Source organism: Antechinus flavipes, chromosome 3, assembly GCF_016432865.1.
Source record: "Antechinus flavipes isolate AdamAnt ecotype Samford, QLD, Australia chromosome 3, AdamAnt_v2, whole genome shotgun sequence".
Lineage (NCBI taxonomy): Eukaryota > Metazoa > Chordata > Mammalia > Dasyuromorphia > Dasyuridae > Antechinus > Antechinus flavipes.
The window spans coordinates 239,038,673-239,327,030 of record NC_067400.1 but is presented as its reverse complement, the minus strand read 5'-3'; the positions used below and the strand labels follow the sequence as shown (position 1 = coordinate 239,327,030).

The 288,358-nt window shown below is 32.9% G+C and overlaps 3 protein-coding genes across 3 annotated transcripts; 2 read left to right on the top strand and 1 right to left on the bottom strand.

Moving 5' to 3' along the window:
• The first annotated feature begins 56,169 nt into the window (after window positions 1–56,169).
• On the top strand, window positions 56,170–78,649 carry HSPA13 (heat shock protein family A (Hsp70) member 13). The gene is made up of 5 exons (XM_051984745.1): window positions 56,170–57,234; window positions 59,680–60,020; window positions 66,351–66,564; window positions 72,873–73,040; window positions 74,417–78,649. Exons 1-5 carry the CDS (start codon window positions 57,210–57,212, stop codon window positions 75,094–75,096), a joined length of 1,428 nt encoding a protein of 475 aa, XP_051840705.1. The 5' UTR covers window positions 56,170–57,209; the 3' UTR covers window positions 75,097–78,649.
• Window positions 78,650–89,684: 11,035 nt separating this feature from the next.
• On the bottom strand, window positions 89,685–179,701 carry LOC127557134 (multidrug resistance-associated protein 1-like). The gene is made up of 28 exons (XM_051990572.1): window positions 179,609–179,701; window positions 178,256–178,317; window positions 173,023–173,164; window positions 172,058–172,188; window positions 169,001–169,178; window positions 162,863–163,117; window positions 160,006–160,071; window positions 158,469–158,606; window positions 156,789–156,935; window positions 156,045–156,129; window positions 155,876–155,942; window positions 152,127–152,253; window positions 150,284–150,460; window positions 138,552–138,719; window positions 134,156–134,318; window positions 130,648–130,720; window positions 111,650–111,710; window positions 111,113–111,332; window positions 109,460–109,614; window positions 106,619–106,774; window positions 105,036–105,235; window positions 99,762–99,888; window positions 96,892–96,993; window positions 95,420–95,563; window positions 93,949–94,107; window positions 91,033–91,199; window positions 90,405–90,599; window positions 89,685–90,228 (listed from the first exon to the last, which is right to left on the bottom strand). Exons 1-28 carry the CDS (start codon window positions 179,699–179,701, stop codon window positions 90,120–90,122), a joined length of 3,867 nt encoding a protein of 1,288 aa, XP_051846532.1. The 3' UTR covers window positions 89,685–90,119.
• Window positions 179,702–233,551: 53,850 nt separating this feature from the next.
• On the top strand, window positions 233,552–284,350 carry LOC127557133 (lipase member I-like). Its single transcript, XM_051990571.1, has 9 exons — window positions 233,552–233,968; window positions 239,572–239,680; window positions 261,681–261,782; window positions 263,042–263,131; window positions 267,649–267,816; window positions 268,394–268,489; window positions 272,712–272,823; window positions 282,360–282,539; window positions 283,926–284,350. The coding sequence occupies exons 1-9, from the start codon at window positions 233,552–233,554 to the stop codon at window positions 284,002–284,004; spliced, it is 1,353 nt and encodes a 450-aa protein (XP_051846531.1). The 3' UTR covers window positions 284,005–284,350.
• Window positions 284,351–288,358: the final 4,008 nt, after the last annotated feature.

Here is a 288,358-nt window from a genome sequence, read left to right as displayed (position 1 = left end):
ACTTCAGCGTATTGTGGAAAACAAAATAATAAGTTTATGTACACAGATGAATTATCTCTATGTCCTTCAATAATTTTTGAAAAGTAGAAAATAAATGTTAGTGAATAAAAATATCTTTTATTATAGATTTTTGAGAACTTCAAAAATAATAATTTAAATGACATTATTCTCAAAAAATATTCATTGAATGTCAGCTATAAATGTGGTACCATGTATACTAAACTGCTTCTGAGATATTGTCACCAGAGTGCTCCACCAACATTGTAAACTCAACATGTTCAAAATAGAATGTTTATTTTTTCCTCTAAACCCACTTGGCTCCTAAGTTTCCCATTTCTTTCAAAGGTAATATCATCTTTACAGTCACCCAGAAACTAGTATAGAAAATAGTATCCTCCTTATGCCTTTTCACTCCTAATTTCCAATTAGTTGTCAAGCTTTATTGATGCAATTTTTTGAATATCTCTCACTCATACCTACCTCCTTTCTCTATTCACACCAAAGCCATTAATGTTCAGGTCTTCTTCACCTCTTACCCTCATCAGTCAACAAGTGCAACAAATGCAATAATCTCCTAATGTCAATTAATACCGATCTCGGCCCTCCAACCCATTCTCCACACAATGCTGCTAAATTGATAAGTACAGATCTGATTGTATCAGTGGTTCCCACTTCCTCCAGGACAAAATACGAATTCTTCTGTCTGGCCTTTAAATTCCTTGACAATCTAGTTCCAGCCTTTTAAATAAGCGGATTACTAGGTAGGAATTTTCTTACAACACCACTCTAGGAATCAGTCAATTTTGTTTATTGCTATTTATCATAAAGGATATGCTATGTTCTCTTCACACCTTTACAATAAGTTGTCCCCAAATATGTGAAGCTTCTCCTTATCTTTACTGCTTAAAACTCTTGGTTCCATTTACAATTCAGTTCTACCCCCTTTAAAAGTTCTTTCCTAATTCCTCTAGTTGTTAGACTTATCCCAAAATTAATGTGTTGTTTTATAATTTATATTTACTTATCTATGAACATATCATATGCCCTAGTAGAATGCAAGTCCTTTAGAGAAATGACTCCTTTGATTTTGCATTTTTATCACTGGCACCTGGATATATAATGGGATGTTTAATAAATATTTTAATAAAATAATTAAAAATTGATTGGTTGATTGATGCTATAATACTGAATGTACAATATCCCTTTCTTTAAGGAGCTTATCCATATGGAATACCAATACATAATAATATTGTATATGAAAAATGATTATCAATAAATAATACAGAATATAAGTTTTAGAATTAAAAATATTTGCTATCTATTAAAAGGTCTCCTCTACACCCAAGATTTTATAAGAATTCCAGTTTTTTTAAACATGAGTTTAAAAAGACATTAGTTTTCTGGTTCAAGACTTCCAAGACATCAACGAGGTTCACTGCATAGAATTTGGCTTAGGAGTATCATAATAATACCATCATTAATATAATGATTAATATAAATGATAAACTTCTCAGACCCCACTCTTTTCCCATTGTGGAAGACCTTAACTTTTACTAATGGGAGGACATTTTACTGGGACTGTTATCTTGTCAGCATGATTAAGACTTGCTCAACCCACGGAATCAATAAAGACCCTGTAGATAAGGGACTCTTCCCTCCCCTGAGCAGGCACATTAGGACATACTCTTGCCTGAAAAGTAACCTTTGTGAGGAAAGCACCTTCACTGGCCTGCATTAGCATAGTGTCATCATGCAGTTGCTGATGTAGACATAGCATACACTAGTTTGCTCTCAACCAGAATCCCTTCTCTAACTCTCCAGACCCAGCCCTCACTTCCCCTTTTCCTTCCTGCCTCATATCTTTAAGTACACTCACACTAGATCACCCTCATCAGCCCATATGTCCTTTTGACAAAATAAAGGACTCCATGGACCTCTTCACATTCTGAACTACTCTCTGCATAACTTATGCCTCATCAATAACAGCTCACATAATTCTTTAAAGTTTGTAAAATATTTAACATACAGAACTTTATTTCATCCTCACAAATAATGTTGTGAAATAACCAGTATCATTCTATTTTATAGTTGAAGAAAATTAATCTCAAAGAGTTTTAAGTGACTTGCTAAAGGACAGAGACAGGGTTTAAAAATAGGTCTTTCTGGTTCTGAGATCAACACACCACTTATGAAACAATAACGTACTCAAGGAAGAGATCATATCTTCTACTTCCTTCTCAATTCTCCATGTACAGGTAATAAATGATTCTGCTTTAAAAAATGATACTGTATGAAAAAAGGAGTTCATCAATAAAGAGAAAAAGTCTTCATCCTCCTATTTCTTACATCCTTACTGATCTATCTCATCTTGGAAATATCTTTGGCAAGTGGGACCTCCATGCCCTGTGGTCTTTTCATCTTGGAATATTGCTCAACCAGGCCAATTCCTTTCTCCCAGAACTGGTGAATTCCTCCCACTACCACTCTTTTGTGGAGAAATCCAGACCAAATCATTTTCACTCCCCTTTGAGTTCTGCTTCTGACTTTTGGACTTCAAAAACATCCTCCATCACTTATCCCCAAACACACTCTTCCCCACTTTTTAGCTTCCTTTTGTGTCTTTCTCCTGCTAAAAGTTATATTGACTAGATTATCCGTTGTTTCCACCTCTACATAGCAATCAACTTTGGGAAAGGCTTTGACGGGGAAGGACATACTAAATATGGAATTTTTTTTTTTTAAATACATGGTCTTTGTTATGTACCCTTATCTGTAAATTATCATATTCTTGTTGCATTGGGGAGGAATTGAGATGCAAGGGCCCAACTTCTTTTGCCAAAATGGACCTATCTGAATTGTCTTAAAGTTACCTATAAAAACTGTTCCCACCCTGAAGCCCTACTGATCTTCTATGATCAACAGGTCAATGTCAATATGTTGTTGCCTTGATGTGTTTATAATAAAATCCTTTAATTCTTTTGTCCTTATTTTTGCCTTGGGGTGAAAGTCCAAATAAAGAATTTTCCTTTCACCCCCTTGTTAGAAGGTGAGCCTCTTGAGAGCAGGAATTCTTTTTTTTTCTAGTTTTTATTTATATCCCCAACACAACACAATAACTAGAACATGGTAAAGTTTAATAAATATATTTTTTTATTTAAGACAAAAATATATTGACTGGTATTCTGGAACTGACTCTCAAGAGCCAATTGATAAATTTTCAGTATGAGCACTTATACCTCAGAATTCATTAAAAATGATACCTAGATTTATTGATTTTCTAAACTTAAGAAAATGATTGGGAGAATATTAATAATAATGCAGATTGCACTTAAAATGTGCATAAATTTTTTCAGAGCAGAATTATAAGACTTGTTTGAAGTTGTAAAGAGAAGAAATCAATCCTAATGAATTTTATATTTACAAATAAATATATAAAATAAGATGTGTAAAAATAATATGTGCAGTATGAATATTTGGTCCTCAATAATGCTTGATGAGATTTGGCATTCATTGAATGCCAGTTATGTACAAGCACTATGCATATTGAACTGTCTGCTGGACATAAAGTGCTGGACCTGGAATCAGGCCTGAGGTTGAATCGACCCCAGCCATTTCCTAGCCATGTGATCCTGGGCAAATTACTTAACCACTATGTCTCAAATTCCTCATCTTTATATGGGTATAGCAATAACACTTATTTTCCAGACATGTGATGAGAATTAAATGATAAAATATTTGAAAAGTGCTCTGCAAACCTTAAAGAGCTAAATATTGCTAGCTAGTATTATTATTATAGGGAATAATACTTTGCGATCATGCCTATTATTTTCATTTTATCAGTCATTTAGGGAAAAGATATTACTTACTATAACATTTTGAACATAATTGGAGTCTTGTGAAACAACATTTTGATTGGAAAGTGAAAATGAATCATGAGTGTTGGTTTCAGGCTGTGCCAGTTTTATGCAAATCATGATTAATTGGTTAAGAAGAGATAAAAATAAAATAGCAAGATTCATTCTAGAAAAAAGCATTGTTTTATAATCATATATGTAGATTCTCACATAGGGTCTGTGCCTCCTTTTTCATCAGCTGCAGATGATAATTACAAATGGAAGGCTTTAAATAAAAGTAGATCTACTGTGGGTACGAGAACCACCTTACTGTAAACTGCTCAGGAAAGATTTGTTTGCCTATTAACTGGCACAGTAGGTCTTATAATTGGCACAGTAATAATTTCTACTTGAAATCTTCCTATGATATGCCTTGATAGAGTAATTCAGCTAATTGGAGATGCTGGTCATAGGAGCAAGAATCTTTCATAATGTTAATACAATTCCTGACTCACGGTGAAAATGGTCCAAAACCAAACTGCTGAATGCTGCAAAGTATCCCCTTCCTAAACAAGTGGTGTTCCCAAGAGGACACACAATCCAGGGACACTTAAGAATCTGCCATTCTAACCAAAATTGCTAACAAACAATATATTTGGGTAGATTGCCGTCATGAAAAAGGCAAAATTTCCCCATAATGCAAATGGCAAAAAAAAAAAAAAAATGTTTCTCAACCCTTAATTTTTAACCACCAGATGGGTCTAAATAAAATTTGAAAAGTATTTTGAAATTTTTTTTCAAAAGTAACTCATTCTTTAAAATGTATAACATAAGGTACTTTTTTGGAGAAGGAAAAAAGATGTGAAAATCAAACAATAATTGGACAAAGGAGGAAGAAGAAAAGAGAATATGAGAATTGAACAGGATCTTTTTTTCTCTTTTGCTTGGCCTTACCAAAAATTCAATCACAAGAAGAAAAATAGGATTTATTTCATAGATTAATAAAATCATTTGAAATGTGACTTCTTGAGAACTATGTGAGTAAAGATTGGAGGACCTGAGTTGTTTGCTATATCATACTTAATTTTCCTTAATATTTAAACCACAAATTTCTTAAACACTTCTTTTGGTAGTAAACATTGGTATAATATTAGGCCTTATATAGCAGAATGAACTACAGACCAAGGCTCTATTAGCGCACTTAGTTTTTCTGTAAGTTGAGATTTTTTTTTTTTTTTTGGTGAGGGGAGGGGAGAATTCTTTGGGTTGTTTGCATAAGTAGCATAAAATAAGTATGCAATTACAAAATATAGAAAAAATATCTTCTGAAACTATTAGACACTAAATTATTTTTTTCTAAAATCATATTACTAATAAGTAATGGCACCATACATAATACATTATATTTAATACTGTACCCCTTAAGCACCTGGGAGGATCAGGGTGTTCATATGGGAGGTATGAGTTTGTCTGAACTTGAAGGAAACTAGGGATTCTAGGGAGTAATTATGAAGAAGGAAGATATTCCAGGCATGGGGTTTAGGTAATTTGTGTAGTTATAGAGATGGAAGATAACATATCCTGTATGAGGAATAAAAAATGGGCTGATTTGTCTGGAAGGCAAAGTATATGAAAGTAAATAATATGTAATAAGCTTGGAAAAGTAGGTTGGAAACATATGATGAAAGGGTTTGGATTTTTTCCATCTTTTAAAAAAATTATTTTTAATTAATGAAATAAAATAAGCATTTCCATAACATAGTATGATAAAAAAAAAAAAAGATTGCACATGAAACTACAAATCTACTATGCTTAACTTGCTATTACTTTCAAATATACAACAAAATTATCATGTAAATTTCTTTTTTCTATCTTTTTTTCTTCTCTTCCCATCTGCCCTAGATATCACTAACATTAGACACAAATAGGTATATGTGTGTGTGTGTGTGTGTGTGTGTGTGTGTGTGTGTATAAATTTATTTTATACATACTTCTATTCACAAGTTCTTTCTCTGGATGTCAATAATATTTTTCTCTATATGTCCTTTACAATTAATTTGGGTATTTATTATAGTCAAAATAATCTTTTCACTCAAAATTATTCTTAAAACAATATTGCTATTACTATATACAATGTTCTCTTTTTCTGTTCATTTTATTCTTTTTTAGTTCATGCAATTTTTCCATGTTTTTTCCCTAAAATCATCGAGTTCATCATTTCTTTTAATTCAGTGGTATTTCATCACAATCATATATCACTATTTCTTCATTCATTCTCCAATTGATGAACATCCCTGCAGTTTCTAGTTTTTTCCCCACAAAAAGAAAGAGAGCTGTTATAAACATTTTAGAGCATACAGATACTTTTCTCTCCCCTCCTCCCCCCAATTATCTTCAGAAATAGATCAAGTAGTGGTATTGCTGGTTCAAACAATATAGGTAGTTTAATAACTCTTTGAGTATAATTCTACAAATTGGGTATAATACTCTCAAAAATGGTAGGGTGAATTTACAATTCTACCAAAAATTAATTAATGTCCCAATTTTTGTATATCCTCTTCAACATTTGTCACTTTCCCCTTTTATCATTTTAGCCAATCTGTTGGGTATAAAATAATATCTAAACATTGTTTTAATTTGCATTTATCTAATCAACAATAATTTAGAATGTTTTCAAATGACCATAAATTATTTATATTTCTTCATTGGAAAACTTCCTGTTTATATACTTTGACCCTTTATCAATTGGGGAATGATTTGCATTCTTATAGATTTAACAAAGTTCTTTATATCTCTTAGATATGAGATCTTTAGCTGATAAACTGCCTATAGTATATTTTTTCTCAATTTTCTGCTTTCATTTTAACATTAACTACACTTATTTCATTCACACAATCCCCTTTTAATGTAATTTGATCAAAATTATATATTTTATATCTGTCTTTTGTTCATTCATAAATTGTTTACCTGTCTATAAGTCTGATCATATGTTCCATGTTCTAATTTTCTTGTAAAAATCTCTCTTTACATATAATTTATGTATCCAATTTGACTTTATTTTGGTAAATGCTGTAAGATATTGGTCTATATTCAGTTTTTGATATATTGCTTTCCAGTTTTTCCAGCAATTTTTATCAAATAATGAATTCAAAATCTTAATTCTTTAAACATGTCAAATACAAGACTATAAATTGTATATCTAATCTATTCCATTATTCTACCTTTCTATTTCTTAGCCAGTACCAGATAGCTTTGCTACTACTGCCTTATAATAATGTTTAAGATCTGGTATTACTAACCCTCCTTCATTTACACTTTTCCCCATTACTTCCTTTGATATTCTTGACATTTTGTCTTTCCAAATGAATTTTATTGTTCTTTTAAAAATTCACACTCAAAGTTATAATTACTATTTGTGAATTTCCCTCCATCTTATTTTTACTATTTTCCTTCCCACTCTCTTTTCATCCTGTTGCCCAATCTTGTCTTATCTTCTTATTACTTATTTTTGTTACCCCTCTAGAAGTCCCTTCCTTGTCTATTCATGCCACCCTCCTAATCTTAATCAGAGATATACTTCTAAAAGTCTAGAAACAATTATTAATCACTGAAAATTCTAGAGAAGAGAAATGACATGGTCAACTATACTTTAGGGGATATCAAATTGGAAACTGGGTCGATGTGAAGTTAGACTGGAGAAAATGAAGGGAAGATCATTTAGGAAGCTATTATAATAGTTCATTAAGAAGCATTTATTTGTTCTTTCCCAACTATTCTCATCTATCACCAACAGGTTTTGGTATGTGAAATTCTCACTTCTTTGGCTTAGGAGATTATTGCCAAAACCCCACGTCAAAAATGAAAATATGTTACTTAGATGGAGCAGGATATTAACATATTTGTCCCCTGTAATGCATTAGAAAGATAAATTTTTTTTGGCAGAATGCAAATCTCTGACATAATGGCATATAGAACAGTTAAATTTTGACAGAGTATATAAGAGATATTTATCTAGAGCACTGGAGATAAAATGGTTATCATAAGATCGTGAATTTAAAGCTACAAGGGGAATTAAAGGTTTTCAACTACAATCCTTCATTTAACAGAATAGGAAAGAAAAGTGCAGAAGAGTTAAATTAAAGATTATATTATTAATCTATAGTCTTAATGAATAAATAACAATGGCAGAATGAATACTAGGTCCTCTGATTTTACATTTAGATTTTCAAGTTTTTACCTAGGAAGTGTAAAGAAGTGGGAAAAGCGCTAGATTCCAAATCTAGTGACTATTTCCAGGGGTCCTCAAACTATGGCCCGCGGGCCAGATGTGACAGTTTAGGATAATTATCCCCCTCACCCAGGGCTATGAAGGTTCTTTATTTAAAGGCCCACAAAACAAAGTTTTTGTTTTTACTATAGTCCGGCCCTCCGACAGTCTGAAGGACAGTGAACTGGCCCCCTATTTAAAAAGTTTGATGACCTCTATAATCACTTGTTTACTATATGATTTTTGCATAGTCATATAATCTCTTAGACCCTCATTTTTCTCAAAATTCACAATATTCATTTTTTTAATCTTCCATAGTTTTTGTGAGGGTCAAGTAAGTTAATGTATATCTAGCCATTTTGAAAAGAGTAAAATGATAGTACTGGGTCTGTATCCCAAAGAGATCATAAAAAAGGGAAAACTTGGCAATGTGCAAACTTGTTTGTAGCAGCCCTTTTTGTAGCAGCAAGGATTGGAAATGCTCATCAGCTAAGGAGGCCAAATAAGTTATGATATATGAATGTGATAGAATATTATTGTTCTATAAGAAATGATGCACAGGCTGATTTCAGAAAAGCCTCGAAAGATTTGCATGAACTAATGCTTAGTGAAGTAAGCAGAATCAAGAGAACATTGTACTCAATAATAACAAGATTATGTTGTGATCAATTGTAATAGGCTTGGATTTCTCAGCAATGAGTTGATTCAAAGCAATTCCAGTAGGCTTAGGCTGGAAAATGCAATCTGCATCCAGAGAGAGAAAGAGAGAGAGAGCTATGGAGACTGAATGTGAATCAAAGTATAGTATTTTTACCTTTTGTTATTTGCTAGCTTTTTTTTTCTTACATTTTTTTCCTTTTAGTCTGATTTTTCTTGTACAACACAACAAATATGAAAATATGTTTAAAAGAATTGTACATATTTAATCTAATTCAGATTGCTTGCTGTTTTGGGGAGTGTTATGGACCAGAACTTTGTACTTAAAACAAGGATTCTTAAAAGGTGCTAATTCATTGGAATTGATGAGGCAACGGTTATCTAGTTTAGTGTGGTGATTAATAGTTCTCTAAATTCAGTATGATTGATTTAATCTTACAACAAATAATGGTTTCCTAGTGATATAATGATTGGTTTATACTTAAAATAGAGCATATAAAGCTGTGACAAACTTAGCCAGAGTCAGAGACAGATACAGACTCAGAAGGGCCAGACACAGACTCAAAAGGTACCCAGAGACAGATTCAGAAGGTACCCAGAGACAGATTCATTCCCTCCTCCACCTTTGTGGTGGCTAGAGGCTGAAGCACAAGCCCTTGGACTCAAAAGAGATTCATTCCCTCCATCTCACACCACCGTGGTGGCAGACCTGTCTTACTTAGCTTCTTCACTGAAACCCAGACTCTGGAAGGCCTTTAAGAAAGCTAGCTCGGGCCCCAGGCAAGGAAAGTAGATTGTGAAGGAGATAATAAAGGATTTGGACTTTAACACCTGGCTATTCTTGTGGTGATTACTTTGCTGAAAGGAAGGCTGCTCCAGAGACCTCCAGAAAACCACCAAGAACATACAGGGGAGGGAGGTAGCAAGTGAGGGAGGGAGAAAAATTGGGAACACAAAAAATGAATGTTAAAAACTATCTTTACATGTATTTGGAAAAATAAAATACTATTAAAAATAAAAAAGATTAACTTAAATAAATACAAAGTTATTATTATATAAACACATTTAGACCTTGTTATAAACCTAATTATTTTGATCTGGCAGATGTTACTCTGAATAAGGTCATTTTGAATTATCTTGGATGGAATTATAAGACAATATAACTAGATAATATTCTCTAATTCTATTGTAAGTCATAGGGATAAAATATTTGCTATAACATACTTTATGACTATTCTGCAGTATCTAATGGAATCTGGTTTAGACTGTTTGGTATTGAATGTCATGGTCTTACCCTTTTGGATTCTTATAACCAAGACAAATAGGTGGAATTAAGGAAATCAAAATACATCAGAATGATTGTTAGTTTGGTGCTGACTTTCTTCCTGGATGAGGTGGGAAGGAAATAGTGGTGATAACAAAACATCCCCAGTTGCTGAATCATTAATCTACTCATACAATACATCAGAAAGTTGCCAGTCTATAGGCTATCCATGACATTTAATTGGTAATTAAAATGTCTTGACTCTTCTCAACACCTGTTTTAGAGTAAATTGGGGGTCTCAGAAATACCTATAAAGGGAAAATGATCAAATGTTTTTGTCCATAATATCTGCATTTAGGGGCAATTTGCTTCTAAGTGTATGGTTTGTGATTAAAAAAAAAAAAAAAAGAACATATTCAGAAGGGAATGACCTACAAAATTTATTGAAACAATCTTTGTAATCAATCGAGGCACCTAGAGGACTAAAGTTGAAATTAGACATTCTTCATGTCTTTGTCTTTGGGTCAACTTTCCAGGCAATGCAGAAGTCTGTGGTCTTCTATCAGTTGGGGGAAAGAAGGGATAGGGAAGGTAATGTAACTTTTTAAATGACTACGAGGAAATTGTGGCAGACTCAGATATGATTATCTGTCACATAACTGAACTGAGCTTCAGATCACCTAGTGAGGTGTGGCAACTCCCAGATTTCTCATTGGATCTTGTGTGGCACCAAAGATGTGATAAAGGACCAACTAGGGCTGACTATGTTTTTTTCTTTTCTTTTTTTAATTAAAAAAAGTCCTATCTCTGACATTTATCATTATCTGACATTTGCTTCAGTTTTCTAGTTCCCAGAAAATTTAGAGTCTGGCTTGATAGAATGGCATGGCAAACAGAAGATTAGAAGGTTCATCTTTCTTATTTCTACTTAGGACGCAAAAATCCATTATATAAATCTACAACTAGCTAAGAAATAGAATGGTTGATCAGTGAAATAGATTAGGTACAAATTACATTACAGTAAATGACAATGGTAATCTAGTATATGATAAACCTAAAAACCTAAGCTTTTGGAAGAAAAATTCATTTTTTGACAAGAACTGCTGGGAAAACTAGAAAACATTATGGCAGAAACTAGATATAGACTAACATTTGGCATTGGATAGAAAGATAAAGTCAAAATGGGTACATGATTTAAACATAAAGGGAAATACCATAAGCAAATTAAGAGAGCGTGGAATAGTTTATTTGGCAGATCTATGAATAAGGGAAGAATTTGGACCAAAAAAGGCATACAAAGCATTACAAAATTTACAACAGATCATTTTGACTACATAAAACTTAAAAGTTTTTGCATAAACAAAGCCAATGCAACAAAAATTACAAGGAAATCAGATAAATGAGGAGAAAAATTTTATAAGTATCTTGAATAAAGGCCTCATTTCTCAAATATATAGAGAACTAGGAATTTATAAAAATATGCCATTAACCAATTAATAAATAGTCAAAGATATGAACAGGCAGTTTTCAGGCAAAGAAATCAAAATTATCTATAATAACATGAAAAAATGCTCAGATGAGCACCAGATATAGTAATGATGAGAAATCTAAGGAAAATCACAATGGGTTATCTTCCAATGACAAGAACACAGTTTTGCCCCACAGTCAAGTGACTAGCATAGGAACTGTGGGATAAGAGTTGAATTGGTCTAAATTATTGGACCCACATCTCAATAGTGAAAGAAGACTGCAGGTATTGCTGTTCTAAACCAGAAAGTATCAAGGAGCTATGCCCCAAAAGCAGAATAGAAAAATCAGAGAGAAAGGATCTCTGATCTCTGAGTATCATAGTATCTTTGTTATTATGGGCAAGACATTCAACCTCCCTATTTTTCAGTTTCCTTAGCTGTAAAATAAAAATAATTCTATTTGTAGTACAGAATTATCTTGAAACTTAAATTAGACAATTTATGTAAAGTGCTTTGTTAATCTTAAAGCTGTGTGTCAGCTAGCCTTACTAATTTTCCCTTGTCTATCTTGCCAAGCTTTCACACCTATCAACTTTATGAAGTTTAACAATTTGTAAACAATTATTTAACAACAACAACAAAAAATCTATGAATTGCTAAAACAGATGGAACCTGAAGTCCAAAAAGGGGATCTGAAATAAACCAGAGTCCAGTCACAATTTATAAAGATTATAATTGCATTTATTGTGTGAAAAGAAGCTTGCAAACTGGAATAAAGAGACAATGTTCTCATCTGCTCAGAGCAGAGTGAGTGAGAAAGGGCAAGGCATTTGTACATATTTGAGGTATTTGGGTGTTTTTGAGATATTTATGGCTAAGTTAAAGAGGAAACACAATAAAATGGGAAATCAGGTAGGAAGTGGGATTTTAGGGACAAAATATCTGGAAAAACAATAAATCAGAAAACAAGATGTTTGCCCCTGTACCTAAATCAGTAACTAAGATATTTGCTTTTCTCTCTGAGCTAATCTAGACTAGTTTTAGCAATGGCAGGAATCTCTGAGTTCAGTTAAAGATTACTTTGGAAAGGATCATTGATATGTCAGGCAGTACTGAGCATCAGAAATTCTCCTAATTGGTTAGTTATTGTGCTACTTCATTGTCTGGTTCCCTTGTAAAAAAGAGAAGCTCTATTTAATCAGTTAGAACAAACATTACAGAGCCTATGTTCACAGGCTTTTTGTTCCTTTTTCTTTTGTTTTTGTGACATTTGTATAAAGTTTTCCACTTTTGTACTTTCTTGTCATTTGGTCTCTTTATCTTCTTTCTAAAGTCATCTAAAATTTTCCTTATGCTCTTGAACTTCTCATCTATCATTTACCCTAGTTCTTTCAACATTCTTGGTTAATCTTCCTTTTTTCATGATCGTTTATACTGTCGAAATTATGTAGTACTTATTTCTTCTGAAGAAGGTGTCTCCTCAGTTTCCTAAGTTTCTTAATGCATTTTTTCCTACTATTTTTTTCAGTGCCATCCCTCTCTTATCTATTTATCTCTGTTGACTATATATGCATTGCCTCACATTACAATATGAGATCTTTTAGGGCAAGGACTGCATTTTTCATTCTTTCTATCCCTAGCACTTAGCACTATGTCTGGAACATTGCTGTTGTTCAGCTACAACTCTGGAATGAGATTTTCTTGGCAAAAATACTGGAGTTGTTTTCCATTTCTTTCTCCAGTAAATTAATGAAAATGGAGGCTAAATGGCTTGCTCAGGGTCACACAGTTAGCATGGGGATTTGAAGCTGCTTTTGAACTCAGGTCTTCTTGACTCCAGGCCCAGTACTCAATCCACCAAGCCATCTATTTAGCTGCTTCACTTGGTACATAGTAAGGATTTGTAAATGCTTGTTAAATAACTACTGCAGAATCTGCATACTTTAGCAAAAGTTTTCAAAAGAAGCAGGAAACAAGATCCTAACCCACAAACAGTCTACAATCTGATAAGATAAAGTTTAAATACATGCAATAACTTTAAAACTACCAGAGGAAACTTTGGTTCAAATGCAGTGGTGTGGTACAGAACATAACTGACATAGAAATGTATCATTAGAGTTGGAATTAGGAAGTTTCAGATCAAGATCCCTAGAAAAGTCACACGGCTGTCTATATTTCAGTTTTCATATCTGCAAAATGAGGATAATAATAGCACTTACCTCCCAGAGTTGTTGTGAGGATAAGATGAGATAATATTTGTAAAGTTCTTTGTAAGCCTTGAAGTACCATATAAATGTCAGGATGATTGATGATGATGTCAAGCTCTTAGAGGACACTCTGCTTTTAAAAACTAAGGTCCAGTGGACAAACTGTGCCCTGAGATTGGCATAACAACAATCCCTAGTACTCACCTTCTGGATGATCTCACCCCCTGGAAAAATCACATAATTATTGTATTGCTTTGATCACCACCAGGTGTTCTCTGAGCTTGGATGAATACCAGACAAGTACTCATATTTGGATCATGAAGGTCTCTTATGAATCAAACTCGTTTCATTGTTGCTGTTCCCTTTCATTGCCAGGGCTCCAGATTACTGTATAGCCATTGTTATAAGTATTGCAGTTTCCCCTCCCTGCTTCAGGTCCCCCTCCTAAGGGATGGGGCCCTGACGTATATTTTTAGATCCTCTATTTGCAAGCAAACCATTCCTCTCACTTTGAAATTCAATTTTTATTTGATTCCTAAATCTCCTATCTTTAGCCAACTCTGTTAGGTTCCAGGCATCCACAGATACAAGCCAGTTTGGTCTAGTTGATATTGATGATATGATGATGATGTTGTAGAAGAAGAAGGAGAAGAAGAAGGAGAAGGAGAAGAAGAAGAAGAAGAGAAGAAGAAGAAGAAGAGAAGAGAAGAAGAAGAAGAAGAAGAAGAAGAAGAAGAAGAAGAAGAAGAAGAGAAGAAGAAGAAGAGAAGGAGAAGAGAAGAGAAGAGAAGGAGAAGGAGAAGGAGAAGGAGAAGGAGAAGGAGAAGGAGAAGGAGAAGAAGAAGGAGAAGAAGAAGAAGGAGAAGAGAAGGAGGAGAAGAAGAAGAAGGAGAAGGAGGAAAAGGAGAAGAAGGAAGAGAAGAAGAAGAAATAGAAGAAGAAGAAGAAGAAGAAGAAGAAGAAGAAGAAGAAGAAGAAAAAGAACAACAACAACAACAACAACAACAAGGAAAAGGAGGAGGAGGAAGAGGAGGAGCAGGAGGAAGAGGAGGAGAAGGAGGAGGAGGAGGAGGAGGAGGAGAAGAAGAAGAAGAAGAAGAAGAAGAAGAAGAAGAAGAAGAAGAGAAGAAGAAGAAGAATTATATATACAATATATACAATATTATATACAAAAAGCAGTCAAACAACCACAAAAAGGTGAAAATATTATGTTGTGATCCACATTCAGTTGACACATCCTCTCTTTGGATGCATATGACTCTCTCCATCAGAAGTCTATTGGAATTGGCCTGAATCAGCTCATTTTTTTAAAAGAGCCACGTCCATCAGAATTGATCATCACATAATCTTGTTGTTGCTGTGTACAGTGTTCTCTTGACTCTACTCACTTCACTTAACATCAGTTCATGGAAGTCTTTTCAGACTTTTCTAAAATCATCTTGCTGATCGTTTCTTATAGAACAACAATATTCCATAATATTCATATGCCATAATTTATTCAGCCATTCTCCAACTAATGGACATCCACTCAGTTTCCAGTTCCTTGACACTACAAAAAGGGCTGCTACAGACATTTTGTACATGTGGGTCCTTTTTACTTTTTTATGATTTCTTTGGAATACAGGCCCAGTAGAGACACTGCTGGATCAAAGTTTGCTAGCCTTTTGGGTATAGTTCCAGATTGCTCTCCAGAATAATTGGATCATTTCACAACTCCACCAACAATGCATTAGTGTCAGTTTTCCCACATCCTCTGCCACATTCATCATTATTTTTTCCTGTCATCTTAGCCAATCTGAGAGGTATATAGTGGTACCTTAGAGTTGTCTTAATTTGCATTTCTCTGAAGATGTCAACTTTTCAGAAAAGTCTTCTGCATAAAACATCTCTGTTCTCTTGGTTAGAGAATAACATATTCTCCTTGATTTTCCATTCCTTGTTATCCTTTTGTTAATACAATCAGCATTGGTTTATGGCATTCCATTCTCTTTGATGAAAAGAGCAGATTCTAATACTGAATCAACTAAAAGAAGAGAGCATAAATAAATAAATAAAATGATGACTCAATATTTATTCTTAATACATTTAGGCAAGGAGATATATACATAGCATTGTGATATAAAGAATTCTGATTAGAGTTTATAAGCCATTCCCTTCCTAGTTTGCAAATGTGTGCTTTTCCTTTAGTTAATAGTCAAAATAATTAACACATTTTACATGTCCAAGAAAAATATTATGTAAAGAAAAAAGAAAAAAATGTACAAATTGCATGCCCTGTAGTTTGTTGCCAGAAGTAGATCTATGTGCATCAGTTTGATTGGAAATATTGCTTTTCTCAAACAGAAATAAAGAAGACTATCAAAGTAGCAAAAAGTAAGGTCTTTAATGGAGGCAAGGGAATTGTAATTAGTGCAAGAATATTGTAAGAAGAACAAGAATAAATACATTTCACCAGGGAAGGAGTTTCCTGGGAGTCACAGCCTTCAGCAGCTGTTACATGAGTTGCACTGTATAACAAACTGAAAATCCATAGAAAAAGTTGTAGAAGGAGAGGTGACATGTTTTTAGAACACCAGGTTCAGGCTCCAGGTAAATCAATGTAGAAACTAGTTTCGGCCTGTGGTCAATCCTGAATGTGTGTTGTGATTAAATTCAAGTAGACCATTCTGATGTCTGCATTCAATGTTATTTTAAAATTGGTTTCTATCATCCTCTTTTCCTGGTTTCAAAAGTCTTCAGAAAATTTGTAGCTCTAGAATATGGCTAAGTCTCTAGCTTCATCCAACATTTTGTTGAGTAAAGATGTCTGAAACTGTATAATCTGTTTGAAGTTTACATATTACTATATAACTATGCAAGCTTTTTATAACTTATCAGAAAAAGAGTACAGGAGTACTTGTTTTATTCCCTGCTTCTTCTCCCACTTTCTAAAAAAAAAATATCCTTCACAAAAACACAACAAAACAAAACAAACAAAAACACTGTTAAAGCATTTGAAGATCATTAAAAACAGAGCCAAAAGATTTATCCTCTAATTTAATATTGAAAATTCTTTCTGAATTCAAATATTTTGATGTTAACTGGTTTGTTTTTTTTTTTGCTATTATTGCTGCTTTTTTAGAAGATTAAATTACTTGGTATAAGATGCTCATTTAAAAGATAATCAAGGTAAGCCTTAGAGAGGTTAAATGATTTTTCCCAGGAGTGCACAGCTACTATCAGATCTGGAAATCACATCTCTAAACTTTGTCTTGTGTTTTTCCACAATGACATGATTCAGACAAATCCAGTTATTCCTAGTATAATATCAGAAATGAGAGCACTCCTTTTAAAAAATTAGTCATTTTTTTAATAGAAAGCTTTTTATTTTCAAAACCTATGTACGTATAATTTGACATTGACCTTTGCATAGCCTTGTGTTTCAGATTTTTTCATCCTTCCCTCCACCCTGTCCCCTAGATGGCAAGCAATTCAATATATGTTAAACATGTTAAAATATATGTTAAATTCAATACGTATAAATGCATTTATACAATTCTATTGCTGCACAATAGAAATCGGATCAAAATAAGAAAGTAAATGAATAAGAATACAAAATGCAATAACAACAAAAAGGGTGAGAATGTTATATTGTGATCCACATTTAGTTCCCATAGTCTTCTCTCTGGGTATAGATGGTTCTCTTTATCACAGGATCATTGGAACTAGCATTAGTCATCTCATTGTTGGAAAGAGTCATGTTCATCAGAATTGATCATCGTGTAATATTGATGTTGCCATGTACATTGATCTCCTAGTTCTGCTCATTTCACTTAGCCTCAGTTCATGTAAGTCTCTCCAGAACTCTCTAAAATGATCCTCCTGATCATTTCTTATAGAAAAATAATATTCCATAACATTCATATACCATAACTTATTCAGCCATTCTCCAACTAACGTACATCCATTCAGTTTCCAGTTTTTTGCCACTATGAAAAGGGCTGCCACAAACATTTTTATTGGATCTTCCTTCCTTTTGGATCCTTTTCCTTCTTTTAAGATGTTTGGGATATAGGCTGAATAGAAACACTGGTGGGTCAAAGAGTATGCATAGTTTGATAACTTTTTGAACATAATTCCAAATTGCTCTCCAGAATGGCTGGATGTGTTCACAATTCCACCAACAATGTATCAGTGTCACAATTTTCCCATATCCCCTCCAATATCCTTGTCTTTTCCTGTCATCTTAGCTAATCTGAAAGGTGTGTAGTGGTATCTCAGAGTTATCTTAATTTGTATTTCTCTGATCAATAGTGATTTAGAGCACCTTCTCATCTGATTAAAAATAGTTTTAATTTTTTCATCTGAAAATTGTCTGTTCATATCCTTTGACTATTTATCGATTGGAGAATGACTTGGATTGTTATAAATTTTAGTCTCTCTGTATTTTAGAAATGAGGCCTTTATCAGAACCCTTAAATGTAAAAATGATTTGCCAATTTATTGCTTCCCTTCTGATCTTGTTTGCACTAGTTTTGTTTGTACAAAACCTTTTTTTACTTAATATAATCAAAATTATCTATCTGATGTTCAGTTATGAGTTCCAGTTCTTCTTTGGACACAAATTCCTTCCTTCTCCACAGATCTGAGAGGTAAACTATTCTATGTTCCTCTAATTTGCTTATAATATTCTTTATGTCTAAATCTTATCTTGGGATGTGGTGTTAGGTGTGTGTTGAGCCCTAATTTCTTCCATACTAGTTTCCAATTTTCCCAGCAGTTTTTGTCAAATAGTGAGTTCTTATGCCCAAGACCTTTGGGAACTTTGGGTTTGTCAAACACCAGATTGCTATAGTCATTCCCTATTTTGTCCTGTGATCCTAATCTATTCCACTGATCAATTGCTCTATTTCTTAACCAGTACCAAATGATTTTGGATATCGCTCCTGATGATGAACACATCAACTGTGTTCTCCAAAAAGAGTCAACCTCTCTCCTAAAAATAATTTTCCTTTCCAGGGTAGGAAGCACTTGGAAAAGGTTTTTTTTGGTTTTTTTTTTTTTAATGTATAGTAGTTAAAGCCTTTATATTTATATTAGGGAAGAATACATCTCATTAGATTCATTCAATCACTGTTATGAAACTACATATGAACAAAGACTCTATACCTCCATTGAATTCATCCAACAATCAATCAAGGACATTACTAAGTATGACTAGTAATCTACTTCTGGTTGGTTGAAGGGTTTGGTCTCTCATTGCTTTGTTGGATTTCTAAAACTGAGAATAGAAAATTTGAATTTCTGTCGGTATGATGGTAGAAGTCTCCCACTTAAGACACTCAGAGGAATCACTTATAATAAAAGAAGTTCCCCAGACAGGTCTTCATCTTCCCATTGATCAGAGGAGAACTTTGTGAACTTGGGAGGATAGAAGGAATTTGCATTTTCCATAGGCAACTAATACAAACATCAGCCAACAACCATGGGTACCCTTTTTATATCTTATGCTCTTAAGTTCAAACCAATTTTCTCTCTGTGGGAAAGCCCATCAGACTTTTGGAGAGAAGTTTTATACCAACTTCTTTTATATTATCCCAGAAAATATGAAATACTAAATACTAATCATTTGGCTAGCTGGACTCTTCTCTCTTTTTCTAAGAGAGCCTTTAATTTCTGTCAGGAGGAGAAGCAAGAGTTTAGGGCCAGAAACTTAGCCACTCAACTTTCTTCAAAGAGATGAGGTACTAGACTAGAATTATATCTATTTGACCTTTAAAAATTATTTATCTAGGGAATATGCTTATTCAGGTTCAAGCTAAATTCTGATTATTGTTTACTGATGTAGGGAAGCAGGAACCCAAATATTCAAAGCTTGATATCCTAATAATTCTACAATGAATACATATACTAATTAGCATAGAAACCCATTTATCCAAGTCAGGGGTCCTCAAACTTTTTAAATAGGGGGCCAGTTCACTGTCCCTCAGACTGTTGGAGGGCTGGACTATAGTAAAAACAAAAACTTTGTTTTGTGGGCCTTTAAATAAAGAAACTTCATAGCCTTGGGTGAGGGGCTTAAATGTCCTCAGATGCTGCATCTGGCCCGTGGGCCATAGTTTGAGGACCCCTGAATTTATTTCAAGTCAATAGCAAAACAGAAAACAGAGAAAGTATAAATGTGTCAATATAAAACAGAAAATCCAGAGTGAAGGAGTCATCCCACTGGGAAGCAAGATAACTTAATTCAACTGAGAATCCTAGATCTTACTTAACACAAAGTTTCTCAAATTTTCTAACATGCCATATTGGAGGTAGGGACATAACAGAGAATGTTAGGTATTCTAATGTGGGCTTCTTCCCAAAGTCTTATTTTCCCTTCAGCAATTTGAAGTGAGGTTGGCATTGTCCATCTTTTCTCTCAAATGGGAAAACAGAAGCACTATAATATGCCACAAAGATTGAATACTCTGAAGAGAGTCCAAGCAATCCTAAAAGAAACCATAGCTCTCCTTTCCTGACCTCTCCAATTCTGTCTTGACTCTTATGCAAACATGAAGTATTGATCTCTACCATTGAGGAGAAAGTTACATACTAATGGGCTTTGGAATCACATTATATAAGTAGAATTAAAAAGCCCTGTTTAAAAATAAAAATAATAATTAATAATAATAATAGGATTAGTCCTATGGAGATGGCTAAAATTTTTCCCCTCAAAATATTCTTATGCTATAACTTCATAATCAATAGTATTCCTTTTGTAGGCATCCATTTACTTTTCTTACAACCCACCTCGTTTCTCTCATGCACTTGGGTTTTATTTTTATATAGGCATGTCTTAAAGGCTGCAGCAGAGTAAAAGAAACAGATGACCTAGTAACAAATGTTTATAAATCCAGGGGCTTGCTTTTAAATTGAACTTGAGCATGATAGACTAAAAGAAGTCCTTGAATAGCTCAAAATAGTATTAAACTTTGTGGGGAAAAAAAGGGAGGAGGCAGAACAACTAAGTCACATAAGTGTACATTTAGACAGCTGAAAAAATAGAAAAGAACACAGTGCTCATGCTGGGGTTCTGCCCTATTATGGGGTACAAGTAGTTCCAGGAAAGTCCAATTAGATTAATATCACAAATTAGTGTTTTATAAGAAATTGAAAAACAAAATAAAATCCCCACAAATAAGGAGAACTCTTCCTACTCATGTTTCACATTTATGTGGCATTTGTTGCTGCTTGAATTTAGAATTTTTTTATCTGAATCATTTTATTATATTTATGTATGTATATTTATTAATTATTCTGAAATTTTCCCCTACAATTTTCCCCTTTGTTACCACCCTTTGCATTAACTCAAAATGTTGATATTCTAATGGGAAAATTTTGCTATGTTTGGATAGTCAACAGCCTGCAATGATAGGTTTTTTTTCCCTTTGTCTTAAGATCTAGAGAGAGACAGATTCAGATAGTAATACAGAAATAGAAAGACAGACACAGAAAGAAAGAGACAAAAATATGGAGACAGACACAGATCAACAGATAAGATAGACACAGAGACAGAGAAACAATGACTCTTTTTCAGGTTACTTGATGACTCATTAAGGAGTCAGAACTGAAAAAAAAAAAAAAGAAGAAAACATATTTATATTTTTATGAAGACAGTGTGGATCTGGCCTAACTTTTGGTGAAAGGGAAGCTTAGAATTTGTATTATAGATAACGGTCTCAAGTACTTTATCTTTCCTTTTTTTTTTTCCCATCATGGAAGATTTGAAAGGAAAAATCATCCTAACCTTCTAGGGGAGAGCTTAGAAAATCAACAAAAGAGAAAGCTGCAGGAAGGGGGGAACTGAGCTATCCAAATGAAAGTATATGCCAGTAAGAGGAAATAACTTGCCTTCCTCTCAGCTGATTAATATAGCAATATACACAGCCAGGTGCTAAATTTGTAAAATTACTTGCTACACAGAAAATAATTATATATATAAAACAGAAAATGTTATAAGATTACTTTGTGTAAGAAGATTTAGAGAAAGGGTGGGACTTGAATTAGGTCTATAAAGATGAGTAGGGTTTGAATAGTTTGCGTGAAGTAGGTGGGCTCCACAGGCAGGAGAGATAAAATGAGCAAAAGTGTATGATCAATATTGAGCAAGGACAACAAGGAACTTTGCAGGGTTATTTAGCATAAATTGAAGGGATCAGTTCCAAAATAATATGAGGAACATTTAAGTACCTTTTTATGTTCCTCTGAAATCTTCATCCTTCCTGCAATGTCTATGAGCAGAGAGAATTAGGCTAATAAATAATAAAAATTATAATAGCCAATAAAAAGTTATATGATTTCAGATACTTGTAACTTTCTAGAATAGTCATATTTTCACAAATCCTATTTTCTATCTGCACATTATCAAAAATACATACAATGTCAGCACTACAAGTTGCTATTTTGACATATGCTTTTGCTAGTGTGTATTGCCTTAGACTTCAACCTTTTTTAGAATGGGGTAACTTGTAATTTTACTAAATTTTTAAGACTGCATGGGATTGGGGGTGGCAATTGTTGATAGAAAATGGTGTTGAGATGGGGTGGAGTGGAATGAAAGACAGAAGGATGGTATTGTTGACATATATTGAATGTTAGGAAAGTAGATGGTTTCTGAGGGCAGCTAACTGGTACAGTGAATAGAGCACTGGTCCTTGAGTCAGGAGAAAAGTAGATGTTGGGACTGTTAAAATTATCTGGAGAAAGGAGCAGGCAGGAGACACTATTGATAGTCCCTCACTGGTCATGTATTATTATAGTCTAGTTGGAAAGTCGCATTAGGTTGATAAGTTTTATTACTTTACATACAAGAAAAATCAGCAAAAACCAATTACAAATCAATACGTAATCAAAATGAATGGTTAACTGTCATATGCCATGTATATATATATAGAATTTTAAATTAAAAGTCATTTTCTTTTAATGAATCTATCATTTTCTTTGTATACAGAAGAGTTCAGGTAGAGAAAGTAGCTCAAGATCAAATCACGAAAATGCCAGAGACAATTTTTGTACTTAGAAAATATACAAAGAGAATTTTTCTTTTGTAGTCATCCCAACAGCAGCTGTGCTGAACAATAGATCATTTCACCATTGGGACTTGACTACAACATAGCGCACATCCAATTTTCCTATCTGGCATGGAAATAATCATTGTTATTATGACCAGTAATGAAAAATAGAAAGATTATCTTTAAAGATCCCTGGCTTAGTGATCAATGTATATTAATCACAGAAATGGTAGAAAGAAAAGTGATCACTTCAAGGTGCAAAATTTTAGCAGCTACCAAAACCCTAGAAAACTTACTCTGGTATACCACCTTAGGACAAAAGTCTTTACTCTGAATCTTTTATTTAAAACAGGGGAGCTGGTGACAAAGCTCCCCCAGATGACATTTATTCCCATCTTGTGTCTGATTATGTGTTGAAATCTTTACAAACTGCTAACTCATTAGAGTTGATGTTTTGGGCCAGAACCTGAAACAAGGTACTAAGTAGAAGTAATTAATATAATGGTTGCGTGAACACCTTTAGTCATTGGAATTCACAAGTATGGGAGATTCACAAAATAAATTTTGTAACTTTGTGAATTCATACCTCTCTTGAAGCTCTTAGGGCCAGAGAGCACTATGGGAGAAAACCCATAATCCCATTCTCTTAGAAGAGTCATATATAAGCCCAGTGAAGAGAGATTCATTGCAATATTTTCCACTTGGCTGGCTGGTGGTGGAAGAGAGTTCAGCTGGATTGGAGAGGAGCACTCTGGTGCAGACACAGAGCACTCTGGGAGATTGAGAGCCAGAAGCCCTCTCTCGGAGGCAAGACAAATTCAACTTGGAGCTGGATCGGAGGCTGAAGAAAGCAGAGGCAGAAGCAAAGGACAAAGCCTTCTCTCCGAGGCAAGAGAGATCCATTTCATTTTCCACTTGGTTGGCTGGAGGACTGAAGGACAAACCTTTGGATTTGGAGACATTTTGAGGGAGCTCTTGGAACCAAGCAGAAAGATAGGCCTCTAAGGTAACTGTGCTATATTGGAGACAATAAAAGATCTGAACTTTTATCACCTGGATGCATTTGGGGTAATTATTGATCTGAACTGATACTAAGGCTGCCTCCAGAAAATCTCCTCAAGAAACCTTCTCTTGCAGAGAGAACTATTATTATAAAGAAGAAAATCACCACAATTATGGATCTGGAACTCCTTCTTGCCCTATTGCACAGCCTCTCTGATGGAGTCTCACTGCCCATAGAACTCTAACTGAAAAAGTTGCTAGTGTTGTAACGCATAGACCTCTGAGCCTGAAGCCAGAAGGACCTGATTTCAAATCTAGCCTCAGTCACTTCTTATGTGACATAGAAGACACTGGCACAGGACCATCCAGCATGGTGTGCCCTCCTCAGAGAAGGTGTTGTGCTCTATGAGAAAAGCAGAATTGAATTAGCCCAGAAGAAACATGAGATGTGCAAAATTAGAGAAGCTACCTCAAAAGTTCATAGAGACTATTTGTGTCCTACCTGTGTCAGAGCATTCCAAGGTCATTTTGGTCTGATCATCCACACAGTCAGACATACTGTAACTTGACTTTAACACAGCAATATCATTTTGGTCCTCTGAAAATGAAGGACAACTAACCAACCAGTTATGTGACCCTGGGCAGCTCACTTAAACTCTTTTACAGTTTCTTTATCTTCAAACTAAGGATAATAACAATACTTATTGGACAGAGTTGTTAAATAAGAATTAAAGTAAATATTTGTAAAACAAAAACTCTCCATTATACCTGCTTTTCTCCCCCAGTACTGTCACTACCTTGCTATGGGTCCTGATCTCCTCATGCTTGGTCTACAACAATAGATGAGATTATCTGTTATGTCCACTCCAGTCCATCTTCCATTCAGCCACCCAAATGATTTTCCTAAAGTTCAGGTATGACTATACTCCTATTTAATTAACTCTAGTTGTATACATTCAGCTCCAGAATCAAACATAAAAAGACCATCTGTTTGGTGTTCAAAGCCTAACCCATAACAACTTAACTTATACCCACTGTCTTTCCAGTTTTCTTAAACGTTATATGCCTTCTATGTGGATAGTCAATCACACACTATGCTAAATGTGGAAGATACAAATATGGAAAAAAAAAAAAAAAGACAGCCTCTAATGTCAAGGACCTTGAATCTAATGAGTCAAGATAACACACATGTGAAGAAGCTGAAAGGGAGGTTCCTGGCAAAGCAGTGAGTTGTAAAAGTCTAAAGGAGTTCGGTGGAGTGGAAAGAGATAGTTCCCCTAGGCACCCTGCCTCCAAACAGAGGTTTTGGGAGGAGTCCTAGCTCTAACATCCAAACAGAGTTGAAGAGGGTTTTAAAGAGGTATAATAATGTACCAAAATAAGGTAGATTCATGAGTTTCTCTATGATGAGTTTCCTGAGGGTCATCCTGGAGAAGTCCAAAGGATTACAACTAGATGGGAAATGAAGAGATGTCTGTTTAGGCAGCACTACCTGTAAGTTGTCTCTGATCTAGTGACATTGTCCTTTTTGCTGTTCCTCAAACAATACTTCTTAACTCTGGGCATTTTCATCAGTTTCCCTCATTCCTGGAAAGTTCTCCTTCCTCATCTCTTCCTCCTGCCTTCTTTAGTTTCTTTTAAGTTTCATTTAAAATTATATCTTTTTTGGGAATCCTTTCCCTATCCTTCTAAAAATTGTAGTCTTCTTTCTTCTGCTGAGGAGGGAATTATTTATTTGTACTATTAGTCCTCTACATAAATTGTTTGTTTAAAGTAGTTTACATGTGTTTTCTCCTTAAAGGCAGGGACTTTCACTCACCATTCTTTGTATATCCATTGCTTAGCCCAGTGTTTGACATATAGTTGGCTACTGACTCACTGATTTACATGACAATGCCCTAAGAGATCCTGGAGTCCAACATATGGCAAACAGCTTAGTACAGTGGAACGAGTACTATACTTGTTAAAATATACTTGTTGAACCTGAGTTCAAATCCCAAATCCCTAGGCAAAGTATGAATCAATAAACTTTGATTCAGCATCATTATATACTAGGCAGTGTGTTAGGCCCTAGAAAATACACAGACAAAAATGAACCAGTTCCTGACTTCTAGAAACTTTCATTCTATCCAGAAAAAGACCATGTACATAAAGAGTTGCCTACATGCAATAAATTCAAGGCAATTGAAATGAGGAAATGGCAAAGTCAGGGGTCATTAAAAGCTGAAGAAAATGGTGTTTCACCAGAATTCTAAGAAATATTAGATATTCTCAGAGGGCAAATTACTTAAATTCTATATCTGTGAGGCTTCTTTTCCTCCAGATCCATCTGATACTATGATACAATGATCTAATGAGAATCATTAAAAAAATCCCAACCTCATATACAATCGAACTATTTGAATTTTAAAACTATCAGAATCCTTCAAAGTTCTTTCTCCTAAAATAAATAAAAAAAACACCTTTTCTCTATTGTGCTTCTCTCCTAAAAATAGGTCTGTTATTGTTGCTTTTCAGTTTTCATGATACAAATGAGTAGAGTGGGTAATATAAACAGTTCACTATAATATTCCAGGGTTAAATCACAATGAATAGTACTGTGACAGATCCTTTGGTAAGTATAATTATAAAGGTATCATAATCCTCTGAACAGAAAACAGAGCAAAGTTCCCTAGAAAACTGATAAAACTTTCTGCGTCATCTGTATTTCCATTTTCCTGATTTTCAATGATTTCTTTTCAAAAAAAAATTTAAGCCACTGCTAATTGGTTATTTTCTTCAATATTCCTCTGGAGTGAATCAATACTATTCTCCTTAGCACACTTCAATGTCAGAAATCCTATAATTTTTCATCAATTTGTTAATCTAATTAGGTTATTAGAACTGCATTGCTATCATATTTCAGTATCACAGCTCTCAATTCAATCCTGCAGGTGGATTAAAAAGACTTTGAAGGTTCAGGAATTTCTACAAACTGATAGCACAATCTCCAGCACATCCCATGACAGGATAAGAGCAAGAATATATCTTATGGTAGGTGTTTCAAGTTCAATAACATTAGGAATATTCAACACCATCTATGAGGTTTAAGGACACCTTCAGTGATCAATAAACCAATGATCACTGCTTAATTTAATATTAATGTTAAAGGAACATCCCTTGGACAAAGGCATAATGTTAATGTTCACTGTTTTCACAAAATTCTTTCTTCCATAGTTAGAGATGTATGTGACTTTAATATGAATAAAGGCCCAAAGTGGTTAAATAACTTACTATATAGTTTGAACAGGTAGTTCATGATAGAGCTCTAAATGGCTCTGTGAAGCCAAAGGAACCATATCCCCACTGCATGATTAGAGGTACTTATACTATACTTTACTTATTAAAAAAAAAAAATGAACCAGCAAAGAAGAAAGAAGCCCAGCATGGAAAACTTACTATGAGAATAGAGAAAAACCAGGTTCATCTTGAAAGGAGGACACAGATGTTAAAAGAGTAACAAAATGACTCCCTGCCCAGAGAAAGTTTATAGAAGAACTAAAAAAAAAATTAAAAATCAATGAGAGATATTGAGGAAAAACTAGAAAAATAAAAACTATCCAAGAAAAACAAGAATATTTTTAAAAGTTAACCAACTAGTAAAGGAGAAACAGAGTCTCAAAGATAAAAATAACGCTTTGAAAATTATAATTGGGCAAAGGGAAGCCAGTGAAGCTATGAGAGACTAAGAAATAACAGAACAAATTTTTTAAAATGGAAAAAAAAAAAAACAGATGTGAAACATCTTATTAAAAAAAAGGACAGTCTGAAGAATAGACCCACTAAGAAAAAATATAAGAATAAGCAGACTGCCTGAATATTGTGACCAAAAACAAGGATCTTGACACAATACTGTAAGAAATAATCCAAGAAAATAGTCCTGGAGTGATAGAACATGAGAGGAAAGTAGAATTAGAAAAAATCCATCAACCATCACCTCAACAAGATCTTTTGTGGAAAACACATAGGAATATTATTGCCAGATTTTGAAATCCCCAGATCAAAGAGACAATTTTACAAGAAAAAAGAAAAAAGAAAAGCAAATAAACTGGAATTACAATGAGAATTATACAAGACTTATCAGCAAGCACAATAAAGACTGCAGGTCCTAGAATCATATGTACTAACAATCAAAAGAACTAGGCCTGCAGTCAAAAATATCATTACCAGCAAAATTATCTATAATACTGAATGAAAGAAAATGGACATTCAATGATTTTTGCAGATTTTTAGGACTTTCTATCAATCAAACCCAAACAATAGAAAATTTAACATATAAGAGCCAATATCAAATACCAATTTTAACAACATGGACAAATTGTTTAATTTTTTGCATAAGAAATGTATGCCATATATTTAAAATTGTCATCAATAATAAGGTAGCTCAGAAAAAAGATTGGGATAGAGTTAAGGTTAAAATAGTAATTAGGTTATACAAATGAGTTGGAGAAAAATAATAGACATAGAGGCAATAGAGAACTAATAGGTATGGCAAATCTACTCAAATCAGATGGGAATGGGTTAAATAGGCAACCCTACATATATGCCATGAAGGGTATAGCACCATCCAAAATCTATAAAGAACAAGTAGAAAGGAGGGGGAAAAAGGAAGCAAAGGGTAAGGGATGAAAACAAGGGAGGGATCTGTGAGTGGGGGGTAGTTAAGTAATATCAAGGCAATTTAAAGAGCAGAATTAAAACAAAGAGTCAGAAGGCATAGGAAAGATATGTGTATGGAGGAAAGGGACAGTGTGTGTGTGTGTGTGTGTGTGTGTGTGTGTGTGTGTGTGTTTCTACATATGTATACATAAATATATCCCTCGGGGGGATGAAAGGGAGGGGAAAGTAAAAAAAAAAATGTGCTGCAGAAAACAAAAGAACAATTTACAAGGAAGTAAAGATAGACACTTATGAATATGATTTTTTCTACTAATATATATATACTTTCTTGAACTGGTAAATTGTTGTTATATATTTTGCATCCTCCCTGATATTCTGCTGGGTACATGACAATGTTCTCTTTTGTTTTATTTTGTTTTGTATTTTTTCTTTTTTCTGTTTTCCTTTTGTTTTTTTTTTTTTTTTAATAAAATAAATTTTAAAAAAAGAAATATAGTGAATCAAGGTTTGGTGAAAGGGAATGGAAAATAAATAGTAAAAGTAATTGCAATTCACATTTACTTACATAGTACTTTTCATCTTGTAAGGAATTGCCTGGTTTAAAAAAAAAGTCCTCTATAATAGATAGTGCAAATATCATCATTCCTATTGGATAGATGAGAAAACTCAGTTGAGTTATGTGACACAGGCAAATTATTTGTCTTCTTCCTCATTTGGAAAAAGATCATTTAGACCAGATGATTTCCAAATTCATTTATAGTGCTAATCTTTTATGAGTCTGTGAGATTAAGTGACTTGCTAAAGTTATTCAATTAATTAGTATCTAAACCAGAACACAAACTTGACTTTTTTCAAAAATCAGTGCTGATTCCCATAATAAGTAGAAAGTACTCTAAGAGTAAGGCTCTGGATTAGCTTTATTTCACATTACCTTACCTTTTCTTATGCTCATACAATATCAAAGGCCTGTTCATAGTTCTTTCCATTTCTTTCAGCGCTTGAGAGAAGCAGGTGGCAAAAAGTTAAATAAATATTAGACATCTTGGGAGTGTGTTTTCCCAGCTTCCATGTTTCTGGCCTTTTGCCAAAATAGAATGTCAGGATTAGGAACCTTGAGAAAGGAGCTTAATAAAATGTAACTGAATTATTAGTATTCTAAAATGAGGATTTCTAATTAAGGTATGATATTATGAGTTGAAATTATGTCCACATATATGTCCTAATCTTTAGGAGTAAGGATTATTTAATGTCACTGCTTCAGAGGATAAGGAGAAATGAAGCAAAAATAAATCCAACAGGAATCTCTTTATGTCCACATGTATCCTACCTTAGGTTTCTTAAGAGATTCTCTGTTACACTCCTTTAAAATCTAGAAATTACACAAATAAAATTTAGTTTTACCTTTCTTCCTGAGTTTATGGATTTCTTAGTTTAAAATTAAATTTACTCTGGACTTGCAACATCATAGAACAGGTTTTTTTTTTAATCAAACATCCTATGACAAAAGATTTAGAGTCAAAAATTAGAAAAATCTTACATTTAAAAGAGTTAATTGAAATCTCCATTTAGGAAACAGAGGGTGAATCCTTTTCTTTTAAGTTCTGTGATTCACTATAAATGAATAGCACTTGTCCTCATGCTAGAGGAAGAGTAACACTATTATAGTATATTAAAAACATACAGAGGTATTCTTGATCAATTAGATAAGCTTACAGGTGATCAAGTCTTTTGTGGGACTTTTGAGTCCTGTGAAGAAAAGAAATGTGTTCCTGGACATTTCATAAAAATTACCCTCGGTAAGTGGAAATGAGTTAATTATTTCCCACTGTTACATTATTGGACTATTGTGAAAGGAGACATCTTTGTAATAGCCTATGAAAGGGGAATATACAATTGCAACCTGGGACTTTTTCCTTTTTTCCATTAAATACTTATGAAATTTGTTAACACAAACATTGTAGACTGTCAAGATATTTTTTGATCCAGAGTCTTTTCAACTTGTTAACTACTGCTCCTAGATATTTTTCATTTGTATATTTGATAATTTAACTCTGTTAAAGTTATTGTTTAACATAAAATAGAACTGAGCAAGCAAATATTCCTGGGCACTATACTAGAGACTGCTTCAAGTTGACAGTGAACCCTGATTACTAACTCTGCTTCTTGAATCCAACCACTAATCAGTCCTAAATTCGCCTTAATGTATTTAGACATAATTAATAGATACTCATGAATCTTTCAGAAAGTTGATCTAATTTTCTATTTTCTTTTGGTTATAGAGACCTGGTCCCTGCAACCAAATTAAAGCTGCCATCCACTATCAAAATTAATTATAAATTAGGAAAAGTAGTAAAAGGAATACTGGAATGATATGAATAACTATAGAAAGGTTTCTCTAGGCTTGTATTATAACAACACCCAAGATTCTGACCAAACTTTAAAATGAAAATTAGTGCCTTTTTTTACTCACAAAATGGAACAATCAGTAAGAAAATTAGGAGATGCAGATAAGAAATTTGTGTATCCCCTATGTAAAATGTTATGTTATATTCAAGGTATTTCTTAGGATAATAACCATATATTGGTTAATTTTATAGTTTTTGTTGAATAATTAAAATTTTTAAAATCAGTAACATTATATTTTCAAAAAGAATATTAGATAACCACTGACTTGAGGAGAAGGGAAAATAAAAGGATTTTAAAAATGGTGTAGGAGGACTCTACCTGGAGGAAATTAAGAAGTGTTAACCTAAGGAGAAACATTTGAAGATGAGGAAGTAGAGCAGGAGAAAGAAAAGGAAGTTAGTAAGACAATTGAAAAAAAGTTGGTTATATCTCTCAGGGTGCTAAAGAGATAAGACAGTACTAAAAAGATGATGAGAATGACTATTGGAGAGTGAAACCAGTTTGTCATGGCATTTCTACATCGGGGAGTTGGCCACATGAACTACAAGCAAATCTATCTAGTCCATGACCTAGGTCCTCCCAAAAACTTTTTCTAGGCCTAGACATTTTCCTTTAGCAGTTCCCAGACTGTGATGATGCCGTTTTCTACTATTATCTTCATGACAATTCAGACAATTATCTCAGTAACCAAAGCTCAAAACAATAGTAAATTACAATCCCAGGAATATTCACCTTCAATAATAAAATTTCACAAACCACAACTTAAAGCTCGTATGTCTTTCTTGCTTCTCTAACAATTCACATTTCACTTAATCTATTCTTAAAAATTAAAAATACCTGTATTCAGAGACTCCAGACATATAGCAAATACTTGATAGTTGACTCATCACTGATATATCGAAGTATCAGCTTAACACCATCTTATACAAGAATTTTCAAATGAAAATCCACTATTGTAGTAAACATTATTACTTATTATTATCTGTTTTATAACAAAATATACCTCATTAAATATTTACCAGTTTTCAAATATCCATTTTTATCACATCCTTTAAAAAAAACCCTATTCATGTGTAATAGCATGTAGATTAAAAAAGGTGTTTTTTCTAACAGCATTTCTCTTCATAAATGTTCACAATGTAAGAGAATTTAGAAATATAATATTAACATAAACAATGTCATGTAAATGTGAAACAAAACTTCAGATGACATCAATTCAACTAATTGCATTTCCAAATTATCACATATAAGAGGCATTGATCTTATTACCATTGGTATCTTAAAAACCACTTAAGAGTTATTAGTCATGGAACAATCCAATTCAATTGAAGGAATAACAATAATAATATAGTGGTCAGTGTATGCCATTAACTATTTTAAGCCCTTAAAAATCACTATAATATTTTGATCTCACAACAACTCTGAGAAGTGGGTACCATTATTATTTTTCTTTTTACAGATCAGGAAACTGGAGACAAGATAATTCATCTCTGCCCAAGATTATACTATTAATAAGTTTCTACAATTAGAACAGAAAAAGCTAGCAGGTTCCCCCACCTCATACTGCCATGCAGATGATACCAGAGGCATCAGGATTTTTCTAAGCAGCAGCTGACCAGGGCTTGCCAAGGGCTAGATCTGCACTGGAAAAACTGACTGAGTTTTAGGAGATGAAGGGAAGGATGCTGACTACAGTCTAGATTCTAGAGTGACTGGTAACAAAACTTTCCCATAGGTGGTAGTTCTCAGTGGCAGGACAAAACAGGTACTAACTATGGGACCAGTCAATACTGGGCTTATAAAGGATGCTCAATCCCAATGAGGAAAGATGTGTTGTACCTCTCCCCACTGCTACCCAAGTAGGGCAGAATATAATTCAATTTTCCTACATTTTTTCAGCATTTTTTCAACACTTTAATTTGGGAATCTGATCTGAGAAGAGACTGGTTAACAAAAAGAGGGAAATACTTATAGGAAAGGGGAACATTTTCAGAGGCAAGGCCTTGGGACATGGGCTGCAATGGTCTTGTTAGCAATCTCCACAACTGAGGTATGCTCAAGATTCCAAGAAAAGAGTGTAGGGAAACTATAGGAGTTTAAAACTGAGGGTGTGGCATCAGTGTCAACAAGGGCAGATACTTCTTTCTCCTGAATTAATAAGGGGACATCTCCAATAAGAGTCATGGAGAAGGTAAGTATGATCTGAATATCCTCCTTCTTGTACCATTCCTCCTTTTGCCATCCCTCTTTGTACCCATGAGTGATAAGAGTTGTAGGGAGGGTCCTTCAATACTTTAAAAATGCTTTTCCTTTTCAGCATCTCTGAATTTTTCTTACTAATTTTATCCTTCTCTTTTAGAGTGACTGCTACCTGTGCTGCATTCTTGAGGAGGAATCCAATGTCAGAATATTGGTGATCAGAAACAATCAGCTTAATTTTTTTTATTATTATAGCTTTTTATTTACAAAATATATGCATAGGTAATTTTTCAACATTGACCCTTGCAAAACCTTGTGTTTCAAATTTTCCCCTCCTTCCCCCCACCCTCTCCCCTAAATAGCAAGTAGTCCAATATATTTTAAATATATATACATATTTATATAGTTATACTGCTGCACAAGAAAAATCAGATCTAGAAAGAAAGAAAAAAACCTGAGAAGGAAGACAAAAATGCAAGCAAACAATAACAGAACGAGTGAAAATGCTATGTTGTGGTCCACACTAATTTCCCATAGTTCTCTCTCTGGGTGTAGATGACTGTCTTCATTACTAAATAATTGGAACTGGTCTGAAACATTTCATTGTTAAAGAGAGTCATGTCCATCAGAATTGATCATCGTATAGTATTCTTGTTGCCGTGCATAATAATCTCCTGGTTCTGCTCATTTCACTTAGCATCAGTTCATGTAAGTCTTCCCAAGCCTCTCTGAAATCATCCTGCTAGTCATTTCTTACAGAACAATAATATTCCATAACATTCATATACCAAAATTTATTCAGCCATTCCCAATCCACAAGGAACATCTGCAAAGGCTGCTTTGCAACTCCTTCAAGTTTATGATTCCCAGCTGTGGAGGCTCTCAGAGAATTGACCTGCCCCTTCATTTAGGCATGGTCCTGAACAATTCCTTGTTTTTTTCCTTAAGGATGAGATTATTTAGTTTCCAATTATTTTTTCCTCTATTTTCCCCTGGCTTTTTATTGAATGTAATTTGTATTGCATCATGATCTGGAAAAAAAAAAAAAAGTGTTTACTATTTCTGCCTTTCTGCATTTGAATTTGAAGTCTTTATGTCCTAATAAATGGTCAATATTTGTATTGGTTCCATGGACTGCTGAGAAAAAAATGTACTCCTTCCTGTCTCCATTCAATTTTCTCCAACTTTTCTAATTTTTCTGGTTTTCTATTTATCTATTTAACTTCTTTCTTATTTATTTTGTGGTTTGATTTATCTACTTCTATTTCTTCTTGCAGCTCTCTTAACTTCTCCTTTAGGAATTTCCATGCCATACTACTTGGTGCATATATGTTTAGTATTGATATTGCTTCATTATCTATGGTACACTTTAGCAAGATACAGTTTCCTTCCTTATCTCTTTTAATTAGATCAATTTTTGCTTTTGCTTAATCTGAAATCAGATTGGCTACCCCTGCTTTTTTAACTTCACCTGAAGCAAAATAGATTCTGCTCCAGCCTTTTACCTTTACTCTGCTTTAAATGTGTTTCTTGTAAAAACATGTTGTAGAATTCTGGCTTTTAATCCAGTCTACTATCAGCTCCTGCTTTATGGGAGAGTTCACCCCATTCACATTTATGATTAAAACTACAAATTCTGTATTTTCTGCCATCTTATTATCCCCAGATTATACTTTTCTTTTTCCTTTCCCCATTAGCCCCCTCCCCAGTATTTAACTTATGAGCACCACTTGCCTTAAGCAGCCTTCCCCCTTTAGAATCCCTCCCCCTTTAGAGTCCCTCCCCTTCTCTTATAATTTTTCCCTACTATTTTTGTATTCCCTTCTATTTAGCCCTTTTCCCTTGTATTCCCTTTTCACCTTTCCCCTCCCACTTTTTAATAATATGAAAGAAATGTCTCTGTAAACCAAATATATCTAATATTTTCTCTTTGAGCCAAATTTGATGAGAGTAAGATTCACACAATGTGCATCCCCCTCCCCACTTTCCCTCAAATATGATAACTTTCCTTTGGCTCATTGTTAAAGATAGCCACGTCCATCAGAATACATCCTCAAACAGTATCGTTGTTGAAGTATATAATGATGTCCTGGTCCTGCTCATTTCCCTCAGCGTCAGTTCATGTAAGTCTCTCCAGGCCTCTCTGAAATCATCCTGCTGGTCATTTCTTACCCAACAATAATATTCTATAACATTCATATACCACAATTTACTCAGCCATTCTCCAATTGATGGGCATCTACTCAGTTTCCAGTTTCTGCCCATTACAATGAGGGCTGCCACAAACATTCTTGCACATACAGGTCCCTATCCCTTCTTTAGTATCTCTTTGGGATATAAGCCCAGTAGTAACACTTCTGGATCAAAGGGTATGCACAGTTTGATAACTTGTTTAGCATAATTCCAGATTGCTCTCCAGAATGGCTAGATGTATTCACAATTCCACCAACAATGCACCAGTGTCCCAGTTTTCCCACATCCCCTCCAACATTCATCATTATCTTTCCTGTCATCTTAGCCAACCTGACAGGTGTGTAGTGGTATCTCAGAATTGTCTTAATTTGCATTTCTCTGATTAATAATGACTTGGAGCATTGTGGTGTTCTCTTCTTTTTGTAAAATATAATGATTCTCTGGGAGCAGGTTTCTTGGGGAGGTTTTCTGGAGGCAGCCTTAGTTTCAGTTCAGAATAATCACTTCAAATGCAGCCAACTGATAAAATCCAAACGTTTATTTTCTCCTTCCTTGATTCCAAGAACTCTTGCAGTTGTTCTTTGCCTCTGCTTTCTTCAGCCTCCAGCCAGCACAAAGGTGGAAGATGGAATGAATCTGTCTCCACCTCCAACAGTGGGCTTCTGTGCCTCCCAGAGTCCTCCTGTGTCTGTCCCAGAGTGCTCTGTGGCCCTAAGAGCTTCTTGCTTATATGCGCTTTCTAAAGGTGTGAACAAAAGCATTGTTTCTATCAGTTCCACTTAGTACCAAGTTCTGGTCTATAACATCTCCTTGTAAGATCAGATCAATCATACTGAACCATGCTAAATTAGATAATTATTGTCTCTATCAACTCTAATGAGTTAACACTTTGTAAGGATCCCAATAGAGCATCTTTTCATATGGCTAAAAATAGTTTCCATTTCATCATCTGAGAATTGTCTGTTCATATCCTTTGACCATTTATCAATTGGAGAATAGCTTGATTTCTTATAAATTAGAGTCAATTCTATATATAGTTTGGAAATGAAGCCTTTATCAGAACCTTTCAATGTAAAAATGTTTTTCCAGTTTATTGTTTCCCTTCTAATCTTGTCTGCATTAGTTTGGTTTATACAAGAGCTTTTTAATTTGATATAATCAAAATTTTCTATTTTGTGATCAATAATGATCTCTAGTTCTTCTTTGGTCACAAATTCCTTCCCCTCCCACAGGTCTGAGAGGTAAACTATCTTAAGTTCTTCTAATGTATTTATAATCTCATTCTTTATGCCTAGATCATGAATCTATTTTGACCTTTTCTTAGTATACGGTGTTAAGTGTGGTTCAATGACTAGTTTCTGCCAAACTAATTTCCAATTTTCCCAGCAGTTTTTGTGAAAGAGTGAATTCTTATCCCCAAAGCTGGGGTCTTTGGGTTTGTCAAACACTAGATTATTAAAGTTATTGACTATTTTGTCCTGTGAACCTAACCTATTCCACTGATCAACTAGTCTATTTCTTAGACAATCCCAAATGGTTTTGGTAACTGCTGTTTTATAATATAGTTTTAGATGTAGTACAGCTAGGCCACCTTCATTTCATTTTTTTTTTTTTTTCATTAGTTCCCTTGAAAGTCTTGACCTTTTGTTCTTCTAGAAGAATTTTGTTGTTATTTTTCCTAGGTCATTAAAATAAGTGTTTTGGGAATCTGATTGGTATAGCACTACATAAATAGATCAGTTTTATCATCTTTATTATATTTGCTTAACCTATCCAAGAGCACTTAATATTTTTCCAATTGGTTAGATCTGAGAAAGACGTATATTTTATGGACTATATTTTTGGCTCAAAAGTTGGATTGTTCAGCTCACTGGAAAAGCATGAACCCCTAAAGTTTTGCAGAGAAATATATTGAAATAAGATGAGATGGCTATTGGAAGGAGATAAATAATAGAAAGGGCAGGGATAGCAGGGTAGGTAATAATGTGGCCAGTGTATTCCTATTCCATTTCTCAAATAAATTCCAGAATGTAAGAGGGCTAAACACCACACACATCTATTAATTATAGAATAACACAATCTTGTGATTCTGTGAAATAAGGGAGTTAGTTGAGGAATCAAAGAATAAAATTTCAGAATATATTGAAAGAAGAAAATAATGAAAAAGATAAAGAAAAATATCTATAGAAAAAGGCATAGTAAAGATACAACAAACATAAGAATGAGAAGAGAAGTGACATTTCAAAATAAACAACTGGTAGGAAAAAAAAGAAGAGATACAAGAGAGAAGTAAAAAATCTGTATCCTTCTATGTTCCAGGTTCAATGTCAAAGCTGAGAAGACCTAGTCCTTATGTTTTATGCAATTGGTATGCATTGCTTGATAAATCGATACTCTTAGAAGCTCAAAACTTTGTTTCCTAAGTCATTTCATCTTTCATCCCCACACTTGGGTGTCCCTAGCCTCTGGCTAGACACTATATGCAAGCCAGGATATTTTTAACTCTCTACTTCCTCTTTACATGGTTAGGCACTGTTAGTATCTGCCATTTGTGGTTAAATAGGCGAGTACAGAAAGGAAGCAGAATGTGCTGTCAGAATTTCTACAGCAAAGAAAGACCAAAATGGGATGCAACACAAGTATATTAATACACTTTGCTTTCTTGCTGAGCTCATAGAGGGTAATGGGATAGAAGTTCTGAATGTTTTAAGAATTAAAACTCTCTGACATTAATTCATAAAGATTTACCTCATTAAACTTTTATCTTCTTTTTCCTGTGGCTTGAGCTGTGATCATTCTGCATCTAGTATATATGTGTGTACACATGTGTCTGTGTGTAATTGTGTGTGTGTGTATGTAGTGTGTATGTGTGTGTGTGAGTGTGTAGGTTTAAAGAGTTAAAACAGTACAGAGAGAATTTCTACTTTATCCTCTGGCTGGTCACAGGATCAGGAAATCCTTTAATTTGTCTTTGAGAAGGGAACATATCTTTCAATTTGAACATAGGTAACCATTATTTTGCCATTACAAGACATGCATATTCTTTACAAATGAAAGAAAAACCTTACTTTTCTCTATACTTGCTGGAAGCAAGATCCTCAGTCTTTTTTTTAAGACCTTAAATCTGTTTTTAATAATAATGTAGTCAGTGCACTACTCATTTTCAAATAAATTTTAGAATGTAAGAGGGCCAAACATCATACACACCAGTGAAAATTGCTCAGCACAGCTCCAGAAAGACAAGACAAGTTTAGAAGCTACAGGCATGTATCTCTTATACACATAAAAACCTTGTTCCTTAGTCTAAGTGAGAGGGTCAATATGGCAATACCTAATTCAGAATAAACCTGTGACAAATCCAAAATGGCCAGTCTCTTTGGCAAAAGATAGATTTATTTAGGGAAAGAGATTGAAGACAAAATGAAGGAATACAAAAGACACGAGGAATAGTAAATAACGAAATAGAGTTCAGAGGGCATATAGTTAGACTAACCAGAATTAGTCAGATTAAGGAGAAAGACACCATTAGAGGGAAGGCACTATAAAAGAGGGAAAGAGAGAATAACCTCAGAATGGACTTAGTCCAGAAAATGATTCTTCATCATAACTAGGTGTTTTATAGGGGAAATATAACCTCAGGGTTTCCCATGCAAAATAAATAGAAAGTATAAACAGATAACTGTGTCTAGTAACCTGGTCATATTTTCATTAGCTTTCTAACCTGTGCACATCAAAATGAACACATACTGAAAGAACATTACTGCATATATATAGAAGTATTTTCTCACCTCATTATGGTTTTGTGTAAGTAGCACACATGACTTAATAACTGCCATGATGCTTCATCATAAAAGACTTTATATTAGTCCTTTACTCCTGTTATTATGAGGTACAGAGATTCTGAAATTTTACTGTTTGGATAAATAGATGTGGTAGTTTCATCAGAAAACAAATATTCTGGGGATAACAAGTTCTACTTTTACGATCAAAATTGGTAGTAAGTAATCAATAATTAATAACACTTTATGGAAAAATCCATCAAAATGATTGTCTATTCAAAAAATGTTTTCTTTAAATAAAAGGATTCAGTTCTATGAAATTACCAAATGCAATGATCTTTTACAGCATGAAAATCTGAAGTTGATACAAATGGGCAATTTCATCTAGTAGAAAACTCCCATTGGTAGAAAATACTTTTATTGGGGCAGCTAGTTGGTACAGTGGATAGAGCATCAGCCCTGAAGTCAGGTAGACCTGAATTCAAATCTGATCATGCTGGCCCATGCAAAAAGGCACATATTTAAGAGGAAGGCTCAAAGACAGAAGAACCAGGGAGCTTTAAGGCAGGGGATTCAAGAAGCCATAAGGAATGTACCTGGCAGACTAGGTCCCAGCCCAGTCTAAAGATATGCTAATCAATATCTCCAAAGGTTGTTTAAAGATCTCCAGAGGTTGAGGGATAGACAATAGGGGTTGATAAAGAGTTCCTGCTCAGATAGTCTGGGAATTATCTGATAATAGCTTCCTACTAACAAAAAAAAAGAGGGTAAGTAACAGCATAAGCTTGTTCTTGGATCAACAAGAATACACCAACATTTTCCTGAGAGAGAAAGTTCTTCAATTCTGAGAAGCTCCCCACCACAAAACAGAGAAGTTAAAAAAAAAAAAAATTATTAATTATTAATTATTAATTAAAACCTAAAAGCATATAACAAGATTTTTTTCAAAACATAAAAGAACACTGGGTTGGGAAGAGAGGAGTTTTCTACTGGTATCATTGCCTTTACTTCATGGACTTATCTAAGATCCCTATCAGAAAAGAAATGGGGCTAAGCAATTTTGTCTTAAATTGATGAGTTAAAAGCAGGGAGAAAAAAGTAAAATGTTCTGTAGAATAGAGATATAGCTGGGAAAAGAGAAAGGGAGGGAGAGAGGAAGAGAGGGAGAAAGGAAGGAAGGAAAGAAGGAAGGGAAGGAGAGAGGAAGGAAGGGGGAAGAAGGGGAGTGAGAAAGAAAGGAAGGAAGGAAGGAAGGAAGGAAGGAAGGATGGAAGAAAGGGAGGAAGGGAGGAAGAGAGGAAGAGAGACAGATACTGTCATGCTCCTGATTCATACAGTAACAACCTTCTCTCTAGAATAAGATTCTAAAGAACATACATCTTCAAACAAGAAGATCTATACTCAAATTTTATTCTGTGATGCCTGTTGTTTCTTTCTCTTGGTTATGAGAAGCAAGTCAGCATCACTGTGTGATGTATCACAGTGTGATGATTGTCACAAATGTTCCTATCCATTTTACAGGTGTTTGGTAAATGTTTAATAACTAGTTCTCCAGGGAGGGGGGAGATGTTATGCATGACATACTTTTAAGTTTAATTTGAATTATCAACATTTCTGTATTACTTTTTCTTTTAAATCTAAAAAAATCAAGCAAACAATGAACCAACCCCTGATTTGTAGCATTTGATTTCTGAGGTGTAAAAATGCAGTGACCAAGCATTCATAGACTTAAAGATAAAACATGTTATCCATCTCCTGACAGAGAGATGGGTGACTAAAGAGAATGATTTGTACATGTGGCAATTGGGTAACTTATAGCTCTTCTCTGCTGGAAGTCCTTTCCTTACATTTGTAAACTGCTCAAGAAGTTTCTGCTAAGCATGCTGAGTATGCATTCATTTCTCCTTGGCTCTTGATGCAGACACTGCAGTCAGCTGTACTTGGATATATGGCTAAGAGATGGGAGATTCCAAAACTGCTGGTTCCTGATAAGGGTCCTCTAGTTAAAATGGAGTAGGAGCAGAATTGTTCAAGTTTAAAAGCAAGACTTCTTTTCTTTCTGCTTACTTTCCTCTTTCTATCAAGGGATACTTCTAAGGGATATGCCACAGGACTCAATTTCTGAAAAATCAACACCTTATCAGTTAAAGTACAGTGGAATTGTCATAAATCAATCAGCCCTTTTTCTTACAAAGGCATTGCAGTTGGACAGCCAGTGTTTTAATAATGTCCTAATGCTGTTAGGAGAAAGTAAGGATGATAAAGACCCCCAACAAATTGAATGGGCCCCCATGGTATACTTTAAATAATTTTAAATGGAAAATTAAATTAATATTTTTTGAAATGACTAAATAAATTATTGTTTATTAATATTATGGATGATCTAATTATAATATATAATTTAAATGCAACATACTAAAACATGATGTAATTGTAATGAACATAAGAATTTTAATATAATTGTTCCATATGAAATACTTTCAGAGGAAAATAGGAAGACCTCTCTAAAGTGGTATAAAGAGAAATAAACATAATCAGGATAAACAGTTATATAACAAATATATTATAGAGAAAATAACTTTAAAAGACTTTAGAATTCCAAACAATACAATGATAAATTATGATTCCAAAAGAAAAAAAATGAAATATGACAATATAGAGAGGAATGAAAATCAATTATCATTTTTATTATTAATTTAGTTAAATTATTTTAAAATGAATATAATATTATTCTACTTGAATGTGTGATGAGTAGAGAATGTGGAGTCTCTCCTGTTTTCTAAGAAATTAAAAAATATATTATAAAGCATTTTTTCTGGGTCCCAGCATCCTGTCATTTGTCCTGCCTCCTTTGTTGCAGCCTTTGAATTGGGCATTAACCATGCTCTGGAGGAGCAAAGGCAACTTCTGACGTGAAACCATATTTTTTATTTTTGAGAGTCCTCTAAAACTGGCCAGTCCCAGATCCAGCCATGTTTTATCCCAGGCTTCCTACAAGAAATCTACTTTGTACCTCTTGCTCTGAGAATGGAAATTAAATAAAAATTACCATTGCTTCTAGTATGAGAGCATTGATTCACCACAATATTGCTACAATCACTAAATTTGTAACTTCTGAGACCAAAACACCTCTTCTTGGCTGTAACTACTTCATATATTTTGTATTCTCCTAACAAAATGCAAGCTTTTTAATCACAGGAGGTGTTCTGCTTTTGTATTTGAATTCCTAGTTTTTTACACGAATGTGTGTTTTTTAATTCAAATATTTTCATTCTGCAGAGTATTTCAAAAATGTATGGAGATAAATAATTTATGGTGTGATCTTTTATATTCAGGATGCATATCCATTTTAAGTTTATTGTGGTATATTTTATAAAGTATTGCTCTCAACCTAATTTCTGCCAAACTACTTTCCAATTTTCCCCATAAGTTCTTGTCAAATGGAGAGTTCTTTTCCAAATAATCTTTTTCCTGGAACACTGGGTTATTAAGTTTGATTGCTTCTGATTCTTCTGGATTTGAACTGCTCATAGTTTAATTCATACTACAATAATCCTCTGCATTCAGGAACTAACTGCTATTATTTCCTGTCTCCCAAAGAGGGAAAAACTGAAATATGAAAAATACAATAAGAAAATCACTTATATTTTCTAATTTCTCTATGCAGTAATATACCCCATATCAATTACTAATCAAGCTTTTTCAAACTATGACAAGCACTCTTGAGTACACAAGCACACAGAGAGACAGGGAAACCGAGTACAGCTTTCCCTTTTTGTTTGCTTGTTTTACAGGACAGAGGCCAAAGAATTACATAGATAAAGTAATGAAAGGAAGAACAGCAAACATTTTAGGAGATGAATAGCCAATGAGAACAGAAAGTGGTTAGTGTGGGTGAAGTCAGTATAATAGAAATACAACTAAAGAATCCTTTGGGATTCTGTATTTCTAGTCTTTAAATGATTTGAAATTCCACTGCAACTAGTTTGAAGAAAACGTCTCTAAATGACAGCACTTTAACATTCTAGGCAAAGTGTAAGCAAAAGTTTTCAGAAACAAAAAATTTACAGAAAAAAATGTAAGCTATTTATTAGCTTGTAATGACTAATTTAGTCATTTGGCAACCATATATTACAGATCTATTATATGCAAAGTACTGTCCTAGACATTTGGGAAGCTATGATATCTCTGATCTGATGGATTTTATAATCTAACAGGGATATACATCATCATTTCAATAATTCTAATTGGCTTACAATGTTTTCTCTTTCCTCTTTACCCATTTTCATAGATTAAATCAACACCTAAACTATCATAGTGAACTACTGAATTATGTGATTCACAAAGGATCTAATTTAATCTCAAAATAAAAGCAATCTCAAATTAAATATGACCTTTTAAAGAAAAATTTGAAAGATATTAGTAAAAAAAAAAATAAGGATGCTTGCGATTTTTCTATTTGACACTAAGTGGTTGATTGGGAGTGATGCAGTAGAGAAAACCCTGGATTTGGGGTCAGAACTTGAAAAGCTTACCAGCTATGTGACATTGAGTAAGTCATTCTACTTCTATCTGCCTCATTTTCTGCATCAATCAAATGAAGATAATCATAGCACTTAGCTCTCAGAATTGTTGTGAGGATAAGAGGAAATACTGTTTACATTTGCTTTAATCTGCATTATCTTCCTACTTCACTAAGAAAAAAAAAGCAAAATTCATTACAAACATGGATAATCAAGGAAATCATATAGAGCTACACAAATGTTAGCTATTATTATTGTTAATAATAAATAAGACTAATGTTATTTATTTATAGTCCCTTACTAAAATAAGGAATTCTATCTAAGTTCCTATTAGAAAAACAACAAAGTAGGATTCTAACTTTTCATTACTCTAAGAAGCATGAAACATCTTGTTTTTGTAAAGAAAATATATGTAGTTGTTAGGGTCATAATGAATCATTTGAGAGTACTTCTTCATATATGGATTTAAATTCAATTAAAGAAGCATTTATTAAGTGTCCAAAATAGGAATTTTGCCAAGTGCTGGTGATACAAAGACAAAAATGAAACAGTTCCTGTTCTCAACTGTACATTCCTACACTTCCATGTTTTTTTTTTTTTTCTTTTTATATTGTTCAAAGATATTTGATTCCCTCCTCCCAGTTACATGTCAAAAAAATTTTAGCATACAATTTTTTAAGTTGAAAAACCTTTATTTCATTTCAATGGCATTAACTATTCCTTACAAGGATGTTATACAGAGCATTCAATAGGTTTGCCTTCTCCCTCTTAAAGTAATACTAAATTAAAATATCTTATCAGGTATCATCTAAGTATATTAATAATGGGCTTGGTGTGAGAAATATTAAATTGATCTTGAATACACATATTATTGAATGTTTTTAAAAAACATTTAAAGAAAGCAGCAATTCAATGGATTTAATTAACTAATTTACATAATGTGACACTTATCTGAAAATCACTTATATAATCATTACCACACATATAGGATATTGGATAAGTTATTTAACCTCTTAGGGATAAACTAGATAGCACCTAGTTCATCATCTGAGATTCCAGCTCTTTATTATTTGATGATTCTAAATTATACATATCCATTATAGAAAAGAGTCAAGAAGATAACAAAAAAAAAAATCTGGTGGTAACAAAAAAAGAAAGAAAACACCACTCATGATTCCCATTTATTCAAATTCATAGGATAGCACCTCAGTCCATTAGAAACTATTGGCTCTTGGTTTATATAAGATTATAGTATTCTCATTTATATAGGTTTACATCTTCTGCATATTCAAAACAGAAGCTAAGAAATGACATGTTTCCAGGAAAAAAAAAAGACAAAAACAAACAAAAAACCTATGTGTATGTGTGTTTGTCTATATAACATATACACATACAGATGGATAGACAGATAAATACACATATAAACAAGTTTTTTTTTTTTTTTTTTAAATAATGCAATCTGGGATTATTTAATGTAGAGATATACCATAATAGTAGCTTCAAAATTTCACTGAATTACAGAAAAATGCAGTGATTGATTTTCATAATAGCACACATTTTTACAAGATTTTGAGTTCCAATTTTTCTTCCTCCCTCTATCATCTCCCCTTTTTCAAAGTTTGATAGGCACTTTAATATAATTTATATATGTGTTATCATGTAAATCATGTTATCATGTAAAACATATTCACATATTAAGAAAAAACTCAAGAAATAGTAAATTGAAAACAATATGCTTCAATCTACACTCAGGATCCATCAGTTCTTTATCTGGTTATGAATAGCATTTTCCTTTGCGAGTTCTTTAGATTTGTTTTAGATCATTGTCTTGCTGAGAAGAGCTGTCAATTATAAATGATCATCATATAATGTTGCTAATTATATGTATGTCCTGATTGTTAATTTCACTTTGCATTACTTCATGCAAGTCTTTCCTTGTTTTTCTGAAATCTATATATTCAGGATTTTCTATTCATCATCACTTATTTCTTAATAATAATCCATTATGTTTATATACTATTCATATATATTCTTGCTTATTTATTGGTTGGATTTATCAAGTTCTGAGAGGGGACAGCTGAAGTCCCCCAAACAGTATAGTTTTGCTGTCAATTTCTTCTTGTAATTCACTCAACTTCTCTAAGAATTTGGTGCATATATGTTTAGTATTGATATTGCTTTATTGTCTATGATGCCTTTTAACAAGATGTAGTTTGCTTCTGATTTTGCTTTCACTTTGATATCAGGATTGCTCTCTTTGGTTTTTCTTTTTTTGTTTTTTATTTCAGCTGAAGCATAACAGATTCTGCTCTAGCCCCTTATCTGTGTGTGTGTCTCTGTTTCAAGTGTGTTTTTTGTTATTTTCTCATCTTTTGGGGGGTATGAGAAAAGCACCCCTCTTTTTTGTTCTTTTAAATTTGAGTTCTGCTCCCAAACTGGAAGGAGTACTGACTCAGGCTCTTTTGCCAGGAGCTACAAGCTCTGACTGTTTACCTGGTGCTGCCTTAATGTGTGAATGTATTTGGTGCTCCAGCTTCCTAAGGATGCTCATCTTTCTAGTCTGTGCCCAACTATGTGGTGGTATGGCCATTGTACGATATCAGCCTGAGGCTACACTGAAATACATGCTGCTTCCTGGAGCTGGAATCTGTCAGTTCCCCTGATTTAGACCAAAGTACATGTGGGGTCCTGATATGGTGAGACAGATTGAAAGAAATAAGGGAAGAAAGCTTCTGAGTGAATAAAGTGATAGGGAACAAATTGTGGCAATTTTATTTTTTGAAATGTGAATACATTTAGAAATCCATATGCTAGATTATAGAATTAATATTCTAAAATATGAAACAAAGCTCTCAATTGAGAGGATATGGGGAGAAAGAACCATAAGAAGCTTGCGAAGAGATGGAATGGTTTGGAAGAACTGCTGCGGAGAGTGAGATACTGAGTTGCTAAGTGAATTATAGAAAAATTGCCTACTAGCAATGATATCTCAATTGAAATTGTAAAAAAGAAATTTGTAGTGAACCTAGTCAAAATGATTGTATGGTTTTCTCCACCTTAATTTAGTAATTCATATGTAGAAGAGAAAATGAAAGTGATTGAAGGCTGAGACTTGACCAGGTTGTAATTAAAATATGATGGGCAGACTAGGGATTCAAAAATAGGACATTGTAGAGTTGAAATGATTCAACAAGAGGTCGAGATGGGGAAAAGAGAAGAAATAGTGCAAGGAAGATAATTGAAGGTCAAAGGACTCAGATCATGAAGTAAGGTTTTATAAGGTAGAGGTGAAAAGTCAAAAGATAATGGTCAAATAAAGGGATTTCAGAATTATTGAACAGAGAGGTGGTACACTTGTGGGTGATGACATTAACAAAGATGTGACCATCTTTACATGTGTTTGTGTGTTGAGATGGGATGGAAGAATAGCTCATGAGAAGTAAGTAGGTAGAAGAAATAAGTGATTAGGGCATTTTAGGAATTTTATATTTTATATAAGAATCAAACAGAAGTGTAATATTCTTGTTTGGTTTTCTGGAGGTCTCCAGACTAGCCTTTGTTTCAGTTGAGTAATCACCACCAGAATAGCCAGGTGAAGAGTATGACTCATCACTGAAAGGAGAGTGCCAGTCCTTCCCAAAGAGTTTGGAGGTCAGAGGCAAATTTAGTATAAGACAGAAAGCATTAGATCAGATGGACCGCCCTCTTTCACTACTCTTCTTTCTTCCAAAGGGAGAAGATTGATAGGAAAAATGGCACAGTAGGATATGGAAGTCTAAATGACATAGGAGGAGAGAGAAGTCCCTTTCCCCCCTAACTTTCCTCTTCTTCTACCATAGGACAATTGCAACAGAAAAGGGAAGGGCTGAAGTTAAAGTTTGCTCCTTTTTGCACCAAAGGCTGACCAAACTCATTTGGAGATTAGGCTGATGGCTGGAGGTTAAAATTGCTTTGCTTTGGTACAAATAAAGTCATTGTTTCGGAGCAGATAGAAAATGACTCATCTAGCCCTTTGCAGCCATCTCTCAGGCAACATACTGCACCCAGCAGGAAGCCGAAGTCATTTAGCTGGGTCAAAGGAAAATTTGGCTCCTCTTCTCACCTAGTGATGAGATGGTATCAGGAAGTGAGAAAGTCCCTACACATGAGAAATCAGAAAAGATCTCATGAATGAGGTTAGCTTTGAAGTAAACCAGGAATTTGATTTCAAATTCTTAATAGGAATTTAGGTACTTTAAATCACACTTATTAACAACTTTTGAAAATCCAGTTCTATGTATCATTTAGAATATTATTGTCTCAGAAACAGCAATATTGTAATGATGATTAACTGTGATTTAGATATGCTGATAAAGAAAATGATCCAGGATAAATCTGAAGGAAGAAGCTCTCCATCTCCAGAGAGATAACTGATAAACTCTGAATGCAGATTGAAGCATACTTGTTTCACTTCATTTTTCTTGGTGTTTTTTTTGCATATGTGTTTTCTTTTGAAACATGACTAATAAGGAAATATATATTTGTATGACTTCATATATTGAAATCCTATTGCTTGTCCTTTCAAGGAGTAAAGGATGAAGTGGATAGGCAGGAGGGAATTTGGAACTCAATTTTTAAAAGTGAATGCTATTTTAAAAAATGTAATTTGAAAATATTTAATGAAAAATGTATTTTTAAACATTGAACTTCAGTATCAGAAGATGCTATTAAAAACAAGCTATTGAGAAAGAATTAAGAGGTAGAGCTTATGGGAAGAATATTAAAAGAAGTATTTCAAAGAAGAATATTTAAAGAATAGGCAAGTATGGAAATATAGTGAAGGTTAATGATTTCTTAAAGTGGAGGGGGAAAAGAAATATTAAATGGAACAGAAGAAATTTTAGTTAGATGTGAAATAAGTAAATGAGCAGAAAAACTTAAAATTATAGGTATCCTATATAACAGAGACACCTACTGGTCATTTAATCTCACTCATCTTACTTAAAATCTTATAAATATAGAACTCTATTACTCATTTTATCCAGATCCCCTGATCAATTAAGCATTCAATTCATGAATATGATGCATGACATGCCAACAATTTAGTGAAGTGCATTTTGTTCTTTGAGTCTGGAAGAAAACTATCCTACAATGTCAATTTTGCTAGTCATTTTAATAGATTTTTAAATTAAACTTTTTGGTGCTTAATCTGCTATTAAGGTATTACTTTAAAACCCACTAAACAAGTCTACTAAAGAGAAACAATGAATTGCTTTCTGCTTTTAAAGTACAAAATAATGCTGATGGCCCAAATCGAAAGACAAGTTATTCAATAGCATAGTCATTCCTCAACAAAATGATAAGCTCCTTGGCATCAAGGATCATGTCTTATCCTATCTCTGCATCCCCTGAAGTGCCTATTATAGTATTGAGCAGAGCAAGGACTCAATAAGTTCTTATATGTGGTTTTATGTTGATTTAATGATTATGGTAAATGTATTTTCATAGGTTTCCCTATCATGATTATAATATGATATGTATAATTCATTTATATTTTATGTAACTGAAAATCCTAATTTTTTTAAACGGATTTTCACTTTAATTTGATGGATTGCAGTTTTAAAGTTTTAAAAGAAAATACATGCTGTAGTTATCAACATCTTAATTAATATATATGTATATGTATATAATTTAAAACAAAGATTACATTACCACTAATCTTCTATTCCCTTAAGGGAAGGTTCAATAAATGGTCAATTAGAATTAACCTATCAATTTTCAAATTCGATCTCATTAATCTCATTGCTAACAGACAGTAACTGAAAAGCATGTGAACAAGATTTCTAAAACTTAGTTCACCTTTTCCAAATGTTCTAATCATAAAACAAGTTCACAGTTACTCTTCAACATTTGTCCATTTAACTTTGAAAATTTCAAGCACCTTTTAAGCAATCTAATTTTCACCTTCACATTTCATGACTATGCAGAGGCGCAATGCACACAAGTTTGTAGAGCAGAAGGTATCCTCCTAGGTGCTTCTCTGGTCTTGTTCTTTCTACCATTGCAAAAAGAACTCCCCATGCATTTCCTGAATATTTTCATTGTCCGCCTTTAAACTCAAGTTTGGTGTTGAAATTAAGCCCTCGCCCCCTCCAAATATAGTATACATCCTTTGGGCTCTAAACCTAAGCATGCAAAGTTAGTGATTCAGTTTAGTGAGAAAATAAAGCTAAATCATGCTGGAATGTCTGCATGTTGTCAACTGCAAAAGATTTATAGGGTTTTGGTGGTCATGGGAACCTATTTCTCTATTTCCCATGAATTTAATCTATCAACATTCACATCTTTTAATTTCATAACATTTTCTAGGAATGTTATCCTCTTGCAAATATGTCAAAATAAACATTGCATTCTCATTCTAAGACAAAGATTTCCATTTAATGTACTGGCATGATTATACCCCTGAACAGCTTCTCCATGTTGACATTTTTATCATTAGTTTCCTTTTCTAGCTTTTAATTAAACAATGCTTTAATAATATATTATGGATTTTTGTCTAAGAATTGAAATCAAGCCTACTGGACTATGGTGGGAAGGTTACATTTTCTTGTCTTTTTAGAAAATTGAAACATTTATCTTTTTTCTACAGTGCTGCTATTTTCCTCTAAGATCTTTCAAATATAATTGAGTGATTCAGCAATCATGCCAAGTTCCTTCCATACCCAAAGATGTAATTTACCTGGTTAAAGTGACCTGCTTCATCAATGGCAACTAAGTGCTTTCTATCATCTTACTTAATTTTATATATCAATTCCCTATTAGCTAGTTTTGTGCAGTTATTTTAAGATGAAGGAAATAGAAATTAAGGTTCTGCTGTCTTTCTGTTATTAGCACCATGTAGTGCTGTGGTAAGGGATGTATACAAGGGAACTACTTCTCTCTGCCAAGGCATGTGAGCTCTAAAATACCATCCTCTACCCCCCAAAGAGATGGGCTTCTAATTGAGACTGCAAACTGAGAATATCAGAAGAGAACCATTACCATCTGTTGGAGAACTACAGGCAAAGTGATGCTGCACAAGCCAGAAGAGGTTCGATAAGAGCAAACTGATTCCACCATCTGCTAGGAATGAAAGAATAGAGATAGAATAATGAATTGTACTATGCCAGAGGAACTATGGAAGAGAATGTGTGGAGCTTCAGAAGAAAAATTTATAAGTTGCCACATAAGACACAGAACCTACCAGGAAATGGCTAGGGATTTATAGGCCTTAGGAAAAGATTGATCATAGAAGACATAATTATTTCCTCAGTTTTGTATGAGTCCTATTTGTTTCCTTCAATCTGCAGATATATTTGTTCATTCTTTGAGACTTTTGAGTTGGGTGTGCAAGGAAAATTGGCAAAAACAGTACAGATAGTAATGTTCTCATATACTTTTAGAGTACAGAATGAGTCAGAAAAAAGAAAAATCCTCCAAAGCATAACCAGTTCTATCAGAAGGTCTAAGATTCAGGCACTAAAGATATTGCAAAGTTTTTAACAGAAGGGTCATTATGTTCATGATTTTTATGGTTAGGGAGAAAGAGAGGAGTTGATTAGGACACCAATTAACAATTAATTCTCCCACCTTACCCCTAGTCCATTTGATAAAAAAAAAATCACAGAAAGAAAAGTTAATAGAGACAAGGCATTAATATGTTAGTCTAAATGTGGAGAAAATGTAAAGAATTTCTTTGGGGGAATTACAGACACTTAGCTATTGCTTGTTCAATGCTGTTCTAGTCATTTTTCTACATGCATGCATGAGTGCATATAGTTCTAGAGTTCAAAGAAACAGTCTTTTTTTTTTTTTTTTTTTTTTACTAAAACCATATTCCAATATTAATCAGGTAGAAGACATTTCTAAGATTAAGAAGATTGAAATAGATTTAAAACTGCTGTCAATGAAGTTACTTGGGGGCGGGAAATTTCTGCAAAAGTCCTAAATCTGGCATTATATTTTCATAAAGGGCCTGCAGCTGTATCCCAAATAAATTCACCTGGGGACAAAATTAATACAAACTATTCCCAAACAATACCACAAGTTCCTTGCTTACTCTGGCCCAACTGGTATTAAGAAGACGTTAGAGACTAACTCATATTTTTCTAGTATCACCAATGCCCCAGTCCGAATGTAGTCATCCCCCTGAATGCCTTTAAAATAAAAAACACAAACGTACACACTCAGTTGGCTGGAGAAATCTATTTTACCTTACAGGAAAACAGAGAAGAAAAAGATAAGAGAAGGGAGTGGAGAGGTGATAGAAGGGAGGGCAGATTGGGAGAGGTAAAAGTCAGAAGCAAAACACTTGAGAATGAATAGGGTAAAAGGAAAAAGAAAGTAGGATAAATAGGGGGCAAAAAGGATGGAAGAATTTATACAATTGGTAATCATTACTGTGTAAAACAGTTGTTACAGAGTTTCTCTGATAAAGACTTTATTTCTCAAACATATAGAAAACTGAATCAATTTTATGATTATAAGAGCTATTCCTTCATTGATAAGTGGTCAAAGGAAATGAACAGGCAGTTTTCAGACAAAGTAATCAGAGCAATCTGTGGGTCATATGCAGAGGTGTTCTGGATCATTATTGATTAGAGAGGTGCAAATTAAAACATCCAGGGCCATCTCTAGTCCTCCTGATAAATATTTGGCCATTGGACCCAGATGGTTCTGCAGGGGAAAATGTGGCAGGCAACCTTGCACAGACTCCCTCCCTTAAATCCAATTCACTTGCATGTCTCGGCATCACCTTCCCAATATCATGGTCCTCTTTAAGAACTAAGGACAAACAACATACAATAGCAAATTAAAATAACTCAGGGCTATCTCTCAGATTGGTCAACAAGACAGAAAAAGAAAATAACAAATGTTGAAAGGGATGTGGGAAAATTAAAATATGAGTGCATTGCTGGTGAGGTTGTATATTGATTCAATCATTCTGGAGTGCACTTTGGAACTTTGCTCAAAGGGCTATAAAACCATGCATATGCTTTTACCAAGTAATATCACCACTGTACCCCAAAAGTCTATATCCCCAAAAGACCACTTTTAGTGGGGACAAAATAATTAGAAATGGAAATTGAGAGGATGTCAATCAATTGGTAGATAGCTGAACAATTTGTTATATATAATGATGATGGATTACTTTTGTGCTTTAAAAAATGATTAGCAGGCTGCTCTCAAAACAACCTGGAGTTACATGAATTGATGCAAAGTGAAATGAGCAGAACAAGAACACTGTACATAGTAACAGCAATATTTTAGGTGAATTACTGTGAATGTTTTAATTATTCTCTGCTATAAAATGATTCAAAACAATTTTGAAGGACCTATAATGAAAGGTGATGTTCATCTTGAGAGAGAGAACTGAGAGTCTGAATGCAGACCAAAGATAACTTTTTTTTTTTTAACTTCATTTTGTTTTGTTTTGTTTTGTTTTTTGGTCTGTTTTCTTTCACTGAAGACTTACATGGAATGTGTTTTGTGTGACTATACATGCATTATCTATGTAAAATTACTTGCCTTCTCAATGAGGGAGAAAGAAGAAAATTTGAAACAAAATTTAAAAGAAAAAAATAATGTTAAAATTGTTCATACATACGATGGGGAGGGGGGGGGGAAATTAAATTAAGGACACAGAGACCAACCTTGGAATAAAGTAATCCTGAGTTTAAATCCAGTCTTATACACATGATACTTAATAGCTAAGTGACTCTGGACAAATCACTTAATCCCAATTCCCCACTAAAGGAAAAAAAAAAAAAAAGGAAGATATTCTCTATAAAGATACTAAGGGAGGAAAATCCAAGGATGTTTTGTCAGCAAAGAAGAAATTTAGAGCTGGCAATCAGGAGTCAAGAGGAACAGTCAAGAAAATAAATGATATGACAAAGGGGAAACAGTGTGATGAAAGAGAAAGATAAGAGTTAAAAAAAAAAAAAAGGACTTAGAGCAAAATATATTATGTTTCAGCTAAAAACAAAACCAAATTTAAAAAAAAAGTAAAATGAGCAATCATGATTTCAAATGAGACAATGGCAAAAAGACAATTTTCAATGATAAACACAAAAGTGACATATTGTTCAAAAGTACCACGAATAATAAATTAATTCCAGTAGATAACACATATATACCAAGTGGGATAGCTTCTAAATTCTCAAAAGAAAATCAAATTAACTATAAGGAGAAATGACAAAACTATAACTATAATCTTATCTATCCCTTTTAAATCTAAATAAATCTAAGAGAAAAATAAAGAAAAATATGAAAGATTTGAATAGAATTATAGAAAAAATTAGATTATGATACATCTCAATTATTGAATGGAAGTGAGTATTCAATTCAATTCACTCGAGTCACTGAATGAAAGATGGGCTAGAGTAAGAAAAACTCAAGGCTAGCTCTTTTGCTGATAGGTTCTTAGGTTATCTCATTATCATTCTCTTTTTACAAATCATTTATTGTTTTTATGACTTGTTCTTTAACCCACTTATTCTTTAAGATTAGGTTATTTTGTCTCCAATTAATTTTTATTGTTTACATTGGCCTTTATAAATGCAATTTATATGATTTGAAAAGGATGAATTTAATATCTACTTTTCTGAATTTAACTATCAAGTTTTTGGCATAAAATATGGTTAATTTTTGTAAAGATGTCATTACCGCCAAGAGAAAGGCTTATTCTCTCTAAATAGCTATCATATTTAGTTAATCTAGGATTCTATCCATCTCCTTTAGTTCTTTCTTATTTATTTTTTGATTCCATTCTGAGAAGGGAAGGTTGAAATCTCCCACTGTTATAATTTTTATAGCTATCTATAATTCTTTTTTTTTGTTGTTTAAAAATCTAAATGCTGAAAACAGACAGATACAAACACCTGGACCTGCCACCTGCTTCAGTGTATCTAGAAATAAAAAGACAGGAGCCATGACAAGGACCTTGCCATGGGCTTTAGCTCACACCAGTCATCCCAGATTGGGAACAGATCAGTTATCAGGTAAGCTGCCAGACTCCTACATCCTCCAGATGTGCCAGTCACTCACCATCTTAGTCTCTAAAACTGAACCAGATGCAAAAGTGTCTCATGGACCGCAGAGCAATACCAGTCCAGCACCAGGTAAATAACCAAAGCCAAAAATGCCTGGAGCAAGAAGCATCGGACAGTGCTCCTTCCTCCCCAGGAACAGAACTTAAATTTAAAAGAGAAAAAGCTAGAAATTATGAGTACAAAAATAATTTAAAAATCAGATCATAGAGAGTTATTATAGTGACAAATAAGATCTAGACACAAAGCCAGAAGATAACAATAATGTCAAAATACTTATGGGCAAAGCCCCAAAGAAAAATGGATATAGGTCTTAAGCCCAGAAGAGCTCAAAGAGGAGCTTAAAAATCAATTAAGAGGTAAAAATGACGAATGATGTAAGAGAATTATGAAAAAAGTCTTAGAAAAAAGCTTAGAAAAAGAGGAACAATAACAATTTGATTGTTATCACCCTTTAAATGTCTATCAGGGGTCCTCACACTATGGCCCCCAGGCCAGATGCAATAGCTGAGGATGATTATCCCCCTCACCCAGGGCTATGAAGTTTCTTTATTTAAAGGCCCATAAAACAAAGTTTTTGTTTTTACTATAGTCCAGCCCTCCAACAGTCTGAGGGACAGTGAACTGGCCCCCTATTTTAAAAGTTAGAGGACCCCTGAGTCATGCACCCATTTTGTTCTTATTTTGGTATACAGTGTGAGATGTTGGTCTATCCCTAGTTTGTGTCTTGCACATAAAATAATGAATGTGGTTTCTTGAATGAAGCTCTATCTATAATAAAAATTGGATGTATACGTTATTGTTGTGGCTAACACAATACAGATGGATTAGTGGAGTTTGAAAATAAGGAGATGGGGTTACTGATATTTCAACAGAGCCATTTATTAAGAGATATCATACTGCTTATAAATCTTAAAACCATATGTTATTATGAAAAGCATTGTTCTGTGGCCAACCCTGGTTTCTGTTTTCAATGATCTAATTCTCTGAAGCATGTAGTTATTTTCTGGCGAAAAGTTCACAATGCTCCAGTAAATGTGCCAGGACCTTATGTTTTGTCATGATTTCAAGCTTAAATGCATCCTTGATTAATCTTAGGAGGAAGGGAACATCCCAGTTACTGAAGTATCCAACTTCTGGGAATTCGCTACATCTTCCCCTTTTTTTGTTTATTGGTGCTCTCAAGTCTTGAAGTCTGAGATCCTGCCTATGGACATTATCCGTAATTCTTTTAACAATAGTCAGAAAACAGCTTACCAGAGTAGGTCCAAAGATACAGATACATATAAGTAAAATTACAGTAAAATGCTATGAAAAATTTCATACCCAATGGCACTGCGTATTCCCAGTGCTTTCTTAATTCAATCAGCAATTGTTGGGCAGTCTGGTCCATATTGTCCCACACATTTCCATTAAAATATTTCTGATAATTTATTTGATATTTTATTGAAAACGATTGTTTTCAAAACTGAGTTCCAGATTACCTCCCTGTTTCCCCCCACACCAATGAGAAGACACTTGTGAAGTTATATAAAACATTTCCATCAAAGTATTGTTGGGAAAGAAAACATAGATCGCCCCCCCCCCCCCCAAAAAAAAAAAAAAAAACAAAGAAAAATAAAGTTTAAAAAAAAAAAAGTATGATTCAGTTTATATTCAGACACAATCAGTTCTTTCTCTGGATATAGATAACATTTTTCATCATTAAGTCCTTCAAAGTAGTCTTGGATTATTCTATTGATGAGAATGGCAAAGTCATTCACAGCTGATCATCCCACAGCTTTGCTTTCCCTTCCTACTTTCAGTATTATTTTATTGCATAAAATATATATATATATTCCGAAAAGGAGTCCACAGGTTTTATTTATTTATTTTTAACAACTATTAAAGAAAACCAAGTCTCCAGTTTCCCAAGTATAAGCTCTTTAAAATTACCCTAAGAATGGATTCTTCAAAAGAGCATTGCTTCAGTCTTTCCCTAAAGAACCGTCTTACATCCTTCACCTTCTTGGTCCACCGGATACAGATGCACGCTAGAGAATAAGGACGTAGGGCACCTGGGGTTGGGGACTGGAGCAAAGTAGAAAAGAGAGGACGAGGATGGTAAAGTCGGGTAAAAATTACTCCCGACAGTCTCACGGGGGTAGTGTCCGGAACACAGATGCCTTAGCCCCGAAGGCCTCTCCAGGCTCACTAGCGCTGGCGAAATTGGGGAAAAGGAGCAGAGGAAATACATCTCCTGGAATGCCTAGCGGTAAAAGGTCCGACAAGTTTTATCAGTTTCCAGAATTAAAAACAAAAAACAAGAACGAAAACAAAAACAGAAAAAGCAGCTCTTAACTCCACACTCTTTTCCGGATAGGTACACGCGTACATTGTTTATGGCCTCATTGGCGGTGTGTGAAGTTGTAGTCACGGGTCCTTCCGCCCCGCTGTGTGACGGGAGATGTAGTCCCCACTCCTCCCGGCACAGTCTTTCAGGATGTAGCTGAGGACGGGGGTAGGGACGGTGGGGGCGTGGAGGAGGAATAAGAACTGCCTACCTTTCCCAGAGGGAACCGCGTTGCCGGCGGGTAGGCCATCCTTTGGTGACGTTACAGTTTGTGCTAAGATACAGTCAGCATCTGGCTTCCCGGCAAGCGGCATAACCATGGCGGGGGAGATGACAATTCTAGGTGAGTGACCCCGACCCCCTTTTTTTCAGAAGGAAGGGGGGAAGTGAGTTTTGTCAGGGTGGTGGATGTCGCTGAGCGTCCCTTCCACCAGGTGTCCCTGGAATGGGCCCGAGGAAGGTGGATGGAGGAAGGGAAAGAACGCTACCTGCTCTTCTGGAGGGAAGGAGACCCTTCTGGCGCTGGAGTGGAGGGAAAGGGGGCGGTATCAACCCAGTGACTAAGTGCAGCTGATGTTTGTGTGAGAGCTGCGAGAATCTTCCCAGGCTGTGCCCAGGTAGAGGGAGGTACGAACGAACTGTATTTTAGCTTCTTCCGTGAGCGAAGCACCTGTCTGTGCTACTAGGAGTGATGCCAGATTTAGGCAAGAACTAGCCTCCGTCTTTCGGGGGCCGGAACAGCCTCAATCGGAGATGATCCGCAGGCAAATTGAGGTGACCACAGCACGTGCTGCCATGTATTAAGAGTGAAACAGAAGTACTCTGTGAGCTCTGAGCTACTAAGTTGTCTACTCCGGGAGCATCAGGAAAGGCTTCCGTGTTGGTGATGATCTTAAAGGAATGTCTGGCGGAAGATAGCCAGTCCTCTCTACAGAGTGACCTGCTTCTGAAGCAAAAAGACCTAGTGTCAAACAGCCTGCCTCTCTGACTTGTGCCAAGTTGTGAGCTTTGTGTCTCACTGTGGATCTGGAAAAGTCACTCACTTCTTGGTGGCTTAAGGGAAATTCTGAGGAATATAATTCTCAGAGCAAGTGGGATCTACATTGGTTGAAGGAGTTTCCATACTGGGACTTTCCTATTCAACATAATTGCAGGTCTCTTTAAAAGGGTAGAAGTATTAACAGTGGGGATTCAGCAGAAACCAGATCCTGTAGAAATATCTTTTTACTCACCCCCAGTTGCTAGCTGAGAACATTTTAGATTTTGGGGAAAGAAGTTGTAGATGAAAGGAAGAAATATCACATTTCATGTGTGGGCTTCTTGTGTGTTGAATTACTCCTAAATAATTCTGAAAAGATTTGTTCATCAGCTTCTTTATTTAAAGTACCATAAACGTAATGAAGACTGAATATGTGCTCTCCAAAATCTAGTGAATGGTATTTGTTTTGCTCTTAGGTAGGAATTAATATTGCTAGCTTCAAAGGTGATGAAATGTGTCTGAAACTTGGCCCTAAGGAAGTAGGGAAAAGAAAAAAAAATTAGATTGTCTGATGGCATGATATCTCAGAACAAGTTGTTAATTACTTGCTCATTTGGATGGAGGTGAATTGAGGCCTTGCAGGTTATTACAATTAAAAAAAAAAAAAAACCCACAAATCCTGGGAGAACCAGAGGCACAGAATTTAAGAGCTGGAAGATACATTGGTTATCCATTCTAACTTATAACTGAAAAGAATCACTTGTGAATCAAGTGTGGCCATTTAGAACTATAGGCACTACCTTCTACCATTGCTTCTAATTCAACATTGTAGGATTTTTCTTCCACTTGGCATCTTCTAAAAAACTTGACAACTATCCTATCCCTACCCTTTCTTTATTCAGACTAAACATCCTCATTTCAACCCATCTTTCCATGATTATCTTGGCCATCAACATTATGGTTGCTTCTGGACATTTTCTTGCTTATCAGTGTCATTTGTAACCTTTGAGCTCCGAATGGAACAGATCATTCCAATGTAGTCTGATCAAGGAATTTATGCTATCACCTCTTTATTTTGGAAGGATGCCTCAATGCAGCAGAAGATGACCTTAGTTTTTTGTTTTTTGTTTTTTTTTTAATTATTAAGCACACAAAGTAACTTTTTTTTTTTCCAATATTTAAATGGATTGTTTGTATCACACTCTCACATTGTTCCTGATGTGTTGGAACTATCCATCTTAGGTGGATTTTGACATCCTAAATTATAAATTATTTGGGGATAGGGATAATGATCCCTTTTTTCTTTTGACCTTTCTGTCACCCAAATTCTACTTAGTGTTAGTGCAGGCTTTTGTTGTTGATCAGTAATGTCTGACTCTCTGTGACTCCCATTTTGGGGTTTGCTTGGTAAAGATACTAGAGTGGTTTGCCATTTCACTTTATAAATGAGGAACTGAGGCAAACAGGATTAAGTGATTTGCCCAAGATCACTTACCTAATGTTAGTAAGGTAGGATCAGAACTCATGATGTCTTCCTGATTATAAATCCAGTGCTCTTATCACTGTACCATCAAAGCTGACTCATTAGTTTGAGCAGTAGATGTTTAATAAATATTTATTAAATAAATGAAATAAGTACATATGCAAAAAAAAGTGTTGAGCGTTTGATTTTAGTATTGATCAGGTTCAGTGAAGTGTAAAAAAATTTGTTTTAAATGATCTTTATTTTAAGAACTTAAAATATTGGTGAACTTTGGTATATTATATTGATGTGTTACAATTACATATTCTAATTTGGTTATATTTCAGGTTCAGCTGTCCTAACTCTTCTTTTGGCCGGCTATTGGGCACAGCAGTATTTGCCTCTGCCTACTCCTAAAGTGATAGGCATTGACCTTGGGACCACCTACTGTTCAGTTGGGGCATTTCTTCCTGGTACAGGAAAAGTGAAGGTCATTCCAGATGAAAGTGGTCATAATAGCATACCCAGCATGGTATCTTTTACTGAAACTGATGTTCATGTAGGATATGATGGATTGGAGCTGGCAGATTCAAATCCACAAAACACAATATATGATGCCAAACGATTCATAGGAAAGATTTTCACCCAAGAAGAGCTGGAGACAGAAAGTAGTAGATATCCATTTAAGGTAAGAGATTATCTAATAAGTCTGATAGATCCTTTACCTCCCTTGACTCTTGAGATGAAGAAAAAATGTGTATGGTTATTAATTCTGTGTGTATATATCTTTCTGATTCCTAAACTATAATTGATTTATGGACAACTGCTTATTTAGCATCTACTCCAGACACTGCTAAGTCGTAGGGATATATAAGTTGTACATAAGAGAGGACAACCTAGGTGTTAGGAACAACTAGTTCAAAAGTAAAGAAATGATACAAGGGATATTATGTATAAGAAATAGTAAGAAGCCAACTTGGCTGAATTGTAGGATATGTAAAGGGAGTAATTTGTAATAAGGAGAGAAAGGTAGATTGGAAAGGGATGACAAAAAGGGAAGAATTTATATTTGATCTTTACGCAGAGAAGAGCCAGTGGAGTTTACTGAATAGAGGAATTACAAATAGGAGAAAAATTTATACTTTAGGGAAATCATATCATCTGCCTGGTGGATGAATTGGAATTAGAGATTTAAGGCAGGGAGATTAGGTAGGAGGCCATTAGAGTAGTTCAAGTGAGAAATGATGGAGACTCAAACTAGGGTTATAGCTGTATGAGTGTAGAGAATAGCTGTAAGAGTGCAAGAGATATTTAATGGGATGGAGGACTTTCAAGTATTCTTAATTAAAAGACCAGAACTAAATTAAAAAAAAAAAAGTTCTTTAAATATAACATTCAAGAAACATAAAAGGGCCAAAAAAGAGAGAGAGAGAACATAAGAATTCAATAAGGTTAAACTATTTATATTTCTATATTGCAAGGTGACATTTGTAACTTTTATGAACTTTTATCATTATAAAGACAAGTAAATGTAGTGTGTGTGTGTGTGTGTGTGTGTGTGTGTGTGTGTGTATGTGTGTGTATGTGTATAGACACAGATGTAGGTGTGAGCTGATTATAATGAAGAATGATAACTAAAAAAAAAAAATTAAGTAGTGAGGAAGAAGCTGGCACTGGGAAAAGAAGGAGATAGAATAGGGCAAATTATCTCTTATAAAAAGAAGTGTTAAAAAGAGTTGTTATAATAGAGAAAATTTTTTTGGGGGGGAGAGGGAAGTTGGTGGGCAATGCTTAAACCTTACTGTCATCAGAATTGACTCAAAAAAGGGATACATACACATGGAAGAAAAAAATGATGATTGGGAGTAGAAGGGGACTGATAAAAGAGAGGGCATATTGGGGGGTGGCATTGATCAGAAGTAAAACACTTAGAAGGGACTGGGTGGAGGTGAAATTAAAATAAGATGGAGGGAAATAAAGTTATTTTAACTGTAAATGTGAATGATTTGAACTCACCCATAAAACAAATAGATAGCAGAAGAGATTAAAAACTAAAATCCTACCATATGTTCTTTACAAGAAACACATTGGAAGCACAAAGATAGACATTCATAGGGGCCAGAGCAGAATCTATTATGCTTCAGCTAAAGTAAAAAAAGATAGGTTAGTAATCATGATCTCAGGCAAAAACAAAAGCAAAAATAGATCTAATTAAAAGAGGTAAAGAACACTGACTGGGATAGCATCTAAATTTATAAAGGAGAAGTTAAATGGATTACAGGAAGAAATAAATAGTAGACCACTGCACCACCTAGTTGCCCCGAGATCTATATTTCAAGATATAGATAAGTCCCTGCTCGGAGCTCACCTTCTAATGGAGGAGACAACACATGTCAGTTTTCAGCTTCATCAGATGCAAAGAGCCCTTGGTCGTCAAGGTGCAGTTGTGTGAAGTTAGTAATTCCTCTTTTTTAATGTTATTTCCACTGATAAAATTATTTCAGTTTTTGATGTTGAACCACTTGACAGAGTCAACTTCAGTAGATATGACAATAACTGCCTACTTCTATAGGAAACGCTGAATTTCCACAATGCTGTTCCAAAAGCAGTTGGATTCAGATCCTGTGCTGTCACTATCAGGATCCAAAGGGTTAAAATTATGGTCAAGATTAGTGGTTCAATTTGCCTGGCATTTTCTACCTCCCATTTCTCCTTCTGTTTGTCCTGCTACTTCAACTGGAGAGATATTAAAGGGGTTTAATCAGGGAAATGAGGACCTGAATTATATTGGCAACTGTGAGAGTAGATATATGTGAGAGATACTGTTGAGATAGAAATGACTCACTGGATATGAGAAAGTATTAAGGTAGCTATAGGGACATTCATTCATTTAAAAATGTCCAATAAGTAGTATATAATGTGGAACTGAAGTTCAAGAACCTTGGATTTGATACATAGATCTGTTAATATTAGAGTTCATTACTAAACAAATATGAACTGATGAGGTCACTAAAAGAGAGAAAATGATGTATGACAGAGCTTTGGAAAGTGTACCATTAGGAAATAAGAATGATGATTGTGAAAGACTAAAGCAGAAAAAAGAGAAGAAGGGAAACCCGAAGAAAAGGATATAACAAGAAAGAAAGTATTATCTAATGCTGCAAAGAAGTCAAGAAAGATAAAGATTAGATCTGACAAGTAAAAACTGGAGTCAGAAAACATGGATTTATAGTTTGGTTTCAGCAATTTTAGGACAGCTGAGGGAGCTATTGTTTATTGAAAAAAGTAATAAATTTTGAGGAAGACCTCCCTGTTTGAAGCTGAACTCTGCTTTTTATTTCCTAAATGACTTGGGCAATCTATTCTTTTTGAAAATCAGTTTCATCACTTGTAAAATGGGAAAAATAATGCTTGTTTTGCCTATGTCAGAAGATAGTCATATGAGAATCAAATAAGTGCTATATCAGCTGCTACCAAGGCTGGTAGCACAATAAGGCCATCCTCTGTTTATCAGGCATCTTCACTGTTTATTTCTCATAGCTTTTTAGTTTAGTGGGATCAGTAGAAGAGGCATAAAAGTTGTCAGAGGATGCAGTCTGGGAGACTCAGAACAATGCTTTGACATGAAATCATATGACATTGCTACCCAACTGAAATTAGGACATCTGAGAGACCGAGCACCAAGTCTTGAGAGACATCTTTGGGAACTCAAGACAGTGACATTGACTATCTGTTTTTTTTCAGAAAAACATAGTTTCTTTTTCTTTGGCATAAACAGATCAAATAGATCTTTTCTTATTTCCAACCAGGAAAACATTTTTATGTTTATGTAGACTGTGATTAATATATAGAACATAAAGCAGCAAAATAAGTGGAAAAATAGTTTGAGCACATTTTTTGTGTAGATACATTTTTTTTTACACTACAGATGTCAATTAATTATTTGGAGTTTTATTTTTCTGTAAAATAGGACTGTCCTATTCTCAGGGTTGTCATAACATAAGTACTTTGTAAAACTTGAATGGGGTGTTTATGTCCATTTTAGGATTTAGCCTGACAATTAAGGACATGCCCTAATCTCATGGTGTATTTCTTTTCTCCTGGTAAATGACAAGTTCACTAGGGAACTTGCCCCTTCCATCATTAATTATTAAAACCCCTTTGTATGCTCTTACACATCTATTTCATATTTACCATTCCTAATGACGATTATATCCCTTCATTTTGTCTGTGACCTCTTTCCTAAATAAATCTACATTCTGCCAAAAAACAAAACAAAAAACTTTTAAGTGAATATGAGTTTATTATTCTCGAAAGACAACAGAGGACATGAATTTTGGCTGTCAAGTAGTCATTTAAGAGAATTAGCAACAGAATTAAAGTAGAATGGTCATTCTAATTGTCAGAAGACAATCTGCTTTCTGCTTGAAAGCAAAGGATGCACAGCATCTTAATTGGTTATGTTATCTACCATGGAAAGTGAAAGAATATAAATTAATTAATTTTGTATTTGGAGGAAATTTGTGTTTGAGATAGGAAGTTTTGGGAAAGGGAAAGATAAAGAATTATCTACCAGACTCCATATTACTTAAATTTGTTAGATATTTTCCCCTTGATTTATTTTAGATAATGATTTCTGCCCATTTTTTGTCTTATATTTCTCCATTACCAAGTGCAGAGTACATACTAATAAATGCTTGTTGATGGATTATTGATTATATTGTGAAAAGTGAGTGAAACAGGGAGAAAAAGAAATGCACATTCTAGTGAAAGTTTATCTTAAATTTTTTTTTAATTTTTGATGTCCTTTGTTTTTATACCACCTTTGTTTCTGAATATATCTCTGTTTCCCCTACTCACTAATCCACACCTTTTAACAAAGAATAAACAAGAAAAAGTACAATGAAGCAAAAAAAGAAACTAACCAGTACATCAATCATACTGACAGAATGGACAGTGTTTTAATTGTTAGTCATTCATCTCTTCAAGGAAGGAAAGGAGTATTTTCTCATCTCTTTTTTGGGGACAAGTTTGGTCACTATTTATAGTGTTTGGTTTCAGAATATTTGTTGTCCTTTCTGTTTACATTGTTATAGTTAACTATGTTAAAAAATTCCTTTTTTTCATCATATCTGAAAGAATCCAGATGTTAAGCCATGACATTTACGTCTAAATGACTTTAATAAACCTTTTTACCACATTATTCATAGAAATACAAATAATATATGCAAAATTCTTTCATCCTTTACATAAAATATAGAATTATAAAAAAAAGAAATACATTAAAGAAAACATCTAATTTTTTGGAACTATATTGATATCTTCTCTAATTCATAGAACTGTTTTACTGAGGTATTTTAGTTAAAAACTTGGAAAGAAAAATTTTAAAAAATATATATTCAAGAAATTTTTATCTTATTTAACAACTTTAGAAGGTGAGCTTTACTTGCTAAATAAAATACAAAGGTTATCTCTGAATTAATATTTTTGCTATTAGTATACTACAGCAAATAATAAGTAATTGACTTAGTTTTAAAAAATATATTTAATATAAACAGTTGGACATTCTAGGCAGTGTTGGTTTATGATAGTGATCAGAAATCCTTGTATTATTTTACTGATTTTAAAAAATTATATGTTATATTATGAAAACTGAATAAAATTAGCAAACTTCTTGGACTACCTTATAATGCTTGGAGCATGCTACTGGCATTACCATATAATGGTAATGGTTGGTGTAAGCAGAGACAGTAGTCTGCTTCTCAACTACGGTCCCTCTTAGTTGAACCTATTTATAAAGGATAATAATATGCCTAATCGGCACAGTATAATGTGGAAAGAAGGCCAGCCTTGGAGTTGGAAACCATATCTAGCTTCAGCTACAGATTAGCTTAATTCTGATGGCCAGAACATGTAACCATTCTCTCAATGCCTTAGGCAACTTCCTAACTTGAATTATAGGTGAGATGTTAGGCCTGCTTAATAAAAGTTTTGTTTGTTTTTGCTGGAGCAATTGGGATTAAGTGACTTGCCCAGGGTCACACAGCTAGGAAGTGTCTGAGGCCAGATTTGAATTCTAGTGGTCCTGACTTCAGGACTAGTGCTCAAAAGTATTTTCTATCAGTGGGAGTTTTCTACCAGATGAAATTGCACATTTGTATCAACTTCAGATTTTCATACTGTAAAAGACTATTGCATTTGGTAATTTCATAGAACTGAATCCTTTTATTTAAAGAAAACATTTTTTGAATAGGCAATCATTTTGATGGATTTTTCCATGAAGTGTTATTATTGATTGCTTAATGCCAATTCTGATTGTAAAAGTAGAACCTGCTATCCCCAGAATATTTGTTTTCTGGTGAAACTGCCACATCTGTTTATCTAGATAATCAGATTTCAGAATCTTTGTACTTCATAGTAGTAGGAGTAAAGGACTAATATAAAGTCTTTTATGATGAGGCATCATGGCAGTTATTAAGTCATGTGTTCTACTTACAAAAAACCATAATGAGGTGAGAAACTATTTCTATATATATGCAGTAATGTTAGTATGTGTTCATTTTGATGTGTACATGTTAGAAAGTTAATGAAAATATGACCAGGTTACTAGACACATTCAGCTGTTTATACTTTCTATAGCTCATGTCTGATTTTCTCAGAGAACAAAAAATATTCATCTTAGCATATATTAAAATATAAGTTGGCTATTGGTTAGTTTAATTGCTAATTACACAGCTAGGTAGCACAGTAGATGCAATAATGGACTTTGAGTCCGGAAGATAGGAGTTCCATTCCTTTTCAAATATTCACTGGCCCTCTTTCCTCATCTGTCAAATGATAGGATTGGATTTGATGGCTTATGAGATCCCTTCCAGCTTGAAATGTGAATGAAATGAAATGAAAAATGAAGAATCTATGACATTAGCACATGATATAAAACTAAACAGTTTTGCACAGTTGCTTTTTTATTTAATAAGACCTCAATTTCTTCTTGGTGGCTTATGATATGTATTCACAGGTGTTAAACAACAATGGAACTGCTGAATTTTCTGTGACAAGCAATGGAACTATCACTGTTTCTCCAGAATATATTGGCACCCAACTGCTTTTGAAGCTGAAGAAAATGGCAGAAGACTACTTCGGGATGCCAGTGTCCAATGCTGTTATTTCTGTGCCAGCAGAATTTGATCTAAGGCAGAGAAATTGCACTATTCAGGCTGCTAATCTCGCAGGTAATACTTCAGTTGTTATGATTTGGTTACCTTGTCAAGTACATTATATACCTTACAGTTATGCCACATGGCTCTACCACTTATTCAGAGATCATTAAAAAATCCATCAATTCTTACATATATTTAAGTTAGTTCATGGAAAATTCAGGAATTGTTTTTGTTTTGAGGAGGAAACATTTTTCTTTATTAATATTATTCAGTGTTGTAGGGATAGTGCATGGCCAAATAAATATTAAGGTAGTTCTTTATTCAAAGCAAATTTTATTTCCAAAAATCTCAGCAACAGCATTTGAAAACAAAATGCATTTTTGTTTCCAAATCAGCAGACTGGATTTTTCCTAATTCTTGAGGTATCTAAAGTACTCACAGCATGTACCTTGATAGCTAGAATCCTGTTCCTTAAATAAAGATTCCTGGATGGAACTCAGACCATCAGTCCAATCTATACCTAGTTGTCCCCCTATATTGGCTTGATACAGTAGTTTGAAAATTTTTCATTACAACCTAAAACTTCTTCTTTTTATCCTTCTTAATATAAATTTTAGTTTTGTCCTTTGAGTTCAAGCAGAAGCAACCTAATCTTTTAAATACATAAAAGCTAATAGCATTTGTTATAGCAGTGTTCCACACTTTGCTGAAGACACAAGACTAGTTTGTTTATCTGCCTACCTTTGACAGTTGGAAGTTTACTGCCAAGGAGTTTGCAGTGGCGAACAGCAGCAAGAGCACAGGTGATATATATGAGGGGAGACATTACAGTAGTTACCAACTACTTTCTTCTACCTTTTCTCCTCACCTGCGTCAGCATTTTTGAAAGATTTAGAAGTCTCTTCTAGTCTTTGCTTTCTCTGCAATTTGTTCTCACACACTCTTGCACTGCAGTCTTCTTTGGGTTATTGGGAGGAAAGTGTTTTTGTCAACCATGAAGAGCTGTTTAAATGAGCTGTTAGGAATTAATTTGGAATTGGCAACATATTTGGAAGTACTACATGCTCTCCTTCAGTGACAATGGGGGCAGTAAAAAGGGGGAAGAAGATACCAAAAATATCCTATAACCTATCTACTAATATTAACTAAGCTGTTAGTAAGACCTACCCTCTATCTCTTCATCATCCCTCCCCCAGCTAATTTTGAAGGCAGAGACAGGAGTTAAACAGGGTTAGAGGGAATAGTATATATTGACTGATATCTGAATCTTTGGTTGCCATACTCACATGATCTCACATAAGTATTATTAATCAAGTCTTAAAGGACTTGTTGTCATTTAATTTTTTCAGTCTTGTCTGACTCTTTGTGACCCCTTTTGGAGTTTTCTTGGCAACGGTACTGTCATACTTTGCTATTTCCTTCTCCAGCTCATTTTACATATGAGAGAACTGAGGAAAACAGGGTTAAGTAACTTGTCTAGGGTCACACAGCTAGTAGGTGTTTGAAGCTTAGCTACTGCTCCACTAGCTGCCCTTGAAATTGGGTGGGACTAAGTTACAGATAGGCCCAAGGATGATAGAGCAACAATAGGAAATTTTAGTACTTCACTGATACCAAAAAATTCTTAAGTGCCAAAAGATACTTGATGTTTTTAGTGTGACTGTTTTCATATCACTTTAAAGGATGATTTTCAGATGTATTACCTCTAACATATTATATATATAACACTTTTATATTTTAACTTCATTTGACTTATTGGCATTTCCCACCATATCCATTAACAAAATGTTAGTTCGTGTTTAAAAGTTTATCATCTGTTATCAAAAGACCTGGTGGAACTCAGCAGGATTTAGAAGTAAGCCTGAGACGAGTAAGTGCTGCTGTGCCAACTTCCCCAGTTGCAAGCTAGTCCAGGAGTAGTATTACAACCACCATTCTTTTAGAGTGAGAGAAGAATCCTTTATTCATTTCTCATGAGAAGCAGATGCGCTACCTGGTGAGAGAGATAAATCGAGTACAGAAGTGGGAGCAAGCTTTATACCGTGAGTTCAGTTCATTACCCTTCCCTTCAAGGTTCAGATTTGTCGGATTTACAGTCTGAGTTCCAATTGGTCAGATTTACAATCTCCTTTATTTGCCCATTCCATGTGTCAAAAAGTTTGTGCTCTGTCATTGACCACAGCTGGGCCCCTTTGTCAGGAACTTTCCTGTTTAGCCAGTTCCTTGAGCATGTTGCTTGGAGATATCTTAAGATATTTCATCCCTCCTTTCATCCTCTTTTCCCAATACATGTGAAAACCTAACTTCTCATACTGCTCACATTATAGATCTACTTGAATCTCTAATTCTTACCTAAACTTCCATCCTCTTTTTAGTCTTTATATGTTCTCTCTATCTGTCTACTGTCTCCATCTTGCTCTCCCCACCCCACATCCACTCACTTCCTTCCCCCTAGTACAGAGTATCAATTCCTGCAGGTTGCATATTGACTTAGAAAAAATTTACATGGCTATTATTTGTGTTGGATGATATTTATATTTATTTTATTAAACATTTCCCAATTACATTTTAATCTGGTTTGGGCTACACTAGAGAGTTTGGCTGCCTGGATTAAAAATCTTGCCTCTTGTATATCAAGCTCAAGAATGTTGAAAAGTGAATAATTCATTTTATCCTAGAATCTCCTTCCTATCCCAAATTTCCATTGATGGTATTTCCATGTCCATAATCTTTTATTCTAGAAATCTAGTTGCCAAGTAGACTACCTTGGGAAGTAGTAGATTCTCTTTTACTGGTATTCTTAAAGTAGAGGCTCACCATTTTGGAAGAGAATCCCATTGAGATAGATGTTGTATGAGTTCTGAGGCCCTTTCTATCTCTGAGATTTTCTACTTCAAGTTTTGTCTATTATTTCTTTGCAGTATTCCTACTGTCTTTCTACTCCTTATCCTTCCCACTGCTACAATATTAATTAGGCCTTCATTAACTTCTGCCTGGTGAAGGTGCTTTGCAGCAGGTCTCCCTACATATAATTTTGTCCCTGCTTAGTCTGTCTTGCATATTTCTATCATATTGTTATCCTTCCATGTGTTCACATGTATGCAACATATCATTCCAATTCTCAAAAACTTTCAGTAACTCTCCCAAGTCCATCATGGTAGTACAGGGGATAGAGCACTGGACCTAGAGTCAGGAAGCCTTGAGTTTAGGTCCTTCAGATCCTTCCTAAGACAATTATTAGCTGTGTGATTCTGGGCAAGTTACTTAATTTTTGCCTGCCTCAGTTTTTGTAACTGTAAAGTGGGAAGAATAATAGCATCTACCTCACAAGATTGTTGTGATTAATTAATCAGTAAACATTTATTAATGTGCCAGGCACTCTGCTAAAAGTTGGGGATACAAAAAGAGGCAAAACTTAGACCCTGCCTTCAAGAAGCTTATAATGGGGGAGAGAACATGCAAGCAAATAGGTACAAAACAAGTTCTATACAGAAAAAGTAGGAAATAGTTAACAGAGGGAAGGCACTGGAGTTAAGAGGGGCTGGAAAGACTTTGTGTAGAAGATGAGATTTTATTTGGGATTTAAAAGGAAGTCAAGGAAATCTGTAGTCAGAGTGAAGAAAGAAGAGCATACCAGTCATGGGAAACAGCCCAGTGAGAATGCCAAGAGCCTAGAGATGGAGCATCTTGTGCATGGACTGGCCAGGAGGCCAGTGTCATTGGATTAAAGAATTGAGGTTAAAAAGTGTCAGGAAATAAAATTTAAGAAAACTAGGAATGTAGAAGGTGGTTTGCTTATAAAAGGCTTTGAATCCTAAATAGAGCAATAGAAAACCACTGGGATTTATTGAATTGGGAGAGGAGAGGTGATATGATTAGACCTGTGATTTAGGAAAATCACCTTTGTGGCTGAATGGGGAATAGCTTGGAATTGAAGTAGACAAACCCACTAGCAGGCTCTAACGATAATCCAAGTTTGAGATAATGAGGACCTTCACTAAGTGAAAGCAGAAAAGGAGATATATTCAAGAGGTGTTGCAGAGGTGAAGTTAACGGTTTGGTGTTATGACTTGGATATGGGGACTAAGAGACAGTAAGGAATTTAGGATGATTCATAAAAGTTGCATGACTGTGGGATTTGAAGATGGCATTGCCTTCTATTGTGAGGATGGTTGGGAAAATGGGAGTATGGAAAGTTTGCAGGAAAGAATGAGTTAAGTAGTTGTGGAAGAAGAAGGGAAGAGGGCCCAAGTCAGAATTCTGGGGGATACCTATAGTTAGACATGATCTGAAAGAGAAAGAGGAGGAGTGATTACATAGCTAGGAGGAGAATTTGGAGAAATTGGTGTTTTGAAAACCTGGGGAAAAGAGACTATCAAGTTGGGGAGAGTATGATTAGCAGTGTCCAAGGTTACAGAGAAGTCAAGAAGAAGGAGAGTTAAGAAAAAACCATTGGATGTGGCAACTAAGAGGTCATTAGTAACTTTGGAAAGAGCAGTTTGGGTGGAATGATAAACCAGAACCTAGAGGGATTAAGAAGAGAATGAGAAGAAAGTGGAGACACCTATTGTAGACAGCCTTTTTGAGGAGTTTAGCTAAAGTGAAAGTGTAGGGGCAACAGAAGGAGCAGCCTGTTAGAGGATATGAGAAGGAATTATCTGAAGGAGAAGGGTTAACTTTGGGAAGAAGTAATACCACTTTATCATGTGAGACAGGAGTGAAGGAGAAAGTGGCAGAAGGTATCTGAGCAGTGGGAGAGGAAGAGGAAGGCATGTGAAGGAAATCACAGGGAATAGCCTCATTTTTTTTTTTTTTCCTGTAAAAATATAAGGCAAGGTTCTCAATTGAGATGGGGGAAAGGGAAGATGGGAGATTTGAGGAGGAATGAAAAGGCTTTGAATCTCTATGAAGAGTGAAATAGTGAGTTGATAAAGAGATACAGTAGGATTGCCTAGCAGCAGGTAGGAGCTAGTTGAGATTATGTAACGTTAATTTGTAATGAATCCAGTCAAAATGGTTGCTTGATTTTCTCCACCTTCATTCATTCATTCTCCTATGTAAGAATAGTGGGAGTGATTAAAGCTTGGCTGGGTATAATCAGTAATATGACAAGGGTGCTAATCATTAAAGGGAGGAGGATAGTATAAAATTAAGTTGATTCACCAGCAAGTCAAGATGGGGGGGGTGGAGTGGGGGGAGTGGAGGGAAAGAGGAAAGAGTGATTAATATAGGCTAGATGGCCTGAGAGAATTAAGTGGTCAAGGGATTGGAGGTGTGCAAGAAAAGTGGGGCTGGATGAGGGAAGATAGGTAAAAGGCCAATAGATTATGATCAGATAATTGAACTGTGGGTCACAACAAGATGGAGAAAGGTATGACGATCTTGTGTTCCTGAGTCATCAGGTAGAAGAGTAGTTTATGGGGTGTGAATGGTTTGAGGAACTATGTGGTAAGTTAGGTATAGAACTTAATGAGGAAAGAAGAGTAACCTGGAGACTTGTGAACAGTAGCTACTAGGATATTTATTGGGTGGTTGACGTGAATAGCGTGAACCTCAAAGGAAGAGTGAAAGAAAGGAGAGAATCTGAGTATTCTAACTACTCCAGCTTGATCAGAGTGAGTCAAGGAAAATGAGTGCAGATGAAGACAGTCTGGAAAAAGTGGCCGGAGAAGCTGTATCATTGATACTTAATAATTGCTTGTTCCCTTGACTTCATGTTTCATGTTGCAAACCAAATTCATGGCGGGAATTCAGGGCCCTCCCACATCTGATTTCACTTTAACTCTCCAGTCTTCGTTCCTAGTATTCTGCCTTAATTACTGAATGGTTGTTGCTTCAGTCAAACTAAACCTGAAAAAGACAACTTAAAAAAGCCAAGGTCTCCTATTGCATCCAGAGCCATCTCCAGTCATTCTGATCCTTATTTTGCCACTGAACCTAGATGATGCAGAGGACAGAATGAGGCTGACAACTTTGCAAGTCATGGCATCACTTTCCTGTAGTCTTGCTCCTCTTCTAGAATGAAGGATCAACTACAATAAACATTTGTATTTTCCAACCAAATAAGTTACTGAATGCTCTCCTCTACCCTTCCCAAACAGGTCCAATTATCTTTTGCTTTTTTATTCAAATGTAAGCTTTTTAAACTTAGTCATTACTTCATTCTTTCTATTCTCAGCACCTGGTAAATAGTAGGCACTTAATAAATGACTGCTAATTGGTTTTATTAGCTTCTTGTTCCCTAGTCTTTAATAGCTCCCTTTCTTTGTTTATCTTTAAAGTTCAGCTCCACTGTCACCTCCTTAGTGAAGTCTTCCTTGATTCTTTCATCTATAAATAATTTTCCCCTCATTAACTGTTTTTTCTTTTTCATCTTCTAGGATTAAAAATCTTAAGAGTAATTAATGAACCCACAGCTGCAGCTATGGCTTATGGACTTCACAAGGCAGATGTTTTTAATGTCTTGGTGGTAGATTTGGGTGGAGGAACACTAGATGTTTCCTTACTCAACAAACAAGGAGGAATGTTTTTAACCCGAGCCATGGCAGGTAAGGAGAGTTTATGGAGGTCCAATTCATAATGCCTTTCTAGTGAACAGAGCGATTATTTTACATTCTGTGTCTGTTTTGGTAATATGCATAATTTATACTATCCTACATAAGTTTAAAATTAAATTATATCAATAAAAGTTCTGAGTTGCTTTTTGAAACAGTGTGTTCTGACACAATCTAAAATATAGTCTAAATATATAAGGTGTGTAGTCTATTGTTGCTCATTAATAAACCTAAATTACTTTTGGACATAAATATTTTAAAGGGGGCAAATTTCTGAAAAAATTAATAGAATTGATTTCTTAATTTTGACAAACTGACTGAATATTTTATACTATCTTCTACTCTTAAATAACTTGCTCTCTTCTTATTGCTTACCCCTAAATCTCAACCCTGGAATAAATCCCATCATCTACTTCCTTCATTCCTATGGACATATTGCTAATTGGAGCTGGAGGAAATCATGAAAATTATATTGATTTATGTTATTTAATCTCAACCTTGTCTTTATTAAAGCACAGCAAACATTTTATTCCTACCTAAATCTGTTCACTATCTCATACCATAACAGCTGTTTTAGACCTCAGTTTTTGCAAGCTGCTTCTACCTTCTCAGCAGAGGAACTCATTTCATACTTCACTGAAAAAGGTCAAAGCTATTCAACAAAAGCTTCCTCTTTTCCCCTCCTCATTTTATATCACTTAGACATCTTTCCCCACTATTTTCTCTTTCTTTTGAGTTTCAGATGAAGAGTTAAGTCTTCTTTTTGCTAATGCTACCTCTTCTATTTGAACCTTTGATGCCATCCTCTCCATATTTCTCCAGCAAGTAACCCATACTACTCTCTCTACTCTCCAGTCTCTCCATATATACAGGCTTCTTCTCTGCTGCCTACAAGCACTCCCATTTTTTCCCCCATCTTTAATAAATCTTTACTTGATCTTACTATAACTATCAATTTTTAAAAATACTCTTAGTTCAAGTCCTTATCACACAATGTGTTTTAATTCTTTGTCACAAGACCTAATTCTAGTCCATCCTTCACTTAACCACTAGATGAGTTTTTTAAAACTATAGGTTAGTATGATAATGTCATTCCCCCCACTGCTGCTTCAGTGAGATCTGATGGTTGTTGTTATCTCCCAAAAAATATGAAGTCACCTTTTTCACATTTAAAGTCTTCATAACTTGACTCCATCTATATTTTCAGTCTTATACTTTCCTTTTCTTCATACAGTCTGTGATGTTTAAAAAGTCATTTCTTTCAAAGTAGACAGAGGGGGAAAAAATCTGTTAGTTAAAACAAAATAAAACAAAATTGTATTGATGCCAAAGATTATTTAAATTCTCATATTCTTTTTTTTTTAACTTAGGAAATAATAAACTTGGAGGTCAAGATTTCAATCAGAGATTGCTTCAATACTTATACAAGCAGATCTATCAAACCTATGGGTCCCTACCTTTCAGGAAAGAAGAAATCCATCGATTAAGACAGGCTGTGGAAATGGTCAAGTTAAATCTGACTCTTCATCATTCTGCCTGGATTTCAGTGTCACTCACTTTAGAGAAAACTAAAGACTTAAAAGATTCTGCACAAAATAAGGAACATAAAAGTAAACCTTCAGAGGACAAATTGTCTCCAGAAAGTTCCCATAATGAGAATATTATGTTCAGAGTTAATTCTTCTGAAAGAGATGGAAAACTGAGTGAGGTTCTTTTTGAAACAGAAATCTCAAGGAAACTGTTTGATACATTGAATGAGGATCTCTTTCAGAAAATTCTTGTACCAATTCAGCAAGTGCTGAAAGAAGGAAATCTGCAGAAGACTGAGATTGATGAAGTGGTTTTGGTAGGGGGTTCTACTCGTATTCCTCGAATACGCCAACTGATTCAAGAGTTCTTTGGGAAGAGTCCCAACACATCTGTAGACCCTGACCTGGCTGTTGTGATGGGAGTAGCTATTCAAGCAGGTATTGATGGTGGATCTTGGCCTCTTCAAGTCAGTGCTATAGAAATTCCCAATAGACATTTAAGAAAGACCAACTTCAGTTGAATTAATTCATCTCACCTAGTAACCATTTTCTCTTTATTATACCTCTTTAATACAACAAATGGCAAAAATTAAGCCAAGATACTTTAATGAAGACAATTCTCAAATTTACCAGGAAATAGCAACATCTAGATGTTGGTGAATTTCACATAACACTTAATTTAAGATTAACTGTCTCCCCAGGCTCCTTCCTCCCCTCAATAGTCATTCTTTTGAATAGATCTTTTTCCATAGGAAAGATATATTCAAAAGTGATGCATGTTAAATGAATTCTTATATGGCGGTCATCTAGAATACAGGACATGTAGGACAGAAAAGATTATAAGCATTATTTATAATTGCATTTTGTAAAAATAGAATAGTGCCATTTGTGAGATGTAGTTTCCTACCAAATTTTATTAATGGAAGTTGTTAGATTGTTTGTAACTAGTACTTTGAAATATCTGTCCTGAAAGTGTTGCTATGACACCTGGCTCCAGCTCCAGGTATTTATAGTGAATAGAAAATAAAGCTTAGCAGTATTAATACTGACAACATCTATAATGCTCACCATTACCTTATCCAAACTATTCTTCTTAAATTGATGTAAAATTGACCCTCAAAAATCAAAATGTCATATAATACTTGTTGATAATGTTTTGCTTTAAAGAACTACTGGAAAAATGCCAAAGATGAATTAAATTATGGGAGAAATTATGTTTTCTTGTACTTTTGAAACTTTTAGGTTTTGAAATTTCAGATACTCTTTTTCAAGGTGCTTAAAAGTTTCCTAATGTTCAAATTTCCATACTATTTAGATTTTAAGCCCAAAAGTAAATGTCAATTTTATCTAATATATTTGCATTGGTTTTCATAAAACACTTTAAAAATTTTGAACATTCAAAAAATGATTTTTCCCATAATTTAAAAATGTTTTAGAAAAAGAAAAGAGTAGTGTAGGTCCTTTGGGTAATGACTTTGTGTCCTTCATTACATTTGAACCTTTAAGAAAAGTGAAGTCTAAACACAAGTTTTGTTGATGGGTAAGAAATGTAATTTTTAACTTTTTAAACTCTAAAAGTGTTTAATTAGTTCTACAGTGTAAGTATGAACAGCAGAAATAATAGTCTTCACATTCCAAAAATAATATCCATTTTCTATGGATTTTCTCCCATTTTCTACCTCTCAACGTGTTAGTGTAGTCCAGGAAGGGAACTTGTGCCCTCCAAATTCCCCCATGCAAACTGGGGTAGCCTTACAAAATTTTGGAGGCACTGAGCAGTAACTATTCATAGCTATCTCAGCTATTGGATCGGGTTTATATGAGAAAAATAGTATGACATCTGTGTGGGATAATTTATATGTAAATGTTTTTTTCCCTTTTAAGGACATAATTCATTTTGGATGTATATGTAGCTTATAGTTTGTAGTATACAGTATTTTTTTTTTTTTAGCAAGGTCCTTATCTAGTTGCAGAAACAGAATGAATTATTTATTTTTTATCAGAGGGAAGTCTTGGTACTGTATTTTCGCTCAGACCACTGAATTAGCAACAGGTTTTGAGTTTAACGAATTGTAAATAACAGATATGAAGATTTTTTTCATGTGTGTAAATGATTGATAAATCTCAGTGAAGTAACACTTTCAGTTTCTTTTTAAAATTGTGCACTTTATTCTCCATTTTGTACCATTCAGCTAAACCACTGTTTGGCAACCTGGTACAGATTGGAATGTATAGAAGATGGGAATAGTAGATTTTGGGAATGAAGTTGAAGCAGCACTTATGGTCATTGGTAAAGCCATGAAATTCATTTCTCAGTATGTAGAATTCTAATAAGCCTTAGTGCTTATACTCAAGCTTTTCTTCCCATTCTTGAAACTATAGTCTGAATAAAAAGCAAACATTATAAAAATGTTGCCATAACCAAAGTAGGTAATTCCTAATTATATATTAAAACCCAAAATAATATAGTACTAAAAAGTAGAACAAGAGAGTGAAAACTTTAATTTCTTAGTAAAGTACTGTATTAATATTTGGAATAATTCAATTAAATTGTGTTTTAATAAATTTTGTTAATGTGCCCTTTTAAAACTGAGTACTTTCCAATAAAAATTACAAATTATTTTCAATAATACAATTTGTTTCTGAATGTCTGTTTTCTTCTTAGCTAATTTATTATCCTTGCAAATTAGGAATATTTATGGCTTTAAGGATACCACAGTCTAAATAAGAGTTTACAACTTTTAAGTTTATTATCATTTAGCCTTCCTTGGCATAACAATGTGGTTCTCTATGATACCCATGTTTATGAGGTCATTTCTAAATCACTTTGGAAAAGGTCTAGCAATTGTTAGGTTTTAAATAAAATTTACATTTATATCTTTTATTTTTAATTTGTTTTTTAATACCACTGAGATATCTCTGCCAATATCTTTCCTCCTGCCACCTGCCAGAGCACCATCCTATATAACAAATATTTTGAAATAAATAAATAAAAATTTAAAAATTAGCAAAACAGATCAATACTGAAAAAGTGAAAATATATTCAGTGTCTAATGTCCATAGTCCTCTCCTACCTCTATAGAGTAGTAGGGTGGAGGTTTCTTCTCGTTATTCTTTCTTGGTTCCATACTTGTTCTTTGTAATTTTCCAGCATTCACTTTTGGCTATTTTCCAATTATTCCTTCTGTTGACATATTCATTTTCATTGTTTCAGTGTTTTTTCTACTCTGCTTCAGAGCATGTAAATCTTTCCATGCTTCTATGTATTCATGATATTCATCATTTCTCTTAGCACCTTGACATTCCATGATAGTCATGTATCACACAATTTATTAGGACATTCTCCAGTTAGTGGGCATCTACTTTGCTTTCAATTCTTTGCCACCACAAAAAATGCTGCTATAAATATTTTGGTGTATAGAGGGACTTTTTTTTTTTTTTATCACTAATGATCCCTTTGGGTTAAAACATAAATATTTAAGAACTGATTCTCTGGAGAAGAAATGTACACATGATATGTTTTTTAAGTTCAGTTTATTAAGACTTTCTCCATTTTTCTTAATTTTTAACAATCAACAAAATCACATCTCAAGCCCTGCTTTTTTTTTTGTTGTTGTTGTTTGCTGATTTTTGAGGTGTAATTGCTCACTTTGAAAATTTTAACATATCAGTTCTCATGAACCAGCTCAAGCTGGCTTCAGCACATCCCTGATTATAAAAAGTCTTATAATAGGAATATTTGGGTCAAATGGGTACATAGGGTATATTTTGATGACTTTGTATAAGCTCAGGATGCTTTACAACAATACGAGTTTGTATTGATTCATACCTATAACTACAATGTACTCAATCTCTCCAAAAAATTCCCATCTTTGCTAAGCTTTGCTAATATACTATATTTTATGTGAACTTTGAGGATCGTTTTTGTATTTCTCTTACTACTATTGATTTTGAAGCATTGTTTTCATATGGTTGTTAAACAGTTTGCAATTCTTTTGAGAAATGTTGGTTTGTATCTTTTGACCACAAATATTATAATAACTTCTGGATATATGTGTGCATTTTATATATAAATATCTTGTGTGTGCATTTTTTCTTGAATAACAATTTTTTTAAAATACCTTTTTACTTACAAGTTATATGTATGGGTAATTTTACAGCATTGACAATTGCCAAACCCCTCCTTCCCCCCACCTCCTCCCCTAGATGGCAGAATGACCAGTAGATGTTAAATATATTAAAGTATAAATTAGATACACAATAAGTATACATGACCAAACTCTTATTTTGCTGTACAAAAAGAATCGGATTCTGAAATATTGTACAATTAAGCCTGTGAAGGAAATCCAAAATGCAGGCAGGCAAAAATAGAGGGATTGGGAATTCAATGTAATGGTTCTTACTCATCTCCCAGAGTTCTTTCGCTGGGTGTAGCTGGTTCAGTTCATTACTGCTCCATTGGAACTAATTTGATTCATCTCATTGCTGAAGATGGCCAGGTCCATCAGAATTGATCATCATATAGTATTGTTGTTTAATTTATAATGATCTCCTGGCCCTGCTCATTTCACTCAGCATCACTTCGTATAAGTCTCTCCAGGCCTTTCTGAAATCATCCTGTTGGTCATTTCTTACCGAACAATAATATTCCGTAATATTCATATACCACAATTTATTCAGCCATTCTCCAGTTGATGGGCATCTTATCAGTTTCCATTTCTGGCCACTACAAAGAGGGCTGCCACAAACTGAATAACAAATTGTTATATGAGAGATATGAAACAAGGATTTTCATTTCCCATTTTTACTTCCTCTCTTACCTTAGAAATTAAATTTCTGCAGAAGCTTTTCAAAGATTTATGTTATCAGAGGTATTGTTTTATCTTTTGCAATTGCCTCTATCATTAATTTGATTAAGAACAGTTTTCCTTCCATACTTGGGAAAATAATTGTTTTAATAGCATGATTTTTAGTATTAAGGTCACATCCATTTATTATAGAATATGGTATAAGTTATTCATCTAAGTTTAATTTCCATCAGACTTTTCCAGTTTTCCTGTATTTTTTTAATCAAATACAAAATTCTTTTTTAAAGTATTTTCTATCTTTGGGTTATTAAACACTGGGTTAAGACTTTATCTCCTTTTCCAGTTAGTTAACTTTTTTCCATAATCTTGTTTTTCTTGGATGGTTTTGGTTTTTATTTTTGTTTTTCCTCAATGTCTTTCATTTGATTGTAAAATTCTTTTCTGAGTTTTTCTATAAATTTCCTCTTGACAAGGAGCCATTTAATGTTAATGTTAACATTTAATGTTTTGAAGTAGAAACTTTTTTTTTTTACACTTCATGTTCTTTACTGTTTATATCCTCGTCTTCTCTATTCCCATTGTAAGTTTCTAAGGTTGGGTTCTTTTTTTATGGTTCATTTTTCAAGGCAAAGTATAAGTGCAAGCACCTCTAATGGGGGGGGGGGGGGAGGAGGAAAAAGATGGTGCTTCTAGCTTCACTTCAGGAATCCCAGGCTCAGACATACAACTCGGGGTGAGAAGGAACCAGAACACCTGGTGAGTTCAGAGGCACCTGCAGGAGGTGAAAACTTTTGTTCTGCTTATTATTTCTGCTATGGATGCTTAAAGGTTGTTTCAATGATTCTTATTTCTTTCCCAAATTATTTATTCCTGATCAGCAGAGATTTCCTCAATTTTCTCAGACTCAGATGCCAGACTCTGCTTGCAGTCCAGGAGGTGAAAGTTCCTCTGGTTCTTGCTGAGGCTCCAGTCAAACTCAGGTAGCCCCAGGCTTCCCTACTTGGTGTTTCTGTGGAGCTAGCCTGGAGATAATTCATATTCATCACTGGTTAATCTTCAGCCTGGTATTGGTACCATTTCAGATCTTTGGGGTTATGCTAAAAGGACTCTTGTACTACCCCAAGTCTTCTTGATTTTTCATTGGTTTGCCCTGAGGTGCAAATTTATTCTATTTCTGGGGGAAATCTAGAGAACTTGAAATTTACTGACCTATTCTGCCATCTTTCCAGAATCTTCCATGGCTCTTAATTAAAAAAAAATTATCTCAGTTCCCTAAATATTTGAGAACTTGCTGTAAATATTTTTTTCATTTGCTGTTTTCCTTCTAATTTTGTCTACATTAATTTGTGTGTATTATATCTAAAAGCCTTTTAATTTCCATGTAATCAAAATTATTCATTTTACTTCCCATGATGCTCTCTAGCTCTTATTTGGCCATATATCTCTTCTTCATATATCCAACAGGTATTTTTTTCCCATGCTCCCCTGTTGTTCATCCTTCATCTTTGAAGAGCATCAAAGATGTCATGATGTTGGGGTAAAATAGTGGATGATGAACTTGCTCATAAATTGGATTTAAATGAGGCAAGAGTTGCAAAATGTCATCAATCTTCCTCTTCCTTACGCATCAAAGCCCAGTGGCTTAATTTTGTCCTCCCAGGACATTTGGAAAAGGCAATATACTTATTAATAGCATCATATTAGTAAGCTTCATAATGATGTGTGAGAAGAAAGAGGAAGAGAAGGGAGAGGATAATGGAAATCTCACTAGAGGGCATGGGAGTTAAGTGAATGTAAAGAATGTGATTCTCACTCTCACTGCCCAGCTTCAACTCCACCTACACCTGAGCACTATCTTGACCTCCCCCCTTACCCTCCCTCAAATTCACCTTCCTGGGTAGAGGGAGGAGGAGGAGTGGGAGGGGCAGTGATATAACTAATACCTCCCCCCCAGCAATCACTCTCTCCTATGACTCAATTGCAAAAGGCACTACTTAAAACCAAAGAGGAAGGGCAGAATACAGCTGATATGAGAATAGAAATGTATCCTGTGATTGAACAGCTTAACTCTTCAGGTCAAGAAAGGAGAAGATAAACTCCTTTTAATTTAGAAATTATCAAAGACCTGAAAAAGGCTTGCACTCTTTATGGAACTACATCATCTTATGTTAAGATGTTATTACAGAATTTGGTTTATGAAATTTTAATCCCTAGTGACTAGAAATCTATAGAAAGGACATGCTTAGAACCTGGACAAAACTTCTTGTGGCTCTCTGAATATAATGAACTCTGTAGGATACAAGCCCAACAAAAAGACAATCACCTGTGACCAACTAACAGATTTAGGTTCTCATGTAGACACTTCAGCACAGATTAATTACCCCATAGCAGCATATAGGCAAATTGCTTCTGCTGCTATCAAAGCATGGGGCACCCTTCCAGGAAAACAAGATAGAGGGAAAAGATATGCCTTTTCAGTGCCCAGCGTTAACTTAGCTGAGGCTTATAAAAGATATGAAGATAAGTTTTGCCACAGGGAATGAAAAATAGCCCTACTATGTGTCAAATGTATGTTGCTGCTGCTCTTACTCCAATAAAAAAAAACATTTCCAAAAGTAATATTATTATATTACATGGATGCTATATTGGGATGTGCACCCAAGGAGCAAATGTTAGAAGCATGTCTATATTAATGAAAATAGAGCAAGGTCCAAATGAACCCTTTGCTGATTTCGTGGGACACCTGCAGACAACTGTCACAAGAACCATTGGGAAAAATGCAGCAACAGAAATTATGATAAGGCAACTTGCTAAAGAAAATGCTAATGAGGTTTGTAGAAGAATTATACTAGGACTATGCAAGGATACTCCTTTAGAGGAGATCAGAAGACGCCGTGCCACAGTGGACACAAATACCTTTTACAGCCAGGCTATGATGCAGACTCCTCCAGATCCGAATATGGGAAGACAGGGTCCCTTTTGGCAAGGGATCTCCAGAGAGACTCATAGATGCTTTCAGTGTGGTAAAGTAGGGCATCTGAAAGCTCAATGTTGGCATAAAGACAGAGTGAGAAAACAGGGTGGGAGAACAAGACCCAATATCCCATGTCAAAATGCAACAGAGGCTTCCATTGGGCATCAGAATGTAGACTGATTCAGGGAAACAGGATGAGAGACCCAGCCCCAGGGCCCAAGACAAAAAATACTTGGGGCATGATAGCAGCCAATGCTACACTCAAAGGGTCTTTAGAAATTCAGTACTCAGACATGACCAATCAGCCAAGAAGCAACTTGATGAGAGAAAGGGATTACATAATCAATCAGCCAGGAAGGGATTACAATTGGGGAGAATAAAGTTGTATGCAACTGGGACAACTGAGATATACCCCCTGGAGAGGTGAAATCTGTCCCTGTCCGGCCTATGGATCCTTTGCCTTTAGGCACTGTAGGCTTCACCATTTCACCTCCTGAGAGTGCTTACAAAACAGTTTCCACCCACACACTGATGTGGGAAACTGGGGAATGTGTAGCTAATATCCCAGTCACTAATACAGGTAGACAATGTGTGACTTACCAACCAGGAGAAGTAGTAGCTTCAGGTTTACTGATACAGACTCCTCATAAACAATCTGGTGATAGTGTCCCAGATTCTGACTCCAAGCAACAAAATCCAGGAATATACTGGACAGCAGCTGTGACAGCTGACCATCCTATGCTCATGATCTATATCAATGGCCTACCATTAGAAGGATTGGTAGACACTGGTGCAGATCATACAGTCATTAGAGGTGCCAACTGGCCCAGTTACTGGCCAAAGATTAACGCAGACACTACATGTCTGTCGTAGGAGGATCCAATAGCAGCTGAAATTAGTGCTACCCCTTTGAGATGGATATTTGAAGGTGAAACAGGAGTTTTTACTTCTTTTATAGTTGAAAAAATCCCCATCAATCTGTGGGGAAGAGACGTTTTACAACAATTAGGGTTAAAAATGAGTACCTCAGTTTTTTAGGCAGGGCTGCTGTTGAAGGCCTGCCAACACTCTCACCTGTTCCTATCCAATGGAAAACTGATACACCAGGGTGGACAGAAAAGTGGCCCTTAGGTAGCAATAAAATTCAGGCCTTATTAGATATAGTACAGGAGCAGCTTGAACAAGGGCACTTACAATCCTCTCTAAGTCCTTAGAATTTCTCAGTATTTGTTGTAAGAAAGAAATCTGGAAAATGGAGGATATTGACAGAGTTAAGAAAAGTAAATGAACAGATGGAAACTATGGGAACTCTTCAGCCTGGGCTTCCATCTCCTACTCAATTAACTAGACAATGGCCTCTTTGGGTCATAGATATTAAGGATTGTTTCTATTCTATCCCTCTGGATAAGGAGGATATGAAAAGATTTACCTTTTCAGTGCCCAGTGTTAACTTAGCTGAGCCTTACAAAAGATATGAATGGACAGTTTTTCCCAGGGAATGAAAAAATAGTCCTACTATGTGTCAAATGTATGTTGCTGCTGCTCTTACTCCAGTAACAAAAGCATTTCCAAAAGTAATATTACATTACATGGATGATATATTGGGATGTGCACCCAAGGAGCAAATGTTAGAAGCATGTCTACAAAAGACCACAGAAACACTAAGGAGCTACAAATTGCATATAACTCCAGAAAAAATTCAAAGACATGCTCCTTTTCAATATTTAGGATATGAATATGCCATAAGGTGCTTACAGTACAAAAACTTTGCTTAAGAACAGAAAGCTAAATACCTTAAATGACTTTCAGAAATTGATAGGAGATATCCAATGGATGCATCCAATGTTAGGCTTGACTACCTATCAATTGCAACCATTATATGACATTTTAAGGGGAGACAGTGCTTTAAATTCACCACACCAGCTTACAAAAGAAGCTCAAGAGGCTTTGAGAGAAGTTGAACTGGCTTTATCCAATGTGGTTGAGTCACTCAAAAACTCTTGCAAATATCAGTTTTTGTTACAAAAGAAGCACCCACAGCAGTCCTTCACCAAAGAGACAGTGGGATAGAGTGGGTGAACCTCCCGGCACAACCAGAACAAAGCCTTACTCCTTACCCAGTGCTTGTGGCTAGAATTTTATTAAAGGCCATTAAAGGAGCAGTACAATTATCTGGGATAAGACCTGACAAGATATACACCTTTTATACTAATGCACAAAATAATGTGTGCTGTGAAATACATTCGTCTCCATTAAAGATAACCAGACTGTTACATAATTGGTGATGGATTCTTGAAGAAAAGGTTTCTAAAGTTCCTCTTAAAGGACCAACTATCTTTACAGATGCATCCAAACATAACATTTGTGCTGTATACTCTCATGACTTAACTATAAAGAGAGTAGTTAGAACTCCTTTTCAGGTCCACTCAGCAGAATGAATTGTATGCAATCACTCTAGCTCTTACTTATCCAGGAGATGTAAATATAATATCTGATTCAGCCTATTCAGTAGGTGTGGTACAAAGAATTGCCACAGCCCAAATAAAATTTGTGCCTTCCAATATATATCAGCTCTTCAAGGAACTTCAAGAGCAAGTGAGAAAATATACAGGATATTTTGTATGTCCACTCTCATAGTGGATTTCCAGGTCCTATTTTTGATGGAAATTCAAAGGCAGATAGCCTTCTAACCATGTTGGCCAACAGTCCTTTATTTCAGGAAGCCCAAAAATCTCATTCTAAATATTATCAGGCTGCTCGATCTTTATGTCTGCAATTTGGAATAACAAGAGAGGAAGCTAGGAGCATAGTTAAAGCTTGTACAGCTTGTCTTCTTTTGCAGTCTCCTATACTCCCTCCAGGGAAGAACCATTGTGGTTTGAGACCCAATGAAATTTGGCAAATGGATGTGACCCATTATAAATCTTTTGGTCGTTTGTCTTTTATCCACGTTGTGGTAGACACCTTTTCAGAATTCACTTTTGCAATACCAGCAGCAAGAGAGACAGTCTGAGTGGTCACTGAATTCCTTATACAAGCATTGGCAATTATGGGTGTGCCCACAAGCAATAAAAACAGATAATGAACCTGTATATACTTGTAAACATTTTAAACACTTTTGTACATAGTATAAGATTTTACACACCACTGGCATGCCTTTTAATCCTCAAGGATAGGCAATAGTAGAGAGGAGAAACAGACATTAAGACGCTCCTCCAAAAACAAAAGAAAGAGGGAGACACAGGTAACCCTAGAGAACTTCTAAATCTAGCTCTTTATACTATTAACTTCTTGATTTTTGACAAAGATGGACTGGCTCCGGCAGACAGGTTTTATAACCCACCAGAAGGGCAGTGTCCAATGTGAGCAGCTCCACTATCTTTAGATAATCATCAGGTGATGTGGAGAGACCCAGAAAGTAGTGAATGGAAGGGACCAGATAGGCTAAATGCCTGGGGGAGAGGGTTTGCTTGTATCTCCACAGGTGGAGAAGGAATCAGATGGGTGCCAATGAGCCTTATTTGCCTTATCCATTGCAGAGAGTGGAGCAGACCTTTGAAATGAGGAAGAAGACCCAAGACATATTGGGTGTTTCTGTACCCACCACTGTACCCACTGTACCCACCACTGAAAGAGCATGGCAGTTATGGCGTTTGACTCATAGACAACAAAAATGGTTGGACTTCAACCCTCAGGAATCATTAGATTCTCTGAGACTGTTACAAGACTGTTGTAAGACTTGAAAACCCTCAGGAACCATTGGATTTTCTGAGAAATGATAAGACTGTTGCAGGACTTCAAAATCTGCAGGAATCATTGGATTCTCTAACACATAAAAAGACTGTTGCAAGACTTCAAAAACTTGGGGGGAATCATTGGATTCCCTGACACGTGAAGCAAAGGACAATAGATTGGTTTTGGATGATTTCTTGGTTGTTGAAGAAGGCGTATGTGTGACTGCTATTTACATACCCTCCTTCTAGGACTTCTTGGAAATCTTTTACAACATCATGTTGATTCATATTGTGTGTTATATCACTACTTGCACGTACAATTCATGTTTGTTATACCACATCGAGCCTGCACTGACTGTGGGGAGAGTCATCACTAATAGCCTGTGCGTTATTGCTATGTGCTCAGGTAATACCTCCCATGCTGATGGATTTGTGCATAGCTGTTTCTAATAAGATCCTTTAGCCCAGAAATCCACTAGCAATCCCCACTTCCCTTTGGTGCTTTTCATCTCCCTTCCTGAGATGTCAGGAAGGGCATGACCACCTATGTTCTAAAACAAAAGAAAGTGGGAGATGTAAAGGGTTGAAACTCCAAAAAGGCATACTTGAATCAAACAACCAAGCACTTAAGGCTAATTACCTATTCAATGTGAGACAATGACTCTATTACCATATGTTTGGATAAATGACTCTTCTCACTGTAGATGCTGGCTCAATGTTTGGTGTTGAGATAATCATAGGCAAGGAATGGAGGGTGGAGGGAGAGGGGCCAGAGTCACTTTGCAGTAAAACAAGTAAGAGAGAAGTTGGTGACTTTGGACTTGAGAATCCAGGATACATCTTTGGCGAGCCTCATGGCAGTTTGTCTGCCTTCTTCATTTCTCTCCCTAAAGACCAAGGACTTTAATTTATCCTGACTCTGGCTCACCCCAAGGCCCTCCAAGGAACTGGCCCATATCTTACAACCAGCAGGATGGTTTCAGAGAGGCCGGGAAAGACTTATGTGAACTGATGCTAAGTGAAATGAACAGAACCAAGAGATCATTGTACACAGCAACATCAATATTATACAATGATCAATTCTGATGGATGTGGCTCTTTTCAACAGTTATATGATTCAGGCCAGTTCCAATGATCTTGTGATGAAGAGAGCCATCTACACCCAGAGAAAGGACTGTGGGAACTCAGTGTGGGTCACAATATAGCATTTGCACTCTTTTTGTTGTTTGCTTGCATTTTATTTTCTTTTTAATTTTTTTCCAGTTTGATCTGATTTTTCTTGTGCAGCAAGATAACTGTATAAATATGTATAGATGTATAAATATTGGATTTAACATGTATTTCTACTATGTTTAACATATATTGGACTACTTGCCATCTAGGGAGAGGGTTGGGGAATGGGGGAAAATTGGAACAAAACGTTTTGCAAGAGCTGATATTAAAGAATTATCCATGAATATGTTCTGAAAATAAAAGCTTTAATAAAAAAAAAGAAAAAGGAAACACTTTACAAAACAGAATAGGCCAAATGGAAAAAAATTCACTGAAGACAAGAACTCCTTAAAAAGCAGAAGTGATCAAATGGAAAAGGAGGTGCAAAGACTCACTGAAGGAAAAAAATCTTTAAACATAAGAATTTGGCAAATGAAAGCTAATGGCTTTCTGAGACATTGAGAAACAAGAAAACAAAATTAAAAGAATGGACAAATAGAAGAAAATATAAAATTCCATTGGGAAAAAAATAAAAATAAATGAAATTCAGATTTTGGAAAGATAATTTAAAAATCATTGGACTACCTGAAAAGTATGATAAAAAAAAGCCTATACATCACCTTTCAATAAATTATCAAGGAATATTTCCATGAAAATCTAGAACTAGAGGGTAAAATATAAATGGACAGAAACCACTCATCATATCCTAAAATGAAAATTACCAGGAATATTAGAGCCAAGTTCCAGAGCTCCCAGATTAAAGAGAAAATATTGCAAGCAGCCAATAAGAAGCCATAATCAGGGTGACACAAGATTCAGGAGTTTGTATATTAAATGACATGAGGGATTGAAATATGATAATCTAAAGATCAAAAGAGCTAAGATTACAACCAAGAATCACCTAGCCAGAAAGACTGAGTATAATCCTTCAGGGGTTGATGAAATAAAGAACTTTCAAGAATTCCTGATAAAAAGACCAGAAATGAATTAGGCTTTAAAAAACAAGATTTAAAAGTAGCATATAAAGGTAAATAGGAAATAAAAATCAATAGGTATAGGAAAATGATACTTATAACTTCTAAAAACTTTTTCATTATTAGGAATTGGTCAGAAGAAGTATATAGAGAGAATATGGGTATGAGTTAAATATAATGGTAAGATTATAAAAAAAAATTAAGGGGTGAGAAAGAAGAATGCAATGAGAGAAGGGGAAAGTAAAATAAGGCAAATTATATGACAAATAAGAGTGCCACAAAAGATTTCAGAGTGGAAGGTATGATTGGGGCTTGGGGGAGGGGATTGCATGAACTTTTCTCTTTTGTGCTTAAGAAATGAGAAGCAGGATGCTCTTTGAAAAATCTGGAAAGATTTACATGAAGTGATGCAAAGTGAAATGAGCAAAACCAGGAGAACATAGTATATAATAACAGTAGTATTGATGTACTACAAATAATTTAACTGTTCTCAACAATACAATGATTTAAGACTATTCTAAAGGATTTTTGATGAAATGTAGTGTCCCCAGAGAGGGAAAAATAATTGATAGAATAACTTGAATACAAATGAAAAATAATTGTTTATTTTTCTTGGGGATTTTTTATCTGTGTTTTCGTTTACTTCAAGACTTAAATGGAAATGTGTTTTGTATGGCTGCATATAAATAAAATCTAGATCAAATTGCATGCCTTCTCAATGAGGGGAAGAGGAGAAGAAAAAGAATTTAGAACTCAAAAAGTGAATGTTAAAACTATTTTACATGGAATTGGGAAAAATAAAATGTAAAATCATATCCATCACATTAACCCTGATTAATGGATGGTACTCATTATTTACTAAAAATGAAATTCTCCCACAACTAGTAGAATATGTTGACTCTTGGTATTCTAAAACACCATCTTTCAAAGGCATTTTTAAAGCCTTTGCTTTAGTCACTTGAAAACTGAGGGAGTTATTCAAAAAAGCTAAATGATACTACATCAACCTATTCAACATATAAAGGACTGCTTGCCATCTGGGGGAGTGGGTGGAGAGAGGAAAGGGAAAAATCAGAACAGAAGTGAATGCAAGGGATAATGCTGTAAAATATTACCCTGGCATGGGTTCTATCAATAAAAAGTTATTTAAAAAAATAAAAAATAAATGATACTACATCTTCCCTGGATATCCTTGCTTTTATTAAGCAAAGTAAATTTCCTTCGTTCAGTTACTTATTGAGTGCCTTATTTTGTCCTGACACCAAACCTCAATTAAGAGAATACTGGGTCAAAGTCACAACTACACTAATAGTGTCAAACTTAAATAGAAATGGGGCCATGTTACCATATGGAAGAATCTAGAAACCATATATAAGGATCCCTGTATGTCACATATAACTTAAAAAACACATTTATATATTTCTTTATTAACATATCAACACATTAAAATCAGATAGAAATGCCATTTTAATCTGGTTTGGACAGCATGTGAGTGACACCACTGGTCTGGATTTTAGAAAATGTTAATAATGTACAATATTAAACTGAAAAATATGGGTGCATGCTCCCTTCCAAAGCCTTGTAATTTACCAGCATATTTCATATATTGGGTATGATCCAATTAACATACTAGTTTATATACATACACTCAAGGTTCCAAGTAACATAGCATTATATATCATATGTATGTGTGTGTGTGTCTAAGTAATGTATAATATATTAGATGGAACTATGTTGCATTTCTCTAATTTACTATTCAATAGGAAATAATGTAGTTTAAAAATATTTTTTTCATAAGAAATGATCAATAAAATCAAATTATTTATGTTCTAGATCCATATCTTATAAAATTCCAGATTCTTTTACTATTTCAGAAAAAAGTCCTTTTTGACGAATCAAATTCTGAGGTGTTTCAAATTCTATAATTCTTCCAGAATCTAGCACAAGTATTCTGTAACAAGAAGAAATAATAATGAGTAAATAGATCATCAATTATTATCTGCTTTCAGTCTTATGAATATAAAAATATTCATTTGAAATAAACATTATTTATCTCAGTTTAAAAATCCAAAATTGTATTAATTAGCTTGAGTAAGTTACATTGACTTTAAAGAAAATGAAACATACCTTTCTGAATCCATGATACTATGCAATCTATGGGCTATGGTCAATATGGTGCAGTCAGCAAATTCCTTCTGGATTGTGGACTGCACTAGGTTATCTGTCTCATAATCCACAGAAGCTGTTGATTCATCTAAGACAAGAATTTTTGTTTTCCGAAGCAATGCACGAGCAAGACATACAAGCTGCCTTTGTCCAACACTGTGACAATAAATTTAGTTGTCATTTTGATGCTTTGATAGATATCCTAGATCTTGGTAATCCCTTTTAACCTTCAAAATTTTGTAATCTGACTTTTTAAAAAAACTTCCTTCATTTTTACTTCCCTTTACTTTGAGAAAGAAATAAAAGATATACTTGCTTTCCTTTTCATATGAAGGAATTTCCTTTTATCCTGATACTAAATGCAAACTTGCTTACTGTTTTTGATGATACTAGTATTATGCATCCTTAAATGCTCACAGTTTTAAGAAAAGATAGAGAAAAAAATCATAAGCGATGATAAGTGTTTATCTACTCAAACTGTTTAGGCCGTGGCTGCTATTTTGCATCTTGGATTTCTTTATTAGTGGGGTGCTATTGACAGTTCATATGAACTTGCAGCAATATCAACTCAGCCCTTTTTTATTCCTACCTGAGGTTCTCACCACCTTCAGAAATCTCATGCAGCAGCCTCTTGGGAAGAGATTGCACAAAGTCCTTTAAGTGACATAGTTCTAGTGCGTCCCAAAGTTCATTATCTGAATATTTTTCAAGTGGGTCCAGGTTCATTTGGAGTGTGCCAGAAAACAAGACAGGATCCTTTGAATAATACAATATAATTGTTATCAGAGTAAGGAAATCTTAAAAAGAACAATGAAAATCTAAAATAAAGATAACAATTTTCAAGCTCATGTTATATGAGAAAACAAATGGGCGAATGAGGGTAGATTTAAACTACAAATGTAAATTTAAATTTGTTACACATATAAACTAACATTATATAATGCAATATAATGCATTATATATATAATATATAAACTATAAAGTTAAAGGATTTGTTATGGAAAATTGTAATTTGGCCTAATTAGAAAATCAGTTCTCAGCAAAATATTCCTTTCAAGAGTTACAAGTGTTAATCAAATTAGCTTGGCAGGAAATTCCCAAGCACAGAGATATAAAGCTATTGACACAATGACAGTAATTATACTTAAAATTATTTTGACTGGTGGTGATATTATAAAGGCATGCCTCAATTAATATTATCCAGGCAACTTCCTCTAGTGCTATAAGTAATTTGTTTGACTTTGTAGTCACTTTTTAAACTTGTTAATGATCAACTTCCTTTGACTGTGTAGACAACGAAGTAAGGTAAGGATCGAGAAAATCAAATATTGATTTTGTATTTTATATTTGCTTCCATTCTATAATTGATTCTATTCTGTAGCTGACTGAGCTATGTTTCTTTGTTTCTGAATAAAGTTCAGAAATTCACAAGTCCAGAAGTTCAATTTTCCTTTCTTAGTTAAGTTTAAAAGTTGTTTCCCTATAAATCACTTTAATTGCAAAAAACCCACTTACTTCTATAGAGCTTTGCATAACCATGGACAATTAAAGGAGATCTGTTACCTTACTAACAAGAGGTATTATTTCTGTTCAACTAATAAGTAGATGAATTCTATCTAGCGAATCAGTCTTTCCAGATAACAGGACAGAAGGAGGAGCTATTGCCAGTCCCAAATGTCCAACCAATTATATTATTTTTGTCACCTTTAATCCTTCAGATTGTGTAACCAATCATTATTTTCCATCTTTGATAGTTAACGTTCTTTGTTCTCTTGTATTTCCCAAAAGTATATGAAAATTACTAAGTCCTACTTTATGGTCTTTTTGCTGACTGAGGAGTCAGGGGACGACTTTGATAGATAATTGCTCAACTTACCAATAAATTAAATGTGCTTGGAACTTTGTGCGTCGTTTTACTTTAATTTTCAAATATAGTAGGCCTTGAAAAATTCAGAAGTGAATAATTCTACTTAAGAGATATCCTAATACCATATTAGACTACCAAATATAATTTAAGTTAAAATGCATTCCTATTTTTTTCTTTGTTGTCTCTACTTCTGAATTTTTAAAGTCAAAGGATTCCATATGCAATATGTAGATCAAGTATTTTAAGTATCAAAGGTGTATATATGTTTACAAATATTTATATAAATGAGAAAATTCTTACAAATGCATTAATTGATCTGCCCAGGGTCACACAGCTAGTAAGTGTTTGAGACCAGAGTTGATCTCAGGAAGATGAGTCTTGTAGACTCCAGGTCTTGCACACTATCTACTATCCTACTCAGCTGTTATGTGGCTTCCTTTATGTCCCAACTAAAATCCCTCTTTCAAACGGAAGCCTTCCCAACCCTTCTTATTTTCCTATATAGTTTGCTTGTAAATAATAATTTTCATGTTTTCTCCCCCATTAAACTGTAAGCTTTTTGAATGCAAGCACTGTGTTTTGCATCTTTTTGAATACCCAGAACTTAACACAATGCCTAGCACATAGTATAATGTTGATTGAATTTTAGATAACATTTCTGGAGCTTGTATAAGTATAGATCTTCAATATTTTCAGAGTCTTTAGCTTTTCTTTCCTTAGACTTTAGTAACTTAATTTCTGCTCTTATTTAATTTAATCTGAATTATAGGAATGAAAGTGGAGTGTTGTGTGTGTGTGCCTTTGAATATTGGAGGGAAAATGAAGAAGTTATGGAAAGCCCTTTGTAAGATTGAGGGACCACTTTGTTGAGAGCAGTTATTAACATTAAAATTACTATAAATCAAGTCAAGTGGTATGAGGTATTCTCTTGGTACCTACATGCAAGCTAGAGGAAAAAAGGAGGGAGAATTCTCATGTAAAACATCAATAACATAACCAAAAAGGTAATACATAGAAATTCACTTCCTTGGCCCACATGAAGTGATTCACAAATTCATTCTACTAAATATAGGGGTTTTTGTTTCAGTTTAGGTTATCACTATCTCCCTGCTTAAAATCACTCCTGTTTATCCATGAGCTGATATGGGAATGCTTTTAAAAAGTGTTTCCAACATGTTTCTTATCATCCCCATATGATTTCATTTATTTAGGGAATTCTACAAGTGGAAATCCCATCTGCATTTTAGGTAATCAGTTATAGTTTCAAGTTTTAGTTGAAGAAAAGATTTGTCCATAGTTGCAAAATAATGTGTCAAGAATCATTTAAACTTGGGATTTTAGGACTTGAAGGTCAGTTTTCTGTGCACAATCACTAGATCTCCTAAAAGACCCAGACAACTTCTCACCAGCCAACCCATTAAAGACACCTCCCCATATCAAATCAGAATGATTCTTCCTATTTCCATGCACTATCTCCTCTTTAAACATTCGATTCATGAAATTATCTTTACATATTTATTAACACAAAGTTAGGAATACTTATGACAAAGAGAAAATATGAGCATAAACACTTTTACAGTACTGAGTTCTTATGCTTAGAAGTACATCCCATAGTAAACCCCGTACTATACGTTTTACCTGTGGAATAATATTAAGTTTGCCACGTAGGTCATGAAGTCCAATAGTTGATATGTCAATTCCATCAATAATAATTTTGCCACTTGATTTCTCTACAATTCTAAATAAGCAATTTGTCAACGTTGATTTACCAGCCCCAGTTCTTCCTACAATTCCAATCTGTAATGGAATAAATAGGTTATTAAGAACTGCTCACGTTTTTATTTTTTGAAAGAAAATTCTTTCCATTAAAAATTAATCAAAATTGCTTTCAGGTCACTAGAATCCTATGTTTGTGCATTGCAATCATAATCTATTAAATATGGGACTACAAAGGCATCACATAGTTAACACTTCTTCCCCAAATGACTATCATAACCAGATAATAATTTATCTATCTGAAAGGTTATGATTATAGCTTTCTAATTATTCTTATTTCTTATTTTTAAATCTCCCCCAATTTTCGGTATGGACTTTTGGTTGTTATACCAAAAAAATCCTTACATAACAGATTCCTAAGTATGTGCCTTCCAAGAGACTCCCTCTTTGTCAAAAAAATTTAACCCTGTCCACCTTTACCCCTCGTAGACACTCCAATACTTTAGTGCTGCATGTTTGTGTAATTCTCTTGACCCAAATTGTAGTTCTCTTGTCTCAATTAAAGATCCTTGTTTTTGTTACTGTAGGAGTCTTCTTTATTTCAAGTTGACACAGTTTTATCCCTTGTCTCTCAAGCAGGCACCCAATATCCAGTAAATTTTCCAATAAAAAGGAGAGTCTTATGAAAATGTGTTTGAGTCCTCAGTTATATTAAAGTTATAACAAGACTAACATCTACCAGATACCACTCTTCCTCCTTCTTCCTCCCATTATAGGTTAAAAAGTAGAATAAAGTCAGAACTTGATTCCAGATTGTATGGCAAGGCTCAAATTTTGCTTTCTTTGACAGAGTTTTCCAGTTACTTCTGATTATGCTGACAAGACTTTTTGATTACCTATGGACACAAAAAGTCCTACTCATGTCAGATCAGGACATCTTCTACATGGTGGATGTCTAAAAATCACTCACCATATGCTGGCCTACTAAACAAACTGCGGGGAAATGACAGGGATTGTATCTTTCATTGTCATTCTGTCTTTCATATCCTCTCTAAGTAAACAGTTCAGTATCATTCAAGTGCATCATTTCTTCCCAACACTTGAACCTGAAGAAGAGGTACCAGGTTTATCTTGAATACAAATGAATCTTTTCAGAGAATTAAGGTAGAATAGAGCATGTACTTCAAAGAGTAATTTAATTTAAAAGACTTTGAGTTGTACAAAGAAGGAAAAATAGATTAGGTTATTTATGAAGAATGAACAATCAAGACACATTTTAAAATGTATTTTCATGATATAAGAATCAGAGGAAGATGATTTCATATTTAAGACCATTTTATATTTGAGTCATTGCAAACTTAGTGATTGAAAAAAAGAAATATAAACATATTACCTTTTCTTCACTGTGAGTTTGGAAAGTAACATCCTGCAAAGCTAGACCAAGATCTGGGCGATAACGAGCTTCATAATTTACAAATTCTACTATCCCTTTATCAGGCCATTGTGATGGGGGCCTTTTAGTCTTTACCCATGGTGCCTAAAAACAATGAAAGATAATTAAATATATATTAACGACAATTTAAAAATGACCCACTCTTCCCAAATGCCTTTTTAAAAAAACACTTTAGTAAATTTTGAAACCAGATATCTCTTATTATTATGTTTTGCTAGAGTTTTAGCTTTCAATCCAGGTATATACATTACTGTCCATATGTGTTTAGACAGATCCTCCAAATTAATGTTTAACAAGTATGAAATTTTCTTACTTTCTAAGAAATATCAAGGAGATATTTTCTACCATAATGGAATGGAATAAGTTTCCCTCTCATATTGAAGTTCATACTATGTACTCTATTCCACCAATGTTTTGAAATCAAAGACATACTTGATAATCCTTTTAGATTCTTTTAATTTAGTCGGGTATTTTAGTATTTTCCTGAGCTAATTTAGTGATAGGAATATTAATATCTGATTAGCACAGGGCTTGATAATTAGTAGATACTTAATAAATTCTTATTGATTCACTATGAGAGGATTTAATATTACTCTATTACATATATAGATATAATTAGCAAAATAATAATTTTTTGAGATTTGAAAGAACTATGAAAAATAGAAATGGAAAAATGGAAAAACTATTATTCTAAGAAATGATGGACAGGGAAGAATACTTTAATTCAAATAGAGATGATATAGACAAAGAATCGCTACACAAAGAAAGATGCCTGGATTTCTTTTAATATAACTGTTATCAGTGATTGCTGTATCTGAAGATTTTTGATGGAGAACCTGGAATGTGGTGACTTCAAAATAGAGACTTATAATGATTTGGTTTCTTCTCCCCCACTATATATATTTTTTTCCTATGTATACATTTTGTGATTTCTATCTTGCTCTGGGCTTGGATAAATGGCTTCATATTTAGGTTCATTATGAACTCATATTTGGTGGGGAAGAAGTCAAGCCTTGAATAAAACAGGATATTGCTTACCCTTATTAATAAAACAATAATCAGAAGTCATTTTGAATCTAAAAACTACAACCCCTAGACTAATAATATTTAAGGAAATAGATAGATATAATTATAGCCTTTTATTCCTCTCTTTAAGGAGAGCAATGACCAAACTTCCAGCTCTAATATACTTCCCGTCCTGGCAGGAATGCAGTTCTTTCTTGAATAAAGGTGGGAAGAGAAACAGTCTAGAAATGTCTATTCTGTTTCCCACTGAGTCATACAGGACTACTCTTATGAAATATTTAAGAGATAATTTTGCTACATTTTGATAAATTATTTTTTATTCCTCCAAATCCAATGAGACATATCTGTGTTGTTATATTGCTTGATAAAGTATTTGGAATGCTCACCTCTTTCTTGATGTTTGTATATTCAAAAACTCTTTCAATGGAAATTGCATTGGTTTCAATTTCACATGATTTTCGAACCCAAAAGTTCAAAGATTGAGTAATCTGAAAAAAATTATTTTTTTTAGTTTGTTTGACATGTATACATAAATTGTCTTTAAATATCAGATGATACAAATAATGGATTTCAGAGGGAAAAAAGAATAAAAGACCATAATAAACTAATAGTAAGAGCTGCCATTATTACATAGCACTTTATGGAATATAAAATATTTTACTTCCTATTTAATACTTATAGAATTCTTTACAAAATGGATAGCAAGATATTATTACTGATAAATATTGAGTATTTTCTCTGTACAAGCTATTTTTAGATAGCTGCTATGGAAGCTATAAAGATGTGTAAACTGTGGTTCTTGTATTAAAGGAATTTATAAACTAATGGTGGGAAATGGTAATTACACAATATACAATATAGAGCAACCGATATTACTAAGAGGAAGTAGTACAGTAATAATAAATAAATGAGTACTTTAAACTATAAGGAAAGACTTCATAAAGGAGGTAGCATTTGAGTAGAGCTCACAAAAGATTGGTAGGAGATGAGAGAAAGGAACTTTTAAGCAGCTTTTCTTGGTTTAGAATCTATTCCCTCAATAAGGGATTTCCATATTTCTTCATGATAATTTACTTCCAATTCAGTTAGGTATTCCCAATTCCTACTGAGGTTTTATGCAGATAAGTGTCTGGTGGTGTTGGTATGATTGAAGTTTGTGACCTAGAGGCAAATCAATTGTTTCTATTGGCCTTTCTTTATGTAGTTGTAAAATAGTTTTTCCCTTTCAAAGGTATGAAGAGCTTTATTTTCACTAGAAAGCTCTTCACCTTTAGATTTTAATTTCTCTCTTTTTTGTGCCTTTCCAACTTCACTAATTTTAAAATGAATGCAGCCTTATTTGTTTAAAGAAATAGTAGGAGATTATCTGTGGCCAAATTTTGATGAATTTAGGATGCTAGGTTATGGAACTTGGGTTTTATAAATGTTGTAAAAATTGTATATTTAAATTGTATATATAAATTGTAAAAATTGTATAAATTGTATAAATATTGTATATTTTTATCAAGTAAAATATTGGTAAACAATTGAAAAATTTTGAGTAGAGCACAATAGAATAGAGATGTGCCTTTGGAAGATTAATTGGGTAGGGATTTGACCAGTAATTGGGGTCAACAAACCCACACAAAACAAAGAGAATAGTTAGGAAGCTATTTCATTAGTATAGAAAAAAGGTAATTAGGGCAGTAATAAATGGAAAGGAAGGGATAAATATAGTTCCTTTCCTCAAAATCTTGGGAAGTAAATGCAGTCTTTCTCTCTATAAAAGCTGAATATAGGCAGAATTGTCAAAATGAAGTCCTGGGTACTGACTTGCAACAATAATGCTGACTAATGTTGCTGGGTTTTTAAAATTACATTTATGCAAAAAAAATTTAGGAAATTACATAAACAAGCTCCCTAAGAAAAAATCTCCAGGGTCAGATGGATTTACAAGTGAATTCTACCAAACATTTAAAGAAGAATTAATTCTAATACAATTTAAACTATTTGGAAAAATAGGTAAAAAAGGAATCCTGTCAAATTCCTGCTATGATACAAATATAGTACTGACACTTAAACCAGGAAGAGCCAAAAACAGGGAAAGTAAATTATAGACCAATCTCTCTAATGAATATTGATGTGAAAATTTTAAATAAAATGTTAGCAAAGAGATCACAGCAACTTATCAGCAGTATAAGACACTATGACCAAGTGAGATTTATGCCAGGAATGCAGGGCTGAGTTCAACAGCAGCAAAACTATTATCATAATTAGTCACATCAATAATAAAACCAACAGAAATCATATAATAATCTTAATAGATGAAGAGAAAGCCTTTGACAAAATGCAGCACCTATTCCTATTAAAAACACTAGAGAACACAGAAATAAAGGGAGCTTTCCTTAAAATAATAAGCAGTGTCTATATGTAATCAAAAGTAAGCATTATTTGTAATGGAGAGAAGCTGAACACATGCCCAATAAGACTGGGATGAAAAACGGATGCCCATTATCACCACTATTATTCAACATTGTACTAGAAATGTTGGTTTTAGCAATAAAAAAGAAAATCAAATTGAATTAAAATAGGCAATGAGGAAATAAAATTATCACTCTTTGCAGAGGAAATAAGGCTATATATAGAGAATCCTAGAAAATCTTCTGAAAATCTACTTGAAACAGCTTTAGCAAGGTTGTAGGAAATAAAATAAACCCACACAAATCATCAGCATTTTTATATATTATTGATAACGTCCATTAGCAAGAGATCAAAAGAGAAATTCCATTTAAAATAACTATAAACAAAATAAAATATTTGGCTGTCTACCTGCCAAGAGAAACCCAAGGACAATATGAACACATTTACAAAACATTTCTCACACAAATGAAGTCAGATCTAAATAATTGAGATAACATCAATTGCTCATGGGTAGGCTGAGTTAATATAATAAAAAGGACGATTCTGCCTAAATTGGTCTACTTGTTCAGTGCCAAACCAATCAAACTGCCAAAAAAAATGTTTTCATAGAATTAGAAAAAAATAGCAAAAAAAGAAATTAGGGAATTAGAACTATTCTTTGATAAATTATCTCAAAATAAACCTAGAAATTGATATCAAAGTTATATAGAATTGCTAATACTTAATTTTACCTAAAATTTGACTTAAATTTCTTGAACTAGTTGGATAGACAAATCAAAGAAAATCCTGTTTTAGTCAATCATCTATATTTGCTCTTTAGAAAACTTCAAACTGCCAAAATACTATCATTACTGACATTTAATGCATAAGATATGATCAAACCAACTGTTGCTGAGTCCATTGCATCTCCTGCCAGCACAGCAAGTAATGCAGCAAAGAAAACCAGTAAATTGCCAAGGAATTCAAGTCTGACAGAGAGCCACCTGCAAAGAAAATGGTAGTCATCAATGGCAATAAATTTAGAAGAGTATTAAAAAAATGCTACTACAGCTCATATGATATCTGACATTTGACAGAGTAGGAAGCATTAATTTTATTTTGGATCCAATTCATTAAAAAGAAAGAAAATTAAAATCTATTTTTGTTTAGATTTTCTTTATGAATTTAAGAACATCAACAAACATGGATGCTTCAGTGTAAGATGAAAGAAAAAAATAGCGTTCTTTGAAACTAAGACCTTCTGTTATATGTGATTTGGGTTATTTTCTTTTATGCAGCTTTTTTCTTTACAAATACAATTTTGAAGTTATTTTTTAAACTTCAAATAGAAATTGAGCATGATAATTCCAACACTGCCTGACTTATAGCTCACTGATCTTTCATTTTCTCTTTTCTTCTTTCTCTTCCCCTTCTCTCCTCACTTCTTTCTTCTTTCCTTTTCTGTCCTCTTCTTTTCCATTTCTTTTATTCCCTCCCTTTAAAAGTACCACTTATGAAAATTGCTTCCCACTTCTCTCTTCTTTCCTCTCCGAGCCCTTACCCATCATCACAAAAGAAAAGCAAACGTCCTCCCTAATAACAAATAAATATAATCATGTAAAATTAATTCACATGTTGGCATGTCTGGAAATGTTTTCACTTTGATTCTCCATTTTTGTGCCCCAAAATGGGAAGCACTATTGATCTCTGTCTTCTGAAGTTGTAATTGGTCTCTGTTTTGATCATAATTCCCAAGTATTTCAGAGTTTTTCTTCACAACATTATAGTCCTTATATAAAATGTCCTCCTAGTTCTACTTATTCATCATGTATTCACGCCTAAAAGTTCTCAGAATTTTTTCTGATTCTATTCCTTGTTCATTTTTTTAATGAGTAAAAAATATTTCAATGCATCTATACATAATAGTTTGTTCAATCATTCCCTGTTTTGTTTTTTTTTTTTTTCTTTGCTATGGCAAAAAAGTGCTGGTATAAATATTTATGTACACACAGGACCTTTCCAGTGGTATGACAGTATATGTCAATTTGTGAGAGCTGATTGTTTAATTTTTAGTGTGGGCATGTACATCTTAGAAATGGCCAAATATTAAAGATTGTGGGTTAATTTATTAATTTTTATTTTCTAGACTTTAGAAGAAGTTGGAGAAAATGTTAATAATGAAGATTAAATTTAAAAGTGTATTATGTATGCACTTTCCTCTTAGACAGCTACTTGTTAAACATTTACCAGCAGGATGGATATTTTCTCTCTTTTTGGGGGGTCTCTTTGAGATTTAAGATTAGTAATAGTAACATTAGGTCAAAGGATCTTCAAAATTTTGTGACTTTGGTGGTGATGACAGGAGGGGGAGAGGAACATAACTCTAAATTGCTTTCTAACAGTACATTTGTGTTCTTGTTTTCCAGCAATCCCTCTAAAATTGTCATTTTCCTTTTTTTGTCACCTTTACCAAGTTGGTACACATAAAGTATAAGTTCAAAGTTGTTTTAATTTATATTTCTCTTATTATTAGTGGCATCACATTTTCTATATATTTCTTAGTTACTTATTTTCTTTTGAGAACTGAAAATTCACATCCTTCGACTGCATATTAGGGCATGCTTTTGTTATAAATCTCTGTCAGTTCCTTAAATATCTTTGATATCAAAAGTTTATTTGAGAAATTTGTTGCAAAGGTTTATTCCCAGTTGGCTGTTTCCCATCTTATTCTAACTGTGGTGATTTTGTTTGTGCAGAAATTTTTCAATTTTATGAAATCAAAACTATTTTCTCTCTTATGATCCTTTTTATCCTTTATTTGATCAAGAAGTCTTCCCTTTAGACAAAGTTAGGGTATATCCTCCCCTGCTTTAATTTGTTTATGACATTTCTTTTTATTTTTTATACATGGAACTTATTGTGAAAAATGATATGAAATGTTTGTCAAAACTTAATTTGTGACATACTATTGGCATTTTTGTCAAATAATAAAGTTTTTGTCTAGAAGTTGTAGACCAGTCCTTGTTTTAAAACACAGACACACACAGACACACACAGACACACACAGACACACACACACACACGCACACAATGTTGCCGTCTTTGACTAATTCTAGATTTTGTAATCCAAGGATACTCATTTTTTAAAATCATGTACTAATTTGGCTGTCTGAAAAAAACCTGTACACTCTTTCTCAGAGTGTTTATTGCCTACATTCATAATTGTAATAAATGCTAATTTTCAATTACATTTTATTGAAAATAAAAATTTTTTCTTATCCAATTTCATATGCCACTTAAAATCTATTTATAGACCTCTTATCTGATCTATTCTCCTGATCAACTTTTGTATTTTTTAATCAGTACCAAATTTTAGTTTTGATTATTTACTACTTTATATTATCTTTTGTGACCTAGTATTGTTAGATTTTCTTATTTCTCATGCTTTTTCATTTTCCTTTGAGATTCTTGCTCTTTAATTCTTATACTTTGGAATTATGGAAACCATATTGATTGCATATTGTGACTCAGCTCTGCATCTAGCTTAGTTTGCTTTAAATTAAATTATGGTTCCAGTGACAAGAGGAGAAGGCCTGATTCTAATTTATTATGTAATTGGCATGTATTGCTTAATAAGTCTATAAGAGCAGAAGTTTCATCCTTTGTTTCCTCAGTTATTTCAGATGTTATCCCTCATCACAGTCACTGAAGATATAAATTTTTGTAGAAAGCATCATTACTTTTATTGTCTACCTTTATTTAGGTACTTCCAGTAATTTTCTATCTCCTGTGATTATTTTTCTGTAACTAATAGATTTTGTTGATAATATAAAGTGATGTTGATGGTTTGTGAACTTATATTGTATTATTTACCATTTTTACTTCCTCAATTTCTTTTGCTTGCTTTATAATTTTTCAACAAAAAGCATTTTGTATTTTATTTTTTTTCTTTATATTCTGATATAATTAAGAATTTCAAATTATTTTGTACTAAGCATAGGCTATTGTTTGTTTTCTTGATAATGAAACAACATTGCATTCCTCCCATAAATTAATCTTAGTTATAATATATAATCTATTTAAATTTTATTATAATCTCTTGGCTAATATTTTAATATTTATGTTTGTTATGGATATGAGATTTAAAATTCTCTGTCTCTTTCTAAGTTAGGTATCAAGGATCCATAAAAACAGTCATGTAATATTGGAATTAATTATTCTTTAAATGTTTGATAGAATTCAGTTGGAATTCTACCTCTTTGCATCTCTCATTCCATTTTAAGAACTTCTGTTAGGGCTATTCATTTCTATCCCTGAGATTAGGTTATTCTCTTGTTTTTGTTTATAAAATTTTATAAAATTTTTTATAAAATTTTCCCTAAGTATGGATTTGGCTACACCCTAAAAGTTTTAATATATTGTCTTACTTCTATTATTTTCTTTAATGAAGCTATTTCATTTCCTTTTTTCCTTTGACCCATCAATTCTTTATCATTAAATCATTTAATCTCCATTCATGTTTGAATTCTTTCTTTAAAAGCCCTTCAATAACGATAATTTTTATAATGTGATCAATAAAATGTTTTTACTTTTCTGCATTTGTTTATGCTCTAGTACATAGTCAGTTTTTGTAAAAGTCTTATTCAAAACTGAATGTTTCCATTCAATAATTGTCAGCAATCTAATTTTCCAAAATTCTATTCTAGTCCTTAATTTCTAATTTTTTATTTCTTTTATTTTTATTCTTTCTTTTTTTCCTGTTAGATTATTTGGAAAAGACTAAGAGAGACAGACTGTAGTTCCCAAACATAACAACTAGATACCATTTTCTCTTACAGTACAGTTATTTTTAAAGCACTTAAATACTATGCAATTTAGTGTATATATTTGTCAAATATTGATATTATTTCAAGACCTAAAAGTTTGATCATTATATAGTTTTCTTGCTTATATCTTTTTAAGTGTGAATATTTTAATGTTTCTTTGTCTTAGATCACAACTATTATCCCAACTTTTTCTTTATTCATCTGGAGCAGGAATCAACAAACAACTGCAGAGGGTCAAATTGAGCTTTTGAATTAAAAAGGATTTTTACACTTTTAAATATAATAAAATTCCATTTAAAAATATAAAACCAAAACAAAACCATTCTTGAAATTCATATAAAAACAGGTGGCCTAAAGACTATAATGTGCCAATTATCAATGTAAAGTATAACCAGTTCTGCTATAGCTGTTCAGTTAAGTTAATGTGAATTTTTTTTACTGTGTTTTTATAAACAACAAATTGTTAGATTCTACTTTCTAATTCATTCCTTTTACTTTCTCCATTTTATGGCATCTAGGTGATGTAATACATAGAATTTGGAATCAGGAAGGTGAATTTTAATACTTTCTCAAACACTAGCTCTTGTGTGCTACAAAGTTCCAATGAGCAACAAAACACAACTGAGGCAGGGATCTAAGCTGTAATTGATTTCTTAGGGAAACTGATGGTTCTAAAGCAATCAGGTCTAAGATCTTCCTCATGGCCTAGGATCCAGTTGCTTAGGGCCAAGGAATTATATCCTCTTAAAAAAATACCTCTAATTTATATTTATATTATATATATGTTATTGAGATGAGAACAGGAAATAAAGATGAAGAATGTCTCAAAGTACTGTAAAATTGCTCATTTTGTTATTCTTAATGTGAGTTTAACATTAAATGAGGTTTATTATCCTTTTTATTTTGTATTCTAGAATCTGACTAATAAGTCTAAAATATACTATAGAACATCATTGGTTTTATTAATGACATTAAATTTATTTTATCCTTTGATTACAGTCTGATCTATATTGTTTTTTTTTCCTACATAATAGGAAGTAAATACATTTTTTGGTATTTCACATAGTGTTTATGTATAGTCTACTAAATATCTCCATAGTATTTTATATATTATATATAGAAAATAATACAGAATGAAGTAAATGTTTTTATTAATTGTGCAATTTCAAAAATCTAGAAATAATTAGGGCTCTAATATTTAATATTATTTAAACATATTATATAAAGAATAATTTTTTTCTATTCTTTCAGAAGTTGGTAGAAAATATGACAAACAGGAAAGTGATTTGCAATAGATTTCGGTGGATGTGATTGTCCATCCTTACCTGTTTGAAATGATATTGTTGTAGAAGCAAACCAAATTTTCATTGACAACATCTCTGTGCTGGCTGATGAATCTCTGTTGGTGTCCAAAAGCTCTTATTGTTGATGCTCCTGACAAAGTTTCACTGAAGTGTGATATAATAGGAGAACGGGATGCTCCTGCTAATCTCCGGATTTGTCGAGAACTTGGGATATAGTATCTCTTATCAAAATCCACAAAGTGGAGGTTAACAAATTAACAAAAACAAAAATTTTTTGTGTTAAAAAAGAAACAACTGAAAGAATTCATTTGAATATTAGTTTTGCTGAAAGGTTCATTTTTAAGCTAGGTATTATTTCTATACTCCCAACAACACATTTATTGTGCTTGCTATTCAGAGGATCATGTGAAAAGTGCCATGTTATTTTTAAATACTTCTTACAAAAACCTTAAGGCTTATTTAGTTTAAATCTCTTAATTTTACTAATTCATAAAATGAGACCCAGAGATATTAAATAATTTATGAAAGACTACACAAGGACAGTTAGTGGAGAAGCCAGGACCAGATCCAATTCTGAAGGGCTCTCCTATATATACTGCATTGTCTTCTCTAACAAGACATAGTTTCTAGATCTCATCATCATAGTTCCTTTTTTTCTGGTTGATTTGTGAGTACCCTCCATCTATATTATAAACAGCTCCCCTCTTTTCATTCCTCTTATCAAGAGACACAGCAAGTGTCTTTTGTCACTAGTTGCTTTACTGTGCTTTCTCCCCCAATCCAAGTATTTTTAAAGGTTTGTAGCAAAATAATAATTATTCTTGTTCTGTTTGATTTCCAAGTTCAGAGCTGGAGCTCTGATGTCAAGAAACTCTTTCTAATAATTAGTAGCCTTCCCCTCACTTGAGGTCTTCAAAATGAGGTTAATGCAATGGATTCTTACATTAAATATGTATTGAATTAGCTAGTTCTTGAAACTGCTGTCAATGCAGAGGTTCTGCAATTCTGACCCACTACCCCAAAGATGTTAATTTAATCAACTTTAATTGTATGTATATCCCATTATACTGAAGCATAGGTTACCTAATTACATCTATTGGAGGACAAATGAAGACATATTTAATCCAGAACTAGCCATTGGCAAAATTTCAAAAGATTGAAGCATACATTTAACATCCCCATCTTTCATCAGTTACATTCCATAGTTTATTGAAAAAGCATAAGTATTGGAGATATATGGTGAATTGTTGGTAATTGTGTGAGGCAAGCAAATATTTTCCACTTTGGAGGATTGGAAAAAGTATTGTCCAAAATAACCCTAACATAACTTTATCACTCTCATTCCCTTCATCTATGACTTTGTTTTGAAACAATTAAAACATAAAATTTTTGCATTATATTTAGCCTTACATTATTCTCCCTATATATTTTAAGATCCAAGATTTGTTATACTGTTATTCCAACTAGAATTCTAGTAGACAAAGTAGACACCTTTCTGCTCTTTGCCAAGTTCTAAAAGAATCAGAGACTAAGAGGGATTTTAATATGCTAAAGTAAATTGTGTATTAGTGAGATTACAGAAAGCTAAAAATTAATCTACTTACTTGTATAGTGAAATATATGAATACAAGAGGGATCATTACAATAATGAAGAGTGGCAAAGCACCCACAATCACTAAGATTGTTCCAAGAACATCCAGTGTACAGTTTATCCAGGTCCGTAAGTAATAATGGAAACGCATATCAATGATAAATATGTCCTAAAAAGTCAGGATATATATTGATTTATCTCTCTCAGTTTTTAAATTAAATATAAAGCAGAAACATTAATGTAATAAAAATATTTTTATATACAATTTTGTTGATGATTGACTCCATTTCCCCTGTTCCCTTTTGTATCTTTTTTATTACCTTCTGCCCCACTTCACTCCTACCATTACAAAATAATAGGCAAATGATCATAATTAGACAGCTTGTAATTTTAAGGTATATTATGTCATTCCAGTTTTAATAATCATAATCTGGCAATCTCCACAAAAATAGTTAAAAACTTCCACAATGAGTTTCCAAAATAATAGTTTACCTAATTAGCACACATGAACTAGTAGGCTTACTTGCTCACTACTAGATGTTACATGATGGCTAAAAGGCATCATTTACTAGATTTGGATCAATTGATAATTGTGAATGAAGTTGGATGTGGTTAATCATATAATTAAATTCAGATGCCTTAAACACTGGAAAAAAAGTTTTTACTCTCTCCTTTGCTATTGAGTGTATCGAGTAATAATAACTAACATTTATATAGAGCTTTAAGATTTACAAAGCTCTTTACAAATATTTCATTTTATAATTCTAACAACCCTGAGAGTTGGGTGTTTTATGATCCTAATTTCATACATAAATTAATTTGAGGCAGACAGAGATTAAGTGACTTTCTCTGAGTCACACACCAATTGTCAATCAAGTGCTACTTAGAGCAGGTCAGATAGGCTAGCTGAAGCAGCAAGATATACTGGGAGAGAAAAAATATAGAGCACAGGTAGGGACCCTGCCACCACTTTAACCACCATCTCCTTTCTCTAAGACTTTAATGGAAATAGTGCAGGAATCTGAACTTGATGCCTTTGTAATAAAAATTCATCCAGTCAGTACCTTCAGCTATCATTCTGGGAAGCTATCTTTATGATACAAAAACAAAAACTGATATGATTTTATCAGTAGAAATTACATTAAAGAAGAAGCATTACATTTGTTTCATCACTGTACCCTACAGACAATGGGAATTTTTTCTCTGACTTATAGTTGAATCTGCTTCTTATGCATATTGTCTTGCTTCTTAGGATGTGAGTTTCTTGCAAATAGAAACTGCTTTACTTTTTAATTTGTGCTCCCACAGTGTTTTATGAATACTTAACAAATGCTTTATTAATTCACTGAAGTGTTGGAATCTGGGCCATAAAAAGTCTACAATATTATGAAGTATTACTCTTCTTATCAATTGACCAAATGATTACTTGGATGCCCACTTTTTGAACTTTGTAATATGGAAACTACCCTGTACAAAGGGCACTAATTAGTTATAATTTAAATACACTTAATACACATGGAGACAAAGCAGACATCTTTCCCAAGTAGACTGGGGGTGGTGATGGAAGCTAACATTATAATACATGGATAAATAAAATTTTGCTATGATTTAATAAATGAATACGGAGAATATTGAAAAGTTTTATGTGAATGATTACAAAGTGAGGTATATAATGGCTACAACAGCATAAATGGAAATAATACCAACAAAATCAAAACTGAATTCTATGCAAGTGTGTGTGATGAGTAACCTTACTACCCAAAGAAAAAATGTAGCTCTTTCATTTCTTGGCAAAGATAGAAGAAATTATGAGTATAGAATACAAAATAATACTTTTCAACTTGTTTGATAAATTGCTTAACTTTTAAAAATATTTTCTTTAAAAAAATTTTTGGTTTAAAAATACGACCCTCTATTACAAGGAGAAGAAATAGGTAGAGAAATAAAGATGATATAAAAGCAAAATGTTATTAATAAAATATATCTAATATACTTATTGAGCAGAGAAGGTACTTTGTTAGACCAAGGATATAGACAAAAATTTTTCATTCTCTTACCCAAAGGACTAAAATTCTACTTGCCATCAATAATACATTCTTTTGGATATGTTACACTTTTAGTGCTTTTATTTTTTATAAAATTGTCTATTCTATACTACATGATTCCTAATGTACTTTATTTTAACATTTACTTTAAAAAAATTTGAGTTCCAAATTCTCTCTGTCCCTCCATACCCTCCCTCATTTATTGAGAAAGTAAGCAATATAATATGTGTATTTTTAAAAGAAGTGTCATTAAAATATCCTCAACTGAGTATAAACAAAGATCCTCCTATGTTACTTTTCTTTGAAGGTGTACCTGAGTACAAACTCAGGTTTTGTAAGACCATATTATAAGAGTCTGGCAGCTTCTACAAAACTAGCATGACTTCAGTTACAGTTGCAGTGGTAGACCAAATCTGCTAAACAAGAATCAGCTCAGTACTTGCATATGTAGCAGTTCATCATTAGTAGGATGACCATTAGGTAAAGAATTCTTATGGCAGCTCAAGAAACAAATTAAAATACAAAGTGATCCTCAGTCCTATATGGCCTCCTTTTGCTTGTCATTGTGGTGGAAAAGAGACACAGGATGCTTAGAATCATATTCTTCTGAGACTACATTTAAATATCAGTGTAACCATTGGATCTATTAATCTGTCCAATAACTGAGTCATTAGTTTTCTTTCAGCTATTACAAGATCCAGAACTTGGAATATTATGGCTCTCTACTGCTAGCTAATAGAAATTTCCAAATGCATCAACTTCAGATAAATTGGCTTTTCCTGTAAGAAATGTTTTGTGATATAACTCACCTTAGTAAATCGGTTGATAATCTGGCCAATGGGATTGATTTCAAAAAACTGTAATGGAAGATGCATCACACTGTCCAGCATCTGATGATGTAATGTTTTAGAAGCAGCAAAGGCTCCATTGTTTATGATATATGATCCAAAACAGACAAAAAAACCTATTAAATAATTTGTTAGAGGAAATCTCTTCATCTGTCCAGGAAATATCACACATCTGCACTTAGATAGAAGTAATTTTGTATGCAAAGTTTCAAAAGAAATGTTTCAAAGAAATGTTAAACAGTTTTTATTTAGGCTAGGCACCCAACAGTCATTTGCTTAAGGTATATATATTTGGGTAAAACAAAATAAAAAGTGATTGGTAAAAGATATATTAGAAACAATACTTTGTTGTTCATAATTTAAAATTTTTATTTATTCAGTATTTTATTTTCTTTCAATTACCTGCAAATATTTTTTTAACATTTGTTTTTAAAATTCTGAATTCCAAATTCTTTCCATTCCTTCCTCTTCACCCCCCCCCCATTGAGAAGGCAAGTAGTTTGAAATAGATTATACATGTGTACTTATGCAAAATATATTTCATTATTAGTCATATTTTAAAAATATGAGCTCCAAACCCTCAACTAAAATACTTGTTTTTTTTAAGTTTCTATATTCAAACACCACCAGTTCTTTCTCTGGGGATGGATAATAGTTTTTATGATAAGTCCTTCAGAGTTTTCTTAGATCATTGTATTGCTGAGAATAGCTGTCAGTTACAGAGGATCATCTCACAATATTGCTATAACTTTGTACAATTATAGATGAAGAAGTAAGGGCAGAGAGAATCAGTACCTTGCCCATAGTGACACAGTTGCTACATAGTATCTGAAGTAGGATTTTTATCCAGGTTTTCTTGACTCCAAGTCTAGCCCTTTAAATTCAAATAAAATACTGCTTTTTATATTATACCAGTAATTGCCTTACAGAAGATATGCACTCTTTCTAATTTCTGGAAATAACTCTGTCAACCTGAAGTAGGACTCAACTGATTTTTTCTGACTATCGTCTTTTGGCTCACCATCAAGTTTTCTTACTTGGTTCCATTCCTTTACTTCAACAGTTTAAAAACTCTGGGTTTCTTCTATTTTACTCTCCTACTTTAAAACCTTCATTTGAACTTTTCTCAGGACTATATACAGAGGGGCTTATCTCACTATCTTCTGCATGCTTTGCTCTTGGTATAATGATTTGTTCTTGGTCCAGACACCTGATTATGGCAGATTTCCCCAAAACCCAAAATCATGACTTATAGCCTTTCCAGCTTCTGAGAATTTCACTAGATGCCCAAATTATTAATCACATTATCAAATAAATCAACTTGACTCATGATAATGACTCTTCATGATCTTCATGATAAGGTTAGAAGAACTTATATGGCCTGAATGGTAGTCACAATGAGAAAGGAGAAACAAAGATCTGTATGCATTTCTTTCATCTATTAAATTGCATATTCTCTTTCCATCATATAAAATAGATGCATGTGAATATCAGAAAATACATGAAAACTATTGGAGCATTTTTCATTCAGATAGTATAACAGGAAATCCTTATACTTCATAAAAGCAAGAAGAAGAGCTAAGTGAAAAGGAAACCATTTCCACATGTTCCTACCTTGTATCAATCCTAGTAACCCATAGATGTTAAGTTTACTGTTTCTTAATTGTTTCCATTCCATGGTATCTTTAACATGCTTGGCTTCTTTAATCCAAGTGCTTAGCCATAGATTTTGTCCTATGCTTACTAAGTTCTGACCTAGGTAAGCAGTAACACAGAGCCACACCCAGAGCCAGCCAAAAGCTTGTAGGTATTTCACAATGCTGGAAAATTTTACCTAAATGCAAAGTATCCACAAAAGAGTAGTTATTAAAAGAAGATTTCAAGTTAGTGGACTACTAATGTTAAATTATGAATTAGTATAAATGTATAAATTATGTATAAATGAGTAGTATAAATGAGAAATTAAAAAAATAATTCAATAACATGTAATTTTTCAAAATACTATGAAAATATCTAAAATTCAATATCAATTGATTTCATTTGAATGATTACAGCAAAATTGTTCTAGAGGTTTGTGAGAACTCTATAAAGCTTTTTAAAAATGCATAATCCTATAAATGGCTAATTTAATAAAAATGTAGCAGTACTTACATCACTAGTTGGAATTTTTTCTTTCTTCATAGAGAAACATTTTTCTTCATCTAAAGCAAAGCTGGAAAAGAAAATTAAATTTATCTTTAGTTTTCATATTATATATATATGTATATATTATACTTGATATTTCATAATACAATATCACCAAGAAAGTACTCTTCTGTGTTTGAATACCAGCTTTAAGCCAGTAACCACTAAAACAGTAGGAATGAAGAATAGAGACAAAAACAATAACCAGAAACACAAACTTAAATTTAAGTCTACACAAAAATATACTTAAAAGTTTTTCTGTGACACTTCATTGTGGGATAAAGATAATCTTGAAGATTATGCCAGTGGAACACAACAGCTTCATATATGACTTTTGTGACATAGAATATCTGTTTTCTGAAAACTAATTGAGCTAAGTATGAAAATAATTTTTATTCTAAAGTTGACTAAAAGGTGATAAATTTTACTAGCCATAGAACACATGGAACACACACACATATACTTATAAATGATCTTAATAGTTACATACTTTTTAGACTGTCTACAGGCATTAGTTTAATTATTGATATTCTCAGTATGTTATCTTTGTCCAATGAATACTCATTTGACATACTACCAAAGGAACATAATTTTGTATATTGATATTCTTGGTAGAAAAGAAGACAGAAAAAACAAAAAGTTCAAAGCTAAATGAGAGATAGCTATCAAATTTTCAGAGAGAGAAATTAGCAGAGTTGGATTTATTGCACAGAAAGTAGAAAAAAGAAACAGTACATTATAAACTGTTTGAAAGTGGTGACTATGTATGTTTTAATCCATGAAAAAAGTAATTAGAAAATATCGATAATTATTACATTGTGTCTTTTTTCTAATCACAAAATCTTTATAAAAATAATTTACACATGTATCAAAGGTACCATTGCTTAGTAAATAAAGTTCTAGGTTTTGAATCAAGAAGATCCAAATTCAAGTGTTATCTTTGATACTTATTAGTGATACTTATGGCTAAGAGAATCACAACTTCAATGTGCCTCAGGCAACTCGCTGGACTGATCTAATAAATCATAGTGAAATTGTGATAGACAATGAAAAATAAATGAATTTAAAAAGTATATATTAAGCATTCACTATGTGTCAAGCACAAATAAAAATGTAACATTCTCTCCTCTTGAGGAGTTCAGATTCTAATAAAGGAAAATAGTACAGTCAACTCCAGGGTGGATGGCAAAGTCCAATGGTCCTTAGCATTTAAGGTCAGGACAATAGGAATAGGTAGAGAAAGTTCTTAGAGTGAAAGTTTCCCCTGCAAAAATCCTGAATCTTTCAGATTTTTGCATATGAAAGGCAAACCTGATGAAGTTAAGGGTTCAAAAGCAGGCAACTTTCTATAGCACTCAGTTGATTGAAAACTTTTGAGCATACAAAATCTCATTCTGCTTATTGCTTTATTGTTTAATGACCCTAATAAAAGTATATCAATAGAAATGACTTTGTTAGACGATTTTATGATTATTTCTATCTTGAGGCATAATATGAATTCATGGATGTGACTCTCTTCAACAATGAAATGATTCAAACCAATTTCAACTGTTTTATAATGAAGAGAATCAGCAACACCCAAAAAGAGAACTATGGGAAATGAGTATGGACCACAACATAGCATTTCCACTCTTTCTATTATTGCTTGCTTGCATTTTTATTTTCCTTTTTGGTTTTTTTTTAACCTTCTTTCTAAATCCGATTTTTCTTGTGCAGCAAGATAACTGTATAAATATGTGTGTGTGTGTGTGTGTGTGTGTGTGTGTGTGTGTGTGTATAGTATATACTTTAACATATTTAACATGTATTGGACTAGGGGAGGAGGTGGGGGGAAGCAGGGGAAAAGTTGGAATAAAAAGTTTTGCAAAGGTCAATGTTGAAAAATTACCCATGCATATGTTTGTAAATAAAAAGCTATAATAAAAATATGAATCCATGGAATGCTGCTACTATTCCTTTGAAAAATAAGTGTTACTGGTTATCAGTACAGTAGTTAACTATTTTATTGTAAATAATACATTAATTGTATTGTTAGGAATTTTAATGTACTAGTCATACAATGCTGATATTGTTTTGCTGTCTTTCATTTAAAATCATATTTGTAGCACATCTACTAAATCATAAGCTGAATTTCAAGTAATCAGTCAAGAAGCAATTATAATTGAGTGACCATATAATTACATTGAATATATTTTTGAATAATCAGGACATATATAGTAAATAAGTATTCTTTTCCAGAATCTCTCTTTAAAAGTACATTTTCTTTCTGGAGATTAAGACTGCCCCTAGACAATTATAATGTTTGATTTTCATGTAGTGTTTCTCTTTACTTTATTGTCAAGAGTCCTAGTAATTTATAAATAAGTATAAAAGTTGAAATATGAATAATATTACAATGTAATAAAATTGTATTGAATAAGGCACCATGGAAACACATTTACAATTAATTGGATACCCAATTGATAAAGGATCAAAGAATATGAAGAGATATGTTTCAGATGAAGAAATTAAGCTATTTATATTCGTATGATAAAATTCTGTAAATCATTATTGATTAGAGATGTGCAAGTTAAAACAGCTCTGAGGGAATGCTTCACACCTATCATCAGACTGACTACTATGACAGAAAAAGAAAATGATAAATGTTGGAGAATATGTGGGAAAATTAGAATACTAGTGCATTGCTGATGGAGTTGTGAACTGATTGAATCCTTCTGGAGAGCATTTTGGAAGCAATTAAACTATGTACAACTTTTGCTACAGCAATACCACTACAAAGTCTATATTGGAAAGAGATCATGAAAAAAGACAAAAGGATCCACCTGTACAAAAATATTTATATTGGCTTTTTTTGTGGTAGTAAAGAAATGGAAATGGACAGATTGTCCATCATTCAAGGAATGACAGAACAAATTGTGGTATATGAATGTAATGGAATATTGTTCCAAAAGAAATAATGAGCATGTGGATTTCAGAAAAACTTAGAAAGACTTACACAACCTGATGTTGAGTGGAGTGAGCAGAATTAGGAGAACATTATACACAGCAACAGCAACATTGTGTGATGATAACAAAGATGAACTTAGCTCTTCTCAGGAATACAATGATCCAAGATAATGCCAAAAAATTCATGAATGAAAAAATATATCCACATCCAGAGAAAAAACAATGTAGTCTTAATGCAGATGAAAGCATACCATTTTCATTTTTTATGGTTTTTCCATTGTGTTAAAAAAAAGGGGAGCAATGTGGAAATATGTTTAACATGATTCCACATGTATAACCTATATCAAATTGCTTGCTGTCTTGGAGAAGAAAGAGAAGAATCGGGAAAAAAAGATTTGGAACTCAAAATCTTATAAAAATGAATGCTGAAAAGTTTTTATGCATAATTTTTTAATCTATTAAAAATTCAAGGTGAAAAAAGCACTATCCTGTCCCTGGCAAGTCACTGCACTACTTCCGAAGTATCCTTACTTTCTTTTTGTTCATTATTATTATACACAAATTCCATTTGCTATCATTTAGAATAAAAAAATAGACAATTGTTTATTTAACTGTTGTTTAAATTAAAATATAATAGGAGAAAATTTGATTATGTATTAAAACTCATTTTGCTTAAAAACTATTTAAAGAATTAACCTAAAGTTAAAGAATAAGTGGATGAAATAACAAATTATAGAAACAATCAATAATTTCATTAAAGTGAATGACAATAATGAAATAATATATTGAAATCTATGGGATTCAGCAAAGGTGATAATCAGAAAAGAATTTCTATTTTTAAATGCTTATATCAACGAAATAGGATAAGAGCAAACCAATGAATTAGGTATGCATTTTTTTAAAGTCAGAAAAGGACAAACTAAAAATCCACAATTAAACACTAAATTGGAAATTCTAAAAATTAAAAGGGAAATTAATAAAATTGAATGTAAAAGCATTGAATTAATAAATAAAACTAAGAATTGGTTTTATGAAAATCAATAAAACAGGTAAACTATTGTTAATATGATTTAAAAGGAGGAAAAAATAAACCCAAATTATTTAAATGAAAAGGGTGAATATATTAATAAAGAAAAATCAAAGCAACTATAAAGAACTCATTCACCAAATTATATGCCAGTAATTTGGCAAAATATTTGCAAAATTTTAAGCTTCCTAAATTTGCAGAAGAGCAAATAGAATATCAGAATAGATCTTTTTTAGAAAAAGAAATTGTATAAATGAGTTTCCTAAGAAAAAAGCACCAGAAGCAGAGGAATTTATAAGTGAATTTTATCAACCAAAACAAATTAATTCCAATATAAAATTATTTGGAAAAATAGGCAATGAATGGGTCCTACCAAGCTGCTTTTATGAAACAAATATAATGCTGACATAAAGAAGAGTAAAAATGAAGAAAGAAAATTACAGGTCAATTTCATTAATGAATATGAGTGCAAAAATCTTTAAAAAGCAAAAAGATTGCAATAATAGCTTATATTATACATTACAAAGATTATACATTATGACCAAATAGTCTTTATACCAGTAATGCAGAGATAGTTTAACATAAGGAAAATTATTATCTCAATAATAAAAATAACAAAATTATATGAGTTTAGTAATAGATGCAGAAATGTTTTTATATAGTACAACATTCACTTGTATTGAAAAACATCGAAAAAAATCACCAGCAAGTATTATTTTTAATGGGGAAAACCTAGAAGCTTTCCCAGTGAGATCAGGTATGAAACTAGAATACCCATTACATCACTATTATTTGATGTTGTACTAGAAATACTAGCCATAGCAATAAGAGAAGAAAAAGAAAAAAAATACTGATGTTTTGCTTTTCTCATTATGAATATGGATATAAAAATCTTAAATAATAGCAAAAATCACAATAATGAATTACAAAGATTATACATTATTATAATAATGTTGGCAATACTGGGTGTCCTAATTTCACACCTGATCATTTTGGAAATCCTAGTGAAAGCAATAAAAAAAAAAAAAAACAGAAGGAACCATAATAGGAAATGAGGTGATAAAACTATCTCTTGTTGCAAATAACATAATAATACACTTGGAAAATCCTAAAGACTTAATCAACAATAATAAAAATAACAGTTTTACCTAAACAAATTTAGATAGTCAATGTCATCACAATTAAATTACTAAGAAAATCAATTTTCTGAGTCAGAAAAAATAGAAAAATTCATTTGGAAGAACAAAAATTTAAGAATATTAAAGGAACTAAAAAAAAACAATTAAAGAAAGACAGTTTAGCAATACCAGATCTTAAACTATACATAGTAATTATCAAAATTGTATTGGCTAAGAAATAGAAAGATTAGTGGAACAGAGTAGACAATTTACAGTGAATAACTATAGCAACCTTGTGTTTGACATGTATAAAGACTTAAGTTTTGGGAGGAAAAAATTCACTATTTGGTAAAAATTTTTTTGAAAAACATAGAAAGCAGTCTGGCAGAAATTAGTCTATCTTATACCATTTATCAAAAGAAGTTCCAAATGGAATATAAAGAGAGGTAACACAAGAAAACTTGAAGAACATGGACTGTATTACCTATCTGAAATGATTAGGTAACAATTTATAAATAAACAAGAGATAGAACAGTGTAAGATGTAAATGGATATTTTTTTTTTTACATTAAGTTAAAAGTTAAGTTAAAACAAATGTAGTTAAGATCAGAAGGAAATAAGAAAATTGAGAGAAAATTTATAGACAATTTTTCAGATAAAGGTCTCATATCCCAAATATATAAAGAACTTAACCAAATTTTAAAGAATATGAGTCATTCCTCCAACTGCTAAATATTCAAAGGATGTGAAGAAGCAGTTTTCTAATAAAGAAATCAAAACAATTTATATGTTTTGATAAACATATGCTCTAAAAATCTCTAATGCTCTAAGTCATCATTGATTAAAGAATTAAGAGTCTTGAGATATAATTTTATATCTATCAGATTAGCTAAAGTGATTGAAAGAGAAGATAAGAAATGTTATAGGGAATATGGAAAAATGGGAACACTAATTTACTGTTGCTGAAACTATGCACTAATCCAAGTATTCTGGAAAATATTTTGTAATTATACTCAAGATATTATACTGCTTACACCTTTTGACCTAACAATACCACTATTCTGTCTGTTTTCAAAGATGATTAAGGAAAAAAAGGAAAAGAAGCTCTATGTTCTAAAATATTTATAGCAACTTCCTGAGGCAACAAAAAACAAATATTGCAGAGATGCCTGTCAGTTGGGAAATGAATGGACAAATTTTGCTACATGACTGTGATAGAAGACTGCTGTGCTGTGAGAAACGATGAGCTCAATTATCTTAGAAAAATGTGAATAGACTTGCATAATTAAGAATAAAATGAACAAAACCAAGAGAATGTTGTATACAATAACAGCAATATTATTTTAAGAACAATTTTGAGTGATTAAGGCAATTTTAATTATTATAACTACCCAAATTAACTGCAAAGGACCTATGAAGGAAGATGTTATCCGAATCCAGAGAAAGAACTGATAAATAAAAATATGTACACAATGATTTTACACACACACACACATTTTCATCTAGTGATAGCCATTTCTTGGATGGGGTAGGGAAAGGAAGAAAAAAGAAAGTTACATTATGTTATATATTTAAAAGGAACAGTAAATTATACATATCTGAGTTCAATTTCATGTGTAATGATTTTTCCCCCATTCTACTAATATGGAAATGCTCATTTTATTTTTTAAGTTCAGAATAAATTGAACATTTTTTTAAATTGTTCAAAAATAAATAAAAGAAAAAAAATATAGGAAAAATTTAGTAGAAAAGGAGTGGCAATCTTCAGAGATTTAATGCAAAACACTGCATTTACTCATCTGGGCCAGAACATTCTCAAACATTGACTGGTTTGATGAAAATGATGAGGAAATTCATAAGCTGTTAAATGAAAAGTGAGAACTCCACAGGGTGATACAATAGGATAGTTCATCTGCTTCGAAGAAGACAGCGTTTAGCTCTATCAAAAGTGAAGTGCAGATAAAGTTTAGAAAGATGCAAAATAATCTTTTATTACTTTAAAGAGTCCTGTGCCTAGGTTGTCCTGATTTGAGCACTGCCACCCCAAGATTGGTCATTGTTATTTCTGTTGATTCCCTAGGGATGCTATTGGCTTTTGATGCCCTTGGGCTTTTGGAGGAAGGAGGAGCCCTCTGTTCTCACTGCCTTCAGATAAGTTTGGATAGATAAAGTCCAAGGTGACTGCAAAAATATATTTAGCCATTGCAAAAGATTTATCTTTTAGGGGAAGTATGGATGTTATATGCCAATTGAATATTTCCGTTTTCTACATTTGTTCATCCATGTCTTTTGTATCTTATACAATTTGTGTAGAAAACACAAAACTATTTATCTACATCTGATACTCATATTATAGACTAAGTTCCTGTTTTAAAGAGTATGCTTTACCCACATTTTGGGAATATCCTAGAGATAAGCCATATTTTAGCTTTGCTTTAAAGGTTTTGTTGGTGGGTTTCCAGGGGTAGACTGAGATAGTGGAGTAAAAGCAAGAAGCCACTTGAGCTTTCCTAGTTTCCTTTCAAAACCACATGAAACCAAGCCTCTGAACATTGTTTGGTGGAATGAAACTACTCTCCAGCTCTGGAAAAACTTCAAGAAAGATTTATCCCAGTTCAGATAGACTCTGAGAAAGCCAGTGAGAGAACATTAATCAAAGCAAATCAACAAGTAAGACCTTCAATTGTCACTTAGTAGAGGAGAAAATCAAGAGGCAGAATCCAGTCCCAAACCAGAAGATAAAATCTGGGAAATCAGGCTATTTCCTAAAAAGAACAGGTAAAATTACTCACTGAAAACACAAGGGACCCCTGTGCTCAAAGCCAAAGCTCAGAAAAGCACAGGGCCCTTGGGACAGCACTCCCTTTACCCTAGGAGCAGAGTTCAACCATAAAAATAAAAAAAAAATAAAAACTACAATTTCAAGGAAAAAATACTGCAGGTTGCCAGACCAAAAAATTCAAATATCAAGAATCAACAATCAGGATTACCCAGGATCTGTCAGCAGCTAAAATGAAGGATTGGAGGTGCTAGAATACCATATTCTGGAATGCAAAGGTTCTACAATAAAGAACTGATTACTCAGTGAGACTCAGCATCATCTTTCAAGAGAGGCAATGGAGCTTCAATGAATTAAGAGACTTTCTATCATTTCTATTGAAAAAACAGAACTAAATAGAAAAATTAATTTACAAACACAGGACTCAAGAGAAACATAGAAAGGTGCATAGGGGAAATCTATCTATCTATCTATCTATCTATCTATCTATAATTTAAAGATTAAACTGTTTATATCCCTAGATGGGAAAATAATATTTGTAACTTTTGAGAGCTATATCTGTCAATGGGGTAGATAGAGGAGGGTATCACATAAACTGAGAGTGGTTGTGAATGTATTCTGATGCGATGCCATCAAAGAAAAAACATTAAGGGTAGGAAAAGGTCTGCATTGGAAAAAAGAGGAAAAGCAAGATATAATGGGACAATTAGTTCAAATGAACAAGTGTAAAAAAAACCTATTATAATCAAGGAAGAGAAGGGAGGGGGTTGAGTATTGTCTGAAACTTGATCTCATCAATTTTGGCTCTAAGTGGGAATAACTTAATCATTTAGTTAGGTTAGAAATTTATTTAACCCTATAAAGAAGCAGAAGGAGAAAGAGGAAAGAAAAAGGAGGGACAGGATACAAAGGAATAAGGGGAAAAGAAAAGAGAAGGAGGGAAAGGGTGATAGAAGATAAGATAATGAGTACAATGGGTTAAAAAAGAGTACTAAGAGAAAGGGGAGGGGTAATATGAGAGAAGATAGATAAAGATAGATAAAAAATTAGATAAAACACAACTAAGGACAGGGTGGAAAGAAAGAACAAAAGTACATACAAGAGAAAAAATAGGATGGAGGGGAATACAGAGCTGGTAATCATAAATGTAAATGTGAATGGGATGAACTCTCCCACAAAACAGAAACAAATAGCAGAGTGGATTAAAAAAGATTCCTACAATATGTTACAAGAAGCACATTTGACAAAGAGAGACACATACAGAGTAAAAGTAAAAGAATGGAACAGAATGTATTATGTTTCAGCTGAAATAATAAAAAAAGCAGGGGTAGCAATTCTGATCTCAGATAAAGCAAAAGTAAAAATAGATCTTATTAAAAGAGATAGGAAGGAAAGTACACCTTAATAAAGGAAATAGTAAATAATGAAATAGAAATGATGCTAAATATGTATGCACCAAGTGATAGAGCAGCCACATTCCCAGAGAAGATATTAAGCCAGTTATAGGAAGAAATAGATATCAAAACTATACCAGTGAGGAACCTCAACCATCCCATCTCAGAATCAGACAAAACTAACCACAAAATAAACAAAAAAGAAACCAGAAAGGTTAATAGAATCCTAGAAAATCTACATATGATAAACCTCTGGAGGAAATGCAATAGAGACAAAAAGGAATACACCTTTTTCTGGGCAGTACATGGCACCCACATGAAAACTGACCATGTATTAATGCATAAAAACCTCAAAAACAAAGCAAAAAGGCAGAAATAGTCAATGTTTCCTTTTCAAACCACAGTGCAATAAAAACTGTTTTCCATAAGGGGCAGGGAAAGATAGATTAAAAACCAAATGGAATTAAATAATCTAATTCTAAAAAATTATTGGATCAAACAATAAATCACAGAAACAATCCATAATTTCATCCAAGAGAATAACAATAATGAGATAACATACCAAAACCTATGGGATGTAGCCAAAACAGTTCTTAGGTGAAAATTTTATGTCTCTAAATAGCTATTTGAATAAAATAGAGAAAGAGGATATCAATGAATTGGACATGCTACTAAAAAAGCTAGGGAAAAAAATTAAAATCCCTCAATTCAAGATCAAATTACAAAATCTGAAACTCAAAGCAGAGATTAATAAAATTGAAACTAAGAAAACTATTGAACAAATAAGCAAGACTAAGAGTTGGTTTCATGAAAAAAAAAAAGAAATAAATCTTTGTTTAATTTGATTAGAAAAAGGAAAGGAAAAAAAAATCAACAGCATCAAAAATGAAAAGGGTGAACTTACCACCAAGTAAAAAAAAACAATGAAAGCAAAAATTAGGAGCTATTTTGCCCAACTGAATGGCAGCAAATCCAATGATCTAACCAAAATGGATGAACATTTTAAAAATATAATTGCCCAGATTAATAGAAGAGAAAATAAATTATTTAAACAGTCCCATTTTAGAAAAAGAAATTGAACAAGTCATTAATGAACTCCCAAAGGAAAAAAAAATCCAGGGCCAGATGTGATTCTCAAGTGAATTCTACCAAACATTTAATGAACAATTAATTCCAATACTATATAAACTATTTGGAAATATAGGTAAAGAAGGAGTACTGCCAATTTTTTTCTGTGACACAAATATGGTACTGATACTTAAATCAGGGAGAGCCAAAACAGAGAAAGAAAATTATACACCAATCTTCCTAAGGAATTGTAAAGTCTGGGCTAGCTCCCTAAAGGTCCAGGAACAGCTGGAGTCAGCATAAGTAAAAGTTCTTGGTCTTTAGAGGGAGAAGTGAAGGAGACAGACAAACTGCCACAAGGCTGGCCACCAACTTCTCTTCCCCTCATCTTGCCACAAAGTGAAGTCTGGCTTGTTCCACCCCATCCTCTAATCCTTGCCTAAAGTTATCTGTATATACCAAACATTGAATATGCACCAATGGTGAGAAGGGGCCATTTTCCCAAACATATGCTAATAGAGTCATTGTCAAATGGATAATTAACCTTGGTGCTCCGTTGTCTGATTCAAGAACACTTTTTAAGAGTTTCAGCCCTTTACATCTCCCCCTTTCTTTTGTTTTAGAATACAGGTGGTAAAGCCATCCCTGACTTCTCAGGGAGGTGAAAACCCCACAAAGAAGGTGATCATCCACCCCTCACTTCTCAGGAAAGGAGGTGAAAACACCAAAAAGGAGATGATCATGCCCCTCCTGACTTTTCAGGAAGAGAGATGAAAAACACCGAATGGAAGTGGGGAGTCAAGAGCCAGATATTGGTAGCAGGTTTCTGAACTGAAGGATCTTACTAGAAACAGATATGCACAAACCCATCAGCATGGGAGGTATTACACAAGCATATAGCAATAAAGCACAGGCTAGCAGTGATGATTCTCCCCACAGCCAGTGCAGGCTCAATGTGGTGTAACAAACATGAATTGTCATGCAAGTAATGATACAACAAACTATATATATCAAAATGGTGTTGTAAAAGATTTCCAGAAATCCTAGAAGAAGGGTAGATAAATAATAACCACACATATGTCTCCTTTTGCAACCAAGAGATAGTCCAAAACCAATCTATTGTCCATTACTTCATATACCAGGGGATCCAATGATCCCTGCAAGTTTTTGAAGACTTGCAACAGTCTTTTTATGTGTTAGGCAATCCAATGATTCCTGCAGATTTTGAAGTCCTGGATGCTTTCTCATTTGCTCTTGAAGTTCCTTGAAGAAGAGCTGATATATATTGGAAGCTACAAATTTTATTTGGGCTGTGGCAATTCTTTGTACCACACTTACTGAATAGGCCGAATTAGATATTATATCTTTTGGATAATAAGAAAGAGCTAGAGTGATTGCATACAATTCATTCTGCTGAGTGGACTGAAAAGGAGTTCTGACTACTCTCTTTATAGTTAAGTCACGAGAGTATACAGCACAAATGTTATGTTTGGATGCATCTGTAAAGATAGTTGGTCCTTTAAGAGGAACTTTAGAAACTTTTTCTTCAAGAATCCATCGCCAATTATGTAATAGTCTGGTTATCTTTAATGGAGACCCGTGTGTAAAATTTGGAGCCATGGTCAATAAAATTTGCCACATCTGGGATGGGGAACCATGCTGGGTTTCACAGCATACATTAATTTGTGCATTAGTATAAAAGGTGTATATCTTGTCAAGTCTTATCCCAAATAATTTTACTGTTCCCTTAATAAAATTCAATTTAATAAAATTCTAGCCACAAGCACTGGGTAAGGAGTAAGGCTTTGTTCTGGTTGTGCTGGGAGGTTCATCCATTCTCACACTGTCTCCTTGATGAAGGACTGCTGTGCTTGCCTCTTTTGTAGCAAAAACTGATATTTGCAAAGATTTTTGAGTGACTCTTTCAACCACATTGGATAAAGCCAGTTCAATTTCTCTCAAAGTCTCTTAAACTTCTTTTGTAAACTGACAAGGTGAGTTTAAAGCACTGTCTACCCTTAAAATGTCATATAATGTTTGCAATTTATAGGTCATATAGGTTGCAAAATATAATGGTTGCAAGCCTAACACTCATCGCATCCATTGGATATCTCCTATCAATTTCTGAAAGTAATTTAAGGTGTTTAGCTTCTCTGTTGTTAAGGAAAGTTTTTGTACCATAAGCACCTTAAGATATATTTCATATTCTTTATATTGAAAAGGAGCATGTCTTTGAATTTTTTTTTGGAGCTATATGCAATTTGTAGTACCTTAGTGTTTCTTTTTTTTTTTTAATTTTAAATTTTATTTTATTTAATAATAACTTTGTATTGACAGAATCCATGCCAGGATAATTTTTTTACAACATTATTCCTTGCACTCGCTTATGTTTCGTTTTTTCCCCTCCCTCCCTCCACCCCCCCACCTCAAGATGGCAGTCCTATATATGTTAAATATGTAGCAGTATATCCTAGATACAATACATATTTGCAGAACCGAACAGTTCTCCTGCTGCACAGGGAGAATTGGATTCAGAAGGTAAAAATAACTAGGGAAGAAAATCAAAAATGCAAATAGTTCACATTCATTTCCCAGTGTTCCTTCTTTGGGTGTAGCTGTTTCTGTCCATCATTTATCCATTGAAACTCAGTTAGGTCTCTTTGTCATAGAAATCCACTTCCATCAGAATATATCCTCATACAATATCGTTGTCGAAGTGTATAATGATCTCCTGGTTCTGCTCATCTCACTTAGCATCAGTCCATGGAGGTCTCTCCAAGCCTCTCTGTATTCATCCTGCTGGTCATTCCTTACAGAGCAATAATATTCCATAACATTTGTATACCACAATTTACCCAGCCATTCTCCAATTAATGGGCATCCATTCATTTTCCAGTTTCTAGCCACTACAAACAGGGCTGCTACAAACATTTTGGCACATACAGGTCCCTTTCCCTTTTTTAGTATCTCTTTGGGGTATAAGCCCAATAGAAACACTGTTGGATCAAAGGGTATGCACAGTTTGATAACTTTTTGGGCATAATTCCAGATTGCTCTCCAGAATGGCTGGATTCGTTCACAACTCCACCAACAATGCATCAGTGTCCCCGTTTTCCCGCATCCCCTCCAACATTCATCATTATTTTTTCCTGTCATCTTAGCCAATCTGACAGGTGTGTAGTGATATCTCAGAGTTGTCTTAATTTGCATTTCTCTGATCAATAGTGATTTGGAACACTCTTTCATGTGAGTGGTAATAGTTTCAATTTCTTCATCTGAAAATTGTCTGTTCATATCCTTTGACCATTTATCAATTGGAGAATGGCTTGATTTTTTATAAATTTGAGTCAGTTCTCTATATATTTTGGAAATGAGGCCTTTATCAGAACCTTTAATTGTAAGATGTTTTCCCAGTTTGTTGCTTCCCTACTAATTTTGTTTGCATTCGTTCTGTTTGTACAAAGGCTTTTTAATTTGATATAATCAAAATTTTCTATTTTGTGATCGGTAATGGTCTCTAGTTCATCTTTGGTCACAAATTTCTTTCTCCTCCACAAGTCTGAGAGATAAACTATCCTATGTTCCTCTAATTTATTTATAATCTCGTTCTTTATGCCTAGGTCATGGACCCATTTTGATCTTATCTTGGTATATGGTGTTAAGTGTGGGTCCTTGTCTAATTTCTGCCATACTAATTTCCAGTTATCCCAGCAGTTTTTATCAAATAATGAAATCTTATCCCAAAAGTTAGAATCTTTGGGTTTGTCAAACACTAGACTGCTATAGTTGACTATTCTGTCCTGTGAACCTAACCTTTTCCACTGATCAACTAATTTATTTCTTAGCCAATACCAAATGGTTTTGGTGACTGCTGCTTTATAATATAATTTTAGATCAGGTACAGCTAGACCACCTTCATTTGATTTTTTTTTCATTAATTCCCTTGAGATTCTCGACTTTTTATTGTTCCATATGAATTTTGTTGTTATTTTTTCTAAATCATTAAAATATTTTCTTGGAAGTCTGATTGGTATAGCACTAAATAAATAGATTAGTTTAGGGAGTATTGTCATCTTTATTATATTCGCTCGGCCTATCCAAGAGCACTTAATATTTTTCCAATTATTTAAGTCTGACTTTATTTGTGTGGAAACTTTTTTGTAATTTTGCTCAAATAATTCCTGACTTTCCTTTGGTAGGTAAATTCCCAAATATTTTATGCTATCAACAGTTATTTTGAATGGAATTTCTCTTTGTATCTCTTGCTCTTGGATTTTGTTGGTGGTGTATAAGAATGCTGAGGATTTATGGGGATTTATTTTGTATCCTGCTACTTTGCTAAAATTATGAATTATTTCTAATAGCTTTTTAGTAGAATCTCTGGGGTTTTCTAGTACCTTAGTGTTTCTATGGTCTTTTGTAGACATGCTTCTAATATTTGTTCCTCAGGTACACATCCCCAATATATCATCCATGTAATGTAATAACATTACTTTTGGAAATGTTTTTCTTACTGGAGTAAGAGCAGCATAGATTTGACACATAGGAGGACTATTTTTCATTCCCTGTGGTAAAACTGTCCATTCATATCTTTTATAAGGCTCAGCTAAGTTAACACTGGTCACTGAAAAGGCAAATCCTTTTATATCCTCCTTATCCAGAGGGATAGAATAGAACAATCCTTAATGTCTATAACCCAAAGAGGCCATTCTCTAGGTAACTGAGTAGGAGATGGAAGTCCAGGTGGAAGAGTTCCCATAGTTTCCATCTTTTCATTTACTTTTCTTAAATCAGTCAACATCCTCCATTTTCCAGATTTCTTTCTTACAACAAATACAAGGGAATTCCAAAGACTTAGAGAAGGTTGTAAGTGTCCTTGGTCAAGTTGTTCCTGTACTATATCTAATAAGGCCTGAATTTTATCACTACCTAAGGGCCACTGTTCTATCCACACTGGTGTATCAGTATATATCAGTTTTCCATTGAATAGGAACAGGTGAGAACGTTGGCAGGCCTTCAACAGCAGCCCTGCCTAAAAAACCGAAGTACTCATTTGTAATCCTAACTGTTGTAAAATGTCTCTTCCCCACAGATTGATGGGGATTTTTTTCAACTATAAAAGGATTAAAAATTCCTGTTTTGCCTTCAAAAGTAAATTTTTCCTGGTATTATGAATTGGAAGCAAAGCAGAGAAAAAATGGAAAAGCTATTTGCTGACACCCAAGCTCTTCCATGAGGTTTTCCAAGTTTCTGGGCTAACAATTAGCTATTTAATCTTGGCATTTAAGATGATGTTTACTTAATTCTTGGGAATAATTGAACTCTAAAGCAAAATTATAAATCAAGATTATATACATTTAGAGCTAGAAGGAAGCTGAGAAGACATTGGCTCTAACCTTTTCAGTTTACAGACAAGGAAATAGAATGACATTAAAGTCACACTAATAGATTAAAAATATTTTAAATTACCTTCCTTGAAGAAAAATCTATCTATGGCTTATATGTTTATTTAAGAACAAAGAAATAGAGAAGAGACAGAGACACACAAAGAGAGACAGAGATAGAGAGACAGAGACACAGACATGGAGATAGAGAGATAAAGAGACAGAGAAAGGAGAGAGAGGGAGGAGAGAGACAGAGAGGCAGGGTGATTCTTTCCTAGACATTCTGAAGCAAAGGATAAACACTCATCTGTCCATGATCAAGAAGTGAAACTATACAGAAGGCAGAGAGATAGATTGTATGACCTTTGGACAAACTTTACATGCCTATTATTCTCAATGATTTTGTGATTAGCAATGTAAAGCCTAAAGGATTATTAATGTTACTTCTACCTAATTATAGGAAGTTGCTCCATCCTCTCCCCAAATTACCTTAATGAAAAATATTTTATCAATCTTTCTAGTCTCTCTTTACAATCTAACTTTAAATTTTCTTTTGTTACATACCTAAATATATATGTGTGTGTGTGTGTGTGTGTGTGTATATGCATGCATAGTTTTATACATATATACCATTGAAATTTAACTTTTAAAATGTGGAGAATTTAGGCCAGAGCTACCTAGAAGATACACACATACACATGTAAAATTTCAAAAGAGTTTTGCCTGTCCATTCAAATAGAAAAAAACAAGTGCATGAAGAATGCCTTGGCTCATATTTCCACAGGCATTTGTTTGGGTACTACATATATTTTTCTAATAGTAAAAAAAAAAGTGTGTGTGTGTGTATATATATATATATATATATATATATATATATATATATATATATGTATATAAATGTATATATATGAATATATATTCAACACGCATCATTCACTTAGATATGTATATATAAGAGTATAATTGGGTCTGGAACTGAAAACGAGTATGGGAAACTGAATTATTTTATTTTCCCTAATCTTTGTATGAAAGTAAAGGGCCTGTCTTTTCAATACTAACATTTTACCAAAGTTGTTATATAGCAGCAAGACATAAAATATTATTTTAACTGAAGAACAAAAAATAATCTTCACATAGAGGGCAATGGAGAAATGAGCAGGTTGTAACAACTGACTAATGAGGTGGTGTGAAGAACAATAGAAGTAAAAGACATTATTAGGGAAGAATAAAATGGTAGAAGAAAAGATACACACATGCACTCATATGCATATATGTATACCTACATATATATGCACATACAATTCATATTCCAAAATCTAATCATAATTTCACAATACAATTTATATTGTGTTCTCAGGTAGGAGGAATAGGGAAAAGTTCAAATGCCAAGTTTTGATTAAACTTAGGACTACCTATCAAAATTTAGTCTTTATTTTCATCAGGTAACAGAACTAGTTATACAGCTCAAGGAATTAAGTAATATTTTCTTCCATAATTTACTCTTAAATTAGGTGCTATTATTAGATTTTTCCCACCAGATTAATCAGTTGACTTATATCACAGAATATGAGACCTGCAAGGGCTCTGATACCAGGTAATGAATCTAATTCCTGTACAACTAGTCTCATCAATAGGCTTAACAGGTAATCATCCAGTCTCTGCTGCTTTGACTATTATCAATGAAATGGAGCTGACTATATACTGAAGCAGTCTATTTTACTTTCACATGGCTATTTTGTTAGAAAGATTTTTTTGTTTGTTGTTGTTGTTTTTTTCCTTTGGAAGTAGCTTATATCCGACTCTTTGTAATTCCTACTCAGTTGTTCTTAGTTTTATCCAGCAGGAGTAAAGCAGAATGAATTTTTATCTCTTCCATGTTAACCCCCCCTATTGCTCTCTCTACCAGTCTTCACTCATCTAGGGTAAACTTTACTAGTTCCATCAATCAAACCTTAACTGATATGATTTCATATTTCTCACAAATATCCTTTGAATACTTTTTAGTTTATGTTCTTCTTAAAATATGGCACCTAGCCTTACACAATATGTGAAGTCTTACTAGAGCAGATTCTACTGGGACTATCACTTCTCTAGTCCAGTCTTGAAATCATTCAGTCCTCCTTTATTGTATTTTTTATTAACTCCATTCTAGATCAAAGTTGAATTATACAGAGGTACCTAAACCAGAATCTAAATCTTTACATTCAAGATGGAGAAAAGTAGAACAGATATTAACGTGAATTAATTATTATGTGAATTAGCTATTTGACTAGACTTATTCAAACATAGTAGCTAGACCAGCATCTTAACTATTATGTTGGAGGTTAAGTCTTTGACTTTAAAATATTCAGAATCTGGATGTCAGTAATCTGGATGAAGACACAGAAATTATGCTTATGAAAACTGTGGTTGACACAGAAGTAAAAGGCATAATTAATATGGTAGTTGACAAAATAAAGATTTAAAAATCTAGGGTGGAGCAATGAGTTGAAACCAAAAAAAAATTAATAAAGATAAATCCAAAGTTTTTTAAATGAATTAATTAAATATATGCTAAGTGAATGATGGCTAGGAAAACATTTAATTGATGGTTCATTGTGAATCTGGCCAATAGTGTGACACAACTATGAAAAAAACCTTATTAGATTATACTTATTTAAAAAAGCATGCCTTCTAGGAATAAAAAAATAGTTTTATACTTTCTGGGCACACATTTTGAGAAACATTGCTGAATGTGTCCAGAGGATGATGACAATTGTAGCAAAATGAATGAAAACATTGTTAGAATTGGGTGTTATTTTGCATGCAAGAGGGAAAACTTAGAGGGAATATAACAGCTGTTTTCAAATGTTTCAAGAATTGTCATGTTAAAAAAGGTTAGAATTCAGAAGTTTGAGCTAGGACCAAAGAATGGAAATTAGAAGGAGAAATATGTAGGTTCATCATGAGAAAAGGATTTCTAGGAATTAGAATATTCCAAAAGAGAAATAAGATGTATTATACAGACATTCTCTTATTATTACTACGAATGTTTATGAAGAAGCTGAATGATGTCACAGATATTGTAGAGATTTCTGCATTGTATGGAAAATAATTTTCAATTGTTTCAACTCTATGATTCTATAATTAGAAACAATAATATCAGCTCTTTTGATAATATGTAGTTGTTTCACCTTTTTTAGGTTGCCGCATAATTAAACAATTAAGAATTAAGTTTTGTTCTGAGTGTTAAATTATTTCAGTGCTTACCTAGCTTGTTCCATTATTTTGTCTTTAGATATTGTTCTGAAATTTCTTTGATTGATTTCTTTTGAAGGGCAAACTGTAGGGAAAAATTATAAATATACAAATTATTTCAATTATAATAATAAAATTAGCTGAAGGTCATTAGTTGAAATTGTCCTGGATTCATAGATTAGAATAAAAAGCAGAAAATAAACATTGCAAAACATAAAAATAATGGAAAAATGCTGTTGAATTTCATAATGTTAAAAGACAAGTTAGGCTGAAGAATATGAAGATGAGTTCCTAGTTGTTAACTTTTGATATTCTAAATCTGCAGGGGTCTCAGGATAATTTTATTTATTGATGATGTCCTACCTTGATTTTCTTTTTTTTTTTTCCTCTCTTTTTTAAAGCTTTTTATTTTCAAAACATATGCATGGATAATTTTTTCAGCACTAACCCTTGCATAGCCTTGTGTTTCAATTTTTCCCCTTCTTCCCCCCATTCCCTCCCCTAGATGGCAAGCAATCCAATATATATTGTATATGTTAAAATATATGTTAGATCCAATATGTGTAAACATATTTGTACAATTCTCTTGCTGTATAAGAAAAATCAGATCAAAAAGGAAAGTAAATGAGTAAGAAAACAAAATGCAAGTGAACAGCATTAAATAGAGCAAGACTATAATGTTGTAATCTACACTCAGTTCCCACAGTCCTCTCTCTGGGTGTAGATGGGTCTTTTCTTTTTTCTTTTTTCTTTTTAAATTTTTATTTAATAATGACTTTATATTGACACTCGTTTCTGTTCCGATTTTTTTCCCCTCCCTCCCTCCACCCCCTCCCCTAGATGGCAAGCAGTCCTTTATATGTTGGATATGTTGCAGTATATCCTAGATACAATATATGTTTGCAGAACCGAACAGTTCTCTTGTTGCATAGGGAGAATTGGATTCAGAAGGTATAAATAACCCGGGAAGAAAAACAAAAATGCAAATAGTTCACATTCGTTTCCCAGTGTTCTTTCTTTGGGTGTAGCTGCTTTTGTCCATCGTTTATCAATTGAAACTCAGGTCTCTTTGTCAAAGAAGTCCACTTCCATCAAAATATGTCCTCATACAATATCGTTGTCGAAGTGTATAATGATCTCCTGGTTCTGCTCATTTCACTTAGCATCAGTTCATGTAAGTCTCGCCAGTCCTCTCTGTATTCATCCTGCTGGTCATTCCTTACAGAACAATAATATTCCATAACATTCATATACCACAATTTACCCAGCCATTCTCCAATTGGTGGGTATCCATTCATTTTCCAGTTTCTAGCCACTACAAACAGGGCTGCTACAAACATTTTGGCACATACAGGTCCCTTTCCCTTCTTTAGTATTTCTTTGGGATATAAGCCCAATAGAAACACTGCTGGATCAAAGGGTATGCACAATTTGATAATTTTTTGGGCATAATTCCAGATTGCTCTCCAGAATGGTTGGATTCGTTCACAGCTCCACCAACAATGCATTAGTGTCCCAGTTTTCCCACATCCCCTCCAACATTCATCATTATTTTTTCCTGTCATCTTAGCCAATCTGACAGGTGTATAGTGGTATCTCAGAGTTGTCTTAACTTGCATTTCTCTGATCAATAATGATTTGGAACACTCTTTCATATGAGTGGTAATAGTTTCAATTTCATCCTCTGAAAATTGTCTGTTCATATCCTTTGACCATTTATCATTTGGAGAATGGCTTGATTTCTTATAAATTTGAGTCAGTTCTCTATATATTTTGGAAATGAGGCCTTTATCAGAACCTTTAACTGTGAAGATGTTTTCCCAGTTTGTTGCTTCCCTTCTAATCTTGTTTGCATTAGTTTTATTTGTACAAAGGCTTTTTAATTTGATGTAATCAAAATTTTCTATTTTGTGATCAGTAATGGTCTCTAGTTCATCTTTGGTCACAAATTTCTTTTTCCTCCACAAGTCTGAGAGATAAACTATTCTATGTTCCTCTAATTTATTTATAATCTCGTTCTTTATGCCTAGGTCATGGACCCATTTTGATCTTATCTTGGTATATGGTGTTAAGTGTGGGTCCATGCTACCTTGATTTTCTACATAAATTTGAAATTTTCAACTTTATATACAGAAGTTCTGTAATAGAAATAGAGCAAAGAAGGATTTTTCTATTTTTCTATGGATCAAATGCTAACTAAACTTTCTGGAGTATTTGTGATTATTAACCTTAGTCAAACTGTTGCTAACTTATAAATTAATGTAGGGCAGGTCAAAGTCTTTTCTGTTTGTTTGTTTTTGTTGAGGCAGTTGGTGTTAAATGACTTACCCAGGGTCTCACAGCTAGGAAGTGAGGTCAGATTTGAACTCAGATTCTCCTGATTTCAGGACTGGCACTCTATACTTTACATCACCTAGCTGCCCCAAGTCAAAGTCTTTAAAAAATATTTTTTTAAATTCAAAGTTTTGATAAACCTGTTGATAGTTGTGTATACATAAAATTTGGAATAAATACTTAAAGGTTAACAAAAATAGCTTTATGCCATTTCCATCTAACCTTTTCTGTTCTTGCTTTCCCATTCATTTACATAAGAGATCTAGAGAACCTTGTGGCTTAATGGGAAAAAATGGCATCTTAGATCCCAAAACCAACTGATTTTCTTTGGTAGGTTCTCATTCCACTCCCAAATAGAACTGAGAACAAAGGATCTCCATATAATTCTAAATAAATTAGAAAGAATTCTAATTGAAGGAGGATTTTGAAAAGATGATGGGATAGGTCAAAAAATTCCAAACTTCATATTTCCCCCACAGACAAAACAAAATTACTCCTCATGATAAACATAGACTGGCAAAAAACAAATAAGACTTGGGCAGAATAGGGGTCCCAAAATAGGGTTTAATCCTGTCAAGTATATACTTGATCTACTTGATATCATCAGGCTATCTCCACAGAAACAGCAAGCCAGGAGCTTTGGGACTATTTGGTTTTAGAGGAAGTCTCAGCCTGAATCACAGGAACTTTCACTTCCTGGACGAGTTTGTGTAGTAGAAAGTCTGAATGCAGGAAAACTGAGGGACTCTCTGCTGTTTAGGAACATCAGGTCCAGCTGTGCTGCAAAGCTGCTGCCCTGGATGAGAAGGAATCCGCACAGAGTTGGTGAGTGCAAAAGCAGTGGTACAGGGTCACTGCTAGCTGCAAACGCTTGGAGAAGGAGGAGCTTTTGGTTTGGAGTTCCAAGTCAGATGGGAAAGCTGAAGTGAAGCCAGAAGCTTCTCTAATTCCCATTTAATATTTCTTATTTTCTAAAATCAACATATTAAAATCATAGACACAACTTAAATCAATTTTACTTGTACAATCTGATTCCCAGCCCACCTTCACTTTAACCAATGTTCTAATTTAGGGTTTTAAAAAATAATAAAAAACATATAGGCATTCATATACATACAAAGCTAACGATTGGAAAAACACACACAAATACAATGAACTATGTAATAATTTTTCGTCATGTCTTTACCTTTCTCTGAAACGCTGGAAATCTGAAGCAAGTTGGTAAAATCTGTTACTTTAAGCAGCAGTTCTTGGTAACTTCCAATTTGTGCAACTCTGCCACTTTCCATTACAAGTATAAGGTCTGTCTGAGGCAGAAGTGCAAGGTTGTGTGTCACTAAAATGCGTGTCTGAAATAAAGAATGTTTCATTTCCTAGTAAATGACCATATTTTGTAGAAATAATACAATTTTTAAAGATTCAATTAATCAGTGTTTCAGTGTGTCCAAGATAAAACCTATATTTCTTTTGGTCTTTTTTTCCCCTGAGGCAATTGGGGTTAAGTGACTTGCCCAGGGTCACACAGATAGGAAGTGTTAAGTGTCTGAGGCCAGATTTGAACCCAGGCCCTCCTGACTTCAAGGCTGGTGCTCTATCTACTACACCAACTAGTTGCCCCACCAATTTAAATTTCTCATGTAATTTTGCAAAAACTTCTCATTTGCTCTCACCTAGCTGCCCCTATTTCTTTTTTTAAATTTTATTTTAATTGCATATTTTTTTCCCAATTACATATAAAGATAGTTTTCAACTTTCATTTTTGTAAGATTTTGAGCTCCAAATTTTTTTCTCCCTTTCTTTGTACCTCTTCCCTCCCTATACTAGTAAGCAATCTGATATAGGCTATATGTATACAATCATTTTTAACATATTTCCATATGAGTCATGTTGGTAAAGAAAAATCAGAACAAAAGGGAAAAACCACAAGAAAGAAAAAAAAGATGAAAATAGTATCTGCATTCATTCTCCATAATTCTCTTTCTTTGGGTGCAGATGGCATTTTTCATCCAAAGTTTACTGGAATTGTCTTGAATTACTGAATTGTTGAGAAGAGCTAAATCTATCATAGTTGATCAGCATACAATCTTGCTGTTGGTATTTATAATGTTTCCTGGTTGTATACTTCACTCAATATCAGTTCATGTAAGTCTTCCTAGACTTTTCTGAAATCAGTGGGTTCCTCCTTTCTTATAGAACAATAATATTCCATGACATTCATATTCTGTAACTTGTTCAGCCATTCTCCAACTGATGGACATCCACTCAGTTTCCAGTTCCTTGCCACTACAAAAAGGACTGCTACAAACACTTTTGAACATGTGAGTCATTTTCCCTCTTTTATGATCTCTTTGGGATACAGACCCAGTAGAAACGCTGCTGGATCAAAGGGTATGCACAGCTGATAAAATCTCTCTCTCTCTCTCTCTCTCTCTCTCTCTCTCTCTCTCTCTCTCTGTTAAGCAATTAGAATTAAGTGATTTGCCCAGGGTCACACAACTAGTAAATATTAACTTTCTGAGGCTGAATTTGAATTCAGGATCTTCTGACGTCAAGGCCAATGCTCTGTCCACTACACTCTCTAGATGCCCCAGTAAAACTTATATTTCAAGATGAATTACAAAGTATCTCAATAAAAATAAGCTGAAACAGTAAATGAATAACAACTTTTAAAATAAGAATTGTCATTTAGTCATTGAATTTGAATCAAGCTTAAAACTAATATACATAATACATATATACTTATATATTGTTTACAAAAATAATACAGTATAGTAACTACTGTTATTTAGAAAACATATTATTTGATTAATATGTTAGCTGCTATAGTTCTCCAAGTATTATATTTATTAAAAGTATTAAATTTTATTTCAAATGCTTTCTGATGTTATCACCAACTTGAAAATCCTTTTGAATAAGAAATATTTGCCCCAGATTTATTTTATAAAGGCCCTTTGAGTAATATCCTGGGGGTGATTTATTGTGGCCATAGAGAAGAACATCACAAAATAATGAACCATAGAAAGATGGGTTTTAATTTGCACCACAGGAGGGAGATCATGGACATCAAAATATATTTCATATTAATTCTATATAATTCATATAATTATATATATTAATATAATTCATATATAATTCTATATAGAATTCATATAATTCTATACTTTCAAAATCTTCTGCATTGGCATAACACCACTACACAGTTTATCTTAGAAAACTGCATTATGCATTTTAAATAGTATTTAACTTAAAGACATCTAGTATGCTACATAATCACTTTTACAATCTTCTTTAAACATATATTTCCCAGCAAAAATATAAGTAGCCTGATATATGTGAAAATTCTATGGTTTGAACCAATATGGAATAAAAGTATAGAAATCTTACTACCTCTTCTACTGTCCCAACCTTTAGAATGTGTGGCTTTTTTGTCCACTGCTCTTTTCTTCCCAGTATTTGTAACCTGCTCTTTCATCAGTGACATCAGCTCTATACCCAAGAGAAAAATATCTTTGCATGTAGTATGAAGAAAAGAATGAATAAGCTAGTGGGACCTGGCAAAATAATGTAACTTCACCACAAGACAGCCACTGCTATTTGAAGCTTTTTGGTAAAAAGATCCAGATCCCTGCTCCATTATAGGAAGTTAATAGAAATATGTAATCAATATCACTAAAACTATCTTTCATACAATTCTTCAGTCCTCAACTCTTTCCATACTGGAAATTTTCTAAGATCTTATCTCTAACATGCCAGTTATTCTTTACCAATTGTTCACAAAGGCAAACAAATGAAATTATAATTGATAGAATTATTATCTAAACCAGCCATGATACACAAAAAATTCAGATGAATTTTAAACAAGATAACTTTGGAATCAACATTTGCCTTGTGGGACAGAAAGAGGGATATGGGAGACAGTTAAATGTTTCATTTTCTCTGCTCATTGTGATCAGTTCTGCCTTTCATTTCAGCCCTAGAACTTCAATCTACATTAGTAGGGAACTATGTAGGAAGCATGGCTGTTACCTCTAAGACTCATTCCTGGATAATTTCTATTATAGACTCTCAGAATAGCATCATTCAAAAAACCTAATTTTTTCCTTCATTCAAATCCTCAATTCAAAAGGGCAAATCATACTGGGAACTGTCCATATTTCTCCACTTAAACCAAATTCAAAATTACCTCCCACACTCTTCAGGATGAGAAACTACAGACTTTCATGGGACAGTGACAGCCTTTCTGATTGCAGAGAAATGCATATATGAGTACTGAAGATTTTGCTTCTACTGTACAAATTGTTCTCCTAATGTCCTTTTATGGATAAATTAACTTATGATGAACTGAGGGAAACTTTGTAAATTATTTATTCAAAGTTTTCATTAGAAAATCATTTCTATTTTTTCATGAAACTTTAAACCATAAAAGTTCATTTCTTATAACAAAATAAATTTGCTGAGGAATATGGATTAGAAAAGATGCTATTATACCACTTAAAGTAGGAATCTCATCCCCATTCCCTCTGACAGATTATATTTGGAATCTTAAACCTCCTTTCTTAGAATCTACTGATAATGAGGAACACTAACTTCTCTGCACTAAATCACTCCATCTTTCTTAAAAAACAATGTTTTAGTGCTATTACTGTTAATCACCCTGAGAAGTAGGGATCAAGCATGCAGCAATAGATTCTTACTTATGGAATTCAAAATTACTCTGAAAATACATATTATGTGAGAAAATAAGATCTGTGTAATCATCAAGTTTCTTTCTACGTTAAAAGTCCTCTACCCTTATGTTCCATTAGCTCTAGTCTCTGAGAAAGAGACAGATCTTTCTCCTTGTCTAAAATAATATTTTTATAGTTGCCTCGCCCTTTTGGAACAGGGAGCTTGTTCATTCAAATACTTTCTGTCTCTATTTTTTCCATCTCCCTGTCTTTAAAAAAATTTCTCTATTTTTTTTCTTAACAACTAAAATGCTGCCCTCCTATATAGGCCTTTTATTGATTTGTACACTTTCAATCCCATCACCCCCATTTTCACTCCCTAGTACCTTTCCACCAAATTTGCTTACAACTTTCATTTTCTGAACATGTCAAAAATCTTCAGTGGCTACCTAAGGCCTATAAAATTAAATACAAAGTCAGCTTGGCATTTAAATCTCTTCATAATATAGCTTCTATTTTCAAATGTTTTGTATAACTCCCTTTCACCAAAAAAAAAAATTTCCAACCAAATTACTTAAATAATTGTTCCTCCAACTTGTAAATTGTTTGCCCACTTTTAAAAAGAATTCTCTCTCACCCTTAGACAGCAATTACTCATCTCTACTCCTTAAATAAAATTTCTATAAAAGTTTAGTCAAATTATTATTTCCTAATTTTAATTTTCTCTCATTTAAAAAATTACTTTTTATTTTGTAAACATGTTTTAAACACCCTTATCCTTAGCAAAATAAGCTTTTTGAGAGCAGAGATTGTTTTATTTTTGCTTTGAAACCCTGCTACCAGAAATAATGTTGATTTACTTAAAAAGATCTTTCAAAGGTCAAGGGAAACAAGATATGTTCCTGCTATATATACCTTGTTTTTCAAAAGTCCTGAGGATCCTATAACTTTTTCAAAAAGGTGCTTCCCAACATGGACATCAACTGCTGATAAGGGATCATCAAGGAGATAGATATCAGCATCATTGTAAACAGCCCTGGCCAGGCTTACACGTTGTTTTTGACCTCCACTTATATTCACACCCTGTAAGGGAAATAAAGAAAAAGCATGACTATGTCAGATTTTCACTAAAATCCAAAGCATATGTACTTAACTCAACTCAAAAGTGTATGTAAAAAGGACTATGTACATAAAAATATTTATAGCATCTCTTTTTTGCAGTATCAAAGAATTGAAAATTGAGGGGTCAACTGGGGAATGACTGAACAAGTTGTGATATGTGATTATGATGAAATATTATAAGAAATGGTGAACAAAGAGATTTCAGAAAAACCCAGAAAAGCTTATCTGAACTGATGCAAAGTGAAATGATCAGGAGAACATTGTACACAGAACAACAATATTGTAAAAAGATTAATTCTGAATGAATTAGCTGTTCTCAACAATGCAATGATATAGTACAATTCTAAAGGACTTATATAGAAAAAATGTTGTCTACCTCCAGAGAAAGAACTGATGGAATCTGAAAACAAATTGAAGCACACTTTTTAAACTATCTTTATTATTCTTGGGTATTTTTTCTGACATTTTTTTCAACATGGTTAATACAGAAATGTTTGCATGACTACACATGTACAATCTACATCAAACTGCTTGCCTTCTCAAGTTGATGGAAAACGAGGAAAGGAGGTAAAAAATTTGGAGCTCAAAATTTTTAAAAATGAATATTAACAATTTGTGTTTATATGTAATTGAAAAAATCATATTAAATAAGTGTAATGTTAACAATGATAATTCACATTTATATAGCACTTCCAGTTTTATGAAATTCTGTCTTTACACTAAGAATTAGCTAATTTGAGAATTACCCCATCCATTTTGCAGCTAAGAAAAGGAAGGCTTAGGGGGAGCCAACATGACAGAGTTGCCTGAGCTTTCCCCCATTCTTCCAAATCCCTTTAACAAATTCTAGAGCAGCAAAACCCACCAAAAGTTGACGAGAAAAATTTTCCAGCCCAAGACAACTTAGAAGCTTGGCAGGAAAGATCTGTTGAACTAGAAGAAGAGTGAATCACAGTCCAGTGCAGATCATAATCAATCAATGTAGATGAAGCCCCAGCAAACCAAGAGCAGTCTTAGGAGCCACTGATTTAGAAGCAGTAGCAACAACTTTCAGAACTCTCAACCCTCAAATGGCAAAGGGAATCAAACACTAATCAGAATGAGATTAAAAGGTCTCTTTGTTAGCACTGATAGAAGATGATGCTTTGTCCGCATTTGGATGTGGGTCATAGTCTTGGGTGGCAGGCCCAGGGTGAGGAGGAGTACCACTAGCACACCAGAGCTTGTAAATATGGTGGAGTGGAGACCCTTCTCACAATTCCAGGACAGAAAAGAGTGCTTCTGGTCATTATCAGAACAATACATATGACAGGAAAGTAGTAAACACACCTTTCCTTAAATCATAACACCTTAGAAAAATTAAAAACTTACAGTACCCTAAAAGCATTTCAGAAAATAGCTGTACCAAAAAATTAAGTCTCAGGGGAGTTAAAAAGATTTCAATGTCACTCATATAATAAATGAAGGACCTGGATTTTATTAATTATGGAAGCATGGAAAAAAGTCTTAAAATAATCCTTAGTCTTATACAAGAATTTTAATGTCTTCTTGTTGCTACAAAACATTTTCCCACAGCTAGCACAATAATGATGATTGATTAAAGAAAATACTGGGACTCCCCTTTTCACTTAATGAACTAGTATAGAGCTTATTCAAAAGTCTAATCCTACTCTGATTGGCATAGGAGTTTGACCTGTTCTGTTTCCATCCTGGGTCATTTTGTCCCTTCTTAGGCAATCTAGTAGTTCTCCATTTTTACAAGTTCATCACATTAATGCTAAACTGTGCATGTACCAGGTTGATTTAGCCCACTGAAATTAAAAACTTGAGCTCAAGAGATCTGCCAGCCTCTATTTCCTGGGACCTGAGATTATAGATATTTACTACCATGAAGGCAACATGATTAACATCCCAATATTTTATGTTTCTTTGATTTTAAATTCATTTTATTTATTTTACTAAATGTTTTCCAATACATTCATACACATACATATGCATACACACACACATACATACATACATATATATAAATTAACTTGATACATCTCTAAAACAACAATCTGGCCATGTCAGTCCCTTACTTAATAAACTCCAGGTGGTTCCCTATTACATGTAGGATCATATATTAACTTGACTATTTCACCCTTTACAATCCATCTCTGACCTACTTTTCTTCTTTTTATTTTTTTCTATAAATAAATTTTCACATTCATTTAAAAATATCAAATTCCAATTTTTCTTCTGTTTTTGCTCAACTCCACCCTTTCTAAAATAGATCAATAAAAGTCATATATGTCCAAACAAATAAAACATATTTCCATATTAGTCATATCATGAAAGAAAGAACAGACAGGAGAAAAAAATAAAAGCAGTATGCTTCAATTCGCATTCAGATTCCATCAATTCTTTCCCTAGATGTGAATAGCAAATTTTCTTCATGAGTCCTTTAGAATTGTATTGAATCATTGTATTGGTGGGGATAGCTAAGTCATTCACAATTCACCATGCTAAAGTGTTGTTACTGTGTACAATGTTGTCCTAGTTCTGCTGACTTTCCTTTGTATCAGTTCCTATAAACCTTTCCAATTTTTCTGAAATCCGTTTGCTCATCATTTCTTATAGCTCAATAGTGCATTACATTCATACATCACAACTTGTTCAGCTATTCTCTAATTGATGGTAATTCCCTCAATTTATAGTTCTTTGATACTACAAAAAAGAGCTGCTATAAATATTTTTACACAAGCATTTCTTTCCCCCTAACCCCTTTTTGTTATCTATTTGGGATACACAACTAATAGTGGTATTTCTGGTAAAAAGGGCATTGCTTTTTGGTTATAGTTCCAAATGGCTTTTAAAATTGTTGGATCAGTCCACAACTCCACCAAAAGTACATCATTGTTCTAATTTTCTACATCTCCAATTTTTTTGATTATTTTCCTTTTCCAATTTGATAGATGTGACTTATAAATTAAGTACCATTTTGACTTTACTTTGAGATACAGTCTAAGTTTTTTGTCTATATCTAGTTTCTGTCATACTGTTTTCCAATTTTCCTAGTAGTTTTTGTCAAAAAGTGAATTTTTATCCCAGAAACTAGAGTCTTTGAGTTTATCTAACAGTAGATTACTATGGTCATTTATTAATATGTCTGGTGTATTTAATCTATTCTGTTGATTCCCTACTCTATTTTTAAGCCAGTACCAAATGGCTTTGATGACTACTGTTTTATAATATATTTTAAGTGGGAAGACTTATGAAAGCTACCTGCTATTCCATCTTCTTTAGCATTTTTTCTTATTTTATTTCATTTCTATTAATATTCTTTTTTGTTCTGGAAAGTTTTTTGATTTTTAAATTATTTTGTCTAGCTCCAAAATAATTTTGGCAGGTTGATTGGTGCAACACAATAAATACATTAAATTAAGCAGAATTTCTTGGCCTATATATAAACAATTGATAATTTTCCAGTTGTTTAAATCTGACTTTACTGGTGTGAAAAGTGCTTTATAATTGTGTTCATTTAGTTATTGGTTTTGTCTTGGCAGGTAGACTCCCAAGTACTTTATATAGTCTATAGTTAATTTAAATGAAATTTCTCTTTTTATCTCTTGCTGTTGGGTTTTGTTGATAACGTATAGAAATGCTCATGATTTATGTGGGTATAGACATTCTTTTAGTTATGACAGCATTTTATTTTCAAAATATGCAAAGATTTTCAACATTCACCCTTGCAAAAATGTTGTGTTCCAAATTTTTCTTTTACTTATCATTTTAAGGCAAGCTCTATTTATTTCTATGCTCTCAAGTGTTTTAAATAAGGATACATGTTGTACTGTGTCAAAGGGTTTTTTCTATATCTATTGAGAAAATAATATCATTTCTGTTAATTTTGCTACTAATTTTGCCTATAATTGTTCTAATATTGAACCAATCCTATATTACTGTTATAAATTCCATTTGATCATAGTGAGTTTTGGTATTTTTCTGTAATTTTTGTTAGTATTTTATTTAAATTTTTTATTATTATTAAAGCTTATTATTTACAAAGCATATGCATGGGTAATTTTTCCAACATTGACCCTTGCATAACCTTTTGTTCCAAATTTTCTCCTCCTTCCCCCAGCCCCCTCCTCTAGCTGTCAGATAGTCCAATATATGTTAAATATGTTGAAATACATGTCAGATCTACTATATGTATACATATTTATACAGTTATTGTTGCAGAAGAAAAATTAGATCAAGAAGAAAGAAAAAGAAAGACAGAGAAAGAAAACAAAATGCAAGCAAATAACAACCGAGAGAGTGAGAATGCTATGTTGTGTTCCATATTCTGTTTCCATAGTTCTCTCTCTGGTTGTAAATGGTTCTCTTTATCGCTGCACAAGTAGAACTAGTTTGAATCATCTCAGTGTTGAAGAGAGCCACATCCATCAGAACTGACTGTCGTATACTCTTGTTGTTGCCGTGTATAATGTTCTCCTGGTTCTGCTCATTTCACTCAGCATCAGTTCATATAAGTCTCTCCAAACCTCTCTGAAATCATTCTGCTGGTCGATTTTTACAAAACAATAGTATTCCATAACATTCATATACCACAGTTTATTCAGCCATTCTCCAATTGATGGTCATCCACTCAGCTTCCAGTTTCTAGCCACTACAATGAGAACTGTCACAAACATTTTTGCACATGTGGGTCCCTTTCCCTTCTTCAATATCTCTTTGGGATATAAGCCCAGTAGAAACACTGATAGATCAAAGGATATGCACAGTTTGATAACTTTTTGATCATAGTTCCAAATTGCTCCCTAGAATGGTTGGATCCATTCACACTTGCACCAGCAATGTATCAGTGTCCTAGTTTTCCCACATAATCATTTATCATTATCTTTTCCTGTCACCTTAGCCAACCTGAGAGGTGTTTTGTGGTAGCTCAGAGTTGTCTTAATTTGCATTTCTCTGATCTATAGTGATTTGGAGCACCTTTTCATGTGACTGCAAATAGTTTCAATTTCTTCATCTGGAAATTTTCTGTTCATATCCTTCAACCATTTATTAATTGGAGAATGGCTTGAACTATTATAAATTTGAGTTCTCTATATATTTAGAAATGAGGCCTTTATTAGATCCTTTTAATGTAAAAAAATGTTTCCTAGTTTGTTGCTTCCCTTCAAATTTTGTCTTCAATAGTTTTGTTTATACAAAAACTTTTTAACTTAATATAATCAAAATTATCTATTTTATGATCAACAATGATATTTAATTCTTCTTTGGTCAAAAATTCCTTTCTCCTTTACAAATTTGAGAGGTAAATTATCTTATGTTCTTCTCATTTGTTTATAGTATCATTCTTGATGTATAGAGTATGAACCCATTTCAACCTTATCTTGGTATACGGTGTTAAGTATGGAGCTATGCCTACTTTCTGCCATACTAGTTTCCAATTTTCCCAGCAGTTTTTGTCAAATAGTGAATTCTTATCCCAAAAGGTGGGGTCTTTGGGTTTGTCAAATACTAAATTTGTCATTTACTATTTTGTTCTGTGAACCTAACCTATTGTATTGATTGACTTCTCTATTTCTTAACCAATACCAAATGGTTTTGATGACCATTGCTTTATAATATAGTTTTAGGTCTGGTATAGCTAGGCCACCTTCATTTGCTTTTCTCTTTATTAATTCCTTTTAAATTCTTGATCTTTTGTTATTCCAAATGAATTTTGTTGTTATTTTTTTCTAGTTCAGTAAAATATTTCTTGAGAGTTTGATTGGTATAGCATTAAATAAGTAGATTAGTTTAGGGAGTATGGATTGTCCTCTTTATTATATTCACTTAACCTGTCCAGGAGCACTTGATATTTTTCCAATTGCCTAAATCTGACTTGATTTGTGTGGAAAGTGTTTTGTAGTTGTGCTTATGTAGTTCCTGACTTTCCCTTGGCAGATAAATTCCCAAATATTTTATATTATCAACAGTTATCTTAAATGGACTTTTTCTTTGCAACTCTTGCTATTGGATTTTGTTAGTGATGTATAAGAATCCTGATGATTTATGTGCATTTATTTTTGTATCCTGCAACTTTGCTAAAGTTGTGGATTATTTCTAATAGCTTTTTAGTTGAATCTCTGAGGTTCTCTAAGTATACCATCATATCATCTGCAAAGAGTGATAATTTAGTTTCCTCCTTATCTACTCTAATTTCTTTAATCTCTTTTTCTTCTCTTATTGCCAAGGCTAGCATTTTGAATACAATATTGAGTAGCACTGGTGATAGTGGGCAACCTTGTTTCACCCCTGATCTTACTGGGAATGGTTCTAGTTGATCCTCATTACATATGATGCTTGCTGATGGTTTTAAATAGATAGTACTGACTATTTCAAGGAAAAGTTCATTTATTCCTATACTCTCTAATGTTTTTTAATAGGAGTAGGTGTTGAATCCTTTTTCTGCATCTATTGAGATAATCATATAGTTTTTGTTAATTTGGTTATTAAAGTAGTCAATTATGCTAATAGTTTTCCTAATATTGAACCAGCCCTCCACAAGTAGCAGGTATAAATGCTACTTGGTCATGGTGTAAGATCCTGGGCATGATTGTCTGTAATCTCTTTGCTAATATTTTATTTAAGATTTTGGAATCAATATTCATTAGGGAGATTGGTCTATAATTTTCTTTCTCTGTTTTCATCTTACCTGGTTTAGGTATCAGTACCATGTCTGTGTCATAAAAGGAATTTGGCAGGAGTCCTTCATTTCCTATTTTTTAAAAATAGTTTATATAGCACTGGATTTAATTGTTCTTTAAATATTTTGTAGAATTCATATGTAAATCCATCTGCTCCTGGGGATTTTTTCTTAGGGAGTTGATTAATAGCTTGTTCTATTTCTTTTTCTAAAATGTGACTATTTAAGTAATTTATTTCCTGTTCTGTTAATCTGAGCAATCAACATTTTTGTAGGTATTCATCCATTTCATTTAGGTTGTCAAATTTATTGGCATAAAGTCGGGCAAAGCAACTCCTGATAATTACTCTCGTTTCCACTTCATTGGTGGATAGTTCTCCCTTTTTCATTTTTGAGACTAACAATTTGGTTTTCCTCTTTCCTTCTTCTTTCTTTCCTTAGTTAATCAAATTAACTAAAGTGTATCTATTTTGTTGTTTTTTTCATAAAACCAACTCTTAGTTTTATTTATTAATTCAATAGTTTTTTTTTTTTTTTTTAGTTTCTCAGTGAAACCAAATACATCTAATATTATTTCTTTGGGCCAAATCTAATGAGATTAAGATTCACACAACATTCATCACCTTCCCTTTTTTCCCTCAATTATAACATGTTTTCTTTGCCTCTTCCTGAGATGTAACTTCCCTCATTTTACCTCCACTCCCCTTCTTTTTTTCTGTTACCAGCCCTTTTACATCTCTAGTTTCTTTTTTATATTATAACAGTAAAATCAGATTATACATGTACTTTCAATGAATACCCATAACAAAGATATAATTCTCAAGAGTTTTTTTTTCTTTTTACCTTTTTATGCTTCTCTTGAGTTCTATAATTGGAGGTTAATTTTTTTGTTTAGCTCTGATCTTTTCATCAAAAATAAAATGGAATTCATCAGTTTCACTGAATGTCCATCTTCTTCCCTGAAAGAAAATGTTCAGTTCAGCAGATTTATTCTTGGCTGAATTCCAAGTTCCTTCGCTTTTCAGAATATCAGATTCCAGACCCTTCAATCCCTTTAAAGTGGAAGCTGCTAGGTCCTGAGTAATCCTTATTGTGACTCCTTGGTATTTGAATTGTTGCTTCCTGGCTGCTTGTAATATTTTTCCTTGGTCTGATAGTTCTCAAATTTAGCCACAATATTCCTTGGGGTTTTAAGTTTGAGGTCTCTTTCAGGAGGCATTTTGTGAATTCTTTCAATGGTCATTTTACCTTTTGATTCTATGACATCTGGGCAGTTCTCTTTGATGGTTTCCTGAAAGATAGTGTCTAGATTTTTTTTTTAATGAGGCATTTAAGGGAGTCCAATAATCCTTATATATTCACTCCTAGATCTATTTTCCAGGTCGGTTGTTTTCCCAGTTAGGTATTTTACATTTTTTTCTATTTTTTCATTTTTTGGTTTTGCTTGACTGATTCGTGTTGTATCATTGAGTCATTCATCTCCATTTGTTCAATTCTGAATTTTAGTGAATTATTTTCTTCATTTACTTGTTTTACTTCTTTTTGTATTTGTCCAATTGAATTTTTAAATGAGTTGTTTTGTTCTATGGATTTTTTTTCCCATTTCACAAGTTCTGTTTTTTAAGGAGTTATTTTCTTTTTCTGTTTCAGAAATTCCATTTTTCTGGGAGTTGCTTTCCTTTTCCATTTTATCAAATCTATCTTTTAATGAGTTATATGTTTTTTCCATTTCATTAAGTCTATTTTGTAGTACATTTTCTTCAGATAGTTTCTGTGTTGCTTTTCCCAAATCCTATTGCAAATTTTTCATTTCCTTTTCCCATTTTTCTTCTAGCTCTCTTTTAAGAACCTTTTTAATTTCTTCTAGGAGAGCCTTGTGTGATGGGGAATAAAAGGAATTTGATTGGACTTCTTTACCTAGTTTTCAAAATAGTTTGTATAGTTTTGGCATTAATTATCCTTTAAATTTGGTAGAAAGTGCTTACAAACACAATCCCTAAGAATTTTTTCTTGGAGAATTAGTTAATAGTTAAGTTTCCTTTTCTAAGATATGATGATTCTTCTGGTATTCTGAGCAAGTTATATTTTTTGTAAATATTCATATACTTCACTTAGATTGGCAAATTTATTGGCATATAACTCACAAAATAGTCCCTAATAATTGTCTTAATTTCCTTTTCATTGGTGATGAATTTTACCTTTTTATTTTTTTGATACTGATAATTTGTTTTTATTCTTTCTCTCTTAATCAAATTAAGCAGTGATTTCTCTATCTTGTTTTTTGTTTGTTTTTGGTTTTGTTTTTATAAAATTTAAGTCCTGGTTTTATATATTAGCTCAATAACATGTATTAGTTCAATATTTTTTTTCCCCAAAGACAATGGGAGGGAGAGTAAATTTGATGCATATATACTTAGTAGTGAAATTCCTTTAATACCTTTCAGCAAGATGTAGTTTTTTGTTTAATTATTTTAATGCAATATACTTTTACTTTTGTTTTGTCTCTGATCATGACAGCTATCTCTGCTTTTTTTTTTTTATTACTGCAACTCAAGCATAATCAATTCTGTTCCAGAATTTTGTTCTTTGTTCTCTGTGTGTTTCCCTACTTCAGGTGTGTTTCTTATAAGGAACATTTTGTAGGATTCTGTTTTTAATTCTCTCTTCTATTTTCCTGTTTCCATTTTATAGCTGAATTAATTCCAATCCCATTCACAGTTGTTATTAATTGTGTGTTTCCCTCCATCCCATTTTTCTTCTTATTTATCCTTTTTTCTCTCTCCTTTCACTTTTCCCCTCCACATTAGTGTTTTGCTTCATCACCTCTTCCAATCTTCCCTCTTTTCTGTTATTCTCTCACTCATGTTCTTGTCCCCCTGTCCTCCTACTTCCCTATATAGCAAGATCGATTTCTATAATCAACTGATGAGTATGTTATTCCCTCTATGAGCCATTTCTAATGAAAGCAACATTCAAGTAATGTTCACTATACCCCACTTCCATCTTTCCCTGCACTGTTTTAGATACCTCTTTATGTGAGATAATTTACCCCATATTATCTCTCCCTTACTTTTATTTGCAGTATAATCCTCTTTCTCACCTCTTAAGGCTTTTTTGTTTGTTTGTTTGTTTTTAGGCTATCATCTCATTAAAGTCACCTTATATCCACACTCTCTGTCCCTGTATTCTTCTTTTAATTGTACTAATAGTGATACAGTTCTTAATTACAAGTATTATCTTCCTAAGTAGAAATGCAAACAATTTAGCCTTAGGGAATCCCTAATTTTTCTCTCAATTCTTGTGATTGAAGATCAAGTTTTTGTTTCAGTTTTATTCTTTTTCATCAAGAAAGCTTAATAGCCCTCTATTTAATTATATGATCATTTCTTCCCCCTGAAGGATTAGCCTCTCTTTCCCTGGGTATGGGATTCTTGGGTATAGTTCTAGCTCCTTTGCCTTTCAGAATATCATATTCCAAGATCTCATGTTTTTTAGAGTAGAGGTGAACTTAGGGCAGTTCAGGTGTTTTACTACTTACTTTGCCCTCTTGACTCCCAGAAATCCAATGTCCCAATTCTTTATTCCTGTTCACTTTATGAAAAAGGCACTACTGAATAGAATCATAGATTTAAAACTAGAAGGAACTTAACAGGTGACCATAACCAAAATGATATCTAAGGTTACAAGGTAATTGATAAAGATAAAAGTTGAACTCAGGTCTCCAAAGAACTTTTCCAAGCATCTTGTTTTGGGGCTTCAGGTCTTGTCTGCTTGCTTGGCATTGCACCTGACTGTGGAGTGCCCAACTATTTTCTTGACTCTCTTGCTGAAGCCCCTAGAAAAAGTGGGGTTTTGCTGCACTCATGGGAAAGTTCCCCCTCCCCAGGAACAGAGATCCACTTTAAAAGAAATGAAATAGTCTGGAAAAACAAGCAAAAAAAAAAAAAAGGATTTGACCAAAGAAAGTTAGTATAGGGACAAGGAAGATCAAAACAAACTCAGAAGAGAATAACAATGTAAAAATGCCAATATTCAAAGACTCAAAGAAAAATGAAAATAGTTTCAGAACAAACCAAAAACAACTCATGAAAGAGCTCAAAAGGATTTTAAAACTTTTCTCACAACCTCTTTAGTTTTTATGAATGTAGTATATTATTATTCCATTTTAAATAAGGAAAAATGAAGCCTTAGAGATGACTTGCTCACAATAATAGCTTAATAGTCAAGCTTGAAGAACATAGGCCTTTTAAGTTTAGGATTCTCTCAATAATATCTTGTCTCTTAATATGTAATATAAGTAATATATTTGTAAGATGTATTTAAGAATTAAAGCTAACACATATACACATTTACAAATACACACATATTCATGAGCATAATATTTGTAATTTGAATGTTATTCTCCTGTCAGGTACATGAATAGTGCCCTTGACATGAAGATATTATACAAATCCTATTTCTGTGCATTTGGAAACCCAGAGATGAACAAAACTATAATTTATATTGGATAGGAAATATTGACTGTACTGTTGAATCAGAATAGAGTTCTTATGTAATAATTATTATTTTTTGCTGCCATCTTCTTTAAACCTTTATCTTTAAATCTTGAATGCTGATTATAAAGCTTACATGGATATGTTTCAGACAGTTATAAACCTGAAACACTTTTTTGATCCTTTAGCTACACAATGATTATACCTCCTATCACACTAGTACATTGGGAACTGTTTTAACTTTTTTAAACAATAATTGTATAAATCTCTGAGACAATGTGATGAAAATTTTTGCAAGTAAAAGTGAATTGAAATTTACACTGTATATTGATGGAATATATTCTTACTCTTTCTCCAATTTCAGTTTGGTCTCCATTTGGGAATTGCTCCAAATCTGGTAGCAGAGCACAAGCTTCCAATACTCTTTCATAGTACTGCTTCTGCATAACTGAGCCAAAGAGAATGTTTTCTTGTAATTTGGAATTCTGGATCCAAGCATGCTGGGAGACATAAGCCACTGAACCCTAAAATAAAGGGAAAAAAAGATAGTCTTTCTTAAGGTAAGTGGATGAATTAGATGACACATTTATTAACATATGTAACTTTCAATTTTTCCTATTTACTTTCCCATCTAGCTCTTAAAATTCATTTCAAAAATGAATTTTTCTGAATTATAAGAAAGCTAATATAACAGTTTTGAAATAGATTCAGGTTTGTTTAAATGGCTCCTTCAAAAACTCGTAATTATTTTGTCTTTCACATTCATCTTCAATGAAGTTTCTGTAAAGAATTTTATGTCCCCCTAGTTTTGTTTCTTTTGTTTTGGGTCACAATTGATTCTACAAATTGGCTCCTAATTTTATAGGAAGCTATTGCACAGACTAGAGCTGGTAAGTGGTGCAATGGATAGAGCTCTAGTAGTGGAATTAAGAAGGCTCATCTTCCCAAGTTCAAATCTAGACACAAATACTGCTCCATGACCTTGGACAAATTGCTTAACTCTGCCAAGTTTCCTCATCTATAAAATGAGCTGGAAAAGGAAATGATAAGCCACTACAGTATCCTTGCCAAGAAAATTCCAAATAAGATAATGAAGAATCGGACATGGCTTACCACTACCATCAATACTGCACAAATTATAGTTTTTTTACATACCCTTTTTGTAAAACACACATTTTTATATAGATTAGAAAATATTTATTATTTTTTCTCTACCTTGGAAAATGCCCTTGTGATTTTTTGGGATAATTTCTTTAGCAACTGTGTTAGAAAAATTCCAGGAAAGATAAATTACTTCTGAATGATATTCATACATAGATACACACATATGTTTACATATAATATCTGTATATTTCATATATGTATATATGTAATTATTATCGTATGTCTCTTTAAACAAGACCATTGAAACAGTATAACTTAAACTTTATATATATATATATATATATATATATATATATATATATATATATATATATATATAAAGCCTAGAGCTTTATAAATACTATATTTGTAAAAATCCAGCTGAACAGCATACCTGGATACATAGGCCTGCATTAAGAAGGCTCTGACAGACTCTATGCTAACAACTAAAATCTATATTATGAAGAGAGGAAAGCAAAATCAGGACCAGACAATGGTTTGAGAAAAAAAAAGAAAAGAGAAATAAAGATTGGAATTAAAAATAAAACAGGAAAATGTACTTCTAGTCTCTATGAAGTGTGATTAGAAATAGAGACATATATGCTAGCTATAAATTTGATTAAATGGTGAAGCAGGCTACCAAAGGACATTGGGCAATTCCCATTCAAAAAGACTTCTTCCTGAATACATACTGACATGAATTCATCTACCTAGATTATGGAGTTGGATTATATTTTACAAATGAGCAGTTATAAAGTCATTTAATAAAGAAATTACCACAAATATTTAAGAAATCTTGTAATAGATGACTATTAGAAGCCTAATGAAATTAAATTTCTAATTTTATTAATTTGCATTTACACATAAATCACTTAAATATAATTAATGATTATTAAATATATTATACAAATATTTGTTCAAAACATCCAGTTGACAGAATAATATTGCAAGCCTACCCATGGTTAATCAAAATTTTATAAATAACAATATGTAAAATGTTTGAATCTTTGATAAGAGAACCTAAAAAAAATGAATAATTGACTTTACTTTTCTTTGGATTGTTCCTTTAAGTTTCTCCATTTCTCCTAGAATGGCAGAGAGCACAGATGATTTTCCTGACCCAACTTGTCCTATAATTGCCATTAATGTTCCCTCTGGAATCTTTATGTTCAAACTGAAAAAAATGAGGAATGATATATGAACAAGTCAATATTCATTACTTCTTTATATTTTCAGACAAGTTATTACTTCCAGAGATGAGAATCATTGATAACTGTTGATCCCCCATTTCTCAAAGTTCAATCTTCCCCCCTAAAAAAATAATAGAAAAATTTAGAACATGGAGAGAAAGAGCTTGAAATAAGAGCATAAGAGGAAAGAACATGAAAGATTTAAAAAGAATAATAAAATTAGAAGAGATGCTTTGCATAACTTACATAAATTTAGATCTCTTTAAGAACTTATATCCTCTTTATTTAACAAAGTCTCTTAGATTTGCTTCATAGATACAAATTATGGAATACCATATCTAAAGAATCAGAAAACAAAGTAATTCAAAAGGAAACGATATGCAAATGGTAGATAGAAGTAGGCTTCAGCATGTTATAAACGATAATTAATGCATGAGAGAATATTATTGAGGATATAATTCACAGTAAAAGGGGGCAGCAAGAATGAATAGCACACTGGTAATCAAATGTTAAAACCACCAACAAAAACAACACATACACACACACAAGAACAAAACAAAACAAACAAACAGAAAAAGACTTATATCATGTTTATGGATCCTCCTTCAAGGCCTTGAAGAAAAAACAGGTAAATACAGTCCAAAATGAGAAGACAGAAAAGGATTACAAACTGAAATTGTGAAGGACTACCCACACTAGTGATCCAAGTAAAAATTCTTATAATATACATTAAAGCTTCTTAGTTTCAAAACATATGCATAGATAATTTTCAGCATTACTCTTGTAAATATGTGTGATCCAAAATTTTTCCCTTCCCCAGATGGCAAGTAATACAATATATGTTAAACATGTGCAATTCTTCTATATATATTCTGCAATTATGCTGCATAGATCAAAAAGGGAAAAAATGAGAAATAAAACAAATGCAAAAAAACAACAACAAAAAGAGTGAAAACAACTATGTTGTGATCCACACTCAATTCCCACAGTCCTTTCTCTGGGTGCAGATGGCTCTCTCCATCACAAGGTCATTGGAACTGACTTGAATCATTTCATTGTTGAAAAGAACCACAATCCTTAGAGTTGATCAACATATAATCTTGTTGCCATCTTTTGGTTCTACGCACTTCATTTTGCATCAGTTCATGTCTCTCCATGCCTTTCTGAAATCATCCTGCTGATCATTTCTTATAGAACAATAATATTCATCGATAACATTCATATACCATAACTTAGCCATTCTCCAATTGATGAACATTCACTTAGTTTCTAGTTTCTTGCCACTAAAAAAAAGTACTGCCACAAACATTTTTATACATGTGGGTCCTTTTCCCTTTCTTATGATGTCTTTGGGATACAGACACAATAGAAACATTGCCAGATCAAAGGGTATGCACAGTTTGATAGCCCTTTGAGACATAGTTCCAAATTGCTCTCCAGAATGATTGGATCAGTTAACCACTCCATTAACAATGTATCAGTAGTATAGTAGTACTTCAGAGTTTGGCTTAATTTGCATTTCTCTGATCAATAGTAATTTAGAGCATTTTTTCAAATGACTATAAATGGTTTTAATTTATTTGAAAATTGTTCATAACCTTTGACCATTTATCAATTGAAGAATGGCTTGAATTCTTATAAATTTGTGTCAATTCCCTATTTATTTTAGAAATAAGGCCTTTATCAGAACTCTTGGATATAATTCCCCCCCTTCTAATTGCTTCCCTTCTAATTTTGTCTGCATTAGTTTTATTTGTACAAAAACGTGTTAACTTAATATACTCAAAATTGCCCATTTTGCATTTCACAATGTATCTTAGTTCTTCTTTAAACATAAATTCCTTCTTTTTCCACAGATCTGAAAGGTAGACTATCCTTTGTTCTTCTAATTTGCTAATGGCATTATTCTTTATGTCTAAATTGTGAATCAATTTTGACCTTATTTTGGTATTGGGTGTTAAGTGTGGATCTATATCTAGTTTCTGCCACACTAATTTCCACTTTTCCTAGCAATTTTGTCAAATACTAAGTTTTTATCCCAAAAGCTGGAGTCTTTGAATTTATCAAACACTAGATTACTATTATCATTGACTATTGTGTCTTGTGAACTTAACATATTCTACTTATCAACTACTCTATTTCTTAGCCAGTACCTAATGATTTTGATAACCCCTGCTTCATAATATAGGTCTGGTACAGGTAGGCCACCTTCATTTGTATTTTTTTTCATTAATTCCTTGAAATTCTTGACTTTTTGTTTTTGTGGATGAAATTTGTTATTATTTTTTCTATCTCTGCAAAATAATTTTTAAAGAGTTTGACTGGTATGACATTGAATAAGTAGATTAATTTAGGTAATATTGTCATTTTTATTATATTCACTCAGCCTACCCATGAGCACTTGATATTTTTCCAAGAGATTAGATCTGAGTTTATATGTGTGGAAAGTATTTTATAGTTGGGTTCATATAGTTCCTGGCTTTGCCTTGGCAGATAGACTCCCAAATATTTTATATTATTGACAGTTATTTTAAATGGACTTTCTCTTTCTCTTGCTGTTGGACTTCATTGGTAATATATAAAAATACTGATGATTTATGTGAATTTATTTTGTATACTGCAACTTTCTTAAAGTTGGGAATTGTTTCCAGTAGTTTTTTAGTTGATTCTCTAGGAATCTGTAAGAATCCCAACATATCATTTGCAAAGAGTGATAATTTGTTTTCCTCATTACCTACTTAATTTCTTTAATTCATTTTTCTTCTCTTATTGCTAAATCTAATATTTTTAATACAATATCGAATAGTAATGGTGATAGTGGGCAACCTTCTTTCACTCCTGATCTTATTGAAAATGTTTCTAGTTTGTCCCCATTACATATGATGCTGACTGATGGTTTTAAACAGATGCTATCAATCATTTTAAGAAAAAGTCATTTGTTCCTATACTCTCTAGTGTTTTTTAATAGGAATGGGTGTTGAATTTTGTCAAATGCTTTTTCTGCATCTGTTGATATAATCATTTGATTTTTGTTAGTTTGGTTATTAATATAGTCAATTATGCTGTTTTCCTAATATTGAACCAGCCCTGCATTCCTGGTATAAATCCTACTTGGTATGGTGTAATTCTCTTGGGGATAACTTGCTGAAATCTCTTTGCTAATATTTTACTTAAGATTTTTGCATCAATATTCATTAGGGAAATTAGTCTATAATTTTCTTTCTCTGTTTTGACTCTACCTAGTTTAGGTATCAACACCATATCTGTGTCATAAAAGGAATTTAGTAGGATTCCTTTCCCTATTTTTTTCCAAATAGTTTGCATAGTATTGCAATTAATTATTCTTTAAATGTTTGGTAGAATTCACATGTAAATACATCTGGTCCTAGAGATTTTTTCTTAAGGAGATGATTAATAGCTTTTTCAATTTCTTTTTCTAAAATGGGACTACTTAAGAAATTTATTTCCTCCTTGTTAATCTGAGCAATCTATATTTTTGTAAGATTTCATTTACTTTATCATATTTATTGGCATAGAATTGGGCAAAATATCTCTTAATTAATAGATACAGTCTTACAAAATATCACGACAAAGGCAATGACTTACTCGTTTAAGATTGGAGGCTGACCATTTTCCCAGGTGAAGGATGCATCCATAAACTCTACAGCATAATCTAGAGGTAATAACCAAAATAAAAAACAATAGGAAATTGTAGAAATAATGAATTTCAACCTTGGAGTAATACAAATTTTAAAAAATTAAAAAAGTGACTTACTTCTAGAAAAGTGACTTTCAATGTTTTCAGGATTGAGCTCCTCAGCATGAAGAAAATCTTGCAAACGACCCAGAGATATTTTTGTCTATTAAGACAAATATGTTTGTTTCATTTATTTTGTGTTGAAACTAATATATTTCCTTAATAATAAAAGCATATTTCAATTTAGGGGGTAACTCATACAACATTTACATACGCCAATATTGTTACCTATTTTTTTCATTCTGAACCTATTCAATATCAACAAATATGAGCATTTTAATATGCACAGAAATACAAAAAAAAAAGAGTATATACATGAACTTTTGTTTATATTTTCTCCTAAGTACCAAATATTTTAGGGAATACACATTTTCAAAGTTTCCATATTTAAAAATAAACTTAATTAAAAAAAAAAAACTAGCAAGATATATCTTCTTCTGGTAGTGATTTTTACCACACTAAACTAATATAGTGAAACTGCAGTAGAAAACAGGTTTCAATTGAAAATATATATATATATATATATATATATATATATATATATAGCAGGTAGCAGGATGTCACGGTAGATAGAACACTGGCTCCAAAGTAAGAGGACATGAGTTCAATTTCAGACTCAAACACTTAACCCTTACTAGCTGTGTGACCCAGGACATGTTATTTAACCCCAATTATCTCATCAAAAATAGTATGAGAATGAAAAAAAAAAAGCAACCCTGAAGAGAAACAATAAAATCATAAACTGCAGTTATGCAACAGTACCTGGACTACAGAAGAAATCACCATTGGTAAATCAAACAAAGGAAGCCTCAAAATATTAAACAAAGATATAGATGTAAAAACTGTATTGGCGGTTAAAATATTCCCATCATCCAGAAGAAAATATACTCCAAAAGTGGCAAGGGACACCTAAAATAAAGAGTTATTTTATTTTCTTTAAATACTTTTTTATTTTTCCTCACTTATTTTTTTAGGTAGTGCTATCAAAAAGTTATACTATACACACAAACATATAAATATGTATATATTTAAATACAGACATGTATTTATGTACATATATGTTTATATTGGTCAACTTGAACTTAAATTTTCAGCCAATTAATGAACTGAAATATATAAAAGACACATTCAAATCATGTTATTCTGCTACTCAAACCATCATAATGAACTTTTGTTGTTGAGTAAACTTCAAGTGTCTTAACTTCTATGTTATTTCACAATATGGTCCTACTCTACTACTTTTTAATCATATCTTACATCTCAAATTTCATGTACTACATGACAAAGCCAAATTGGATTTCTTGTTGTTCAACTAAAACATGCTTCTTCTGTGCCTTATAACTATTCTTCTTAGTTTTTTTATTTATTACTCTAATCATTTTTCCTCTCTGTTACTATATGCTAGATATTCTGCTAAGTACTTTACAAACATCTCATTCTCCCTTCCTCTTGCTCAAAACTGTCTTGAAGAGTGCTATTATTATCTTCCCCATTTCACAGCTAAGGAATCTGAGGTAAACTGAAGTTAAATAACCTGCTTAATAGAGATTAAATTTGAATTTAGGCCATTCTGACTGGAATCCTAGCCCTCTAACTATAATACTAACAGAATTTAGCAATTTTGTGCAGTTGGCAACAAAATACATCCCAAAAAGCAAGAAAGCAAAATAGCTGTCTGATGTGGTTTTACAAATAGCTGATGAAGGAAGGAAAAAGAAAAGTAAAGAGAAAGAGAAACCTAACTGAAAACAAAATTCTAGAGATTAAGCAAGAACAGATAAGAAGGTGAACAGTGCAAAGAAACAGAAGAAAACAATAGAAGGAGAAATTCAAGGATGTCTTCAAGAAATTTAGAGGTGGCAAGGGAACATTTCATGAAAAATGGACACAATAAAAGATAAAAATGATAGCACTTAATAGAAGTAGAAGAGATTTAAAAATGACAAGAATACACAGAACATACTAATTTGCAAAATACTTTTTGTCCTTAAAATTGTGTTACCCCTGAGTCCTTTGGGTGACTGAGGCCACATTTCTAGTTACTAACTATTGCATTAAAAATGCAACACTCATATTTCACAGCAGCTTTTTTTTTACTTCCAATATATGCAAAACTAAAACAGGAAAGTAGTTAAACATTCAACCATCTCAAAGGAACTGGTGAGACTGAAGTTTAGACAAATAAAAAAAAATAAGTTTTCTCTAGGTAAACCCTATAAAACTAGAATACTTAAGCACGAAAATAGTCACTATGGAAAAAATGTATATGGTCTTTTACTTTTTTTTCCTTACAGACTTCAGCACTTAAAACATTATGCAACAATTCTTTAAATAAAAAAAAGGAATAAAATTTCATCGTAGATACTCCATTCTAAATAACTTGGTGTGGATCCCATTTAATCAGTTTTGAAAAATGAAATATAAATCATTAATCAAACTCACCAAGAAGGGAATGCAAGTCAGTGTGAGCATAGAGAATACTGTAAGATACCCAGCTGATTTTTGAATTTCTAATTCATGTTCTCTAATTTCAATGATCTTTTTTTGATAGGAAGGTTCCCATGCATAAAGTTTGAGAATCTACATAACAGTTAATTCAGAAAAAAATTAGTATATACAGCATTACTAGAAATCAAAGTTTATATTCCAGAATAAATAGAAAGTACAATTTTCTTATGCAATTTACTTGTCAATATTACACCTCTCACAAATATGTAATACCTATTTTTCTCCATAAGGTTTCTCCATTAGTTAATTTATTTATTCATATGGATATAAGGGCAATAAAGCTATTTTAGTCCATTCCTTTGAAGCACAAATTTAAATTATCTTGGAATTTCTTATGGAAAAAAATTCAGAGAATATTTATTTCCTAGTCTTAATCTACAAATGTTTTTAAATTATGAAAGAAATGACTAGCTATCTTATACTAAAATGTTTTGAATACAACAACTTCCCTACTTGTCACAAAAGTGTTTCATAATTTTGTTTTTTAAGTTCATAAACTGTCTACATAGGACAGTTCATCAGCGAGATTATTGATTTTCAAGTGACCTGTGAATTGTAACTCATTAAACTATCTGTCCCCTGGGAAAAAAAGTAGTAGTAGTACTGCTGAAGGAAACAGGAAACACTTTGCTACTTTTATAGCTAAATTTCCTCATGAAAATCTGGTGATGCAAGATTTTCTCAGAATTTCTATACATAGGACTCAATTGTGATATGGTACAGACTTTTCTTTTTAACTAGACACAAAATTATATCCCCATATTGGGGGTAGTTTTTCTGAAGTGAAACCCATTGATAAGAGATAATTTCCTTTGGATGATAATAGTTATTAGATAAAACATTATCAAATGAAAACTTCTCCCATAGTGATTTTATAAGTTTCTTCATTGACCACATAAGTAGGAATAGGGATGTTTTCATTGATGTGGAGAACTATTGACAAAGAAACGTCTTTTATTAATTCAGATCTAGGCTTTCTATGCAGCTTATAGTTTCAAAGAGTTACTTACTTACAATACAGAGAAGTTAAACAACTTGTCCAGAGACACAAAGCCAAAATGTATCCGAGTTGAGACTGGACTTAGGTTTCCTGGATTTAACAGCAGCTCTTAATTTATTATAATTATCTCTTTTGGTGGTGGGGAGAGGAAGGCATAACACCATAATCCTAAAACATATTTGTTTATGCATATTTATTTTTCTTGCTATTGTGCTATGTTGCTAAAGAAATACTAGATAACATTGGATCATTCACTTTGATAGAATTTCTTTTTATGTACTCCTGTGAATAATAATATTCCTCTTTTTGATTAGCCCACTTGGAATTGAATCCCTAAACTAGTCTAAAGTTACTTAGGTTGTTACTTTTAAGATATAAATGAAGTGATATGATTCCTCATGTATCATAATATATAGACTTTTTATTATTATTTCATTTTAAAATATGGCAGCATATTATATTTTATTTTACCTTAATTCCATGCAAAATTTCATTGAGTAGTTTTATCTGTTGATCTTTGTTCTTCATTTGACTTTTCTATTTAATGGGCATAAAATTCCAAAAGCATGTTAAAATATTTGACAGAAGTTAAACTATTTTATTATATTTTCAATATCACCTTCAATAGCACTGAAATAGTATAATGTTTTACATACCTTCTTTTATAACTCACAGCAGTTTGATCATATATTTCATACTATAGCTTTCAGGTGAGAAAAATCACTTAAAAGTTTAATTTAATTCACTACTTCTTTGAAAGTTGCCACTTCCAAATAGATTGAACAACACAATACTCCACTAACATTCTATATTTTATTATAATGGAATTAATTTGTGAAAACTTTCAACCACTTTTAAACTGTTTTCCAGAATAAGTTTAATATAATAGTGAAAAGTTAGTTCTTTATAAAGTAATCACATTTTTCAGCATTATGTATTACTGAAGATAACATTACTGGAATCTGTATTTCATCTTGAAGTTTTTAAAAATAAAATATAAAGTGACTTCATATTTCAAATATTTAAGAATCATCATTTTTTACTCTATACTTCTGGGAATGTATACTTCCCAATGCTTCTGGGAATCTCTAATAACTCTGTGACATTAGGAACAGTATAGTAGTATGGGAACAGTAGTCAAAAGATCAAATAACTACTCTGGGTTGTACCATTTTAAAAACAGTGTGTTAATTTATCAGAATCTCAGTTCCTCATTTATAAAACAGAAACATTAAAACTATCGTGACTCCCTTACAGAGGTTTTTTTTTTTGTTGTTGTTGTTGTTGTTGTTTGTTTTGTTTTTGTCTTTGTGTCCAGACCTATGATTTCATTTGTAAAGATTCCATTTGTAAAGATTCCTCTCAGTAAGGAATTCCCTCTACCAATGCAGATTGACTGATATTCTGCAGTTAAATCCTAAAGGATTGTCTGAAGCATTGAAAGTCTAAGTAACTTCCCTGATTTCACCCAGCCAGTATATTTCAGAGCTAAGAATTGAACTCAGATCTTCCTTATTCTGAAGCAGGTTTTCTGTTCATTATTTCTCATTCTCTCTGAGGGTTTTTATGAGAGTTTGTAAAAGGCAACATATAAGAGAGAAGTGGAGAAATGGTAAAATATCATATGTTAACATATTATCCATTACCAAAGTATCCATTTGTAAACCTGAAAAATAGATAATATATAGGATCCATTTACAATTTAATACTCAATATTCAAAACTCAACTAGGTGGGCCAGTGCATAGAACTCTGGGCTGAAGCCAGAAAGAACTGAATTCAAATATAGCCTCAGACATTTAGTAGCTGTGTGAACCTGGGCAAGTCACTTTATCCTGTTTTTTGCTTCAGTGTCTTCATCTGTAGGAGACAGAAAAGAAAATGGCAAACCATATCTAGTATCTAGATTTAGAGATCACCAAGGGGTTTTCTGAGATGATTGAACACCAAATCTTGGTTTTGTGATTTAAAGCTTCATTTTTTTTTTTCCTGAGGCAATTGGGGTTAAGTGACTTGCTCAGGGTCACACAGCTGGGAAATGTTAAGTGTCTGAGGCCTAATTTGAACTCAGGTCCTCCTGATTTCAGGGCTGGTGCTTAAAGCTTCATTTTACAATGTTTGTATCTAACACTAACTTTCCTTTTAATTTTGTAGAACTTTAGATTGTTATTTAAAGGCTTATAAGAAAATATGCCTTATTGATGCACTGTTAGTACATCTATAAATCAATACTATGTTTTGGAAAGTAATTGAAAATTGTAAACAGGAAGTTTCTAAACAGTAAATACCCTTTTATTTTGAGTATATCACTATATATATATTGATATACCAGATACATCACTACTTGGCAGATACTCAAAAGAGATAAAAGAAAGAGAAAAGGGTACTAAATATACGAAAATATATATAGTATATTTTTTTGGTGGCAAAAACCTCTAAACAAAGAGAAGTTCAACAAATGAGGTTTTGCTGAATAAGTCATGTCATGTGATTATGATAGAGTATTATTATGCTCTAAGAAATAAGGAAATAACTGATTTCAAAAGTACATAGAAAGATTTCTATGAATTGATGCAGAATGAATTAAACAGAACAAGAACAATTTACACTCTAGCATCAATATTATGAACAATTTTGAGGACTTTTTACAAAAAAAATTAATCACAATAATAGCATCACCATAAAAATAATTTAGAAAATAGAGAAGGGATGCTATGTGTGATATATTGCATGTACTTTCAAATAAGTTCACTGTATTTCCATTTAGTTTTCTTTGTTATAAAAGTCCTTTCATAAAGGGAGAATAATTTAGAAATGTTTAGAACATAAAAACAAAACACCAATAAAACTTTTTAAAAATAATTTACAAAAAATGTTTTTCCTTAAAATTTTTTTTGCTTGACATTTTTAATTGATATGATTTCCAAAACTGTTTTAGGGGAAATATATTCCATACAGCCAAAAAATTAGCAAGGAAGTGAATCAGGAATTCATATTTAGAAAATACTTTCTGGTATTCCTTTTCTTTTGGGGGAGAAATACATTTTAATTTCTTGGAAAACACTTATCTTCCATTCACTTAAAAGGGATTTCTAAGATCTTAAAGATCAAGAAATTTACTTCTTAATTAAATCATTGAAATTAATTTATTTGTATCTATAAGAAAGGGAAATAACATTTGAAATTATGTAGAATTTCATGTTTCACTAAGTTCCACTAAGAGAAAAATAGATTTAACATGAAATAATTCCAGTTTTATCATCTCTAGTTGGATAATCCAGTCTTCTATTATTTGACATTTTGTGTAGACATGCCATGAAATGTCCTACCTTTAACACTTTTATTCTGTTAGCAGCTAAGGCATTTATAGGTATCACCAGCACAAGTATAACAACACCTGCAAACACAGATGGGCCCAGCTCTTGCCAAAGTAATAAAATAGCCATCAAGATCTGCAGAGGTGCAGACCAGAGTATGTTAAGATTTACTGTCAAGTCCATGAGTTGTTGGGCATCTGCAGACATCAAGTTAATAATTTCACCAGATGAAAATTTTTTTCGGGAAGAATTAGATAAATTTAAGGCCTGAAAAAAGAGAAATATAAAATTAAGAATTCAATTTAATTAAGAATCTGTATGCATGATCCTTATCTTCCTAACAAAGGAAATAACATATAAATACTATCTATGGAAACTTCTAGTGAAACCATGAATAAAAATAATTCAGACTGATTTCCTTACCATAACCTAATGAAACAGGTAGAATAATACAGTTATCCCTATTATGTATGTGAGGAAAGTGAGAACAGTGACAGTAACTTGCTCAGTCACCCAATTAGTAAATCTTAGAGTTAGAATTAGAACCTGCCTTAACTAATTCTATTTTACCACACTATTATTTTATATATATATATATATATATATATATATATATATATATGGGACTGCTGAAATCTGTTGTTCTATTTCCTTTTCAGAAGCAACTTAACTTTTATATTACTTTTATAGCATAACATGACCATAAATGTTAAAAGAATTCTTAGAGATAAGAAACAAACTATAGAGATATGTTTAATGAATAAAGTTAGATTAACTTTGTTTTTGATAAATACACTTTTGAAAATAGTCAACTTGCAGAATAATCCTAAACCTGTTTTCCCCCCCAAAAAATGCTAATTTCTTTTATGCAGTAGTTATACTAAGAAAAAATAGATGAAATTAGTATTGTATAGGAATTTGAGATTTCATATTAAATCTAATATTTTGAAATGCTTTAGGGCTTCCAGTGCCAAGATGGCCGAGTGAGAAAGGAACTTTCTGAAGCCCTCTCAAATTCTCCTCCAAACAACTAGAAAGCCATCTCAGAAGTGATCTAAGAACAGGAGAGCTGCTTACTAGCACAGCAGAAAAAATCTGTCTCACTGGGATGGGAGAGAAGAGAGGTCCAATAGCAACAGCAGAAGTAGCCAGTCTTAAAGCAGGGAGCTTATAACAGGGATACAAACCTGGTACAATCCACTAGTGATACCACACTCTCCTGCAAACCAGCAGCCCCTTAGGGAAATTAGCAGTTTTTGCAAGGCAGCCAGTACAAGCCACCAGTAAATTTTGACTCCATTGCTAACCAGTAGTGAAGCCCTGCCCCAGGGTTGACCAGTAGCAAAACCCTACTGTTAGAGCCTACCAGCAAAGAGATCCTATCCCCATAACAATCCAGCAGCAAGACCCCAACTGTGGAGCAGAACAGTAACTAAACTTAGCACAGAGGGGAAGTCAGTACAAGTCTGAAGGGAGAAAAGCTTACTCTTCAGAAAAAAAAAAGTAAGTAGCTTACCCAATGAAATTCTGGAGTAAGATCCAGAGCCCCATCACAATTAGACTGGCACAATACCAAGCCCAGAGCCCAACACTCACATAAAATTCCCAATTCACAGAAAAGGCAGAAAAAACAAGTAAAATACAAGAACAAAAAGAGTTTCTCTTGAAAGTAACTATGGCAATAGGAAGGATCAAAGAATAAACTTAGAAGAATTTCAAAAATGGCTACATGTGAAGTCTCAAAGAAAGATATAATTTGGTCTCAGCCTGAAAAATAAATTCCTGGAGGAGCTTATAAAGTATTTTTAAAAAGCAAATTAGAATAGTAGAAAAACTGGGAAAAGAAATCAGAGTGATGCGAAAGAATCATGAAAAAAAAAGTCAATACCACGGAGAAAGTTTACCAAAATTTACCAAAATTACAAAAATTTACCAAAGGAAAAAATCCCTAAAAAACAGACCTGGCAAAATGACAAATGTAGTACAAAAGCTCATTGACTTCCCTAAAATTTGGATTTGAACAAGGAGAAAGCAATGACTCTTTGAGACATCACAATACAATGAAACAAAATAAAAGAAAGTAAAAAAAAAATTGAAGAAAAATATGACATTTCTCATTGGAAAAACAACTGCCCTAGAAAATAAATTCAGGAGACATAATATAAGAGTTATTGGACTACCTGAAAGCCATGATCAAAAATATTAATCTTGGATAATATCTTTCAAGAAATTCTTGAAGACAAATAACCAACTTCAAGAGATACTAAAGAAAAAAACAAATTATTAGTATAAAAATGGAAGGGGTGAACTTATCACCAATAAAGAGAAAATTAATACAATTGCTAGGAACTATTTTGCCCAATTATATGTCAATAAATTTGACAATTTAAATTAAATGAATGAGTTTTTATAGAAATATAAATTACCCAGATTAATTGAAGAAGAAATAGTTAACCCAATCTTAGGAAAAGAAATTGAATAAGTCATCAATGAACTTCCTAAGGAAAAAAACCCAGAGCCAAACAGGATAACTATTGAATTGTATAAACATTTAAGGAACAAATTGTACAATATTGTACAAACTATTTGAAAAAATGGCAAAAAAGGAGTCATATCAAATTCCATTTATGATACAGATATAGTGCTAATGTTCAAACCAGGAAGTGGCAAAGCAGGTAAAGAAAATTATAGATCAATTTCTGTAATGGATATTGATGCAAAGTTTTTTAATATAAAATACTAGCAAAGAGATTACAGAAATATATAATGAGGATCATAAACTTGGTTATATGTTATAACCAAGTAAATTATGACCAAGTGAGATTTATATTAGGAACACAGGGCAGATCCAATATTAGGAAAACTATCAGTATAATTGACCATATAAATAATAATACCGACAAAAAATCTTATATTTATCTCAATAAATGCAGAAAAAAAACCTTTGGTGCCCATTCCTACAAAAAAAAAAACCTACAGAACATAGGAATAAATGGAGCTTACCTTGAAATGGTAAGTAACATTAAAATAAAATGATCACCCTGTTCATTCTTTTCTTTAGATCAAGACTTCAGAAAAGCTCAACAAATAGAAATTAATAGTCAAGTACTAAATATAGGTTTCATTAATTAAAGGGAGGTATTTCTAGACCTCTCTTCTTTTATTGTGATCCAGGGAATAAACCTGTGATTTTTATTGGTATTCAAGATTCTCAGAGAGGGAATTCCCTCTGTTAATTCTGATCAGTTACTTCTTTGTAATTTCCAGTTTTAGACAGCTGCCCAGAATTCTGAGAATTAAGTGACAATTTTGAATGATAATTGAAATTTGAACTATGGTCTTCATGACTTCAAGGCCAAGATTTTTATCCACTATGTCATTTTTCCTCTTAATGCCACCCAAGAACCATAGAACCAGAGAATTAAGAGAATTCGATTATTGAGTTGATTACAGATTATTTAATCCAACACTTTCATTTTAAAGATGTAACAGGTCTGGTGAATACTTAAATTTTCTCTTCCTGTTTTGATATATTGCCTGGATATTCTCAAGAAACCATAAGATAACTTACCAAGAAGCCTGTTTCTGATCACATATGACTGAGGTATTAATACTATTCATTGACAGAGTCTTTTAATTATCTGTCAAGTTGCACAAATTGAAGATTCAAGGCTGCTGAACTGAAATGGAGTGCTTTTACAAACTGTACAACTTGCCTTTTGATAACTTATTCCTTTGCTGGTGAGAGAAGGAAGGACTATTTTGAGCTGTTCCTAATATCAAAGCAAGGTGGAAAGACGCCATGGCTGCTCTGTCCAAATGACCATCTATCTTTCTTTGTATTTGTCCTTTTCTGCTTTTAAGTGAATGAGCATTCTGAGATGGAAGTTCCTGAGTGATTTTGAGAATTAGAGAGATCTAAAAGACTCATGAGAAGTCCCATTGGCATTTATAGCTGATTTGTGTAATAGCAATGGTTACAAGAGATGTAGTGGCTGATGGCAGTAAAAGTGTCTACAATGGGAATAGAGACATATACTGAAGATCTACAGATTCTAAAACACAGTCATCCAAGGAGTGGAAGCTTCAAAGAGCTCAAAAAAAAAGCATGGATCTTGAAAAACCAACAGGCCACTTTCCCAAAAGAAGACACAACTTAAGGGGAACTTCATGAAAACTTCAAAAGAGAGAAAAAAGATTCCAGAACCAGGATTTACCACTAAAATGTGCATTCCTCTTTAGAATGTACGCTTCCTTAGAGAAAGAACTGTGGGTTTTGCCTTTATTTCTTTAGAATTTAGCTCCAATGTCTTTTTCTTCTTGTTCATTTGTTCAGTTATATTTGACTTTTTGTGACCCCAAGGACCACAGTACATCAGGCCCTTCTATCCTTCACTATCTCTCAATGTTTGTCCAAGTTCATATATATTGTTTCCATGATACTGTCTATCCATTTCACCCTTTGCCATTCCTTTCTCCTTTTTCTTTCAATCTTTCACAGGATCAGGACCTTTCCCAGTGAATCCTGTCTTCTCATTGTGTATGGAGTCTCAAAAGTCTTCTTCAGCACCACAACTCAAAAACATAATTCTGAAACACTCAGCTTTCATTATAGTCTAACTCTCACAGTTATACATTGCTATTAGAAAAGCCATAGCTTAGACTATACAGATCACTATGACAAACTTTGTAAGTAGTGGGTAGAATCATGTGCATGCACAAGTTGTGACTTTATGAGAGACTAAAGTTCTTAGTCCCAGGTTCAAAGTCCCCATTGGTTGACTTCTGAGAATCACTATTTCATCTAGTTCACTGATAGATTCATTTGCTGAAAAGAAATATAAGCAACTAACACTTTTTGGCAGCTCTCTATATGGTAATAGGAGATGGAGAGCCTAGCAAATCTTACCTGTGAGCTGCATAACTGGTAGGTGAGACAGCCTTGATAATAGGATGGATAAGATAATTTATGCTGATTTCTGAGTGATGGGTTTAACAAAGTGGAATAAAGCTCAGAGAAAAAAGAATTGGACAATTAAAGACTCTTAGAATCTTGCTAAAGCCCCTACTGACATGTATATTGTGAAGTGTGTCAGTTAAAAGAGAGGGAAACAGTTGCAGCACAGTATGGAATAATAATAATAAAAAAAAGGTACATTCTAAAACTTAAGAGACCTAGATTCTTATTCTGAATATTGCTAAATAGCTGTGTCACTTTAAGTGGGTCAGTTACTTCTCAAGGCCTCAGATTCTTTGTCTCTAAAATTGTCATTATCATTAAGGTACTTTTCATATGCATCCCATATGCAGAAGAAAAACTTATCTTTTTTTCTCAATAGTATTTTATTTTCTGAAATACATGTAAAGATAGTTTTCAATATTCATTTTTATAAGACTTTGTGAAGAACAACTTATCTTTTAAAAAGTATATAATTTGGATTGATTTAGAGAAAAATATAGATATCCATTAGAAGGTTTCAATTTATTTTACTTCCAGGAGAATAAGTAATAAGGACCAGAGATTAATTAATCAGTCAGAGGACTTTCCACAATGGGACACAAACCAAGGAAAAAATTTACCAAATTTTTACATTAAAACAATACTATATACACAAACAGGTGGTATATGTTTTTATGTAGAATGTATGTATATACTTTTCCATTATAATTATATATCTCCAAATTTGCATATATGTAAATATATGTGTATTTATACATACATAAATATATAAATTTATCCTGGTGAAGTTAAAAAGGAAAATGAAAAATATTGGCATTACTATATTAAAAAGTCACATTAATACATTGTTGATGAAGCTGTTAATTATTATAGCTATTCTAGAAAGCAATTTGGAACTATACCTCAATATAAAACTGCATAACATTTGACCCAGAAATACTAGACTTATGCCCTAAAAAAATCAGACACAGAGGAGGAAAAGGACCCATATATACAAAATATTTATAGCAATTCTTTTTGTGATGGTAAAAAAAATAAAAATCAAGAAAGTGTCCATCAATTAGATAATGGTTGGACAAATTATGAATTATGAATATAATAGAATATTATTATTCCACAAGCAATGCTATAGTGATTTTTAAAAATATGTTAATGAATCTTTCAAAGGATATACTTCCTTACATGATTACCTTTTTGTAGAGTAGTCCAATTACAGCTGTTTTAATTTTTGCTGAGTTGAGCATATTAAAACGGTGATATAGCTGGTAGACCAAAGTTTGCAAAATGGTCACAACAAAAAGGGCAACTGCATATCCATAGCCATTCCAAACCAAATTATGGCGGTTTTCACAGAAAAGGATCATATGCCTGAATTGAGAGGTAGAGGGGAAAGAGTGAGATATTAGACATTAGCAGTTGTTAAGTTGCAAGAATTCGGTACTTACGTGTGGCAGTTTAATTGGTAGTTGGTTGTTGTCCTTTGTTCATGAACAGGATGAAAATGACATCACTATGTTAGAAATGAATTACAGTGAGCCCCACTGGCTGATCAGATCAGTATGACCTTAAGATGCTCTGTTACAGGTCAAAAACAAAAAGTCTCTATGGACACTTAGGGTGGATTCTCTTACTTTGAGCATCTTGCATTTCTTCTGAACTAATTTAATTCTGCTTTACTTATAGAGCACAGCACCTTCTCTGATGAGAGTATGGTGGGCAGTCCTGTGTCCATGATATGGGTCTCTCATGTCATGCAATCAATTATAAAACTCTTAAGATAGAGTGTACTTGTATTATTTTTTTCTGACTACCTTTTGACCACACTTGCCCTGTGTGATTTCTTCATAAAATAAGTAAGTGTACATTTGGTATTCGAATAATGTTTGCCAGCACAACAGAGTTGTCCTCTCTGCACTAGAGTTGGAATGGTTAGTGGTTTAGTTTGAGAAAGGACCAGTGTCTAGTATCCTGTTCTGCCAAGTGATCTTCAGAATCTTCCTAAGACAATCAACCCATCCAAAACAGCACTGGCTGGGGATAGGAGAAAGTAGGGAAAATACCTTAAACACTGAATTTCCTTTTTGTTGTTTCACTCCAAAAATTAATTAGAACTAAAAATCATGCTGCCTAATATCTAGTATTAACAATATTAGTTGGCCTCATATCCCTCAACTGTGTTGGTGGAAATATAAATTATAAAAACATATTTATAAACCCACACAGACAGAATAGGCCCCCTTTCTTATTCAGATGCTATGAATCAATACATCAAGTAGGGATGGGGATCTGTAAAATAAATCATAATTAGTACTATATTTTACAAAATAAAAACTTCATGTTTTAGTTATTTTCTTATTTTTTATATTAAAAATATGCTTTCCCATTTTGTTTTTTGAAACTTGTCTTTAGTCTTATGGGCCCTTTAATATAAGCAGTTTCTTTTTTTGAAATGATAAGAAAATGACCTTTCAGAACTGTTTAACTTATTACTGGACACTGAAAAATAAAATATATAATTGCCCAAGCGATTTACAAGACATACTGCTAAAGAGGTCAACCTCATTAAAGATCATGCTAACAATAAAATTGACCTTTTAGGGTTTGTGGGGGAGATTATGTTACCCTATCTAATGCAAGCTTGAAGTACAGTGGCTGTTCACAGGTCTTGTCCCTCCTGCTCACTAACAAAGTTGCTATGTGTTATATCTGCTCCCTTCATTACCTAGACCTAGCCTTAAAACTGATACTTGACTTAGTACAGACACTAGATTGGCTTAAATCACCACAAATGAGAACTTTCAGACTCAAGTGATCCCTCAATTTTCTATATAATAAAGGCTACAAGATTGTACCACCATACCCAAGTTGTTCTTCCTAAATTATATGTAACATCTGGATAGAAACAAAAACAATCCAGGCAGTATTTATATGTTGCTGACTTGGTTTTATAAATGAAATATTTAGAAAGGAAAGAATCATGAAACACATTTTATAGAAGTATAGTAATAATAGGCTTTTGCCTTTCCTGTGAATTTGGAAACAAAATGAATCTGTTAACAATGAATTCTGACTGCTACTACACTCAACGACAAAAAAGGGTAATTAATTAGTACTAAATATCATAAGCCTTTTAAGAATTCTGTTGGTTGACAATATTTTTAGGTACATAAAAACAGAATAATTAATGAAAATAGCAAAAATCTGAAATAAGTTAATGAAAGCTTTATTTTTGCTGCCTGGGTATTACACATGTTAATAAACAATGTAAATATCTATATTAACTCCTGAAGTTTTCTCATTTCTATTAATTTATAAAATCTTCTTTGCACAAATAAAGCCTTAAACATTTATGCCTGTAAAGTCCAAGGTCTCGTGATCTTTTTGATAGATCACAGCATGTACTTCATGAAAAAAAGGCTTATATTTTTATAAAAAGATCATCAATTATTTCAGCCATATTGGATCAATGATCTTTGGGATAAGTATAAATCTACTTAACCCATATTTTGAAAGGCCACAGCCATTTCTTTTTCTTTTTTTTTTTTTATGGTTAACATTAGGATAAGCATAGAAAGAAAGAGTCTAGGATAACAGGCACTCAGTAGACTATAAAGTAGGAATGACTAGCTCCTAATTTATTATGCATTTTTGTTCAGTTATTTTCAATCCTGTTAATCTTGGGGATTCTTTGTGACCCTCTGAGAGGTTTTCTTCACAAAGGTATTGGAATGGTTTGCCATTTCCATTTCATTTTATAGATGATCTAACTAAAGCAAAAAGAATTAAGTGATTTGCTGTGTTTTGTTTCAATTCAAAATCTTTTCATGATTTTTTTGGGAAGATTATTATTTGGGTTAAATATGCCAGAGAAAGTGAGATAAATTTACAGAGATTAGAATTTTATGACTATTGGTAAAAGGTCTATGCAAGAATTTATCACTGAAATGTAGTTGCTCTTCTCATGGAATATTTTCTTACAATATTTGTAGGTAAACATTAACATTAATGCAAAGTAAATATAAATGATTTATCTAGACTTTGTTTTAAACATTTTCCAAAGTTCATTTTCCAAAGTATGTAATTATACAATTACAGACATTTGATAAAATATTTTTTATAGAAATAATAATAACAATAATCAATTTTTTCAGCTAAGATATTTTATCATAGAATATTTATACTTTGTTTTCATTATCAACATATTGAAGAACATATTATCTACCTATTGAAGAAAGCTTGCAACTTACTTCATTATGAGTGGGCTAATAAAGGATAAAATGTCAGCAAATATTTTGAACAAAGCAACCTGTATCAGTAAAAACTTAAAAGTGTCCCACAGTGCATGAAGTAAAGATGGTTTCTTGGTCTTTGCTTCTTTCTGAAAGGAAAACAAAATGATGACAAAAAAGAAACAAGCAAATACCAAGTCATAATTAGTTCACACAGATAAAAATAATGGAAAACCTACATAAAATAACTATAAAAATTAGAGTGAACATACATATACCCAAAAGTACAAGAAATAGCCAATATGAAATTATGATAAAAAATTTTAAATATGGCCCTTAACACTGCTATGGATAGAACACCATTTATTTCCATTAGAAACTTTTTATAACTGATACCATATGTCTTGAAGATACTAGTGAAAGACAAGTATAGTGGGCTAATAGAATGACTCAGGTTTTAACTCTTTTTACACATGTAATAATATGATGGTCATGTTTTCAAGTCAGCATTTCTTTTTGTGGTGGGAGGAAGAGAAGGAATGAGGTGCAATGCAGTTATGTACTTATATCTTTCTGGAATTTCAACATAGAAATTGCAATTATGTGGTTAGAATGTCCTTCTAACCTTTATCAAGGATTACAGCTATCTCAATGGTAGAGAATACTTTGTAAAATAACCCATATCCCTGGTTGAAAACATTCATCATAATAATGATACCTCATATTTGTTAAGCATTTTATTTTTTGAAAAATGCTTCTCCTAATTCTTCACTTGCTTTCAATAGTTAATTAGGCATGTAAGGCAGTTTTGTGGACATTTCATACAGAAGGAAGCTGAGGTTTAGAGAGATTATGACATCCATGGGACATAGTTTTTACTTGGATGAAGAAAGTCGACCTTCTTTTGATTTCTTAGAATAAAATAAATTAAATAACTGCTGTAGTTAGGAAATAATCTGTTGGGTTTCAGTAATCAGATTCACCTTTTTGTTCTTTTTATTAATTAACATGTTCCTTCTCCATTGTTTTTCAAAGATTGGACAGACATTGTAGGAAGAGTCATTATCATTTAATTCAAAAAGATCCTCTCTTTCCAATGGTTTCTTGTAGCCAAGAATTATTACACTAGAAAAAAAAAACTGAGGTAAGCATAACACAAAAATCTAATAATTAAGTTGGATTTCATTTTAAGCATATATTTATAAATCAAAGAATAATAAAACATACTTTTCCATAAGACACCTGGACTCCATAGGAATAAAAATTATTTTTAAAAGCACATTAGAAGTCTTTAAAGCCACTGATCTAGGTCTCTTGTAGTATGTCCTTGTTCTCAGACCCAAGCTATCTATTTAACCTTTTTTAATTAATGACTTGGTCAAAAGCATAGCCAAAATGCTTATCATATTTGTAGATGAAAACTAACATATTGAATGACCGTGTAATTATGAAAAATCTGTGATAGTCTGAAGTTGAAGTCAATCTAAGATATTAATGAATAAAGTCTTAGAATTAGACTTTAAAAATGCACAAGATCAAATCACTAATAATTTTTGGAAGCTAGTATTCAAATCCAGATCTGAACATCAAGTATATAGCACTAGTGCTGTCTTCTGAAGACTCACTGATACTTGCTGAAAGCCTAAGACAAAGGATGATAGATTTATAGTGGAAGAGACCTTAAAAGCCATCTAGACAAACCATTTCAATTTACAGATCAGTAAACTGAGCTCAGCAATATAATGTGGTCTGTTCAAGGCAATAAATGTCAGAGCTAGGATTTGAACTTGGATCTTCTCAAGTCAAATCCAGATCTCTTTTTCATTGAACCATTTTTCTTCCTTTTGTGAATCTTGACATTAATTTCTATTCCCTCTCTCTACATAAACTCAAAGATAGATAGCTGTTTTCTAAACAAATACAAAGTATGCATCATGAAAACAGGGACTGAAAACAAAAGTGAACTAAGGAATGAACAGCTAATATTCTTCCTTTTAAAAAAAAATGATCTCACATTTATTTTGTATATATTCTTTTAAGTGTATTATCTCACTTTAAACAAGATAAACTCCTTGGGCAGGAACTTTTTTTTTTAATATTGGCATTCAAATTACCTGGCATATAGTAGACTTATCAAATGTTTAATTATCAAATGTGCTAATTAATTGCCATTTTGATTAATCATAGATTTTTCAATTCAAGTACCTACTCTTCATTAACTTCTCTAACTTTGAACATCTTAAGCTGGTCTAACCTAAATAGTTCTTCAACTGGGTCAGGAGTTAACTTTCATTATATTAAAATGAACAATCCTAATGTGATTTATGTTTTAAAAAAGGCTTAGATATAACGAGCAAGGAGCTCTAATAATGTTTCCCTTGAATAAACTGGAAATTTTCTTACAGAGCACTTTAAAAATCAAGCAGAAAATTCATGTTTGTTAAAATTTTCTATTTCATTCTATAAAATACATATTCACTTTCAAAATAAAATTGCATTGACTTTCATAGAGGCATTTTAAATAACATTTATTGTCTCAGCATTTATTTAGATTTACACAAAATTAATCAGTTTTAGTTCACATGTTATAAGTGACCCCATGCTTTCATACTGAGTATCCAAACAACACAGCATCTAACAGTTACAAATTCTTTTGGAGGATTCCTACAGTCTTATGGCTCCCCTCTTACCAAAAAAAGTTTTATCTTTTGTTCTCTTCTAGTGGTTTTTAATAGTCATCACATTAATTATTCCCATAGATTATTGCAATGTTTTGGGGAAATACCATGTTTTATCTCATACTAAGCTTTATTATTAGTCTTTCTAAAGTTACTTTTAAAACTATGAGAGAAATATTTTATTAACAGCTCATCTCACTCACCATTCCAAATCATTGTGTACATTTCTGCTATTGCTTGCTGCTACAAGAAGATAATGATAACAGAAATAATGGTAATGAGAATAGAAATTTGTCTTTCAGTTAGGATGAATGATGTTTTTAAGTGATTTTATATATATTGATCTCATTTTACTCATTTCTTACAAGCAATGCAGGAAACAGAGGTAGAATTTTATAATAGAAGGAGGATTTTTTTTAAAAATTCGAATATCCTAGTTTAAAGTCACTGATATATTCTACCAGAAAGAGCACAGTCATTTAAACTCTCACTTATTAAACCTTTTCTTAGAGATTTCAATTTATTAATTGAAAAACAATTGAGGATTTGCTTATATAGATGTTTCCTTACTTCTTCAAGTTCTTATTTCAATTCAATTCAAGTCAATTAATTTCAACGTCAATGTCTACCACTGTCCCAGTCATTATTGATTTAAAGAAAAAAAAATAAACAAACCCTATCTTCACAGAGCTTACATTCTATTTAGGTGTGCAAATATAGACAAAGTATTATCTGGGGGCAGTGGCATCTGTAGGACTAGAGTTGGTTTCCAATAAACCATGAAATCATAAATAAGGAACAATTTTCCACTAAATGAAATAAACAAACATATTAGTGCCAATTTGTAGATGGGCAATATTAAAACACAAAGTTCCATACCCATCCAATTTTTAGGGAAGTTAAAAAAAAAAAGACAGTATGTGGCTTCAGGATAGTTCTGAATTCCCAGTGAGATACTGGGGAAGTGAAATAGGGATAGGAATATGGAATAGGTTCATATTTGTGACTTTTGACTAGATCTTAGATATTAAAAAAAGGAATGTAAAGAAAGACATATTCATCTGATTCCAGAATTCATGAGTTTCTAACAGCAGCTCATGAAAATAAGTATCATGCATATGCTATAGGAAAAAATAAACTTTAAATAATGAAATTAAATAAAATTTATTGCTGCCATTTCTTGTCTTTATTTTGTTATCTCAATGGGAAAACTCAGGGAGGTTTAGTGGAAGAAGATATTTGTGATCTTGAGATCATTTTATTTGTGATACTTCTTGAGATGTTAGGAGACATTTCCAAAATAAGGGCTGGACTTTGCTTGAAATAAAATCCATGTTTGTCCATCATTCTGTTTTGAAGACGAGTCATCAAAATTAACTGTCTACAGAGCTGATATAAAAATAATTTCAATTTTACCTGTTTGTTTTAAGTTGCATAAAATCAGATCGAGCAGTGGAAAGAAATCTGGGGCTAAAGTCAAAAAGACCTGAGTGCAAATTTGGCCTCAGATGCTTACTAGCTGTGTGACTCTAGGCAAGTCATTTAACCTCTGTTTTTTTTTAACTGCAAAAAAATTGGGAATAATAAGAGTTTCTACCTCAAAAGGTTATTGTAAAGATATATTTCTAAAGTGCCAGTGCCTGACACATAAAAAAATGTTGCTTAATAAATGTTTGCTTCCTTTTTCCTTCCCCTAAAATTGTTAATGATCTACTCTAATAGAACATATCTTCCTTGAAGTCTAGAACTGTCTTGCTTTTGTTGTTTTATTCCTACTAGCTAAAATAGTGCTTATTACATATAATCAAGAAAGAAATATGGAGGCTGAATATGGATTGAGGCATACTTTTTTCACTTTTTTATTACCTTGTTTGCTTTTTTATCCTCATGGTTTTCATATTTTGTTCTGATTTTTTTTCACAACATGACTAATGTGAAAATATGTTTAAAATGATTATACATGTATAACATATACCAGATTGCTTGCTGTCTTGGAGAGAAAAGAGGTAAGGCAAGGAGGAAGAAAAAAATTGGAACTCGAAATCTCCACAAAAATGAATGTTGAAAACTATTTTTATATGTAATTGGAAAAATAAAATACTTTTGAAATAATAATAGTCTTAATGTTAGATTGTATTAGAGCATGCCCAAACCTAATATAAAAGCACCCTTTTTCTGGCAAAGATATACTACATTCATCTACCGTGTTGTTTAGAGAGTTGATTGTTTGCCCATCACTTTCACAGAGGGCCAAAATGACACACTATGCTGGAGTCAAGGTACAGTGTGTTTGACTATTGCTGATCAGATAAACTTGGAATGCTTTGTCACAGGTCAGGCACAAATGGTTCATGTGAACATTGAAGTTGTCTCTAAATTTGTGAATCTCATTTGAGCTACTCCAATTCTGCTTCACTCAAAGAGTAGTGCCTTCTTTGATTGTCTGTACAGCCAGAATAAGCTATGCCTTTAAATGCTGAGAGACTGGGACATTCATACTATCCTGATGTATCTAGAGAGGGTAAAAATTCACTCATCATACACATGCCATGAATTGAATGGTTGAGGAATGAGGTTCCCTCCTTTCTCTCCTAGTAGGTCTGATAACCTCAAGAAACAGTCCTCCAGTTTCTGTTTATTATATTTTATTCTTTTGTCCTAGTTTCAAGTGCAAGAGACAAAGATCCTCATTGAATTCAGAATCATTGAGCCATAATAACCTCAGGACCAGTATTCCAGGTAGAATGTTCATTGCAGCCAAGCTGACAGGGAAACTTTAAGAAGCCAAAGTACCTGGGACTAGAATCCAAGAAATCTTAGGATTTGGAATTTGGGACTATACTATATAGTAACTGAATAAACTGAATCTAAGCCACAATATGGGGTGGAGAAGGGGAAAATTATATCTTATGTGTTGGGAAATATATTTTTATATTTGTTTCTATACTTTTAAAGTCAATATTGCTTTGTAAAAGCTAACCTGAACTATCTGCATTTTTGTTTTTCTTCCCGGGTTATTTATACCTTCTGAATCCAATTCTCCCTATGCAACAAGAGAACTGTTCGGTTCTGCAAACATATATTGTATCTAGGATATACTGCAACATATCCAACATATAAAGGACTGCTTGCCATCTAGGCGAGGGGGTGGAGGGAGGGAGGGGAAAAAAAATCGGAACAGAAACAAGTGTCAATATAAAGTAATTATTAAATAAAAATTAAAAAAAAAAAGCTAACTTGACTGTTAAATGGTAACTGGAAGTAAATGGAATTTGGGTGCCAGGGAACTCCTACAATTGGGAGACTATTATGGGAAGGGGCTGGAACCAGTGGCAAAGAATCTAATCATCTTTAAATCCTATTAATAGTCAAAGATAACACAACTGTCCTCCAGACCTCCAGACTTAAAATTCTTCTTTTTGATAGGCTTTTTTTTAATCATTAAAATGAGAGGGAATGAAGGTACTTCTTGCCTTTATTTATTTTTATAACATTTTTCTAACTTAGAATTCCACAAAGAGATTCATGAAATACCTACCTGTTAAACCAGGAATATGTTATCTTACTGATGAATGAAGCATGTTTTTCCGGACTGAATTTCTAAAAAGAAAAATATGTATACAAATAAAATCAGATCTAATCAAATTGGAAAAATATCAAGTACTCAAGGGGAGGCTGAGTAAAAATGACAATATTACCTAAATTAATCTACTTATTCAGTGATATACCAATCAAACTTCCAAGAAATAATTTTACAAATCTGAAAAAAAATTATAACAGAGTTTATCTGGAAGAACAAAAGATCAAGAATTTCAAGGGAATTTATGAAAAAAATGCCAATGAAGGTGGCCTGACTGGGCCAGACCTAAAACTATATTATAAAGGAGTGTCATCAAAACCAGTTGGTACTGGCTAAGAAATATGGTAGTTGATCAGTGGAATAGATTAGGTTCACAGGACAAAATAGCCAATGATTATAATAATCTAGTGTTTGACAAACCCAAAGAGCCCAGGTTTTGGGATAAGAACTCACTTTTTGACAAAAAAACTACTGGGAAAATTGGAAACTAGTATGGCAGAAACTAGATATTGACCCATGACTAACACTGTATACCAAGATAAGGTCAAAATAGGTTCATGATTTAGAAGACATAAAAGAGCGATATTATAAGCAAATTAGAAGAACAAAAGATAATTTACCTCTCAGAATTGTAAAGGAAAGAATTTGTGGCCCAAGTAGAAATGAAACACATTATTGAACACAAAATAGATATTTTTTTATTATAGTCAGTTAAAAAGTTTTTGTACCCCCCACCCAAAAAAAAGTGTGTGAACACACACACATAATTATACTTGATGCAGAATAAAGTCAAAGCCTAAGAATTTACATTTGAAAAATCTTCTGGGGCACAGTCAAGATGGCAGAGAGGACATACACATCTTCCTAAACTCTCCTTTTCCCTCAATCTATTTTTAGGAAATTCAACCTTGGAATTAGTGCTTGACTATCAGAACCATTGAATATTGGGAGTAAAACACATTACCAACCAAAGATAATCTTGAAATTCTCCAGAAAAGGTGTGTTTTGCTTCTGTGTGGGGACAGAACAGGATTAGGCCAGGTATAAACTCAGGCAGGCAGTGAGAGCTCAGTCACACTGATCAAACCAGAGGTGGGTGGGAAGTAGTCTCTGCTGGTGGAAAATCTGCAGGGAGAACTCTACCACAGTGGGAGCTATTTTGCCCTGGCAGCAAGCCAGTAGATCATCAGAGAAGCTATAAATACAGGAAGTAAAGACTATACCCCCAAAACACTAGAGTCTCTTGGGACCTGAGCACACCCACTCAAAACCTGGAGTGACTCAGAGTAATCCAAGCACAGTCCCAGTTACTGGTCCCAGCATAGCCCTAGTAGCATTTCTGATGCTGCTGATTTCAGCACAACTGCTAATTCCAGAGCAGCCAGTGGCTGTCCCACTGCCCATTCACTGCCACTTCCTGTTGTCTGTAGAGGCAGTTTGGAAATACCCCACTGCCCCCCATAAGGAGACCGTAGTTTTTTAATTTTTTATTTTTTCAAAATGAGCAAAAAAAAAAAATGGGCTATAATTATTGATAGCTTCTATATGGAAAGAAAATAGACTTCAAATCCTGAGGAGACTAAAAACAGTTTGTCTCTAGACCCAAAGGTGGATATGATCTGGTCCCCATCACACAAGGTTCTCATAGAAGAAATGAAAAAGGATCTTTAAAAAGAGCTAGAAGAAAAGTGGTGAAGGGAAAGGAAAGCTTTGCAAAAGGGTCAGGATAAGTCATGTTATTTATTAAAAGATAGAGTGGATAAAGAAATCAACTCCCTGAAAAGCAGAATTTGCAAATTGGAAAAGATAAGCAACTCCCAGAAAAACAGAATTTATGAACTGGAAAAGGTTAGCAATTCCAAGGAAAACAGAATCTGTGAATTGAAAAAAGAAAATAATTCTTTTTTAAAAAAATGGCAAAATGGAAAAAAATTTATAGGATAAAACAACTCATTTAAAAACTCAGTTGGACAAATACAAAAAAAATTTTAACTAAATGAAGAAGATAATTAATTAAAAGTCAGATTTGAACAAATGGAAATGAATGACTCAAGGAGACATCAAGACTCAGTCAAACAAAACCAAAAAATAGAAAAAAAAAAGTCAAATAACTACTTGGGAAAACAACAGACCTGGAAAATAGATCTAGGAGAGATAATCTAAGGATTATTGGACTCCCTGAAAATCATGATGAAAAAAAGAGCCTAGACACTATTTTTCAGGAAATCATCAAAGAGAAATGCCCAGATGTTATAGAAACAGAAGGTAAAATAGACATTGAAAGAATTCATTGATCACGTACTAAAAGAGATCTCCAAATCAAAACTCCAAGAAATATTGTGGCTAAATTCCAGAACTATCAGACCAAGGAAAAAATACTACAAGCAGCCAGAAAAAAAACTATTCAAATCCCAAGGAGCCACAATAAGGACCACTCAGGATCTAGCAGCATCTACATTAAAAGATCAAAGAGCTTGGAATCTGATATTCCAAAAGACAAAAGAACTTGGTAGGCAGCCAGGAATAATTACCCAGCCAAATTCCAGCATTTTCTTCCAGGGAAGAAGATGGACATTCAGTGAAATAGATGAATTCCTTTTATTTCTGACCAAAAAAAAAAAAAACAAAAAAAAAAAAAACAGAGCTAAACAAAAAGTTTGACCTCCAAATATAGGACTCAAGAGAAGGCTAAAAAAGGTAAAAAGAACTCTTGAGAACTGTATTTATGTTATGGCTATACCTAAAGAGAACATGTATAATTTGGTTTTACTGTTATAATATAAAAAAGGAACTAGAGGTGGAAAGGAAATTGAACCAGAAAAAGGGAAAAGTGGAGGTAAAAAGAGAGAAACTACATCTCACAAAGATGCAGAGAAACCTATTATATCTGAGGGAATGAAGGGAGGAGGGATGAACATAGTATGAATCTTACTGTCATCAGGTTTGGCTCAAAGAGAAAATATTAGACATTTGGTTTACAAAGAAACTTCTCCCACCTCATTGAAAAGTGGGAGGGGAAAAGGGAAAAAGGAAAGGCTAGGGTAAATAGAAGGGAATACAGAAATAGTAAGGAAAAGGTTTAATAAAAGGGGAGGGACTTCAAGGGGGAGGGAGGGATTCTAAAGAGGGAGGGTTGTGTGAGGCAAGTGGTACTCATAAGTCTAATACTGGGGAGGGAGGTAAGGGGGAAAGGAAAGAGAAAAGCATAATTTGGGAATAATAAGATGGCAGGAAATACAGAATTAGTAGTTTTAACCATAAATGTGAATGGGGTAAATTCTCCCACAAAGTGGAGATGGATTACAGACTGGATTAAAAGCCAGAATGCTACAACATGTTGTTTACAAGAAACACACTTGAAGCAGGATGATATATACCAGGTAAAAGGTAAAAGGCTGGAGCAGAATCTACTATGCTTCAGGTAAAACCAAAAAAAAGCAGGACCTGGAGTTCATAATCAGTTAAGGTTCATTCAATCTTCCAGGACTCAGACTCAACTCCACAAATAGTCCAGGACGTGAAAATTTCTGTTCTGTTGTTCATGCTGAGGATCCTACCAAACTCTAGACACAGAGCATCCAACTTGGTGTTTCTAAGGAGATGGCCCAGAAGTGTTTGCAATTCACTCAGGTTAATCCCCAGCCCTCAGTCTTGCTTCTCAAATTGTATCAGAAAGACCCCTGTTCTGTCCTACTTGCCTTTTCATTAGTCCATGTTCTCCTAAAGGTGCATTTTTTTTCTATTTGTGGGGGATATCTGGAGAGCTTGAAATTTAGCAATCTTCCCTACTCTGCCATCTTCCCAGGATCCTCCCCTAGAAAAAAAAATTTTTGTAAAGGAAAAATAACCCCAAGTGGCACAGTGAATTGAGGACTGGGCTTAGATTTAGGAAAAATTGTATTCAAATCTAGCCTCAGATACTTAATAGTTATATAATCCTGGGCAAGTTACTTAACTTCAATTTTCTTACCTGTAAAACACAGATAATAATACTATCAACCTCCCAGGATTATGAAGATCAAGTAAGATAATATTTGTAAAACACTTTTGCAAATCTGTATTATATTAACTACAATATGTTATTATAACATATATGGACATACTTTTTGTAGTAGAAAAGATTTGGGAAAAAGTAAATTTCCAGAGATTGTTGAAAGAACAAACAAGTTGGTTTGAAATAATGTAATAGAAATTATTTCACCATAAGCAACAGTGTAAAAGAAAGTAAATCAAGTAGAAAAAAAAGTGTAAAATCTTCAGAAATAAGATAACTCCTTGAAAACTAAAATTTGGTAAGAGGAATTGGATGACATATAAAACACCAAGAAATAATAAAACTAAAAAAAAAAACTAGAATATAATCTGAAATATCTCCTTAGAAAATAGTCTAGAGAGTAGATCAAGATGAGATGATATAAGAATTGTTGGACTACATAAAAGTTGTGATCTAAAAAGTATCTGACTAAATATTATAAAAAGTATTAAGGAAAATTGCCCTGAAATTTTACACAGGAGAATAAAGTAGAAATAGAAAAAAAAAATCTACTGTCCACCATCTTAAAGAGTTCTCAGGCAGAAAACTTATCAGAAACATCATAGGCAAGTTTCAAAACTCCTAGATTAAGGAGAAAATAGTACAAACAAATAAAAGGCTGGAGCAGAATCTGATGTGAAATATATATATATGTAAAATATAATGTGAATATATATGTGAAATATAATTTGAAAATATAATCAGAATTTCACAAAATTTAGTAGCTTCTACTCTAAAAATCTATAGGTTTTAGAATATCATATTTTAAAGAACACAAGAGCTGGGATTGTATCCAAGAATAATTTACCCAGAAAAGTTGAATGTAATCTTGAAGTGGAAAAATGAACGTCTGATGAACTGAAAGATTTTCAGCATTTAGACAAAAAGAAAAGAACTTATTGGAAAATATAATATAAAAGATTAAGAAAAAATATAAGAAAGCATTAAAAACTAATTTTAAGTCATTCATTAAGATCAAATGGTAGATGCATGTGAGTTATCAGTATTCTTAAAATTGTCATGATTACCAAGTTAGTTTGAAAGAAAAGTTGGGGCTGAGTTGTATATGAAGAGGTAACTAAAAAATTGGATAAGAAAAGGTAAAAGAAAGTAATTATATTATTAAAATGGGGCATAAAAGGAAGAATTAATACAGAGGATGTAGATTGGGTGGCAGTCTGATAATGTTGAAACCTTACTCTCATCTGTGTTGATAAGCAAACAATGTATGCATCTACAACGGTGTAGAAGCCTTTTGAACAGATAGAGAAATGAAAAAACTTGGGTCAGGGAGGGGAAGGTTCTTTTGCAAGGATGTGTAATTTGGGGTTTGGAAGAATGAAGGAGAAGAAGGGGGGATTTTTCGAGAGGTATGTGAATTGAATCTTAAGGAGTGGGAGAGGGAGAGAGGGGATTCTTGTAGGTGTGGGTAAAGTGGGGTATTTGTGTGTGCATGTATATACAATATATATAGTCAGTTAATAGTAGTCATCTTTAGGGCAGGGCCAGAAAAAAGAAGGAAAAAAGGGAAAAAAGAAATTTACATTGTCATAATTTTTGCGATGTATTTGTATGGAACAGAAAGTTGTACATGGTAAATTTGTAGTTTCATATGCAATTTTTTAAAATTGTACCATATAACAGATTTTTTTCTTGAACTGAAAATAAAATAAAATTTTATAAATAAAATAATTCTTTTAATTTACTTTTTATTCTGAAATTTTTAACAAATTCAAAGATTGAAAAAATTACAAAAAGTAACAGGGATTGTAATAAAAACTGAATTTCTGTTTTGTACAATTTATAAAAGACTTACAAATATTAAATTTATCCAAACATTAAAAATTATCTTATAAAAAAGAAATAATGTATTGAAGCCTATGGGAAGATTTAAATAAACTGATGTCAAGAAGAAGAATCATAAAAAATTTAAAAGGAAATGATAAAAATCTCAAAATGAAACTGATAGAGGTATGATTTTAATAACCAAACTTGATTCCAGAGAAGAACTGGAAAAATATCTTCTTCCTTTTTTTTATTGGTGGGAGCTCTAGGTATTAAACAATAGGCTTTAATGTGTCACATAGATTTGCTGAATTATATGTTACTTTCCCTCTAGTTTTTTGTTACAGCTTATAATTCTAGATAGGGAGTGGGGATAGATTTATTCAGAAATGAAGGTGATAAAAAAGTTAAAATACAATTTTAAAAATTGGTTCTTAATGGAAAAGAAAAATTAAAAACAGATTCCCCGTTAAACAGCTTAATCAGATAATGTAATATATTAATAGGGTTAGACTTCAGTATGTCCTTAGAGGTCATCTAATCAAAACACCCTTCCCCTTCTTGTTCTGTTTTTTTTTCCTATTTACAAATTAAGGAAGAAAGTTCTAGAGAGATTGTATCCCCAAAGTCACAGAGGTGTTACTAGAGCTAGAATGTGAATTGGGGTTAACTGAAAGAGAGATAACTGGCATGGCTAATAGAGTATTGACACCCACATATTTTCAAGAGATCTGAAGGAAAGTTCCCAACATGATGAATGGAACCCTAATGGAAGACTTGTGGGATGGCATGGACAACAAAAGTTATACAAAAAAAAGAAACCATGGATGAATTTCAATAGGTACCTTTGAAGGCACTCTTCACATCAATTAGACCATATAATCTAATTTATAGGACTGTTTGAGAAGAAAGATCTTTGAAACTGTAATATGCTAGATAAACACCAGTTACTATGATTTTTTCAAGAGAAAGATGAATATATATATAATATATATATATATATTTGTGTGTGTATATACATACATATTTTAGTTCCACTACAAGTGTATCTATATAATTTATCTATTAATATTAAGATGATATAGTTCAGACTAAGACATCATCTCAACTAGATGTAAAATTGAAGTATCTATATATTTCAGTAAATGTATATTTTGTAAATAAGAGCTTTGACTGCTTGTGGGAAGTATCTATTATGTGGGAAGTGTCTAAGATGTCCTTCTATTGAAGGAATAATAGCTATAATATTAAATAAATATAATATTACAGAAAATGGACAATCCCATATCTCAATATATATGGTTGGTAACTTAATTCTAGGTTAAAAGCAGAAAGAATACAAAGAAGTCTTCTATTTGAGATTTTTGTTTTGTTTTTTGAAGAAAGCAGTCATTTCAAGAGGTAAATAAAAGGAAGAGAAGATTTCCATGAATAGGGGACAGGCAATCTGGGCATAGTCACAGGCATGGGAGATCAACTGTCATGACAAATAGGCCAGTATGGCTCAGCTGAAGAGCATATAGAGGGAGGTAATATATAAGTATTCTGGGAAAAGAGGAAGAGAGTATAATGTGATAAACTGTAAAAATCAGACGAAGGAATTCATATTTGACCTTAGAGGTAAATGGGAAGCTAGCTACTGTTGATTACTGAGGAAGTAGAAAATGGAGGGGGTGGGGGTAGTACACAACATGGTCAGATTTGATTTTTAGGGAAATTGTTTTGATAGCTGTGGGGAGCATAAATTGGAATGTGTAGAGTCTTCAAGATATTGCAATAGTTCAGGAAAAGGTGTTCAAAATCTGAAATAGTGTAGTGGCTGTACCAGTAGCTAAATGTAAAAGATATCATGGAGACTGAAACTTCTTTATATACGTAGGCATATGGGCATATAAATCATCTTTAATGTACTATAACTCCACACTACTATCATCATAAATGCAAAATATTTAGAGGGATATTGTGGATTAAAATAGAAGAAAAACAAGGAATTAGAATTATAAAGCTAAAATGGGCTTTTTATGAAAAAAATCAAGGAGAGGAATTTTAAAACATATTTTGAAAGGGAATAGCGTTAGGAAAGGAATAGAAGACACATTCTAGTGCGTTAAGATTCCTTATTTATGCTTGGTATTGTTTTCATTATGATGGTAATTAAAAACTCCAAAAGAATAGGTGTAGAGGAACCCTATTTAGACTATCAACATGTATGTGTCTATATAGATGCATAGATTTGTGAGTGTGTGTTCCTACATCTATTTATCTATCCAAGATCCAACATTATTTGCAATGGAAAAAGACCAGATGCTTAATACAATGATCTCAAATTTTTTACCTCAACCATCTAAAACTTTTTGAAAAAAGAATTTGGGATTGCGGCAGTTAGATGGCACAATAGATGGAGCCCTAGACTCAGGACAATCTGAGACCTGAGACCTGAGATTTATGACTTCAGACACTTAACATTAGCTGTGTGATCCTGGGCAAGTCAATTGTCAAAAGCCAGTATTTGGGATTTGAAAAGATGTTTCAAAACATCTAGTCTAAATATGTTATTTTTGAGTTAAGGAAACAGGTTCTGGGAGTTATATTGACTTGTCCAAGATTATTTATCTTCTTAATAAGAGAACTAGAACTTGAATTTGGGATTCCTCTCTCCCAATCTTGTAGTTATTATTTTGTTTTTTACCACCACATCAGAATTTTGTTTCCATGTTATATAGATTTCCATTATTTATAAAGCATTTTTAAAATTGTAAAACCGGTTTTTCATCTACTAAGTTATTTTTAACCTCACAATACTCTAAATAGTAGTAACAATTTTCCTAAAAGATTATAGCTAAGACTAGAACGTCCTAGTCCTGTTTAAATTTATTTTTTTCTAGTTCTTCATCTCAAGTAGAACATGTGTTAATTTATGTGCCATTATAAAATGGTAATAACTGAAATAATATAAAACTTGGCCTGACTGACATAATAGATATCTGTCGTCCACATTTCTGAATACAACTCCAGGCTTGTTGATGACTTGGAATAACCATACACTGTTGATACAGTTTAACCCAAGACCAGAAGAAACTAAAGAAATAATTACCCCTTCCTTTTACAGGTAGTGCTACAATGTGATTTACTTAATGTCACAAAAGTAACAAGGAAGAGAATTAGGATTTTATTCAAAATCTCCTGACCCTATAAATTTCATGATCTATCCACACCAACATTATACAGTTTATCTAGATTTCACCGCTGCAATACCAAAATCAATTTCTATGGAAAGCCTTGGATTTATTTCTTCCTGTGAAGTGAATCACTGCTGCAATTTAAAAGGCTTGTCCTAATAAAGAATTTGACTGATTCCTCTGGGGCTCTCCTTGTTCCTTTGCTCCATTTTAGTCTGATTCCCCTTTCCCCTTTGAATGCATTATAGGTTTTATCAGTTTATAATTTCCTCATCACCATGAATAAAAGATCTCTGCCCACTAACAAATCTGTCTCTCCCATTCTCTTACTCAACACCAAATGCAGCAGCTGTGATCTCTCACATCCCAAGCGATTTTCTAGGCTGACCACAGGGGACAATCTGAAACAAGTGACTTTGATTCTTATAAAGGTGAAAGGAGGCAGTAAAAAGAACATTTTTTCACAACTAAAACACCCCATGTGTCACCATAGCTGGGAATGAGTGAAGAAAACACATAGCGCTCTAAGTCTAAAAGTCACAGCTCCTCTAGCATGGATTTACCCCATCCTTTCCCCTTTAGGATCAATCAGTTTTACCTTCTGTCTCAGGTCCTCAGGGACAGGTTCATAGGAGGCCTTCCTGTTCCAGTTCCATAGCCAGGAAAACATGATCCGTGTGTGTGTGTGTGTGTGTGTGTGTGTGTGTGTTGTGTGTGTGTGTGTTTCTTCTAAGAGGAAAGGGAAAGGGAGCTGGTGCTGGTGAAAGACCATAAATCCAAGGTCTCAGTGGGAAGAAAAGCTGAAAGTATACACCAACAGTCCCTGTCTGCTCCTTTCTCTTCCTGTCAGCCTCCTCACTCAGCCAGTTTGCAGAAAACCACTTCCAGAAACTGCTTTAGCTGGTAACTCTGGGGTTGGGAGGTGGAGCTGACCCTGACTTAGAGGACATATATGCTGGCAATTTCCAGCTTGTTTCAAAGGAACTACATTCACTTATTTCTGTCATATAGAATGAAGCTTCACACTTCCTAGATACTTTAGAGGAATGGAAAAGGCTGATGTTGGAAAGAATGATGGGGGCAAAATGAATAAAAAGCACAGATGGAAAAGGAATACAAAAGGTTCCTTTTATGGTTTAGTGTTGAGATACAAGGCCAGTAAAATTTACCCAAATTAACTATAAAAGACATATGAAGAAAGATACTATCTGCATCTAGAGAGAGAAAGAACTGATTAATAAAGTTATATATACAATAATTTTGTAACTAATTGTAGCCATCTCTAGGCCAGTTTGTGGAAGGAAGGGGAAAAAAGGAAATTTACATGATAATTTTGTTGTATATTAAAAAGAAATACCAAATTTTGCATTTTAATTTACAATTTAATGTACAATCATTTTTTTTATCGGACTATGTTCTGGAAATGCTTTTTTTATTCTATAAATTAAAAATAAAATTTAAAAAAGGACAAGCACTTTTTAAGTACCTACTACTATTTGCCAGATACTATGCTAAGTGGTTTGGAAATATTATTTCATTAATCTTCATAACAACATTGGGAGGTAGTTACTATAAGTATCTACATTTTACAGTTGAGGAAACTGAGGTGGACAGAAATTATGTGACTATGTACTTGGCTCACACAACTGGTGTCATTACAGGTCCTTCAGTCTATCCACTACATTCCCTGGGGTCTGTCTTAGGACATATAAATTAAAGAGGTTTTTTGGGGAAAATGCACAGAAAAAAGCAAACAAACCCCAAAAATGAGACAAAAGGGAAAGGTGGAACAAGAGAAAGCAAAATAAAGAGTATGTAAATCTAGGTTAAAATATGTGTCAGTACAAACTGAGAATGAACTTGAAAGATATGGATTAGAGAGTCCATGAAATTTCATGTATTTAACAATTTTGGTCTTCAGAGGACCCTTTCTTCTAATATTACTTATTCTCACTTTTTTTTTTTTTTTTTGCTTTCCACTAGATGCTCCAATCTCTAGGCCTATACTTTGCCTGCTTTTCCCCAAACAAGAGTTTGTTTCACTTGCTATTTATTGCTTTACTTGTTTTACTTAGACCCAGAGTGAACTGATATTGTATCTCTGAGCAAGCAAATGATCTGTCCATCAGATATGTCCTAGGAGGAAAAAAAACAAAACAAAAAACCACTTGTTAGGAATTATATAAAGAGAGAAAATTATTTCCAGGGTCAGGTAGCTGGGTAGGAGGGATGATGTTTGTGTTCAATCACTTTAGCTTTGATCCCACACTCCCTGGTATAAAGTTCTCCTTTGTCCTGCTCTTTATTTAGGGACATTTTAATATGTTTATACTTTATATTTCCATACTTCTGTCCTTGTTATGCCTTCATAGAAAATAGTTTTGTGTTAATTGATAGATAGCAACTGGTTGGTTGATATTTGAGAAATGTTAATTGATTAATCAATATTGGAAGGTACCATATTGGTTGGGAGGTGGAAATTATGAGAAACCCCAGTCCTCCAGACTTACCCCTAAAGCTCTGAATGAAAAAGTAGTCAGCTTTCTTTTAGCGACCCAATCTGTGCGTGTGAATCAGAGTTGAGAGAGTGAGCAGAAAAGAGATGCTACATACTGGATCTTCATATGTGTTAAGTATTGGATCCCTCGTATTTGTAAGCAACTATTGGAAAACTGCTCCATTTGGGGTTTCCCTTATGGAATAGCCTAGTTTTCAGGATCCATTAGGTTTTTTTTTTCTCCTTTTTAAGACTATAATTGTAGTGCTGTTTCCTTACAAATCAGATAAATATTTTTGTAATTACTTTTATTTATTTGAACATAAACACACACACATACATACGTGTGTGTGTGTGTGTGTGTGTGTGTAATATGTTTGTACCCATTATGAATATCTCAGCTAATATGAGAATCACGGATTTTGCTTCCCTAATATTCTGGGTTCATGAAGGTTCATTTGTTTTTAATTTTTGCATTTAAGCTTAGACTCTTTGCCTTATTGTGAGATCCTTATAATCCTATGAATTCTTTTGAGAATCCTAATAAAGATAAATTATTCCAGGAAGTTTAAAAAATGAAATATAATGCCATGAAATTTGCTTCATTCATTTCTGTGTTACTGGGTGTGTGTGTGTGTGTGTGTGTGTGTGTGTGTGTGTGTGTGTTTTAATCTAACATCTTCAAGAGTTTCTTTTCTTGAGGAATAATGTATTTAATTTTCAGTTCAACTACAATAAGAATCTAAATGGTCAGAAAACTGATTGTAGGCAAATAGAATAAGGTTTGTCTGTTGGCCTAGAAATCAGATTAATTTACCCTATGTGTTTAATACAATTTAAGAGTTGCACTCATGTTGGAAACCACCTGTTGATTTGTTTTGTTTTGCTTTTTTTCCCTTTCCCTTCTTGAACTGAGTCTAATTGTCTTTTGTTAGATGAGTTTGGAATTCTGTTCATTTGATTCTTGAAGGCAAGAATTAATTTAAGAAATATCTAGCAATCTTTGGCACATGGATACAGAATAAATTTGCCTATTTTAGTTATTGGTACAGCAACTCTTAGAGAACTTTTGAAGAGAATATGACATAAATATTTGACCAAACCATGTATGACCAAGCCTATATGGAAAGAAAATCATTGAAAATTTTTGGTTTCTATCCTTAGGGTGAGGGAGTGATTTCCAGTGACTTCTAAGTCCCATATTTTTACAGGAAGATTTATCACATATTGGGATGATCTTTAGAAGCCAGGTCCCTTTCTAACATAAGAAGTTCACTTCTCTCTGAGAAAAGCCATTTTGTGACAAGATAGGTCCTAGTCAAGGACTAAGTAAGCCTTAGTAATATAGTAAAATAGTAAGTAATATTATTTATTTGTTGAATCTGCATAATTTTGTTTTTGTTTATGTCATTTTTCAGTGATTTCTGACTCTTCATGAGTCCATTTGGTATTTCCTTGGCAAAGATACTGGAGAAGTCTGCCATTTCTTTATTCGTTTTAGAGATGAGGAAAATGAGACAAACCAAACTAAGTGTCTTGGCCAGGGTCACACTGTTAATAAGTATTTGATTCTAGATTTGAACCCATGAAGAGGGTCTCCCTGATTCCATATCCAGGGTTCTATCCACTGCACCACCTGTCTTCCTGCATAATTTTATACTTAGGGATGATTGTGATTCTGTATCATATTGACTATTTTTAGATTATTTATGTATGGCACCAGGGAAGCAACTGAAAGAAAAGTGCTTAAGTCTTCCTGATACCTCCCAAAGAACTATCTTTATTGAGGATATCAAAATTGAGTTCAAAAATTAATCAGCAATTTGCTGAGGACAGCACATTTTACAAAGGGGAAATGAAATAATAGAATCACTAATATTTTCCCAATCCTCAGAGCATGATTTTTTCTTCTTTCTAGCTTATATATGGCCTGTGTAATATACTCTGCTTGGTTTTAATTTAATAGATACAGCATTTCCTTGTCCTCTGGGTTCTTTTCTCCCTTCCTAGAGTCTCTGCCAAGTTCCATTGTAGTCATAGTATAATCAGTAGATGAGTCACTTCTTTGTTCAGTTTTCTCAACTGCCTGGTCACTTCCTTGCTGGTTTGGGTCAATCATGTGTCTGTTCCAGATTAGTTCCTCCTTGATTCAGCTAGTGCTGGTGAGTCTCTGCTCCTGACCCTAATTGCTAAGAGGACATTTAACTTTTCTTTCAGTCTTTTGAAGATCAAAACATTGTAATCAGGTTCATTCAATCTTCGAATTCACCTGAGATCAGGAAAGAATAAGCAAAAATGACAAACAAAACAGATAACAGAGGCCCCCTCTGATCCATTGGCTCAGTGAGGGCATCTTCAACAAGAGACCATCCGTTTGAACCTTTCATATTCATGATCCATTTTAGCTCAACTTCTACAGAGTACTTTTGCTCTGAGGACTTATCACAGTCACTCATGACTAGAAACTGGTTCTCCAAAATTCCATATGTTGAAATGAAACCATGTAAAATATAATTTATATGCATGTTCTATGTAATTTCCAGGAACAACAAATCCACACATGTCTTAAGACCTAACTGACTGGTCCCTCATTACATTTTTGTTTATATTATTGAATTAGTGTTTTCATACCAGGCTAGAAAATATTCATACTTTCTTACCACGAGGTAATAATCTGTTTTATGTTTTCTTCCTAATTTTTATAATCCCAAATTGTCTCTTTTTACTTAATCTAATATCATTTCTAAATATAGGTATTTTTGCAAAATATAAATAAAAGAAAAAGAAAACACTATAAGTTTGAAAAGACATAGCATTTGTTGCTTCATCTCTTTCAGACTAAGAGATAATTTGTTAGATTCTACAGATGCTTGTGATCTAACATGTAACCTATCAAAGACGGCGCTTTGCACATTGTGGGTGCCAATTAAAAAAAAATAATCAAATTGACATATTGCAGATACAATATGCTGTCACTGATACCTTTAGCAATTGGTTATATTAGAACATGCATGAGGAAGGCAAAGAAGAGGCAATGAATGTGGACTAAAATCAGATGGATGTGCATATTTTGTAAATTTCAATACATAAAAAAGGAACATATATTTCCCTAAAATTTCTTAGTAATTAGGACTATTCAGACTAATAGTGATTATATATAAACACGTAAAACCTGTAACCTCTTTTCCAATTAGAGGATTTAGCTCTAGATCTAAATTGACTGGTTCAATGTCTTGAGGAATCCTAGGGAATCAGAGTCTCCTCATACCCTTTGACTCATTTTGTCCCTGCTTCAGGGAACAATTCATGCTTAGGATCTGCCTAAAAGGGTTAAACAGGAACTCTTCTATAAAAATATTCCATATACAAAGTATCAGGTAAATGCTGTAAAGAACAAGACTGATAACATGCATTGATAAAAATTTAAGAGATGAAATGACTGTAATGCTGGAGAAACTAAGGCGAGATAGAGACGAGAGAGTTTTTAATATTTTATTTGAGTTTCTGAGAAGGAGTGATTTTCTGGAGGGCATATCTGAATCCATTTGTCCCCCCAGGGCTGAACTGGACTTTTATTTCAAAGAATGCATCATTGCATGTGAGATTCCAATGGTTTTTATATGGTTCTCTAGATTAGGGGAAACAAAGGCAAGGGGTGGAGTCCAAACACTGGTGAGCACAAGAATTTCCAGAAAGGGACCATCAGTTTGGTTCTGACAAATTGGGGGTAGGACCATAAACTCTGATAAACTGGGAGTAAAGGAGGTATTCAGCTAGCGACAGGAAGTCTGGAGAGATTGAGATAGAGGATGCCAATTAGGTATCTGAGACATATCCTATATGTGGAGTTTTATGATTCTTTTGGAATGCCAGAGTGGCCAGATCTCCATAGCCCTAATTATCTCAATCCTAATTAACAGGAAAGTGGGGTTGCAATCAAGGGGAGTGAGGCAGAACAATTCAAGGAACTGAGGCAAAACAATCCAGGGAATTAAGGAAGGACAATTTAGGGAAACTGAGGCAGAACCATGGCACATGATAGCCTACAACTCTTACTATATTCTCCTTGGAATATAATATTTTAAACATCAAATCACAATATTTTTATTGGTCTACTGAATAAGGATTTCACTTTACCTTGGCTCTTTTTTGTATGAACAATTTACTTATGTCCATATTTTCTGGCAAGGTGGAATATGACTGGGAATTTATTTCAGAGGTTACTTACTGCATGACAAATAGCAGTTAGATCCAGAAACTCTTAAACTTTCCAATTCATAGGATTGCTACTAAGGCAACTATCTTAGGAGTATTGTTTTTTCACCTATGCTGGGGTGGGGGAGGGGATAAAGGGAAAAGAGCCACATAGAGACCTAATGTCTAGTCTAAGGTTTTCTTAAATCAGCCTATATATTTCAGTTATGTGTTTGTAGCTATCATAATTGTCCATGAAGACAGAAGAGAAGTCACTTTTCTTTGGCATGATGATTCTGAAGGAAAGTTCAAAGAGATTGCATAGTTTTAGGAAAGAGAACAGAAATTATTTCTCTTTTAAACCTGTTGATTACATAACTCTTTACATTCAATAACCAAACCTTTCTTCTTTGGTGTACTTCCTACCATGTTTACAATGATTAAAAAAAAAAAAAAAAGCACCAACAACAATAAAAAAAATAGTCCAGGAGTTTCATGCATTTGTTCTTCATGAAAAGATTAAGAAATATGTATTATCAAAAGCAGTCTGCCCATAGATCCAGTATTTATTCTTACTTCCATAGAAAGTGTATCAGATAGGGGTAGGAAGATGGGAACTGGCTTCCCTGATAATCCCTGCTATGAGTAAATATGGATATTATTGTTGGATGGATTTTAAATTTGAAGCCTCTAATAGAAAAAAATTGTGAAGGAATAATTTATGGAGAAAAGTATTCTGTTCTTTAGTATTAGATAAAAGTCACTGTATAAAAAGAAGCATTTTAAAATTGTTACTCATTCTGATAACATTCATTTCAAGTTGTTTATTTTTTTTTTCTTTTATTGCACTCCAACTTGGTTTACTATGCTATTTAGTAAAGTTGTATTTCTCTGAAATACATTTGAAAACAAACATTTTCATTAGGCCCTTAAAGGTTGCTTGTGTTTCCCCAATTGATCATGCATTTGCTCACCATCCTTAGGATGAGGTTTTAAAAATGACAGGTCAATACAAATTTCCTTTCAAATTTTATCTCTTCTATTGATGTGACCTCCCAGGAAACAGTTAGGAAAATCTTCACAAAACCCAATAAGAATTAAATGGGGAAAAGAGTTCTTCTATTTAATTTTTCAGTAAATTATGCATTTTTCTATAAAAGACCTCAATGTCTAGAAATAGCTAAGCTTTCTGAAGTGAAAATTGTCATTTGAACATGCCCAGTTTCTCTTATAGCTTTGTGTAACTTGATTAATATTTTGAACCATTTCCAGGACCATAGTAAAATATTGTATAAAATTGTACCATTTCAACTACAAAATGCAACTGAAATAATCATACTTGGACTAAATGGTGAAATCTCAGATTGTCTGCATTACATTATGTCAAGTAAGAATATCTATATCCCTAAAAATGACAACTCCCATTTATTTTGAATTTAAGGTTTATAAGGCACTTTCTTCATCACCATATAAATAGATAGTGCAAGTTTTATTATCTACATTTTTCAAGTGAAGAAACAACTCAAAGTATATAACTAATAGACACAAGACTTGCACTTTAACTTTGTTCTTTTTGGACATTTATTCATCCATTAAAATATCCTGACTATGTAGGTGACATAAATGTAGATGTATGCACGCATGTGCTTACACACACACACACACACACACACACACACACACCGTCTCTTTCTTCAACATGGCTTGGAGCTTGAATACTTAAAGGCAATCCTAGCAGGGAATTATTATTAGTTCTGGAAACTTTCAGCAAGCTAGAAAGACTTTGAATACAAATTTGATGACATATATGAACAGGAAAAAACCTAATTAAATTTAAATAAACTCTACAGATTGATTTCTGAATAATTGACTTTTCAGTCATAGAATCTCTCAAAACACTTTCCACCAAAGTACAAAAGGAATATTATGTGGAAAGTGTCCACATTGACAAATCAATGATTCTGTTTGTTTTTTAACTAATTTATTGTTTTTAAGTCATTTTTGTAGTCCATGATGCCATTTGCATTTGCTTGGCAAAGATTTTGGAGTGAATTGCTATTTCTTTCTCCAGTTCATTTTACAGATGAGGAAACTGAGTCACTAGATAAGTTGCTAGCTAATTAACTGAGGCCAGATTTGAGTTCATGAAGCATCTTCCTAACTTCAAGCATTTCACTCTATGCACTGCCCTACCTAGCTGCTCTCTGGAAGTATTAGAATATGTTTATATGCATATAAGTACAGACAAATAATGACATAGCTACCTATATTCACATGGATATAGATATATGTTTCTGCATATATATGTGTGTGTGTGTATCTCAAAACAGGTTTTAGGGATCATAATTTATTAAACTTTATCTAGAGAGACCATTTATTGACTTACAATTCCAAATTGTGACTTTGAAATTTCCAGCCTGAACAATAAACTACTTTTTTGTTGAAAAGTTCTCTGCTTAACAAAGAGAATTTTTATTTAACAGAAGAAGGAACTTTCGAAGAAGTCAAGTGCAAGCCGGGCCTGGCAGTAGATATCTATAATCCGTACTCCTGGGGAGATTTGATTGTTCACCAGAGAACACAGTAGATGGTACATTGTAAATCTCATGCTCGTAGAGCACCACCTGTGGGCTAAAGACATTTGTTACTTTCAAGTTCTATGGGTCTAAGTTCCTATTACTGTAGTTTATGATCCATCACTGGTATGCTAATGGTAGCAGTCACAATTAGCAAAGCAAAATCATTTACTAAATTGGCAAAGTTAGAAAAGTAGAGGTAAAAACATTATTTTCACAAGCCTGAAGGACCCACAGAATCCCTGAGTGTATATATGTGTATGTATATATATATATATATATATATATGTATTGTATCTGGATACACAATATCTAGAAGGCCTTAATGCTTTCTTTATGGAATATTTAGGAAGTCCCTTTTAGGCTCAACTGAGCACCACGGGGTACCCAGCTCCTCTCTACTAGAATGCTAGAGCTAATTCTTTGTTAAGACCAGTTTACTCAAACTGTCAAAGGTTACAATAGCTACTTGAAACTGTTTCTGGACTCTACTGCATTATGTTTGTATTTAGATATGATTATATAGACAAAACATCAGATCCAGAAGATAATGGAGGAAGATATCAGATTTGAGATATTTGGGAAAATGCTGTCCATGTTCTGTTTGCTCACTGGTATATATGCCCATGTTTTTAATATCAGGGTTTTCTTACTGAGTTATTCGTGCAGAAAATTTACTTGCTGTGAATCTTAGAATAAAAGAAACAATGTTTCAGATAATCTAAAGAACAGTATAAAAATGGTCATATATACGTATATGTATGTATGTGTGTATGTGTGTATATACATATATATACACACACATACACACACATATATACATATCCACATATACAAATAGATATATAAAATATATGCACATCTGGTACGTATATGTGTATGTATATGTATATATATACAGATATATATACATGTATATTATATACATATATAAAATAAATCTGATATATATTTATTTATATTATATTTATTTAAATTATATATATATGTAATAAATTTCAGTTGATAATATTTAAATTGGTGGGTTTGTAGATTTGACCAAATATCTAAAACCCTTCCAATTTAAATATTGTCATCTGAAAATTATTTTGTGAATTTTGTTCATTTTAATCTAACACTTAAGGCATCTACTTTGAAGAATGTAATATTTATTATGTTAAAGAATGTTTCCAATTTTAAAGAACTTTGAGTCATTCTTGTATACAAATAAAATATTTTGTGTTATTCCTCTGTGGCATAACTTAGAAACTAGGGGTCCAAGAATGGAGTTAAAACGACTTGAATTCAAGTCTTCTTGTTTCAGACACAATTTAAAACAATAACTGAGCAAATCATGAAGTTCAGAATAGCCTCTGGTTTGCATCAGCAGTGAGAATTTCCACAACAGAATCACAAGTTCATATGCTCAAATGTCTAAAGGAGAGGGAATTAAAAAAAAAAAAAGTCTGTATTCAGCCAATTTTGTTTTACAGAGACACTTGCTGGTTACAAAATTATCTGCAGGCTTTTACTTCATATATTGTTAGTTATCAAATAGGTTTTAAATACTGTTTCAGATTTTTTCCATTTATTTTACAGGGACACTACTTAGTGTACAACTATTCATGAGACAAAATGGTGTTCAAATAGATTGGAAAAGTTCTTCTGAATCTTTAACCACACAAAGATGGTTCTCAGAGATGGAAAGGAAGATAAATGTTTGGCTTCCTACTTCAGGACTTCATTTTCATGAGACTTGGTGAAAATAGTCACTGGATCAGTCTTAAAATTAGACTGAGTATATCTATCTCCATGTCCGTCTCTCTGTCTGTCTGTCTTTGTCTCTCAATATTTAAAGCAAAAAAAAAATAATAATAATTTTAGAATTTGAATAAATTTTATTGTTTCTTTTGTTATTGGGTCCCTTTTCATGGAGGAAAAACCTAGGCAAAAAGTTTTATGTGGGTAGAGAATCTAATCTTGGTATATGAATTGTGTTAGTTATATGTAGGGACAATAGAGTTAATCTTTTTAATTAACTTTACAAATAGGTCATAGCAGTGTCCATGTTATGTTTCCAGCTAATTTTCATACCAATATTTTCACACTCAGTGCCAAGATCAGAAGAGTTTGTTTTCACATGGAAAAACTGGCTATTTATAATAGAAACTGAAATAAAAAGTATTTATATTTATATATATGTATATGTATGTATATATATATATATATATATATATATATGTATATATATATATATATATATTCCCCCCCCCCAATAAAAACTACTGGGTAGACTATTTATATCAGCAGAGTTGCCAAAATGTTGATAACATTCACAGCAGATTATCACATTAACAAAACAAAAAGAAAAAAGCCAATGTTATATAATTTAAAATACTAATCTTGGTCTTAGGGGAAAAAAAAGTGGGGAAAAGCATATTCTTGCATTCCTGAGAGAGTTGATGAGTACAGAATGGAATTAGCAAAAATATGGTTAGAGTATTAACTAATATTGTTTAGCTAGTCATTTTTGTTCCAAAGGAAAAGGTCAATGGATAGGGAATGAAGTATGAGAAATTACTATGAAGTAAAAACAAAAGAGTCAACCTTTGATAAAGTAGAAACTAAATAAATGTAAATTTGAATATATATATTTTCTGTTTTTCAATGTATCATTATATTATTGATGTCATTTTTGAGATAATTATGATGAAAGGTTATATTTAAATTAAGTAAAGCAAAATAAAGCTAAATCCAAATAAATGTTCAAATAAAGTTTTATGGGAAAATAGAATAGCAAAATTTTAGCTTACCGGAAAGGTCTTTTAGGTAATTTTAATTATGAAAAGTCTCTGTTCATGTAGTAGTACATATGACAAACATTATTTCAGCTGATGCCTTCATTTTGTGTGATAAACATGTTATGGAATTAAAATGACTCCACTAAGGTTACATAGATAAGGTCACAATCAAGATTGAACTAAAAATTTGTTATCATTCTGACTGAAGCTTTTTAAAGTTTTTTTTTTTTAAATGTCTACTTGACTAGATAATCACTCTCCTCCAATCCCTGCAAATAATCCATTCATTTCTCCTTTTTTGGATCCTTTTCTCATGATCTTTAAATGTGAACATATACCTTCAAGGTTCTGTCTTTGACTTAATTTTCTTCTCTCTGACCTTTCCTTTTTCATGATGTCATGTGTTCTTATTGTTTTAATTACAATCTGTATAATGATAATTAACAATGCAGATGGCACAAGTTTATAGATTTATTCCCAATTTTTCCCTAGAGCTCTTCCCATCTCTTTACTAATGTTTGATAAACATCACCATATGGCTATGCAATTGGAACCTAAAATTCAATATATTCAAAACTGAGCTAATTTTCCTACAGCAGATTCCTCCATTCTTTTTAATACCTCCTTTTATTACTTTTCATGATATCACTATTTCCTTAATTACCCAATACCAGAGCAACCAACCCTTGATTGCTAGGATTTAATCACTACTACTGTTGCTATGTCCTTAGTGTTTAAGAATGATTTTGAAAAATGTTTCTCAGGGATATATTAACCTCTTTTCTTTGCTCAAATATTTATATATATATGCATTTACACATAGCTACTCTAAGATAGCTGTCAGCACCACAAATCCTCCCCTCCCAGTTTGCAGAAACATAGAACCTGATTATTTATGACAAAGGATCTTTTTTCCTATTTACTTATATCTGTTTCTCTATATTTCTCTTTGTGTCTCTTTGTCTTTTTCTGAGTATTTCTGTTAATGTCTTTTAATTTCTATATTTCTCTCTATATAACAATAACTCTAATGGGATCCCCTAAATGTGTGTGAACAGGTGAATAGGGAATACAAAAACATCGCTTAAAATGAATCATGCATTCAAAAGGAGATTTGGGCATTTGCCTGAGAGATATAACCTGTGATAATATGCACATACAATAAGACAAGACTTCTGAGTGACTAAAAGATCTTTGAGCTAATACCACTGCCTACATTTAGGGAAATGTGAGTGAATTGCTGGAGAAATTCAGACAAGAGAAGCAGAGCCAGTGGGAGAAGCAAGAAAGGTACACTGTCTAATATAGATAATATCACAGGGAGTAGTTGGTCCAGATATAGTATATATTGATGTCTTGAAACTATTTATCATATGAACAGGACAATCAGTAAATAAACATTTATTGAGTGTTTGTTACAGGTCAGGTCCTGTGCTAAATGCTGGGGATATAAAAACAAGCTAAAGACAACCTCAGCAACCAAAAAATTTACAATCAAACAGAGTAGAAAACATGCAAATACACATATACACACATATGTGTGTGTGCCCATGTATCTAGCTACCTCTCACAAGTTATATACAGGATAAAAAGGAAATAATTATCAGAGAGAAAGACCTATGTAAAGTATGGACTAGCTCCCTGGAGGGCTTCAGGGTCAGCCAAAAGTCAGGATGAATTAAAGTCCTTGGTCTTAGGGAGAGAAGTAAAGGAGTAGACAAGCTGCCAGGAGGCTTGCCAAAGATCTCGCCTCCATCCTGGAGTCTAGAATCTCCAGCCTCTCTCCTCCTCCTCCTGCCACCAAGTCACTCTCTGGCCCCTCCCCCTCTACCCTCCAATCCTTGCCTCTGATTATCTTAACACCAAACATTGAGCCAGCATCAACTGTGAGAAGAGCCATTTACCCAAACATATGCTAACAGAGCCACTGTCTCAAAGCAAATAGATAATTAGCCTTAAGTGCATAGTTGTCTGATTCAAGCATACCTTTTTGGAGTTTCAACCCTCTATAGTTCTGGATTTAAGAAGGGTTAGAAAAGTCTTCCTATAGAAGATTGGATTTTAGGTTGGAGAGAGAGAGAGAGACAGAGACAGAGAAAGAAAGACAGAGAGTGAGTAACTTCACAGCGGACTTAGTCCTAAAAACAACTCATCAAAGATCATAACCAGATATTTTATAGAGGAAATACAACCTTGATTTTTTTTTTCCTTCAGGGAGATCTGAGAAGAAAAGGTAGGAACTCAGAGAAAAGGGTCAGGAGCCAGATGGAATGTACTTGGCAGAACAGGTCCCAGACCTGCCTAAAGATAGGCTAATCTATCCTTTGATCCAGCAATATTTCTACTGGGATTATATCCCAAATAGATCCTAAAGGAGGAAAAGGGACACACGTGCAAAAACGTTTGTGGCAGCCCTTTTTGTAGTGGCCAGAAACTGGAAACTGAGTGGATGTCCATCAATTGGGGAATGGCTGAATAAGTTATGGTATATGAATGTTATGAAATATTATTGTTCTATGAGAAATGACCAGCAGATGATTTCAGAGAGACCTGGAGAGACTTACATGAACTGATGCTGAGTGAAGTGAGCAGAACCAGGAGATCATTGTATATAGCAACAACATTTTACGATGGTCAATTCTGATAGACATGGCTCTTTTCAACTCCGAGATGATTCAGGCCAGTTCCAATGACCTTGTGATGAGGAGAGCCATCTACATACACAGAGAGGACTTTGAAAACTGAGTGTGGACCACAAAATAGTATTTTTACTTTTTGTTATTATTTGCTTGCATTTTATTTCCTTTCTCCTTTTTTTTTTCCTTTTTGATCTGATTTTTCTTGTGAAGCAAGATAATTGTATAAATATGTATGCATATATTGGATTTAACATATATTTTTACTATGTTTAACATATATTGGGTTACTTGCCACCTACAGAAGGGGGTGGGGTAAGAGGGAAAACTGCAACACATGTTTTTGCAAGGGTTAATGTTAAAAAATTATCCATGCCTATATTTTGAAAACAAAAAGCTTTAATAAAAAAATAATATGATACCATGTCTCACATCTGCTCTAAAGCCAACTTGAATTGGATGATTTTTTGTGTTATTTTCACAAATAATAAAACTTCTTTTAAAAAATAACAATATCTCAAAAAATTGTTTGAAGATACCCAGAAATTGAGCAATGGACCATGGAGACTAATAATAAGTTCCTTAGAATCAGGATAATCTGGGAAATATCTAATATTAGCTTATTCCTGACAGGGGAAGAGAGAAAGTCACATTACTCTCATTGGTGGAATTTAATATCTGAGGCTTTGCCTGAAGTATGATTCCAATCTCCAATTTCTTCTAAGCTTAAAGTCATCATTCCGTTGCCAAAAAAAAAAAAAATGTAGCATTTTATCTGTCAATGTCTGTCTTGCTGTGTTTTGTTTTCAGTGTGAAAGTTTCAAAATAATTGGCAATTCTTTGTAGATACTTCTAAAACATTTTTTGGTTCCTCAAAGAGAGCCCCTAGGAAAGATGTAAGGCTTTAATTTTTAAAACCTTGAAGAATTTAGAGCCTTATTTTAAAACTTTGAGAAATTTTTATTCTCCACGGAGAGACCCCAGATAAACAGGGTTAGGTTTAAATCCTTGTTTTAAAAACTTGGAAAATTTATGTTCCATTTATCACTGGAGAAACTAGGGGAATGTCTTTCATTAGTGACAATTGTAGGTTTAAGTCAAGAGAAATTAGGGAGAAAGAGTAATCAAAATACACAGAGAAAAATCAGAGAATCTGCCTAGCAATAGAACTTTCATACATATTAATTTCTTAGAAACTCCATGTCTTTGTAACTGTGAGTCTCTGAATATCTTTGGCATGGTCTTTGCAGACATCTAGTGTCCGAACTGAAAATAGCTACCAACTTGTCAGTGGTGTGTTTTTTTATGTGTGACTTTCATGTCTGTGCTTTGACAAAAAAACTAGAAGAATGGTTTTTAAACAGCTCAACATGCTACTAGGGTTTTACTTCCTGATGAATTTCTAGTGAGGGATAAGGACTTTAACAGTAAATGATTCTCTGTTTCTATCTTTTTATATTATCTATATTTGAAAATCAAGCTAGCTTTTTTTTCTCTAGGATCTTAACCCATAGAGCAAGAGTAAAAAGACAAATAAGAAAAATGGATAAATATGGGATCTTTACTCCAATTTGTATAATTTTATGACATCATAAACTAATTAGAAACTTAATTTAAGATTAAAATGTAAATTTTCTACTGTGAAATTTCAAATTGTGGTTTGGGGAAGATGGTGGAGTAGTTCAGAAAATTGCGTGCTTTCCAGAACAATTCCTCAATGTGAATATAGATTAGCAAAAATAAACAGGAATTGGAGTCAAACGGTAGTCCTCCTGGGACAACTGAAGAAAGTGGAAATATCGTAGGTATTATCTAGTGTGGTCCAAGTGAAGTTCAATTATAAGGGACTCAATAAGATCAAACCATATACTTCCTTTTTAAATGATAAATTACAAAGAAATTTATTTTAAAACAATTTTGGTATACACATAATTTTATCATTTATTAAAAATTAAAGTGAATTTGCATACTAATGAAATAAATGCACTTGTTTCTTTTTTACATAGTAAAAAATTAATTTTTGATGGAATATTTGATAACATTTACTGTTGTCAAATTTTTCATGTCTCTCTTTCAGTTATACTACCCCATATAAGGTAAGAATCTGCTGTTTAAGGAGCTCTGGTAAACTTCTTAGAGCACAAACTATATACTTCTTTTATGTGAAACTGTTATAAGTATTTTGTGTATGTGTGTGTGTGTGTGCGTGTGTGTGTGATAAGTATTCTTAAGACTGTCTTCAGTACTTGGATAGTTTGAAAGAAATGTTAGGACTGAGCTGAGTATAATGGAGTGTTTCTAAAAAATAAAATTGAAAAGGTAAAAAGGAGCAATCATCTCATATAAATAAGAAATGAGAGAAAGAATTGATACAGAGGAAATAGATATGGATAGAAGGCTGGCAGTGCTGGAACCTTACTCTCCTCAGATCTGGGTTAAAAAAGAATTTAAATATACATCTAGAAGTGTTCAAGATTTTTTAAATTTATAAATAAATAAGAGAAGAAGAGAATAGGATAAAGAAGAATTTTAGAAGGCTGTGTATATTAAGATTTAGGATAATGAAGGAGAGGACAAGAGAGGTAGAAAAAAAGATAGAATGGTTAGGGGAGAGGGTAAAGGAAAGATTCTTTGGGAAAGATTTTTTGAAAGGGTATGAATTAAGGAGATAGCAATTAGAAGTAAATTAGAGGAAGATTAGAATAAAAACAGAGACTGAGAAAGACAATACTGAGGAAAAATAGCATGGAAGGAAATAAATAAATAGTAATAATTATAGCTGTGGATGCTGATGGGATGAACTCACCATACAATAGAAACAAACAAATTTGATTAAAAATCAAAATCCTACAAGAAAGACATTTAAAAATAAGAGATTCACCTGAAGTTATAAATAAAGGGCTGAGATAGAATTTATTATGCCTCAGCTTATATAAAAAAAGGGGGGGGAGCAACAATCATGATCAGACAAATTAAAACTAAAATAGATTTAATTAAAACACATAAGCAGGGAAACTGCATATTGATAAAAGGTGGCATAGAAGTAATATCTATAACATCTCTACTTCTTTGTATATCAGTTATGCCTAACAAATTCATATCTCTTTCCTTCCAAGATGACATCTAGTTAATGGAAGTACAACACTGTTTCAGAGATTGAGGTTTATAAGCAAAACCCCTGCAGATTATACATTTCCCATGATCAAAATATCTTTGTTCCATTCTGCTGCTCCATGGGAGTCTTCTTTACTGTGACCCCCTCTCCTTTCAGCAAGAAATCAAGTTTCCCTTCTACATCCTCATCATATAAGCTATTTTAATCCCTCCTTTTACCATCTTTCTCACTCTCCTATATTTCTTTCTAAGAAACTGCAGGAGTAATTTTCTTTTCATTTCCTTGCCATTAACTTGATTTTCATACACCATACATTCTTCTGTCTGATTTATGCACCCTTTTGCAGTTTAATCTCCATTAAAAACAAACAATTAATCATGTCTGAAGCCTACTTCTCCAGCAACACTTTCTCCATTCAAGTTCCACTTTTCCTCCTTATGTATTGTTAGAAAGATATCTCTTAATTATTTCTGTGTTGTTATTTTGTTATTGCTGTTTTTAGTCCCAAGGGTGTCTTTCTCTTTATAATTTCTTTTTCTCCTTTTTCTAGTGGATGGAGGATGGGAATTCTAACAAATGTTTGTTACAAAAAATTTCAGGAGGAAGTAAATCTAAATGCTTTTCTTATAAAATAGGGAAAGATAAGATCAATGGATTAGACATACACCTAAAAAAAAAAAAAAAAACCTAGAAAGGGAACGGATAAAAAAAATCCAATGAAATGCTAAATTAGAAATCTTGAAAATCAAAGGAGAAGTTAATAAAATTAAAAGTAAGAAAACCATTGACCTAATAACACTAGAAGCTAGTTTTATGTGAAACAAAACACCACAATAAAATAGACAACCATTAGTTTATTTGATTTAAAATAAAGAAGAAAAAGAAATTACTAGTACAAAAAAAAATGGTTGATGAATTCACCAACAATGAAAAGAAATATAAAACAATTATTAGGAACTATTTTGCTCAATTTTATGCCAATAAATATGACAAGCTAAAAGAAATGTGTGTATGTTACCAAAAAATTGATTGCTCAGATTATTAGAAGAAGATATAGAATTCTTAAATAACCCCATCTTGGAAAAGGAAATTGAAGAAACAATCAATGAGCCTAAAAAGAAAAAAAAAAAAAGAAAAAAAGTCTGAAGGCCAAATGGATTCATAAGAAAATTCTATCAATAGTTAAAGAGTAATTTATCTCAATATTATATAAATCGGAAAAATAGGCAAAGGCGGAATCCTACCAAATTTCTTTTACTTTTGAGATGCTGATATCAAAATGAGGAGGAAGAAAAAAGAGAGAATGAAACTACAGACCAGTTTTCCTAATGAGTATTGTTACAAAATTTAAATAAAATACTAGCACAGAGATTACAGGGATCATATACCATGCCAAGTAAGATTTAGACTAAGAATACAAAAATGATTTAACATTGAAGAAACTATGAGCATAATTAACCATATTGATGGCAAAATCAACCAAAATCATGACTAGCTACATAAATGGAGAAAAAGCCTTTTAAAAAATATAATACCTATTCCTTTAAAAAAAATATTAGAGCATATAGGATTAAGTGGATATTTGCCAGCAATTAGCACAAAGTATAGGACAAAGTAGTGAGTGAAATGAATATGAGATCAGGTGAATTTAAGCTTAAAGCATAGAACTGACTTTATTTCTTACAGCTTCCCTTTTATACACCTCCATAAGTATATTTTTCTTTTATACATTACACAAATGCCAGAAAACCACAGAAAATATAATTGATGTAAACTGAGATCTTTTTTTGGGGGGTGATGTAAATTCCATCCCCTTTAACTTTTGGGGGGCCTGAAACTGTGTCCCCCTTTTAGGGGGAGTATTCCTGAGCCTTTCCCAGACAAACCTTTTCCAAATTAAATAGTCTCATTCAATTGGAGAACTAGGCCAGGGGCATAATCACCACTCTCTATTGAATTGGAGATTAATCCCTTGAACTGCTCCCCTGAAAAAGCGTCAGAAGGTAAACAAAAGGCAACTCTGAACCCCAAATCTTTGCAGAAGTGCTAATAGGACTTCATCCACTGGTGAAGGTATTTTTTTCTCAGTGTTAACCCACCTTTGCTACATTCCTAACAGGACCTTGCCCACTAAGAAGACTATCTTCCTAGCAAGCTGTCTTCTCAATGTAAATAAATCCCATTCTTTGCCACAAACTCCGGGCTTGTATTCATTAGGGTTTGTGAATTCTTTCACAAAGCCTGCCACTGGCCAAGGGGATCCCATTGCTGTTAAGGGATCTCTTACCCTCAATTCTCACACCTCATCATAATCAAGGCTTGTGACATTTCCATTTTCTATTAGTCAAGGCTTATCCTGTTTTTTGTTTTCCTTTTAGAAAGCATCCTATTTCAAAATATACCCCCATCATATAGACTGTTATATTTTCAGTAAAAAGATTTAAAGGAGTTGAGATATAGCTTTTCAGCTGAGGAACTGGCCTTGCCAAATCCCCTAAAGTCCTCCAAGTGATCTCCCTTGCTTTGGTCTTCCAAGGAATTTGCAACTGGCTCCCCACAGGCATTTCCTATATATTTATCTAAAACCATCAACAAGCATTATCTGAAATAGGGATAATACAAGCCTTGTTATAAAATCAGAAGTGAAGCAAGGATGGCCATTTTCATAACTATCATTCAATATTGTATTAAAAATAGTAGCTATAAGAATAAGAGAAGAAAAATAAATCAAAGGAATTAGAATAGGGAATGAGGAAAGAAAACTATTATTTTTGGAGATGATATCATGGTATGCGATGTGATGAGAATCTTAGGTAATTAACTAAAAACACTAGTTGAAATAATAAACTTTATGAAATTTGCTGAATATCAAATAGAGCCACATAAATCATCATTTCTTTATATTATCAACAAGGCACAGCAACAAAAGATAGAGAGAAATTTCACTTAAAATAATTGTAGACAATATAAAATACTTGGGAGTCTACTTGCCAAGACAAATCCAGGAACTATATGAACACAATTAAAAAATACTTGTCATAACAATAAAGTTAGATCTAAATAAATAATTAGAAAAATGTTAAAGCTCATGAGTAAGCCAACCCAATATAATAAAAATGACTTCCATATAGGTTAATGTTCTTATTCAATGACAAAATAACAACAAAAAAATTTATAAAGCTAGAAAATGTAATTTTTAAAATTTTCAAAAAGAACTAAAAATTTTAAATATCAATGGAATAAATGAAAAAAAAAGTGAAGAGAACTAACCTGGATGTACCAGATTTCAAATTGTATGATAATATAATTATTTAAAAAATCTGGTACTGGCTAAGAAATAAAATGGTATATCAGAGAAATATATCAGATATACAACACATTTCAGTAAATGACTCTGGTAATTTAATATTTGATAAATTTTAAAATCCAAGATTTGGGGAGAAAAATTCATTATATGAGAAAAGCTGCTGGAAAAAAATTGAAAACAGTGTTGGTGAAGCCAGATTTTGACCAACAACTCACACTGTATGTCAAGAGAAGGTCAAATAGGGTACATTATTTAAACACAAAGTCATATCATAAGTAAATTGGGAGAGGATGAAATAGTTTATCTATCACATCTGCAGATGAAGAATTTAGGACCAAAGAAGAGATAGAGAGCATTAAAAATTGTAAAATGGTTAATTTTGATTATATAAAATTACAGTTTCTGCAGAAATAAAATCAATGCCACCAAGATTAGAAAAAGAGCAGGAAATAGAAAATAATTAATTTTACCACATGTCTCTGATAAAGGTCTCATTTCTTAAATATAGAAACTGAAGTCAAATTTATAAGAATGTCATTCCCCAATTAATAAATGGTCAAAGAATACAAACAGGCAGTTTTCAGAAAAGGAGTCAAAGCTATCCATAGTCATATTTTTAAAATGCTCTTAAGTCCCAGTTGATTAGAGAATGCAAATTACCCAGCTGAGGCATCACTTCAAACCTATTAGTTTGTTTAATATAACAGAAAAGGAAAATTATAAAATAAATGGATATAGGAAAACTGACATACTAATGTACTGTGGTGGCATAATGAACAAATCTCATGATACTGGAGAGTAATTGGGAACTATCCTTAAAGAATGATCACACTATGCATACCCTTTGATCCAGCAATACCACTTTTTATGTATCCCAAAGAGATGTTTTAGAAAAACAGGGGTGATTTATGGCAGTATTTTTTGTGGTGGCTAATAATCGGAAATTGAAGAAATGTTTATTAATTTTGCAATGGCTGAACAAGTTGTGGTAAATAAATGGAATGGAATGAATCTATTGTTTTCTTACTGTTTTGATTTGTTTTCTTACTGTTGATATCTTACTGTTTTAGATAAGGAAGAGTAGTAGGTGGATGGAATCAAATTTGGAGCCCAAAACTTTTTTTTTTAAATTGTTTAAAACTCATTTCTACATATAATTGGGGAATAAAATATAGTTTTAAAAATAACAAGGAAGATCAGAGATAAAATGATTTGAAATTAGAGGAGTTGTATCTTGATAGAGGGAAAAATATTCTTAAAGTAAAAAACCAGATCTTATCTTTGGAATATCTTCCCAACTTGGCACTCAAAGGTTATCAAGTTTAGCTACTTGATAAGAATGCCTGCTCTCACAAGTCTTGTGGTTCCCTGTGGATTCTCACTCCTAAAACTATAATTCATTAATCTTGATTTATGAATTTCCTCTTAATAATCAAACAGTCAATACAATTTGCTGCTCAGTAATGTTTGGCAAGATGACAAAGAATGCTAGCCTCAAAACACTTCCCCATAATTCTGGACCATGCTTTTTTTTTTTTTTTTTTAAACAAAAATCTAAGATCCATAGGAAAAAATGCACAGAAACTTATAGTACAATTATAATAAAGTATACATAGTTAACTGTGTGGCCTTAGTAATTCTAGTCTCTAGTATTATAGGGCTTCAATATTCTTTCTCTCTTTGTGAAAGTTTTGTGCTACTCCCTTATCTCAAAAACACCACTACAGGACAGCACAGCAAGCTGAGCCCTCAGAGTCTTGTTCTCTTTTTGCCTAAATTATTACTAATTGAAGAAATACTAACTTCCATCCCATCTCCACACACACACACACACACACACACACACACACACACACGCACAACTTTGGTGTTTTCAGATTCCTGGGATTTTATCAGAGAATAGAATTAGGACTTGGAAGGCCAAATAATTTCTGTAATCATTTTCATCCTATGTGTTTCATTTTCTTGAAGACATCCAGGAGAGCAGATCCTATAATTACTACTAGGAACATTTGGTGCAAAGCTAAAATAACCCATATTCCTGGCTTACTTGAAGAACTGACTCATGAGCCCATAGTAATTATTCACTCTCTCAAGTCAATCCAACCCTATCCTAAATTCCTCAGACAGTGTCCACATCTCCCACTGTTATATTAAGGATTCTGCCATAAATACAGGAATCCCAGTAGCTTAGAAGAGGTTTATTCTGATAGAATAAGCAGTTGGCTTATTTAACAAACTTCTAATTAGTGATAGGAAAACAGGAAATAGTTGTGTGAAGTCACTTGGTGAGAAGCTGATATAGGTAGAGAACAAATAAAAGGTTAGATGGCTCCCTGCAATGAAAAATGCATCAATAGAAACAGTTTTCACAATCCTTGGAGATTAAGTTGAGTTTGTGGCTTCCTATTTTTCCATCTGACTGGTGAAAGGGAAAGTGAGCAGAGACTAAATGATAACTTTTCAGGTACTATCCTGTGGGGAGAACAAAATGTAATGCGAAGTTGTTCTCTCTAGATGAGTTGCCAAGGACATGGAGTCCAGGGACATCTAATGCCTAAACTCTTTTCTAAGGATGCTGAAAATTATAAAACTAGCAATCTATGATTATTGACCTGTGATTAAAAGGAAAGTTATTAAAAGTAGAAAAAACTGACAGTTTTAAAAACACTTTTATATGTCATTGTAATTACTCTCATCACATGGGACACGATTTTTTTTTTTCTTTGTAATTCTATGTATTTTATTTTATGCACTTAAAATTTTTATTCTGAGAAGAATCCACAGCTTCATCAGACCACAAGAGAGGTTCCTGACACACAAAAGTCCTTGTTTCTTAAGACAGAATTCACTGATAAATACTCTTTAGATAGAGTTTTTTTAATAGCCACAATACCACCTAATTTACTTCCATCAAGGCCATAATTCTCTCTTGTTGCACAATTGCCAATGCTTTGTTTTTTTTTTTTTTTTTTTTTTTTAATTTATTTAATAATTACATTATATTGACACTCATTTCTGTTCCGATTTTTTTTCCCCTCCCTCCCTCCACCCCCTCCCCTAGATGGCAAGCAGTCCTTTATATGTTGGATATGTTGCAGTATATCCTAGATACAATATATGTTTGCAGAACCGAACAGTTCTCTTGTTGCGTAGGGAGAATTGGATTCAGAAGGTATAAATAATCCGGAAGAAAAACAAAAATGCAGATAGTTCACATTCGTTTCCCAGTGTTCTTTCTTTGGGTGTAGCTGCTTTTGTCCGTCATTTATCAATTGAAACTCAGGTCTCTTTGTCAAAGAAATCCACTTCCATCAAAATATGTCCTCATACAGTATCGTTGTCGAAGTGTATAATGATCTCCTGGTTCTGCTCATTTCACTTAGCATCAGTTCATGTAGGTCTCTCCAAGCCTCTCTGTATTCATCCTGCTGGTCATTTCTTACAGAACAATAATATTCCATAACATTCATATACCACAATTTACCCAGCCATTCTCCAATTGATGGGCATCCATTCATTTTCCAGTTTCTAGCCACTACAAACAGGGCTGCTACAAACATTTTGGCACATACAGGTCCCTTTCCCTTCTTTAGTATTTCTTTGGGATATAAGCCCAATAGAAACACTGCTGGATCAAAGGATATGCACATTTTGATAATTTTTTGGGCATAATTCCAGATTGCTCTCCAGAATGGTTGGATTCGTTCACAACTCCACCAACAATGCATTAGACATGGGACACGATTTTGCCTTATGGATATATAACTCTTAGGATATTGTGGTTGTGCTAAAGGAAATTTGATTTCTAACTATGACATTTTCTAGTAAAACTTTATTTAGCTATGATTACATGGGTTGGTGACCTGAACAAATCCCTGTTTTTTACCCATCATTACCATTTTCTCAGAGTTCAATTCTGGGGGAAGCTTGACTTATTAGTAGAAGAAATAGATGCCCATATTCATTTTTTCATCACCCCAAACTTAACTTCTTGAAGAACATTGATAATTATAATACTTTTGCCTTTATTGTTTCTAGAATTTCCACAAAATATGAAGGATATTGGAAGGGGCACTTTAAAAAGTTCACTCAGAAAATGTCATACTAAGCATAAAAATATTATAGTTATTAGAATAGGACTCAAGACTTGTCACAACTTGTGTGACCTATTAGAAGGCTAATATTCAAGACTTGTTTGGATATATACAATGTCTTCATTTCTGTTAATTTACAAGTTTACATTTTATCTTTCCTGAATACAATCTGATCAGACACTAAGTATGATCTTTTTTTTTCAGTGATGAAAAGCCCACTCATGTTGCTGTTGTTGCGGTGACGTCAATTGTTCTGCTAGATACTGTGGCTTTTTACCATTATTTGAAGGCCTACCAGAGCATTGCAGGTAGATAGATGATAAAGAATTCCTTTTTAGCTTTTTGATTAGAGGTTTGCTTCTAGATGCTAATTACAAAATGGCTCACTATTTCAGAAAAGACTCATGAGACATGATCTATTTTCATGAAATGTCACTTTTTTTTAATCTAGTGATTATCAAAACATATCAAGGACTTTTCTCATTTAACATGAAGTCAGGAATTGATTCAATAGAAGCACTTAAATTTTATTCATACTTAGTTTATAAATAATGATGAATTGATTCAAGTGAGAAGTATAGTGTTCCATAATTAGTGAATTAGGATTATATGACACACCTTTTATGTCTTTATGAAGAGTTTTCAAAGTACAAATAAACTCCTAGGAATCAGCAGTATTTTTTTAAAGTTTTAATAAAATCTGAGGGAAAGATAAAGATCCTATAAGAAAAATTCCTATAAAAAGTATGAAATATTTATATCTTAAAATATCAACATCTGTAATGCACACAATTGTAAAACATTCTTTTTTTTTTTTTTTTTGGTTGAGGCAATTGGGGTTAAGTGACTTGCCCAGGGTCACACAGCTAGGCAGTGTTAAGTAAAACAGTCTTTGTAAAAATTAATAAGACTAAAAATTGAAAAGCAATTGTGTTAATGTTTTGCCTATGATAAAAGATAATACAAATATTCAAATACCCCTATATAAATATTAGGGAACTGGGTAATAATGGATACAGGGCTGTGCTTGGAGTCAGAGTTAATATCTGGCCTCCGATTCATATTTGGTAGTTGTGTGGCCCTGGACAAGTCATTTAACCTTCTTTGCTTCAGTTTCCTCATCTAAAAAATGACCTGGAAAGAAAATGGCAAAATCTTTCAGTATCTTTACTGTGTAAATCCCCCAAAAAGTTCACAGGGAGTCATACATGAAAAAAAAAAGACTAAATAACAACAAAATTAATATTAACACTTAATTCTAAACTAATATTATAGGGTAGACAAAAATAAGTTGAAAATTAATTTACAGAATAAAAAAATTAGAATCCCAGAAGAATTAATGAGAAAAGTAAGAATACAATCAACCTAGCATTAATATATCTAAAGTTATATGATAAAGTAGTGATCATTATTATGATTATTAAACTATGATTATTTGGAATTAATTAAAATACAAAAAAGTAGATGAGGCTCAAACCAGAAGATCCAGTAATACTAACTACAAGCAAAGAACTCCATAAGATCAGGTGTGAATGACTTAGCTATTCTCAACAATAAAATAATTCAAAACAACTCTTAGGGACTTATAATGAAAAAAAAAATGCTCTTCATCCCCAGAGAGAAAATCAATGAAGTCTGAATACAGACCAAAGCATACTTTTTTTTGCTTTTTTGTTTTTCTTGTTTTTCTTTATTTTAGTCTCTGTTTTCTTTTACAACATAAATAATACAGAAATGTGTTTTAATGACTACATACATCTAATCTATATCAAATTGCTTGCCTTCACAATAGGGGATAGGGTAGCGATGAGAAAATTTGAAATTCACTTTTAAATTCATATTCAAAATTGGTTTTACATGTAATTGAAGGAAAATAAAATATCAAGAAAAAAATAAATAAAAAGAACATGTCAATCAAAGCATTTCACTATCACAACATAAGAAATAATACTCAAAAACTACTCAGAACTTCTAGACATAGAACTCTATATGTCCAAAGAAAGAATACATAGATTACCCCCCAATACAGAGATTACATAAAAACTTTGTTCTATCAACTCTAAAACATATAGTGGTTAAGTTAAATATTTCTAAAAAACAAAGAAAAATTCTTCAATCAAACAGGATAAAGATTTCATATATAAAATAAAGGGAAAAAGGCAATATGAGACTATTTTTCATGCTCCCAAAACCACAGAAGAGAATGGAAAGTATTTTCCAAAAAAAAAAAAATATAGCTTAAATTTTGTACCTTGAAATGAAATCCTGAATATAAATATAGATATGACAGGTGATATGAATATAAATAAAATGTATATTTTTAAAGGTTCAATGAAATCATTTTAATTACCGAGGAAGCTATTTCATGAATAGAACCAATGTAACAGTGATAAGAGAAAATATAGATGGAGAAATTAAAAATCATTACATCAAATGTTCCAACTAAAAATCTGATAGGGTAGGTAGATGACACAGTGGACAAAGTGATAATCCTGAAGTCAGGGACATCTGAGTTCTAAGCTACTCTTAAACTAGCCTTACTAGTTCTGTGATTCTGGGCAAATCACTTAACCCTCTGTGCTCCAGTTTCTTTGTCTGTAAAATGAATTGTAGAAGGAATGGTAAGTTGCTCCAATATTTTTACCAAGAAAAGAGTTCAATATGATTAAAACAAGTGAACAACAATGACAAAGTCTGATGTCAAAGATAAATAAGGGCTTGATGCAAATATTAGGACAGGAACAGGACCTATTCTTTCCTTTATTTAAAGAAACTTAGAGTCATTTAGATTTATCTATGCTACTGAGATGTTGGGTAATTTATTCAAAGACATACAGCCAGTATGTTTCATACCATGCCTTCATTGTTCAAAGAATAGCTTTCTATCCATTATTACTATACCATTTCTCATGTTACAAATATATGAACAAAAGCCATGAACCCAATAGAAGGATTTTCAAAAAACAGGTATAGTTTTCAAAAGAAGAAATGCATACTACAATTGACTGTGGAAAATAAAATAATCCATATCTCTAATAATAGGATAAATACAAATAAATAATTCTGTGAATTATTCAAACCCTTCAAGTTGATTAAAATGATAATGGATGGATTATGGTGTTCTTTTTCTATAATATAATCATTCTCTCTGGGAGCAGGTTTCTTGGGGAGGTTTTCAGGAGGCAGCCTTAGTTTCAGTTCAGAGTAATAATCACTTCAAAATGCAGCCAGGTGTTAAAGTAGTTCTTTATTGTTTCTTCCTAAATAGCCCAGTTAATTTTCTTAGAGGCCTATCTCTCTGCTTGGTTCCATGAGCTCTTGCAGCTTATCCTTTGTCACCTGCAGCTCAACTCGGTCTCGTGGCTTCTTCTTCTGAACTGACTCACTTCACTAACTCAGCTTCTTTTTATGCTCTTTTAGAGGTGTGAACTCAAAAGTTGACTCCTCTTTGAGAGAGTGGGATTGTGAATCTCATACTGAATACTGACTTGTGAATCTCCCAAAAGTGTGAACGCCAATGAGTACTTAAATACATTAGTGAGCTAGAGAATTTGCTAAGTACCATGCTAAATTAGGCAACTGACTTATCATTTTGTAAGGATTCTAACAGATGGAAATGGTCAATGTTATACTGTTGGTAAAATTTGGGATTAATTCAATCCTTTGAAAACACAATTTACAATTGTATAAAATAATAGACTAAAAATTTCATTACTTTTGAACTCAGCATTAGCACTGAAGAACATATAGTTCAAGAGGTTGAAGGAGATTGATCAATATTTCTAGCACTATACTTTGGCAGTAAAAAATTTTAAACAAAGGGATGCTCATAATTTGTTTCATAATTGAACAAATTGTTGTATATCATTATGATAAAGTAAATTATGCTGTAAGAAATACCAAAATATGAGTAATTAAGAGAAATTTGAAAAGGCAGTTTAAATAATGGCAGATTGAGAAAAATAGAATTAAAATATATAGATTGACCACATCAATGCAAAAGAAAATAATACTAAAGTAAAATAATCCAGATAAATGTAATGATTAATTTTGATTTTAGAAGATTGATGATAAAACGTATTTCCATCCATTTGAAAGAAAGCAGCCAGAATTTGAATGCAAAATGTTGTTTATGCTTTAAGACATTTTTGTTGTTTGTAATTTTTTTCCTTAATTTTTTTTTTTTTTTACTTACAAAGATAGACTTTATAAGAAGGAAGTTAGTAGAAAGCGAGAGTGGTAGAAACAAATCACGAAAAACTACATTAAAAAATTTCATAGACTATTTAAAAAATTCTATTTTAGCTCTTTTGTTTTTTATCTAATGCAAACTATTTTGTAGAGCAGGAAATTATTAAAAATGATTAGCAAGTAAAGATATGAAAAAGGACGACATCTATATAGATTATCAACTGCATAAAAGCAAAAATAACATTATGATATCTATTTTGGGGATTTTATTCCCAACATTTTTTGCAACAATAAAAATAAACTTGCCAAGTTAACTTGTATTGTGTTAACATTATTGCAAGCCAGAGACTCCTTTAGGGTTCCGATAAAGTCAATGGAAGAGAGGCAAGTTTAGAAGATCAAGGTGCCAGCTTCTTTTGGAATCTGGAATACTATTCACCTCAGCAAAATATCGGGGATGCCGTATTATCTATGTCATTTGGTTTATAATCCTTTTGTATTTGCATAATTTGCAATTGCATAATGATTGATGTACTTGACTTGGTATAATTTTCCCAAATAAATAATGTTGTTATGGAAAGGTGATGATGGTAGGGAGAAGCATGCAGCCATGAAAGAATGGCTATTGGGAATGTGTTTCAGAAGATATGGTAATTACATCCAGGATAAAAAAAAAAATGAAATCCATTAATGGGAAATTTGCTGATATTGACTGGACAGGTGGCATTCTAACAAGATAGAGATAGAGATCACTAAATGGGAACAGTGTGCATACAGGAACTAGTATTATTTTCAGAAATAACATGCTAAAATCTCTGCTGCTAAGAACTTGGTGGCTTCCAGAAATTTCAGTTAGTTTTTTTCTCTAGAAATCTTTTTACAATTATTTGAAATATTACATTTCAATGCTGAGAAGTGAGATCAAGGACATTTTCTGATTTCTGCTCTCAATGCTTCTTTAAAATAATCCTAATAGTTTAGACATGAGATCAGATCAAAGAATGCACAGGCAGGCTAGCAATTAAAGAAATGCAAAATAAAACTTTGTTATGTTATATACATTACAAACAGCAGTGATAAATAGATTAAACTTTAGTTCCTACTAACAACTTTAAAGATTGTATATATTTTATAAAGATTGGGAGAGAGCCCTAAGGGAAGGTTCCAAGATTAAAATTCCCATAGTAACTCTTACTTCTGAACCACACAAATATGTGTATTCCTCTATGGGCTATTAAGGGAAGGGGGAGGGGAGGAACCACCATTACTATTTTTAGAGACAAAATATATCAATACTACAAAAATTGATAGATTTTGTGACAGATCATACATTCACGAGAGTTCCGAATTTTTCAGGGAAATAGGGTACTGTTGATCCATAAACTGAAAGAGTACAAATCAAATGAATATCAAGAAGTTTCAGTTTTATGTCCAATGTCTAAGAATTTTTTCTGGATATCCTTAGAATAATGGGGTGTGGGGGTAACCACAGTTCTTCTCTGACCACATCTCTAGAAGATCCTAAACAGAGAGATGTGGCTGTATTTTCACCAGATAACTGTTCAGAATTAACTGTTTTCTCAATTCAACCATTAACTCAGTCATTTGTTAAATGACTATTGTGTGCCAGGAACAGTACTGAGCACTAGGGATTCCAAGTAATACTAAAAAGTACTCCCAACCCTCAATGAAGGAGGTTACAAATAAAAGAAAGATATGGGGATATAAAGAGAGAAAGTACCTGGCCAAGGGACATGACTAAGTCTTGCAACCACATGGGAAATTATGAAGTAACTGCCCTGGTCCCCTCCTTAAACAAAAGTTCTGAGAGGAACACTCTGATATTGACCCTCCAAATTCTCCAGCCAAAGAGATGGAGCAATTTAAGGGATTGGGGGCATTAAGGTGGTGTGAGCTTCAGAGCTGATTTTGTAAGATGAGTTTCTGGAAACATCAGTGAAATCCAGGTAAGCAGTTAGGGGATATATTAAAATATATAAATCTTTTTTATTATATAAATCATTGAAATTTGCTTATAGGTGAATTTAAATATTTATACATATGTCAACTCAGTTCAACTCAGAAGTTCCTATGCAAGAAACACTTATCTTGGTAGTGTGATGGGTGTTAATAGTTGAATCCAGAAAGGATATCAAAATGGATAGTGGAGTTAGAACCAAATACCAGGTCTTAAAATTGAGTGCTAAAATGATTGCCAGACCAAGTGAGAAAATTTTGAAAACTATACTTATTGGATGAGATCAGTCCTGCTTTGGATACCTTGTCAAATGTCCTGCCTCTGGCCTTTGATTACTGACCCTTTGGTGATACTTGCTAGAGTAAATTGTTATTTAAATATTTGATAGAATTAATTTTTAAATGCATCTATTTTTTGTTATTTTAGAAGCTCATTTATGATTATTTAATTTCTCTTCTGAGATAAGTTTATATAACTTCTTTATTTCTTATTCTGCCAATTTAAACATTTTATATTTTATAATATTCATTGTTTTCATTTAGATGATCACTTTTATTGGGCAAAATAGTTTTTAATCCTTTCCTTTATTTTTTCTTCATTGACTGTGAATTTTTTCTTCTTTTTTGCTGTTGGTAATTCTTTTAAAAAGTCAAACAAACCACTGGACTATCTTTTCCCCAAAACCACACTTCCTAAATATGTTTATTAATTTATTTTCTTTCAGTTTTATTAATCATGATTTGTACTTGGATATTCAATTAAGATTGTCTACAAGATTTCTTTTTAAAATAATTTATCTATTTTAAACATTTGAGAAAACTGAATTTTGATTCCTTTCCAATTACCTTTCTCACAATCACTGAGAGGATAAACAATATAATATCAATTATACATATGAAAACATGCAAAATATATTTTCATATTAGCCATATCAAGCAAGAACAAGCAACAAAAATGCAAATGAGAAAAATTATATTTTAATTTGTACTTAGTGCATATAAGTACTTTCTCTGGAGGTGGCTAATATTTTTTATCATGTGTTCTTTGGAATTTCCTTGGATCACTTTATTAATAAGGATAATTAAATCTTTTACACTTGGTATTGCTATTATAATGCACATTAGTCTCTTGATTCTGCTCCCTTCATTTTGCATTAATTCATATGGGTTTTTCCAAAATTTTCTCGCTTGTTATTTCTTAAACCACAATAGTACAGCATCACAATTATATGCCCTAACTTGTTTAGAACTCACACAGATCAAGTGCTCACAAGGTGATCAGAAAAAAGAGATACAAGGCCATTCTCAAGGTATCTCTTAAGAACTTTAGACTCAATTGCATAAATGGGAGACAATGGCACAGGCCACCTAGCATGCATGTCCTCTTCAGAAAAGGTGCTTTGCTCTATGAGCAAATGCAAAATGTGCAAAATTAGAGAAGCTATCCCCCAAATTCATATGGAATATTTGTGTCCAACCTGTGGCAGAGCATTCCAAGCTCATATTGGTCTGATCAGCCACAGTCAGATACACTGCAACTTAACTCTAACATACTAATATAATTTTGGTCCTCTTCAAAAACCAGAGGACAATTACCAACCAACCAGTAACACTCCAGGTAATAGGCGTATTTTAATTGAAGATGTGATACAAATATATATAGGTCCTTTGCCTTTTCCTTTAAACTCTGGATATAAACTTTATAATAGTATTGCAGGATCAAAGAGGATGTACAATTTATACCTCTTGAGGCCTGGTTCCAAATAGTTCTTCAGAATGATTGCACTAATTCATAACTCTACCAACAATTCATTAGTTTGACTATTTTCCCTCCTCCATGTATTTATTGTTCCCTGTATGTGTGTGCATGTGTGTGTGTGTGTGTGTGTGTGTGTGTGTGTGTGTGTATGTGAGAGAGAGAGAGAGACAGAGAGACAGAGACAGAGAGAGAGAGACAGACAGAGACAGAGACAGAGAGAGACAGAGAGAGGGAGAGAGAGACAGAGAGGGAGAGAGAAAGAGAGATAGAGAGAGAGAGAGAGAGAGATTTTTTTCCTATTTAGCTCTGATCTTTTGATCAGGAATGTTTAAAAGTCCTCTTTTTCATTAAATATCCATTTTCCCACTAAAGGGAATATTCAGTTTTCCTCCATAGTTTCTTTCTGGTTGTGACCCTAACTCCTTCTCCTTCTGCAATGTCATATTCTAAGCTTTTTGATCCTTTAACATGGAAGCTGCTAAACCTTGTATCAATCCTGACAATGACTCCACAATATTTGAATTGTTTCTTTCTGTCTACTTGCAATATTTTCTCCTTAAACTTGAAACTCTGGAAATTGGTTGTAACTTTTTTGGGAATTTTTATTTAAAGATTTCTTTCAGGAGGTTTTTAAAGGCTTCTTTTAATTTTTATTTTATCCTCTGGTATTTTCCCTTGATATTTTCTTGAAATATGATGTGTTGGCTCTTTCTTTGATCATAAAGTTCTAAATTAGTCCAATAATTTTTAAATCATCTCTCCTCAATCCATTTTCCAGATCAGTTATTTTTCCATGAGATATTCAACATTTTCTTTTATTATTATTATTATTTTTTTTTGACTTTGCTTTATTTTTTTTTTCATGTCTTAGGGAATCATTATCTTCTATTTGCCCAATTCAAATTTTTAAGGAATTGTTTTCTTCAGTAAACTTTTGTGCCTCCTTTTCAATTCTATTTTTTAAGAATTTCTTTTTTCTTTTTTCCAGTAAATTTGTGTCTCTTTCACCAAGCTGTTAAATTTATTTTCATAATTCTTTTGCATGACACTCATTCTCTCCTCTCCTCATTTTTCCTCTATCTCTCTGTCTTTATATCTTCAATTTTTGTAGGGCTTGTAATCAATTAATATATTAACTGGATAGGTAAAATGTTCCTTCTAATATTAATTAATTCAATTCAATTAGCTAAATATTTATTAAGTGCCTACGTAGCATGGGCCAGACACTGTTAAGTTTGGGGGATAAAAATAAAAAAGAGAGAGACAATCAATCCCTTCTCTCGAGAAGCTTACCATCTACCAGAAGAAGACACATGAAAAGACACCATTCCATTATGGGGGTAGGTTACTTTTATTTGGAATCAAGCCCACCAGTTAAAATCACTTAGTGGCTGTGTAATCCTGGACAAGTCACTTAACTTCTGTTTACTTTGCTTTCCTCAACTGCCAAATGAGAATAATAAGCTCTATCTCCCAGGGTTGTTCTCATATCAAATGGGATGATTATAAAACTCTTAAGATGCCTGGCATATAACAAGCATGACATAAATGTTACTTATTGTTATTGTTACTATTATTATAATACCTCATAATTTATATACTGTATCCTCCACTGAAACATTAGATCCTTGAGGAAGGATTATTTTTGGTTTTCTTTATATCTTTAGTGCTTAGTTGGTTGTGTTCTTGATAAAGGTAGTTTCCCATAAATGAAGTTTCTTTAGCTGAGATGTTAGTATAATTTATCTTTTTCTTTCCCTACCCAAATCCCACAATATGACAAAGAGCACAACTTTGAGTTGAAACAATGGCTTAAAGGAAACAAAATTTTACTAAAGTAAAAAAAAAACAATCTTGAGAGAACCGAAGCTGCCCCACCTTCTTAAGCAATGAAGGAGGAGCAGTAGAGAACAAAAGGTCAAGGAAAGAGTTTTATTTTATCTTTACCCACCTACTCCCTGCAGTCAGAGAAGTGTGACTATACTACAAAAAGAGAAAAATAACCTATTAAGGATTTTTTTCCTTTGTGAATTTGAATGTTTATGCTATTTTGAATTCCAAATGCAGAGATTATATATTTTCCTCTCCTTAATATGCTGGGCAAGATCTGGTAAGACTCCTATTAATTATTTAACCTATACTTGTAAAAAATATTAAATCAATATATAAAGTTCAACATGGTCTTTGATATAGAGATAGGGTTTTCCTAATATGTATTTATCATTTGCATGAGTATTTATCATATTTATATTCACAAGTATTAAAAATGATGAACATAAACCTAACTGATGTTAAATATAATTGTTTGTAGTATGAAAAGTTAAAATAAAACCCACTGTTTATTTTTTTAAAGTTGATGAAGCTAAACATAATACAAATGAGGGTGTTAAAATTATATTATTGGGGAAGCTAACAACAAAAAAAAAATTTTAATTAATTTAAAATGTTTCATGTCACTATAATTGAATTTATAAATGTCTCCATCTCCAAAGTAATTTAAATTATTTTGCTAATATTTAAATGAAGTAAAATATAAAACTCTGTACAGAAAATATATCTTTTTATTTGATCCTACTACTGAATATGTTTCAATGACAGAAGACTAAATACTTATTTGATGGCAAACAAAGGTAAACAAATGTCATAAATCAATAGTGTTATGAACTTTAACGTCAGCATTTACAATAACAGACTTCTATAACAGAAACAAAGAAGTTGTATTTAAAGTACTCTTGTGACTCCCTGATGACATCTGGTATAAAACATAAAATGGTTAAATTAAAACAAGTTTTCTTAAAATTCAGGGTCTTTGTCTTATTGGAGCAGAAATTTAAAATGATACAAGGATAAATAAAAATGACTGTGCTTGCATAAACTGTGCATGCATAAAAAGTTGTTTCAACAACTTGAATTTGATCTTAATGTGTTTCAAATGTTGAGGATTGTAGATACAGTATACTTTATAGTATCGGTAGTATGGTAATATAGGAATTTCTTGATAAGTACATATTTGTATGTTCTGTCCATGGTATGATCTTTATGTGGTCTGTGGCATCTCAAAGGAAAAAAAAAAGAATATTTTGGTTTTCCTTCCTTATGTGTAATATAAATAAGTAAAATTTTGGGATATGATTTTTTATCTTTTTTTCTGAAATTGTTGATATGAATCCACTTGAATATTTTCCTATAAGTTCTTTGAAACATATTTTGAGATAGATTAGGCTATTGCAACTATTGTGTAAGACACAAATCACTCTCCTCCACTATGGAGATATTGTAGGTAGGATGCTTTTACTATCTGCCTGGCAGGAATGTCTCAGAGCTCCTAAAATTCCTGTAATTTTGAACCAGGAGGACTTCTATGACCAAGGAGTGGATAAATTTTTGGAAGACCTGAATCATATCAAGTTTTATATATTATGATAAATAAAATGAGGAAACAATAGAAAGTTATAACTAAATAGGAGGTTAGCTCATAATTTCCCCTTGGAAAGACAAAGAAATCAATAGGGATGGTTTTACTATATATCCAAAATCAATAAGAAACATGTCATCAAACATTTATTCATCTCGCATTATACTACTGATAAAAAATATTTTCAAAATATCCTTCAGGAAAATAATCCTTAAATATAACTCACATACTCACATCTGTTACAGAGGTTAAAAATATATAGAAATTCTTAACAGAACTTTAAAAGACCCTCTACTTTAAATATGTTGATGAGGCAGGTATCAGAGAAGTGGTTTAAAAAAATTTATTTGTTTCAATAAGAAAAAATGAGAAAGACCAGAGATTTATAGATTTCAAAGAAGTTTGATTCCTAGTTATATAATGAATGCTAAAGTGGCTGAGTAAAGTGTGACACATCAGTAGTCAGGAGATTCTGATCTACTAAAATTTAACCAATCACACTTTTGTGATGTTACTTGGTATTCACCAAGTCCAATGTCTCCCAAATATTAAAAATAAAACCCAGTGCTAATTATAGAGGGATAAAATTTCTGTTCAATCTATAAATCTTTGGCCTTTCTTATTTCTATTTCCAGAATTATATTTAAGTCACTGAAGAATAAAGTATATGTTTAATTTGGAGGGTTCTTCCTAAATTTTCTTTGCCTTTTTATTATTTGCAATAGATGGTTGTACAAACACAAAATACTTTTTTAGAAATTAAATTGATGATAATTTAACACACAGGAAACTACTGATTGCTGATATGGAATTCATTCATGAACCAGACATCTATATACAATCAGGCCACTGTGTTATTGTAGCAGAGATTAAGAAGATACAAGGAAGAATAAAATGACTATGCATGCATAAAGTGAGGCAACTTAAATTTGACCTTTTAAAACAAGTATGCATAACAAGGAGAAGCAACATTTTATAGCAGATAAACTACTAAGATTGGAGTCCTGAAGAGTATGTTTTAAATATATTGACTTTTTCTCAATTCTCATTCTCATTCATCTTTCTGCAGCATTTGACAGTATTGATCAGTCTCTCCTCCTTGATATTCTCTTCTTGACACATTACTCTTTCCTGGTTCTCCTCTTATTTAGCTCATCTTTCTCTAGCTCTTTTGCTGAATGAACTTCTAGATCATGACTTCAAACCATACATGTCCTTCAGGACTCTGTCTTCAGCGCTCTTCTCTCTCTCTATTACTTCACTTGGTTATCTCATAAGGTCTCATGGATTTAACTGCCATCTCTATGCTGATGATATTGTTGCACACTCTGCAGAATTCTAACCACACATCTCCAATTGCCTTTTAGATATGTTGAATTATATATCCAATAGATATCTTAAATTCAATATGTCCAAAATGAAATTCATATAATTTGCACTATCTGCCACCTCTCCCAAATCTCTTTTACTGTAGAGGACAGTAATAGTCCCAGTCTCTTAGATTTGTAACTGAAGAGTCATCCTGGACTCTTCACTACCACTTCTTTTTTACATTTCCAGTATTTTTATACTTTACTCTCGACCTCTACTTCTCAATCCAGTGATACTAGCCTTTTTCTAACTGTTCTTTAAACAAGACATTCCATCTCTCAAATTTGAGCATTTGCTTGGCTATTCTCCCTCCTATGCTTCTGATTTCCTTGCCTTTCTTTGTGTCACAACTAAAATCCTACTATATATACACAAAGCTATATATGTGTTTGCTATATATAATATAGAAACAGAAAAAAGAAGAAAGCACAAAAAATCTGGGTAGCTTTAAAAACAATGCATAATATTTGCTACACAGGTTTTTTTTTTTTTTTTTAAGTTAACAGTTTCAAATGGAAATTTGTTTCATATTGAACTCTCCTTTTTATGTTCGCCTATGCACATGGAATTTTTTTTCTTTTATTGTTTTGTATTTAGGTTCAAAATGAATACAAAATTTTAAAACCAAGATAATAAAGAAGGCTTATGTTTGCCCTTCTTGTGTTTATAGCCATATCAAGGACATTAGTGAAAAAACTTGTTATTTTAATATAATGTTGTAAACCCTCAATACTCCCTTGGTCATCTACTATCTACTAGTCGATGACATCAAAAGGTGAGAACAGGATGTTTTATTTTTACACAACTAAGCTCTTTTGCTTTGGTTTGCCTAAGTCTCTGGACATCTCTGCCTCTTTTGTTCATATTTCTTCTTGATCTCAAAAGAACACAAATTATAAGAAGGATATCATCTAAGGCCTTTATGAGTTTAAAAAACTATCAGGCCCCATCTATGTTTCCATTAGTGTTTGAAACTAAATGGTCATAATGTCTGAAAGTGTCCATGGAATATTCATGGTGGATAGGAGGGGAAGATTACATATTGGAGACAGAGGTCACCAGAAATAGATCTGATTTAGTTGTCATTTCCTCCAATAGCAAAGTACCAATATTTGACAGTTGCAATATGAAACCTTTCACAGTTGATGATCATTACGACATTGCAGAATGATCTTCCAATTCTTCACTTTTCCTTGGTTCATATAGGTGTTGCTATGGTTTTTTTTTCTGAATCTCCTTCCCCTCCCTCCATAATTTCTTATATCATCATAGTAAATACTTCACAAAATATGCCACACTTTGTTCAACCATTCTCAAATCAATGAGCATCCATTCCAACACTTTGCCATCACAAAAGACTTTCTATAAATATTTTTGTATGTATAGGTCTTTTCATTTTTCTTTGAGCTTTGAGATATAGACCTAGTTATGATATTGTTAAGGAAAAGGATAAATATAAGGATATATATAACTTTACATCTCTCTGGATATAGTTCTAAGTTGTTCTCCAATGGTGGGACCAGTTCATTATTCTACCAGTAGTTCATTAATGTATCGATTTTTTCTGCTCATGCCTTTTAGAACTTATCATTTTTGATAAACATGAGGTGGTAACTTAGAATTATTTTAGCATGCATTTCTCTAATCAGTTATGATAACTTTACATTTTTATTCTGAAAACTGCCTATTCATATCTTTGTGATATTCTCTGAACCACAGAACAACAATAATGTCCATTAAGTTTTGCAAGAAAGATACTGGAATGATTTGCCATTTTCTTCTCCAGTGAATCAGAATAAGCAAAAGTTCAATAGCCTGACCAGATTAATACAGCTAGTAAATGTCTAAGGTAAGATTTGAACTCAAGTTTAACTGACTCCAAACTCAGTTCTTTATTCATTAAGCCACCTACCTGCCTCTTCCTATTCTTTGACCATCTGTCATTTGGGTAATGGTGTTTTCTCTCTGTGTGTCTCTCTGTCTCTGTCTCTCTCTGTTCTCTGTCTCTGCCTCTCTGCCTCTGTCATTCTTGGTGTGTGTTATGTGTCACTTTCTCTCTCTTTTTCTCTCTCTATATCTATATATAGATAGATCAAGATATAGATTCAGTTCTATACTTAGTATATATTTGAAAAATGAGACATTTGTTCAGAAAGACGCTTTTTATATTTCTTCATGGTCCATGACATCTTTTAGAGAAAGTTGTTATTATCTACTTATCTACTTGCCCAGGGTCACACAACTAGGAAGTAGTAAGTGTCTGATATCAGATTTGAACTCAGGTCCTCCTGACTTCAGGTCTGGTCCTCTATCCACTGCACCATCTAGCTGCCCCTAATGAAGGAGAAGTTAAAGCAAAAATTAGGAGCTATTTTACCCAATTGAATGCCAATAAGCCTAACAATCTAAGTGAAAACGGATGAATATTTACAAAAATATAGATTGCCAAGATTAACAGGAAAAAAAGTAAAATATTTTAAAAGATCCATTTTAGAAAAAGAAATCAAACAGGCTATCAATAAACTCCCTAAGAAAATATCTTTAGGGCCAGATGAATTTACAAGTGAATTCTACCAAACATTTAACTAACAATTTATTCCAATGCTACATAAACTATTTGAGAAAATAAGCAAAGAAGAGGACTGTCAAATTCCTTTTATGACACAGATATAGTGCTGATACCTAAATCAAGAAAGGCCAAAACAGAGAAAGAAAATTATAGACCAATTTTCCTAATAAATATTGATGCAAAAAATTTAAATAAAATATTAACAAAGATTATAGCAACTTGTCACCAGGAAAATCCATTGTGGACAAGTGGGATTTATATGAGAAATGCAAGGCTGGTTCAATATCAGGAAAATTATCAGCATATTGACAGTATCAATAACCAAACTAATAGATATCATATAATTATTTGAATAGATGCAGAAAAAGCATTTGACAAATAAAAACACAAAAACACTAGAGAGCATAGGGAAAAATGGAGTTTTCCTTAAAATGATAAGTAGCATCTACTTCAGACATCAAACTAGAAGTATTCCTAAGAAGCTCAGGGGTGAAACAAGATTACCCATTATCATTACTATTATTCACTATTGTGCTAGAAATGTTAGCATTAGCAATGAGAAGAAAAAGAAATTGAAGGAAATTGAGTGAGGAAACAAAACACTCCTTCTGCTGATGATATGATGGTCTATTTAGAGAATCAACTAAAAACTACTAAAAACAATTAACAGCTTTAGAACAAGGGAACATCTACCTCTCAGATCTGTGGAGAAGGGAAGAATTTATGGCCAAAGAAAAACTAGAGGTCATTATGAAATGCAAAATGGATAATTTTGATTACATTGAATTTAAAAATCTTTGCAAAAATAAAAACAATGCAGCCAAAATAGAAAGAAAACAGAAAGCTGGAGGAAAATTTTTACAGCCAGTGTTTCTGACAAAGTCCTCATTTCTAAAGTATATAGAGAATTTATAAGAATACAAATCATTCCCCAATAGATAAATGATCAAAGGATTTGAACAGACTATTTCCAGAAGAAAAGATTAAAGCCATTTTTAGTCATTTCAAAAAATGTTCCAAATTAGTATTGATTAGAAAAATGCAAATTAAGATAACTCTAAGGTATCACTTCACGCCTATGAAATTGGCTAAAATGACAGGAAAAGATAATAATAAATGTTGTAGGGGGAGGGAAAACTGGACACTAATGTATTGTTAGTAGAGTTGTGAAATGATTCAATCATTCTGGAGAGCAATTTGGACCTATGCCCAAAGGACTACAAAACTGTGTATGTCCTTTGATCCACAAGTGTCTCTATTGGACTGTATTTTAAAGAGATCATAAAAAAGAGAAAAGGACCCACATGTGCAAAAATCTTTGTAGCAACCTTTTTTGTAGTGGTTGCCCATCATTTAGGGAATGGTTGAATAAATTATGGATATAATATTGTTCTATAAGAAATGATGATCAGGCTGCTTTCCAAAAAAAAAAAAAACCCGGAAAGAGTTACATGAACTGTTGCTGAATGAAGAAAGTTGCTGAATGAAGAAAGCAGAACCAAGAGTATACCATACACAGTAACAATAAAATTATATGATGATCAACTATGATGGATTTGGCTCTTTTCAACAATGCAGTGACTCAAGGAAATTCCAGTAGACTTGGGATAGAAAATGCATCTGTAGCTAGAGAAAAAACTATGGAGACTGCTATTGTTTGTTTGCGTGTTTCTTTTTTTCTTTTAGTGTTTTTTTTTCTTTTGATCTGATTTTTCTTGTACAATATGACAACTGTGGAAATATGTTTAAAAGTATTGTACATATTTAACCTATATCAGATTTATTCCTTCCTTGGGGAGAGTAGAGATAAAGGGAAAAAATTTGGAACACAAAATTTGACAAAAATGAAAAGATGAAAATATCTATACATGTATTTGGGGGGGAGATGCTGTTAAAATAGAAATTTAAGCTCTGAAATTTGCAATCCTAATGAATTTTCTATTTTCTAATTAATTGATCATAGACCCAATAGGGCTATGCCATGACATACTGGGTAGTAATAGCCATCATCAGAAATATTCTTTTTTTCCTCTGAACTCATGCAGAACTTAATGTCTTCCTGATGCTCTTATATTTTACACTATGATTATTGTAATGCAATTATAAGTTTTGATTAAATTATTACACTACAAAAAGAATAAGATAATATTCCATAACATTCCAGGGCTTTCCCAATTGATGGCTGTCCCCACAGTTGCTAATTTTTATTTTTCACCACAAGCATAATTGCTATGTATAATTTTGTATTTCCTTAGATTTTGTTTTAATTTTTTTTTGTTAACTTCCTTAAATGTCTCTGTTATTTTTTCTTTTCCCTCTTATTGCCCTCTTGAGTGAAATATATTCCTGTACTTAATTGTGTCTGTTTTTTCACTCTTTTTATCAGTACACATGAGAGTAAAATTTACACTCACCCTTCTCACCCCTTCCTTATTTTTATTGACTTTAATTTGTATACTTTAATTGTATAAAACAATTTTTAGCTTTCTTCTTCCTTCTCCAACTTCACAGTATATTTCTCTTCCTTTCATATTCCATTCTTCTTTTATAATTATTGAAACATAACATTGAAGCATAACAGAACCACCCCAAGGCCCTTTGTCTGGTTGGATTCCTTCTGTGGTCCTTGATGATTATAGGGTTCTGGGTATTCAAGTGTATTGTCTCTCTACATTATGCTCTAAACAGTTTATCTTTTTATAATTCCTTAGCATAACTTTTGGTATTTAACTTTGGTTTTTCTCTTAAGGTCTGTTTATACTTTAAAATTATATTGTCTGTTTAAGTAAAGATGATTTTTCCCCCTTTAGGAAATTCTCTTTGAGGGAAAAGTATAGAATACACTATGATAAGGTCAGGATTCAAAAGGATGATTTCTGATACATACATTGGCTAAATCTAAGATAAATTTAATTAAAGATATATGTGACCTTCTGAATTTATCCAGCCCAAATATAAACTTAGATTGCATTCTCTCCCCAGTCTATGCAAGTGGCAAAGGAGGAACAAGGGGCAAAGGACAGTCATATACTATATACACTTAGTAGTGAGCTAAAGAATTAGGTTAATTACCTAATATAAATCACAACCAGAAGATATAAAAGTCAATGATATCTTATTTCCTCTACATTACTTCTGCCTTTTTAGTTTCTCTGTTATCCTACTAGATAAAACTGCTTTTCTGTCCCTTGGTTTTCTGAAGCTATGACAAGCTCTTTCAAGAAAGGAAAAGCATTATATTCAAGCCCTTGAGGGACTTGCCATCTCTTAAACTAGATAGTACTAAAGGACATTATACCTTAGCTAGTTCTTCTTTACATAAAAACATTATCTACCTTTCCTCCAATGATCTTTCAGTAACTGGACTTCAAGCTCTTTCAATTGTCGATTCTGTTAGAGGCTGTGCTTTCTTATTCTTCTGAACTTTTGTGTCTCATTTTCTAATATCCTATTTTTTAGGGATGCTCATGTCTCAAATTGGGGCCCTTTTGTGAGTGGCAATCCATCTCCAACTCAGGTTAATAAACTCACAGTTATATCAGATATAATAATATTTGTTTCATTTTAATTTTTGATGTGAGTCTACCTACCTTGCTGGAAACATAATAGTTACTCACATGTGAACATATTGCAGATAGGCTTAGAACTTTTCCAAAATGGACAGATCAAACTTTTTTGGCAGCCTGATGGTCCTCCCATCAAATCTTTGTCAAATTTCATCAAGATATATGCTAAAGTTTAGACTGTCCGGTGAAAGCTAATAATTGCATTTTCAGTATAAGGCTTTATACTTGAGATGCTATAATTCAAGATTTAATTTATTTTGGTGATTGTTTTGACTTAAAGAAAAGGAGAAAATTAAACCTTTAGAGGGGACAAAAAGATATATATATATATATGTATATATGTATATATATGTATATGTGTTTATATATATAGAGAGAGAGAGACAGAATCAGATAGAGACATAGCGAGACAGAGAGAGAAAGAGAGGGAGGGAGGGAAGTAATGAGGGAGGAGGGGATATATATATATATATATATATATATATATATATATATATATATATATATATATATATATATATATAATTGGAGGGCTGTTTGTAAAACATTTATTATCATGATCTTAATGTGTTCTATAAAAATTCAGAACTCTTAAACCTCTGTATACATCATTTTGATCCTTTCCCACCCAACATCATGAATTACAGCCTTGTCTACCATTCTTGAATCAGATTTAAAAATATGCTTCTACTCCCCACTAAATTTTCAAATATTCCTATTACTCTTAATTTCTCAGGTATATTTTTCAAAACTCTGAAAAAAATTATATGATATGAAACTAGGGGGAAAATGATTTGTAGTCATCTTCAACTTCAATTAGTACTTGTGCAAGTTTATGGAGTATTTGATGTCATGTTTTTATTATATGCTGATCCCATCATCGATCCCAGTCTCACAGTTAAGTGGCAATTAACCTCTGTTATGATCCCATACTCTGAAATCCTTAAGAATCTTAAATGGTGACTGAAGCAGATCTTGATAATATACTAGGCTTGTATGCTTTATGATCTCAACCTATGGTGAATGACAATGTCATAAGTGATATTTAGCTCTTACCAGTTTTGGTGCCTTTTGCCCATGATGACTAAATGTCAGCAAAATCTCAAGGGTAGCCAAGGTAGGAAGGTTTACAGAAATATACATATACAGTACAATGCTCTCACACCACCATCTTATAGAGCAGAAAGTAAGGTTCAGGTTTTTTAAAATTTTAGTTCTAAGAAGTATATTTGCTATATAGTATTTATGATACTGTATGTTATATAAAATGAATATTGTCTGAAATCATTTTTTAAATAGAGATGCTGGCAAAAATGGATTACAGAATTCTAGGAAATTACTAGCAAGAAAAAATGTATTTTGTGTACAACTTTATTCTGCATATTACATATTATATTTCATGGTTACTGGGTTAGAAAAAGTGAACATTATCAGAATTTATGTTTTGTCATAAAGAATTATATGTAAACAGTATATTTTCAGCAATCTATAATGTAAGATTACAGGTTGGGTTTGTTTTTTTCTTTTTTTTGGTTGTAGAAATGCAACTTTCTATCTCCCATAAGTTCAGTATATATCAACATTAGTGTTTTGACTTTCATATCTTTTCTCTGATGAATGTTATTTCTATGAAAGTTAAGGATTACTTATATTTTGAAAAGAAATCAAATGTACTAATTGTTCATATGGTAGCCTTTACAACTTTTGTGTGTTTAGAAGAAAATATAAGAACTTATACTTAAATCAGTGACCACCTTAATTTAACAGAAAATACAAAAATTTCTTAAAATTTATGTAGCAATATTTTAAACATTTTTAAAGGAATCAAGATGGTGGCAGTGGAGGGGTTGTGGCATGTGGAATGTATACATAGGAATGTACATTTCATACATAAGAAGGAATGAGACAATGATTCAACAATGCATTGTAACCCAAGAAATGCTCTTTCCACTATTCTAAGTTGTACCCCAATTGTTCAAATGTTATCTGCTTTTGATTTTGGGTTTTGCTAGGCAGAAAAAAAAGGAATATAAAGTGTATTTTATCTAAGTCATTTGAAGAGTATATTTAGTGGATCTACATTCCTTTGCAATATTTTATTTTAAAAGGGAGTAAAGTTGAGTGGATAAAAATCTGCTTTTTCCATTTTTTTTTCTATATGAACCTCTAAAAAAATTTTGAATATTGAATATTACTTCAAATGTAGCATGCTGACTGTTTTGATACTTTGCTTTTCAGGTACAACAAATGCCTGTCTTGAATTTACTGAACTGAGTTTAAAGGATTCTTTTCTTGATATATTTAAGCCAAAAATAAAAGTCGGGTTGCTGTTGTTCACACGAGAAAGAATAAACTGTGCTCAGTCTCTTTTTACGAGGGATTTTACACTTAATAATAAGTTCAATATCACCAAAAAAACAGTTTGGATTGTTCATGGATATAGACCATTAGGCACAAACCCAGCATGGCTTCACAAATTTGTGAATTCTTTGCTGTCTTTAGAAGATGTGAATGTAATTGTAGTTGATTGGAATCAGGGTGCTGCAACTTTACTTTATCAAAGAGCTGTAAAAAGATGCTGGAAAGTTGCTACAATATTGAGAGAATACATTAAAAGGATGATGGTAAGTTGCGGATTTGTTTGCCTGAAAAAAATATGAAAGAAAAGATGAATTAATGTGAATGTATATTAAGAAATATCATAAAGTGAATTTTTTTCATTCTTTTAAAGTCATTCTTTATAAAGTAAAACTTGAAAGAAGAAAAATATGGATGAATTAAGCTGTTGATAGATAAGGAGATTGATTTGCTAAGTTACTAATTATCCTAAAAAATAATAGACTAACATTCAGTGAAGTGGACCAAAATTAAAATGAAATATTGCCTTTAGAACTCTACTGAAATAGTACTAAAATAAGGCCTTTTTGGCAAAGCATCTGTGTTATAGATTTTAAAATATTTTGTCATAAAACAGCTAAATATATCACTTGTGAATGAATTACATTTTCTCTTTCTAAATTTTAATTTTTTATACATTAATTATCTGTCCCTCATACTTTACTTCCTCCCATTCCAAAAAAACAACACTAGAAAAGAAAACAAAATCCTCAAAACAAAAATATGTGGTTTAGCAAATCAGTTGCCATAACTACAACTCATGACTAAAAATCAATGTATTTGTCATTATACATTTCTCTGGCAGGAAATGAATAGTCTTAACCCAGCTTTTGAAATGATCATCAATTGGGGTTTTTAAGTCATTTAAAGTTTCTTTTCTCTAAAAGACTTTAAAATTAAGTTGCTTTTCTCTATAACTATTACAGTAAGACAAGGGGGGAAATTGAAGGAATGAAGAAAGGCAGAGAGGAAACAGAATTATTAGTTTCTGCAGATGATATGAATGTTTTAGTTTTAGAACACCAGAGTCAACTAAAATACTCATTGAAACAATTGACAATTTCAGTGAAGTTGTAGAATACAAAATAAACTCATACAAATCATCTTTTTTTTCTCTATAGAACCAACAAAATTAGAAGGAAGAAATAGACTAGGAAATTTCATTTCAATTAACAACAGGCAGCACCAAATACTTGGTAATCTGCCTGCTAAGATATGCACAGACATTATGTGAACAAAATTATAAAACAGTTCTTCCTCAACAAAAACAAATATAAATATTTGGAGACTTAATTATTGTTCATGTATAGGCTGAGAAAATATAACAGAAATGACAACAGTACCTAAATTAGCTTACTTATATTCACCAGCATTTCAAACTATCAAAAGATTATTTGATAGAATTTAAAAAAAAAGAATAACAAAATTCTTATGATGAAACTAAATGTCTATCATATCAAGAGTTGTTGTTCATTCATTTAGTCATGTCTGACTCTTAGGGATCCAATGGGTCACAGTATATCAGAGTGTTCTATCTATACTATCTCGTGAAGTCTCTTCAAGCTCATGATACTATCTCTCTAATCACTTGCCATTTCTTTTTTTTTTCTTCAATCTTTTCCAACATCAGGGTCTTTTCCAATCATATCAAGAAGAAAAGGAGAAGAAAGGCTGCCTAGCAATACCAAATCTCAAACTCTTCTTCACAACTATAATCATCAAAATACTTTGGTACAGACTGAGAAACAGAGAGATTGATCAGTGGAACTAACATATTATGTACAGAAACAAGTGTAAATTGGTGATTGCTTAACCAAAAGATTTCAGATAGTATATTTAGAACTTGCTTTTTGACAAAAGGTTTTGAGAAAATAGGACAATAGTCTCATAGGAATGATGTATAGATAAATATCTGATACCATATATCTAGGTAAATTTGAAATGCATGCATGATCTGAACATAAAAAGTGATATTGTAAACAAGTTAGAGAAGCTTGGGGAAAATTACCTATCAGATTTATGAGTAGGGAAAGAATTCATGAAGAAAAAAAAGATAGGTTCATAGGTAGTAAAATGGACAGTTTTGATTACATAATATAAAAAGTCTTACATAAGTGAAACTAATACATATAAAATTAAAATGAAAACAAAATTAGGGGGAAATACTTTTGCCTCAAGTTTTTCTGCTTTAAATTTTACTTATGATAAATATTGAATTGAATCAAATTTATAAGAATAAGATTATCAAGTAACAAGTAATTAATTTTCAGAGGAATGAAATCAATAGCCATGGGAAAATTATTTAATTTACAAATAATTAAAGAAACACAATTTAAAACAACTTAAAGTAATACCACATACATACCCTCCAAATTGGCTAAGTTGACAAAAAAAGAAAAATGGCAAATGCTGGTAAGGGTCTGAGAAAACTAATATGTCAATACACTATTTGTGGACCTGTGAACTTTTTCAACCATTCTGGGAAGCAATTTAGAATTCTTGTACAAAGTTATGTATAAAATCTATTAAACTCTATTTATTCTTTGACCTAATTATCTGATATGTTAGGTCTCTAATGAGATCAAAGGAAGAGGAAAATAATCCATATATACAAAAATATTTATAGGAAGTTATTTATGTTAGAAAGAATTGAAAACTTTTAGAGTGTATATCAAGTATACTGTCTAAATAAATTACAGTACATGAATGTAATGGAATTGCTATAAAAATGAGAAAGGCAATTTCAAAAAAATACAATCAATAGAGTTAGATATATGGCTGTAAAGCTAAGTAAGCAGTATCAGTAGAATGATATATTCAATAAAGATAATCGGCTGTGAATGATAGTGGAACTCTGACTCATTTGGGATATAGTTAACAGATTTTATTCTTTTCCTTTCTTTGAAAAAGAAAAGAAACTATGTATTTGTCAAGTACTTCAATACTTCTTTTATGCTGTATTTTCTTTTACATGTCATATATATTTGTCTTATTATTCCTGCCAGTTGCTTTAGTATTTGATGATATGGAGTATCAGAGCCAAATGACAGAAATTCATCCATTACTGTTAAGTATCATTTTTAGCATCTCATTACTTGATTGGATATCAACTTTATCAGCCATTTTTCCTAGGGTTTCCAGTATAAAGATCTTTCTACTTTGTAGTTTAAGGCAATCAAACAAGAATAGAGAATTTCTGCTTTTTTTCTTATAGTTTTAATTGTTATTGATAGGTAGTTTTTTTTTTTTTAAGTTATCAAACTTTTTTGGTCTCAGGGCACCTTAAAATATGAAATATCATTGAGGATTTTTCAGAGTTTTTGATTATGTGAGCTATTTTTTGATATTTACTGTATTAGAAATTTTAAAATATAAGCATTATAAAAAAGCATAGATCTCATGGAAACCTGGAAAATATTCAGGGAGAGTCTAGATTACAATTTGAGAATCACTGATATGTAGAGCACTTTTCATCCTCAATATAATCCTGTAAAAGGTAAATCAGAAAGCATTACTGAATGCTTACTATATACCAGATATGGTGCTAAGTAGGCTGAGAAAGGAAGGAAGGAAGGAAGGAAGGAAGGAAGGAAGGAAGGAAGGAAGGAAGGAAGGAAAGAAAGAAATGTATGTAAACAGAAAAGACAAATCCCCTTACTAGCCATACTTTTAAAAACTCAAATATATGTCTAAATGTGTATTGACTTCACCACCTCTCAGTCTAGAGGAGGGTAATTATTTAATAATGAGTTCTTTGAATTTTAGTTAGTCATTGCTTTGATTAGAGCTCCCAAAGTTTTTTTATTCCTTTATAATATTTCACAAATTACTGCCCTGATTTTATTCATGTCATTTTGTATTATTGTATTCATTGTTTAGCCAAGTTTTTTCCATACCTATCATTTTGTATTTTGTACCACCACATATTGTTTTTCTTCAGCTTCATATTCTAAACCTTGTTTGGCTATTCTTCAAATATTCCAAATATTTTCTACTACCTAAAGAGGTGGCATAATTATTTTTGTAACTCTGGGTCCTTTTCTTCTTTCTTTAATCTCTTTGGAGTATAGACCTAGTAGTGGCATCATTGGATCAAAGCATGTGTATAAGTTAAGTAGCTTTAAGTATGAGTATAAGTTAATCTCAATTGTTTCATAAATATTTTGGCAATTTCATAGCTCTAGGAATAGGGCTTTAATGTTACTGTTTCCGCATGTTTTTGTCAGTGTTTGTTAATTTCATTTTGGGGAGTTAATTTTTCCAATTTTATGGTTTTGAGGTAATAGCTTAAATTATTTAAATTGCATTTCTCTATTATTAGTGATGTAGATAATTTTATATGATTATTGACAGTTTTAATTTCTTCTGAAAACTGTCTATTCATATCTTTTGATCATCTAACAATTGGAGAATGGTTTTTATTCTTATAAATAACTCAATTCCCTATTTATCTTAAAAAGGAGAGTATCTGAGAAATTTTCTGTGAAGATTTTCCTCAATTTCTTCATTCTTTTCTAATTTTAGCTTCATTGATTTGTTGAAAAATTTACTTTTATGTAACAAAATTGTCTGCTTTGACTTCTTATAAACCTCTCTTGTTTGATCATGAACTATTATAACACTAGTAAATCAAGCAGGATTGTTATATGATATCATTTTTATACATAAACCACAGTTGCATTTGTTTATACTGTGAAATGCTGATCCCTACATAATTTCTGTCATGTGGTTTTCCCATTTTTAATGATTTTTGTTGAATAGAGAGTTCTTGATTTAGTGGCTAGAATCTTTTGAAATATCATACTCTGTTACCATGCTCATTTACTTCTATATACTGTGAATCTAAACTATTCTTTTAATAAATTTTCTATTTATGATCAAGTGAAAAATCATTTTGAAAATCATGGCTTTGTAGTACTGTTTGAGATCTGATACTTCTAGGCTCTCTTTCTTTCCATTTTTAAAATTTGTTCCTTTGATATTCTTGATCTTTTATTCATCCAGATAGATTTTTATATTATTTTTTCTATTTATATGAGATAATCCTTTGGAAGTTTGATTGATATGGCACTGAAAATGAAATTAACTTAGACAGCATTGTCATTTTTATTATATTGACTTATTCTCCCCATGACCAATTTATTTAGTTATTTGTGTGAAGAATGCTTTGTATTTGTGTCCCAGATATGTTCTTTTTGCTATGTTGACTAGTCAGTATTTGATATTGTCTGTACCTATTTCAAAATAATTTCTCCTCTTTCTGTTAATTTTTTTTGTGATATGTAGAAATACTGATGATTTGTATGGTTTTATTTTATATCCTGCAAATTGGTTGATTGAATCAATTACTTTGGGTGGATATTCTAGAGTTCTAAGTAAATTGTCCTATCGTCCACAAAAAGATAGGTTTTTTCCTATTTATGCTTGTTCTCTCAATTTGTTTTTGTTCTTTTCTTATTGCTTTCTTATTAATATTTCTTATTAACACAAATGACATGTTTAAGGAGTATGATAGAAGATCAAGAGCACATGGCTATGAAGAAGGGAAAACAAATTCTTTAGGGTATGGATCTAGATGTAGGCATAAAAGAATCACAAGGGAATTTCAATGACTGAGATACTTCTTAATGACAATGCTAATGATGGCTGAGATAATATCAATGAAGATGTGAAAAAATTGACAATTGATAGAGGTGATGAGGGTATTGCAATGTTGCAACTTACATTTGGAATTAAAATGGAAAAATATATGTCTTAGAACTTAACACATTTCTGATCAAAGATATTTTAGTATTTATAATATACCATAATAATATATTCTTAATTACAGAAACTTGGAATTTCTCTTCAGTCTTTTCATTTCGTAGGAGTAAGCCTTGGAGCTCATATATCAGGATATGTTGGAAGCATATTTAAAGGCCGAATTGGGAGAATTACTGGTAAGCAATTTAAGTTGAATTGTTAATTAAAGCACTTCCTCCATACTGGTTAATCTTGGGGGGCAATTAGAGCCTAAAGCCTCCAGCACAAATCTCTTCTCCAACTGCAACCAACAAGGAAAGAATGGAGCTCCTGCTTTTGTACATAATCATTTTGTTAAAAATTCTGAATAGAAAAGAGAAAGAAAAATTCTGAATAGAATGGAGTACTATTTATTATATAAGAAATGATGAACAGACAAATTCCAGAAAAACCTTGAAACATTTAAATGAAGAGATACTGAGTGAAGTGAAATAGAACCAGGAGAACACTGTATACAATAACAGCAAAACTGTGCAATGATCAACTATGATAGACTTATCTCTTCTTAGCAATACAGTGATCCAAAACAATTTCAATAGACTTGTGATGGAAAATGTCATTACTTTCAGAGAAAGAACTATGGAGACTGAATGAAGATCAAAGCATAATATTTTCACTTCTTTTTCTTTTTCTCATTGTTTTTCCATTTTGTTCTGATTTTTATTTTACAACATAACTGACATGGAAATATGTTTTAAATGTATAATTATACAACATAAATGTATAACTTATATAACTCCTGTCATTTTATTTGCTTATTTGGGAAGGGGGAAAAGAAGGCAGGGAAGGAGAAAGCATTGGAATTCACAACCTTACAAAAATAAATGTTAAAAACTTTCTTTGTATGCAATTAGAAAAAATAAAATACTATCAAGTGGGGAAAAATTCTGAGTAGCTTTAACCTTGAAAACAAGTAATTAAGATAAAAAATGCACAAAAAGCATAAAAGTGGGTTGAGTGCTACTGAGTTCTTTTCAGGGCTGCTGTCAACCTTTGGTGGGCACCTGGCATTCAACTCTCACATGTAATTCCAAGGAGTTGTAACATGCATAGCATCTATGCCATAGTAAACCTTCTCAGGAAGATGAGGTAAACAAGACTGAAGGTAACTGATGGATATCAAAACCATTATCAGTGAGTTAGAGGGTAAATATCCCAAACATATGAAAACTTCCTCAGCATGAGTTGGGAACATTATGTTCCTGTGGCCAGAAGTAGGTTCTGTGGAGTACTTAGATCTTGGTCAGACAAAGAAGATACCAAAATTATCCATTGAACCCTAGACCATTGCCAGTCATCTTGACTTTTGTCCTGCCCATGGACTTTAATGACTGTGAAGGAAAGAGTAAGGCTAATGACTTTGTGCAACTCTCCCTCATTTAAATCTATTTCACGTGCAAGTCAAGGTACCACCCAATAATGGTCTGCTTCAAAAATGAAAAAAAAAAAAAAAAAAAAACAAGAACAAGTTAATACATCAAAGTTGCTCACTATCCTAAAAATGATTATCTAATAGCCTTCTAGCTTCAAGGCAGTATTGAAAAATTAATAAACTTAAAAAAAGATGATCTGTTCTATTCCTGAAAAAAAAAACAATTAGGGTAATAGAAATATTAAATTGGTATCAGGAATGTTTGTGAGAAAATGAGGAAAATCTCAAAACAAACCTGATCAGCATTTCCCTCTTTTTTTTTTATTTTAATTTTTTAATTTTTTTAAACTTGTTATTGACAGAACCCATGCCAGGGTAATTTTTTACAGCATTATCCCTTGCACTCACTTCTGTTCCGATTTTTCCCCTCCCTCCCTCTACCTCCTCCCCCAGATAGCAAGCAGTCCTTTATATGTTAAATAGGTTACAGTATATCCTAGATACAATATATGTGGGCAGAACCAAACAGTTCTCTTGTTGCACAGGGAGAATTGGATTCAGAAGGTATAAATAACCCGAGAAGAAAAACAGAAATGTAAGCAGTTTATATTCATTTCCCAGTGTTCTTTCTTTGAATGTAGCTGCTTCTGTCCATCCTTGATCAGTTGAAACTGAATTAGCTCTCTTTATCGAAGAGATCCACTTCCATCAGAATACATCCTCAAACAGTATCGTTGTTGAGGTATATAGTGATCTCCTGGTTCTGCTCATTTCACTTACCATCAGTTCATGTAAGTCTTGCCAGTTCTCTTTGTGTTCATCCTGCTGGTCATTTCTTACAGAACAATAATATTCCATAACATTCATATACCACAATTTACTCAACCATTCTCCAATTGATGGGCATCCATTCATTTTCCAGCTTCTAGCCACTACAAACAGGGCTGCCACAAACATTTTGGCACATACAGGTCCCTTTCCTTTCTTCAGTATCTCTTTGGGGTAGAATCCCAGTAGAAACACTGCTGGATCAAAGGGTATGCACAGTTTGATACCTTTTTGAGCATAGTTCCAAATTGCTCTCCAGAATGGCTGGATGTGTTCACAATTCCACCAACAAAGTATCAGTGTCCCTGTTTTCCCACATCCCCTCCAACATTCCACATTGTCTTTCCCTGTCATTCTAGCCAATCTGACAGGTGTGTAGTGGTATCTCATAGTTGTCTTAATTTGCATTTCTCTGATTAATAATGATTTGGAGCATATTTTCATATGACTATAAATAGTTTTAATTTCTTCGTCTGAGAATTGTCTGTTCATATCCTTTGACCATTTATCAATTGGAGAATGGCTTGATTTCTTATAAATTAGAGTCAGTTCTCTATATATTTTGGAAATGAGGCCTTTATCAGAACCTTTGATTATAAAAATGTTTTCCCAGTTTATTGTTTCCCTTTTAATGTTATCTGCATTTGTTTTGTTTTTACAAAAACTTTTCAATTTGATATAATCAAAATTTTCTATTTTGTGGTCAATAGTGATCTCTAGTTCTGCTTTGGTCATAAATTCCTCCCTCTTCCACAGGTCTGAGAGGTAAACGATCCTATGCTCTTCCAATTTATTTATAATCTCATTCTTTATGCCTAGGTCATGAACCCATTTTGACCTTATCTTGGTGTAGGGTGTTAAGTGTAGGTCAATGCCTAGTTTCTGCCATATTAATTTCCAATTTTCCCAGAAATTTTTGTCAAATATTGTGTTCTTATCCCAAAAACTGGGGTCTTTGGGTTTGTCAAACACTAGATTATTAAAGTTATTGGCTGTTTTGTCCTTTGAACCTAACCTATTCCATTGATAAACTAGTCTTATTTCTTAGCCAATACCAGATGGTTTTAGTAAATGCTGCTTTATAATATAATTTTAGATCTGGTACAGCTAGGCCACCTTCCTTTGATTTTTTTTTCATTAATTCCCTTGAAATTCTTGACCTTTTGTTTTTCCATATGAACTCTGTTGTTATTTTTTCTAGGTCATCAAAATAGTTTTTTGGGAGTCTGATTGGTATAGCGCTAAATAAATAGATTAGTTTAGGTAGTATGGTCATCTTTATTATATTTGCTCGCCCAATCCAAGAGCATTTAATATTTTTCCAGTTGGTTAGATCAGACTTAATTTGTGTGGAAAGTGTTTTGTAGTTTTGCTCATAAAGTTTCTGATTTTCCCTTGGCAGATAGATTCCTAAATATTTTATATAATCAGTAGTTACTTTAAATGGAATTTCTCTTTGTAACTCTAACTGTTGGGTTTTGTTAGTGATGTATAAGAATGCTGATGACTTATGTGGATTTATTTTGTATCCTGCAATTTTGCTAAAGGTGTGGATTGTTTCTAATAACTTTTTAGTAGAGTATCTGGGGTTCTCTAAGTATACCATCATATCATGAGCAAAGAGTGATAATTTGGTTTCCTCATTGCCTATTCTTATTCCTTTAATCTCTTTCTCAACTCCTATTGCCAAAGCTAGCATTTCTAATACAATATTAAATAGTAATGGTGATAGTGGGCAACCTTGTTTCACTCCTGATCTTATTGGGAATGGTTGCAGTTTGTCCCCGTTACTACATATGATGCTTACTGCTGGTTTTAAATAGATGCTCCTGATTATTTTAAGGAAAAGTCCATTTATTCCTATACTCTCAAGAGTTTTTCATAGGAATGGATGTTGGATTTTATCAAATGCTTTTTCTGCATCTATTGAGATGATCATATGGTTTTTGTTAATTTGATTATTAATATGGTCAATTATATTGATAGTTTTCCTAATATTGAACCATCCCTGCATTCCTGGTATAAATCCTACTTGATCGTGGTGTATTATCCTGGGGATGATTTCCTGGAGTCTTTTTGCTAATATCTTATTTAAGATTTTAGCATCAATATTCATTAGGGAAATTGGTCTATAATTTTCTTTCTCTGTTTTCAACCTACCTGGTTTAGGTATCAGTACCATGTCTGTGTCATAAAAGGAATTTGGGAGGATTCCTTCATTCCCTATTTTTTCAAATAGTTTATATAGCATTGGGGCTAATTGTTCTTTGAATGTTTGGTAGAATTCACATGTAAATCCATCTGGTCCCGGGGATTTTTTTTTTAGGGAGTTGATTAATAGCTTCTTCTATTTCTTTTTCTGAAATGGGACTATTTAAGCAATTTACTTCCTCCTCTGATAATCTGGGAAGCCTATATTTTTGGAGGTAGTCATCCATTTCACTTAGGTTATCAAATTTATTGGCATAAAGTTGGGCAAAGTAACCCCTTATTATTTCTTTAATTTCCTCTTCATCAGTGGTAAGTTCTCCTTTTTCATTTTTAAGACTGCCAATTTGATTTCCCTCTCTCCTTTTTCTAATCAGATTTACCAAAGGTTTATCAATTTTATTGGTTTTTTTCATAAAACCAACTCTTAGTTTTATTTATTAGTTCAATAGTATTTTTACTTTCTATATTATTAATTTCTCCTTTTAATTTTAAAATTTCAAGTTTAGTAATTGATTGGGGGTTTTTAATTTGGTCTTTTTCTAACTTTTTTAAGTTGCAGGCCCAATTCATTGATCTTCTCTTTTTCTATTTTATTCAAGTAAGCCTCTAAGGATATAAAATTTCCCCTTATTACTGCTTTGGCTGCATCCCATAAATTTTGATATGATGTCTCATTGTTGTCATTATCTTGAGTGAAATTATTAATTGTGTCTATAATTTGCTGTTTCACCCAATCATTCTTTAAGATGAGATTATTTAGTTTTCAATTACTTTTTGGTCTATTTATACCTAACTTTTTGTTGAATGTAGTTTTTATTGCATTGTGATCTGAAAAGAAAGCATTTACTATTTCTGCCTTCCTGCATTTAATTTTGAGGTCTTTATGTCCTAATATATGGTCATTTTTTGTGTAGGTTCCATGAACTGCTGAGAAGAAAGTATACTCCTTTCTGTCACCATTCAGTTTTCTCCAGAGATCTATCATACCTAATTTTTCTAATATTCTATTTACCTCTTTAATGTCTTCCTTATTTGTTTTGTGATTTGATTTATCTAAATCTGAAAGTGCAAGATTGAGATCTCCCACTATTATAGTTTTGCTGTCTATTTCTTCTCGCAACTCTCTTAGCTTCTCTTTAAGGAAGTTAGATGCTATACCACTTGGTGCATATATGTTTAATACTGATATTGCTTCATTGTCTATAGTACCCTTAAGCAAGATATAGTTTCCTTCCTTATCTCTTTTAATTAGATCAATCTTTGCTTTTGCTTGATCTGAGATAAGGATGGCTACCCCTGCTTTTTTGACTTCACCTGAAGCATAATAGATTTTGCTCCAGCCTTTTACCTTTACTCTGTATGTATCTCCCTGTTTTAAATGTGTTTCCTGTAAACAACATATTGTAGGGTTCTGACTTTTGATTCAGTCTGCTATCTGTCTCCTCTTTATGGGAGAGTTCAACCCATTCACATTTATGGTTAAAATGACTAATTCTGTATTTCCTGCCATCCTAATATCCCCAAATTATACTTTTCTTTTTCTTGCCCTCCTTCCCTTCTTCCCTATTATTAAACTTATTTAATAATTGTATTACTCAGCTCTCCCTCTTTAGTATCCCTTCCTCCTCCCTTTGAATCCCTTCCCCTTTCTTGTACCCTTCCCTTATTACTCTTTTTCCTTTTCCCTTTTCCTCTCCCACTTTTTAATGAAGTGAAAGAAGAATCTCTGTAAAATAATTATGTCAATTATTTCCTCTTTGAGCCAACTCTGATGAGAGTAGGATTCACACAATGTCCCCCCCTTCCCCAAGTTGCCTCAGATATGATAGGTTTCCTTTGCCTCATTGTTGCATATAGTTTCCCTCTTTTTATCTCCTCTTTTCCCTTTTTCTGACACTATCCCCTTTCCATTTCTACTTCCTTTTTTATATTATATCGGTAAAATCAAATTATACATATGGTTTTTGTGTATATCCATAACAGAAATACAGTTCTCAAGAATTCCTTTTACCTTTTTCTACTTCTCTTGAATCCTGTTGTTGGAGATCAATTTTTTTTTGTTTAAGTCTGGTTTTTTCCTTAGAAACAAATGAAATTCCTCTGTTTCATTAAATGTCCATCTTCTTTCATGGAAAAAAATACTCAGCTTAGCTGGGTAGTTTATTCTTGCCTGTATTCCTAGCTCTTTTGTCTTTCAGAATATCTGATTCCAGGCCCTTTGATCCTTTAATGTTGAGGCAGCCAGATCTTGTGTGACCCTTATTGTGGCATCTTGGTATTTGAACTTGTTTTTTCCTGGCTGCTTATAAAATTTTTTCTTTAGTCTGAAAATTTTGAAGTTTGGCCACTATTGTGTTCCTCAGTCTTTCTTTTAGGGTCTTTTTGAGAAGGTGTTCAATGAATTCTTTCAACACCTATTTTCCCTTCCGGTTCTATTACTTCTGGGAAGTTCTCTTTGATTTCCTGTAAAATAGTATCTAGGCTCTTTTTTTCATCATAATTTTTGGGTAGTCCAATTATCCTCAGGTTTTCTCTCCTAAATCTATTTTCCAGGTCCGTTGTTTTTCCAAGTAAATATTTGACATTTTTTTCCAATCTTTCATTTTTTTGGTTTTGCTTGGCTGATTCTTGATGTCTCAATGAATCAGTCATTTCTATTTGTTCAGTTCTGATTTTTAGTGAGTTATTTTCTTCATTAGCTTTTTTTTACTTCTTTTTGTATATATCCAATTGAGTTGTTTTGCTCTGTGGAATTTTTTTCCCATTTCACTATTTTTTTTTTTTTTTAGCGAGTTATTTTCTTTTTCCAGTTCATAAATTCTGTTTCCCTGCTCTTCTTGGGAGTTTTTTACTTTTTCCAATTCACATTTCAGGAAGTTGTTTTCTTTTCCCACTTAATCAAATTTTTCTTTTAGTGAATTATGTGCCTTTTCTGTACTCTCTTGCATAGCTTCTCTTTCCTTTCCCCATTTCTCTTCTAACTGTCTTTTAAGGTTTTTAATAGTTCTCCTCTAGGAGATCCTTTTGTATTGGGGTCCAAGTCTGGAGACTGTCTGCTATTATTTCTTCAGGGTTGAAAAGCTGTTCTCTTTCTGCATAGAAACTATCAATCGTTCTTTTGATTTTTTTACTCATTTTGTTGAAGCCTGTAGGATCTGCCTTCAGAGCCAGGAGGTTACCAGCTTCCTCTGCAGAGCAGTGAAAGGTGTATGGACAAGTAGCTGTCCTGCCAACCGGCTACAAAAAGCAGCGAGGTACTGGAATGCTCTGGGAAAGAGTTCCCCACCCGAAAGTAACTCAGGCCTGCAGGGCCCGGCTGGGAAAGTACCCTGCAAAGAACCTCAGCTGTGTGAAATAACGACTGCTCTGGGCTAGAAGCTGAGCAGTGAGAGTTTCACTTCCCAAGCCAAAGCCTGCCCTGGGGCTGTGGGTGTTAGCAATTGAGCAGTGAATGGATTTGCAGGGACCAGAAGTGTCTGCTGGGGAAGCACAATCTGCTGGGGAAGTTCTATTGCCCCAGGCCGAGCCCCCCACTCTGCTGATTAGAGGCTGCCCAGGCTGTGCCCTCCTGCTGTGTAGATTAGTAACTGCCCTGGCAAAAGCCCTGAACTGCAAGATGTGGCTGCAGGGCTGTGTTACACTTCCGGGTTTGAGGGGTTACAGCTAGATCTCGTTAGGTTCTGGCGTTTTTTAGAGGACCCTCTGTTTTAGGCTTTAATTTCTATGCCAGTTTACTGCTTTGTAGTCAAGGCAGAGCAGTTAGCCTATAGCAGAGTCGTCTCTATAACTTCTCTAGCCACAGAGATCACTCCTGCCCGTGGTCTGCTCAGGATGCCAGCTTCTCGCTGCCTGTGCTAGTCTGTTCCTGGCCCCTCAGGACAAACCTTTCCTGGCGAGCTTCCAGATTGACTTTGGCTGGTAAATTGTAGTGCTTCTAATCTTCATGAATTTAAGCAGTGAAGAGCTGTTTTTGAGGCTGAATTAAATAGTTGGTTATGAGGGGAATGAGAGGAGCTTAGAGAGTCGTGTGTACCTTCTCCGCCATCTTGGCTCTGCCCCCAGAAGTCCAATGATGAGCATTTCTCTAGCATTTAGTGTTAGGAGTTGCTAGGGGGTGCTAAAAAGTTGAATCCTCTCCAGGAGAAGACAGTCAATATGTGTCAGGGTTGTAAACTTAGACACAGATCTTGCTGATTCAAAGACCATCTCTCTATCAATTATGATATACAGCCTCTCTGAATAGATAATTTAATTTTCTAAAATAATAAAGAACAATGTAATTCAGCTGCAAAAAGAAATAACACAATATTGTTGATTCTTTTTAACAGTGGAAATTAAGATTTCATGTAAATACATATGTATATTAATAATCATTTCCCATCTGTCATTAAATAGGCTCACACACTGATTCATACTCCATTGACTTATCCCTTAACTTCCTTTTTTTCCCATATGAACACTACTAGGGATTAAAGTTATGCCAAACATATATTTACATCATCATAGTATCCCAAATGCATAAAATTTTTAGTATAAAATCCACCATATTACACAGCAGGAGTCACTTGATCTTAAAACTCATTCTCTAAGCATTCAGAACAGAATCAGTTTCAACAATTTGGACTCCCTAATTGATCTACTTCTGAGCTTTCCAAATTTTAGAGTTGCCTTTGGTCTTTCAATCACACTCTTTCAATAACTACTCCTTAATATTCAACAATCATTTTGCATATGCTTAACAAAAAATTATGTATTCTGTCCTCAGAATCTTTTACTCTTCTCATTTTACTTGCTGTAAAACTACTAGACCTTCCATCACAAGCATATGTCGAGGTACCCAATCTTATTACATCATTCCAAATGCCTGGACATAAGAGGAAAATCTTTAACAGTCTCTATTATGGAGCAGTCAAATCACTACCATGGGTCATTACAGATATAGTTGTTATTACTTCTTTGTCTCTCATACATATTATGCATATATAAAAATGGCTACACAGCCATGGTTCACATGTATTACCTCAGAAGAAAGTTCTCATAATATGACAGAGAATTAGCATGGTAAAAAAAAAAAAATAGTAGTGAAAGAGAAGATATCTCTATCCAACAACACTATTTTCCCTGTTGGAATTTCATTAAGATAAATCACTTCTAATAGCATTTGCAGATTTTTGCCCAGAAGATGCAACTTCCTTATATTTTTATGTGATTTTCAGAAGCCATTATGATTCCTGGCATTTTTATTAATAAAAAAAAAATTCTATAGATAAGGAAGAGACATTAGAAAAAATTCATCTGAGAGAAATATAGAGGTTTTAATGGCTGTAAGTTCAATATCAATGAAGACTGAAATAGAAGCAAAAAGAACCAATTTAGTATCTAATTGTACTTAGACACGCCTAGTGACCAGGCTTAACAAAGGGCTATTATGATATGTCATTGAGTTCTGGTGATATTCAATAGTCAATATTGGTGCTCATAAACTATTCCTTTTACAGAATAATCATTGATAAATTCTATAAAATTAAAAATTCAAGAACTGATTCAAAATATGTACAGATTTTATTAATATATTAGAAATTACACGATGAATTCATTCCACTTGAAAACTGAAGACAAAAATAAAAAATAAAAGACACCTCAATACTATATAAGTTCCTTCTAACAGTGGAGATAGTGGCAATAATGGGAGAAGCAATTATTGAAAATTATTTAATTTTCAGGCTACTGATAAATGCTAAATTAACTCTTGGTATTCTTATTGTGAGACAGTTCTTCATACAATGAATAGAAAGTAGCACATTAATGCAATGGTTGAACTTCATATAGACTGATATTCTTATGATAAATATAATCAGAATTCAATAATAGGTTGCTGGCAAGAGGGAAGATGTTTTACACATTTTCTTGGAATTCGAATAAAGGATTTAGTGGAGTTAGTTCTGTCATGTATCCAAAGGCAATAGTAAGTACTAGACATTATTATTTGACTGGAAAAACTTTTGCCTACAGATCACAAATATTTTCTTTTTAATTTTTTCTGATTTTCCAATCAAATGTAATTTCCCATTTTTCCCAATTACATGTAAGAACAATTTTTGACATTCAGTTTTTAAATTTTGAGTTCCAAATTTTCTCTACTCTCTTTCCCTCCCTTCCTAATATGGCAAAAATGTGATATGGATTATATATATATATGTTATATACATATATATATATACATATATAACATGTATCTATCTACTTATATATGTGCATATATGTTATGTAATCTTTTCCTTAGACGTATTGTAAAAAAAAAAAATGGATTTTTTAAAAATCCTATAAAAATTTTAAAATTACATGCTTCAATGTTCATTCAAATTCCATCAGTTCTTTTTCTGAAGATGGATAACATTTTCATCCTTTTGAGAACTGCCTTGATTATTATATTCCTGAGAATAGCTATGTCATTCACAGATGATCATTATACAGTATTGTAGTTATTATACATCGTGTTCTGGTTCTTCTCACTGCACTATATATCTATTCATGAGTAAATATTTCCAAATATTTCTAAAAGCATCCTTACATTTCTTACAGCACAGTAATATTCAGTCACAATCATATACCACAATTTCATCAGACATTCCCCACTTGAAACTTATTTACATCTAAATTAGTTCACACACACACACACACACACACACACACACACACCCCTTATCAACTGGCAATACTAAATCCACCAACAGAGAAGTAGGATATAAAGTGGATAAGAGAAGAGGAGTGGTTATAAAAGAGAATGAGATAAAAGAAGATAATGATCAGAAGAAAAAACAGACTTTTGGGAGGCACAGAATAAAAAGAGAGTACCAACAATAAAAGAAATAAGATTGCAGAAAGTGTAGAATTAGCCATCATAACTGTAAATATAAATGGAATGAATTCACCCATAAAATGTAAGCAGAAAACAAAATGAATTAGAAATCAGAATCCAACAAGATGCTGTTTATTAATAAACACATTTGAAACAGAGACATACAGAGTTAAAATAATGGATAATGATTCAACTGAAGCAAAAAAGGCAAAGGTATGAATTATAATCTCAAATAAAACAAAAACAAAAAAAATAGACTTAATTAAAACAGATAAGCCTAGAAATTACATTTTGCAAAATAAAAAAAAAGCATCATAAATAATGAAATATCAGTACTAAAATACATGTACTGAATAGTATCTAAATTGTTAAAACAAAAGTTAAATAACAGGAAAAAAAAATCCTGAAAATCAAAAGAGAAGTTAATAAAACTGACAGTTTAAAAAAATTGAATTAACAAATAAAACCAAGAACTGGGGGCTTCTTAGTGATGGGAGACAGTATAAGAAACAAATCATTTGTCTTAATTTGAATTTAAAAAATCAAATTATCTGTATAGGAGATATTTTTGCCCAAATCAATCTGATACTCTAATTAAGTGGATGAATATTTACAAATGTGTGTGGTGTGTGTGTGTGTGTGTGTGTGTGTGTGTGTGTGTGTAAATTGCCCAGATTCATGGATATGGAAATGGAATGCTGAAATAATAATATCTTAAAAAAAAAAAAAGAAATTGAAGAAATCATCAACAAGCTCCCTAATTAAAAATCCCCTGAGCCAGATGAATTTATAAGGAAATTCTACCAATCATGTAAGGAACAAGTAATCTCAATACTATATATACTATTTAGGAAAATAGGTGAAGGAGTTCTATCAAATGTCTTTTGTGAACCAAATATGGATTGATACCTAAACCAAACAGAGCAAAAAGAAACAATAAGAAAACTATTGGACAATTTCTTTTTTTTTATTATTATTTTCTTTTTTCTGATTATACATGTACATCAATTTTTTTGTTTTTTAATCTTTTTATTAAAGCTTTTAATTTTCAAAACATGTGCATACATAATGTTCAACATTCACCTTTGCAAAACCTTGTGCTCTAAATTTTTTTCCATCTCTTCTCCTGTTACCTTCTCTAGATGGCAAGTAATCCAATATATGTTAAACATGTGCAATTTTTCTATACATATTTCCACAATTATCATGCTCTACCAAAAAAATCAGTTCAAAAAGGAAAAACAGAGAAAGAAAACAAAATGCAAGCAAACAACAACAAAAAGAGTGAAAATTCTATGTTGTGATATACATTCAGTCCTCACAATCCTCTCTCTGGGTGTGATGGATCTCTTCATCACAAGGCCATTGGAACTGGTATAGGACAATTCTTAATATTGATGCAAGAAACATTTGAATAAAAACACCAGCAAAGAGATTGTATATCATAAAAATATCATGACTGTTTGGGATTTATACCAGCAATGAGGGGACAGTTAAATATTAGGAAAATGATGAGCATAATTGGCCACATTAATAATGAAACTGATTAAAAACCATATGATTATATAATGGATGTAGAAAATGCCTTTGAAAAATACAACATCCTTTCTTATTAAAAATAACACATTTGAAAACACTATCTTTCTTAAAATAATAAGTAGTATCTATCTAAAACCAAGACCAAGCATTATCTTTGAGGCAAATAAATATAAAGCTTTCCCAATAATATCAGGGGTAAGGCAAGAATTTCCATTATCATCACTATTATTGAATATTGTACTAAAATGCTAGCTATAAAATAAGGCAAGAAAAATAATTTTTTAAAATAATAGCTTTTTATTTTTCAAAATACATGCAGAGATAGTTTTCAATATTCACTCTTGCAAAACCTTGTATTCCAAAATTTTCTCCTTCCCTTTTACCTTCCTCTCTTCCCTGGAAAACAAGTAATCCAATATAGGTTAAACATGTGCAATGGAAAAAGAAATTGAAGGAATAAAAGTAAATGAAATATAACTATTACTCTCTGCAAGTGATACGGTGACCAACAGAATCAATTTTCAAAATTTTGAAAGAACTTCAGAAAAGTTGTAGAATATAAAAAAACACATTAATCATCAGAATTTCTATATAGTACCAACAAAACTCAGCAGCAAAAGATAGAAAGAGAAATTCCATTTAAAATAACCACAGATCATATAAAATATTAAGGAGTATACCTGTCAAGTCAAACACAATCTTTATATGAACACAATTAGAAAACACTTTTCACCCAGTCAGATTTAAATAATTGGAGAAATAGCAATTGTACATGGGTAGTCTGAGCCCCCATTTTAAAAAAAATGATATTTCTACCTAAATAAATAAACTTAATGAGGAGAGGATTCTGGGAAGATGGCAGAATAAGTGAGAAATTTTCAAGCTTTTCATATTACCCTCACAAATAGAACAAATTTGTGCCTCAGGGTGAATATATACCAATGAAAAACAAAGATTGGGGAAGAACAGGGGTCCTCTTGAGGGCAACTTGAGAAAATTAGAAGAAAGGATTAGGGTTTAACCTGTATATAGTATAAATACCCCACTGGCTAGCTCCTCAGAAATAGCAAGTGGAGAATCCTAAATCTAGGTTTTGCTGGAGCCTCAGCCTGTATTGCAGGAACTTTCACCTCCTGGACAGTGTGAGAAGTTAGAGGTGTGAGTCCAGGAAGACTGAGGGAACCTCTGCTAATTAGAAATGCCAGGCCCATCTGTGCTGCAGAGATGCAGCCCCAAGCAAGAAGAAACCAGCATATCCAATGAATTGGTTGGTTCTTGTCCTTTATTCTTGAAGAGAACCAAAATGACACGATTATGTTAGAGTCAAGTTACAGTGTATCCTACAGTGGCTGGTCAGACCAATGCAAGCTCAAAAGATTCTGCTACAACTTGGACACAAATAGTCCCTATGAATACTTGGTATTTTCTAACTTTGCACATCTCATGTTTCTTCTGAGCTAATTCAATTCTGCTTTCCTTATAGAGCAAATGAGGGCATGCCTTGCGGGGCAATGCTGTTCCAGTCTGTCCCATTATATGATTATATATCATATAATAAATTCTAAAATCCTTGAAATCTTGACAATGTCCTTGTATCCCCTTTTCTGACCACCAAATGAGCACATGCCCTGTGTGAGTTCTCCATAAAATAATCTTTTTGGCAAGTGTACATATGGCACTCGAACAATGTGGCCATCATTTTGAAGAAAAGATTTTGAATGACATGAGGCTACTTTTGTGTGATAAAGCATCAAATACTAATTCTATTCCAGCTGAAATTTACAAGGGGGGGCTCCATTGCTCATACAAAAAGTAACTGAAATTTTCCACATTATATGACACGAAGAGGTTATACCCCAGAAATTCAAAGATGCCTGCATTGTCTATCTTTGTAAAGGTAATAGATTGTTCTGTGACAATAACTGGAGGGGGTTGCTCTCAGTTATTTCTGGCAAGATTCTTGCTAGAGTCCTCCTTAATAGACTGACCCTACACTTGAAAAAAGTCATCTACCTGTGAATCAGTGTGGCTTCAGAAGGGTCCAAGAAACAATTGATATGGTGCTTACTGCCTGAAAATTCCAGGAAAAATGCCAGGAGCAGAACAGATGTCTGTATATAACATTTGTAAACCCACCAAGACCTTTGATACTGTTAGTGGAAAGGGTTTATGGAAAATTATTTCAAAATTTGGTTGTCCACAGAAGTTTAGCAGTATAGTACCTCAATTTCATGATGGCATGCTTGCCCAGGTTCTGGACAGTGGACAATGCTCTTGAGTTTTACCTGTCACCAAGAAACAAGGTTGTGTGCTTGCCCCCATGATTTTTAGTATGATGTTTTCAGCCATGTTGGAATCAAAGATATGGAATCAAAGTCAGCTACAGTGCCAATGATAAATTCAAAGTTAAAGAGGAGGGAATTAGTTTTTGCTAATTTTTACCTAACAATATTAAGAATACACAGGTCCTCCATCAGCCAACACAGTCCACATGCAGAACCATCAGTTACAACAAATGGTGAAGTTTTGAATACTGTAGATCAGTTCTCTTACTGTGGCAATATAAAAATTTCCAGAGATGTTCACAATGATAATGATATTGATACACACATTGCCAAAACTAGGTCAGTGTTTGTGAGGCTCCAAAGAAAAGTATGGGAGATGAAAGATATTTTACTGACTACCAAACTGACTACCAAATTCATTGCTTTATGTCTATGAATTCTGGACAGCATATCAGTACCATGCCAGGAACTGAATCACTTTTTTTTTTGAATTCTTAGGAAGATTCTGAAGATCACCTGGCAGGACAATATATCAGACATTGAGGTCCTTTCTCAAACTCAACTGCCAAACATCCCAACTCTACTGGCAGCTGGAATAGAATTAGTACTTGATGCTTTATCACACAAAAGTAGCCTCATGTCATTCAAAATCTCTTCTTCAAAAGGAACTTCAGTTATGGATGGGTTCCAAAAAGTAAACAGTCAATAGTTCAACATTGATTGATGACAATCTGTTGAGAACTCTATGAAATTTTTCAGCCTACCTCTCTAGGATCATTTTCTTATCACTAATCAGGATGGCACCTTCAACAAAACCCCATAGGGCTTTCATAGGACTTTTCAGGGCATCACAGAAGTACTTTGGATTGTTATTATCAGCATAAAAGTGAATTTCATCTGCCTTCTTATTGAGCCAAGAATCATGCATCTCTCTAAGTTTTGATTGTACTTTTACTTTTGGTGGATTTGAATGCTACCTTCTTAGAGATGCATGAACTATCCATCCTGTGGAATTATTGCTTTTTATTTAACAACTTCTGAATTTCCCCCATAATTTTCATCAAACCAATCTTGATGTTTGCTAGAGTTCTGATCCAAATGAGCAAATGCAGCTTGGTACACCAAATCTCTGAAAGCTGCCCACTCCTATTCTGCTCCATTATTGCCAACTGTGGGTTAGTTCAACTTACCCTCTAAGTTAGCAACAAACTGTTCCCTTCCAGTGAAGCACTTTAATCTGTTGACATTAATGCTTCCAATAGTCTTTTTGCCTTGAGGCTGCTACTTTTCTTGAATGTGAATATTCAGCTTAGAGAGAATAAGTCTATGATCAGTCCAGCACTCTGCACCACACATTGCTTTTGTCACTCTCATATTCTGTCTGTCTCTTCTCCTTACAATCACATAGTCTATTAAATGCCAATGTTTGCTGCAAAGGTGAAACCATGAATTTTTATTGGATTTAGGTAAATTGAATACATGGGTGATGAGAAAGTCATGAAATGCACAAGTCTTCAGTAGTAAATGTCCATTGCTGTTCCTGTTCCCATCTCCATTCCTCCCAAGAACTCTCTGCCATATCTGTAAGTCCTGAGCCTATTCTAGCATTAAAGTCACACAGAATTATAAGCCTGTCTGCTTTTAGCACATTGATGATGAGGGTTTCCAGGTCTTCATAAGGACCTCACCAGGGCTCATCATGGTGAAAGCATAGGTACTGATGATTGTGGAATGGTATTTTCCTACAAGGAGCAATCACATTGCAAGCCTCTCATTCACTCTTTTTGGAAAGCACGAGAGTTTGTTTACTAGATTAGATTGATCACAAAATCTACACCAGCTTCACATCACTCTTTTTCATTATGGCCACTCCAGAAAAATATGTATTCAGCTCCTACTTCAATAATCTGGCCTTCATTTGCCAGGCTTGCTTCCATAAGACTGCCATTTGAATGAGATACCTGTTGAGTTCTCTCATAACAAGAGCTGTTCTTCTTTCAAGTCTACTGGATTTTGTATTGTCTATAAGTGTGTGCACTTTTTATGTACCAATGGTGAGTAGAATCAACTTTTCAGAGGTTTTGGTATATTTTTAGTGTCTTGAGCACAGAGTAGGATCCCTGCCTGCCACTGCTGAAGCAGTGGGGTAGGGACATGCATTCTGAGGGAACTTACAGGAGGGTGGAGCTTTTGGTTTGGAGTTCCAGTTTAGAGGAGAAAGCTGTAGTAAAGCTAGAGGCATCCTCCCCTCTACTCCAGGAGTAAAGGTGCTTAGAGTAATTATATATATATATATTAAAATAGAACTCAACCACAGAAAGTTATAACAGCATTAGGGAAGATTGTGGTTCATCTTCAGAAGAAGATAACGAAATAAAAAAATCTTCTTCTACCTCAAAGAGTAACCTTATCTGTCCAGAAAGAATTTCTAGAACTCAAAAAAGATTTGAAAAATTACATGAGAGAGAAAAATTAAATATATAAGAACAATTCAAGAAGCATTCTGACAAAAAGTTAACTAACTAGAACAGGAGAGCCAGAGTCTTAAAGAAGAACATAATTCTTTGAAAATTAAAACTGGGCAAGGGGAAGCCAATGAAGCTATCAGGGATCAAGAAATGACAAAACAAAATATAAAGAGTGGAAAAAATAGAACAGAATGTGAAACATAAGAGAAAAACAAAAGTTTTCAGTTCAAGAAAAGAAAATATAAGAATAATTTGACTACCTAAAAGCTGTGACAAAACAAAACAAAACAAAACAAAACAAAACAAAAAACCTTGACACAATAATACAAGAAATAATCAAAGAAAATTTCCCTAAAGTGATACACCACAAGGGAAAGCACAAATAGAAAACAATCCACCAATTACCATCTTTGTGGTAAAAACAAGACAAACAAACAAACAAACAAAAACAACAACAACAACAACAAAAAAGGAATATTGCTGCCAAATTTCAAAAACCCCAGTTCAAAGAGAAAATTTTGCAAGAACAAAAAAAATAATTGGAGCCACAATTAGAATTATATGGGATTTATCAGCAGCTACAATAACAGACCACAGGTCCTGGAATAATATATATTGACAATCAAAAGGATTCGGCCTATAGCCAAAAATATCTTATCCAGCAAAACTAACTATAATATTAATTTTTTTAAAATGGATAGTTAATGAAATTGCAGACTTTCAATACTGTCTTGACCAAACCCAAACTTGATAAAATATTTTAACATATAAGACATTAAACATTAGACATTAATTTCAAAGGACTCAATTGTTTATGTTTTTTTTTTTCATGGAAATATATACCATATTTTAAAATTGACACCAGTACTTGGGTAGCTTAAAAGAAATATTCGGGCAGAGTTGAGTATGATTCAATTCTAAAAAGCAAAATTGTCTAGGAAAAGTTAAAAATAGTAATTATATTATAAGAATAAGGTGCAGAGGAAGAATTGAAACAGAAGTGTTTGAGAGAGGAGGAGGGCTAGTAATTCTGAAAACCTACTCACGTCAAGATTGGGTTAAATAGGGAACACTACACCATGAAGGGTATAGCATCCTCCAAAATCTCCAAAGGAATAAGGGGAGAGGGAATAAGATATGGTGGGGTATAGAAAGATGAATAGATTTATGGCTCTGGGATGAGGTATAGAGATTAGAGAGAAAGAAATAAAGAAGGAGGAAAGGGTGACATAGGATGAAGTGAATTACAGAAGAATTTTTAGGTAGATAAGGCAAATTAAGGAGTAAAATGAAAGTACAAGAGTTAGCAGAGATAGGAAATAAGAGATAAATACTATAGCAAGGATCAAGAGTAAAATTTATTAGAAATAAAAAAGTAGAGCTAATAATCATTAACCTCAGATAAAGTTAAACTTAAAGATTTAATCAAGAGGGAAATCTACATCAATCATCAGCCATATCAATATTGTTTTAGATGCATGTTTACATGTATAAATGTATATACATGTATATGTGTGTGTATGTTTGCTTGTAAGAGTATGTAGGTAGATAAGTATAATGTATGTGTGGGGATGTATATCCCATATAGTGTGTGTGTGTATGTGTGTGTGTGTGTGTGTGTGTGTGTGTGTGTGTGTTTAATTGTAGCCTGCTTATGGATGGTAATAAAAAAGGGAAAAAAGAATAAAGTAAAACATGACCAGCAGAGAACAAAAAAATAATCTACAAGGAAGCAGTCATGAATGGATAGTGATGAATATATTGTCTTCTATTATCATATATGCTTTCTTGAAAGGAAAATTTATTGTTACTTATTTTAAATGCTCTCTGATTTTCTGCTGGGCACAAGACATTTTTTTTGTTTTGTTTTTCCATCTTTCTTTTTATATTTTGGTTTTTTTTTTCTTATTTTGTATTTAGTTTAAATAAATAATTAAAAAATAAATTTATTTATTCAATGCCATATCAGTCAAATTACCAAAGAATTATTTTATAGAGCTAAAAAAAGGTCACAAAATTCATCTGAAAAAAACAAAAAGTCAAGAATATTAAGAAAATCAATGAGAAAAATGTAAAGGAAATCAATTGGCCTAGTAATACTTGATTTCAAATTATATTTCAAACTATCTGGTACTTAAGCAATTATATATTAGTATATAAGGTATGTACTGTATGTATGTAATTATACACTAGTAATTAAACAATTACACTAGTGAATTTATGGAATAGATTCAGTTTATAATACTAAATGACCATAATAAGTTAGTGTTTGATAATCTCCAAGATTCAAGCTTTTGGATAAAAACTGACCATTTGACAAAAACTACTATGGAAACTGAAAAGCAGTTTGACAGAAACTAGGAATAAACCAACATCTCACATTTTATAACATGTTAATGCCAAATGTGTGACTTACACATAAAAATTAATATCATAAATAAATAAAGAATATTTTAAAATATGACATATTTATGTGTAAGAGAAGAGTTTATGACCAAACAAGAGATGAAAAGGAGCAAGTGAATTTTGATGACATGAATTTTAAAGCCTTCTTTATAAACAAAAGTAATGCAGAATGAGATCAGAAGGAAGAAAAATTTACAGCAAGATTATTTTTTCTGATAAAAACCTCATTTATCAAATTTAACAATTATATTTAGAAAAATAACCCATTTTAAATGGTCAGAGCACATAAAGTTAGTTTTTTCTTTCTTTTTTCTTTTTTTATTCATTTTAAGTAAATTTATTTATTTTTAATACACATGCTTTATGTATCATGTTGGGAGAGAAAAATTAGAGCAAAAGGGAAAAACTATGGGAGAAAATTTTTAAAATAACAGAAAAAAAGGGAAAGAACATAGCATGTATTGCTTTACATTTGGTTTCCTTAGTTCTTTTTCTGGTTGCAGATGGCATTTTCTGTCCAAAGTCTATTGGGATTGCTTTGGATCACTGAACCACTGAGAAGAAACAAGTCTTTCATAGTTGATCATTGCAAATTCTTGCTATTTAGTGTACAATGTATGCCTAGTTCTGCTTGTTTCACTCAGCATCAGTTCATGTAACTCTTTCCAGGCTTTCTAAAATCAACTTGTTCATTCCTTTTTTAGAGAACAATGATATTCCATTACTTTCACATACTACAACTTGTTCAGCCATTTCTCAATTTGTGGACATCTACTCATTTTCCAATTCTTTGCTACCACAAAAAGGGCTGCTACATTTTTGTATATGTGGATTCTTTTCCCTCTTTTATGATTTCCAGTAATGGCACTGTTTGGTCAATGGGGATGCATAGTTTTATAAGCCGTTTGAGCATAGTTCTCCAAGTTTCTTTCCAGAGTTGTTGGATCATTTCACAATTCCACCAACAATACATTAGTGTCCCAGTTTTCCCACATCCTTTCCAACATTTATCATTATCTTTTCCTCTCATCTTAGCCAATCTGACAGGTATGATGTGGTCCTGCAGTTATTTTAATTTACATTTCTTTAACCAATAGTGATTTAGAGCATTTTTTTCATATAACTATAGATGGCTTTAATTTCATCATCTGAAAATTGTCTGAACAGGTAATTTTTTTAAAAAATCAAAGTTCTTAATAATCATAAAATACTCTAAATTACTACTGATTAGAGAAATACAAATGGAGACGACTTTAAATAATATCCTCATATCTAGCAGATTGGCTAATATGACCAAAGTTGCAAATACTACAGAGAATGTGGAAAAATTAGGATGCATTATGTAGCATTGGTGAAGTTGTGAACTTGTCTAACAATCAAAGAATAATTTGGACATATCCCCAAAGGATTATCAAACTGTATGTATCTTTTGATCAGGCAATATCATTAATAGATCTGTCTCCAAAAGAGATAATAGAAAATGGAAAAAGAGTCTTATTTGTATGAAAATATTTATAGAAGTTCCTTTTGTGGTAGCAAAGAATTGGAAATCAAGGTGAGGACCATGAATTTGGAATGGCTGAACAAGTTGTAGTATATGATTATGATGAATGCTATTGTGTTATAAGAAATGAAAAGTAGAATGATTTAAGAAAAAGAAAACCTAGGAAAACGTATATGAACGCATGAAAAGTGAAGTGAGAAGAACCAGAAGATTATAAAAAGTAATAGCAATATTGTAAGGATTACAATGAAAGATTTAGCTATGTTGGTCAAAACAATGTTCCGAGATAATTCCAAAGGATCCCCAATGAAAAATGCTATCTCCAAAGAGGAAACTGATGAACTCTAATTGCACATTGAAGCATACTTTTAAACACTCATTTTATTTTATAAATTAAAAATAAAGTTAAAATCTCAATGTTGTTTTTGATGATCAAATAGGCAAGGTGATTTTTAAAATTAACTTCACAGTGAGCTAATAATAAAATAATTGGAGAATAAAGTCATTCATTCATTCCAAATTTTATTTTTCTTTTTAAAAACATTATCAGTACAGCTTAATTTCAAAATCAGAAATAGTTTGATTCTAATATTTAACTGCCCATTTTCATGAGCACTGAAGTTATACTTGCCTTTTAGAATAATAACTTCTTTCTTTCATTTCAGGTATTGACCCAGCAGGACCAGGTTTCAATAATGCACCAATAAAAATGAGATTAGATTATACAGATGCACAATTTGTTGATATCATCCATTCTGATGCTCAGGGTAATAATAACTTCATTTTTTTCATTTCCTTTGAAAATAATAGAAAAAGAAATAGTTGGTGATATGAAAAATGTAAAGAGAAAAAAGAAACTTTGTGGGTGAAATGGAATTTAATCTTTTATAGGTTTAATAGGATTAAATTATCATAAGATGTCACTTTGAAGACAAAAGATTGGTTCACTTTTGATTTTTGTGTTGCCAATGCCCAAAACAGCACCTTAATAACAATGCCAGAACAAACGCTTAATAAAAATGTGGGTTTGAATTGGATTTTAGCTTTTTTAGGAGCTATTGATATTATCATTCATTCCAATAACACCTCCCATCATCTACTTTGGAAAATGCTTAGTATCATCTATAAACTTCTAGGATCCCTATATACTTTTCACTCTGCATTTTGTATAAAATCATTAAACAAGACTAGATCTAACATTACTGTCTGAGGAGTTTTATTCTTTATACTGTTCCATACAGAGAAGTACTGGCTCATCCATATTTTTTGTCTACTATTTTCATATTAGCTAAACATCTATGACAATATCCTATACTCTTGCCTAAATCTCATGACTTAAAATTTCAATAATCTTGGCATATAACCCTAATAAAAGGTTTTGCAATGCAAATAGATTTTATACACATATACACACATGCATGCATACACACACATATATGTGTATATATGTATGTATACACATATGTGGATGTTGTATCTCAGTTTATTATTTCCATGATTGGCACTCACTAAACATGCATCGCAATGGAATCTTAATTAAAAACAATCTTCAATTGACAGATCATAGCAATAATGCAAAAAAAAAATCATGTCTTCATTTATTTCAGTTTTTGTTGATCCTCTTTATATACATGCATGTGCACACACATGTACATAAACAATCCAAAATGTGTGCATGATGATGATATTTTACAGCTTTTTAGCATGAAGTGTGATATTTTAACCCCTTAGTAATCATATTTGAAAGATAATAGAGAACAAAAGATAGACTAAAAGGATGAAAATGGATTGGATGAAAATGGAGAGTAAAGATTCTTATTAATAGGTAGGATATTTCCAATGTGCTGGGAACTTATTTTACAATAGACAGGATATATAGAATTCTTTATTGAATATATAACTTATATTATCTTTTTTTTTTGCTTTTAAGTTTTATCCAAATATCTGAAAAGTCTAAGCTTTTCTATATTCTGTACTATTGACTATAATATATACAAATTATCATTACTGAATGATTCATCCTTAGGTCTTGGTATCAGCCACTCTATTGGACATTTGGATTTTTATCCCAATGGAGGAAGAAACCAACCTGGCTGCCCCACATCAATATTTGAAGGTAGATTTTTTGTAATTTTACCTGATAAAGTTTATCAGATTTTAGAAAGAAAAAATATTAATAATAATGTGAGAACTTGAAACACACTAATTGTTAGAACTATGGAAAGCATATTAAAAATTTCTAAGAAAAAAATAACAAAGCTGGAAGAGATTTCAGATAAATATAGTCTGACTCCTTTTGTAGAAATGATAGGCTCCAAAAGTTTCAATAATTTACAAAGACAGTAAGCCCCAAAGCTGAGCTATGAACTTAGTTCAATTAATTATCATTTCATTAATTTTTCCATCATATTGATATATTTGTGACAATGACTGGTATAGACTTCAATAAAAATGTGAGTTTTGTCAACAAATATTATTTCTCCATTTTTCAGGGCTTCAGTCTTTGTATTTTCTTGTTGGTCACAAACATTTTTTCCCCTTTTTAGCAGTGTTTTTTAACCCATTTTTTGCTATTCTTCCACATTCAAGAGTTCTATACCTCATCTTTAAAGCTCTTAACTGTAGCTGGTATGTGGACATAAATATGTTCTTTAACACAATTTTTGCATTATCAAAATCCATCTAATTAAAAATATAAAGGAAGAAAAATGAAATATTTGCATGTGAAGTTAAATCCTGTATTCAATTGATAGCTAATTGAAGGTGGAGAAAATCAGCTAAATGAAGATTCATTTGGTTAAGGTCAGCCATTCTAAGCCTGCATAGTATCCTGGTTTACTTTTAAAATAATGGTCAAGACTCTGCCAAAAAGTTATTAGAAACAATCTACACCTTCAGCAAAGTTGCAGGATATAAAATAAACCCACATAAGTCATCAGCATTCTTATATATCACTAACATAACCCAACAGTTAGAGTTACAAAAAGAAATTCCATTTAAAGTAATTACTGATTGTATAAAATATTTAGGAATCTATCTGCCAAGGGAAAATCAGAAACTTTATGAGCAAAACTACAAAACACTTTCCATACAAATTAAGTCTGATCTAACCAACTGGAAAAATATTAAATGCTCTTGGATTGGGTGAGCAAATATAATAAAGATGACAATACTACCTAAATTAATCTACTTATTTAGTGCTATACCAATCAGACTCCCAAAAAACTACTTTGATGAATTAGAAAAAATAACAACAAAAGGTCAAGAATTTCAAGGGAATTAATGAAAAAAATCAAATGAAGGTGGCCTAGCTGTACCAGATCTAAAATTATATTATAAAGCAGCATTTACTAAAACCATCTGGTATTGGCTAAGAAATAAACTAGTTGATCAATGGAATAAGTTAGGTTCAAAAGACAAAACAGCCAATAACTTTAATAATATAGTATTTGACAAACCCAAAGACACCAGTTTCTGGGATAAGAATGCATTATTTGACAAAAATTGCTGGGAAAATTGGAAATCAGTATGGCAAAAACTAGGCATCGACCCATACTTAACACCGTACACCAAGATAAGGTCAAAATGGGTTCATGACCTAGGCATAAAGAATGAGATGATAAATAAATTGGAAGAGCATAGGATAGTTTACCTCGCAGACCTGTGGAAGAGGGAGGAATTTATGACCAAAGAAGAACTAGAGATCACTATTGACCACAACATAGAAAATTTTGATTATATCAAATTGAAAAGTTTTTGTACAAACAAAACAAATGCAAACAAGATTAGAAGGGAAACAATAAACTGGGAAAACATTTTTACAATCAAAGGTTCTGATAAAGGCCTCATTTCCAAAATATATAGAGAATTGACTCTAATCTATAAGAAATCAAATCATTCTCCAATTGATAAATGGTCAAAGGATATGAACAGACAATTCTCAGACGAAGAAATTGAAACTATTTATAGACATATGAAAATATGCTCCAAATCATTATTAATCAGAGAAATGCAAATTAAGACAACTTTGAGATACCACTACACACCTGTCAGATTGGCTAGAATGACAGGGAAAGATAATGGGGAATGTTGGAGGGGATGTGGGAAAACAGGGACACTGATACATTGTTGGTGGAATTATGAACACATCCAGCCATTCTGGAGAGCAATTTGGAACTATGCTCAAAAAGTTATCAAACTGTGCATACCCTTGGATCCAGCAGTGTTTCTACTGGGCTTATACCCCAAAGAGATACTAAAGGAAGGAAAGGGACCTGTATGTGCCAAAATGTTTGTGGCAGCCCTGTTTGTAGTGGCTAGAAGCTGGAAAATGAATGGATGCCCATCAATTGGAGAATGGTTGAGTAAATTGTGGTATATGAATGTTATGGAATATTATTGTTCTGTAAGGAATGATCAGCAGGATGAATACAGAGAGGACTGGCGAGATCTACATGAACTGATGCTGAGTGAAATGAGCAGAACCAGGAGATCATTATATACCTCAACAACGATACTGTTTGAGGATGTATTCTGATGGAAGTGGATCTCTTCGATAAAGAAAGCCTTAATTGATCAAAGATGGACAGAAACAGCTACACCCAGAGAAAGAACACTGGGAAATGAATATAAACTGCTTGCATTTTTGTTTTTCTTCCCGGGTTATTTATACCTTCTGAATTCAATTTTCCCTGTGCAACAAGAAAACTGTTCGGTTCTGCACACATATATTGTATCTAGGATATACTGTGACATATTTAACATATATGGACTGATTGCCATCTGGGGGAAGGGGTGGAGGGAGGGAGGGGAAAAATCGGAACAGAAGTGAATGCAAGGGATAATGCTGTAAAAAATTACCCTGGCATGCGTTCTATCAATAAAAAGTTATTTAAAAAAATAAAAATAAAAAAAATAAAATAATGGTCATATTATGAAAAAATCAACAAAACTTTGTGAGGGTTTTATCTTGAAGAATATATGAAGCAGATATTGAAATTGGATGATAAACTTCTATAGATCTTTGCTGAAATAGTTTCAGAGACTAAAGGTGCCATAAATGGATATATAAAAAATCAGTAAAAGATCCAGGTGGAAAAATAAATTTATAGATCAGTTGACAAGCAACAAATGCAGGACTACTAAATATAGGATGGATGTAAAGGGGAATGGATATAAAGGGCACTTGATAACTGAAAGTACTTTGTTGATCTAAGTCTACAATTTTTATTTTTGGTAAACACCAATATCTTAACATAATTGGCTTTTGAGTAAATGGAATTGAAAATAATTGGCCTTAGAGAGCCTGAAAGCAAAATTTAGTAGCAAGGACAAATATTTCTTTTGTGAAGCAGCTTCTGACATCTATGAAATTTCAAATATGTATCCTAAAATTGTTTATTAATAAGTCAATTGTTGGGGAAAGAAAGACAGTGAAATTGTCTATCCTTACTACTTGTGCCATACTCTGTACTAAGTACTGCAGATAAAATATTGATAAGGAAAATAGTTTCTGCCTTTGAGCAGCTTCTACTTAAATGGAGAAAAACAATACATAAGAGGGGATTAAATGGATACTTGTTGGAGATAAGGACAGTATCTCAGCACTATCATTGTGTCAAAATGGCCAAGAAGTGATACAGAAACCTAGTTCAAATCAATATAGAAAGAAAACTCATCAATAAGAGAATGGCAATCTCAGGAAAGCATTCAAGACTTGGTGCATAGGGAATGATAATGAAGGGAGGAATGTAGGCAGCATGGCTTGGAGATGCCTGGACTATCGTCCCATGTTTGCTGACATATATTTTTTTTTTCTTTTACTTGCAACTGACCTCTAGATTCTTTTGTATACCTGATCTTTTCCCATTCCTGGTTAATCTCTTTACGCTAAAAAAAAAAAAAAAAAAAAAAAAAATCCCAGAAAAATCATGTTATAAATGGTGGTTAGATATCTACATCAATCCATAAAATGTATAAAATAGTGTTTGGAAGATCAAATCTAAGGCATATCTTGAACAAAAGATGTCATTGAATAGGTACAATTCCTCTGAAACAGCTAGATGGCTCAACGGAGTGGTGGTCCCAGAAAATCCCATGAATAACATTAGTGAGCTATGTTCAATGGGATCACAAAGAGTAAGACACAATTGAATGAATAACCAACAACAAAACAGATTCTTTTAAATTTCCACTGAAATGAACTGGCAAAGATAGAAATTCCAATAGTTTATTACAGTTGGTGAACAAAAATTTTAAGTTAAGCCCTCACTTTCAATACATGTACAGTTTTCTTAACAGATGGGAGGTATCAAACTGCAACCATTCCCAATAAGATCAGGAATGAAACAAGGTTGTCCACTATCACTGTTACTATTTAATATTGTATTAGAAATGCTAGCTTTGGCAATAAGAATTGAGAAAGAGATTAAAGGAATAAGAATAGGCAATGGGAAACCAAATTATCACTCTTTGCTGATGATATGATGGTATACTTAGAGAATCCCAGATACTCTACTAAAAAGTTATTAGAAACAGATGGGAGGTATCTTGACATTTCTTAGCTTAATTTTAGTTAAAATGTATTTAAACTTAAACAATTTCCATTTCTTTTCTTTGTTTTTAATCATTAAGGACTCACTTATCTAAAATGTGACCACCAGAGAGCAGTTTTTATATTCATCTCATCTCTGGCAAGAGTATGCAATATTACTGCATATCCTTGCAATTCATATCAAGAATATAAAAATGGTAGATGTACTAACTGTGAAGACTTTGGGTTAAATTTATGCCCTACAACAGGTAAGAGTTATATAGGATCAGTGTTATATTTTGTGAAAATGAAAATATTTGTACTAATATTTCTAGCTCCAAGAAAACATTTGTATTTCCAGATTTTACCTAGGCATAAATGCCTTCTATAGAATAAAAAAAAAGATTCATAGATTAAATGTTTGAAATGCTCTGAAACAACAGAATAGTTTTTATCACTTTTCAGAGATTATCAGGATCTTTGTTGGTGATGATAAAATATTTCTTCTTCAAAGTACAAGATTGGATCTTATGTCAGGAAATGAAATGGGATAGGGACAGACCATATCACTCTGTTTGTTAATTTGGATTATGACATAAAACACAAATGGATTAGTTGATTTTTTTCCATTAGCAACCAGCACATTATCAGAGTTACAAAACAATAACTGATAAACACTTTGACAAAAAAGATTATATGTACATAATTCATGAGAAGTGGTGAAAACATTTTGAGGACGCATAATATTTTTGTGAGTCACTATAAAATCCAATAAAAATTTCTGTCATTTTTTTCCTTCTTCAAGAATTCTATCTCATATATTTCACTTTGTAATTCAATTTGCAGGCTATTATGCCGACCATTGGAAAAATGATATAATTAAAAGGCATCATCCTCAGTTAGAAGCTTATTTTGATACTTCACCAAAGGAGCCATTCTGTCGTAAGTGGTTATATTTAAGGAAAAATAGCTTTTTCTATTTTAATTTACATTTCTTCCTGAATATTTAGCCTGCTGCCACCCTAACTGCAACATGTTCTTTTATAATAGACTGTAATTTTTATTTTTGTTTGGCAATATAAAGATTTCATTTGGTAATAAAATATATAAGTGAATGAAACTCCATTGTTTCTGGCCAAAATGAAGTCAGCTGGTATTTTTAAGTGCTTACTGCATGCCAGACATTATTCTAAGTCATGGAGGGGGGGATAGAAAGGGGGAGGAGGAGAGGAAGGGAATCTATGTTTACAAGGAGCTTATGAGGAATCAATATGTGAATAATTTTATTAAAACCAAATATATGTGGGATTAATTTCAGATTATTTCAGAGAAAAAAAAGCACCAGCAAAAGGGTCTTACAAAGGGAGGGAACTGAGATTAAAGGATATCAGGAATAGATGAGTAAGGAAAGAATTCCAGACACTTACTGCAAATGGACAAGTTAGGTAATAGAAAGTCTTATTCCAGGAATATCAAGGAGTTCAGTTTCATTAGATTGCAGAGTATGTGGAGTAAATCCTTGAAAGGTAGGAGACAGTTATGTTATGAAGAAGTTTAAAGATAAAACTGATGATTTCCTATTTGATCCATGATGTGAAGTTTACTGAATAAGGGGGAGATGTGGTCATATCTGTGCTTTAGGAAAATCAATTTGATAATTGAATAGCCCAGAGAGGAGAAAGACCAGAGAAAGAATCCAACCATTAGCAACAGTTTAGGCATGGAATGATGAGGACCTATAATAGGTCTATGGCATTGTCAAGAGGAGAGGAGGGGTATATGTGGGAGATGCTGTGAAAATAGAACTGATAGGGCTTAGTTACAGAAGGTATACAGAAATCAATGAGTTGAGGATGACTCTTAGATTGCGAGCCTGGGTTATTGGAAAATGATAATGCCCTTAATATTAACAGAAAATTAGAAAGCAATATTTGTAGAAAAGATAATGAATTAAGTTTTGGAAATATCTCTAGGAACATCAGGCTCTAGATATTTTAATAGGTTGTTGGAAATATGAAATCCAAGCAAAGTATCAATGAAGCAAACACTCTTCATTAGTGTTATATGAAAAGAGGAAATTAAGCCAAACAAAGTTAGAAAGAGAGCTAGTCTGTAGGAACAGTATTTATTTTTGCATAATCATCACTATGGAGATACTAAGTATCTCAATACTTTGTCAGTCAGTGGCATTTATGAAATTCTGTGTGTCATTGTACCAAATGCTGAGGTGAGAATGAAAAAAAACAAAGACACACCCTTTCTGAAGGAGAAACAAACAATTAGACAAGTTAAGAATAGAAGTCTATTGCTATCTGGGATTATTGAATGTGAATATCTAGGAACTGATGATTTCATGTTACAATAGAATTTCCTGCTATGTCAGATGGAATTAGCTAACAAATTATACATATGTAACCATGTGTATATGTGTATACTACATGTATGCCATATATGTATGCTGTATTAATAAGTATGCATAGTAGATTTTCTTGATACAAGAAAAGAAGGAAGGAAGGAAGGGAGGGAGGAAGGGAGGAAAGAAAGAAGGAAGGAAGGAAGGAAAGGAGGGAGGGAGGAGGGAAGGGAGGAAGAAAGGCAGGAAAAGATACAGGAAGAGAAAGAAGAAGAAGAATAAAGAAAAGAAACAGAGCAACAAAGAAAAACAATAATAGAGGGAGGGAAGAAGAGAGAGAGGGAAGAAGGAGAAAAAAAGAAAAGGATGTGATAGGCCAAGAAATGAAAGCAATGAACAAAACCTTTCCTATTCTTGTCCCTAACTCAGATATTCCTGGGATCTAAATTTAAGCCCTAATTGATTTCCAGTACCACAGGTTCTCTGACCAATTCTAAAGCATATCCCTCAGGCTCAGAACTGTACCTCTTCTCCATTCTAGAACACACAATTGAACATTTCAGTTCTAGGAGATTCCACTTCTCAAATGCAATCTAGAAAGAGCTACAGTAACCTATCTGTCTAGATTCATACTCAGAAAAGAAAATAATAGTTCATGAATATTTGTATACCCAAAGTAGAAAATGCACATGTATGTGCAATACAAACACAAGATTCCAGGAATAGTTGGGAGAGAAGAAAACCACTTACATGTTCATGCCCTTTTGGGCTACACACAAAGCTACTAGGTTAAAGGCATCATGAATCCATAATTCCTAGAGATGCTTCAGCAATTCTCCCACCTCATGCTCAGGAGAATAATTGAGGAAGGAAATACAGCATATGCCTAATGCTCCTGCGCTGCCTGCTGATAAAAAAAAAAAAAAAAAAAATGAAGTCTGGAGTGCAAATCGAGTGAAAAATTCCCTAGGCATATGATTAGCATCATTCTTGATGACAATATCCACTCAAGGACTTCAAAAATGAGCTCATAGTAGATTTTTGTTCTTCAGATCTTTCACCTGTTGATGAAGGACTTCATTTTTTTCAGGTGAATAGCTATCTGCAATTTATCAGACCTGATTACTATTTGGTCAGAGATACTGGATATAATCAAAGACTTTAGGTAGGATACCACCCTTATTCTAGCTAGAATTGCTATTCTCCAAGGAATAGTTTGGGATGATATTTAAACAGCTGCACAATCCACTTTTTGATCTCATTTCTGCCATGACACTATCCTTCATTATGCTGATCTCTTCATTTCTCATCTTGAATTGTCAGAATTTTTTGATTCAGAGAGTACAGGTAGATTCTGGGGACAATGGACCAAATATTAGTTTCCTCCTCCCATAGTACTTCTTAAGAAGACATTATAAAGAACTCATATAATTTATGAGTCTGTCCTCCAGACAGGAGGAATAGTCTGTCCCAAAAGTTCCTTATAGGCCTGGAAGGTAATCACCTGGTGATTACACTTTAAGCATTAGTGCCTCTAGCACCTTCTCCTAGGTCTTTCCTGGGTAAATAGGTAGACTGTGTTTCTTTGACTGCCTTTATGTGTCCATCTTCACTAATAAATGGCTCATTCTGGATGCTAGAATGAAGGGTAGGATAGCTGCTGATGGCACTAGGATCTTCAGTCTGCCCCTCAGCCATTTGGATCTCTATATAATTTACTTGGTTGTTGGTGAAGACCACACTGGTTAAGACTTTGTTGCTGGTGAGGAGAATTGACTTTGACCTATCTGAAGCCTAATCTATTACCAGCATATAAGCTTAACTCACTGTCTGACTCTCAGTTAGACTTTTTCACTTGCAAGTGACTGACTTGCACTCTTGTAAGTCATATCAACATCAGTGTTCCATTAAGAAGGTAGTTCTCTTATATTCTTTAAATTACAGATAGGGCATACTACCTCACCACCACAACACCACATTTTGATTCTCTCATAAAAAATTCTCTTCTAGTGCAAAAATCTTTCAACCTTACTTCTCCTTTAGTCAGACAAACCAATTTCCATCCTGACCAGAAAATTTCATTTCCAGTCAGTGTATGTATCTCATTGGCAGAGAGAATAATATCAAGACAATTTAAGAATTCTGAGAAACACTGGAAGACATATGAATTAATGCAGGCTGAAGTAAAAATAGAAAAACAATATACACAATGCATTTGGAAATATATGCAGAAAAAATTCAGTAAAAAAAAGCTCACTGCTTCATGATTAATTATAACTAATTTTTGGCCTAGAGAAGAGCTAAGGAAATGCAATAGCTTATTTTCATTACAGAGATAGGGTACTATGGATGTGCAATATTATATGTGATATTAGAAAGAATGTATGTGTAGTTGGTTTCCTGTTTGGAAGATTGCTTTAATTTTTTTTTTTAATTAAGGGAAGCCTCACTGAGGACACATAGTGATGTTGTCTATGATACAAAAATAAAATACATGAAAAAAGAAGAAAAAACTTAATACTGCAATTGTAAAGACGAATTTTATTTTTAGAATAGAGGTGAGGACACAATTCCCTTCCTTATTGGGGCAGAGGATGGAAGAGTAGGAGTTTAGAATGTTGTTTTTACTATTAAATATGGTCACTACATTTGTTGATTATATTTTCTGTATTTGTTTCAAGGGAAGATAGGAGGAGAAATATAGGAGAAAAGTTTATGAATTGAAATTAAAAGGCATTTAAAATTATAAATACATATTGACAAAAAGAGTAGAAAACAATGTAATTAAAAATGTATGTTTTTATTTTATAGTATATCAATATGCTCTTGATATTGGCACTGTGAATGAAATTCAGAAGCAAGGTATTTTTGAAATTAAGTTAAAAGACAAATCTGGAACTGTAGAAGCCTCAAAAATTAAACAGTAAGTTATATTATAACTGGGTTATATGTTTTTCACTAACAGAAATATTTTTGTCTTTCAGCAAACCCCTACTTGTTAGGTGAATTTAAATTAATGAAAGTTTGCATTAATATAGTTTTAGAGCTGGAGAAAGATTTGAGAATATCTGCTTCAACTCTTTCAGTTTACAAATGAGGAAACTTCTCAGAAAGACAAAGTAATGAGGCTAAGATCATTTAAGAAGAGATCAAGTTCAAATGAGAATTGGGGTTCTTAATCCTGTATCAACCACCATTTCATTTTTAGATAGCTTTCATATGGATATTCTTTTCCTCTGTTACCAAATATTGCTTTTTCTTCTGGACTGAATGTTCACCTCTTTCTTAATCCTTAAACAGGGTCTTCCCCTAAAAGTCTGTCTTTCACTTATATCTTCACTTTGCAATTTCTTTCTTACAGATCTTTCATATTCACTATTTCAATTATTACCTCTATACAGATGGCAACTAATTATATAGATGGCACCCACATTTATAGATTTATTCCCAATCTTTCTCCTTAGCTCTAGCCATTTGTTTATGAATATTTACCAGATTCCATGAAACTATTTCATTGTAACTTCAAAGTTAATATTCTACACTACATTCATCTTCCCATTGCCCCTTTTTCCTATTCTTTTTTCTGTTGTTCTTTAAATTGTTCTTCAGTTCTGAATCAGATACATTCTAATCAGTTTTCATATCTTTTGTTTCCTTCATGAGACTTGCCACCATAGGTTCAAATTTTTCTATTCTGTTAATCATTTCTGCCATGAAGGCCTAAATTTTCTTTTCAGAATTCATACTACTCTCTTGAACCATCTGAAAGTTTTTGTGCTCCCTTTGGAATCCACAGGGTCCTCTGCTTTATCACATATTTAATCATATTCCTTTGTTTTACACCATTTATTCATGCAACTCTGAACTTGTCTACTAGATCTGGATGTCTTATTTCTTTTTATTGTTATTGGTTTTCCAACTGATTGATTCAAAATCTTTGAATTGTCTTTTTCCTCAGATGTTTTGTCATTTATCTTTCCTCACTGCCTTATTTTCCCTATTGCTAGAGAATCCCCTTGATGATGCTTTCCTTGGGGATGAGATTTCTTTTTTTTTATATTACATTTTTTATTATAGCTTTTTATATACAAAATGTTTGCATGGGTCATTTTTTAACATTGACCCTTGCAAAAACTTCTGTTTCAACTTTTCCCCTCCTTCCCTTCATCCCCTCCCCTAGATGGCAAGTAGTCCCATACATGTTAAATATGTTAAAGTATATGTTAAATACAGTCTATGCATACATATTTATACAGTTATCTTGCTGCACAAGAAAAATTGTATTTCGAAATTAGGTAAAAATAACCTGAGAAGAAAAAACAAAAATGCAAGCAAACAATAACAGAAAGAGTGGAAATGTTATATTGTGATCTATACTCATTACCCAATGTTCTTTCTCTGGGTGTAACTAGTTCTGTTTATTACTGATCAAGTGGATATAATTTGGATTCTCTCATTGTTGAAGATATGCACTTCCATCAGAATTGATCATCATATAGTATTGTAGTTGAAGTGTATAATGATCTCCTGGTTCTGCTCATTTTCTTGGCATCATTTCATTTAAGTCTCTCCAAGCCTCTCTGTATTCATCCTGCTGGTCATTTCTTCTAGAACAATAATATTCCATAACATTGAAATACCACAATTTATTCAGCCATTCTCTAATTGGTGAGCATCCATTCAATTTCCAGTTTCTAGGCACTATGAAAGAGCTGCCACAAACATTCTTGCACATACAGGTCCCTTTCCCTTCTTCAATATCTCTTTGGGATATAAGCCCAGTAGTAGCACTGCTTGATCAAAGAGTATGCACAGTTTAATAACTTTTTGAGTATAGTTCCAAATTGCTTTCCAGAATGCTCACATTCTTCACAATTCCACCAAAAATGCATCAGTGTCCCAGTTTTCCCACATCCCCTCCAACATTCATCATTGTCTTTTCCTGTCATTTTAGCCAATCTGAGAAGTGTGTAGTGGTATTTCAGAGTTGTCCTAATTTGCATTTCTCTTATCAATAATGATTTGGAACAGCTTTTCATATGACTAGAAATAATTTCAATTTCTCCATCTGAAAATTGTCTATTCATATCCTTTGACCATTAAGGGGATGAGATTTCAAGACATACCAATATCTTTCGATGCTGGGCAATTCATAGTCTAACAGCACAGATCTTTGCTTAAAGGACTTGAGGATGGTATAGAACAGAATTGGCCAAGTAAATCCTAGATTTCTTTCCTTAGGCCTTGTGGAATGCTGCAAAGACTAACCCCACAAACAGTATTCTGTCCCATTCCTTCTATTTCTTAGTGGTCTAGCCCAGGTGTTCAGAATACTGTTCTATCAAAGAAAACAGTTATAAGCTATCCTAGTAGAGATATATAATTCAAGGAGGGTTTTTTGGGGGGATTGGAAAAATAGAAATATTTTGTTTTGTTTTGAAATAGAGAATCAGTTAGTAGTCAGGGAGAGATTAAAGATAAATGAAAAAATAAGAATTAATCACTGTTATCCTCTATGTGGTGTCATAAAGCCAGGGACTCTTTAATATCTCCCTTTTCCACCAAGCCTAGTCCTTCCTTGGGTCCTTAAAGATGAACTAGAAAATACCATTTTATGTAAATAGTATTTTTTATTTTTCCAATTACAATAGAAGACAAATTAAACTACTTATTTTAATAACATTTTAAATTTCATGTTTTTCTCCTTCCTTCCCTTTCCTTCCTCCTCCCCAAGATGGCAAGTAATCTGTTATACTTTGTAATGTGCAGTCAGGTAAACATATTTCTACAATGGTCATGTTGTGAAAAAATAAACAAAAGAAAAGAAAACAAAGGAAAAAAAGAAAGTAAGTAAAACTAGTATGCTTCTATCTGTCTTCAAACTCCATCTGTTCTTTTTCTAGATGTGGATAGCATTGTCAACTGTCTTTGGGAATTGATTTGGATCATAGTATTGCTGAGAGTAGCTGAGTTACTCAAAATTGATCATCCTACAATGTTGTCCCTAAGTACAATGTTCTCCTGGTTCTGCTCACTTAGCTCAGAATCAGTTCATGCAAATTTTTCCAGGTTTTTCTGAAACCCATTAGCTTACATTATATTTCTTATAGCACAATACTATTCTATTACATTTATATATCACTTGTTCAGCCATTCCCCAATTGATGAGTATCTAATTTCCAATTCTTTGCCACCTCAAAAAGAGCTGCTATTAACATTTTGTTATGTACATATTTTTACTCTTTTAAAAAAATCTCTTTGTGATACAAATGTATTAATGCTGTTGGATCAAAGAGTATACACAATTTGATTGCTCTTTGGGCAATTGAGCTCCAGAATGGTTGAATCAGTTTAAAACTCTATCAAAAAACATTACTGTCCCAATTTTACCATATCTTATCAAAATCATTTTCTTTTTGTATCATATTAATGAACATGATAGGTGTGAGGTAATACCTCAGAATTGTTTTAATTTGCATTTCTCTAATAAATAGTGAATTTTTATATGACAATAGATTGCTTTGATTTCTTCATCTGAAAACTAACAGTTTGTCCTTTGTCCTTTGGACATTTATCAATTCTGTCAATCCCCACCTCCCTCTCCCCCCCCCCCCACATACACCTTCTTTTCCCTTTCCCCTCCTATTTCCTTATAAGGTAAAGTATATTTCTATACCCAACTGAGTGTATATGTTATTCTCTTTTTGAGCCAGATTCAATAAAATTAAAATTGAAACAATGTTAATTTCCCAACCTGCAGCTATACATGGCATCTCACAAAAATTGACCATTAGGATGTAATAACATTGCAATCAAAAGCAGAAAAGCAGAAATATTAAATATAACTTTTCAGGCCACAATGGAATAAAAATTAAATTCAACAAGTTACTTTAAGTAACTTTAAGTAATTTAAGATAGAATGCCTGTTCTAGAGTCAGAAAGACTCATTTTCCTGAGTTAAAATTGAGCCTCAGACACTTACTACTTGTATGACCCTTAGTAAGTCACTTAATTCTGTTTAAGTTTCTACATCTGTAAAATGATCTGGAATAGCAAATGGCAAACCACTTCAGCTTCTCTGCCAAGAAAACCCCAAATGGAGTCATGAGAAGTTAGATATAAATGTAATAATTGAACAACAACAAAAGTACCTTGTAAGCATAAATTGAAAATTAATTGGAAACCAAATAAACTAACCCTAAAGATTGAGTGGATCAAAGAACCAGTCATAGAAAGAAATAATAATTTCATTGAAGAGAATAAAAACAATGAGACAACATACCAAAATTTGAGGAATACAACCAAAGTATTAGTTAGAGAAAAATTCATATTTTAAATGTTTATATCAATAAGAGAGAGGGGAGGGAGAGAAGGAGGAACATCAATTGAATTAAGAACATGAATAAAAAAGTAGAAAAAGACAAATGAAAAATCCTTCCTTAAACACTAAAATAGAAATCCTGAAAATGAAAGGAGAGATTAATTTTTAAAAAAACCTAATAAATAAAACTAACTTGATTTTTAAAATAGTAAAAATCAAATTACTACTACAAAAAGTGAAAAAGGTAAATTTACCATAAATGAAGATGAAATTAAAGCTATTTTGCCCATAAAACTCATGATCTAAGTGAAACTGATATATATATTTAAAATATATTGCCTAAACAGAAGAAATAGAATACCTAAATAACTGTATCTTGTAAAAAACAAACAAACAAACAAATAGAAGAACCCATAAATGAGCTCCCTAAGAAAAAAAGTGCCTAAAACCAAATGGATTTAAAAGGGAATTATACCAAACATTTTGAGTGCAATTAATTCTAATCCACATAAACTATTCAGAAAAAAATAGATAAAGGAATCCTAGAAAATTTCTTTTATGATATAAATATGGTTTTGATTCAAAAATAGAAAGAGCAAATACAGACAGAAAACAATAGACTTTTTTTTTAATTGCTGAGGTAATTGGGGTAATTACTTGCCCAGGATCACAGAGCTAGGAAGTGTTAAGTGTCTGAGATCTGATTTGAACTCAGGTCCTCCTGATTTCAGGGCTGGTGCTCTATCCACTGCGCCACCTAGCTGCCCCTAGCTGACCAATTTTTCTAATGAATATTGATTAAAATTTAAATAACACACCAACAAGAAGATTAGAGCAATATGGAAATGGGATTTATATTAGGAATTTATCAGAATTATTGATCACATCAATAACAAAAACAGTAAAGATAATGATTTATATCAATAGATGCAGAAAAGTGCTTGGTAAAATGTAACATTCATTCCTTTTCAAAATACTATAAGGACGGCTAGATGATATAGTGGAGAGGGGAGGGAGAGAAGAAGGAGGAACATCTCCAAAACACACACACACACACACACACACACACACACACACACACACACACTCTACTAGAAAATATAGGACTTAATGGATTTTTTAAAAATTATAATTTCTAGTATCTATCTAAACCAAAAATACAAGAATTATCTGTAATAGGAATAAACTTGGAACCTTCTCAATAAGATCAGGGATGAAATGAAGATGTCCATTATTACCACTATTGTTCAATATTTTTTAGACATAATAGCTATAGTAATGAAACAAGAAAATGAAATTGAAATAATAAGTACAGGCAATAAGAAAACAAAATTAAAATTCATTGCAAATGAGATGATGATATAGCTATAGAATCAACTAAAAACTTTTTAAAACAACTATTTTTGTGAAGTTGCAAATATAAAGCAAACTCACAAATATCATCATCATTTCTATATATTACCAGCAAAGTCTAATATGAATCACTAGAAAGAGAAATTCCATTTAAAATAAGGGCAAAGCATATAAAATGCTTGGGAATCTGCCAAAGTGAACCCAGAAACTATATGAACACAATTATGAAGCACTTTTCACACAAATACAGATCTATATAACTGGAGAAATATTAATTGCTTATGGGTAGGCTCAACTGATATGAAAAAATTATAATTCTATCTAAATTAATTTACTTATTCAGGATCATACCAATCTATCAAAAATCATTTTATAGAGCTAGAAAAATAAACTAAACAAATAAAAAATATTATGAAGTAAAGTAGCCTAAAAGTACTACATTTCAAATTATATTACAAACCAATAATCATAGGAACAATTTGGTGCTGCACAGTAAATATAGTGATAGATTAGTGGAATAGATTAGATACACAATGCACCATAGCAAATGACCATAGTAAACTAATGCTTGATAAACCCAGAGAAATAAGTTTTAGGGACAAGAACTCATTATTTGACTCATTATTATTATCACTGGGAAAATTAGAAAGTAGATCTTCAGAAATTAGATATAGATCACCAACTCAAAAGATATACTAAATATATATATATATATATCATAGGCAAATTAGAGGAGCAAAAAAATTTCTTGTCAGATTTATGGATAAGCGAATTTATAATCAACAAAAAATAGAGAGGATATTGGGGAGTTAAATGGATAATTTTGAGTCTGTTAGACTGTAAAAAAAATTACACAAATAAAACCAATGCAATTGAAATTAAAAGGAATGAAAAAAAAGTGTAAGGAGAAAATTTTATATTGTTTCTCTGATCAAGATATCATTTCTGAATATTTCTAAAATATATAGCTAACAAAGTCAAATTTACACAAATAAAAGCCTTTTCTAATTGATACATGGTTAAAGGATATGAAGAAGCAGTTTTCATAAGAAGAAATTAAAGTTATCTCTAATCACAATGGGACAAGGCTTTAAATCATATTGATCTGAGAAATGCAAAATTAAAATAACTCTTGGGTACCACCTCACATCTACTGAATTTGCTAACATGACATGATAAATACAAAAAATTGGGTCACTCAGGTATTATTGGTTCGTTTGTGAACGTGAACCATGAATTGGTTCATTTTGGAGAACAAATAAAACTGTGCCCAAAGGGTGATAAAATTGTGCATGCCTTTTGACTTAGCCAAAGGCCTATGTTCCAAAGAGATTAAGGGGGAAGGGAGGGGGAAAATAACCTATTTTTACAAAAATACTTAAAGCAGATTTTTTTTTTTGGTGAGAAAGAACTGAAATTTGAGGGATATGTTCAAACAAGTTGTGATATACAATTGTGATGGAATCCTATTGTGCACTAAGAAACGACAAATAATATAGTTTTGGAAAAACCTGGGAAGATCTATACAAAATGATACAAAGTGAAATGATAGCTGAACAAGTTGTAGTATATAATTGTGATAGAATACTACTGTGCTATAAGAACTGACAATTATTTGCTATATTATTATAGCTTTAGAAAAACCTGGGAAGATCTATATAAAATGATGCAAATAATGCAAAAAAAAATGACACAAAGTGAGCAGAATCAGAAAAATGTACATAGCATTAGCAATATTGTAATGATGATTAACTGTGAATGACTTAGATACTCTGATCAAAATAATGATGAAACATATTTTTAAAGGACTCATAAGGGAAAGTGCTATCTCCTCTAGAGAAAGAACCAATAAATTCTAACTGTAAATTAAAGTACAAATTTTTTCACTTTCTTTTCTTTTTTCTTTTCTTTTCTTTTTTTTTTTTTGCAACATACCTAATATGGAGATATGTTTTGAATAATTTCACATATATAATTGATGTCATATTAGTTGCCTTCTCAACAGGAAAGGGTGGAAGGGAAAAAATTCAGAACTCAAAAAGATTTTTTTAAAATGAATATCTGTAATGACCGCGCTAGCACCCAGGACACCCCAGAATCAGCTGGAGTCAGGATAAGCAAAAGTCCATCTTTATTCTTGGTCTTAGACTCAGGATTGAACAGGATGGAAGCAGAATCTCCGGGACCACCTTCTCCCTCGTCTACTGCCAGGAGTGTGTCCCTGGCTCATCTTACTCCATCTCCTAATCCCTCCTACAATCCTCTATGCACCAATCATTGAGCCAGTACAGGTAGTGGAAAGGACCATTTTCCAAGCATATGCCCATAGAGTATTGTCCAATCAGTAGTTAGCCTCAAGCACTCAGCAGTCCCGACCTCAGTGCATCAACCCAATAGTTTCAGCCCTCTACAAATATCAGAAATAAATAATTTTTAAACATAGCAACTAAAAGTGATTTAGACAAGGGCCAAATTGATATTTGCCTTATATAGTTTATGAAGAAAGAGTTTATTAAATAAAATAAAAACATGAATAATTATGACAATGAATTCCTGCTTAAACACAAATATAAACATTTCTCTAAAATTTCAAGTCTTATTTATGTAAAAATAAATTATTATGATGACTGTGCTAGCACCCAGACACCCCAGAATCAGCCGGAGTCAGGATAAGCAAAAGTCCTTAGTCTTTATTCTTGGTCTTTAGGGGTAGAAGTGAACAGGATGGAAGCAGAATCTCTGCGACTGCCTTCTTCCTCATCCACCGCAAAAAGTGTCTCTGGCTGGTCTTACTCCACTCCCTAGTCCCTCCTACAATCCTCTGTATGCACCAATCATTGAGCCAGCAGTGGGATAGTGAGAAGGACCATTTTCCAAGCATATGCCCATAGAGTATTGTCCAATCAGTAATTAGTCCTAAGTGCTTGAACCAACTTCAGTGCAACAACTCAAGAGTTTCAGCCCTCTACAATCTCCCACTTTATTTTGTTTTAGAATACAGGTGGTCACACCATCCCTGACTTCTCAGGGAGGTGAGAGCCCCCAAAAAGAGGTAATCATGTCCTCCCTGACTTCTCAGGAAAGGAGGTGAAAACACCAAAAAGGTGATCACGCCCTCCCTCCCCCACTTCTCAGGAAGGGAAATGAAAGCACTAAAACGGAGATGATCATGCCCTCCCTAACATTTCAGGAAGGGAGATGAAAAGCACCAAAGGGAAGTGGGGATTGCTAGCAGGTTTCTGGGCTAAAGGGTCTTATTAGAAACAGGTATGCACAAACCCATCAGCATAGGAGGTATTACACAAGCACATAGCAATAACACACAGGCTATTAGTGATGACTCTCCCTACAACCAGTACAGACTCAATGTGGTGCAACAAACATGAATTGTACATGCAAGTAGTGATATAACAAACAATATAAATCAATATGGCATTATAAGATTTCCAGAAGTCCTAGAAGGAGGGTATGTAAACAACAGTCACACATATGCCTTCTTCAAATGATAAGTGAGCTGCGTTCTTATTTGTTTACTAAATCAAATACAAAAGATTTCTACTAGTTAATATAAAGATATATAATATAAAAGTTATTATAAAATGTGGCCAATTTTTGTTATTAAACTAAAAACATATCTTAAATATAATGCACAATATTACTATGCTGCATAGATCAAACGGTCATAATTATTCAATTTTCCCCTACATTTAAAATATATATCTTATTTCAAAGGATTTGAATATTGAAATGCAATATTTTTTGTTGTTGTTGTTGTTTTAATTTAGCGATAAAAGGACATTTCCTGCATATTCAGAAACTCGTATTCTTGCTGGATTTTACAATGATTTTAAAGAAATTTCACAAATCATTTTGAAATACATTCCACATTATGTATTATTTAAATGTCGTAGCTGCCAATACCAAATCCACCATATCAGGTTAAGTTCACTCTATTTTCCTGAAAGGTAAGACAATAACTTTTGAACTCACTTTCAGATTTGGTCTTTGACTGCTTACAATAAATTTACTGATGCATATATAAATAAATTTTACATATTTTGAAAGATTTGGTTTTCTCAGAGTATTGGAATATATGAAAAATGCAACATGCTTTTCATGTTCTGTGTCTTTATGCTTCTGTATAATGGATAAATTTGCTCATCATGTTCCTGCTATTGAGCAAAACAAGTGACTAGAACTCAGACCTCTAGTCTTCCTTCTGTCCATTGCACATTTCACCACACTGCACTGCTCTGACAGGAAGGCTACAGGCTATGATTTAGAAGACTGCAATATGTGAATATTCACTAATGAAATAGTAATATATTTGTAGTGATTGTATATAGTCAATATTGATCCAATACTCGGTAAAAAAAAAAAATCAGCAAACATTCACAAACCAAAAATAGATGGACAAATCACAAATATATTGACAGGAGAATGACTACTAATTCTTAGAACTCAAAACTGAATCTAGCAAGGGAGGGCAATTTAGATTCATCATGTGTTTGGGCTACAAAAGTTTTGTTGTTTATTTTTTCTACTTCTTCCACCTATCTATTTGTTCCTTAAGAGGTGGTCCAAATAAGAAAAACTATTATGTAAATACATTTATCTACATTAGTCACAGATTTACTGTTTAAACTTACTATATACATACATAAAGCTATGCATTCCTCAAGACCCAAATTCCTTCCCAATGTTTCTTGTACTTCTAAGAATATTCTCTAAGAAGGATTTTATGGATATGGAAATGGATTTAAGAAAAGGAGTTTCTGCTAATAGAAATCAAAATATATTCTGCTGGTGTTACAACTGCAACCTGAACCTTGGGGACTTAATTCAAAAATCTTATGAAAAATATAATTCCCAAAACACCTCTAAGTAAAATTTTCCTTGGATAATTTAATAAATGGTTGATTTATGATAGTGACCTCAATTCACAAAACATAATCAATATCACCAAATCTACTGCCCATAACTCATTACTAGTTCCAGATTCTTCTAAAGATCTGAGGGAAAAAACACCACAAAAATATGTATTTGAGTCTGAATTATCTAGCTGTTTTAATCATGTTGTTTTCTTTGTCTAATTAAAGAAATAAATCTACAAATAATTTAGTCAGCTAGTTTGCAGAAATATAAGACAATCATCTGACTAAATTATTTTCTCATTATGATGATCAAAAAATCAAACTCATGGAAGAGTCACATAGATAACAGAAAAGTGATTTATTTACAACAGTGATTTACTCATATTTTATTTGGAAGAAAATGTTATTTCTCTTTTGCAAACACTGATTCCATCTTTGTATCTTCTTTCTATTTCTCTCTTTTTTTCCTTCTCTCAGACCAGAACTCTGTGAAGAAGAAATTTTGCTAAAAGAAAGTATTGAAACAGAACTCCATCCACATTTTTGTGATAAATGAGAAATGTTGACAAAATCATCACCGGTAACTAATAATGTAACACTGGACTTTCTTGTGGAGCAAAAAATTAAGACATTTGATATGTAATCTGAAGTTTGGAACTGTATTATGGATTTCTTTCTTTCTTTTTTTTTCAGATAGTATCATTAAATATAAAACTTCAGTGTTCCTGTGTTAGGGAGGTCATAAAAACCCAGTGTGGATGGAACAAAGTACAAATAGCATGTACTAGAGATTTTCTGAAGCTACTTAAAGAGGCTAGTTAGAACATTTTTTTATTTTCTCACAAATTATTCATCATATTATTGTTTACCAACTATATATTAATCAACATCATAATTAAAGCATTCACAGATATTTGAGAATATTGTACTGTCTTGTATATTTTGTGAGTTTTTGTTGGAATCTTTACAAACTGCTAACTCATTAGAATTGATGTTTTGGGCCAGAACCTGAAACAAGGTACTAAGTAGAACTAATTGATAGAATGCTTGTGTTTGTTTGCACCTTTACTCATTGGAATTCACAAGTATGGGAGATTCACAAAGTTAACTGTGTAACTTTGTGAATTCACACCTCCCTTGAAGCTCTTAGGGCCAGAGAGCACTATGGAAGAAAACCCATAATCTGTCTCTTTGATATATAAGAAGAAAGCAGAGACCCAGTGAAGGGAGTGGAGATGAATTTAGATTGAGAAGGGAGCATCAAGTGAATTCAGCCAGAAGCCCTCTCTGAGTGAGGAGTTTTACTTCGGAACATTGACTGGGGTCGGAGAGGAGCGCTCTGGGAGATTGAGAGCCAGAAGCCCTCTCTCAGAAGCAAGACAGATTCAACTTGGTGCTGGCTCAAGAGGCTGAAGAAGGCAGAGGCAGAAGCAAAGGACAAAGCAGCAAGAGCTCTTAGAACCAAGCAGAGAGATAGGCCTCAACTAACGGGGCTATTTTGGAAGGAGAAAATAAACATGTGCATTTTTACCAGCTGGCTGCATTTTGGGTGATTATTACTTTCAACTGCAACTAAGGCTGCTTCCAAGAAAACCTCCCCAAGAAACCAGCATTCACCCAGAGAGAATCATATTATATTTATTTAAAAGAAGAAAATCACCACAAGTTTTAATGGCAGATTAAATAAGTAAATGTTTTCCATGAATGAATGCATGATTCTGATGAGTCATTACAATGAATATATATCAATGAATCTACAAACACATATGAAGTCCTTATAATATGCTAGGCACTATGTATGCTGGTTTCCAGAGAATTCTAAACAAATAACAATGTCTACTCTCAAAAATTTTATCATTTTTGTGTAGTTTACTTATGCTTTTAATAGCCTTCAAAGTTAGCTGAGTAGATAAAGCAGTATAGCTTGGCCCTTTCCCACAACTACTCTAACAGAGATCAAAGGGTACTAGATTGAGTCATGATTAGGAAATCCATGCAGAAACCAATGAGTAATTTTTCTGCATAGAGAAATAATCAAAGGCTTGTCCATAGACATACCAGATTTTTGCCAGAAATATTCACACAAAGACTTCTAGTTTTCAAAATGGACTGATACACATGAGACTGAATACTAAGATAAGTATGTAGTTAGTAGATCCATCATATGGAGCTAAGTCAAAAAGCAGAATCGGAGGCAAATAATAGCTTCATTTCTCTAATCCCAGGTCTGAGTTGTGCATTCAGCCCTGGGATTTCAGCTGAGTAATCAAGTGTTAAAGTATCAGTTTTTGCAAGGACTCCCCATTCCCTCTGGTACCTGTGATAAGTTGTTTTTCTCTTTAAAAATAAAATCTTTTCTTAGGACTTGATTGGCCTAAGCAGAAAAACCATGCTTCTCTTCATGAAACTTCCTGGAAAGTCAACTTATATGGAACTCAGTAACTTCCAACTTGGCAGATACCCTGCATTGTCATCACATTCTATAAAAGTGTTTCCAAAAGGAAACAGGAGTCATATGTACTAAAGCTAAATGTTACAGTATCCTAGCTGAGTATTTTTTTTTTAATATTCTGCTAAATAAACTTCCCAATGGTACCTCACTTATGAGAACTTATCTCTGGAAAATGTTATCTTATCTGATTTAATGATGGTCCCACTGATTGCAAGGCAGAAAATGAGTCTGAATTTCATCTATCGTTGAACAGATAATGAACACTAAATAACTTTATGGCAATTCATCTCAGTGGACTGAGTTAAATGATACATACCTGGCATGTGACAGGGATGAGCCAGATAAGACATATACATACATATACACAAAAATATATTACATATGTGGACATATATGTGTGTGTATATATACACAGAAATATATGTATACACATAAATATTATATATATATATATATTTTTTTTTTCATGCACATACATATTCTCCATTGATTGCTAGGCAGTGTTTGTATCGAAATGGCAGTGGAAATAAGAACTAGAAATTGAAAGTTCTCCCCTTTGAGATATGCCAATGAAGGAATGGACCAAGGACAAATGAATTTTTTCTTGTTCCTCTTCATAAACTGTTATTTGTGTAAGAGTTATTTAAATGAGCAGCTAGGTGGTGCAGTGAATAAAACACCAACCCTGAAGTCAGGAAGACCTGAGTTCAAATCTGGTCTCAGATACTTAATACTTCCTAGCTGTGTGATTCTGGGCAAGTCACTTAACCCCAATTGCCTCAGCAAATAAATAAATAAAATAAAATAAAGTTATTTAAATGCCACCAGCTAAACTGAATGATTATGATAATATCCTTATTAAAAAACAGCAGAAATCAAGGGATGAGTACATTGCCAATCTGCACCATGATGCTCTATTTTAGTGGTCTTTGTGGATAGTGGGATACATGGGATGTTCCGAGAGAACAAATATCTCTGATTGAGTGTTTGCCAAGCCCTTTTTCAAACTGTTCATATATCTTAGATGTCTCCCTTCCCCCTAATTTTTATCTATGGCTCTTAGAAACTGTAGCATGTTCAGCAGTTATACTCCAGTAAATCATCTTAGCAGATGGGCTAAACCAAAGTAAATGATAGGTCTTAAAACCAGTGGTAATTTAGGAGAATATGTACCCCAAGCATGTGAAAACTTCACCAGCAGAATGGGTGGATAAATAATTTGTTTTAATGGATGGGAAGGCAACTGAAGTAGGTGTTGTGGAGCACTTAGAGCTTGATCAGACATCAAAAATACTAAGGGCATCCATTGACTCCTGGGCCATCATCATAATCCTAACTTTCATCTAGCCACTGGATTTTAGTAACTCTGGAACAGAGTGTGAAGCTGACAACTCTACAAATCTGTATCACTTAAATCCAATCCAGGAGCAAGTCAAGATATCACATTGATGTCATTGATTCTCTACAAAATGAAGGATGAAAATGGGCTTTGGGACCATATAACCCCCATAACAAAGGATGAAATAGCTACTTTTGCCCAATTGATCTCATGTCAACTGCAGTGATAACTCCAAAAGACTAGCATAGTATAATCCCATGTACTTATCAACACATTCTGACTGACAGATTTAATCAATTATATTTGTCCCCTTCCTCAGTCTTAGGACAGAAGTTTATTCTTACTATAGTTGATAGCTAGAGAGCTTATAGTATTTCAGTATCAATCAAGTGTTCTACTATGTCAACAACCATCAAAATTTCACAAAACATATCTTTCTTCATTTTAGGCCCCTTGAAAAATTATTTCTGATCAAGGAACCCACTTTTCCTGAAGAAGATGCAAGTGTTGGTGCATAATCATCACATCCATTAAGTTTTCAAAGAGTATTTTCTCCCCCCTTCAAATCACATACAATATTCCCAGCCTTGTTTATTTTGAAACATCTAAACTTAGTGAGTATTCTTTCCATCATGAAAATCCTGAAAAAGCTGGGCTGAAATTGAATATACATATGATTGTTTGCTTTTCATTTTTGAATATGACCAATGATATTGTAGGGTGATGACTTGTGTACAAACATGTCTTCGATGTATAATAATGCCCTAAGTGCTCCATAATTCCTGTTTTAATTGTCTTCAAGGCCATTGAAACAAATGATTCTCAATCACCCATTTCGCTGGGAAAGTAATTTTTAGAATAGACATCCCCTTCCCTCACTAATGGCTGTGATGCTGATTGATCCCTCTTAATCTGGTTTAGCCCATCTTCTAAAATGATTTACTGGGATGTGGCTGCTGTACATGCTACAGCTTCTTGAAGCCACAGGTGAGAGTTAAATGCCAGGTGAGCAACAAAGTTGATGAGCAACCCTGAAAGGAGTTTAGCAAGCCCTCACACCAAAGGTATTCATCCTTTTTGAACATCCATTTATCTCATATGAAAAGTTTCAACAGACAA

Bases quoted from the DNA above. Each gene is read 5' to 3' on its own strand.
- HSPA13 (XM_051984745.1), top strand. From the start codon at position 57,210: ATGGCGGGGGAGATGACAATTCTAG. The intron at 57,235-59,679 runs GTGAGTGACCCC...GTTATATTTCAG, and splicing joins GGGGGAGATGACAATTCTAG to GTTCAGCTGTCCTAACTCTT. The intron at 66,565-72,872 runs GTAATACTTCAG...TTCATCTTCTAG, and splicing joins TCAGGCTGCTAATCTCGCAG to GATTAAAAATCTTAAGAGTA.
- LOC127557133 (XM_051990571.1), top strand. From the start codon at position 233,552: ATGCTGACTGTTTTGATACTTTGCTTTTCAGGTACAACAAATGCCTGT. The intron at 239,681-261,680 runs GTAAGCAATTTA...CTTTCATTTCAG, and splicing joins CCGAATTGGGAGAATTACTG to GTATTGACCCAGCAGGACCA. The intron at 267,817-268,393 runs GTAAGAGTTATA...TTCAATTTGCAG, and splicing joins AAATTTATGCCCTACAACAG to GCTATTATGCCGACCATTGG.
- LOC127557134 (XM_051990572.1), bottom strand. From the start codon at position 179,701: ATGGGCAGTGGGACAGCCACTGGCTGCTCTGGAATTAGCAGTTGTGCT. The intron at 156,130-156,788 runs GTACTGTTGCAT...TTGTCTTAATAG, and splicing joins TGATTTCTTCTGTAGTCCAG to ACAAAAATATCTCTGGGTCG. The intron at 94,108-95,419 runs GTAATATGTTTA...ATTCCATTACAG, and splicing joins AAACTCACAGTGAAGAAAAG to ATTGGAATTGTAGGAAGAAC.